The sequence below is a fragment of the Capricornis sumatraensis genome, chromosome 8 (assembly GCF_032405125.1).
Source record: "Capricornis sumatraensis isolate serow.1 chromosome 8, serow.2, whole genome shotgun sequence".
Lineage (NCBI taxonomy): Eukaryota > Metazoa > Chordata > Mammalia > Artiodactyla > Bovidae > Capricornis > Capricornis sumatraensis.
Genome location: NC_091076.1, coordinates 8,319,174 through 8,563,426, shown reverse-complemented (window position 1 = coordinate 8,563,426; position 244,253 = coordinate 8,319,174). Strand labels below are relative to the sequence as shown.

At 54.9% G+C, this 244,253-nt stretch overlaps 17 protein-coding genes and 2 non-coding genes across 45 annotated transcripts; 14 read left to right on the top strand and 5 right to left on the bottom strand.

Moving 5' to 3' along the window:
• The first annotated feature begins 14,510 nt into the window (after positions 1-14,510).
• Positions 14,511-26,813, top strand: STIP1 (stress induced phosphoprotein 1). Its single transcript, XM_068976750.1, has 13 exons — positions 14,511-14,574; positions 17,812-18,021; positions 18,537-18,678; positions 18,833-18,974; positions 19,750-19,918; positions 20,911-21,037; positions 21,128-21,230; positions 21,446-21,566; positions 22,652-22,873; positions 25,260-25,296; positions 25,503-25,606; positions 25,759-25,931; positions 26,376-26,813. The coding sequence occupies exons 1-13, from the start codon at positions 14,566-14,568 to the stop codon at positions 26,446-26,448; spliced, it is 1,632 nt and encodes a 543-aa protein (XP_068832851.1). The 5' UTR covers positions 14,511-14,565; the 3' UTR covers positions 26,449-26,813.
• Positions 26,814-29,019: 2,206 nt separating this feature from the next.
• FERMT3 (FERM domain containing kindlin 3) lies at positions 29,020-46,640 on the top strand. 2 transcript variants are annotated; one of them, XM_068976864.1, is made up of 15 exons: positions 29,020-29,119; positions 29,677-29,849; positions 32,849-33,082; positions 33,302-33,421; positions 33,536-33,704; positions 33,914-34,016; positions 43,378-43,485; positions 43,627-43,761; positions 43,845-43,894; positions 44,002-44,126; positions 44,353-44,459; positions 44,613-44,855; positions 45,225-45,349; positions 45,926-46,067; positions 46,161-46,640. In XM_068976864.1, exons 2-15 carry the CDS (start codon positions 29,690-29,692, stop codon positions 46,338-46,340), a joined length of 2,001 nt encoding a protein of 666 aa, XP_068832965.1. In that variant the 5' UTR covers positions 29,020-29,119; positions 29,677-29,689; the 3' UTR covers positions 46,341-46,640. The 2 variants fall into 2 exon arrangements, with proteins under 2 accessions (XP_068832965.1, XP_068832964.1); XM_068976863.1 differs by having other exon boundaries at positions 43,378-43,761.
• Positions 46,641-46,682: 42 nt separating this feature from the next.
• On the bottom strand, positions 46,683-49,126 carry TRPT1 (tRNA phosphotransferase 1). The gene is made up of 8 exons (XM_068978462.1): positions 49,097-49,126; positions 48,658-48,744; positions 48,329-48,410; positions 47,631-47,800; positions 47,364-47,538; positions 47,095-47,151; positions 46,909-47,019; positions 46,683-46,774 (listed from the first exon to the last, which is right to left on the bottom strand). The coding sequence occupies exons 2-8, from the start codon at positions 48,733-48,735 to the stop codon at positions 46,683-46,685; spliced, it is 765 nt and encodes a 254-aa protein (XP_068834563.1). The 5' UTR covers positions 48,736-48,744; positions 49,097-49,126.
• A 206-nt stretch (positions 49,127-49,332) lies between these two features.
• On the top strand, positions 49,333-51,834 carry NUDT22 (nudix hydrolase 22). Of its 2 annotated transcripts, XM_068978531.1 has the most exons (6): positions 49,333-49,360; positions 49,588-50,085; positions 50,419-50,517; positions 51,097-51,194; positions 51,332-51,425; positions 51,712-51,834. In XM_068978531.1, exons 2-6 carry the CDS (start codon positions 49,606-49,608, stop codon positions 51,811-51,813), a joined length of 873 nt encoding a protein of 290 aa, XP_068834632.1. In that variant the 5' UTR covers positions 49,333-49,360; positions 49,588-49,605; the 3' UTR covers positions 51,814-51,834. The 2 variants fall into 2 exon arrangements, with proteins under 2 accessions (XP_068834632.1, XP_068834633.1); XM_068978532.1 differs by lacking the exons at positions 49,333-49,360; positions 50,419-50,517 and having other exon boundaries at positions 49,376-50,085.
• A 708-nt stretch (positions 51,835-52,542) lies between these two features.
• On the top strand, positions 52,543-55,886 carry DNAJC4 (DnaJ heat shock protein family (Hsp40) member C4). 2 transcript variants are annotated; one of them, XM_068978704.1, is made up of 7 exons: positions 52,543-52,573; positions 52,901-52,993; positions 53,779-53,872; positions 54,367-54,551; positions 54,752-54,913; positions 55,586-55,672; positions 55,765-55,886. In XM_068978704.1, the coding sequence occupies exons 2-7, from the start codon at positions 52,917-52,919 to the stop codon at positions 55,865-55,867; spliced, it is 708 nt and encodes a 235-aa protein (XP_068834805.1). In that variant the 5' UTR covers positions 52,543-52,573; positions 52,901-52,916; the 3' UTR covers positions 55,868-55,886. The 2 variants fall into 2 exon arrangements, with proteins under 2 accessions (XP_068834805.1, XP_068834804.1); XM_068978703.1 differs by lacking the exon at positions 52,543-52,573 and having other exon boundaries at positions 52,838-52,993; positions 54,749-54,913.
• A 600-nt stretch (positions 55,887-56,486) lies between these two features.
• Positions 56,487-59,586, top strand: VEGFB (vascular endothelial growth factor B). Of its 2 annotated transcripts, none has more exons than XM_068978358.1 (7): positions 56,487-56,575; positions 57,103-57,145; positions 57,489-57,685; positions 57,831-57,904; positions 58,100-58,135; positions 58,485-58,619; positions 59,212-59,586. In XM_068978358.1, the coding sequence occupies exons 1-7, from the start codon at positions 56,516-56,518 to the stop codon at positions 59,231-59,233; spliced, it is 567 nt and encodes a 188-aa protein (XP_068834459.1). In that variant the 5' UTR covers positions 56,487-56,515; the 3' UTR covers positions 59,234-59,586. The 2 variants fall into 2 exon arrangements, with proteins under 2 accessions (XP_068834459.1, XP_068834458.1); XM_068978357.1 differs by having other exon boundaries at positions 58,384-58,619.
• A 2,146-nt stretch (positions 59,587-61,732) lies between these two features.
• Positions 61,733-64,663, top strand: FKBP2 (FKBP prolyl isomerase 2). 3 transcript variants are annotated; one of them, XM_068977669.1, is made up of 6 exons: positions 61,733-61,837; positions 63,088-63,256; positions 63,577-63,689; positions 63,811-63,857; positions 64,411-64,446; positions 64,541-64,663. In XM_068977669.1, the coding sequence occupies exons 1-6, from the start codon at positions 61,776-61,778 to the stop codon at positions 64,600-64,602; spliced, it is 489 nt and encodes a 162-aa protein (XP_068833770.1). In that variant the 5' UTR covers positions 61,733-61,775; the 3' UTR covers positions 64,603-64,663. The 3 variants fall into 3 exon arrangements, with proteins under 3 accessions (XP_068833770.1, XP_068833769.1, XP_068833771.1); XM_068977668.1 differs by lacking the exon at positions 61,733-61,837 and adding an exon at positions 62,282-62,455; XM_068977670.1 differs by lacking the exon at positions 61,733-61,837 and adding an exon at positions 62,785-62,921.
• A 433-nt stretch (positions 64,664-65,096) lies between these two features.
• On the bottom strand, positions 65,097-67,194 carry PPP1R14B (protein phosphatase 1 regulatory inhibitor subunit 14B). Its single transcript, XM_068978827.1, has 4 exons — positions 66,937-67,194; positions 65,823-65,906; positions 65,506-65,538; positions 65,097-65,413 (listed from the first exon to the last, which is right to left on the bottom strand). The coding sequence occupies exons 1-4, from the start codon at positions 67,192-67,194 to the stop codon at positions 65,345-65,347; spliced, it is 444 nt and encodes a 147-aa protein (XP_068834928.1). The 3' UTR covers positions 65,097-65,344.
• A 5,219-nt stretch (positions 67,195-72,413) lies between these two features.
• On the top strand, positions 72,414-88,785 carry PLCB3 (phospholipase C beta 3). Of its 4 annotated transcripts, XM_068975888.1 has the most exons (31): positions 72,414-72,512; positions 76,090-76,167; positions 76,434-76,502; positions 76,590-76,730; positions 76,952-77,031; positions 77,135-77,188; positions 77,281-77,356; positions 77,459-77,559; positions 78,094-78,260; positions 78,335-78,481; positions 79,385-79,625; positions 79,826-79,910; positions 79,986-80,172; positions 80,900-81,105; positions 81,922-82,018; positions 82,098-82,182; positions 82,465-82,589; positions 82,935-83,089; positions 83,170-83,331; positions 83,909-84,008; positions 84,093-84,197; positions 84,412-84,503; positions 85,769-85,934; positions 86,023-86,058; positions 86,171-86,363; positions 86,917-87,058; positions 87,149-87,225; positions 87,578-87,667; positions 87,758-87,815; positions 88,104-88,190; positions 88,281-88,785. In XM_068975888.1, exons 1-31 carry the CDS (start codon positions 72,414-72,416, stop codon positions 88,482-88,484), a joined length of 3,705 nt encoding a protein of 1,234 aa, XP_068831989.1. In that variant the 3' UTR covers positions 88,485-88,785. The 4 variants fall into 4 exon arrangements, with proteins under 4 accessions (XP_068831989.1, XP_068831991.1, XP_068831990.1 ...); XM_068975889.1 differs by lacking the exon at positions 72,414-72,512 and having other exon boundaries at positions 76,094-76,167; positions 86,920-87,058; XM_068975890.1 differs by lacking the exons at positions 76,090-76,167; positions 76,434-76,502 and having other exon boundaries at positions 76,644-76,730.
• TRNAA-UGC (transfer RNA alanine (anticodon UGC)) lies at positions 85,561-85,633 on the top strand. The gene has a single exon. It is a non-coding gene; the product is annotated as a tRNA-Ala (tRNA).
• Positions 88,786-91,013: 2,228 nt separating the features above from the next.
• Positions 91,014-104,085, bottom strand: BAD (BCL2 associated agonist of cell death). 2 transcript variants are annotated; one of them, XM_068976398.1, is made up of 4 exons: positions 104,022-104,085; positions 103,546-103,740; positions 92,008-92,201; positions 91,014-91,477 (listed from the first exon to the last, which is right to left on the bottom strand). In XM_068976398.1, the coding sequence occupies exons 2-4, from the start codon at positions 103,730-103,732 to the stop codon at positions 91,352-91,354; spliced, it is 507 nt and encodes a 168-aa protein (XP_068832499.1). In that variant the 5' UTR covers positions 103,733-103,740; positions 104,022-104,085; the 3' UTR covers positions 91,014-91,351. The 2 variants fall into 2 exon arrangements, with proteins under 2 accessions (XP_068832499.1, XP_068832500.1); XM_068976399.1 differs by lacking the exon at positions 104,022-104,085 and adding an exon at positions 103,838-103,877.
• Positions 97,674-97,745, bottom strand: TRNAE-UUC (transfer RNA glutamic acid (anticodon UUC)). The gene has a single exon. It is a non-coding gene; the product is annotated as a tRNA-Glu (tRNA).
• A 574-nt stretch (positions 104,086-104,659) lies between the features above and the next one.
• Positions 104,660-108,734, top strand: GPR137 (G protein-coupled receptor 137). 6 transcript variants are annotated; one of them, XM_068976392.1, is made up of 8 exons: positions 104,660-104,734; positions 105,830-106,207; positions 106,291-106,340; positions 107,050-107,275; positions 107,389-107,538; positions 107,664-107,792; positions 107,911-108,026; positions 108,430-108,734. In XM_068976392.1, exons 2-8 carry the CDS (start codon positions 105,851-105,853, stop codon positions 108,614-108,616), a joined length of 1,215 nt encoding a protein of 404 aa, XP_068832493.1. In that variant the 5' UTR covers positions 104,660-104,734; positions 105,830-105,850; the 3' UTR covers positions 108,617-108,734. The 6 variants fall into 6 exon arrangements, with proteins under 6 accessions (XP_068832493.1, XP_068832492.1, XP_068832494.1 ...); XM_068976391.1 differs by lacking the exon at positions 104,660-104,734 and having other exon boundaries at positions 105,241-106,207; XM_068976393.1 differs by lacking the exon at positions 104,660-104,734 and having other exon boundaries at positions 105,241-106,207; positions 108,324-108,620.
• Positions 108,735-111,008: 2,274 nt separating this feature from the next.
• Positions 111,009-117,846, top strand: KCNK4 (potassium two pore domain channel subfamily K member 4). The gene is made up of 7 exons (XM_068976515.1): positions 111,009-111,032; positions 111,864-112,130; positions 115,305-115,428; positions 115,575-115,735; positions 115,926-116,112; positions 116,611-116,750; positions 117,442-117,846. The coding sequence occupies exons 2-7, from the start codon at positions 111,942-111,944 to the stop codon at positions 117,844-117,846; spliced, it is 1,206 nt and encodes a 401-aa protein (XP_068832616.1). The 5' UTR covers positions 111,009-111,032; positions 111,864-111,941.
• A 4,354-nt stretch (positions 117,847-122,200) lies between these two features.
• ESRRA (estrogen related receptor alpha) lies at positions 122,201-130,240 on the top strand. 7 transcript variants are annotated; one of them, XM_068975913.1, is made up of 7 exons: positions 122,201-122,275; positions 123,809-124,145; positions 127,456-127,572; positions 127,722-127,850; positions 128,256-128,423; positions 128,522-128,791; positions 129,214-130,229. In XM_068975913.1, the coding sequence occupies exons 2-7, from the start codon at positions 123,821-123,823 to the stop codon at positions 129,471-129,473; spliced, it is 1,269 nt and encodes a 422-aa protein (XP_068832014.1). In that variant the 5' UTR covers positions 122,201-122,275; positions 123,809-123,820; the 3' UTR covers positions 129,474-130,229. The 7 variants fall into 7 exon arrangements, with proteins under 7 accessions (XP_068832014.1, XP_068832015.1, XP_068832013.1 ...); XM_068975914.1 differs by lacking the exon at positions 122,201-122,275 and adding an exon at positions 122,728-123,459; XM_068975912.1 differs by lacking the exon at positions 122,201-122,275 and adding an exon at positions 122,728-123,510.
• Positions 130,241-130,250: 10 nt separating this feature from the next.
• Positions 130,251-132,817, bottom strand: TRMT112 (tRNA methyltransferase activator subunit 11-2). Of its 3 annotated transcripts, XM_068975918.1 has the most exons (6): positions 132,755-132,817; positions 132,070-132,137; positions 131,007-131,316; positions 130,816-130,917; positions 130,588-130,677; positions 130,252-130,500 (listed from the first exon to the last, which is right to left on the bottom strand). In XM_068975918.1, the coding sequence occupies exons 2-6, from the start codon at positions 132,081-132,083 to the stop codon at positions 130,393-130,395; spliced, it is 624 nt and encodes a 207-aa protein (XP_068832019.1). In that variant the 5' UTR covers positions 132,084-132,137; positions 132,755-132,817; the 3' UTR covers positions 130,252-130,392. The 3 variants fall into 3 exon arrangements, with proteins under 3 accessions (XP_068832020.1, XP_068832019.1, XP_068832018.1); XM_068975919.1 differs by lacking the exons at positions 132,070-132,137; positions 132,755-132,817 and having other exon boundaries at positions 130,251-130,500; positions 130,588-130,662; positions 131,007-131,506; XM_068975917.1 differs by lacking the exons at positions 132,070-132,137; positions 132,755-132,817 and having other exon boundaries at positions 131,007-131,482.
• Positions 131,647-135,115, top strand: PRDX5 (peroxiredoxin 5). 2 transcript variants are annotated; one of them, XM_068975916.1, is made up of 6 exons: positions 131,650-131,962; positions 133,553-133,687; positions 134,350-134,481; positions 134,553-134,591; positions 134,717-134,778; positions 134,888-135,115. In XM_068975916.1, the coding sequence occupies exons 1-6, from the start codon at positions 131,777-131,779 to the stop codon at positions 134,991-134,993; spliced, it is 660 nt and encodes a 219-aa protein (XP_068832017.1). In that variant the 5' UTR covers positions 131,650-131,776; the 3' UTR covers positions 134,994-135,115. The 2 variants fall into 2 exon arrangements, with proteins under 2 accessions (XP_068832016.1, XP_068832017.1); XM_068975915.1 differs by lacking the exon at positions 134,717-134,778 and having other exon boundaries at positions 131,647-131,962.
• A 14,949-nt stretch (positions 135,116-150,064) lies between these two features.
• On the top strand, positions 150,065-164,865 carry CCDC88B (coiled-coil domain containing 88B). Its single transcript, XM_068978090.1, has 27 exons — positions 150,065-150,124; positions 150,453-150,595; positions 150,753-150,864; positions 150,949-151,018; positions 151,104-151,162; positions 151,263-151,346; positions 151,423-151,566; positions 151,764-151,909; positions 152,031-152,112; positions 152,277-152,435; positions 153,053-153,199; positions 153,487-153,595; positions 153,995-154,131; positions 154,446-155,546; positions 158,823-158,950; positions 159,028-159,145; positions 159,688-159,783; positions 159,884-160,024; positions 160,361-160,617; positions 160,943-161,086; positions 161,300-161,486; positions 161,641-161,786; positions 162,004-162,102; positions 162,288-162,454; positions 163,020-163,226; positions 163,356-163,424; positions 164,732-164,865. The coding sequence occupies exons 1-27, from the start codon at positions 150,065-150,067 to the stop codon at positions 164,785-164,787; spliced, it is 4,368 nt and encodes a 1,455-aa protein (XP_068834191.1). The 3' UTR covers positions 164,788-164,865.
• Positions 164,866-167,162: 2,297 nt separating this feature from the next.
• Positions 167,163-180,298, top strand: RPS6KA4 (ribosomal protein S6 kinase A4). Of its 3 annotated transcripts, none has more exons than XM_068976009.1 (17): positions 167,163-167,259; positions 167,364-167,435; positions 168,088-168,306; positions 168,384-168,499; positions 169,270-169,377; positions 169,577-169,657; positions 169,731-169,834; positions 169,928-170,078; positions 172,852-173,016; positions 175,995-176,123; positions 176,308-176,420; positions 176,517-176,610; positions 178,586-178,759; positions 178,840-179,034; positions 179,347-179,506; positions 179,692-179,855; positions 180,104-180,298. In XM_068976009.1, exons 1-17 carry the CDS (start codon positions 167,205-167,207, stop codon positions 180,296-180,298), a joined length of 2,295 nt encoding a protein of 764 aa, XP_068832110.1. In that variant the 5' UTR covers positions 167,163-167,204. The 3 variants fall into 3 exon arrangements, with proteins under 3 accessions (XP_068832110.1, XP_068832109.1, XP_068832108.1); XM_068976008.1 differs by having other exon boundaries at positions 176,305-176,420; XM_068976007.1 differs by having other exon boundaries at positions 176,287-176,420.
• Positions 180,299-244,253: the final 63,955 nt, after the last annotated feature.

Below are 244,253 nucleotides of genomic sequence, written 5' to 3'. Positions count from 1 at the left end.
CACCGGTCACCCGGGCCACACCCTACCCGCAGTCCCCGGGAGCCGCGCGTCCCCGCCGGGCGGGGCAGGTGAGGCGAACGGGTAGGGCCGGTTGGGCGACTATTACCCAGGCCTCTGAGCCTCTGCCTCTTAGCGCCAGGGGCGGGCGGGGCCGCGACTGGAACCGAATCTAGAGTAACTCGGGAGGCAAGGATAGAAGTCCTGGAATTTGAAGACAGAAAATGAGAATTCCAAGTGGCGTTCTCGGTGTAAGAATTGGGGTGGTGTTTCTCTTTATATTTTTCCTATTTTTTTTTACAAGGATTCTAAGGATGGAGTTATGTTTTTTTTTAACATAAACATGTTAATATCTTTCTATAACATTTTATTATGTTATAAATATAATAGTTTTTTGGGGGGCGGGGTTTGGCTTGTTTTTGACCGGGGCTTGCAGGATCTTAGTTCCCAGACCGGGGGTTGAATTCTGGGTTCACGGTAGTGAAAGCACAGAGCCCTAACCACTGGACTTCCAGTTCAGTTCAGTTGCTCAGTCGTGTCTAACTCTTTGCGACCCCATGGACTGCAGCACACCAGTCTTCCCTGTCCTTCACCAACTCCCGGAAGCTTGCTCAAACTCATGTCTATCTAGTTGGTGATGCCATCCAACCATCTCATCCTCTGTCATCCCCTTCTCCTCCTGCCTTCAACCTTTCCTGACATCAGGGTCTTTCCAATGAGTCAGTTCTTCGCATCAGGTGGCCAAAGTATTGCACCTTCAGCTTCAGCATCAGTTCTTCCAGTGAGTATTCAGGACTGATCTCCTTTAGGATGGACTGGTTGAATCTCCTTGCAGTCCAAGGGACTCTAAAGAGTCTTCTCCAACACCACAGTTCAAAAGCATCAATGCTTAGGCACTCAGCTTGCTTTATAGTCCAACTCACACGTCCATATGTGACTACTGGAAAAACCATAGCTTTGACACGACGGACATTTGTCAGCAAGGCAATGTCTCTGCTTTTTAATATGCTGTCTAGGTTTGTTATAGCTTTTCTTCCAAGGAGCAAGTGCCTGTTAATTTCATGGTTGCAGTCACCATCTGCAGTGATTTTGGAGCCCAAGAAAATAAAGTCTGTCACTGTTTCCATTGTTTCCCCATCTATGTGCCTTAAAGTGATGGACTTCCATCAAGGCTGTGTATTGTCACCCTGCTTATTTAACTTATATGCAGAGTATTTCATGTGAAATGCTGGGCGGATGAAGCACAAGCTGGAATCAAGATTGCCGAGAGATATATCAATAACCTCACATACACAGATGACACCACCCTTATGGCAGAAAGCGAAAAAGAACTAAAGAGCCTCTTGATGAAAGTGAAAGAGGAGAATGAAAAAGTTGGCTTAAAATTCAACATTCAGAAAATGAAGACCATGGCATCTGGTCCCATCACTTCATGGCACATAGATGGGAAAACAATGGAAACAGTGACAGACTTTATTTTCTTGGGCTCCAAAATCACTGCAGATGGTGACTGCAACCATGAAATTAACAGGCACTTGCTCCTTGGAAGAAAAGCTATGACAAACCTAGACAGCATATTAAAAAGCAGAGACATTGCCTTGCTGACAAATGTCCGTCGTGTCAAAGCTATGGTTTTTCCAGTAGTCACATATGGACGTGTGAGTTGGACTATAAAGCAAGCTGAGTGCCTAAGCATTGATGCTTTTGAACTGTGGTGTTGGAGAAGACTCTTGAGAGTCCCTTGGACTGCAAGGAGATTCAACCAGTCCATCCTAAAGGAGATCAGTCCTGAATACTCATTGGAAGGACTGATGCTGAAGCTGAAGGTGCAATCCTTTGGCCACCTGATGCGAAGAACTGACTCATTGGAAAAGACCCTGATGTTGGGAAAGGTTGAAGGCAGGAGGAGAAGGGGATGACAGAGGATGAGATGGTTGGATGGCATCACCGACTGGATAGATGTTGAGTTTGAGCAAACTCCGGGGATTGGTGATGGACAAGGAAGCCTGGTGTGCTACAGTCTATGGGGTCGTAGAGTCAGACACAACTCAGCGACTGAACTGAACTGATGGACTTCCAGGGAACTTCCCATAGTGGGTATTTTTATAACCTCGAACAAAGAGCCAGGGTTTCTAGGAAGGTTTCAGTACCAACTTTGCTCTTTCTTACTGGGCTACACTGGCCCCCTGTGACTTGCTTCTTGAACTGTAAATTAAGAAGTCAGTGCTCAGGTCTGACTGCTTACAAACCCGCCCTCTGTTCCAGGCCTCTCTGGCGCTGAGTGTGGTAATAACTCTTCACAGGGCTGTGAGGAGCAGCACCAAACCCTCCTGCAGATGCAGTTGGCACCACTGCGGTGCCCGAGCGGATCAGAGGGAGACCTGCGGGCAGAGAGTAAATCAGAAGCCAGGAGACCCGAAGGAAGGGCCGAGGGCCCCCAACGCTCCAGGACCACCAGCAAGGCCTGTGCCTTTCCCAAAAATGTTCAGCAAGATGGGTTCAGGATGCAGGTGTCAGGCCTGAGGTCACCTCACCACTTGCTGCTTCTCCAATAACTCAGTAGTGCCAGATGGGCCTTGCCAACAGCCTCCAGGATGGCAGCGACTCACAGGGGACTAGGTCTTAGCTGGTGCTGAGTTAAGCCCTCTACGCCCTTTAATCTACTTCTATAAACTCAGTAAGTGCTGCCACGCGCTGCCCCAGGGTTAGATGAGAAGCCTGGACTGGCCCAAGGTCAACATGGTGTGTGGGGGTCAGAGGCCAGGCTTGAGTCAAGGTTGTTCGGTTCCCATCTGTGGTCCGGAAAGTGATCACAGAGATGTCACTGATCCAAGCAATGAAGCCTGTGAGTGACCTTGTGTATCAGTTTCCTATTGTTGCTATAACAAATTCCCATAAATTTAGCAGCTCAGAGAATAAACAGAATTCATTTCCTTAAAGTTCTGTAGGATAGGAGTCTGACGTGGGTCTCACTGGGCTAAAAAACCAAGGTGTCTGCACCAGCCGCCAGAGACCGCCCATGTTCCTTGGTTTGTGGGCCCCTTCCTCCATCTTCAAAGCCTGCAATGTTGCATCTCACCAGTCTTCCTTTGTGGCCTTTCGCTCTGACTCTCTTCTGCTTCCTTCCGTTTTCAAGGACCCTTGTGATTCCACTGAATGGGATGACCCAGGATGACATCCCATTGAAAGTCTGCTGATGGGCAATCGTAATTCTATCTACAACCTTAACGGCCCTTGGCCATGTAAGGTAACACATTCACACGCTCCAAGGATTAGGATGTGGACATCGTCGGTGGTGGGAGGGGCGTGATCCTGCAGACTACACCCTTCCCGGCAAAGTCTGGAGAGCAGAACGAGAGAGAAGCAGGGACCCAGGCATCGAAAGTCTCAGCTGCCTTCTGCACAGAGCCAGAAATCCACGTCCCCCACAGCCAGGCCACGGAAGCACCCCAGACACCCTGGCATCGGAACTAGTCCTCCTGTTTCTTTTTGCTCGGCTTTAGCTCTGTTCTCACACGGCAGCCAGGATAGAGAACGTCCCAGCCAACAGCCCACCAGGGTTTGGCCTAAAAGAGGCCTGGACAGGTCTAGGCAGGGAAGTGTGATTCTGACTTGGCAAGGAAGGACCTCGTCACAGAGTTTCAGCTGGACCTTTGAGAAAAGGTAAAATCTGAGACTTCCTTGGTGGCTCAGTGGTAAAGAATCTACCTGCCAGTGCAGGAGATGTGGGTTCAGTCCCTGATCCAGGAAGACCTTAGTTGCCTCGGAGCAACTAAGCCCAGGTGCCCCAACTACTGAAGCCCGTGTGCTCGAGAGCCCGTGCTCCCCAGCAAGAGAGGCCGCCACAGTGAAGCCCCTGCCCCATAACTAGAGAGTAGCCCCAGCTCACAGCTGAAGAAAGGCCTGCGCAGCAATGAGGACCCAGCACAGTCAAAAATAAACAAGTTACTATTTTTTTAAAAAAGAAAGAAAAGGTAAAATCTCGCCAGGTACCAAAGATCTGTGTGTGTGTCAAGAGCATTCCAGGCCCAGGGACTCACAGAAGCAAAGAAGCAAAGACATGCAAGTCTGGAATGCCGACTCTTCCGGTGGGGGTCCTAACACCTGGTGTTGTCTGTTGAGGACTTTTAATATTGGAGAAGGGGCTTTCCTGCAGAGAAAAGCTACCTACTGCTGCTTGTATTTAAATGAATATTGTATTTATTAAACTTATAAATTAAAAGAACTAGCTTTTCTTAAGCATCCAAATGCAACTTGCAAATCTAGTTTTCTATTTATGAATCTAATTTTTGTATTAAAATAAGAATAATTACTTTCACTTAGCCTTTGATGAATATTTAATTAACTCACAGGTTCAACAGATTAAATTCTAAAAATGAATGCCAATTACAAACATAGGTAATTAAATTCCCTAATAGATTTTAAACTACATTTTACAGAGTTGAAATAGCTGGTCCTCTCAAATGCCTCAAACTCAGCATAAGAGACTCACACATCTAACAAGCATATTTTTTCTTTTTTGTTCTTTTTTTCTTTACAAACAAGGAGGGAGTAGAGGGTAAAGAGGCCTTCATCCCCCACTTTATTCCCCACTCCCAAGCCAAGCGTATTTTTTCCTAGTTAGCAGTTTTTATCCACTAATAGATTAAACGTATAAATATGGTAAATCAGTTCCCTTAAATATTCAAACGCTGTTTATGAACTTAGATTCGTTTATATACTGTCTCAGTTATCTTTTGCTGCCTCAATAAACCAGTGAAAACTTATTGCCTTAAAATAACCACCAGGCCTTTGAATCAGCAGTTTGGGCTAGGATAAGCAGGAAGGTTCATCTGCTGGTCTTGCCTGGGTCACTCCTGTGGCCACAGTCATCTGACAACCCCCCTGGGGCTGGGGGTCCAGGATCGTGTCGCTCACATGACGGGCAGTTGGTGCTGGCAGTCAGCAAGTTCCCTTGGTTCTGCCCCACTTGGCCTCCACTAGGCCAGACTGGGCACCTTCACAGCACACTGGTCTCAAGGCCCTGCTTCTAGAGGACACAACGGAGGCTGCAAAATGCCTCTTGAGGCCTGACTCTGAAGTCATACTGCCTTGCTCTCACCACATTCTGTCGCACAGAATTCACACGGCTGCGGCGTTCAACATGTCACAAGACCAGCCCAGAATCCAAGAAGTGGAGAAACGGACTTCACTTCCTTATGGGAGAAGCAGCCAAACCCCATTGTCAAGGATGGGTACACTGGGATGTGTGCTTAGTCGCTCAGTCGTGTCTGACTCTTGCGACCCCTTAGACGGTAGCCTGCCAGGCTCCTCTGCCCATTGGATTATCCAGGCAAGAACACTGGGGTGACAGGAGGCACTGTTACAGCCATCACTGTAAGCTGTCTCCCACCCATTCCTCTCTGATGAGAGTCACAAATGGGCAGGTTGACTAAAGTGTTTCAAAACAATAAACACTTGGGTATTTGCACAGTGATGACAGAACTTCCTAAACTGGCACCAAGATTCTGGGTTTGCTTTCCTGGCTTCCACCCTGTGCAGGATTGCAAAGCTACCCAGAGGGGCAGAGTCCCCACCTCAGCAGGGCTGAACATGCAGCGAGGTGCAGGACCACAGGACAGTGAGAGAGTTTCCTGCTTCTGGTCTGAGATTTAAGACCAGAGCAGGACCCAGGAGAACTGCCAGAAGTAAACAGGCCTCCAAGGCAGCACACACTTCTCCCCAGAGGCTTGATTTTGAAGCCCTACCCCATCTCACCTCGCCATCTTTCTTCTTCATCTGCCTCATTCAGGTAGATGAACCCCTGCACCTCCCGGGTCCCCCTAACATCTTCGCTGTGTGACCACAGTGCTGCACCTCCCTTCCTCCAGGTGGTCATGCGGTCTTCATATTTAATAACGTGCCTAGTTTCACTTTACTCTCTGCTTCAGTGGCCAATATTGTATAGTTATTCTATTGAGAGGTGTGAAGGGGAAGGATGGGTTACAAGGTATTACATGTCCGAAGTATGTACGTGTAAACTATAGGCCTGCCTGGCAGAGGCCTCTCCGCATGCGTCCTCTCAGGGTGAGTCTGAGGACCTGGCCAGTGATCCAGAGGGGCTCACCCTGTCTTCCTCAGGGACGGGCCTCAGAGAGCCCTGGAGCTGGAGTTCTGGAGCTGGCTGGGGGAGGGCACTGGCTGCCCCCCTCTAACTTCAGAGAAGGCCTGGAAGGCGGTGGGTGCTCTGGGGACATTTGTCTTGAAATATACAAAACCCTCCAACAGTAGTATTCGTTGTAACAAATTTTAACACCATAATAAAAATTGAAAACCCCTGTTATGGGCTGAATTATGTCCCCTCTCCAAATTCACATTTTAAATTCCCAATGCTCAATATCTCACGAGACAGTATTTGGAGACAGTTTTTAAAGGGGTGGTGAAATTAAAATGAGACCCTCAGGGTGGGCCCTGGTCTAATCTGACTGGTATCCTTATCAGAAGAGGAAAGTTGGGAAGTTCCCCGGTAGCCTAGTGGTTAGGATTCTGGGCTTTCACTGCCTTGGCCCAGGTTCAACCCCTGGTTGGGAAACAGATCCCACAAGCCACGTGGTGCAGCCAAAAAGAAAGGAAAGTTGGACATACACCCGAGTGCATGCTTGCACAGAGGAAAGACCACATGAGGAAACAGTGAGAAGCCGGTTGTCTGCAGGTCAAGGGGAGGGACCTCAGAAGAAACCAGGTCTACCAGCACCTGGATCTTGAACTTCCAGAACTGAGAAAATTTCTGTGGTTCAAGCCACCAAATCTTCGGTATTTAGTTATGGTAGCCCTACCAAACGAATCCAGCACCCCTCCCCATTCCCCATCCACAGGAGCAAAACTTGAGCAGTTAGCTGTGTATCCGTCTAGACTTTTCCTGTGCATATCCCGTGTATATGAAGATATACACCTTTTTTCTCATACACACCGCTCCATGACTAACCCGTTGTTCCACGGTACATCATGGGCATGTTCTTGTGTCAGTATCCACCAGCCTGTTCTTCTGAAGACTACTAATACTCCATCCTAAGGCGGCAACACCGTGGTTCCCGGCATCCTCCGCGGGTATACGGGGGTCAGGTGCTGCTCCCTTTGCCGTCACAAATAGGACCGCACCGTCAAGAAGGCTGAGCGCCAAAGAAGTGATGCTTTTGAACTGTGGTGCTGGAGAAGACTCTTCAGAGTTCCTTGGACGCCAAGGAGACCCAACCAGGCAATCCTAAAGGAGTGAAAGTGAAAGTCGCTCAGTCGTGTCTGACTCTTTGCTGCCACATGGATAGTCCATGGAATTCTCCAGGCCAGAATACTGGAGTGCGTAGCCATTCCCCTCTCCAGGGGATCTTCCCAACCCAGGGATCAAACCTGTGCCTCCTGCATGCAGATTCTTTAGCAGCTGAGTCATCACGGAAGCCCTAGAATACTGGAGTGGGTAGCCTATCCCTTCTCCAGGGAATCTTCCCAACCCAGGAATCAAACCAGGGTCTCCAGCATTGCAAGCGAGTTTTTTCACCAGCTGAGCTACCAGGAAAGCCCATTCTAAAGGAAATCAACCCTGAATACTCATTGGAAGGACTGATACTGAAGCTGAAGCGCCAATACTTTGGCCACCTGATGTAAACAGCCAACTTGTTGGCAAAGACCGTGATGCTGGGAAAAATTGAGGGCAGGAGGAGAAGGGGTGACAGAGGATGAGATGGTTGGATGGCATCACTGATTCAATGGACACGAACTTGGGCAATCTCTGGGAGATGGTGGGGGACAGGGAAGCCTGGTCTGCTGCAGTCCAGGGGGCAGCAAAGAGTCGGACAGGACTTGGTGACTGAAGGACAAAATATTTCCTTGTGCCACCAGGCTAGACCCAGGTGGGAGAAATCTGTAAGCCTGGAGTTGCTTTCTGTACTTTAAATAGATGCTACTCAGTGTGACTTCCCATCAGTAGGATGAGAGGGCTGGTTTCCCCATGCTCACACTCTGCACCACTTGTTATTTCTCAAGAAACAGATGTTGGAAAGAAGATAGTGGGACCGGCATGTTTGAACAGACCCACTGGACCTAGACAAGGGTGAGAGAATCAGGAGCAAGGAAGCCTAGAGGGGGCAAGGCCAGAGAGCCTCCCTGGGAGGGGCTGAGGGCCCCACGAGGGAGTAGACAGATGATCAGCTCCATTTACTCACTCACCAAACTTACACGCATGGGCTAGGTCCTAGGCCTGAGTGCCCACGGCAGCGACCAATCATAGGCCCTGCCCACTGAAAGCAGCCTCTCATGTGGGAGGCCTGGATATGACCTGGGCGCCCTGGCCAGTGGTCCCTTTCGCCTCTGGCCACCTACCTGCTCAGGAAGCCAACACGCCCTTCTCCTTCCCAAAGCCAGGAGATGGATGGGAACCTGCAGAAAGGTCCCTGTCGAACCCTGACGAACTTTGCTGAAATGGACGTGGCTGTAAAAGACGGGAGTCAAGGACGCCTCCAACGTTTTCAGCGTCAACCAGCCCAAGAATAGCGAGGCCACTGACAAGAGGGAAGTCAAGGGAAGAACAGCTTCAGGGGAGCATATTGGGAGCTCAGATTTGAACACATTGCGAAGTCCATTTGCCATCCAAGCAGAGACGTCGAGGAGGCAGCTGGGTAGACAAGTCTGGAACTGGGAACAGATCTGATCTGAAGATAGAAACGTGGGAGTCATCCAAGATGGTATTTATAGCCATGAGGCTGGCGGCGCTGACCCTGCGATGGCCCGTGGACAGCGAGGTCCAGGACTGGGCTCTGGGGCTCTCTGATGAATACTTATTAGATAATAATTACCATCATTTTATTCCTTGAAGTGTCTGGCACAATTCCTGGCTCTACGAGTTCACTGAATTCAGCAGAACTCTATAGCACTTTATTCTCCCCACGCTTTTCCTGCTATTCAGGACTTGTGTTAGTGGGTAGCTGAAAGTAGGCATCACTCAGTTAAATGGGAAATGAACATATTCTTTAGGAATTTCTCAGAACCCAGAATGGAACTTCACTCTCCCGTGGAGAAGGAAACTCAAAGTTGTCTTAAGTTTCCACTCCAACAGCGAAAGTTCTTATAAAAACGAAACTTCCATGTTCTATAGACCCCAGAATTCTGAGCCAAGACCTGCCCCTGACCTCCACTCCTCACTCCCACGCCTAAGCTTCCTGTCCTCCAGCTGCTTTCTTTTTCTGATATTGGGAGAACTTTTTTGTTGGCTGCACCTCACGGTATGTGTTATCTTAGGTTTGCAACCAGGGATGGAACCAACTTGAGCTGCAGTGAAACTGTGGTGTCTTAACCCCAGCACCACCAGGCAAGTTCTCTGGGAGAACTTTAAAACTAAGAATTTGCTCTGCAGAGAATTTGGTTGTACACAGTGACTCCTTCTGTCTCTCGTTCGCTGCAGGATGTACAGCCTCAGCATTGACTCCAAATTCAGCCCTTGCCATCTTGCTCCCCACCTTGAGAGCAGCAGCACCAAAAATAGCAGTATGAGTCACTGAAGCATCGGGCACTGTCGTCAAGGGCCAGGACGCCTGCTGCGGTGGAGCTTCTGCTTGAGTTCCAGGGACCTGGGGAAGGGGACCCTGGCCAGCTGGCCCCCATCACTGCCTCCTGGACCCTGGGGGAGAGCTGAGTTCACTAAGAAATTTGAAGCCTGAACTAGTGGAAATGTTAACGTTCAGAATGGCTTTACCATGACACTAATAAGGACCTCAGGGTCCCTCATTTGCACCCCTTCTAAAGTTCTGTACTTCTTTTTTTTTACTGTGTTTTATTTTTCTTTTCTGAAAGAGGGCTCTCAAAGTTTTATGTTTCAGATCTGAGAAAACAGGCATGGGTTAATTTTGTTTAATTCTCATTGTAACCTTGGGAAATCATTGGCATGTCTTCTCCATTTACAGACAAGGATACGAGAGCATAAGAAAGCCTTCCTTGGGTTCCTGGAAAATCCCAGATTTGTTTCAGCCTCAGGGCCTTTGCACTTCCTATTGCCCTGTCATGAACTCTGTCCCTGGCTTGGGGCTTTTACTAACCACCAACTGCTGGGCACTCCTTCCCTGCCTCCATGGTAACTGCTCTTTATCTTTACTTTTTGTTTTCTTTACATAGCATTCATCACTCCAGAATTATCTTCATTTGTGCAGTTCAGTTCAGTCGCTCAGTCATGTCCGACTCTTTGCGACCCCATGAATTGGGCGCACCACGCTAGGCCTCCCTGTTCATCACCATCTCCCGGAGTTCACTCAGACTCATGTCCATCGAGTCCGTGATGCCATCCAGCCATCTCATCCTCAGTTGCCCCCTTCTCCTCCTGCCCCCAATCCCTCCCAGCATCAGAGTTTTTTCCAATGAGTCAACTCTTCTCATGAGGGGGGCCAAAGTACTGGAGTTTCAGCTTTAGCATCATTCCTTCCAAAGAAATCCCAGGGTTGATCTCCTTCAGAATGGACTGGTTGGATCTCCTTGCACTCCAAGGGACTCTCAAGAGTCTTCTCCAACACCACAGTTCAAAAGCATCAATTCTTCGGCGCTCAGCCTTCACAGTCCAACTCTCACATCCATACGTGACCACAGGAAAAACCATAGCCTTGACTAGACAGACCTTAGTCGGCAAAGTAATGTCTCTGGTTTTGAATATGCTATCTAGGTTGGTCATAACTTTCCTTCCAAGGAGTAAGCATCTTCTAATTTCATGGCTGCAATCACCATCCGCAGTGATTCTGGAGCCCCCCCAAAAAAAGTCTGACACCGTTTCCACTGTTTCCCATCTATTTCCCATGAAATGATGGGACCGGATGCCATGATCTTCGTTTTCTGAATGTTGAGCCTTAGGCCAACTTTTTCACTCTCCTCTTTCACTTTCATCAAGAGGCTTTTGAGTTCCTCTTCACTTTCTGCCATAAGGGTGGTGTCATCTGCATATCTGAGGTTATTGATATTTCTCCCAGCAATCTTGATTCCAGTCCAGTGTTTCTCATGATGTACTTTGCATATAAGTTAAATAAGCAGGGTGACAATATACAGCCTTGACGGACTCCTTTTCCTATTTGGAACCAGTCTGTTGTTCCATGTCCAGTTCTAACTGTTGCTTCCTGACCATACAGATTTCTCAAGAGGCAGGTCAGGTGCTCTGGTATTCCCATCTCTTTCAGAATTTTCCACAGTTTATTGTGATCCACACAGTCAAAGGCTTTGGCATAGTCAATGAAGCAGAAACAGATGTTTTTCTGGAACTCTCTTGCTTTTTCCATGATCCAGCGGATGTTGGCAATTTGATCTCTGGTTCCTCTGCCTTTTCTAAAACCAGCTTGAACGTCAGGGAGTTCACGGTTCACGTATTGCTGAAGGCTGGCTTGGAGAATTTTGAGCATTACTTTACTAGCATGTGAGATGAGTGCAATTGTGAGTGCATTTACTTTTATTTAACAAATGTTTATGGTACTTATTCTGTCATCAGGCACTGTTGTCAGTGCTTTATAAATATGAAATCATTCAGTCCTCACTACTCTGACACTGAAACTTGTTCATCCACATTTTAAAATGAAAGCAACTGAAGTATGGAGAGGTTAAGCAGACTGCCAAAAGTCACACAGCTGGTGTTAGAGTACCACCTGTCTCCCCCACTGGAAGATAAGATTCACCTGTGCAGAGCCTGCAGCTGAGGCCTGCCCTGCTCACTCTAGAGCCCCTGTACCCAGAGCAGTGTGCCACACACACAATCGTACAAACAGGTTATGAGACAGCAAAGGCCAGGTCACAGAGAAGGAGGGATGGGAGAGAAGCCTGGAGAGAGGCTGTGGGGGAGATGATGGAAGGCCTCCAAGGGCCTCAAGCGGTGGAGGACGAGCCGGGCTGGGGGGCAGCATTGGGACCAGCAGGAGTGTGGTGGTCTGGGCACCGTGCCAAGAAAGGCAAGATCTTGTTGACAGATTTAACTTAGCAGGTAGGCAGGCAAACGCCTTGGAGTTAACCTCCTTTCTTCATGCCCTGCATCCATTACATGAACAGACCCTGTCAGCACCTCCAAAATGCACTCCTAATCCCACTTTTTTCACCCAAATTCTGCTCCCACCTGGCCCACCGCACCATCACAGCTTTCCTGGAATCCTGCCACCGCCAACTAGGAGGTCCCCTAGGCTTTCATCTTCTTCACTGATACAGCAGTCAGGGGGATCCTGATAAACCTGTCAGATCACATCACTTTCCTGCTTAAAATCCGCTGGCATGTTCCAAAGTGAACACAATGGCGTCTCATGCAGGGTCTCCTTCCCACCCCTAGTTCCTCTAGTCCCCCCTCCTTCCTACCCCTGCCATTCTGGGTACCCCAAGGCCTTTGCATTTGACTTTCCCTCTGACGGGCAGGCTTCTTCCCTAGGAGTCCCATGAATCTCACTCTTTCACTTCCTCAGGTTTTTTCTCAAGTATTAGCTTCTCACTGGGGTCTGATCTGGTCCCCCTGCTGAAAATGCAACACTACCCACTTGCCCAGTGCTCTATCTCTACTGCAGATTCTACGTGCAAACTTTTTTTTTTTTTTTTGAGCTTATCTCTCACTAAAATGAGCACTACGAAACAGTGATTTTTTAAAATTCCTCACTGCACTTCCCCAGTGCCCACATTATACCTAAAACACTACAGGGCATATTTGATTAGTTAAGCTAGGTGCAAGACACTGTGTAACCTACCTGGAAGACAAGGATATAAACGGAAATAGACACAAGGCCCTTGTAGGCCCTACAAAATATGCCATGCATGTATACCAAAGTCGCTGCTATAATTGGACACGTGTGGCCCATGAAGTACTGAAAGCAAATGAACTGGTGGACAGAAATGAGTGAGCTGTTTGCAAGCAGATCGCCAGAGAACCTTGACAGCTCTTATCAGCCTGCAAGACCTGGGAGAGTTGGTGGAAGGGGGATGCCAGAAGAGGAAATATCTTGCAGGCAGGCCCAAAATAAAGGAGCCCACCTAGCTCAAGGAACAAACGAGAGTGCGCCTGGAGTTTGGTGCTGAAGGTGGAGGACAGGCAAAGAACTGATGGGAAGAGTAGGCCTGTCACGTAGGCCCTGATCCCGTCTAAAGCTTCCAAGGGTCCAAGCAAGGGAGGGGGTTATCAAGGGAGGCATGCGATCTGCAGCGACCTAGGTTGCAATGTCTGAGAAAGGGGTCACAGAGCTGGGATGGAAGAGGACCCTGTGACAACCTATTGGCATAAAGGGCAGCTAAAACACAGGGAAGGGATGGCATTACCCAGCTGGGCGTGGGGAGGTGGGGCGGGCACAGCAGTGCCTAAGACCCTCACTCAAGCTCCCTCTAGACCCCAGACATACAGGGCCTTTGTTCCGTGAACCACACACTGGCCCAGAGTGAGATCATTTCTCTCTGACGCTCTAGCCCTTTCTGTTTCTCTGCAAGTACCTGTCCTGCCTTTCTCAAGAGGGTAACGATTTTAAGAACCGCCCAGGACGCCGCCGCCGCCCTCCAGTAGGTGATCAAGCACCTCAGTGAGGTCTTTTGTTTCCTTCATCCCTTTACCTCCGAATAACGGAGGCAGAGCCCCTTTATTAACTGCTAAAAATTCTACTGCACGAATGTGAACGATCCCACGCCACGGCCCTCTACTCGAGAGGTTCAGCGAGGGTGTGCGTCTCCACCGAGGAGATCGACCAAGATATAATTCCGAGCCTGTCCTACCCGAGCCCCAGCGCCTTCACCATCACGCGGGATTTGGGGACACCCAGAACCCAATACTGGGATTCAGGGACGGGCCAGGGTGCGCTCCCGAGGCCGATCCAAACGGTCACCCCTACTGGCTGGGACCCCTGAGCCTGACACTCCGGCGAAGGACCAAGACTCAATACCGCCGGAGAGAAGCGAACTGCTTCAGACTGACTCGCCGCAGACCAACGGAGGAAGCGGCCCGGGCGGACCCACCAAACCCACACCCTCAGAAACCACCACTGCAGAGGGTGTCTGTGGCCTCGCACTCCCATAAGCCACCGATGCTGTAAAAAGCCTACCCTGCTCTTTGAAGGGCAGCAATTTAAACCTACCAGAGCAAAGTGTCTGCAACCACCGACCAATTGAAATTTTTTTAAATCTGAAGGCGGTTCTGTCACGGAGTCTGTCAGCCCAATGGGAGAGGTGGAAATTTCCAGAAAGAACAGAACCAATGGGCGCGGCCAGCGCGGCCATGATTGGCGGGATAAGTGACCAATCGGTGTCGCAGAGGTCCGCCCCTCCCTCCAATCATAGAGTATATGATGGGTGGGGCTTTCAGAGCAACGTCCAGTCTCGAAACGCGGGGGCGGCAGGACTCTCCCTACTGTCCAATGAGAGAGAAGCAAAGATGATGGGCTAGACTTCGAGCCAATGGTAGGAAACCTTAGAAAGCCCCCTAGAGGAAAGCGACCAGTGAGCCGGCGAGGAAGAGGCGGGATCTGGGGGTCCCGGCAGCTTCTAGTAGGTTCCAGAAGGCGGCGCGTGCGGTTGGGAACGCGGAGCCGACGGAGTCTATTCAACGGGGTTCCGGACCGGGCTATGGAGCAGGTGAAGGGGGAGGGGCGGGCTGAGGCCCGTGGCCGCTCTGGGACCCGCCAAGGCCGGGCGGTGGGTGGAGGGGCGGGGCGGGGCGGGCGCCCGATTGTTGTGGCCGGGGGGGGGCCGGGGTCGGCGGAACCGCGGGGAGGGCGAGGGCGTGAGGGCCGCGGCGGACGGACTGGGAGCGAGGCCTGGCGGCGGGGAGCGCGGGGTCGCCTCAGTGCCCGTCGCCAGTCAACTCGGCGAGATGGGCCGGGGGACGCACCGGTTCGGCTTAAGTCTGGCCCGCGGCGGGAAGAGGATCCGCGGCTGGGCCCCTGAGGCCTCCCAGGACGTGGGTCCAGGCTGAGCAAGGGGATGGCGCCCGCGGCGTTCGGAGGGCTGGAGGTGGGCGAGGGGCCTTGCGAAAGGCGAGAGGGATCAGGTCAACCTCTGGGAATTCGTCTTTTGGGAGAGAGATCAGAGATTGCAAAGAGGTTGTTACCCAGGACTTGGCCCCAGTTAACTTGGAGGAACGCGGGGACGGGAATACACTGCAAGTAGCTGATGGACTCGGTAGCCAGTTGCGGGGAAACCCTATTTCTCTGCATGGAAGGCCGGGGTGGAAGAGTGTTGAGTGAAGGTATGATGAGCAGCAGGCCGACTTCTTAGCCTGATTCGGGAAACGAGAGGATGCAACAGAAGTCCTTGGAATGAATTTCATCTCTGCCAGGGTTTTACAAATCATATGTGCAGCACCTCCCCGTCTTCGTTTTTTCTTTGTGTGTGTGATTCAAGAATTAACCGAGGACTGGTTCTTCTAAAACGTGGGTTTTTAATTGCACGAGGAGGAGTTAGTTGCGTTAGAAAATTTAAAGTATATAGTTAAGCAGCGAGAAGTAAGTTGTTTGATTCCTTTCAGCGTTATTGGGAGGCTGAGTTTGAGGCTGTTGTGGGTTACTTTCTGTGAGTTAATTGTGTCTTCTGTGGCCTGAGGGTTGTGAGACGCCTAGAGAGGTTTTATTGAATTGGAACCTGTTATTGGGCTGTAATGGTTGATTGGGGAGAGGAGGAGGAACAGCTCGGAGTTTTTATTGGTGTGATCTACAAAACGGAATCTTTTACCTTTGTATACCTATTGCTCCCTTTAGCCAAATGTGGAGCTTCTTTGCTAAATTTTTAAAAAATTAAGAGTGAAAACTGAGAGTTTAAACATTTTGCACCCTCATGATAACTAAATTGTGTCTGGGATTGAATAGGCTGTGATATAGACAAGAAACTGGTTTTAAATTCAAGAAGAGATCTCAAACCGAAGTTATCAAAATACGGGAAAAAAATTTTGTTTTATCCCAGTTGCCCATAGTAGAAGTGTACATGCAGGTAGACCGAGTGAGTGAACTCAGGGACTGCATGTTTACCAGGGCCATTGTGCAAGATGGCCAGGTGTGCTGGAACCCACTGTCCTGCATCCATTCAACATGTAACCTTTCTTTCCCTCTTAGATGCATGTTTCAGTTTTAGGAAACACTCAAATTGGAGAAATTTTGAGTGTGTAAAATTGTTTTTTTAAACTAAGAACCTTTCAGATAAAATCTCACAGTGATAAAATTTGACCACATACAGGCAGGCATAGAACTGGATAAATTATGTGTCAGTTGATCAGTTCAAATGCATGCACTTCAAATTTTTAGCACACAATCATCTTGTTTAGTGCCAAGTCGCATCAGACTCTTTGTAACCCCATGGACTGTTGCCTACCAGGCTCCTTTCTCCGTGGGGTTTTTCAGGTAAGAATACTGGATTGGAGTTGCCATTTCCTTCTCCATCCACTTGATGTTTTCAAGTGCTGATTTCCTGCTTACAGGAAAGGTGCGCTCAGTTCGGAAAATGTTCTGTAGGATAGGCAAGAATGTCACCAACATATTCTCAGCTGCCTTGTGAAACTATTTGAGTTTTTTAACTTCTCACCTTCCAGCTTGCATTCTATATTCTAAGATTTTTTTCCTTGCTGGTTAAGTTTGGTAGTCTTTCCTTTTTCCTCTTGGAGGTTGTCTTAAGATTTTTCTGGCTAGTGGAGGGTCCCATTTGGTGTGCCTCAGGATTCCAAAGTCATTTCTCACAGCAATTCTTTCTTGCATCAGTACACTGGATGGGCATACCAAGAAAGAATGGGTTGTATCCTGAGTGACACAGCTGTTGTGACCGATGTGTGGGCGTTTGAGGGGTGGCCCTCCCCTCTTGTTGGGCTCCCTGATTTGGAGAAGCCTTATAATTAGAACCCTGTTCTGATATGGCCAAGGTCCATTTCACACCAGATAAACCTTTTGGTGTGTTCCTGCTGTTTTTGTTCTGGGTATTTGAGAGAGTAGGGAGTGAACTGCAGGAGTGTTGCTTTATCCTCCTTCCATCTGTTTTGTTGCTGTTTAGTCGCTAAATCATGTCCGACTCTTGCCACCCATGGACTGTAGCCGGCCAGGCTCTTCTGTCCATAGGATTCTCCAGGCAAGACTGCTGGAGTGGGTTGCCATTTCTTTCTCCAGGGGATCTTCTTCACCCACGGATCGAATCCTCCTCTCCTGCATTGCAGGTGGATTCTTTACCACTGAGTCACCAGGGTAGCCCTTTCATTTGTTTAAGTATGTTTAATACTTAAACATGACAAAAATTGATTTTTATCCTAGCTTCATTTTTACCGGGTTAAGAAACAGCCACAATCTGCCATGCTGTGACATCTTCCAGTGGAAACTGATTGTTCTCTGAGGCTAGGTGAGCATCCTGATGCTCCTGAAGCCCTCCTGGCACCGGCGGGTTGCTGGAGCGTGTACCAGTGCGTGCTCAGTCCTCTTTGTTCTTGGCTCCCTCTTCAGTGAGGAGGCTCCCTCTTCAACTAGGCCTGTGTTCAGTTTATCATTGGAACTCTGGAAATCCAAGGCAAAGAAATTTCTTTTTCCACAAAAGGAATTCACGCATATGTCCTAGAGTGGCTTCTTCAGCTCGAAGTTGAGACTTTTGAAAGAGTGGCTGGAGTGTAAATGCCCAAGGGAGCCAGCAAAGAGCAGAGACAGGCCGCTTCTTCCTTGTTATTTTATTTTTTCCTTGCTGTTTCACACAGGTGTGGGAACTGTAAATTAGTTAATCTATGATTTGTTTTTTCTGGTACGTAAAGTAGCTAGTTTGTTAACAGCTACAGAAAGGAATGGGTGTCACTTGAGAAATTGGAACTGAAGAATTTCATGGGAGAAACTCTATTGGTTCCTCTCTTCTCAGGTAAACGAGCTCAAGGAGAAGGGCAACAAGGCCCTGAGTGCCGGCAACATTGACGACGCGCTCCAGTGCTACTCCGAAGCCATCAAGTTAGACCCCCAGAACCATGTGCTCTACAGCAATCGCTCCGCGGCCTATGCCAAGAAAGGAGACTACCAGAAGGCTTACGAGGACGGCTGCAAAACCGTTGACCTGAAGCCTGACTGGGGCAAGGTAAGCCGCGCGCGAATGGGGGCTTTTCAGGTGCCCAGAAGCTTCTCGGGGGGTAGCTCTGGCCTGCCTGGTCACCTGTCCTGAGAGACTCATAGATGGCTAGTGCCCTCTCCCCAGTCCTCCTACCTGTTTGAGAATGTTCCTCAGAGTGGTGACATATTTTGTCAAATCTGAGGTACTATTAGTTAAGACGTGTTTTATTTTCTGTACTAAGAGAAAATTGCTCAAGAAACTAGCAACACTTGGCGTCATAAGATGGACTGGGCTGGAGCGGCCGTGCTCCTCAGGGTCACTAGATGCTACCGTTGTGTCCTGGGGCTGGAGCAGCCGTGCTCCTCAGGGTCACTAGATGCTACCGTTGTGTTCTGGTCCCCTCTCTGTTTGTTGGTTTGTTTTGTGGTCTTCACGTGAAGACCCATTTTGTTCCATGAATTGTAAAGTAGATTGTTTTGAGTTCATCTTTGGAATTTACCTCTGGGTGTCTTTTATTTTTTATCTTTCTTTGCTGGTTTAAGGGCTATTCACGAAAAGCAGCGGCTCTTGAATTCTTAAACCGATTTGAAGAAGCCAAGCAAACCTATGAGGAGGGTTTAAAACATGAAGCAAACAATCCTCAGCTCAAAGAAGGTTTCCAGAATATGGAGGCCCGGTTGGCAGGTAAGCTCCAGAACACTGCCCTGCCCCTTTCATTGACTGTTGTTTTACAGGTGGGTGGTGGTGAGGCTCCCCCCACCCCCCAGTGTTGGTTTAGTAGTCTGCGGGGGCACAGTAACCGACTTCCTGGTGGTGCGCTTTCCTTTATTCAAAACAGAAAGGAAATTCATGAACCCTTTCAACATGCCTAATCTGTACCAGAAGTTGGAGAGTGATCCCAGGACCAAGACTCTGCTCGCAGATCCTACCTACCGGGAACTGATCGAGCAGCTGCGGAACAAGCCGTCCGACCTGGGCACGTAAGTTCCAGGCGGCAGGTTTGTCTCTAGAAACAAACACGACTGCTGTGGTTTCTTCCTAGGACCCTGTGGTAGGGGTTCCCTAGACCAGACTGGGGTTTCTGCCTTTATTTTTTTCCTCCAAAGAGCAGTCAGAGTTTGCTGCTTTATTGTCTGTCTGTATTTTTAGAAAGGGTCGGGGGGATCACGCATTAGAGTAATCTGGAGGGCTTGTTCTGCCCCTCACCACCTGCACTGCACTTTTACCTTGCGGACCTGGCGTCAGCTCTGTCCTTTCTGTATACACAGGCATACATTTTCACACGAGGTGTGTTTTTGTGCCGAGTGTATGTCAATACCATTGATTCTGTTTCATGGTACATGTACCTTGATAGTGAGAACACAGCATAGCTCTCTATTGGTGTGTTGGAGTGGAAACTCACGGTTGAAAGCACATCAGATCTAAAGATGGGCTCTCTAACTCTTGTGCTGGTGTCTGTGACTGCCTGGGTGCCTCTGACTCCTGAGATCAGACAGAGTGTGCCTCTAACTCACTCCGTGTGTGTCTGCTGGCCTCGAGAAACAAATCCCATCTGCGTTACCTCATATTTTATATGGATTTTTTAGGGGTTGAGCATTCCACAGTTGTAACTCATGGGTAGTACAGAATCTTGCAACCTTCCCATGGGTGAGAATACAGTAATCTGAGCTTTAGCAGTAAGTGGGGTTTAAGGTCAGTTGTGGAGAAGACTAAGTTCATTTGTCTTAATTGGTTCATTTTTTTAACCAATACTAGGAAACTGCAAGATCCCCGGATCATGACTACTCTTAGCGTCCTGCTCGGAGTTGATCTGGGCAGTATGGATGAAGAGGAGGAGGTTGCAACACCTCCGCCACCACCTCCTCCCAAAAAGGAGACAAAACCAGAGCCAATGGAAGAAGATCTTCCAGAGAATAAGAAGCAGGTTGGTGTGTGTGTGTGTTGCTCTGGAACACTTAACTGTCATGCATCTAGAACCTGCCCAGTAGCCGGAAATGTGTGTCAGGTGGGACCATCTTCAGACTTCGGATGGTTGTGGTGGTTTTTTGAGTGCCCAGTGTGTGGTCAAATTACTGTTCTCAGTAATTAAAATGTTTAGTGTATTAAAAGGTCCATGTACCGAGCAGTTCCATGGCTATCGTATGTCTCAGAGTCTGCCCCAGGGTCCCATGGCCACTGTGGCTCTGGCTCCTGGTTCTGGCAGTGTGGAAATCAGCCAGGGTCAGCCCGAAGACTGTGTGGTCCTTGCTCTTGTTGTGATCCAGAAGAATGTTGTCTGTCAGCTCATATGCTTGTTTCCTGGCTTAGCAGACAACTTTCAGTCTTTCAGAGCAGCAGGCCTGTGCTGAACGGTTTTATTTCCCTTCTTATAAATGGGAACAGCAGATTGTTGCCAAATTTAGTACCGTTAAATGGGTAAGCGTTGGTTGCTCATGGTGTCTCAAAGCTGGAAAAAGGCCCTACGGTGTGGGTGGTCGTGAGTCTGCTGAAGACTCCTGCCACCAGGACAGCCCCTCCCGCTCCTCCTCACCCCTCTGCCGATGTTCCCTGGTGGCTTGGACCCAGAGACTGCGTGTGAGAGAGAGCGAACTTACTCAGCCTATCAGAGTTAAACCCAGCACAGAGCTGTGTTGCCCACTCTTTCAAGCTGAGAGGATTTCCCCTTCTCTGAGGAAGCCCTCACTTTCAGACGAAGGTCCAGGAGAGTAGGTGGGATAAGGGAGTGTCTCGGAGGAAGCAGAGAGGAAACCAGTTTTCCATCCCAACAGCTGATACTCCTCTCTGGGTGTGGAGAACCTGCTTCCTGTAGCATCGTTGAGTGTGTGTGCTGCGCGTGCCTGTGACATCCCAGGCGCTGGCTCCCTTTGCCGTCTGGGTTAGGTGTGCTCAGCCCTCTTTCTTCGGCACCTCCTCTAGGCGCTGAAAGAAAAAGAGTTGGGGAATGAAGCCTATAAGAAGAAGGACTTTGACACAGCCTTGAAGCACTACGACAGAGCCAAGGACCTGGATCCCACCAACATGACGTACATAACCAACCAAGCAGGTGAGGCCTGGGCCCGGGCGCGGGAGCGCTCCCAAGGCCCCGGGGAAGAGGCAAGGGCTGACACTTCCTTCTTGACCCTCTGCTTGGCAGCCGTGTACTTCGAAAAGGGTGACTACGGTCAGTGCCGGGAGCTCTGTGAGAAGGCCATTGAAGTGGGGCGAGAAAACCGAGAAGACTACCGGCAGATTGCCAAGTACGATTGCCCTGGAGTGCCTTGGGTAGTGGGGAGGGTCCCGTGTCTGCATGGGGGGCCGGAAAGGAGGCTGCGGGGGCTGAGACAGAGGCGTTAGAAGGGCGTGGTGCGGAGGCCAGCGATGCGGGCTTGTGTCTAGATGTCTTTCCTCTGGAGAGGCTGACCTTGTCTGTGCTCTGCCCTTAGCAAATTCTTTTTCCTTGGGTCTTTGTCAGAGCTTACGCACGAATTGGCAACTCTTATTTCAAAGAAGAAAAGTACAAGGATGCCATCCATTTCTACAACAAGTCTCTGGCAGAGCACCGAACCCCAGATGTGCTCAAGAGATGCCAACAGGTGGGTAGGGAATGAGGGCTGTTTTCTTAATTCGATTTATTGTCATTTTTATTTAGTAATGAATTTGTTGTCCTCGGTTATTTTGTATGATGCGTCCCCTGTTAATGATGAGAACACATAGAAATAACCCAGTTTTTCTGCTGTCTTTTTTAGTTGGCCAGGGTTTTGACCTTAAATTTGTTGAGGGTCAGTGCACTGACAGCGTTGTGGCTTTTATTGTAAATTAAGACCCTGATGCTGGGAAAGATTGAAGGCGGGAGGAGAAGGGGACGACAGGATGAGATGGTTGGATGGCATCACCGACTTGATGGACACGAGTTTGGGTAGACTCCAGGAGTTGGTGATGGACAGGGAGGCCTGGCGTGCTGCAGTCCATGGGGTCATAAAGAGTCGGACACAACTGAGCGACTGAATCGAACTGAAATGTTTTCTTTATACAACCAAAGTATGTAGGGGGATGATTTTATTCACAGAAAGATTGGTCAGAAAAATAAGAGCTGTTAATCCATCATTTCCATATAAGGCATATCTTTGTACCAAGTGTATGCAATACTGTTTGTTCTGTTTCATAGTATATACACCTTGATAATGAGAAATGTGAAATTCATTTCTTTAATTGACATAAGGTTGATTTCCATTATTTCAGTCATACAACAGCAACTCAAAACTATTTGAAGTTATAAAATATTGGCTGTATTCTCTGTGCTGTACAGTATATCTTTGTAGTTCGTACATAGTGTAAGGACTGTAAAATTATTAATCCCAAAATTAAATCTCACCAGCAGTACCTCACAGTTCAGTCAGTAAAGAATCTGCCTGCAGTGCAGGAAACCCAGGCTCAATTCCTGGGTTAGGAAGACCCCCTGGAGAAGGACGTGGCAGCCCACTCTGGGGTTCTTGCCTGGAGAATTCCATGGACAGAAGAGCCTGGCAGGCTGCAGTCCGTGAGGTCGCAAGAGTCGGACACAACCGTGACTAAACCACCACCGCCAAGCAGTACTTTCTGAAAACTGAAATTCTGATAAGACTGTTTATTAGCCCAGTGTTACGAGAGTTTAAATGACTATTTAAAGAACCTTTTTTAGGCAGAGAAAATCTTGAAGGAGCAAGAGCGGCTGGCCTACATAAACCCTGACCTCGCCTTGGAGGAGAAGAACAAAGGCAATGAGTGTTTCCAGAAAGGGGACTACCCCCAGGCCATGAAGCACTACACAGAAGCCATTAAACGGAACCCCAAAGATGCCAAGCTGTACAGCAACCGAGCTGCCTGCTACACCAAGCTCCTGGAGTTCCAGCTGGCGCTCAAGGTGAGGGCAGGGCAGCCTGTCCATGAGGAATGTGTCTTCCTCTTTTCATGTGCTCATTAGCATCAGTTTGATGTTCTTATTTTGATCATAGATTCAAGGTGGTGGTGCATGTATGAGATTGTGAAGTGCAGGGCCTGTGTGTGCCCTGTCCTGGCCCGTGCAGTGTTACTTGGCACGTGGGAAGTGCCTGGGAAAGTAGACCCTTTTCCCTTCCTGTTGCCTCTCTTCATGTGTTAACTGTTTGGCCTTTCTGACGTTTTAATTGCACAGTTGAGTGGCATCGAGTCCGCACACACTGTTGTGCAGCCATCGCCACCCTCTGCTGCAGAGCTTTTCCATCTTCCCAAGTGGAACTGCATCTTCTGAACACTAAACTCCCCGTTCCTCTCCTCTAGCCCCTAGCAACCAGTGTTCTGTTTTCTGTCTTTGAATTTGATGCTCTGGGGGCCTCCTGTAAGTGGGATCATACAGTATTGACCTTTTGTGCCTGGCTCACGTCACTTAGCATAGTGTCTTCGAGGTTCATGTTGTAGCGTGTCGGTGTTTCCTTCTCGTGGCTGAATGGTATTCTGTTCACCCATCAGTGGGGGTTGGGTTGTTCGGCTTCGGGCGGTGCTGAGCGGCGCTGCTGTGAACGGGGGTGTACAGATGTCTGTCTGTTCCTCGTGTCGGTCCTTCCGGGTGTTGCATGCAGCAGCGGAGGTATTGCACTTCTGTGTTTAATTTGGGGGAGGGGTGAACTGCCCCGCTTTCTGTAGGAACTTTACCATCCTTCCTTTCCTCGGTACTCAGTGATACGGGTCTGCTGTTGTAAGTCACGTTGCATATGGTCAGGTATGCTAATATTCAGCACTGGAGGAGTTGCTGTCCGTCATGCCCTTGAACATGAGCTCATGTGTGCATCTTGGCAATTGGGTCTGTCTAGAGACCCCAGTACCTGAGTCCACGATGGTTTTGTTTGATGACCCAGATCTTTTGGGTCTGTCCAGCCTAGAGACATCACTGCTGCTGGTAGGACTGCACAAGGGCCATGTCAAAAACAAGTTGGTTTGCAAAGCAGAGAATAACATTGTTAATCATCTGAGAGGTAGTGTAGGACTTTTTTCCCAAACTGCAGATGGAGGAAGGAATGAGCAGGATCGCTTCTGGTCTTAGGGCTTCTTGGCAGCTGTTGGTTGGGCTGCAGTGCACACGGCACACTGCATTGCGTTCTTTGTCCCGTAATTTTATGTTTTGAAGACACGTCAAACAAGTATACAGAATACCTGTGTTTTCCTTCGTTTTTTAACTGTAAGCACTGACGCTTGCTAAAACTGTTTGTGAAAGGAAATGATACATTTTGACACTTGACCTCATAGGTGTTTGAGCATACATCTCCTGAAATGACTCTCCTTATCCATTCACAACATTATTAGCACCTAATAATAGCAAAGCTAAAGCCATAATGTTATCTGAGTATGTGTATATTCAGATTTCCTTACTGGTCTAAAAACAGAGGTATGGAGTTGTCAGTATCAGGGTCCATTCATTTCCTCTGGTGATCATTGTCCTCTTTAATTTTTCAAAGTAGAAGTTTCCCTACATTTCGGGGTTTTTTCCCTCAGTGACATCAGCCTTCTAAGGAGTCCAGACCCCTTGCCTTGTGAGATGGTTTGGGATCTGGTTTGTTGTGTCTTGAAGTTCTCTTTACTTTGCTTCTCTGTTCTCTTTTTGTTCTTTCTCTGGGCCTGCTATTGAATCACCTTGAGGCCAGAGTTAACGGAAGTACTGGGGTGGGGGGGAAGATTGGGACTGGCACATACACACTATTATATATAAAATAACTAATAAGGACCGTCCGTGAAACGCAAGAAACTCCAGTCCATACTCTATAACGGCCTATATGGGGAAGAATCTTAGAAACAGCGATTATATGTATATGTGTAACTTAATTCACCTTGCTGTATACCTGAAACTAACCCAACATTGTAAATCAACTGTACTTTAATAAAGTTTTAAAAATAAAACAAGGGGCTTCCCTGGTGGCTCAGTGGTAAAGAAACCGCTTGCCAAAGCAGGAGCTGTGGAGTCAGCCCCTGGCCCAGGAGGCCCCACACGCTGCAGAGCGCCTCGGCCAGCGCACCACAGCCACTGAGCCTGTGTCCTAGAGCCCAGAAACCACAGCTGCTGAGCCCACGCGCCTTAGAGCCCGTGCTCTGTGAGAAGAGAAGCCGCAGCAATGAAAACCCCGTGCGGCCAAAAATAAGTGAAAGAAGCACTAGAACAAAAGTGGAGTGCTCTGTAATGGCCTTGGGTGAGCAGTTAGGCTTGTGTCCAGGTGATGAGTCAGCTGTGGGGAGCGCCTCGAAAGGAGTGAGCCTGATTCGGTCCTGCTTTTCCTTCCTAGGACTGTGAGGAGTGCATCCAGCTGGAGCCGACCTTCAGTGAGTGTCTTGCTGTGCCGCTCTTCTGCCCCCTGTCTGGCCAGAGGGTTGAGAAGAGAGAGCACACTCTGCCTGTGTGTCTTGGGAGGTTGTAACGCTTTGAAGCTAGTGTTGGGCTGAGGAGTGACGGTGTTCAGAGGAGGTGAGAGCGGGCTTCGGAAGTGTGTTCTGGGTGATGCCTCACCTCTCTTCCTTCCTGTCTCCAGTCAAGGGTTATACCCGGAAGGCAGCCGCCCTGGAGGCGATGAAGGACTACACAAAAGCCATGGATGTCTACCAGAAAGCGCTCGACCTGGACTCCAGCTGCAAGGTGGGGCCACCCTGGCCTGTAGGGATTCCTGCCCTGCCTCCTTTCTCTGATCTTCCCTCTTGCCTTCCCCTTCCATGACCCCTGTTACCGTGGGCCTGCTGCAGCAGTGAGCCAGGCTAACGCTCTCCCCTTCTGGCCTTGCTGGAATGCAGGAGGCCGCAGATGGTTACCAGCGCTGCATGATGGCCCAGTACAACCGACACGACAGCCCCGAGGATGTGAAGCGGCGGGCCATGGCCGACCCGGAGGTGCAGCAAATAATGAGTGACCCGGCCATGCGGCTCATCCTGGAGCAGATGCAGAAGGACCCGCAGGCGCTCAGCGAGTGAGTCGAGCTGGGGGCTGACGGCCTTGGAGGGAAAAGGTGGACAAAAACAGTGAGAATGCACAACTTTGGAAGCAGTGTGATCCGCCTAAGTGGAGTGTGTAGTGTCTAATTCTTGGTTGAAAGGTTGGCAGGTGGTGGTGAGCTGGAAGGGCTTTGTTTGTTGGCAATAATGGCCTAAGTGGTTAGTTGGAAAGACCAGTGTTGCTGGGGAAAGGTCTCAGTTTACTGTGTCCGTGGGCTCGTGTCCAGTGAGAGTTGTCAGGTTCTGGCCACTGGCAGAGGAGGCCCGTGCGGTTCTCCCGCAGGGCAGTTTCCACCAGGACTCCCCTCACCACCTCTTGCTGGTAGTGTCCAGGGCAGGTTGCACTGGGGCTTGCTCTGCAAGCAGGTAAAAATTTTTAGGGGTTAAGTCTCATTTCAAATAACTTTGCCTCTTGCCAGACACTTAAAGAATCCTGTGATAGCACAGAAGATCCAGAAGCTGATGGATGTGGGTCTGATAGCCATCCGGTGATGACTTGCCCATCATCCCCTTCCCTTCGCCCTCATGTGGAAAGAGGAGCTGGGACCGCGGCACGCAGCATGGAGCAGAGGGAAGAGAAGGGGAGACAAGCGAACAGCATATCTATATATTTATACAGACCTACATGGAAGATTCAGAGACTTATACTCGCGTATTCGTGCAGCTGCTGCCTCTGGGCCCTCCCAGCACACGCATGGTCCTTCCCCTGCCCCCCAGTCGCTGTCTCAGCTGCTCTCCCATAGTTGGTTATTTTTTATTTGGGGCAGTGGGCTTGTATGGGGAGGGGAGGGTGTTCTTCCCAACCTCAGGTCCCAACTGTCTTCATTCACATTGTTAACTCCACGTCCTCTTCTCCAATAAAACAAGCCAGTCAGGCGTGGTTATACATTGTTATGTCTCTGAGTGATTTTTTTTTTTTTTTTACCAAAAGACTGAAGCAGCTGTCCTGCAGGAGTCACAGCCTGCGTTGGAAGAGGTGTGAGTGCCAGCTGACTACTAGGAACCAGGCACACTCTTGTCTCTCTCTTCCTAAATGGTGGGGTGGGTGTGAGCTTTACTCGGTTCCACCGCCTTGCCTGGTGCCTCAGACACCAGGCCTGCAGTGAGGGAGACCCAGGTTTCATCCCTGGGTTGGGAGGATCCCCTAGAGAAGTGAGTGACGACCCACTCCAGTATTGCATGGAGAATCTGATGGGACAGGGGAGCCTGTGGCCGAGTCGGACACGCCTAAGTGACTCACTGCCTCTCGACGTAGCCACTAGGTGGTGCTGTCGCCCAGTGGACAACTTGAAAGATGGCCCGATCCAGAGTGGCCCCAGCTCCAGAGGGTCCCATGAACTTCCAGGTGATTCCCATACTGTCAGTTCTCCACACTCAAAGCCAGAAGCCAGTTTGATCAGAGAACAGTGGGTCCCATCCAAGAACCAAAACCAATTTTCATTGCAGGAGATGCTTCAGATTTCCCTACTGGAGAGCTCAAAAGCCTTCAGCTGGTATGTGTGAGTTCTCTGAACTGAGCTTAAAGTAGGTTTTAATTACACTTTTCCACAGCTGCAGGAAATTTTCTAAAAACCCTCGTCTTGGACTGGGGTGGCTTCTGGGGCTGGACTAAAACTTCCTCATTTGCTCCAAGAGTGAAGCTTTGGGGCTAGCAACCTGCTGAGGCCAGCAGCTGGCTGTACTTCCTCCTGCCTTGACTTTGCACAAGTTGAAGCTGGTGTTCCCCAGGAATTGCCCCCACCCCCCTCCCACCCCTGCTGGTGGCCTCCCCCGACTGTGTGGCACAAGCCTCCATGGGGATTCTGCAGCACCTTTGGTATTATGGTCTCCAGGTTCTGGTCAATTTCCATCCCCAAATTGATTGCCTAGAAAGGCTGAATTTCTGTGGGAGCCAGGGATGAATATAAGGCCCTGCTCTCCTGAAGCTTACATCCTGATGCACCAGGAAGACAGGCCACCAGGGGCCCTCCAAGTCATGTTTGCACAAGGGCAGAACAGGAGTGAGCCTCATGGGCACTGGCCCCAGATGGGCATGATGCAGGTAGAGGGACAGAGGGAGGTGGTGAGTCTGAAGACTTGAGACTTCAAGGCGTGGGGGTAGTCAGGCCATGAAACGTTAGGGGCCCACTGGCTCAGAGGGTAAAGCGTCTGCCTGCGATGCAGGAGACCTGGGCTCGATCCCTGGATTGGGAAGATGCCCTGGAGAAGGAAATGGCAACCCGCTCTCATACTCTTGCCTGGAAAATCCCGTGGACCGAGAAGCCTGGTAGGCTACAGTCCATGGGGTTGCAAAGAGTTGGACACGACTAAGCAACTTGACTTTCACTTTCTGCTCAGCTATTCCGCTGGGCAGCTCTGAGGTTGGCAGGAAAATAGTCCCTTACTGGGAACAAGAAAGACTTAAGAAAGTTACTTCCCTTGGGGCCTTTAAGGATCTACTTTGTGGTGATAAAAGGCATTCTTGGGCTTGAGCTGACTTGACCTGCGTGTGTGCTCAATTGTATCCGACTCTGCGACCCCCATGGACTGTGGCCCGCCAGGCTCTCTCCATGGAATTTTCCAGGCAAGAATCCTGGAGTGAGTTGCCATTTCCTTCTCCATGGGAACTTCCCAACCCAGGGATTGAACGCACGTCTCTTGCATTGCAGGTGGATTCTTTGCTGCTGCACCACCTGGGAAACCTCTGGCTTGACCTATCAGGTCCCTAAATAACCCAGATCTCATCCTTTCAATGCATCCGCTCTCGCTCTTGGCAGCCGGAAGACCCCACCTCATAGCCGGCCAGAGAAGGAGAATGGCTTCCTACAAGGGAACCCGAACTGGTGGCTTTTCTAGTTTGCATCGAGCCTCCCTCCAAATGAGGGGACCCTTTGTGGGGTGTTGGGTCCACAAGCCCCACTTGCTTCCTGTGCTCACTGGTAGCAGAGGCAGGGCTGTGTTGGCAGTTGCTTCCTGCACCCAGCGCCCGCCCGCCCTGGGGAGGGGCCGAGCCCGCCCTGCTCCTGATAAGTGAGGGCTGCCCTCTGAAGGAAACTCCAAAGAGAAAGCGGAGGGAGGAAGCACACAGCGGTCTGCAGGTGTGTGGGCCACGGCCAGGAGTGGCTGACACGCCGACCTCCGCCCCACACACACACACCTGCAGCCCCAGCCCCTTGCAGGCAAGGTAAGCCGGTGGGCAGCTGGAGGCCCAAGGACCCTCCTCGTCCTCGCCATCTGGCAGCCCTCTCTGCCCAGCACGCCTCTCTCCGTGCGGCAACCTGGACTTTCCACGGCCCTTGAGAGGCGTCAGTGGCTTTGGGGTGGAGCTTTGGGCCTGATGGGGACTGTTTTCTGACCTGGGTTCACCATTTCTAGGGTGGGCAGCTGCCGGGGCAGGCTTGGGCTGGGCTGTCGGCTGGGCAAGCAGGTGGACATTGGGCCCAGCTCTGGCACTGAGCTGGGTGGTGTTGGGGGAGCCCCTTCCTACTCTTAGGGGCCTCATCTTCCACTGCACAAAGGGAGAGGGCTGGGCAATGTGGTCTCTTGAGGGGCCCTTGCGAAACTCAACCATTGTGATGGAGAGAGGGGTCTGAGTCTCTCACCTGGAACAACCCAGCTCCCCAGGTCTTGCTGCTGCCACGGCGCTCTAACCTGCAGGCTTGCCCTCTGGCCCCTTGCTGTCCCGGGCACCACAGGCCACCTCCCAGCTGCCCGGTCGCCTCCTTCCCATCCTCTCCTCAGCGCCACCGCAGCCATGGCAGGCATGAAGACAGCCACCGGGGACTACATCGACTCGTCCTGGGAGCTGCGCGTGTTCATAGGCGAGGAGGACCCGGAGGCCGAGTCACTCACCCTCCGCGTCACAGGGGAGTCACACATCGGTGGCGTGCTCCTGAAGATTGTGGAGGAGATCAGTGAGTGCCCACGACCCCCGCCGCCCACCGGGTCCCCCAGGGCTTCCGGGCCGGCCCTGCTGCGTGGCCCTCGATAATGGAGTCATAGTGACTCAGGCACCAGCTTAATCATTTGGTTCCAAAAAAGACGTTTCCCCAAGTCAACTTCCCCTCCCTCCCACTGTCGTCCGCCCTTCCTCCATGCCAGCTGGTTCTGCTAAGACCCCCAAGGACCAGACCCAGCCACGGTCCTCTGGGCCAGGAGAGGCCTTGCCTGGGCTGAGGCTGAGGTCCCATTCTGGGGGCCAAGGGGAGGCCAGAGGGGGCTCCTGGTGACTCGGGGACCTGCTCCCACGCCCTGTCCCTGGGCGGAAGCCCTCAGCATGCTGGTGACAGGCCCCAGCCTGGGTGGGACGGCCCTGCCCCCACAGGAAGTTACAGCAGAGCCTCCTGTGGTATCAACCCTGGAGGGGAGCAGGGCCGGTGACAGGGGGCTTCTCATCGCCTCTCCCTGCTGGGGTGGGGGCTGCCCCTTCCTGGGAGGGTGACGGGCTGGCTCTGATAACCAGAGCCGGAAGACAGGCCCACGATAGGCCCATCCACCCCACGACCTGGGCCCCTGCGGGTGCGGGGCGGGGGCGGGCTGCCTCAGGCCCATCCAGCCCCCACCCCGCCACGTGCGGCCTAGGAGGGAGGTCAGTGGCTTGTGGAGAGTGTGGGGCCCCCCCGGACAGCCCGGCCACAAGGCTGAGGTAGTGAGGGGAGCCTCCAGAAAGCAGGGCCCCAGGAGGTTGTGAAAGCAGAAGTGGGCAGCAGAGGGTCCCTCAGGAGACCGGGTGAAGAGACTCAGGCAGGCCCGGCCGAGCAAGGCAGAGAGGGTGAAGACCAGGTGCCCCAAGAGAAGGCCCAGCTGGCCCCGGGGGGCGGTCCACGGCAAAGCAAGAGGCCTCAGCAAGGAGCCTGGTGCTCGTTGTTGGGTCCAGAGTCAGGCCTGCGTGCGTGCTAAGTCATGGCCAACTCTTTGCAACCCCATGGACTGTACCCTGCCAGGTTCCTCTGTCCAAGGGATTCTCCCAGCAAGAGTACTGGAGTGGTTGCCACTCCTCCACAGGCTGCTGGGCCCCCAGAGTCGAGTCCCTCCAGCTCCTCCTGTCCCCCACCCAGCAAATACTGTCCCCACTCCACCGACTCCCACTCCTGTCTTAGGGCATCAGAGTCACTGATGCCCAGCCAAGCCAGCAGTGCCAACCTGGGGCCTGGAGAACAGCTGGGTAGGTGAGACCAACCTTTAGGGGCCAGCTCAGGGCCAGGGTGGGCTGCTGCACAGGGGAAGCCAGCATGGAGGTCGCACCCAGCCTGGGACAGTGTGAATCCTGAGTGAAGTGCAGTGAAAGTCGCTCAGTTGTGTCCGACTCTGCGACCCCATGGACTATATGGTCCGTGGAATTCTCCAGGCCAGAATACTGGCGTGGGAAGCCTTTCCCTTCTCTGGGGGATCTTCCCAACCCAGGGATCGAACCCAGGTCTCCCACATTGCAGATTCTTACCAGCTGAGCCACAAGGGAAGCCCATGAATCCCGAGAGGGGGCTGCAAACAGGGAGGAGCTAGGCAAGACACTGGGGCATGGGGCATGTTCTGAACAGGGTGAGCGTGGGGGGCTCTAGGGAGGACTCCTGGAGTGTGACAAGGAACAAGGCTGGGGGACTGTTCTTTGGTCGGCTGTTTGGGATTCCATCCTGGAGGTGGAGAGCAGCAGGAAAGGTTCCCAGCGGAGGCTGCTGGGCTAAGGCAGGCCCCTCCCAACAGGGCGGGCTGGAGGCAGTAAGGATGGACAGGAGTGTGGAGGCGGGACTGCCGTGGATGAAATGTGGCTGAAGGTGAATGGGAGGCAGCCTAGCGGGAGGGCCCTTGTCACCCCGTCCCCAGGGTCTGTGGGGAGCTGATGAGGGGAGGGGGCGCCTCTGTCCACTAAGTCGTGTCCAACTCTTTGCAACCCCGTGGACTGTAGCCTGCCAGGTTCCATTGTCCAAGGGGTTCTCCAGGCAAGAATAGTGGAGTGGTTGCCATTTCCTCTTCCAGGGGCAGACCCAGGGGTTGAACCTGTGTTTCTTTATGTCTCCTGAACTGGCAGGTGGATTCTTTACCACTAGCGCCACCTGGGAAGCGCTGCCCATCCCCCCCAGAGTCAGGCAGAGCAAGGTTAAGAGGAGCCCCTCAGGGGCTGGGACTCAGGATTGCTGCATTCATAGTCCCAGAGCTGGGCGTGCAGGCAGGCGAACAAAGGTTTCTGGAATGATCGAAGCCAATGGATGTGCCCCTTAGCCAGTGGGTTTCTGGCCTGGGGCTCACAGCAGAAAGATGTAGCCATAGATTAGATGAGACCGGCTCCCCTTCACCCTGGGAAAAGGCATGGCCAAAGAGAGGGAAGAGGGTCCTCTTCCTGAACCAATGGGGATGGGCAGGGGCCGGCCTGGAGAGGGGTCAGCAAGAGAGAACAAGGGCAGAGGGCCATGAGGAGACAGGAGTGGGTACCGCAAAACCAAGAACAGTGAAGGCGCAGCGGGTGCTTCTGGGCAGGAGAAGGCTGGAAGGAGGTGGAGTTGGGGCCGGAGACGGGACCACTCCCCGGGAAGGGCTCCGACACTAGGGGACACGGCGCTTCCTTTGTCTCACCTGGCACCGGTTCAGGCTCCTGGGGGGGGATCAAGAGGGGAGTGCGCGTCTTCTGTCACTGGCTGCATGAGACCTCGAGGTGCTCGCACCTCTAACCGAAAGCGCGTGCTCTGTACTGGTGCGGCCACGTGCCCGTGTCAGACACCTTCTACCCGCCAGGGGACCAGCAAGTTAGCCAGCAAACAGCCGTCTTGCCACGACCTCAGTCCTAGGCCTCCAGCCTGGCCCTGCTCCTCGCCTGGGCCGGGGAGGGGGTGTTACCACCTCTGGATCCCAGGCTTGTGCTCCGCGCTGGGGACAGGGCCCACCTAGGCTGACATGGTCGCCCTTGCCTGTGGCCCTGCAGAACGCAAGCAGGACTGGTCAGACCACGCCATTTGGTGGGAACAGAAAAGGCAGTGGCTGCTGCAGACCCACTGGACGCTGGACAAATACGGGATCCTGGCCGACGCCCGGCTCTTCTTCGGGCCCCAGCACCGGCCCGTCATCCTGCGGCTGCCCAACCGCCGGGCCCTGCGCCTCCGCGCCAGCTTCTCCCAGCCCCTCTTCCAGGCCATGGTGGCCATCTGCCGGCTCCTCAGTGAGTCCCCGGGTGGCACCCACGCTGCCCCCTGCCAGGGTCCAGCCCGGGGGAAGGTCCCCTCCCTTGCCAGGCCCAGCCACTGTCACCTCATCCGTGCCGAGCTGTTGTTCCCCCTCCAGCTTGGGGGGCTGGGACCCACCCCAAACTGCCCATGGGTGGGGCGGGAGGTCACAGGGCAGGACCCTGGCCCCCCCTTGAGGCCCCGGCTCCCCTCAGGTATCCGGCACCCTGAGGAGCTGTCTCTGCTCCGGGCTCCCGAGAAGGAGAAGAAGAAGAAGAAAGAAAAGGAGCCGGAGGAGGAGGTGTATGACCTGACCAAGGTCGTCCTGGTCGGGGGTGAGCGCAGGCTGGGGCAGCCCAGGGACACTGCTGGGGAGGGGGGCACCTGGGAGAGGCCTGGGTGGGTGGGTGAGGTGTACCGGGCCTGGCTGACCCCCACCCGCACTCCAGGCGTGGCCCCTGCGTCGTTCCGGGGGATGCCAGCCCACTTCTCAGACAGTGCCCAGACGGAGGCCTGCTACCACATGCTGAGCCGGCCACAGCCCCCGCCGGACCCCCTTCTGCTGCAGCGCCTGCCTCGGCCCAGCTCCCTCTTGGACAAAACCCAGCTCCACAGCAGGTGCGCGGCCCCCCAGGTCTGCACGCGCCCTGGTGCCCCACGCCACGTGTCCTGCTCCCAGGGCCCACCCCCTCCCCTGTGGCCTGCTCGGTCTTGTCCCCAGGCCCCCTTTCCTGTATGTGCATGCTTGCCCCTGAGCCAGCCCGGCCCCCTCCACCGCCCCACTGCCCCTGGCTCGGCCCTGACCCCCGGCCTGTGCTCTGGTCCAGGTGGCTGGATTCCTCGCGGTGCCTCATGCAGCAGGGCGTCAAGGCTGGGGATACACTCTGGCTGCGCTTCAAATACTACAGCTTCTTCGACCTGGATCCCAAGGTGGGCCGGGTCAGGGAGAAGGGAGGCTGGGTCAGTGGGACACGGGGGACCTTGTGTCAGAGGTCTGGGCTCCGCGAAGGTTAGACACCTGCGGGAGTCTGTCCAGCTGTCTGTCGGTCCACATCCCCGTTGGTTAGCTCCACCAACATGGTACTGGGCCCCCGTGGATGCCAAGGCCTGTTCCTCAAGGGTCGACAGGGAGAGACAGCTCAGTGCAGACCGTGGTAGGTGCTGGGAAGCCTGCTCAAGTGAAAGACGCCCGCACCTGGGCTCAGGGCAGGCTTTCTGTAGGCAGCGGCACTGGGACCAGCAGGAACCAGGGCAGGTGAGGGGTGAAGCTTTGCAGGCAGACACCTGTATAGCTCCCTCCCTGCCTGCCATTGGCATGGCAACAAACAGGCTCAAAAGCCCCGCTTCTCTGTCCCCACTTCCCTGCAAAGCTTGTAAGCATCTCTGTCTACAGAATCCTGGGGTGCAGTGTCTTTGCTCCCCAGAAGCCTTTCCAGCGGGTACTCCTTGATGCCCTCTCTCTCCTCAGCCAACTCCATCCTGGAGTCTTTCTTCCCTGTCCTGTTGAGGTGACCAAGCCCTCCATGCTGTTTTGGTTTTGTCTATACCGCGCGGAGGGCATGCGGGATCTTAGTTCCCCGACCACGGATGGAACTTGTGGCCCCTGCAGCGGAAGCATGGAGTCTTAACCACTGGCCTACCAGGGAAGTGCCCCAGTCCACTTCTTACTTGACTGCTTAGGATCCCCACGCGCTGCTCGGGGGTCTACAGCTGCCCTGCCCCTCTCTGCCCTTCCTCCTGTCTCCACAGCCTCTGGGAGTTGCGGGCCCCAGGGCTCCCTCTCCAGGCTCCTCTCTCCACCCTCTCTCCCCGGAAGCTCCAGCCTCCTGGGTTTAAGGATCATCTCTGTGCTCTTGAAGCTCTCAGTTTTACCACCTCCACCCCAGACCTTCCTCCTTGAGCTCTAGACTCTTGTGTGCAAGCCCTAGACTCTCATATCCAACTGGCCATCTCTGCTCTGGCACCTAACAGGCATCTCAACTTCTGTTTGAAACAAAACTCTTGATTCCCTGTCTGCCCAGTGCTTCCTCCTACCATGGACTCATGGCAAAAACCCTGCACTTACACGTCTCTTGTTGTGGCTCCCAGGCTCTAGGGCGCAGGCTCAGTAGTTGTGGTGCTCAAGCTTAGTTGCACCGTGTGGAATCTTTCTGGACCAGGGATTGCACCCATGTCTCCAGCATCAATAAGCAGATTCTTATCCACTGCGCCACCAGGGAAGTCCCATTGTAATTATTTAAACTTTAATATCCAGTCCATTATTTTTTATTAAACTTTTGGTTTTGAGGTAACTGTAGACTCACAGTTATAAGAACTAATGCATGAGATCCTAGACACCTGGCACTGGTTACCCAGTTACCCCCAACCAGTGTCATGATCAGGACCTTGACCTGATACAGTCAAGACACAAGACAGTTCCCTCAGTCAATTGTCCTGCAAATCCATTTTTTAAAATATAAAAAGCAGTCTTTCCTCTCTGCCTACACACACACCATTTCCTACGCTCTTTATCCCAGTGTATAGATTCGGATTTCCAGCTGGTATCATTTTCTGTCTGCCTGAAGGACTTCCTTTAACATTTCTTTTCAAGCTGACCTACTGGTGATGAATTCTTTCAGTTTTTGTTTGTCTCTGTAAGTCATTATTTTGCCCTTGATTTTGAAAAATACTGTTCTTTGATGAAGCGTTCTCGGTCAGTATTTTTTTTTCCTTAAAAATACTGCCTCACAGTCTTGTGGCTTGTTCCTTTGTAGGTAATGTGTCTTTTTCTGACTGCTGTTAAACGGTTTTCTCTTTACCACTGGCTTTAAACCATTTGATGATCCTATGCCTTAGTTTGCTTCAGGTTACTCATGCTTGGGGTCCATTGAGCCTCTGGAATCTGCGTTTGTAGTTTTCATCAGATTTGGAGAATCTTTGACCTTTATTTCTTCATGAATCTTTTCTGCGCCTCCGTTTTATGGGAGTCTGATTACATGACGATTAGACACTGAAAATCGTCCCACAGTTCACACATGCTCTGTTCAGTTTTTTCTTTCCCCCAGTCTGATTTTCCTGTGTTTCATTTTGGATAGTTCTATTGCTCTATCTTCAAGTTTACGAATCTTTCCTTCTCCCTTGTCTAATCTGCCATTAATACCCTGCCTAGAAGTTCAGTTTTGACCTTTTTAACATTTTCCATCTCTCCTTAACATGTTCATGCTTTCCTCTATTTTCTTGAACATACAAGGTATATTTAAAATAACATTTTAGGAACTTCCCTAGCAGTCCAGTGGTTAAGACTAAACCATCCCTGGGTGGGGAAGTAAGATCGCACATGCAGCAAGGCCAAAAAAATAAAACCTTTTTAGTGTTTTTGTCTACTAATTCTATTGTCTGTGTCATTTCTGGATCTACTTCTACTGACTATCTCCTAATTATGAGTTGTATTTTTCTGCTTCTTTTCATGCCTGATAATTTTTAATTTGATACCAGACACTACAAATCCTATGCTCTTATGTGCTGGGTTTTTTAAACACTTTAAAATCTTATTTGGGGATAAAGTTAAGGCACTTGGAAACAGTTTGATCCTTCTAAGGTTTGCTTTGAACATTAATAATTGTAATTTATAATAATTAGTTAGGACTTCCCAGGTGGCCAATTGGTAAAGAATCTGCATACCAATGTAGGAGACACGAGAGAGAGAGAGATGTAGGTTCAAACCCTGGGTCAGGAAGATCCTCTGGAGCAGGAAATGGCAACCCACTCTAGTATTCTTGCCTGGAAAATTCCACGGCCAGGGGAACCTGGTGGACCGTAGTCCATGGGGTCACAAAGAGTTGGACACAACTGAGCATGCACAAAGGCAAAGGCAATTATTAATTAGACCGGACAAAAATTTACCCTATTACTGAGGCAAGGGCCTCCTGAGTATTCTGATGTTGTATACATATGATGAGGTTTCTCCAGTCTCTGTTGGGAGTATGAACTCTTCCCACCCTGGTGTGAGCTCTGGCAAATGTCCACGTGTGTCTTTCAGTGTTTTCTTCCATCAGCCTGGGCTTGTTTTCTTATACACACACGTACACTCATTCATCAGCTAAAGACTCAAAAGGAGCCCTCTGCTGATTCCATGCAGAACGTTCTCTCTGTGCGGTTCTCTCCTCTGCAGCCCTCTGCCCTGTGAATTCTAGCTGCCTTAGACTCGCCAAATTCTCAGCTGCACCTGCTCACCTCTCACCTTGGGGAATATGCTGGGCTCCATTTGGGGTCCTCCTCTCACCTGCAGCACTCACACTTGCTCCAGGCAGCAAACTGGGGAAATCTCACCATTCATTCACTTGTTTCATAGCGATTAGTGGTTGCTGTTCAGGGTGGTCTGTTATCCACTATCTAAAATCCATTTGGTTTTCCTGTTTTCTTTGTTTTGTAAATTAAGTGTTTTGTTTTGTTTTGTTTTGTTTTGTGTTTTGGCTGCACCTGTGGTATGTGGGATCTTAGTTCCCTGAGCAGGGATCAAATCCGTACCCCATGCAGTGGAAACACAGAGTCTCAACCACTGCACCACTAGGAAAATCCCTTAAATTTTATGTTTAATCAAAATAACAGCTTAAGGAGTTGAATAGTCCCAATAGTAATAACAACAACAGAAAAACGCTTCCTTTCTACCTCTTCTTATCCCAGATTTCTGATCCTTAGAGACTGTAGGTTTTAAGTCTTCAGCTTTTTATTCTAGTGTTTGCCTCTAGATGACAAGCTTAGATATGTCTATTCCCTTGATTTTTTTCATTCCATGCATTATCTATTCACTTTGTATGAAAGATGAAAATTTAGCTGTCTTATATCCTCCCTCCTTCCCCTACAACATACACCTCTTTTGGATCTTCCCAGCTGAGCTGTGTTGTAGTTTTTGGTTAAAACAGCATGAACGCAGTTGTAAATGGTAACACATATAAATAGCGTTCTGAGCTAAGCCACAGAGTGACTATACTTCCTTTCATGGTTTATTTATTTTCTGTTAACTGTCTGTGCTGTGCTTAGTTGCTCAGTCGTGTCTGACTTTTTGCAACCCCATAGACTGTCTCCAGGATCCTCTGTCTGTGGAGATTCTCCAGGCAAGAATACTGGAGTGGGTTTCCATGCCCGCCTCCAGGGGTTCTTCCCAACCCAGGTTTCCCGCATTGCAGGCAGATTCTTTACCATCTGTTAATTGCCTATCTGTGCACAATTAGAAGTGAGATGCCAAAAGTCTCTCTGGACACTCTCCGTGAATCCGTGGCCTGCCATGAGAGCTCTTCAGAGTGATGAGGTGGGATGTTCCTCCAACATAACCCAGTCCCTCCAACACTGCAGCTGGAGCACAATGCCCCTTTCAAAATGATTGGTTACTTTAGGGTATCAACCAGTGTTACATCTTGGAGAGAACTGTGGAATGGCAGCAATCTAGACCCATTGGTTGACTGCTGTCCTTGAACTTCCCTTCACTATTTCCTGGTAATTCCTATAGTTGACTTCTTGATTCCTGACTCTCTCATCTCAATGGAGCTTCTATTTCAATGACTTGCCCTAAAATGGCAAACTGGTAATAGCTTTCCCTAAGTGGCTTGAAATCCTGTGTGTTTGAAAAGGTCGCTGGTCTGCCCTCACATGAAAGTTTGCATAATTCTAGGTTTGAAACATTTTCCTGCCAAATTGTGAAGTAACCTCTCATTGTCCTCGAGTTTCTAGTGTTTCTGTTGAAGAATCTAACTCCATTTAATTTTCAGCCCTTCCATATGTGACCCTTTCAATTTTTCTTGGAGGAGTAGGAGAGGCCCCAGAAACTTAAGAATCTTCTTGGGAGTTGCCTGGTGGTCTAGTGGTTAGGATTCAGCAATTTCACTGCCATAACCTGGGTTCAATTCCACATCAGGAAACTGAGATCTTACAAGCCACACAGCACAGCCAAACCAAAAACAAAACACAAAAGAATCTTTTCCTTATCTCTTGATGTTTTAAAAAAATCTCTCAATAGTATGTCCTCATGTGAATCTTTCTTCTTTGATTGTCCCACACACTTGCTGAGCCCTTTCAGATCAGAAGCCTGAGTCCTTGAGTTCTGGAAATACAAACTCTTTAATAATTTACTGCCTTCCATTTTTCTGTTTTTTTTTTTCCCTCTTGGAACTTAGTATATATTACACCTCCTGGATTTATTTTTACAAGAAAAAATTAGATATTTATCTTTTCTTTTCCTTTTTCATGTTTTTTGTCTTTTTGTTCTACTTTCTGGAAAGTTCCTTGACTGACCTTCCAAATGATCGATTGACTTTATAATTTCTGCAACTGTCTTTTTAAATTTTAAGAGCTCTTATTTTCTGACTGTCCCTTTTTAGTGTTTTTAATTTTATTTTTTAGTGTCATATACATTTAGAAATACTCACAAATGTCACCAACACATCAAGCAATAGAACTTTACCAGCATTCAGAAGCCAAGCAGTATCTCCCACAGGGGGAACCATTAATGTTACTGCTAACACCATCGATTAGTTTTGCCCATATTTGAAATTTACATAAAGGAAATCACACATTCTATATACTCTTTTATGTCTATCTTTTTTCACTCAGCATTATGCTTGTATGATTCATCCATGTTGCATATAGGGTAGCATATTTCTCACTGGTGTGTAATATTTCAGGCTGTCAATACACCACAATTGATTTTAATTCTCCATTCTATTGTTTGTTATTATTAATTTTTGGCTGCACCGGCTCTTCACTGCCGTGTGCAGGCTTGTGGGCTCAGCAGTTGTGGAGCATGAGCTTAGTTGCTCCATGGCATATGAAATCTTCCCAGACCAGGGATTGAATTCGTGTCCCCTGCACTGGCAGGAGGCCTCTTACCCAGCACACCAGGCAAGTCCTCCATTCTCTTGTTGATGGGCATTGTACAGTTTTTAGATTGGGCTATTATGAATAGAAACACTATGAACATTCCAGCAGATGTCTTCTGGTGAACATATACCGTAGTATCTGTAAGGTATACACCAAGAGGTGGAATTGCTGGGTTGTAGGGCACGCACTAGTTTGAAAAGTGAAAGCGTGCCCTATTCTTTTGACGCCATGAACTATAGCCCACCAGGCTCTTCTGTCCATGGAATTCTCCAGGCAAGAATACTGGGGTGGGTAGCCATTTCCTTCTCCAGGGGATCTTCCCAACCCAGGGAGTGAACCCGGGTCCCCTGCATTACAGGCAGATTCTTTACCCTCTGAGCCACCAGGGGTTATGGGGCAGCACTGGTCTAGCTGTAGTAGATAACTACACCCCATATACCCCTACCAGCAGTGATGAGAGTTTCAGCTGCTCCACAAATTCACCAGTGCATGGTATTTCCTACCTCTCCCATCTTAGCTATTCAGGTGGGTGTGTAATAGTATCTCATATGGTATTTTGTTTGTTTATTCAAGCAGTTTTACTGAGATATGACTTATATACCATAAAAACCACCCACTGTAAGCAGTTTATTTGTAGTAAGATACAGCTATGCAACCATCACCACAATCCAATTTTAGAACATTTCCATCACCCCAGAAAGTTCTCTAGAGCCCATTTGAAGTCATTCCTTCTTCCACACCCAGGCAACCACTGATCTGCTTTCCTATGTGGCTTTAATGTACATTTCCCTGATGACTAATCAAGTTGGGAACTTTTTCACATGACTATCAGCCCTTTGGATATCCTCTTTTGTGAAGTTTCTGTCCAATGTTTTACCAGTTTCTACACTGAGGTACTTATCTTTTTCGTATAGCTTTGTAGGAGTTCTTCATATATTCTGTGCAGAGTACTTTGACAGATAAATATATTGTGAATATATTTTCACAAAGCACAGAATACTTTGCCTTTTCGTTCTCTTAGTAGTTTATTTTGAGAAACACGAGCTCCTAATTTTAATATAGTCTGAGTCATATTTTTGTTTCATGATTAATATATTTTGCATCCTGTTTAAGAAACCTTTTATTCTAAAATTGCACAGATGTAGTCCTATCTTTCTCTAAAGATTTTACTGTTTTCACTTTGCTATTCAGATCTGCAACTCAACTGGAACTTGTATGTCGTAAGAGGCAGAGATACAAATACTTCACATTTTTTTAGTTAAAAAAAAATTTTTTTTTAATCATATGGGTGTCCAGTTGACCCAGGTCCATTTATTGAAAAGAACATCCTTTCCCCAGTGATGGCGAGATTTCCCTTGCCCCAAGGTGAACATACATGAGTCTCTCTCTGACTCTTTTTAAATATTTTTTAAGAATTGTTTGGGAGTGTCGGGCGTTAGTTCGCAACATGCAGGACCTTTGATCTTCCTTGCAGTACGCGAGACTATTTGCGGCATGTTAACTCTTAGCTGCAGCGTGTGCGATCTAGGGCTGGAACCTGGGCCCCCGGCACTGGAAGCACAGAGTTTCAGCCACTGGACCACCAGCAAAGTCCCTGCCTCTAACTCTTTTTGATTCCATTGATCAGTTTGTCTCTGTCAATACCATGTTGTCTTAATTACTATACCTTTATGATTACATTCCTTTTCAAAATAGCTTCCTGTTCTTGTTTTATGAGCACAGAATTTTGTCTCTGTAAGGATTTCAACTAGTGTTTAAAGTTTTTTTCTGCTCTCTACATTGTCTTTATTTCCTCCAAGTTCTTTTTCCCCCTGACTATAGTTCATGCCAGCAGTTTTTGTTAAATGTGGATAATCCCTGCCTGCTCTTTCATACTTAGTAAGGCTCTAAGAAGCCAATTAGAAACCTGAGTGGATGAATAGGGCTTGGCATTTCGGAGGGTTCCTGGGGAAAATGGGGCAGGAATGCCCCTCATTTTGGGGGATTTCTCTTTGGCTTCTCAGCAGTGAAAGCTCTGATCTCCTGACTGGGGAATAGAAGGCTCATTGCCAGTGTCTTTGATGGCAAATGGAGAAGGGCTGAGGGTATCTCATCTTTCAAAATGCCAACTTTCTCCTCATTCAGCTGTTTTCAGTACCACGTACTCCCACCCAGCTGTGCCGGGAGTGCCAGATGCACTGGCTCAGCATCTTGAGAGAGTAAATCTCTGGTTTCTACCAGGTGCCAGCTGGGAGCAGGGAGTCACTCAGCTGCAGGAAGTAGGGAGGGACTGTTCCATTCACAGACTTTCTATGGGCCTCATTTGAGCCCACCCTCGCCTCACAGAAAGGCTTCCCTGGTGGCTCAGACAGTAAAGAATCCACCTGCAGTGTAGGGGACGAGGGTTCAATCCTTGGGTTGGGAAGATCCCTTGGAGAAGGGCGAGGCAACCCACTCCAGTATTCTTGCCTGGAGAATTCCATGGACAGAGGTGTCTGGAGGGCTACAGTCCATGGGGTTGCAAAGAGTAGGACACGACTGAGCGACTAACACCTTCACCTCCCAGACCTGAGCCTGTCTACGACATGAACTGGGATGCCTTTGTTCGGGTCTTAGTTCTTTTTGCTGTTTGCTTTCTGATTTTTCCAAACTCATTAGTGCCTTTGCCATAGAACAAGAGAGGGAAAAGAGTGTGAGAACCCAGCTCTCCGTCCCTGCAACTCAGTCCCTGTCCATGTTTGTGCTTTTCGTCTTCCAAAATTTTGTTAGTATCTCTCAACCTGCTTTAGTCCCCTCTCTCTTCTTAGTTCTTTTGCCTTTTTCCTTGTTATGCCTTTGCTATTGATGTTGGTGGGTTTCAGAGGGAGTGTGGGCTTAGTCTTACTTCCATGGGTAACTGGGGTTGTCCCTTTGAGCTCCCTGCTCCTTCTCTCTGGAATGTCCTTCCTACCACTCTTCTCGTCAGTGGCTCCTTGTCATTCCCAGGTGTCAGCACAGCAAGCCACCTCCCCAGGGAAGCCTTCCCGGAATGCTTCCTTCTGGGGAGTAGCAGCCCTCCCCACCCCCAAACCCTAGTTCCATTCTTTCTCATCACCATCAAACTTGTGGGCTTCTTGCCTGAGCACACAAGTGAGCCCCTGCTTTGGAAGTTACTTCCTTTATCGCTTTGAATCACTTATTTATTGAGAGATTTACTCAGCCCCAGCCTTGTCCCTTCACGCAGGGCACACAGTAGACAAATAGTCAATATCTGCCCAGAAAGGTTTAGAGGGAAGAAGCCGCCGCCTGCCTGGGCAGATGGGGTTGGCAGGCTGGGGTTGGGGTCTGCTGCCCATGTGGAACCACTCCATGAGCTTGCACAGCACAGGCCAGGCTGAGGCCGGAGGCTCGTGGGGAGCTGGGTGCATGGGGTGCTCAGGACAGATGTCACCCAACCAACCCAGCCTGTCCCTCCCTCCAGACAGACCCAGTGCGGCTGACCCAGTTGTACGAGCAGGCTCGCTGGGACCTGCTGCTGGAAGAGATTGACTGCACTGAGGAGGAGATGATGGTGTTTGCAGCCCTACAGGTGCCGGGCAGGGGGCCCCTGGGGGCTGGGTGCGGGCCAGGCCCAGGGCAGGGTCTTCCAGCGGGAACCCTGCATCAGGGGAAGCCCTGTTGGGCAAATGAGCTGCCGGCTCAGCCGTCCCTGGCCACGTGCCCCCTCCAGTACCACATCAACAAGCTGTCCCAGAGCGGGGAGGTGGGCGAACCGGCGGGCACAGACTCAGGGCTGGACGACCTGGATGCAGCCCTGAGCAACCTGGAGGTGAAGCTGGAGGGGTCGGCACCCACGGACATGCTGGTGAGGAGGGGCTCCAGTCAAGGGCTGGGGTCAGGGCTGAGCGCAGGGTCTGGGCGCCCCCCCCTGACTCCTCTTCTCCCCAGGACAGCCTCACCACCATCCCAGAACTCAAGGACCATCTCCGGATCTTCCGGTGAGTCTGGGTCCAGCCTTGGCAGCCCTGCTGGAGGCAGGCCCAGTGCGGAGAGAGGATGGTGGGGAGGGAGGTGGCCTGTCCTGAACCTCCCGCCACACCCTCAGGCCCCGGAAACTGACTCTGAAGGGGTACCGCCAGCACTGGGTGGTGTTCAAGGAGACCACCCTGTCCTACTACAAGAGCCAGGAAGAGGCCCCCGGGGACCCCATCCAGCAGCTCAACCTCAAGGGTGAGTGATGGCGGTCTGCGGGACAAGGGCAGGGGTGGGGCAGGGGCATGCAGGGGCCTCATCTGACCCACCTGGGACTGGCCAGGTGAATGCTCTCACCTGTCTCCAACTAGGGGCCGGAAGATGCCCTCTGACCCGAGGCCGCTGTGCAGGGCTGGCATTCACCCAGGGCCCTCGCACCAGGGCTCCTCTCCCCAGCCTCCTAGCCCATCCCTTCTTCCTCCAGGCTGTGAAGTGGTCCCCGATGTCAACGTCTCAGGCCAGAAGTTCTGCATCAAACTCCTGGTGCCCTCCCCTGAGGGCATGAGTGAGATCTACCTGCGGTGCCAGGATGTGCGTGAAGGGCCAGGACCAGGGCCCCTGGAGGCTGGAGCTAAATGGGTGCTGGGCGGGGCCAAGCCAGGGGCACGAGACGGAGCCAGGCAAGGGGCAAGGGTCAGGGTCAGACCCGGGTCCTCACCTCTCTTCCCGCCCATCCCACCCCAGGAACAGCAGTATGCCCGCTGGATGGCTGGCTGCCGACTGGCCTCCAAGGGCCGCACCATGGCGGACAGCAGCTACTCCAGCGAGGTGCAGGCCATCCTGGCCTTCCTCAGCCTGCAGCGGACAGGCGGCGGCGGCGGCGGGGGCTCCGGCAACCATCCCCAGGGTCCCGATGCCTCCGCCGAGGGCCTCAACCCTTATGGCCTTGTGGCCCCACGCTTCCAGAGAAAGTTCAAGGCCAAACAGGTGCCAGGGAGAGTGGGTGGTGGGAATGACCAGAGGGTTTACCTGGCCAGCCTCGACCTCTGGATCTCCGCAGAGCCTTCCCCTGGAAATGCACGCCCTCACTCGCTCCTTCTCCTTCCCGGGTCCTGAGACTGGGTGTAACCCTCTGGGAGGGGTCACAGTCCAGCTGCCCCATCCTCCTCAGGGCCTGGCTCAGCTCACGCGGCTGAATGCAGACAGGGTGCACGCCAGTGGCCCCACGCTGGGCACTGTCCCCACCCCAGGCTCGGCACTGTCCCCACCCCAGGCTCCACATCCTGTCTCCTTGATGGGGACAGGGAGGGGGGGTCTCAGGGACCTTGGCAGCCCCTCACCAGCATGGTCCTGCAGCTCACTCCACGGATCCTGGAAGCCCACCAGAACGTGGCCCAGCTCTCGCTGTCTGAGGCCCAGCTGCGTTTCATCCAGGCCTGGCAGTCCCTCCCCGACTTCGGCATCTCCTATGTTGTGGTCAGGTAGGAGCCCCACCCCAGCCTGCTCAATTAGACACAGCCCTCCCCTGCTGCCTGGGGGCACCATGTGAAGCCTTCCTTCCTGTCCTCGGAGGGTAGACCTTACTGAGGGCAGCCCGTGTACACCCCCTCCATCCTGCACCTGTGCAGCACACACTAGACAGCGATCAGGCCGAGAGCGGGTGGCCCCCTGCACCCATCCCAGCCATGCCACACACCGTTCTCTCTCTGGGCCTTGGGCAGCTGGTCTATAGGACAAGGTTGAGCGGCTGCTGTGAAGGGAGCACCTCCTTTGACTGCCCACTTTCCGAGCCTGTAGACAGGAACAAGCTGAGGATGATGCTAAAAAAAAAAAAATGTTCCTATTGAAAGGCATGGACTATTTGGCTGATGCTGCTAAATGCTATCATAGTGATTACATCAGTGAAGCCCCATTTTCCATGAGGAACTTGAGACCCAGAGAAACTAAGGGACTAACTTGCCAGCTTGCTCCTGAGTGCTACACCAGGCTCTCTGGGTGGGTTCCAGGGCCATGCAGAGTCGGGGGATCCCCCCTCACACTCTCCACTTGGGCACCAGGTTCAAGGGCAGCAGGAAAGATGAGATCCTGGGCATCGCCAACAACCGGCTGATCCGCATTGACTTGTCCGTGGGTGACGTGGTCAAGACCTGGCGCTTCAGCAACATGCGCCAGTGGAATGTCAACTGGGACATCCGGCAGGTGGGCCCGGAGTGAGGGTCGGGGGAGGGACCTGGGACTGGGCTGGACCCAGCCAGGGGTAAGGCACCAGCCCTCTGACCGCCCGCCCCACAGGTGGCCATCGAGTTTGATGAGCACATCAACGTGGCTTTCAGCTGCGTGTCCGCCAGCTGCCGCATTGTGCATGAGTACATTGGGGGCTACATCTTCCTGTCCACGCGGGAGAGGGCCCGGGGGGAGGAGCTGGATGAGGACCTCTTCCTGCAGCTCACGGGAGGCCACGAGGCCTTTTGAAGCCTGTCTCACTGCCCCCGCCTGCTCACCACCTGCCATGACCACTCCTAAGTCCACACCCACTGGGACTCACCATCCACACCCTCTCCAGACATGCAACGACCGAGCTGGACCCATTCACTCACTGTCACTGGTTTTGTGTAGACCAGGGTCCTGGCTGGGTCAGACCCTGCCATCCTCCGGGAGGGTGGGCCCTCATTTGCACAGCACCCTCCCTTCCCTTGTCTGAGTGGCCAGGACCAACACCTCTGACCCAGCTGAAGTCCCTGAGCACACGAGGAAGACTGGCTGCAGCCACAGGACGATAACTGAGTTTCATACATTTTTAAAAAAATAAATATTTTATTGTTGGGTCATCCCTCTTCCTCTGGAGCCACGCGCGGGGTCTCTCTGATGCTCTGTCTCTTCATTACCAGCCAAGGAGAGGGGCTTTCCTGAGACAGAGAGGAGAGTTGGTTAGAGAAGGGAGAGCTAAGTCAGTCTGAGGTTGCAAGCTGGGAAAGAGGTGAGGGCAGAGGGCACAGGCTTCAGGCACAAAGAACAGGCTGGCTGGGGTGGTAGTTCTTACGGGTAGGGCGCAGCTGCAGGGCCTCCTTGAAATACTTGGGAGGCAGGACGCCGTCAGCCTTCCCTGGAGTCAGGATCACACCATTGGCAGAGCGAAAGAAGGGGATTCCATCTGCAGACAAAGCCAGACCTGTGACTCAAGCCCTCTCAGAAGGCCTGGGGTGGTCCCTCCTGTGTCCAGACTCACCTGCCAGGGCCAGGGGCCCATTAATGAAGACAGCCACTTCACAATTTGGCCGCATGCCTGAGTGGACAATTGGAGCTGGGGCCTGGGGTGTCTGGATTGTAGTTATCAAACCTGGGTGGGCTGGGGTCCTGGGCTCATTTCAGTGGGTGGGGAGGGGGTTTGTTCCTGCATGCAGCATATGGGCTGGCCCTAGACAAGAGGCTATGACCCTCGGAGGGGGACCTGGAAGGACAGATTGTGTAGGAGTAGCTTGGGGGAGGGGCACTGACCACTGATGACACCAGGGTCCCCAGGCAGCCCTGGGGCCAGGTGGATATGTGTCCTTCCTCGGCAGGATAGGCCCTTGAGCAGGATGGACGGCCAGTGCTGCCGGAATGTGCCATGGACGAGCATCAGGGGCAAGGCCTGTGGGGTCTCCAGGGGCTCCAGCTCCAACTCAGGCACCTGGGATGGATGTGGGGAGAAGGGCGGCAGTGACCCTCCCCTCACAGGCAGGGGTCTCACATGGCTCTGCCACTTGTCCCCTTAGTACCCACCTGTAGGGAGTGACCCTGATTGGCCCGGATGAGGGGGCCGGTGCTGGGGTCCCCTGGCTGCAGGGCAAAGCGCTGCTTCACATTGGTGTCCACCACGCGTTGAACATCTTCAGCTGAGAAGCTGCGGAACTGGGGCAGCTGCAGGAGGGCGTCCAGGGGCACGAAACCATCTGTGGGAAGGCAGGGTGGTAAGGAATTGACCTTGCTCCGGCCTGGGCCAGAGTTTACAGGAGGAGCCTCAAACTGAAAGGCCAGAGCCCGTGTGACCTTTAGAAAGTCCCCCCCTTTCTGGACCTCAGTCCCTCACCTTACATGAAATAGGCTCTGTCTCACGGAGAGACAGGACCCCCCCTGTCTCACAGAGGGTCACAAAGATCAAGGGACCTTTTTGAGGACAGAACCCAGCCCAGAGTGAACACTCAATAAACATCCGTTGCCCCAACACCCCTAGTGCCCAATCTCGGTGTGTTTATTGGGCCACTGGGCTGGAGGTATCACCAGGCCTGGCCAGACACAGGCTCCTCTCCCAGTCCGCCCTGGACATGACCCTGGGCTCTGGGCCTCAGCCTTCCCTGTACCTACTGTGCTGGCCCCGAGGACTGTGGTAGGAACCATGGCGGAAGGCGATTACCGACCGGCTCACTCTACTCCCTGGGCTCTAAGCACTCCTGGGCCCAGCCCCTAAGACGTCCACTTACCAGCCCCCATGGGAAGGCCCAGCTTCAGGGCCCCATGGCGCAGGGCGTAGGACAGAGCCTTGGACAGCTGGACGTCTCGGTCCTGAAAGAGCCCAGCGCTGACCCTCAGTCTCAGTGGTGACCCTGCCTTCCCAGCTGCTCACCCTGAAATCTGAGTGACCTGCCGCAGAAGGAGACCAGAGGGACAGCAGTCCCTGTGCTCCTGGGAACAGTATGACCCAGCAGCTCCCGCTCCCATGCCATCAGCATTTCCCAGGGAGCAGGGCTCAGAGCTGCCCTCCCCTGCCCTCCCACACTGGGAGCAGGGGTGTGGGTGGAGAGGGGAGCACCTGGTCCCGGGGGGGTCTGTGAGCCCTTCTACCCTTGGGCCCAGCTGCTTCCCTCCTCCTTCCTCCAGTGGAGTTCATGGCCAAGACCTGTGGGGAGCAGTAACATGGAGACTGTTAAGGACCCTCCCACATCCCCATGCTGCCCCGTGTCACAGAGCCTCAAGATGTGAGAGCTGGGAGGGGGATATCCAGATCACTAAATTCACTTCCCACCCCCAACTCCCTGGAGCCGATAGGGAAACTGAGGCCCAGCAGGCAAAACTTCCCAAGGTCACACTGTGTCAGCCACGGGTCCCAGGGAAGCTGAGCCCCCCTGATCTAGGCTCGCTGGTCTGCTCCGCAAGGCGCGCCTCGGGAGGCGCGGCCGGCATCCAGGCTAAGGGGCGGAATTGTTTGGGCCGGCCAGACAGACGGAGCAGGGACAGACAGGAAGGCTCACCGACTCGGGGTGCCGGGCAGCTGATCCGGCGGGGCCCTGAGCGCCGGGACCGGCCAATGAGAAGCCGAGAAAGAAGTAGGCAGGCACTTCCGTTCCGAGGAAAGGGGCGGAGCCTGCGGGAGAGTGGGCCGGTGAGTGCAGGCTGGAAGCTGGAGCTTCCGGACGGTGGGAGGGGTCCCGGCATGTCTAGAGTTGGAGCCAGGACCTGTGGTTTGCGGAGACAGGGGCACTGGCGGGGGAGACAGGATCCAGGACCTCTGGGTTGTAGGGATGCCGGGGAGTCTAAGGGATGTCTGGTAGCAGGAGCCTCGGAGCTCTTGCTGGGATGATAAGACATTTTACTGCCCAGGGAGTGGTCAGGGGAGTGCAGAAGGGCTGGGGGGCGGGGGCTTGGGTACCCTCAGGAAGTCTGTGACAGAGGGGGCCAGCTGCCGCGCCCAAGGGAGGCTGTGGGCCCCCCGAGGTGACAGGCTTGGCTGTGTCGTCCCCAGAACTGCCCTCTCCAGGCCATGGACCCTGAGGTGTCCCTGCTGCTGCAGTGCCCCCTCGGGGGGCTGCCTGAGAAGCAGGTTCGGGCTGAGCTGAGCCCAGCCTATGATCGTCGCCCACTGCCAGGAGGGGACAAGGCCATCACCGCCATCTGGGAGAGCCGGCTTCAGGCCCAGCCCTGGCTCTTTAATGCCCCCAAGTTCCGCCTGCACTCCGCCACACTGGCGCCCACTGGCTCGCCAGGGCCACAGCTGCTCCTGCGCCTGGGCCTTACTTCCTATCAAGACTTCCTGGGGACCAACTGGGCCAGCTCAGCTGCCTGGCTGCGACAGCAGGGGGCCACCGACTGGGGTGACAAGCAAGCCTACCTGGCGGACCCCCTGGGCGTGGGCGCTGCACTGGCCACTGCTGATGACTTCCTTGTCTTCCTGCGCCGCTCTGGCCAGGTGGCTGAGGCACCTGGGCTGGTGGACGTGCCTGGTGGGCATCCTGAGCCTCAGGTGAGATGCCAGGCTGGGTGCAGAGGCACAAAGAGCCACAAAGCTCAGCATTGTCTTCCTCATCTTTTAAAAGGGGAGTTGGCCTGGTGCTTCTCCAAAGTCTTTTCTTAGGGGTAGCCTCTCAGCCTCTCCGCTGAATCCTGCCCCAGACCCATGGGAAGCTAGGGAACTGGGGGTGGGGTGGGGGTGGGGATTGAGAACCTAGCTGAACCTATAGTTGTGCATCTGGAAAAAGAGGGCTGGGGTCAGAGAAAGTGGCCCTCAGGGCTAGGGAGTGTGGGGGAAAAGTAGGGCAGAAAGAGGGGAGCAGAGACTGAGCTTGACCTCTCACAGGCCCTGTGCCCAGGTGACAGCCCCCTGCACAAGGACCTCCCTGGGGAGCTGGTGGTGCATGAGCTCTTCTCCAGTGTCCTCCAGGAGATCTGTGATGAGGTGAGTGAGGGGCAGGCGGAACAGAGCTGTGGGCAAGGAGGGAGGAGGTAGAACAAGCCAGAATTCCACAGGTCCAGACTGGCACACGGCTTGTGGGATCTTGGTTTCCTGACCAGGGATTGAACCTAGGGCTTTGGCAGTGAGAGTACAGGACTCCTAACTGCTGGACTGTCAGGGAAGTCCTAGGCATCCAGCATTGAGCAAAGAGCTTGGCTTTGCAGCTAGGCACACTTGAAGTGGAATTCTAACCCTTGCCTCTGTGTGCCTCAGGGTTTTCCTCCCTACAGTGGGGATAATGATAAATGTCTTGCCTACTTCCCCACCAGGTTTGTTGAAAGGAGGGATAAATAGGAGTCCCAGTTACTAAAGAAACTTCCCTTGGGTGACTCTGGGCAAACTGTTCCATCTCTCTAGTTCGTTTTCCCACATGAAATGAACGTGCCCAATATCTGACTTTCTGTGACTCTCGGCACTTGAACTACAAACTGTAAAATGCTGTACTAGGGTAACATGCTGTTCTTCATTGAGGGGGCAGGGACGTGGGAATTGGGCACTGACAGGTGGTACCCCTGGCCCCAGGTGAATGTGCCGCCACTCACCCTGAGCCAGCCGCTGCTGTTGGGCATCGCCTGCAATGAGACCAGTGCCGGCCGTGCCAGTGCTGAGTTCTACGTCCAGTGAGTGATCTCTGGGGGACAGAATCCTGGGTCCTGGATTAGGTGGGTGGTTGAGGGGCATGGCTGAGGGAGTTGGTGCTCCACAGGGACCCTCCAGGGGCTAAGCACTCACCAGGCCACTCTCACATCCTGTCCAGGTGCAGCCTGACTTCTGAGCAGGTGAGGAGACACTACATGAGTGGGGGACCTGAGGCCCACGAATCCACAGGAATCATCTTTGTGGAGAAACAGGTTCGAGGTGGCAAAGTGTGTCATTTGGATAAGCAGCTGGGTTGGGGCTTGCAGAGGCCTGGTGATGCACGTCTGTCTCCCAGGCCTGAGTCAGACGGGGCTCCCAGATCTCAGAGTTTCTCTGTAGAGCCAGAAGTCCTCACGGGGTTGCCTTCAGCCCAAAGGAGGGTGCCAGGGACCTGCTCAGCTCCCTTAACATGAGGCTCTGAGGCTCAGGAACTGTGGGCACAGCTCCCACAAGAAACCTGACTCTGAGATGTCTGGGTCTCACTGTCTATCCCCACAGAGTATGCAGAGGTTGCAGGAGACTGAAATGTGGGCTGAGCTCTGCCCCTCAGCCAAAGGTGCCATCTTCCTCTACAACCGGGTCCAGGGAAGTTCCACCTGAGTCTCCTGGAGTCCCCAGCCCTATCACCACAGCTTGGAAGACAATAAAGGACTTTATTCTTGGACTCCTTTGGCATCTGCTGTTTCCATGAGACAGAGGGGGCCACTGGGAGAGCCCAGGGTGGACGAGAGAGACAGGACAAGTGACTTGGGTTAAAAAAAGGCCCAGCCTCAGTTTTCCCCTCTGCAAGCTGAGGGCCGTGCCCCTTTGCCAGGTTCCAGTGAGGTTCCAGGCTGACTATGGGGTGGAAGGGTTTCCCGAATCTGCCTGCAATGCAGGAGACCGGATTTGATCCTTGGGCCGGGTAGATTCCCTGGAGAAGGAAATGGCTATTCACTCCATTATTCTTGCCTGGAAAGTCCTATGGAGCCTAGCGGGCTACGCGCCGGGGTCGCGATGAGTTGGACACGACTGAGCGACTTATTTTCACACTTCACTTTACGGGGTGGAAACTGCTTTGTGAAATGAGTCTCGGTGCAGAGTGGAGTAACAGTTATGTCCGAAGGAGTGATCAACAGAGGCTGAGCTTAAAGCCTCACTCAGAGAAGGACCAGTCCCGCCGGCTCCCGGGTGGGCACCGGCGCCTCTCTGCAAGCCCTCCGGCCTGGGCGAGGCATCAAACGCCAATGGGCGTTCGGGGGCGGGGCTTCGCCCCAGGGACGCCCCTTCTGGTCTGTGGGTGTGTCTGGGTGTCTAAGCCAATAAGAGTGCGGGGGCGGGGCCTGGGTAAGAGCAGGAAACGGCGGCCGCGGCGGAGTCCGTGAGTGCAATGAGGGCGGGGCTTGGTGTGGCTCCTCCTGCACCCTCCCAACCAATACTCCCAGGGTGGGGAGGGGGTCTCCGCGTCCCGGGCTAGTGGTCCAGACACCGAGACGAAAGTAGAGGGGGTCCTTGGACGCACGGGGCAGAGGCGGGGACGGGGCCAGAACCAGGTCTGGTCTTCAGCAAGGAGGCTCCAAACGCCTCTGAGCCCCCCGGGGTTGCTTCAGTTTTCCTTCGCGTCTAAACAGGGCCAGTACACCCCGCTCCCCATTCCCTCCGATTCAGGGGTCCCATCCCACTCCTCTTTGTGGTCTCTTTTTACCAGCTGCCCTCCTGCCGCCATGCTGCCCCTGCGCCTATGCCGGCTGTGGCCCCTCAACCCTCCCATGTGGTTCTTCGCAGCGGCCGCCCGGCAGCGGTGAGTCGCGCCCCCGGGATCCGGCCCGGTCATTCATTAGATTCTTGTTGCTGGCCCGCCCGATTCTAGGCGCTGCGCTAGGTGCTAGGGTAGCTCTGTGTCAGGCGCCTTACAGATTTGTCGGGTTACTGTCACCTTCACTGCTGAAGACACAGTATCAGAGATTAAGGAATAACCCCCAAGGTCATACAGATCCAAAATTTGAACCCAAGTCAAACCCAGTGCCCTTCCTACTACTCAGGTGTTGTTAAGCATCACTGTGCATAACACAGGAGGGCTGCAGGGGGCGGCGCTGGGGGTGGGGGGTGGCGCTTACAAAATTGCAGATTCCTGGGCCCTACTTGGAGATTCTGATTTGCAGGAATGAGGTGGGGCTCAAGAATTTTCTTTTTTTCTTTTGGGTGCACTGCAGGGCATGCGGGATCTTAGTTCCCCTGACCAGGGATGGAACTCAGGCTCCTTGCAGTGGAAGCCCTGAGTCGTAGCTACTGGACTGCCAGGGAAGTCCCAAGAATTTATTTTAAAAAACATGATCAAAACCAAAAACAAAATATAATTTTCAGGTGTTTCTGATGCAAGGAGTCTGAAAACTACACTTGGAGACATTTTGATCTGCCTCATACCTGGAACACTCAAATAGGGAGGGATGATTTACAGAGACTATCCTTGGTACCTGGCTCAACCCTGAGCACCAGAATGCTGAGTCAAAGGGTGGCCCAAGTGGGTAGGGAAGGGGTATCCCTGTGTCTTCCTTAGCCCTGGCAGGATTGGGCCTCTCTCCACAGGTCTGGCCCCAGTAACTACTATGAACTCTTGGGGGTGCAGCCTGGTGCCAGTGCTGAAGAAGTTAAACGAGCTTTCTTCTCCAAGTCCAAAGAGGTACCAGTGGTTTTAAGTGGAGAAGGGGAAGGGAAGTCTGAGCCAGATGGGGTATGCTTCAAATTCTCAGAAACGGGGCTGAGAAGCTCACTCTGGCTGGTGCATGTTCCCTCAGCATTCACAGGGATGGGGAGGTTCCCCACGGGGAGAGATCTGCCCACATGGGAGGAAAGGCTGGGGGGCAGGAGCCAGGAGGCCTGTCTGATGGGCTGGGCTTGGTTCTCCGGGCCTGCCTGCTCTTGAGAAAGTTGGATTCGGGACTTACAGTGAGAGCCAGGCAGCAGGTTGAGAAGGACTTATACAAGGGGAGGAGGCGGAAGTCTGTGCTTCCTGACTCTGTGGTGGTTTACAGGGATGGGCAGGCCTGAGAGTGAGGGTCACTCCCCAGGCAGGGCCTCTGGGAATGACATGAGCCCTTGGGGGTGGACATTCTCAGGATGGGTCCTGGGAAGGGGCATGGAAAGGGAGATGAGGGGAGTCTTGCTCCATCTCAGCTGCACCCTGACCGGGACCCCGGGAACCCAGCCCTGCACAGTCGCTTTGTGGAGCTGAGTGAAGCATACCAAGTGCTGAGCCGTGAGCAGAGCCGCCGCAGCTATGACCACCAGCTCCGCTCGGCAGCTTCCCCAAAGTCTCCAGGAACCACAGCCCACCCCAGGTCTGCTCACCAGGCACACAGGTACAGTAGTGCAGCCCCCAGCTCACCACCCTCAAGTGGTGAGCCCTTGGGTGTGGACATTATCAGGATGAGTCCCAGGAAGGGGCGTGAAAAGAGAGATGAAGGGAGTGGAGGGGTGAGACAAGGCTGGGGAGCAGGAGCCAGGAGGCTTGTCTGGATGGGCTCATCCTTACACTGTCCCTTCTTCTTCCTCCAAGCAGTTCTGGGGCCCCCCCCAATGAACAATACTGGGCCCAGTTTCATAACGTGAGGCCTCAGGGGCCAGAGTCCAGGCAGCAGCAGCACAAACACAACCGGCGAGTGCTGGGGTACTGCCTCCTGATCATGCTGGCCGGGATGGCCCTGCACTACGTCGCCTTCAGGTGCGTGTCTCCCTAGGGCGATGGGCAGGGGGCAGGAGGGTGGGTGAAGCCGTGTCAGCCACCTAACCCCACCACCCCTGTGACCTGCACCCTTGTGTGTCCCAAGCCAAGAACTGCATGAAATTGGTCTCCTCCAGAGCCCCTTCTGACTTGGCAAAGGCAGCTGTGCATTAAGAGCTCATGTCACTTCAGTTTTTTATCATTTGAATTTAAATCTTCGGTGCTGATCGCCAGAGTGCTGGAGCCAACTGGAAAGCCTGCACAAGAAGGAAACGGGTCGAGCTGGGCCTTGCCAGCAACTGCCCTCATTCGTTCCTGCCACCCTCTCACGCATGCCATGCCACTGAGCTTCAACAGTAGAGACACCTAAAGGCCAGTGCCTACTGCTAGCAGTGTGCCTAGTTCAGTGATCGAGTTAGAACAAACCTTTCTAGTCTCCAAGGACCTCTCTGACGTTCAGAGCTGCTGTCATGACAGTCAGGGACCTGGGTCACCATGAGACCCTGGACAAGTCCCGACCACTCTGTGCCCGTCTCCTCACCTAGCACAGGCAGTTCGGCTGCGGTCCCCACAGGGGTAAAGCTGTGAGACTCTGGAGTGGAGGGGAGGGGAGTGAGACTTGGGGGACAGCAGAGATTGGGGGTCCCAGTGTTCTTTGTAACCCCTTTGCAGGAAGCTGGAGCAGTTGCATCGTAGCTTCATGGATGAGAAGGATAGGATCATCACAGCCATCTACAACGACACTCGGGCCCGGGCCAGGTTTGTCCTAGCTCTTTCCTGCCCTCCCTTCCCTGTTGCCGGCACCACCTCCCAGGATCCCAGTCCCGACCACCCAGGTGCTCTTCCTGCAGGGCCAACAGAGCCAGACTCCTGCAGGAGCAGCGGCAGAGGCAGCAGCTGCAGCCACCACCCGGGCCGCCCCAAGGCCCCGGGATCGTGCCCCCGGGCCCCTGAGCGGCTCACCTTGGAGAGCTCTCCTTGGATGGGGCCTGCAGGGTGCCCCCTTATGGGACGCCCCACGCCCCAAAACGCGTGCAATAAAGTGATTCTCAGAGCTCTCGTCTGGCTCCCTCCTACAGGCCCAGCGCCCCCCGCCCCGGCCCCGCCCTCCGGGCTTTGGTGGCAGCAACCCGGGAGCCCGGCCCCCTGGGCGGTGCATCCCCTTTCCCCTGCAGCGGCGGGAGGAGGGGGGTGTGTGTGTGCGTGCGGAGGGGGCGGGCTCCGCCGGCGGCCTCGCCCCCCCTCCCCCGCCCCGCCCCCTCCCCGCGGCCCGGTGGGGAGCGCGTGTCTGGGTCACATGAGCCGCCCGCCCGCCAGCCCGGGCCCGGCCCCCCGCCGACCCCGCCGTCCCCGCCGCCCGCCGCCACCACCGGCCGCCCGCCCGCTCGGCTCCTCCGGCCGCCGCCGCCGCCGCCGCCGCTGCGTTGCGTTGCGCTGCCTGCGCCCAGGGCTCGGGAGGGGGCCGCGGAGGAGCCGCCCCCCGCGCCCGGCCCCCGCCCGCCGCGCCCGGGCCCGCGCCATGGGGCTCTGGCTGCCGCCGCCTCCCGCGCCGCCCGGCTAGGACGATGCGGGCGCCCCCGGCGCGCGGCCCCCGCGGGCACCATGAGCCCCCTGCTCCGCCGCCTGCTGCTCGCCGTGCTCCTGCAGCTGGCCCCCGCCCAGGTACGTGCGTCCGCGACATCCCGCCCGCGCGCCGTGCCCTCTCTCAAGGTTGGCGGAAGTGGGAAGACGCGGGGTTCTTGGGGATCCACGGGGGCGTCTCGGGAGCCCAGCCCGGGCATCCCCCGGGAGGAGTCCCTCCTCGCCCGCCCGCCCGACTCCGGGGCCACTCCCCCGCCCCACCCCGTCCCCTGGGCGCAGCCGGGGGCGGGGCCGCCTCGGTGCCTGGCCGACGAGGTTCGGCGCCCACTGTGCTCCTTCCTGATCTGGAGCCTGGAGAACTAGCCCGGACCCCAGGCTTGGAGATTCGAGGCTGCTGCCAGAGTGGGCCTGGCGGGTAGTAGCCGGGGCAGGTCCCAGGTAGTGTGGAGAGGACAGGTAAAGTTAGAGTGACCCCAGGAACAGAGCAGTTCAGAAAACTGTCAGAGGGGAGTTGAAGTCTCCTGACTGCAAGGGCAGAGCCCTGGGGAGAAAGACATTGCCAGCCTTTTCTGGAGTGCATCTTGGTCCAGGTTTCTTCTCTCCTACAGGCTCCAGTCTCCCAGCCTGATGCCCCTGGTCACCAGAAGAAAGGTAATAGTAACAGAACTTTGCACCAGCTGGCGCTCAGAACATTTGCTTCCAGCCCTGATTGCAGACTCCATGTATTTCTCATCTTGTGTAATCACAGCCTCTCTGTAAGATGCAAACTCTTTAATTCTGCCCATTTCACAGAACAGCAGATTGAGGCAGTGGGATGCCTGGCATCTGGATGAACAGGGCAAGGAAGACAGATTGGGTGGGCAGAAGCAGGGGCTAGGGGAGGGTGGCTGTGACGGGGGAACTAAAGAGAACAGCTTCTGGACGCAGGGGTGGGAGCCAGGGGACAGCTGCGGGAAACCCTGGGGCCACTTAACCCTTACGCATCTACCCCTAGTGGTGTCATGGATAGACGTGTATGCTCGTGCCACCTGCCAGCCGCGGGAGGTGGTGGTGCCCCTGAACATGGAGCTCATGGGCACTGTGGCCAAGCAACTGGTGCCCAGCTGCGTGACAGTGCAGCGCTGTGGCGGCTGCTGCCCTGACGATGGCCTGGAGTGCGTGCCCACTGGGCAGCACCAAGTCCGAATGCAGGTAGGGGGCAGGGGGAGTGTGCCTGGCTGGATGCTGGCATTCTGGGGAGTGAGGGGGTGGCGGCCAGAGCCCTGGGCGGTGGGCAGGGTGTTCTCACCCCTCCAGCCCTCTCTCACTGTGTCTCTCCCTGTTCTCCTGAGCCCAGATCCTCATGATCCAGTACCCAAGCAGTCAGCTGGGGGAGATGTCCCTGGAAGAACACAGCCAGTGCGAATGCAGGTGCCAGGGATGCCCCACCTCGGAGTTCGCAGAGATCAGGCTTGGGGGGCGCTGGGTGTGGCGGTGCACCGCAGCGGGGACAAGGTTTTCGAGGGTGGAGCCAGGCAGGCCTGGGATCGAGGGCAAGAGAGTGGAGAATGCTGGGCTTCCTGATCTTCTCTGTCCTTGTCTCTGTCCGTCTCTCTTACTTTTCAGACCAAAAAAACGAGAGAGTGCTGTGAAGCCAGACAGGTGAGTCTCGGGCTCTTGCTGGGCTGGGGTTGGAGCCCAGGCTCCGTGCCCAGAAAGTCACATGTGGCTGGGGCAGGGGGTGTTAGGGTGTGTCAGGAAGCTGTGGTCCCCTCCCCTCCTTCTTCTCCCCCGGCCTGTCCCCACCCTCCTCCCCTTTTTCTCTGCTCCCCAGGACTCTGCGCTGTTCCCTGACCCCAGCCCCTGGGAAGACTTCCTTCCCACCCGAGACATGTTGCTTCTCCTCCTAGGGCTTCCACTCCCCACCACCGTCCCCAGCCCCGCTCTGTTCCGGGCTGGGACCCTGCCCCTGGAGCACCCTCCCCAGCTGACATCACCCATCCCACTCCAGCCCCAGGCCCCTCTGCCCACGCTGCCCCCAGCGCCGCCAGCGCCCTGACCCCCGGACCTGCTACTGCCGCTGCCGACGCCGCAGCTTCCTCCGTTGTCAAGGGCGGGGCTTAGAGCTCAACCCAGACACCTGCAGGTGAGGAGTCGGGAGTGGTGTCCAGGCCCTTCCTAGAGCAGGTCCAGGTGAGCCAGCCAGTGGGAGAAGAGCCAGGGAAAGGGAAGCTTTGACCGGGTTGAACAAATATTGACCCAGCACCTAGTTGGCACTGGGGTCAACAAAAACAAGGCTCCTGTTCTAATGTGGGAGTCAGACACATGATGCCAATAGAGGATGTCAAGGGCTGTGGTGAGCGGTACCTGACATCGTCTTTGAGAGGCTAGAGATGTCCTGGAAGAGGTAACATCGCCAGGAGTGGCAATGGAAAGACAGCCTTCCAGCTCTGAACCGTCTCAGAAATGCCTATAGTAGACGTTGATGTTCTACCTTACGGGCTCCAGGAGGCCAGGAGATGTGGTGGAACCCTGGTCCAGCCTCGTCCAAGGCACTTCTCACCACTCCTCCCTTCCACAGCGGGGTCATGGGGTGGCATTGTGTGGGCCGGGCCAGCTGGGGCTTCTCAGGAGTGTTAGGGGAGGATGAGGTTCACAGAGGGTAACAAGCGGGTACGTCTAGAGAAATGGGCTGAGCTTTGGTGCCAGCGTGAACAGACCCCTTCTTCCCTTCTCAGGTGCCGGAAGCTGCGAAGGTGACAAACTGCTTTTCAGACTCAGTGGGGCCCCTAGCCTCACAGCCCTCCCCCCAGAGAGGGCAGGAGTGCAGCCTGGTGAGAACCGTCCAGTCCCCAAGACCTCAGCCTGGGCAGAAGCTCCTCTGGGACCTGGGCCTCTCGGAGGGCCTTCCAGCTGCCCCTTGTCTCCCCAAGGCTGCCATCCAACAACGTGGACAGAGTTGGATGAGGAGACCGAGGGGGTCACATACCAACCTGGAAGAGAATGGGGTCCCGACTCAGATTTTAACCACCTTGTACAAGTGAGCATCTAACAGCTGGCTCCTCTGTCCCCTCACTAAGAAGACCCCGATCCTCTACAAAAATATGGGAGTTGGGCTTCAGCGCAGGAACTGTGAACCCCAGTCCTGATAAAAGAGATGGAAGGAACTGTCCCTGCCTGTGTCACTGTCTGTCACTGTCCAGGCTGGCTGGTTTGGACATCAATGTCTGCGTTGTACTGCCTCCTAGACACGGAGCTTGGAGGAGATGAGGTCCAAAGACCTCCCCACGACAGGTCACAGTGCCAGAATCGTGCATCCTTCACTTTCATGTTGCGCTAACGGGTCCTGCCCCTGTGTCCATCACAAGGGTTCCTTTCTGGAAGGAGATGGCCAGTGAGCTTGAGGTGGGACTCAGCTCTGCCGAATGCCTTCGGCTGTCACTGCCCCTCATCCTGAGCCTCATGTTCACACAGAGGGAGCAGATGATCACTGTGGTCTGGGCCCTTGGGTGCCAAGAAAGTTAAGAGTCATGTAGTAGAAAAGAACACTCATCTTCCCTACCAGGCTACACTCTGTTTGCAACTTTTTGCTTCATGTAGCTTAACTCCAAATTTTTTCAACTGCAGTCTTCACTCTTGCCTCCCTTGCACCTTGGGCTTCCCTCCCCATGCTCTACTTGGTACTCTCCTGACGTTTATCTGACCCAGCCCAAACTCAGTGGTCAGCTTTCTGCCTGCACCCTCTAGTGCCCCTGGGGGTCAGTGGTGAGGGGAGGGGGTGAACTGAAAGGCAACCTTGGGTACCCGTACTTTGCCCCATCAGGGCAGAACATTCAGGGCAGAGTTTAACCCAAAGCAGCTACCTAATGGAGGCCTTCTCTGAAGTCACAGAGGAAGGGGTAGTGATCTTGTTAGGCTCAAACCAAGAGTGGCGTTAAACCAGAAGAGACGGTTTCTGACAAGTGATTGCTACTTTCAAATCATTTTCTCAGCTATGCTGTTACCAAAAATGTGAGAGTTCAATTAGAGTGAGACAGATGAGGGTTAGGGCAGTTAGCTACTACCTCCCAAACCCATTTAGCTTGTCCAATGAGCATGTGCTTCATATGCGTCTTCTCACCTAGCTGTCAATTCTGAGGTCAGTGTTGTGATTATCTTCCTTCTTCAGTTGAGGAGATAAGCTCGGAAAAGCTGATTGACCTGAGGATTTGGCCTCAGATCATCCGTCTCCCTGACATTAAACTTAGGTTTCGCTGCCTCTCAAATGCAGGTTCAGTCTGCCTGCAAGGTGGGAGACCTGGGTTCAATCCCTGGGAAGATCCCCTGGAGGAGGGCATGGCAACCCACTCCAGTGTTCTTGCCTGGAGAATCCCCATGGACCAAGGAGCCTGACGGGCTGCAGTCCATGAGGTCACAAAGTCTGACATGACTGAGCAACTAAGCACAACTGCAGGTTCATTACTTCGGTGGAACTTCCCAGGTGTATCAGTGATAAAGAATCCACCTGCCAAAGCAGGAGATGCAGGTTAGATTCCTTTAAGTAGGAAATGGCAAGCCACTCCAGTATTCTTGCCTGGGAAATCCCACGGACAGAGGAGCCTGATGGGCTATAGTCCATGGGGTCACAAAGAGTCGGACACGACTGAGCAACTAAGCACACACGTTTATTCCTGGGTGCTGAAGTGACTGGAAATAAGTCTGTATGGGGAATGGACCCAGTCAGACGGCTACAGTCATGACCCAGGGTTATTGTGTCCCGGGTAGAAGCAGGCCTGGATGCTGGAAGAGAAAAAAGCTAAGAGCATTTGCTGTGGGCCTAGCTGTGCACATTACTGGGGCACTCCAACAGGGACCCTGTAGGGTGGATGTTATCAAGCCCAAGAGTCACCAGGCCAAGAAGCTTGTTCAAGGTCACACAGTCAATGAGTGGCAGACACAGGAGTCCAAACCCAAGGCTCACTCTGAAGCTAGGCTCTCCACAGCAACTGAGGACTATGGGTCAGAAGAGGCCCAAGGGCAATCAGGAGCGTCAAGCTGGGGGCGATATAAAATGGCGTCTCGAGACCCCCTCCGGGAACCCGCGCCCGCCTGACCTTAATTTCACCTCAAACGGAAGTGCCTTCGGTTCTTTCGGAAGTCACTTCACCTCACCTTAAGGACTACAAAGCCACCGGACGTGACGTATAGGTCACATGGTGCCGAAGGGGCGTGGCTAGGGAAGAAACCACCCCAGTGGGCGTCTGGCCGCGGGTTTTGCACGGTCCAATGAGGGCGGGCGGCGTGGCCAGGTCTGGTGGCGACGATGACGCGCCTGCGCAGAGACGGCGGCACGACTGGGGTTGACTCCGGGGGCGCGGCGAGGAGGTGAGCGGGGGCCACAGCCCGGGCTGGGGGGAGCCGGGGTACAAGAGGGAAGGCTGGATCAGGCGGGGAAGGAGCGGGCTGGGGCTCCGAGTGTCAACGAGGGATAGGTCACGAGGAATTTGACTGTTGGGGGGTCCGAGCTGTCCGGGGATGCCGCAGGGGGAGGGTTCTCACGCCTCACGGGGCGGGACTCCGGGAGTTGGGGCGGGAAGTCGAACGGCAGCGGGTGGAACCTCTCAGCTGGTGCCGGTGGGAGGCGGAGCTCGAGGTCTGGGGGCGGGGCCAGGACCGGTGCGGGGTGGAGACTGGCCCTTGGAGGAGGAGCTAGAAGAGGCGAAAGGAGGAGCCTCGGGTTTGGAGGCCGAGGAAGAAGGAACCCAGGCGCTGGGGGCGGGGCTTCAGCCGGTGAGTGGCGTGGCTACGGTCCAGGAAAAGGGGTCTAGTTCTGTCGGGGGCGGAGCTACAGGGTCGGGGGCGGAACCGCGCCCTCTAAAAGGTGGGGCTAAGGAGCCTAGCGAAGGGGTAGGCCCAGGTAATGGCCCGGGGCGTCCACGCGGGGGCGGTCTCCGCGGTGGCCGTGCCTGGGGACGCGGTAGGCCTAGAACTCCCCCGGGAGAGGTGGTGTGGGTGGAGCGGGCTCGGCGGCCACCCGACACGGGACCAGTCTGGGTGCCCCGCAGGCCCCCGAGGGCTCAGAGTTGGGGCGGCGCCTCGGGCGGAGGCACAGGGCCAGCCTGGGGGGTACCCCCGGAGGACAAGAGCTCCCCGGAGCCACCCAGTGGCGACGTGTGGGTGCCTCGGGGCCGACCCCCTGCGGCAGCCACAGATGTGTGGGTGTGCTGGGCGGGAGGCAACTGGGTGTGGCGTGAATGGGGTCGCCCGGTCGGGGCAACCGCTCTGCAGCCAGATAGGGTCTGGACTTTGCGGAAGGGGACGGGTGGGAATTGAAGAGCAGAGCTGGGAATCGGGAGGGACGGAAGGGCAGAGGGTGAGCAAAGGGGCGGGACCCTGGCTGCTGTGGCCTCCCCTGACCCCCTCTCCCCGCTGCTGGGGTCCTCGGGCAAGCCCCCTTCTCACTGGACTGGTAAGTGTGGCCGTGGAGCCTGGGGGAGGGGGCGGTGATCCCGAAGAAGGGGATCCCCAGGGGCAGGCAGGGTCCACGGTGGGGTGGAATCCTCCGGGTACCTGCCGGTATTCCATGCCCTCCCGTTCCTCTCCCCCGGTTGGTTGGTCGGGGTCTGTTCCCACAGAGAGATGAGGCTGAGCTGGGTCTTGACAGTACTGTCCATCTGCCTGAGCGCCCTGGTCACGGCCACAGGGACCGAGGGCAAACGGAAGCTGCAGATCGGAGTCAAGAAACGGGTAGACCACTGTCCCATCAAATCGCGGAAAGGGGACGTCCTGCACATGCACTATACGGTGGGTGAAGGGGTGGAGCTTTGGGGGGCGGGGCTTTTGGGGACCTGAAAGGAACCGGGAGCCAAGTTTCTCTGCCAAAAGGTGGGTCTCTTGGGCAAGTCTTCTTATCTACTGTGCATGGTTCTGTCTTGCTTTTCACTGTCTACTCCCGGGTTGGCATCAGCAAGCAGTGACAGTGTACTGTGAGCTGCCCAACGTTCTGTCTCCTGCTAGGACTGTGGCCACCAAAGCTGTGGGGTGCCACCTTGATGGGAAGAGCACTGGGGGTGGGGGTGTCAGAGCAGACCGCCCTCCTCACTGGCCTTCCCATGGTCTCACAGGGGAAGCTAGAAGATGGAACAGAGTTTGACAGCAGCCTGCCCCAGAACCAGCCTTTTGTCTTCTCCTTGGGCACAGGCCAGGTCATCAAGGGCTGGGACCAGGGGCTGCTAGGGTGAGTTGTGGGGCCATGGCTGTGGTCCAGGAGGTAAACTCTGGGAGGCAAGCCCCAGGGATGGGGGGAGGGAGCAAGGAGCCTGGTTGTTACCACATGCTGAACGTGTATTATCCTGCAGGATGTGTGAGGGGGAAAAGCGGAAGCTGGTGATTCCATCAGAGCTGGGTAAGAGGCTCTTTCGGAGTGGGGATAGGGCGTTCAGGGTGTATTATCCATGTAAGGGTGAAGGCTGATTTAGTCTCTGCATCCATCTCCACTCTATTCATTCAATCCATGCCATTTCCAAGTCTAGCCTTGTCCAGCAGTGAGGACAGGGCAAGACCATTGGGACACTTGGCTCTGGTGCCAACTCTCTGACCTTTTGCAAGCCCCCTCCCATCTCCCTGGTGGCTCAAATGGTAGAGAAGATGCCTGCAATGCAGGAGACCCAGGTTCAGTCCCTGGGTTGGGAAGATCCCCTGGAGAAGGAATTGGCAACCCGCTCCAGTATTCTTGCCTGGAGAATTCCATGGACAGAGGAGCCTGGCAGGGTACAGTTCATGGGATCGCAAAGAGTCAAACACGACTGAACGACTAACTTTCCCTTGTTTTTTTTTCCCATCTCCATTTCTGGCCTAGTGCTAGGATGGGTAGAGGCTTAGCGTCAGCCTGGATGTCTGCAGAACACCTCACTCTGCCTGTCCACAGCTCATTCTGTTTCTTTGTGTTATCTTGGCAGGGTATGGAGAGCGGGGAGCGCCCCCAAAGATTCCAGGTAATAGACCTTTCTGCCCCCCTCCCCATCTGCTTCATCCATTCCATCTCCAGGTGGCCCTAGTTCTCATTCTACTCCCACCTCTCCCGTGCAGGTGGTGCAACCTTGGTGTTCGAGGTGGAGCTGCTCAAAATCGAGCGACGTTCAGAACTGTAGCCAAACTGGAGAGGGGCGGTGGAGAGGCCCCCATCAGGGACCAGACTGTTTAAAGAAAAAAAAACTTAAAACCCATGAAGTGAGCCTGTGTTTCTTTGTGGGCCCTGAGAGACTTAGAAACCGCAGCTTCAGCCTCCTCTCTCCCTCGGCCCCCTCCCATCCTTCACTCTCCTTTCCGGGCTGCAGAACCTTGGGGTGTAGTAGGCTCAGTAGCATGGAGGTCACAATGGCCAAGGCCTGGGTGGTATGGTGGCCCTTGTCCAGAAGGGAAAAGAGTATTCCTGCCTGCCGGCAGTAGCATGGCTCCTCCCCAGCTCCCCAGCCACTTCCAGCTCCTAGTCTGGGAGCCAGCACTGGGCTATCGCCATGGCTACGTGGCCCTCAGGAAGGCCTGTGGTCACCTGGGGAGAAGCTGAGCTGGCAGCAGTCGGAGAGCAGTGTGTCCCCCCTAAAAGAGACCAGGCGAGCCTGTGAACTGCACCAAAGGCGTATCCTAGCTTTATTAAAGGGCCCGCGCCGCAGTCAATATAAAAACACAAAAAGTCCCATCAGTTTAATAATAATAAAAAACCCCAAAAATGGAAAACTGAGAGGGCAGGGAAGAGGCCCCTGGGCCAGGGGCACGGGGAGCCCTGCTCGTGGCACCAGGCCTGGCCGCAGGGCCCCCTGGTATTGCTGTTGCTACGAGGTCAGCGGGCAGCGATTGTCCTGTGGAGCCACCGTTCAGCTGGGTCGAGGACCCTTACTTCTTCTGGGGTGTGCTCAGCTTCTGCATGCCCCGGATCTTGTCCAGCAGGCCAGAGATGAAGGCCTGGAGGGAGGGAGGACATTAAGGAGACCAGACCCCAGGAGGACAGGACCCTAGGCTCCTCACCCCACCCTCTGGGGAAACAACTTCCTTACCTCAGTGGGTTTGTAACAGTCAACCAGCAGCTCCTAGTGGGGCATGGGGGGAAAGGATAACTGAGTCTCTGCAACACGGACTTAGAATTCACCCACACCCTCTTCCAAGGCACTGGAGATGCCACGGCTACTGAACAGCTTGGCAAGTACCACTGGCCCCATTTGGTGGAGGCTGAAGCTGAGTCCAGGAAGATCACAGAGCTGACTGCCGAAGATCAAGGGAGGCTTGCTGACCCAACAATGGGCAGACCGCCTCCCTGCAGCCCTCTAGCCTCTGCTCCTCTGACCTGGCCCTGCTGCCCTCCAGGCCCTCTTACCTTGACCCTGGCAGCCCGGGTATCATCGCTCTCCATGTCCAAGAGTTCATCCACATCGATTTCCAGCTCTGGGATCTCCTCTTCCTGGGGTGGGGTGGGGGAGGAGGGAGAGACAAGGGCCTGAGTTGGGAGAGAGGGTGTGAGATGGGCTCTGGCTGAGGCCCCTGCCCTACTGCAGACGGGAGCCAGCCCTCTTTGCCCAGCAGACAGCGGCAGCTGCTCCGAGGAAGAAAACAGATCAGGCCTGTGCCAAGGCAAACTGCCCAATGTGGGGGGGAGCTTCCTGTCCCTGCCAGTTGGGCACCCTGGGTGCCAGACGGCTAGGGGTGGGGATCCTAGCCTGGGAACCCTGCAGATGTGTCTCCCCAACTTCCATGCCCCCCATCTCAACCAGAGCACAAATGGGGCCAGCTGCCCCAACTCATCACAGCCCCCTTCCCTTCCCCCAAACACCTGTCACAGCTTCCCAGGAGCGGGGAGGAAGTGAAGGGTGAGGGGTCAGCGGGAAGGACCCAGGCCTGGTAAAGGGGAAACAAAGAGCCCATGCTTTGCCGAGGGAGGGGGTGCCTGCCACCCCTCCTCCCCCAGGAAGCATCTCTCCTGTCTGGAGCCAACTGCATTCCAGGGCTGGGCTAGGGTAGGCAGCACAGGGCAAGCCCACTCCTCCACCCTGGCCCCCGGGGCCTGAGTCACCACTTGAGCAAGGAAGGAGTCACAGGGTGGAGAACCAGAACCCAGAGAGTGGGCTAGCTTGCCCCCCATGCCAAGATGGACTCCAGATTAGCCCATTAGAAACAGGCAAGACACATAAACCCCAACAACTGGGTTGGCTAGTGCCTTAAATTGGTCTAGGTTAGCAAGCGATAGGTAGCTTTCCTTCCCCAGCCAGCCTAGACTAGTCCCAGGTCTCTTGTCCAAGGCAGCGAATAAGAAAGAAGTGACTTAGGTCAGACAAGAAAGAGCATACATTGGGGGCGGGGAGCACAGAGAGCAGGGGAGCGCGCTTAAGCGGGGTGCCCACTGACTCCGGGTGACAGGCGGGCTCAAGGTGGGGTTTCCAGGAGGCCCGAATAGGAACCGGTTTTAGGGTGTCGGCGCAGGGTGGGGGACACACCTGGCAGTCGTAGAGGCGAGTGAGCTGCTCCAGGATCCACTCCTCCAGGTTGAGGCGCTTCCGTAGCTCCTTGCGGTCGTACTTGACCGTGACCTTCCCTTGGCGCCTCACTGGGCCCTCGTCGTCCGCGCCGCCCGGGCCCTCGCCTGCAGCCCCAGGGGGGCTCTGAAAGTAGACGCGGGGCCCTGGGCCGCCACTCCCCGGTCCGGGGGCCGGGGCCGCCAACGCCGCGCCCCCCGCGGGGCCGCTGTCCGCCATGGCGGCCGCCGGGGCCACGTGCGCGCGTCGGGCCCCTCCCTGCGCCGCCGCCTCCCGGACGCCCGCCGGCTGGCTCCGGGCCGCTGGCTCGGGTTAGCTCGTGAGCTCGGCTCCGCGCGGCTCCGCGGCGAGGGCGGCGGCGGGGGTGCCCGGGGGCAGCTGCAGCATGCGGAGCCCCCGGGCCTGGCCTGGCCGCGCCCCGCCCCCTCCCCACCGATCCGCCCGCCCTTTGTCCCCCGCGGCCGCCGCCCGAGCCGCCGCAGCCGAAGCCGCTTTCTCTGTCTGGATCGCTTCCCCCGCCCCCCGACCACACCCCCTTAAAGGGCCAGTCCTGCGGCTTGCCCCTCACCCCTACCCCGCCCCCGGACAGGGGGTAGGGGAGGATCTAGTCCTTCGAGGTTGGGGCCTAGCTGTCCCCTCTCCCTTTTCACCTTCCTGCCCTACCCCTAGGCGTTCTAAGCACCCGGTGCGAGGATTTGCGCTCCAATGGGGAACCTAGTCTTCTGTCCTCAGTGGAGGAAAACAGGGGCCGCCTGAGAATGGAGGGGAATGGGCACTGTATACAGGACAGAGGTCCGAGGAGGAGACCTGGGAGCGCCACCCCCCTCCCTTCTGGGTCCTCCGGCCCTCGGCCAGCGGGGGACAAGAGGCGTCTTCGCGCTGACAGACACGTGGACCGGGCTCCCGGGGGTGGAGGGGTGGAGAAGACGGACAGGCGCTGCCTAGGTCACTGGACGCCCCCCTCCTTGGGGTTCCGCGCACCCCATGATGGAGGCCTAGGTTGGGGGTGAGCTGAGACGGCCGAGCGCCCTGAAGGGCCAGACCCCAGGCAGCCACCGCCCACCGGCCAAGATGGCGGTTGAGGCTGGGATTGTGGGAAATGTAGTTCACAGAGTCCTGCCCCGCATGGCCGCCCCTCCCCCGCAGCGGAGCCGGGGCGGGGAAAACTTGTTTGGAGCGCCCTCGTAGGGCTGGTCTCCACAGGGCGCGGTCCTCTGCACCCCGCAATCTCTTGTGTGTGCAAACTGAGGCTTAAAGAACTGGGAAGTGGAGGAGCCAGTACTCAGGATAATAAAGATAATAATAACTGCTGACCCTAATACGAGTTCCCCATAGTCGGTTCTAGCGTGAGGGCACCTCAAAGCTCTCCGGTAGATCCCAGCCCTACCGCTTCCTCTATCCTTCAGATCTCACAAGGGCCTTACCGGACCCACCTCTCTTCAGTAGACCCTGTGCCTTGTTCCCGCAGCCAGTTTGATTTTTTATATTTTTAAATAGTGTCTCTCATTCACTGGTTCATTGTCCGCCTCGCATTTCTCAGCTATGAGTTCTGTGAGGCTGAGACCTGTCTGGCCCTTGTTTACTGCTGATACCCGTGATTGAGTGGACCCGCTCAGTTTCAAACCACATGGATCTGGCAAATTAGCTGACTTGCTGAACTCTCAGCACCTAGGTCAGACTCATAGTTGGTGTTTAATTGGTTGAACAAATGACCGAATGAAAGGCTTCCTGTGTGCCTCCATTTCCTCCGAAGGTTGTGGCAAAGATTAAATAGCAAAGGACGTGGAAGTTTCAGTGATTGCACCACAGAGGTTAAGTCACACACCCAGACAGCAATGGAGCTCAGCTTGTCTACGCAGGCCCCCTGACACAAAGTCACTGCTCCTACTGCCACACAAGATTGTGCAACTCTGTTTCAGATGCTTCCACAGAACACAGAGGACAGGCTCACCCTCTGCAGTCCCAAGCAGAGTCTCCAGGTCCTAGAGACACTAAGTCCCAGCCCCTCTGGATGCCAGAGACACCCTCTGCAGCAGATGGGGTTCAGACAGAGGTTGACACTGGTCCAGGTTCATACAGCTGGCGTGATGCTGCTGCTGCTGCTGCTAAGTCGCTTCAGTCGTGTCCGACTCTGTGCAACCCCAGAGACAGCAGTTGCACACACCGAAGCCCAGGACTTTAGGCTTACCTTGAGGTTGGAGAGTACAGACAAGGAGAAGGCAGTGGCTGAGAATGGCGTGTGTGGCGGTGGTGGTGGTAGGACTCATGCCAGTGGGCTTCTCCCTGAAGGCCTGAGCAGGGGGCACATGACTCATGTGGCTCAGTGATAGGCTGATACCTTCTCCCTCCCCAGCCCCCCTCGGGCCTTAGTCTCTCTTCAGCCAGCCTCAGGGACCAGGGAAGGGCTGACCCTTCTCCTGTGGTTTAGGCAGGACCCACCCTTTCTAAGAGAGTCCCATCCCCAGCCTGGCTTCTGACTCTGAGCTTGACCTGATGGGCGAAGCCATTTACCAAATCCAAATTCCCCACCATGCCCCACCTTACCCCACTGGGGTGGGTTTGCTCTTTTTAAACTGGAGCACTGATTCAGGCCTGGGGGTGGTGGGGGCAGGGGAGGCTTGCAGTAAAAAGGGAGGCTATAATATTATAGTTTGCTGTGAGAATGAAACCTATAGGTGGTGAAGACTTGGGGACCAGTCCCGGCTCTGTCCCTCCAGATGCTATGACCCTGAGCAGTGATCTTCCTGTCCCTCCTCCCCTCAAGGCTAGTGTGAAGGTCTCCTGATATTTCCAAATTTCATGGTGTCCCCTGAGGGGTCTCTAGGCTGAACAGGGAAGACAGAGCCAGGGCCGCTCTTCCTGAATCCCTCTCTCCACTTTCTGTGCCACCCCCAGGACACTCCCAGATTCCTCAGGCTGACTCCCCTATCTGTCCAGTCCCTCCCCATGGCCACCTACTCTATGTTAGCATAGAGGGCCATGATGGCTTGCAGCTGCCTTGGAGGCTTGACCGCCTAGCACAAAATCTTGGAGTGGAATAACTGGGTGCAAATCCTGCCTCTGCCCTAGGCTGAGAGGCCCTGGGCCAGTCACCTACCTACCCTGAGCCTCTTCAAAGGGGCTGATTCCGCTGACTTCTGGTGATTTGTGGCTGAGGTCGGTGCTCCAAGACCATATCCCAGCCCTTAGCCTCCTGTCCTCCTCATCCTTCCAGCCCCAGGCTGTAGCCTCCCCAGCCCCACCTCTCCTGGGGTCCTGGCCCCCCTCCCCCAGAGAGCAGCTGAGGCTGCTTTCAGCACTTCCTAAAGCAGAGGCCCTAGGGAGGGTCCTGTGGCTGAGACCGCTCCCTTAATCAAGGGTAGAGGCCGGAAAGACTGCGTTCCTTCCACCATTACGGCTTGCCGAGAAACCCTATTACCATTACCAAGGCAGGAAGAAAGTGTGCAAGGAGGAAGAAGCCCTCTAATGGGGGTTGCCCTGGCCTCCGGAGACACGGTGGGTGGGGAGGGCCTCAGGCCCAGGAAACAGGCTCCCATCTTGTTTTTCAAGAAGCTGGTGCCTAGAGCTTCTACCCCTAAGCTCAGGCCACAGCACCAGGCCCTGCTGGCCCTGGCACTGGCTGGCAGGCCCCCTGGCCCAGAGCTGACCCATGTCCTTTCCACTCTGCTCCCTGGCATCTCCACAATCTGCTGTCCTTTCCTTAGATATCCAGTACCCAGGGATCATCTCATACCCATTTGCCTACCTCATCCTCTGACAACCTCCAGCTTCTGGGCAAGGTGACGGAAGTACAAAGACTGGGTTCGGCTGGTAGACCTGCACCCAGGCTAGGGGGAGGAGAGGCCCATCTCTACCCTGCATGGCTACCCAGTGAGACCTCGTGGTCCCTGAGTCTCTGAGGGGTACGGCTCTGTTGCTCTGATGAGAGAGGACAAGGATCACAAGTCCAGTCCTGCTTTCCTTGTCTCTTCAAGAGCAAGGAGTGAAGAAAGGACAGAAGCTGGCCTTCAAGACAGAGGGCTGCAATCCTCCTACCAAGCTGTGTGACCTTGGGTGAGTCCTTTCCCCTCTCTGGGCCTCAAGTTGAGATAATAATCACACCCACAGGGCCTTGGCCAAAGGCTAGGAGATCTGTTAGGTTAGAGTTGGTGCCCAACATGGTGGGGATTTTTGAGGATGGCCAGTGCCAGGCAGAGTTCCCCTTGGGGGTCTGAGAGCCTGGGGCAAAGGCAGCCTGTAGGGCTGCCTCCTCCTTGACTGACCCCTCCTCCCCCAGAAACAGCTCCGTCTCTTTCTGGGTTTCTAGGTGACTTGGCTGGCCCCTCTGGATGAGTTCTACTTTAAACCTGCTGCTGCTACTGCCTCTGTATTGGAGGGGCTCCCACAGGGGCCCCCAGGCAGGAGCCCCCCCAGCCAAGCCCTGCGGGAGGGGCTGCAGCCCCCACCCATCTCAGTGCCCATGCGCCTTCCAGCTCAGGTCCCTGGCACGCCGCAGATTCCAGGGCACCTGCTGTGGGCCAGGCGTGGCAGAGCCCCTCCTCAACCCTCCTAGTTCATGGACACCCAGGAGGCTTCTGACCCCTCCAGGCAAAACGACCAGCTGTCCCCTTCTCAGTTTGCAGTTGGGAGCCCCACAGGGACAGGTTCCAGGCTGAGCTGGGGGTGTGGGGGTTGGGAGTGGGTTCTGCGAAACAAGAAGGGCGCTGTTCCAGGGCTCGCTCTACAAAGCCAGGGTGCTTGGGTCCTCAAAGGAGGCGGCAGGCGCCGGGCCTCCCCGGGCTAGGGACGGGGGGAGGGCGCCTGCGGCGGGAGGCCCATTAGCTTGCTAATTGCTCTCAGGGAGGGGGACCGAGCTGCTGGTGGAGGGGGTGAGGCGATGTGAGGGCAGAGAGGGGGGGTGGGAGTGGCTTTTCCAGCACTCAGCTAAATGCTGCAGGAGTCGTTGGAAGGCAAGCCGGTCTCTTCTCCCCCAGGCCCAAGTACTGCTCTCTGGTAATATCCCCGCCCCTGCCCCTCAGAAACAGTGGGCTGACCCCAGCGCCGGTCTTCAGCAGCGCCCTCTACACCCAGTCCCCCTAGCTGCACCCCGATCCCTAAGCGCCCTCCCTCCACCCCGAGCCGGTTCAGCTGAGTTCCCCCAGCGAAGTGCCTCAGTCCAGGCGCGCCCCGGGTCCCATCCCTCCTCTGGCTGCAGTCGCCGCCCCGGCCGCCAGGGGGAGCCGACGCGAAGCGGGCCGGCCGGACGCTGTGGGAGGGGGCGGTCCCGCTGCGGCCCCGCCCCCGCCCCGCCCCGGCCGGGCCCCGCCGATTCTCTGGTCTGTCCCGGACAGACTGGCTGGCGGGCGGGCGCAGACGCCGCCGGGCCGGAGCGGGCCGTGCGGGAGCGCGCGGAGGGAACAGCGGCGCCGTCGGGTCCCCGACCCGCCCCCGGCCTGGCTATGGCGGGCGCCAGGCCCGGCGTCCACGCGCTGCAGCTGGAGCCGCCCACCGTCGTGGAGACCCTGCGGCGCGGGAGTAAGTTCATCAAATGGGACGAGGTGAGTGCAGGGGCCCCCTGCTCCTCCCAGATCCGGGGACTCTGTCACGCCTGCTGCGCCAGACGCCGGGGACCCCCGGCCCAGACTGGCCTGATCACCGCGCCACCCCCATCCCAGCCTGGCTGCGCTCCGGAAACTTGAGTCCCCAATCGTCCCCGTAAGGAAGACTTCGTCCCCCACCCGCTAGTCCAGCCCCTCATCTGCGGAAAATTTGACATTTATTCCTTGGCTCGGAGATTTCGAACCCCAATAAATCCTAGCCCCCGTCCTTCTCACCTCTCCCTGCCCGTCTAATTCTCGTTCCCCCACCCTGGCCTGGTCACCAGACCCCTGCCCGGCGCTGGACGGTCTGGCTCAAGAACCATGGCCCCCACTCTGGCTTAGCGTACCCCCATTCTGACTGGGTGCCTCTGGGACCCTGCTCTTCCTCTTACCCTAGTTTGAACATTCTTCTCCATTCATCACTTTTTCACCCTGTTCTGGCTGGCACCCGTTTGCCCTGCTTCTAGATCCCAGCCCAGCTCCTCGCTCTGGTGGGAGTACCAAGTCACCCCACGTGCAGACTTTGCCCCCCAAGTTCTTCCACCTCGGGGGAACTTTGCTCACCACTCCTTAGCACCGGGACTTTGAACCCCAATAAATCCTGGCCCCCCTTTATCTGACTTGCCCCTGCTGCATCCCCGAGGCCCCGCTCCCACCTGCGGCTCGGCGACGGGTCCTGCCCCTCACGCTCGATTCCACAGCGCCCCCGCCCCTGCCCCCTGGGCCCCTCCTCGCCGGCCTGAGCTTCCTTGCTGCTCCTTCCCAGCCAGGCCGGAGGCCTGGAAGACTCCCGGCTCCTTTCCGGCTGGGTGGGGCGGGTAGGCGTGAGAGCTGGGGGAGGGGCTGGGGGCGTGGCCTGAGGTAACAGGTGTGCCCTAGAGGGTGTCCCGGCGCCCCTGGGACTAGGGTAGACCCCTCCCCCCAGGCCGGCTTGAAGGGAAAAGTTTCTCCTTTTCCTTCCAGTGTGATAAACCCAAATAAGGAAGTGGGAACAGGGAGAGGGCCCTGGGGGTGGGGTGGGGGTTGCTGACAAGGACTTGGGGCCTGAGAGGCTGGGGTTCCGGCTGCCTTTGAAGACCGGGCCCCTGAGGAGGGTTAGAGGGAGGCTCTGGAGGCAGTGCCCACAGAACTAGCCCCTCTTCACACTACTGGGGGCCCCTGAGCCCCAGGGCAGGGTTGGTAGTCCCAGAGAAGGCTGAGGGTAGGTGTCAGCCCAGTGAGGTGGGGAGGCCCAAGCACCCCAGAAGTTCCCAAGCTGCCGTCCCCTCTGCCTCCAGCTCAGTCTCCCATCTTTCCTAAGCAAAGCCTAAGATGGGCGGGGCTAGTGCAGTCCCCAGAGAAGGCAATGGCACCCCACTGCAGTACTCTTGCCTGGAAAATCCCATGGACAGAGGAGCCTGGTAGGCTGCAGTCCATGGGGTTGCGAAGAGTCGGACATGACTGAGCGACTTCACTTTGACTTTTCACTTTCATGCATTGGAGAAGGAAATGACAACCCACTCCAGTGTTCTTGCCTGGAGAATCCCAGGGACGGGGGAGCCTGGTGGGCTGCCATCTGTGGGGTCACACAGAGTCGGACACGACTGAAGTGGCTTAGCAGCAGCAGCAGTGCATCCTCCTGCAGATGGAAACTGAGTTTGGAGAACAGAGACTTGATCCCAGGCCCCACGGTGGGGTGGCGGCTGAGGCCAGCAGCTGGGAGTCTGGCAGAGGTTCTGATTCCCTGCTTCCCAAACCTTGGGACTCGGGAGCCACACTTGTTATTGTTGTTCAGTTGCTCAGTCTTGTTGAACCCTCCATGGACTGAAGCCTGCCAGGCAAGGGGTTTCCCAGGCAGGAATACTGGAGTGCATTGCTCTTTCCACCTCTAGGGGATCTTCCCGATCCAGGGATCGAACTCGCATTCCCTGCATTAGAGGTGGATTCTTTACCGCTGAGTCACCAGGAAAGCCTCTGGAACCATGCTAGTAATGTTAGTCGGTCAGTCATGCCAGACTCTTTGTGCACCCATGGACTGTAGCCCACCAGGCTCGTCTGTCCGTGGAATTCTCCAGGCAAGAATACTGGCGTGGGTTGCTGTTTCCTCCTCCAGGGGATCTTCCGGACCCAGGGACTGCACCTGGGTCTCCTGCATTTCAGGCAGATTCTTTACCATCTGAGCTACCAGGGAAGCCCTGGAGCCATATTGCCTGCGTGCACGTCCTGGCTCCTTTCCTTGACCTTAGGAAAGCTGCATAGTCCTTCTGTGCCTTAGTCTTCTCAAATGTAAAATGAGAAGAACAGTAGCGCAAACCTCATAGGATGTTTAGAGAACTAAGTGAGCCCCTAGATAGCGAGTGCTTAGACCTGTACCTGGCAAGCAGAAGGGAGGGTGAGCTGTTGTACTGACCACCAGTGAGCAGTAACTTGGGAGTGGCACCAGGGTGAGGCAGGGTCTCCTGTGGGCCTGGGGCAAGAGAGTTCTGGGCTTCCCTCCTGGCTCAGTGGTAAAGAATCCTCTTGCCAGTGCCTGCTAATGCAGGAGATGCGAGTTTGATCCCTGGGTCAGGAAGATCTCCTGGAGAAGGAAATGGCAACTCACTCCAGCATTCTGGGCTAGAAAATCCCACGGACGGAGGAGCCTGAGAGGCTACAATCCAAGGGGTCGCAAAGACTCGGGCACCACTGAGCAGCAGCTAAACAGCCACAGGAGAGTTCTGCCTGTGGCCACTTGGTCACTTGGGCCCTGGCTGAGTCTTAGCTGCTGATGACACCACCCTCTCCCCACTGCTGCTGGTCCTGAATCACACAGGGTGGCTCTTCTCAGAAATGGAGCCAGTACACCCTTTTGCTGCCCTCCCACCAGGCTGTTTGAGTGAGGGCTGAATTCACTGTCCAGGCCTGAGGGCAGGATGAGTACCTGTCCAAGGAGACTTAGTCTGTGCTGTAAGATGGGTGGGGGGAGCCTCGAAGCTGTGGGACTCCAGTGGGGTGCAGAGTGGGGGGTAATGGATTTTCAGGCCAATGTAAGGGGTGGCTGGCTGTCCTGGGGACCTGAGGGACACAGAGGACCATGAGGGTCAGGCTTCCAAACCCTCTTCTTTCATTCCATAAATATTCCCAAGGGGGCTGTGGGGGCTTCAGCCACCAGGGACCTCTCAGACCTTCTGAGGAAACAGCCCAGGGTTGGGGTCTGGGGAGGCCTTTCCAAGGAGGCAGATCAGATTTCATGGGTAAAGAAAGAAAGGAAGATATCCCTGCACGGGAACAATGATGCAAAACCTGGGGACGGGGAGTGGACAGTTAGTGGTCCATGTGACAGAGTCTTAGGGCAAGAAGGAGGTGGGGCTGGGAGGGGCCTAGGAACTCAGCTTTGTCCTGAGGACTGAAAGGAGCCACAAAGGGCCGGTGGCCTGGCTGCGCCGTCATCTTCGCTCACTACAGAAAGATTGGAGTGGATGGGCCTGGGGTGCCAGGGCCCGGGCCTGGGGTGCCAGGGCCCAAACCTGGGCAGCAGCCCTCACTCCCTGACCCCTGCCATCCATCTCGTCCCCAGGAGGCCTCCAGTCGGAACCTGGTAACCCTGCGTGTGGACTCCAATGGCTTCTTCCTGTATTGGACGGGACCCAACATGGTGAGGGCGGCGCTGGCACAGCTTGCTTGGGTCTAGGGCCCCTGCCCCAGACCCCCCGAAATCATTCCCTGCCCCTGCTCTTGGGGGTGGGGCCCCGCTGCTGCCTGACCTCTCCCACAGTTCCCTGGACAGGAAGTGCTATGGGTGGGGGCTAAGACTGGGGCTACAGCAGGGGGTGAGCATCCCTGGCCCGGGTGGGGAGCTTGGGGGCTTCTGGCTCTCATCCTGGAGCCTCTCAGACCCACCGTGGCATCTGGTTTCCCCAGGAGGTAGACACACTTGACATCAGTTCCATCAGGGACACCAGGACGGGCCGTTATGCCCGCCTGCCCAAGGTGAGTGATGGGGCCCAGGTTATGGATGGGAGTGAGGCAGTAGGGGAAGGGGACAGCCCTCTTCACCCGTGGCTCTCACTTACTCAGGACCCCAAGATCCGGGAGGTGTTGGGCTTCGGGGGCCCTGATGCCCGGTTGGAGGAGAAGCTGATGACAGTGGTGGCTGGGCCAGACCCGGTGAATACAACATTCTTGAACTTCATGGCTGTGCAGGACGATACAGCCAAGGTGGGCTGGGATCGATGGCTGGGCCTGGGGGAGCTACCACCTCACTTGCTGAGTCGGCCATCAGCTAATGGGCACCTGCTGTGTACTAGGCTGTTCTCTGCCCCTTTTTCTAGTCATCCTCTGACAAAGCGGTTTTTAAGCATTTCCTGTGTATCCGACAGTGGCTGAGCCAGCCCCTCTGTCCCCCATTCACCCCCTGCTCCTGGATCCTGACCCCTCAGGTCTGGTCGGAGGAGCTCTTCAAGTTGGCTATGAACATCCTGGCTCAGAACGCCTCCCGGAACACCTTCTTGCGCAAAGCGTGAGCCCTGGGCCTGCCCTGGGGAAGCGCGGGGCAGGAGTGCATGGTGGGGGGTCCAGGAGGCTGTTGTCCCAGGGCGTGACCCTCCCACCTATCTCCCCAGATACACGAAGCTGAAGCTGCAGGTAAACCAGGATGGACGGATTCCAGTCAAGAAGTGAGCACCCCTTTCCCTCCTCAGCACCTCCTCTGCTGTTCTGACCTTGGTGACCTTTGCCCCACTGACCCTAACTCCTCCCATCTGCTCAGCATCCTGAAGATGTTCTCAGCAGACAAGAAGCGGGTAGAAACTGCACTGGAATCCTGTGGCCTCAATTTCAACCGAGTGAGGGGCCTGGGGACAGGGGTTGGGCGGGTGTCACAGCGGGCGCCTGCTCTTTGAGGGCTGGCTGACCCTGGGTTCTGACTCTCCACTCCTGGCCCCTAGAGCGAGTCCATCCGGCCTGACGAGTTTTCCTTGGAAATCTTCGAGCGGTTCCTGAACAAGCTGTGTCTGCGGCCGGACATTGACAAGATCCTGCTAGAGATGTGAGCAGGGTCGACCTGCCCACCGGCCCCCGTGAGCTGCGTCGGGCCTCTGCCGGCAGCAGCGTTCCTTCCAGTCCCGGGAGGGGAGGTGGAGCTCTCGGGGGTCTCTGTGTGCTGGGCTGTGGCTATGCTCAAGGCTGCCTGGGGCCCTGCTGTGGACAGTTCTGTGTTGACCTTTCTTGGCCAGGGATGCTCCTGAGACAGCAGGAGGTCCCCCGTGCTGGGGACCAGAATGCATTGGCTCAGATGTGTTGTGGGTGACCCTGGAGCTGAGGTTGGGCTCAGGAACTGCAGGCAGGCACGGTGTGGTGGGCCAAGCCCTTGGTGGCTTCCAAAGCTCTTACTGATACCAGCTTCGGCACCAAGTGGTCAGGGGAGTGGATGGGAAAACAGGCCCGGAGGGGCTGAGACTGGCCCCCATCCCCATCAGAGGGCTCTGGAACTAGGCACTGACTTTCTGACTCCTCCCCAGGTGAGGGTTTGAAGCAGGGGCTATTGAGGCTGCAGCCTAACCCAGCATCCCGTCCCCTCCAGAGGCGCCAAGGGCAAACCTTACCTGACACTGGAGCAGCTCATGGATTTCATCAACCAGAAGCAGCGGGACCCGCGGCTCAACGAAGTGCTGTACCCGCCTCTGCGGCCCTCCCAGGCCCGGCTGCTCATCGAGAAGTATGAGCCCAACAAGCAGTTCCTGGAGCGAGGTGAGCCAGTGTGGGAGCTGGGGGCAAGGCGGGAGGGGCCCCACTGACCCTGCTGACCCCACCCTGCCCCCCAGACCAGATGTCCATGGAGGGCTTCAGCCGCTACCTGGGAGGTGAGGAGAACGGCATTCTGCCGCTTGAGGCCTTGGATCTGAGTGCAGACATGACCCAGCCGCTCAGTGCCTACTTCATCAATTCCTCGCATAACACCTATCTCACAGGTGAGTGTGCCCATCCTAGCGTGACCTCTGCCCTCTGGTCCTTAGATGCCTCCCTCCCTTTGGGGTGGCCCATGCTGTGGAAGCAAGCCAGAAATAGCAAGCCTGTCCTGGGGAGCGGGCTTCTCTGCATGGGTTTCCCTGGGGGTCCAGGAGGCTTCCCCAGGGCAAGGGCTGAGGCCTGCACCTGCCCTGTGAAGGACAGCCTGTATATTGGAGGGGTGGGGGGCTGGAACTGGGGACCACCTGGTGCTCTTAAGCTGAAAGGAGGCCAAGAGGTGGGGTGGGGCGGGGTAGGGTGAGGTGGGGCAGGTATCCACGAGAGGGGCCCTGGAGGCACGGAAAGAACGGATGGAATTTGCCCTGATCCTGAGTGAATGGGAAGGCTTCTTGCAAGGTGTTGAGCAGGGGGAGGTGATGTGACCTGGTATGTTTTTAGAAGGATGACGCCCAGTGCTCCACAGAGATTGGATGGGAGGCAGGGAGGAGCCTGCTGTCCCCAGGAGGAGGTGACAGAGGCTGTTCCAGGGCAGCCACCGTGGAGGGAAGAAAGGGAAGCAGGGGGCCATGAGGGTGCTGGGGACAACTCCCAGTTCAGGCCAGTGGGATGGGGGTGATGGGAGTTCATCTGAGAGAGGGTGAGACCTGGAGGTGGAAGGCCCCACCTGTCAGCCAGTGCTGGTGGATGCTGACTCTGCCTGGCTTTGGGGCTTTGGGGAGAGGTGATGCCGGTTCCGCAGTGAATCAAGGAGTGATCAGCAGCTGGCCAGACAAAGCAAGCCCAGGCCAGGCCACCACGGGGCTCTGCGTCCCCCGCACGGCCCCACCCAGCTCAGCGCAGGCCTGGGGAGGAGGGTGAGGAGCCAGGCTGTCTGGGCACTGGTGGTGATGGAGCCTGGCCTCCAGCGGGACAGCTGGCCGGAACCTCGTCGGTGGAGATGTACCGGCAGGCGCTGTTGTGGGGCTGCCGCTGCGTGGAGCTGGATGTGTGGAAGGGGCGGCCGCCCGAGGAGGAGCCGTTCATCACGCACGGCTTCACCATGACCACGGAGGTGCCGCTGAGAGACGTGCTCGAGGCCATCGCGGAGACCGCCTTCAAGACCTCGCCCTACCCCGTCATCCTCTCCTTTGAGAACCACGTGGACTCGTGAGTGGGACCCCGATCTCAGCCGGGGGGAGTCCCTGTTGACCCAGGGACAGCCACTCACCATGGCACTGTTGGATTGCTCCTATGACCTCTGACCCTGGGAGAGGGTGACCCTTTCAGTGATCTTGCCAGCCTCTGGCCCACTCTGGGGACTTCAGCTTCACCCCAGGAACCTCTGACCTCTGACCTTGGCCCCACAGGGCGAAACAGCAGGCCAAGATGGCCGAGTACTGCCGCTCCATCTTTGGGGATGCTCTGCTCATCGACCCCCTGGACAAGTACCCGGTATGGGGCTCAGAGCCGGGGTGGAGCATGGGCGTTAGGGCGCCCAGCAGACGCTGACCTGTCCATGCCCACCAGCTGGCCCCGGGCGTCCCCCTGCCCAGCCCCCAGGACCTGATGGGCCGAATCCTGGTGAAGAACAAGAAGCGGCACCGACTCGGCAGCGGCGTCCCTGACAGCTCCGTGCGCAAGCGGCCGCTGGAGCAGAGCAACTCAGCCCTGAGCGAGAGCTCCGCCACCACCGAGCCCTCTTCGCCCCAGCTTGGTGAGATTCTGGCCTGACCTCCAACCCCAGTCCCGACCCTAAGTCCCCACTTCTCTGAGCCCAGCCCTCCCTGGAGATGTGCCTTCTGCTCCCAGCCTGACCTCTCCCCTCTCTGAGCCACTTGCCGCCAGGGATGTGGTTCCATCCACCTTCTGACCCTTCAGTCTCAGCCTCCAGCTAGCACCTCACAGAGGTGTTTCCCCTCAACCAGGTTGTGACTCAGACCTCTGACCTCTGAACTCAGTGAACCATCTCTCTCCTGAGACCCCTTCTGAGTATACCCTCCCAGCGGGTCCTCTTCAGCTCACCCTGACCTCTCACTTTATTGAGGTCCCTCTTCCATCTGACCCCTGAGTGCTCACCTCCCTAAGCCCCTTCACAGGGTGTGGCCCTAACTGACCCCTGACTTGGCACCTCACCTTGTCATCCTCCCCCCGCTACTGTCAAGGCGGTTGTATCCCAGTTCTCAGCCTTCTGAGCCACCCTACCTATCTCCCTGAGTTACATCTCTTCAGATGCACCCTGACCTTTGACCTTTGACTCCTCTACACTGTGACTGGTTTTGATCCCATTCAACTCCTGACCTCCCCCCTCTCCCCAGCAACACTGCCCTGAGAGTACCCCTGGACTCCGGGAGGCAGCTCTGCACCCCCCCGGGCCCAACCCTTCCTGGCTCCTGAGCGACTGTGTGCCCTGACCCCTGACCCCATGGCCTTGTCCTCTGCAGGGTCCCCCAGCTCTGACAGCTGCCCAGGCCTGAGCAATGGGGAGGAGGCGGGCCTCGAGAAGCCCAGCCTGGAGCCTCGGAAGTCTCTGGGGGAGGAGGGTTTGCAGCGGGGCCCTGATGCTCTTGGACCTGCCTACCGGGAGGATGAGGAGGAGGACGAGGAAGAGGAGGAACAGACGGACCCCAAAAAGCCGACCACGGATGAGGTCAGGCCTGCGAGTGGGATGGAGGGGTGGCGGCATGCCTTCACTTCCCAAGTGGGCTGAGCCCTGACTGTGCCAGGCACAGCCCTGAGCACTGGGTCCACCTGCCCTCCCAGAGTTCATGCATGGGGGGTGTGTGTGGAGTGGGGGAGGGTCTTAGGTAGACAGGTGTGGAAACAACTGTAAAATTGTGTTTGGGATATGGGCTGGGAGGGGTGAGTTAGGGTGCAGAACCGGGGTGAGGAGTGGGGAGTCAGACCTCTTCGAGGACGTTGGGTGAGCAGACTGAGGAAGGGGGCTGTGCCAAGGCCCAGTGGCAGGGCCAGAGAGTGTGGAGGAGGGAGGGGCACTGAGTTCTGGGGAAAGGCGGTGACAGAAAAGGTCAGCGCTGAGACTGGGTTTGGGAGGGGCCCAGAGTGGGGATGGGTGTGGGCAGAGGTGAGTGAGCTAAGGTCGCAAGGCTTGGGGAATCTTGTGAGGTAACCAGGAAAAGGTGGCAAGGCGGTGGCTGGAAATGAGAGTAGGGGTGGGAATTTGGGGGCTCACCCTCATGTGAATAATTGAACCCCTGAGGTTGGCTGAGGAGTTCCAGCTTCCAAGGATCAGCGGGGCAGAAGGCAGACCGGGAAGGTGGGGTCCAGGGCCCGGTCAGCAAGGCCCAGAGAGAAGGTTGTGGGGTGCATGGGACTATGACGGACAGGCTGTGGCCGGGCTGGGAGGAGGGTCAGCGCTTCCTCTGTGGTGCGGGGGCAGGTGAGGGAGCTTCCAAGTCCCGGCTGGGGGGCACGGAACCGCTGACCCTGCGACTGGGGGCCGCAGGGCACCGCCAGCAGTGAGGTCAACGCCACTGAGGAAATGTCCACACTCGTCAACTACATTGAGCCTGTCAAGTTCAAGTCCTTCGAGGCTGCTCGAAGTGAGTGGGGGGAGCGGTGGGGGAGGGGAAGGCAGTCGGGCTCTGCCAGGCCTGATGCCCTCCCACCTCCACCCCGCAGAGAGGAACAAGTGCTTCGAGATGTCATCCTTCGTGGAGACCAAGGCCATGGAGCAACTGACCAAGAGCCCCATGGAGTTCGTGGAGTATCCTTCCGTGCCGGCGGTCTGGCGGGCCAGGGTGGGGCTGCTCCCTGGGAGGCAGGCTCGGGTGGTTCTGCCACTCCTGACTCTCGAGCACCCCTGTCTGGGTTGGGAGTGGGTCTGGGAGACTGCCCAGGGCCTAAGCTGAGAAGTGGGGGACTGCGGGGCAGCTTGAGCCAAGACCGGGAGGTGTGTTCACAGGAGCCGAGGATGGGCCTGGAGCACTGGGCTCAAGGCAGAATGCGGGGCCAGTACCTGCCTGTGGTCCCTGACTGCCAACCTCAGATACAACAAGCAGCAGCTCAGCCGCATCTACCCCAAGGGCACCCGCGTGGACTCGTCCAACTACATGCCCCAGCTCTTCTGGAACGTGGGCTGCCAGCTCGTTGCACTCAACTTCCAGACCCTGGGTGAGCACTGCCCTGCCTTGACCTTTGACCTCTGGCCCCCAGCCTCACTAACTTCTGCCCCCTGACCCTGTGAATCTTGACTACAGGGACCTCTGACTCTATCTAATCCCAGATCCCCAAATCCAACCAAGACCTCGGCTGACCCTAACCCCTGACCTTGGCAGATGCTAGACCTGGTCCCTTGTCCAGTATTCTTGGAGTCTGGATCCTGGATGCCATCTGATCTGACCTGAATGACCCCTGGTTTCTCCACTGCTCTGCACAGCAGTGTCCTTCCTGACCCCTGACCCTGTTCCACCTGCTGACCCTCGCCCTCCCCATGTCGTGCACCACCCCCGCCCCCAGATGTGCCGATGCAGCTCAACGCCGGTGTGTTTGAGTACAACGGGCGCAGTGGCTACCTACTCAAGCCTGAGTTCATGCGGCGGCCGGACAAGTCCTTTGACCCCTTCACCGAAGTCATCGTGGACGGCATCGTGGCCAATGCCGTGCGGGTCAAGGTGGGGCCGGGAAGGGCGCAGGCCAGGGTGCCCCGGGGGTGGGACTTTTGAGCAGCCTCCTCACCCTCCTGGCCCCCCAGGTGATCTCGGGGCAGTTCCTGTCCGACAGGAAGGTGGGCATCTACGTGGAGGTGGACATGTTCGGGCTCCCCGTTGACACACGGCGCAAGTACCGCACACGGACCTCACAGGGGAACTCGTTCAACCCCGTGTGGGATGAGGAGCCATTCGACTTCCCCAAGGTGAGCCCCAGACCTGCCAGACTCCCTTGGTGGGGCAGCAGGAGCACCAGGTGGTCGGGGGTCAGAGGCAGGGGTGCCGAGGCTAGGCCTGTCACCCAGGTCCTGTCTGTCCGCACGTCAGGCTGGAGCTCCCTGCCCTCTGTGGGGTCAGGGTGGGGGGACAGGAAGCTGAAATGGCAGGAGGTCCCATAGCCCCCTGGGGGCATAGCCCACCCCCTCTCCCAGGCAGGAGGGACTTGCTGGAAGCTCACCCCATCTTCTCCCTGCCTCCCAGACGGATGGGCCTGCCAAGGATGCGGCCTGTCTCCTGCATGGCTTGCTCTAGGTGCTAAGTCAGCAGTGACCAGACCCGTCCCTCCATAATGATGCCTAGAGGGGTCTGTCTGCCTGTCTGGACTCAGGGCTCTGGGGAACGCTGGCCACCTCTGGCCAGGCTGTGGAGGTGCGGGTCCACCATTGGCTCAGTGGCGATGGTGACTGATGGTCTGTGGTTGGGTCATGTGGTCCAGGGGCCCACTCTGGGTGGCGGCCTTGCTGGCCATGGTCAGCTGCGGCTCAGAACAGTCTGGGCCCTCAGGTGGTGCTGCCCACGCTGGCTTCGCTGCGCATCGCGGCCTTTGAGGAGGGGGGCAAGTTCGTGGGGCACCGGATCCTGCCTGTCTCCGCCATCCGCTCAGGTGAGACCATCTGGGCTCTGGGCAGTTGCGGGGGCACAGTGTGTGGGGACCTGTGCTCAGCCCCCTTCCCTCCTGCCCTTCCAGGGTACCATTACATCTGCCTGCGGAACGAGGCCAACCAGCCACTGTGCCTGCCAGCCCTGCTCATCTACACCGAGGCCTCCGACTACATCCCCGATGACCACCAGGGTGAGCCGCACGGGGCTGGGCCAGGGCAGGCCAGGCAGGGTGGGGACAAGGACACCACCAGGGCCTGGGAGTGGCTGGGACTGGTGGCTCCAGGTGGGTGGTAAACAGATCTGAGGGTGGTTTTGTGGTCCCTGCGTGAGACCAGAGCTGGGGAGGGTGTGGGTCCCCGGGGTTCTGTCTCTGAGACCCTTGCCCTCTGCCCCTCCACCCCCAGACTATGCAGAGGCCCTGATCAACCCCATCAAGCATGTCAGCCTGATGGACCAGAGGGCCAAGCAGCTGGCTGCCCTCATTGGGGAGAGTGAGGTGAGCCCGGGCAGGTCAGGGGCAGGCACAGTGATGCCTGGAGGGGTCTGTCTGCCTGTGCTCTTGACAGGCAGGAGGCAGCAGGGCCCAGGCTCACCTGGACCCTGGGGGTCAGGGTGGGGGAGTGGTCAGAGCTGACTCCTGGGCCCAGCCCTGGTGGGGAAGCACCCTGCAGCTTTCTCCGCTCTCCTCCGTCTGCACTGCCCATGCCAGTCCCAGCTGGCGGTAGGACACTTCTCCCTGAGGGGCCTGTACCCTGCTTGCTGCTGATGCCAGCTTCATGGGTTCACCCACACTGTCCCTCCAGCCCTGGGCTCTGCCTTCATCGCCCTTCCACCATGCTGCACGGCTGGGGCTTCTGGACTCTCTCGTTCAGGAGGCTCAGCTGCCTGGGGTTACTTACACATTCTAAGGAGGTGGAAATCCCTTCTGCATGAGAAAGGCCTTTAGGACTGTCCAGGGCTAGAATTCTGTTGGCTGCTGGCAGGCTCAAAGCCAGGGTGCAGAGTTCAGCCGCTTCATCAGGGCATTTGGAAGCCCTAAAAGCTTTTCAAGCGTGGTCCTGGGAGCCATGAGACGGCCGTGGCTTCTGCGGGGAGGGGTCAGGAGCAGAGGCTGGCCGCACATCTAGGCCCGGTCCCCTGGGGGCCTGCGGCAGCAGGGAAGAGAGCCGGCTGCCTGGAGTCATTAGCGGGAGAGACTAGTGCCCCCTCTGCGGTCACTTCCTTCGTTGATTTAATCAGGAGCTAAGCATTGAGGAAGATGAGCAGCTGTGGGCAAGGGTGGAGTGGGGACTCAAAGACAGGAGGGAACTTGGGGCTGGGCCAGGGCTTTCCTGAACAATCTAGAAGCTCCTAACCATATGCAGTGAGGCCTTGTATCCTAGAGACACGATCTCACGTTCTCTTCCCCATGCCCCATGTGCAAAAAGGGGTTAGAAATGCGTGTCTTGTTCTCATGGAGGTATTCTTACAGCCCCCACATGACAGATGAGAGGAGTCCAGGGCCACGGGCTGAGTGAGGTTGTGAAGGATGGAAGGGTCTAGAGAGGGGGAATTCCCTGGTGGTCCAGTGGTTAGGACTCTGCACTTGCACTGCCAAGGGCCCGGGTTTGATCCCTGGTTGGGGAGCTAAGGTCCTCCACAATTCTCGTGGTGTGGCTCCCTCCCCCCAAAATATTTAAAAAAATAAAAGAAGGGTCTGGAGAGAGTAGCATTTCTGGAAGGAGCATAGAGCATTCTACTTTCTCCACCCCACCCTCGCAGGCTCAGTCTGGCCCGGAGACAAGCCAGGAGACCCAGACTCAGCAGCTGGGGTACCAACTGAACCCACACCCCACGCCCAGCCCACTGGATGCCTCCCCGCGCCGGCCCCCAGGCCCCGCCACCTCCCCGACCAGCTCCTCCATCAGCTCCTCCATCAGCAGCCCAGGTAAGGGGCGGCCTGGCGGTAGGCGGAGAGAGGGAACAGCTCTGCCCTTCTCCAGCTTCTCACAGTCAGCCCTGCCTCTGCTTTCCAGGTCAGCGCGATGATCTCATCGCCAGCATCCTCTCAGGTAGGGGGCGGGCCTGTCCTGGGGGCAGGGCTACTTCTGGAGGGAACTGGTGCCCCAGCAGGGCTGGTCTGCCCCAGCCCAGCCCAGCCCAGCCCGCCTTTGCTGTCCACAGAGGTGGCCCCGGCCCCGCTGGATGAGCTCCGAGGCCACAAGGCCCTGGTGAAGCTCCGGAGCCGGCAAGAGCGAGACTTCCGGGAGCTGTACAAGAAACATCAGCGGAAGGCTGTTGCCCTCACGCGCCGGTTGCTCGACAACCTGGCCCAGGCCCGCGCGGGGAGCAGGTGCCGACAGCGGCCCGGTGTCCTGTGAGTGTCCCGCCTGCCCATGTGCTTTGTGCGTGGATGTGACTGTGAATATGAGTATGAGGGTTTCTGCACTAGGTGGGCATAGATGGATGGCCCAGGGCTGCCCTTTGGACCCCCAGGAAGGAGGTTTGCTGCAAGGAAGACAGAGGACTCTGGGTCCCACCCTCTTTGCGACCCCGTGGACTATGCAGTCCATGGAATTCTCCAAGCCAGAATACTGGAGTGGGTAGCCTTTCCCTTCTCCAGGGGATCTTTCAACCCAGGGATTGAACCCAGGTCTCCGACATTACAGGCGGATTCTTTACCAGCTGAGCCACAAGGGAAGCCCCTTTCCACCAGGAGGGATACCTTTTTTGAAGTCCCCATAAGAGCGTGTTTCCAGGGACTGTTGCCCAGACAGTCTCCTAACATTTGTGTGGAGCTAACAGGCCTCCTCCTTGGAACCGATCCCACCTCTCCGGGCTGGTCGGAGGGCATCTGCCCTGTCCCCTTGCCCTCCCGGCCCAGGTCCACGTGACAACCTGAGTACTACCCAGAGGGGTTCTCCCCACAGAAGCGGGGAGGACGAGAGGGCAGAAGAGGAAGAGGTTAGCAGGTATCAAGAGTTCCAGAAGAAACAGGTGCAGAGTCTGCTGGAGCTGAGGGAGGCCCAGGTGGACACGGAGGCGGAGCGGAGGCTAGAGCATCTGCAGCAGGTGGGGGCGGCAGGTGGTGGGGGCAGGGGGAGCCTGCCTCTGGGACAGGCCTGTCAGCCCGGGTCACCTCTCGGCCACCTGTGTCTGTAGGCTCAGCTGAAGCTCAGGGAGGTTGTCCTGGATGCTCACATGACTCAGCTGAAGAAACTGAAGGAGATAAACGAGAGGTGAAGGCCGGGGATCTCGTGGGCGGGGTGGTGGGGGGCGTACTCCCTGGTGCCACAAGGTGGGCAGAGACACACACACACACACGCGGAGAGGGGCTACTACTCCCTGATGCCACGAGGTGGGCAGAGACACACACACACACAAATACAGACACACACGTGGAGAGGGGGGTACTCCCTGGTGCCACGAGGTGGGCAGAGACAGACAGACAGACACACACACACAGATACACACGCACGCGTGCACGGAGAGGGGCGTACTCCCTGGTGCCGCAAGGTGGGCAAGCGCGTGTCCACACACACACCCCTGTCCTGCCATTGACCCTGCCTGTTCTCCCACTGGCTCCTCCAGGGAGAAGAAGGAACTGCAGAAGATCCTGGACAGGAAACGCCACAACAGTATCTCAGAGGCCAAGACCAGGGAGAAACACAAGAAGGAGGCGTAAGGGCGTCAGGGCTGGGAGCCAGTTGTGTGCTGGGCAGGCCAGGCGGGTACCTGGGCGCTGAGCCCATCCTCCTTGCTTTCGTGCAGGGAACTGACAGAAATTAACCGGCGGCACATCACTGAGTCAGTCAACTCCATCCGTCGGGTGAGTGAAGCTCAGGTGCCGCCCTAGCCCACCCCTGTTCCTTCAGTCATCCTAAACTGGTATCTTGGGTGCCAACCTGCTGTTCCGTCGCCGTAGAGGGACTTCTAGATCCTTTCTCTGTGAGCCTACTGTTAAGAGTCATCTCAGGACCCTGGTCACACAGCCCCGGGAACCTTCGCCTTCTTGCTCAGAAAGGGGGTCTGCCTGACTTCTCTGCCCCCACAGAGCCCCGGGGCCCAGGCCCCTCCCTTAGAGACCCTTGTGTGAGCCCTTGTCCCCCACACACAGCTGGAGGAGGCCCAGAAGCAGCGGCAGGAACGCCTTGTGGCCGGGCAGCAGCAGGTCCTTCAACAGCTGGCGGAAGAGGAGCCCAAGGTGAGGCCGTTGGTGAGGGGCAGGCAGGCGGCAGGTGGGCAGAGCACTGGGTGGCCTGGCCTGGCCTCTCTGACGCTGCTCCTCCTGCAGCTGCTGGCCCAGCTGGTCCAGGAGTGTCAGGAGCAGCGGGAGAGGCTGCCCCAGGAGATCCGCTGGAGCCTGCTGGGCGAGACACCGGAGGGACTGGGGGACGGGCATCTGGTCGCCTGTGCCAGCAACGGTCACGCGCCTGGGAGCAGCGGGCACCTGCCTGGCACTGACTCAGAGAGCCAGGAGGAGACTACAAAGCTCTGAACTGGCTGAGCAAGAGGTGGCCACCAGGCCAGGGTGGGTGCTGGGAGGAGGGCAGGAGGCTAAGACACTAAATGCTCTTTTTTTTTTTTAAACTTTTTATCTTTAGAAATTTTATTTTTTTAAACCAGGGCAAGCACCCCACACTAACTCCCTCCTTTTACCCCCCAGGGACCCCATTAGTCCCCAGCCCCTCCTTCCTGCCCTCAGTCCTAGGGAAGGTGCTAGGTGGGTCACACTGGGCCAGAAGGGCCTCACCCCCATGACACCCACACCCTAGAGTGGGAGTTGTCTCCCTCACTTCCCCAGGGAACAGTGGGCGGAGCCTTCAAGCTCCGGGAAGTCACATTCTTTCTCTTTCCTTTGGGGATTTTTTTTTTTAATGTGAATAAATGTGGATTTCAGGGACCCTGTGTGCAGTGTGGTTTGGGGCAGTGCTAGAGAGGATTCTGGGCCCTAGATCTGGTTCTGCTTTTTCTGGAGCCTCAGTTTTCTCATCTATAAAATGGGCTTGTGGGCATTGTGGGTCAGGCCCCCAACAAAGGGTTTTGAGACCTCCTTGCCCAGGAACTGCCTGGAGGTCTTGCCAGTGGCCTGACATCAGAGGCCCTCTGGCCTCCCTCAGGCTCTCCTGCCTCTCTGCCCTCTGCCCTGGGCTCTCACTTTGCTTCCCCCGCCCCTTACTCTGGTTACTTTTCTCCCTCCTGGGCTCTTCTTGTCCTCCCTTCATAGAGGCTCAGGCCTCTGCTTCAGGAAGCCTCCCCTGCCCCCTCTTCCTGTAGCCTGATATGACCCAGGCACCCAGCATCTTCCGCCGAGGCTGCTCTTGGCCACACAGGCAGTTGGTTCCATTATCAGGGGATAGACCTGCTGGGGTGCAGGTGGGCAGCTCAAAACCTGCCCAACCTCAGGGCACCTGGGCTCTCAGCGATGGGGAGGAAATAGATGGGCCTGGAAGTGACCCTTGGGAAAAGGGGTGCTGACGGTCACAGCATGTGCAGGGGAGACGCGGCATCCCCCTCCTCGCTGTGAGGGAGATGTTATGCCTGTTTTGCAGATGAGGAAACTGAGGTCACATCTAAGTCAAGACATCCTGACCTGGAGGCAGGGGGGGTATGGACTCTCTAGGGCAGACTGTCTTCAGCCAGCCTGGAGGACCTGCTCCATGCCTCCCCCTCCTGCTCTGGGACAGCATGGAGTGGCAGAGACCCCACAGTGAGGGTGCGGCTGGGCTCTACAGCAGGGTCAGGCTGGCATGTCTTCAAGGCCTCTCCCAGCTTCCTGGCACTTCCCGGGCTGACTGCCTGCCTCCTCCGCAGGAAGGCAGCCTCTTATCTGGGCTTATCTCCTGCCAATTGAGTTGTTTTCTTTCTTTGTTTTTGCTGCAGCCTCAGGCAAACAGATAGGGTGGGGAGCCCAGAGAACAGGACTTCCAGAGCAAGGCCTTCCCAGAGCTGGGGACCTCTGCTTTGGGCCCCACTCCCTTTGGGTCAGTACCAGTGCCCAGGCCTTCCCTGTTTCTGCAGTCAGGCCTTGTCCTAGCTCCACATCTGCCCCATCTAGGCCCCTCAGCAGGCAATTCCCATCTTCCTGACTTCACACATGAAACACTGCATGTCAGTCCCCAGGTCCTCAAAGACCAGGCTAAACTTCAAATTCCTGGGTATGACATTCCAACTCTTGAAAAGCCTGGTCTCTGTAGCTCCCCCATCCTTCCATGGGTCCGCTATTTCCTCTACTGGAAATGACAGCACCCTCCTCATGTCTTCAAGTCCCAGGCCTAGCTCACCTCCTCCCTGAAGCCCTCCCTGACTTTCCTCTGCTGGAGGGAGCCGCCTTCACCCTGGTTCCAGGCTCCTGTTAGAGCACTGGGCTGGCGTTAACTCCTCACTGAGACCCTCCTTCGCCCCGAAGCTAGGAATAACAGGGGCTGTGGCGCAATCCAGGTCTGTGTACCTAGTATAAAGCGCTGGCTAGTCTGTAGGGGGCGCCAATAAACCTTTCTGGAATTGAGCTCTCAGCTCGGCTCCCAGGGCCTGGTGAAGCTTCTCTGGTTCCCTAGCGATCCCTCTACTCACAGCCCTCGGCCGAGCCTTCCGTCCCCTCCCCCGCCCAATGTGTCCTGCCAGTCCCCTGAGGAGCGCTGGCCCCAGGCCGGCCACACAGTAGCTGCTCAAAAGGACTGACCCAAATAGGAGCAAATGACCCTCCCTGGGGGACGGCGGCACGGTTTGCAGTGCGCGGAATTCCAGCGGCCAGCCAGCCTGCAGTTCTCAATTACCATATTAGAGATAAGGACCTGGATGTCCCGAAGTCCGATCGCGCTCCGCCTCCCGGAATCCAGGCGGCGGTAGCTCCGCTCGCCGCCTCAACGCCTCCCTGATGCCGGCCCCAGGTGCCTCAGTTTCCCTCATATGTCAAGCGGGGACATCGTTTGAAACTCTTGTCAGTGCTAGCGCTCTCTCCGCCCGGGAAGCCCCAGGCGACAGACAGAGGAGACTCCGCGGCACAGACGTGGGCTTTATTAGCATTTTAGTATCGGGCGTAGGTCCGCAGCATTACCGCGGAGGAAAGGGTTCCGGCGAAGTTAGGGTTAATCTCGGCTCGCAACTGGCGCAGGCGCGGTGGGGCGGGGTCACGGGACCGCTTCCGGCAGGTAAGGGCGAAAAAACTCCCAACTTCCGATGGGGGCCGAGCCCCTCCGTGGTCCTCGCACACACCGGAAGGGGATCGGACTCTGGGTCCGACCTCAGTCTTCCGAAAGGAACGAATCCGGGCCTCCTTTTGCGTAAGGCCTGCAGAAAAGACTTCCGCCCGCTCCCAAGATGGCCACCAGCACCGGTTGGGAGCTTCGGTTGCGGGGCGGACGGTCACTGGGAGGGGGCGGAGCCTCCTCTCCCCAAGTTCCGGCTCAACCAGGACTGGAGGAAGCGCGTCCAGCTAGGGCTTTGTCGCATTTGCGTTGCCGTGCCCGCGCTCTTCGGGCGAGGAAGCCCCTTCAGGGTGGGAAGAAGAAAGGGTAGAATGAATTAGCTTATCCTGGCAGCCTGAATCAAGGCCCCTCCGCTTACAGAATCCCACCACCAAGGGAGATCCCACAGGAGATAAAAGACCGTAGATCCTAACAGGACTCTTACGGAGAGACTCCTGACTACTAAGCATGGTCCCTCCACGTTGCGAGCAGAAAAAAAGGAGGCCTACGATCCTGTAAGCGCCAGAGCCGGAGACTTAGCACCTGGAAGATGGGACCATAATTTGAAAATGAAAGAAGTGGTTCGGAATTTTGAGGCCAAGAACCCGGATATCCGAAATGAGTCGGCCAGGAGCACAAATGCCTCGCTCTCCGGGGATTTGGGGAGCCCAGGAGCCCTGGCCTGCTGGAGCAGGGTCAGGTCCCCGAATACCCTGGGACTCGGGAAGGGCCTGGCTGCAGGAGAGGAGTCCTGAAACTGCAAATCCCGACGTGCACTGGGACAGCCCAGTGGGAGAAGGTCTGGGACTGCGGGGCACTTCAGCCGGCCCTCACCTTGAAGGAGACGTGAAACTCGTCGCTCATCCTCCGGAGCTCGCGGCCATATCGCTGTGCAGCCCAGAGGTTGGGGGGCGCCGAACGCGAGCGGCCCCTAAAGGGGCCGAGATCCTCCTCCTCCGTCCCTTCATCATCCTCTGGCCCCGCGGGGTAGGAGCTGTGACGACTCCGGGTCTCCACAGCCCCAGTGCCTGCAGAGAAGATCAGACGGTGGGGATGACGTTAATCTCAGCTCCTCTCGAACCCCCAGCCCTGCAGCAGTGTTAGTGAAGTTTCGAATTAACTTCTCATTAATCCCACAAATCTTAACTGAGCCCCAATTATGGGCCAGACCCTTTGGCTCAGATGGTAAAGAATCTGCCTGCATTGCGGAGATCTGGGTTCGATCCGTGGGTGGGGAAGATCCATTGGAGAAGGGAAAGGCTACCCACTCCAGTATTCTTGCCTGGAGAATCCCGCGGACAGAGGAGCCAGGCGGGCCACAGTCCTGTGGGGTGGCAGAGTCCGACACAATTGAGCGAGTAACACTTCCGACGGGCCAGACCTTTCAGTTTATAGAATGACTTAACCTCTGTGCTTGGTACAGAATAAGGGCATATTTAGTAGTTATAGCTGTGAGTGTAAGATCCAGGGGCTTCCCAGCAACTCCCTGGGAGGTTAACTCTTTCATCAGCTCCAGTCCCCTGTGGAGGAAATCAGTCTCCTGGTTGAGGAGGTACCCCAACCAAGCCAGACAGGGTTGAACTCCACCTCCATAGGTGACCTGCTGGGGCCCATTTGTTTCACTGTGGTGACCTACAGAAGACCTAGGAGCCCTTTGAGAACAAGAACCTGTCAGCATATCTGTACCTCCCACAGCACCCACTTTGAACAAACTGTCCAGAAAGTTCTGCTGACTTTTTATGGTAATACTTATGAAGCACTTACTAGGTCCTGGGCATTACCTCATTGTCCTAAGCATGCCAGGAGGTAAGTACTAGTATTGCTTCCGCTGTGTAGATGAAAAGACAGAGGCTTGGAGAGGTTAAGACTTGCCCTGAGTGACACAGCTGGGAAGTTCTTAGATTTGAAGTCCCTACAGGTTTGTTGGAATCCAGAGTCCAGTGATAATCCATTGAGCTACACGTCTTCCTTTATCCAACCACCGTTCAACTCCCTGAGCCTGTGTCTTCACCTCTTTATGGGGATAAACCTAGTTCTTAATGCCAGTGACTTGCCTCACATAAACAGCGTGAAAGTCCTTTGTAAGCTGAAAGTGTGATGGATCATTATTCAAAGAGGTGTGTCCTGAGTTTGTCTGCCTTGTGCGCGTGTTCCATCCCCCCATCCCCCAAATTCCTGTCAACCCCACCCCCATACCCAGACCAACAAAGACCTAGAACACTCCCAGGAGCACAAATCCAGAGCTGGATTGAAAGACAGGCGTGGAACAAGTGCAGGGGAGCAACATCCACAGCAAGGTATGTCTGTCAGGGAGGCGTTCTGGAGAAAGTATGATCTAGGCCAGGTCTTGAAGCCAGGGGTAAACTGTCTCATCCTCTCCAGAAGGCCTGTGGGCCAGCTCCAGGGCCGGGGCCTCCAAGGGTCCCAGCTCCAAACACAGGGCTGGGAAAGCCAAGAAAAGAAGGGGCTGGATCCAGAAAGGCCTAGGCTAAGAGGATGGCTGGAATTCCTAAACTTCACCAAAGCCTGGGCTCAGGTAGGCTGGGACACCATAAAGCCTTTGAGGAATGAGGTGGCAGTGGGGAACAGGCAGCTAAGTCAGCAGTCCAGATTGGGGCTGGGGCTAAGGAGCTGAGAGCAGCAAGAGCCCTGATGAGAACAGGCCTGTCTGCAGAGGACTGTCCGGTTCCATGGGGCGTGGGCATCAAGTCCCCACCTCCACCACATTCCTGCTTTGTGACCTTGGGCCCTTTCTTTTTAATCCCTTAGGGCCTCGGTGTTGTCTTCTGTGAAATGGGGGCAGCCCCCAGTACCCCCATGAGGACAAATGACACAGAGAAAGAACCCTGTTCTGCATTTTTCACGTCCTGAAGCCTCCCATTTTCCCAGTGAGAGACCAAGTTCTCCCTATTTTACACAGGAGGAAATAGAAGCACAGAGAAGTTAGGAACTTGCCCAGGGTCACACAGCTGGCACACTGTGCTTGGTCATTTAAATGCTCAGGAACTATCAGCTATTATTCTACTTTACTAGCACTAAGAGCCCACACAACCTCCGTACTTGACAGATGCAGGGCCCAGTGGTCAGAAGGCAAGTGAGCAGTAGGCAGGCACTTGGCCTGGGCCTTGCCCTCCTGCCTGGGAATCAGAACCAGCAGAACAGCAGCACTGCCTGTGTGAGGCTGACAGTGCGCGTCATGTATATTAATTCCTCAGGTCCCAACCACATCTCATGAGGGAGGTTACTCACTGTCCCCATTTTACAGAGGAGAAAACTAAGGCATACAGAGGGTAAGTAACTTCCCCAAAGTCACACAGCTAGTAGGTGACAGATTGCAACCCAACCAGTCTGGCTCCTGGGTCTGTGTATTTAACTCTCATGCCCCAGGCTCCCTTCAGCAGCACCATAGGCCCCCCTGGGGGCTCAGGTCAGGAAAGGCAACCCTAGGCCTAATGTAAACGCCAGCTCTGCTAGGAGCCTACCCATGGAGTGGGGATTTTTACCGAAGCCATGAATTAAGCAATGCCAAGCCAGCCATTGTCAAAATGACACTCAAATGTGTAAACTTAACATTTAAAGTGTCCTATTTACTAGGAATATGCAGATATGCGGATGACACCACCCTTATGGCAGAAAGTGAAGAGGAACTAAAAAGCCTCTTGATGAAAGTGAAAGAGGAGAGTGAAAAAGTTGGCTTAGAGCTCAACATTCAGAAAACGAAGATAATAGCATCCGGTCCCATCACTTCATGGGAAATAGATGGGGAAACAGTGGAAACAGTGTCAGACTTTATTTTTGGGGGCTCCAAAATCACTGCAGATGGTGACTGCAGCCATGAAATTAAAAGACGCTTACTCCTTGGAAGAAAAGTTATGACCAACCTAGATAGCATGTTCAAAAGCAGAGACGTTACTTTGCCGGCTAAGGTCCGTCTAGTCAAGGCTATGGTTTTTCCAGTAGTCATGTATGCATGTGAGAATTGGACTGTGAAGAAGGCTGAGCCCCAAAGAATTGATGCTTTTGAACTGTGGTGTTGGAGAAGACTCTTGAGAGTCCCTTGGACTGCAAGGAGATCCAACCAGTCCATTCTGAAGGAGATCAACCTTGGGATTTCTTTGGAAGGAATGATGCTAAAGCTGAAACTCCAGTACTTTGGCCACCTCATGTGAAGAGTTGACTCATTGGCAAAGACTGTGATGCTGGGAAGGATTGGGGGCAGGAGGAGAAGGGGATGACAGAGGATGAGATGGCTGGATGGCATCACTGACTCGATGGACATGAATCTGAGTGAACTCCGGGAGTTCGTGATGTACAGGGAGGCCTGGCGTGCTGCGATTCATGGGGTCGCAAAGAGTCGGACACGACTGAGCGACTGAACTGAACTGAACTGATTTACTAGGAAAAAAGTCTGAGTACTTATCTGTGAACTCCCTGGGCGGGGAACAGACATGCCTACCCACTCCATCCATCCAGTCTTCAATCAGCGGTCACTCCTTCATGCCCCTATACTGTGCAGAGGCGACCTCTCCCAGTCTTGGGAAGGAAAGGAGGAGGGAGGAGGTGTGGCTTCTGGTTGTGAGCATGCTCTCTCACCATCGTTCCAGAGTGCCTGCCTAGGGCTGGGTGGGGAAGTGGGAGGGGCCTTTGTCCGGAGCTCCAAGCTTAAGGTTCTTTACTCATTGGCTTTCTGGGTAAGTGGGTGGGGCTGAACACATCCACATTCTCGCTCCTGTGAGCATCTTTGCACACTTCACTAAAACAGTGCAGTTCCAGACAGCTGGAGGCAGTGAGGCTGTGCCATGGTGGTGGTGGGGGTGGGGGTGGGGGGGGTTGGGTTTTGGATGCTGCTCTACCACGTGGGTGGTTCACATGTTGCTTCAGCAGGAGAGCGGCTCGGCACTCCACCCGGAACAGGCATGCATCCTGTCCTGTCTCAGCCCAGGGTTCCTGTGTCCACTAAAGCCATTTGGAGTACGAAAGCCCCTTACTGGCCTGTAGAGAACATACTTCCACCCTGCTCAGAAATAGGCAGAAAACACGCTAAAGCAGAGGCTGGCAAATGTTTTCTGTAAAGGGTCAGAGAGGAAATGTTTGGGGCATTGCAGGCCACAAAGTCTGTCACAACTACTCAACACCGTGGCCATAGCTTGCACTGCTGCGTTCCACGAAAGCTATATTTGGAACACTGACATAAAATACTGTTCTTTGGAGTTTTGTCAACTGTTTAAAAGTGTCACAAAAAAAAAGTGTCATTCTTAGCTCATGGGCTATACAACAGAGGGATTTAGCCTTTGGATGTGGTTTGCCAAACCTCTGCTCTAAACCCAACTATGTCTGTCCTCTGCCTAAAACCTTCAATGGCTCCCAGTTGCCTATGAGATAAACTCCAAACTCCTGGGCATGGCCTTCAGGGCCCTTAGATTCTTACCTTCCAGCCTGCACTCCCTTGTCTGCCATGAAGGGGGCATTGGTTATTCATGTCTCTCTATTCCCTCTAAATGAATGGCAATCCCCAGGTCTGCTCAGGGCCTGGGCCAACTCACTGCAACAACAACTGCAGTAATAATAAGAATAGCAGACCCTCCTCCGTGCTAGGCACTGATTCTAAGCATTTCTCCTGTATTAATGCATCAGATTCTCATGACAACACAATGAGGTGGGACTACTTCTAGTCCCATTTTACTGGGATAAAAAAACTGAGGCACCAATATTTATGGCAGCATTATTTACAGTAGCCAAGATATGGAAGCAACCTAAATGTCCGACAGAAGAATGGATAAAGGTTTCCCTGGTGGCTCAGATGGTAAAGAATCTGCCTGGCAACACAGGAGACCTGGGTTCGATCTCTGGGTCAGGAAGATTCCTTGGAGAAGGAAATGGCAACCCACTCCAGTATTCTTGTCTGGAGAATTCCATGAACAAAGAAGATGTGGTATATATAAACAATGAAATACTACTCAGCCATTTTTAAAAAAGTGAAATAATGCCATTTGCAGCAACAAGGATGGACCTGGAGATTATCATACTAAGTGAAGTAAGTCAGACAGAGATACGGAATCTAAAAAATGATACAGGGAAAATAAAAAACGATACAGGAGACTTCCCTGGTGGTCCAGTGGTTAAAACTCCACGCATTCAGTGCAGGGGGCATAGGTTTGATCCCTAGTAGAGCAACTAAGATCCCATAGGCCTCCTGGTGTGGCCAAAAACAAAACGAGACAAACAAAAAATGATACAAATCAACTTATTTACAAAATAGAAATAGACTCACAGACATAGAAAACAAACTGCCTCCTGGTGCTGCCAAAAACAAAACAAGACAAACAAAAAATGAAACAAATGAGCTTACTTACAAAACAGAAGTAGACTCAGACGTGGAAAACAAATTTATGATTACCACAGGGGAAAAAAGGGGAGTGGGGGTGGGGAGGATTAATGTGGGCTTTGGGATTGCTGTACTGTTTTTTTTTGGCAGCACTGCATGGCTTAGGAGATCTCAATTCCCCAACCAGGGATCGAACCTAGGCCATGTCAGTGAAAGCGCCAAGTCCTAACCACTGGACCACCAGGGAATTCTGGACTTTGGGATTGATAAGTACACGCAGATGACACCACCCTATGGCAGAAAGTGAAGAACTAAAGAGCCTCTTGATGAAAGTGAAAGAAGAGAGTGAAAAAGTTGGCTTAAAGCTCAACATTCAGAAAACTAAGATCATGGCATCTGGTCCCATCACTTCATGGCAAATAGATGGGGAAACAGTGGAAACTGGCTGACTTTATTTTTTCTGGGCTCCAAAATCACGGCAAATGGTGATTGCAGCCATGAAATTAAAAGATGCTTACTCCTTGGAAGGAAAGTTATGACCAACCTAGACAGCATATTCAAAAGCAGAGACATTACTTTGTCAACAAAGGTCTGTCTAGTCAAGGCTATGGTTTTTCCTGTGGTCATGTATAGATGTGAGAGTTGGACTATAAAGAGGGCTGAGTGCCAAAGAATTGATGCTTTTGAACTGTGGTGTTAGAGAAGACTCTTGACAGTCCAAGATCCAACCAGTCCATCCTAAAGATCAGTCCTGGGTGTTCACTGGAAGGACTGATGTTGAAGTTGAAAGTCCAATACTTTGGCCACCTAATGCGAAGCGCTGACTCATTTGAAAAGACCCTGATGCTGGGAAAGATTGAGGAAGGAGGAGAGGGGAATGACAGAGGATGAGATGGTTAGATGGCATCACCGACTCAATGGACATGGGTTTGGTGGACTCTGGGAGCTGGTGATGGACAGGGAGGCCTGGCGGTTCATGGGGTCGCTAAGAGTCGGACACGACAGAGTGACTGAACTGAACTATATATAAAGTAGATAAACTGCAAGGATTACTGTTCAGCACTGGGAACTACACTGAATATCTTGTAATAACCTATTATAGAAAAGAATCTGAAAAGGAATATGTATATATATATAACTGACTGACTTTGCTGTACACCTGAAACTAACATATCATTATAAATCAGTCCGGAGAAGGTCATGGCAACCCCCTCCAGGATTCTTGCCTGGAGAATCCCATGGACAGAGGATTCTGGTGGGCTACAGTCCATAGGGTCACGGAGTCAGACATGACTGAGAGACTAACACTTTCATTTTCACAAATCAACGATGGGCTTCCCATAGTTACCACTGGGCACTAGTGGTAAAGAATCTGCCTGCAATGCAAGAGACCTGGGTTCGATCCCTGGGTCAGGAAGATCCCCTGGAGAAGGGAATGGCAACCGGCTCCAGTATTCCTGCCTAGAAAATTCCACGAGCAGAGGAGCCTGGCAGACTATAGTCCATGGCGGCCACAAAGAGTCGGACACGACTGAGCACATAAATCAGCTATACTTCAGTTAAAAGAAAAAAGCTGGGTTTGAAGCCTGCAGTCTGGCCCGGGGCCTGGCACTGGGCTGCTTTGCTCACCGTGTGGTCCTCCTCCCTTCTCTACCATTCACGCACCAGCCGCTCCAGGCACCCAGCTATGCACCGGAGCTGTCACAGCACACGAGGGGGCCGCAGGCCTGCCCTGGAGACACACACAGTTCGCCGCAGCAGGGGCTTGGAGGCAGGGAATAGGAAGAGTGACAGTGCCCTGCCCATGCGGAGGGCGGCAGTGGCCCGGTGGCTCTGGCAGGTTATCGGCACCTGCGGGTCTTTCATGGAAAACCACTTGCTTTTTAGGTGTTGAAAACTAAGGCAAAAGGAATCCAGGGCGGGTCTCTTACATCCCTTGCAGGCCTTGTCATGGCCGGGCCTGGAGCTGGGGTAGGCATCCCCTTGGCTTATTGCTGCTTCAGCCTGTCACGCCAGTGTATGTTCCTCAGTTCTTTGTCTCGTCACAACAAAGATTTGGAGCGACGGACATTAAAGCCCTCGGCGCGTCACAGCTCTCGGGTCTTGGACAAACTGTCTGTGTTATAGCTCTTAGGCAAATCAGTGTTACAGCTCTAGTTTATTTAGAAGATAGCAAAATACATCCTCGAAGCGTGAGGGCATGCAACCCAAAGACTTGAAGAGAAGAGAGTGGAGCAGCGAGGGGGAGAGAGAGGAAGACAGAGAGAGAGAGAAAGAGCGCATGCACGCGGGAGAGGAAGACGGAGAGCGTGCGCTTTGGCTCCTCCTTTTGTATGTTTCGCCTCCCCCTGGGCCTGCCCTGTGCAAATCGGGCTTAGCCAGGAGCGCTGTTTGTTCTACCTGAAGTCTTCACTCTGGTCCTCGGACCTTCCTTGTTTTCTAGCCACCGCCATTTTGGACTCCGTGTCCCTATTCTACCTACCTAACAAGTCCATTCTCCCTCCCTCCTCCCCAAATCTAGTTTCTTGGGCTGTGCCACCTCTCCCCCTTGGGGCCTCAGGTGCCCCCACCCGCAGGATGGGCCCCTAGTGGGTGCAGGAGGTTTTGCCGCTCCTGTTTCATTCATTCATAGCACAGAAATGGTCCTTTCCAGCTCCCTGCCTTGGCACCCCAGCTCTCATGATGCCGGGCTCCTCACACTTGGCCAGCTTCCACTGCATACGAGCCAAGCCTCCCTCACTGGGCTGATACCAACACAGCTCTGGTTAAGGCCAACTCCCTGCCAGTTTCCACAGGCACCCGGGTAGCCAACATGGCTGGAGAAAAGCACAGCTGTGCCGCCTCTGTTCAAATTCACAGCCATAAGACCCAGGGGGCCCCCGAGTTGCCCAGCACACCTTCCAGCTCCATACTCTGGGCCAGACAACTACTTCAAACGTGCTCTTCCCTCTCTCGGCCTCAACCTCCATCCCTCTCCCCACCTTCACTTCTGGCTCAAGACCTGGCTTCCTTTCACCAAGAAACTGGAAGCATCCACGAGAGAAACATCTGCTAGTTCCCATGAGATATCTCCCTGCCCTCCTCCACCCCTCCACTGCACTCAGCTGAGCTGCCCCTCCCCTGAACACCAGGGGACCACTCTCTCCTACTCAAGTAAGCTTCCTTTCTCCGCTGCATCCTCCAGGATTTTCCTAACTGGATTACTCCATCAGCTTATAAACATGCTCTTTTGGGAATTCCTTGGTGGTTAAGACTCCACGCTTCCACTGCAGGGAGCATGGGTTTGATTCCTGGTCAGGGAATTATGACCGCACAAGCCACATGGTACAGCCAAAAAAAAGAAGAACCTCTTTTTTCTTTGTCCTTTTTATCTTAAGTAATAAAACAATCCTTCCTTGACTCTCCTTGGGCTTTCAGGTGCCGCTGGCTCCTCTGTTCCTCTTTGCCAGAGCTCAGCTGCCAAGACTGGGCTCTCCTTTCAACCTCCAATTCTCTTCCCATCATCCCTCCCCACTCTCCACCCAAGCTGCCTCGACCCTAAGTCCAGTCCAGCACTCTACTCCCAGCCCTCCTCCAGCAGCGCTCAAAGGAGCATCGCCCAGTTCAACACCCCCCTCCCTGCCAGGTGGCTCCTTCCTTCTCAGACGCCAGTGCGGGCTGCTCTGCTTCTGCTGCCCTCTGCAGCCTAGAGCTCCAGACTCAGCCCAAGCCCTACCCTGTCTACACTGTCTCCCAGGGCCCACAGAACACTTCATCAGCAATGGCCAACTCCCACATGTATCTATCCCTACTAGAAATCTCCAACTGGATGCCCAAAAGGCACCTCTAACCTGACCTGGCCCAAGCAGGGCTCCTGATCTCACCCCACACCTTCTCAGTTCCACCTCAGTTAAGAGCGACTCCATCCTTCCAGGTCCCTCTTTGGGCCTCACACATCTGTCTATCAGCAAATCCCACCAGCTCGACCTTCAAAAGAAACCCAGAGCCCAGCTCTAATACTTACCACTTTCATCACCACCACGCTCACACCAGCTACCATCCTCCCCCATGACACCACCCCTACCTTTGCCCATTGGAGACCCGTCTCCACCCAGGGGCCCTGGTGATTCTTTTGAGGTCCAAACCAGTTCAAAGTCCTCCAGGGTTTCGCTCAACCTGAAAGCCAGACCCCTGACCTGGGCCTTCAAGGCCCTGCCCATCAGCCCCTCCCCTTCCCTGAACTCTGGAGGAGTCTCTAAGCCCCTCCCCTCAGCACCCTCAGGGTCTTTGCATTTGCCCTGCCTCCCCCTTCATGAAGGAAAGGGCAACCCACACTAGTATTCTTGCCTGGAAAATTCCATGGACAGAGGACCCTGGTGGGCTTACAGTCCATGAGCTCACAAAGAGTTGGACTTGACTGAGTGACTAACACTGCCCTCTGTCTGCGGGCATCCCTGCCAGCATCTGTCTTCCCACAGATCTCCGTCTGGCTCAGCCCTCATCAGATTCTAGCCTTGGCTCAAATGTTGCTTCTTACCAAGGCCCTAGTAGCTCAGCTGGTAAAGAATCACCTGCAGTGCAGGAGACGTGAGTTCGATCCCTGGGTCAGAAAGATCCCCTGGAGAAGGAAATGGCAATCCACTCCAGTATTCTTGCCTGGGAAATCCATGGACAGAGGAGCCTGGAGGGCTACAGTCCATGGTGTCGCAAGAGTCAGACATGACTTAGCAACTAAACCACCACCACCAAGGCCCACCCTGACCACCTCAGTTCAAATCACTCCCTCGAGCCCCCAAGCACTCTGGATTCCAAAGAGAAAGTCAAGGGGATGTCACCTAAGGCATCACCTGCTAAGGCACCATATCACTGACTGGTTTGTTTGTTTCTTTGTTTATGACTTGTCTCCCCGTATCTTCCAGAATGTAGGCAACCACAAGGGCAAGGGCTTCTCTTCTAGTACCTGATGAACCCCTGGCAGCTGGTACACACATTCAGCACTTGACACAGAAGATGGGGACAGCCAGATACAGGGTGGAAAGCAGTTTCAAGCAGAAGAACTCCAAGTGCAAAAATCTCGAAGTTAAAGCCTGTGGAGTTCAGTGTGACATACAGCAGGCTGGGTGGTGGGGGTGGGGTCTTTTTTCTTTTAATTTTTATTTTTTTTAGAGATTGTATCCCTAATAACTGAATATCAACCTTTTTTCTTTCTTTCTTAACTATAATCCTAATTCCCTGACCAGGCATTGAACCCCGGGGTCCTTGGTAGTGAAAGCACTGAGCGTTAACCACTGGACCACCAGGGAACTCCCTGGGGTGGGGGCATTAATAAGCCTTCCTGCTCCTGAAAATGGAAGGGTGTCACATTGGCAGCAGTTAAGGGACATGAGTTTTGTTTCCAGAAGATGTCTGTGGTTGTTCCAGGTGCCAAGGCTTGTACTGGGCACCCAGGTGGTAGGGACTACTAAGACGTGGCCGCTGCCCTCCAGGGCCCATCCTTCCATCTCAGCTGGGTCTCCCTCAGTAGATACAGAGGACAGCTGATGCCTTCCCAGTCCCACACAGACCTGCTGCCTGGTAGGGCCATCTGCCTCTTGGGATTACCTGGCCCTGTCAACGTTAAGGACAGTCCCGTGTGGGTGTGAGCCACAGGGCGGGAAAGAACAGAGCTGGGAACTGGATCCAGATCTTAAGGAAAGCACTAGCCTGGGGCAAGGCACCACAGAATCTTCTAGCCCAAAGGAAATGCCAAGTGAGTGTGACCTTAGGCAAGTCATTTCCCCTTTCTGGCCTCTCAGTGATTCTCTCCTGGTCCTACATACTTGGAGCATTTACTAAACACCAGCTCTATAATTAAGTGCTTCTAAGGTATGCCTGTTAATCTTTCCCACAGCACTACCAGGGTGGTGATGAATTGCTGTTTTACAGAAGAGGAAACTGAGGTGCAGAGCGGTGAGGGACTTGCTCAAAGCCCCCCAGAATGTGGATGTGGCTGGGGTGCAGAAAACTACTGGGCTGGAGGCAAGCTGGACAGGCAGGTGGTTGTTGGGCGGGGGGTGGGGATTGCCTACCTCCATGGTGGCTGCTGCCGGCCGGCTGCCCCTGCTGGTGACCAGCTTCCCCCAGGAGGCCCGGGGCTGTTAGCCAGTGCTTGCTGAGACCTGGGGGCCTGTCCCCTGTGGGGCTGGGGCCCAGGCCCCTATCTGCAGGGCTGGAGTCTTCCTGCTCACTCTGCTCAAACTCTGGGATCTGGAACATGCTCTGGGCTGCAGGGGGGCAAGATGACAAGTAATTAGAGAACAGCAGGAGCTAAGGGTGGCTGGCAGGGTTGGGGGCGCAGGTGTCCCTGGCTCCCTCTCCTACCTCAGCACCCCAGGTCCACCCTGCCTCCCTGGCGCACATCTATCCGTTGAGTCTGGCCCGGCAGGAAGCTCGACTTATCCACCCAGGATCTAAAACTCTCAGAGCTCTAGGGCTGGAGAGAAGCCTCAGGCCCCTGCCCAGGTTTCAGCCAGACCCGCCCGCGGTAACGGCACACAGATCTCACCCCAAGCCCGATAACGAGGCCCCTGACCCGGGCCCGCCGCGTCCCTCTAGCAAAAAGAGAGCCCGGCCCTAGTTGCCTGGGTAACGGAAACTGTCACCGGCCCGGCCCAATCAGCTCTTGAGATGTCACTAGCCGGCCAGCAGGCGGGGCCACTCCCCGGGGCCCCGCCCACTGCCTTCCTCCTGATTCTCTTCTACGTCTCCGGATGCTCAGCTCCCGACTTCCTTATGCCTTGGGCGTTGTGGGAGCCGCTGAGGGATTCTCCGGGGTCCCCATTTGGAAGGCAGCTCCTGCTGACAAATCCTTCAGCCCCTCTGGGACTTAATTCCCACTCCTGTAAAATGGGGATAATGACACCTCTTTCAGGAGTCAGTGATCCTTGTAAACTGGGCGGTGATTACTGTGGGTGAAAGCACTTTGCAAAGCCGTAATCGAAGTTCAGCCGTCGGAGGCAACTGTTGTTGCTGTTGTCACTGCTCCATCCGAACCGGGTGACCGGCTCGGGAAGCGCCCCTCCCTCCTCCTCGCGGTGGAAACCTCGCACCGCCCGCGTCAGGGGCGCCACTCCCCGCACCAACTCGGGGGCACTAGAGATAAGCGAGGGAGCCTCCACCCGGGGCAGGATGACTGTCCCGGCGCAGAAGGGAAAGGGGCCCCTAGGAGGGTGACAATAGGACTTGCGGAGACCTCGCGCCTGGCAGACGGCAGGCCAGGTGAGCGGGAAACGCAGCCAGCCAAGGAATGGGCGGGCGGGCTTGCGCGGGACGCGGGGGGCTCCCGCGGGTAAAGGCCCGGGGGCGGGGCCCGGAGGCCATCTTGGCTGAGGGCGGAAGTTTCCCTCAGAGACCGAGGGAAGGGAAGTCGTTACCGCCCCGGGTCGGGCGGCACAATCTCGATTTGGGGATGGGGAAGAGAAGCATGGGAATCGCCAGCTTCCCATGGAAGCGAGGGCCTGTAGCTCCGGGCAATGCCCACCAGGGCGCCAGCCGGATGCTGCGCAGCCGGAAAGTCAAGGCCGCTCGCCGCCTCTAATAACCCTTGGCACCCGGCGGTGGCGCAAGTTGCGCCAATTCTCGAACAGCTCCGCGCCGGGCGCGGCGCGGGCCTGCGTAGCCAGGACTGGATCCTGAGCAATTTGCGTAGCGAACGGCGGCCGCGCAGGCGCAGGAGGGGGCGGAGCAGCGGGAGCCGGGGAGCCGGAGCCCCGGGTCCCAGCGACCGGAGCCGGCTCCCCCAGCCGCGGCCTGAGGACCGGGCGTCGGCCTCCTCCCGCCCCCCCGCAGTTGGAGAGTGGACGCAGTGGGGGGTGGGGTGGGCCAGCGTCCGGAATCCAAGGACGGAAGGCAGAGGCCCTCCCCATACGGATTGTTGGAGGGGAGAGAGCCCTCCAGTTTGGGGAGGGGGAGAGCCAGACGTTGAGCGTCCCCAGCAGCGGCCGCTGCTCTGAACAGACTGGCGTTGGCCGGCTCTCCCCCTCCTGCCGGGACGACTTCAGCGACCGAGGCCAGGGACCCCCACTCCTTCGGCTTCTTCACCCCCATCCCCTCATCCCCGGCTTTGAGCCTGGCCCGGAGAGGAGTACTCCCCACTTCCCCACCCGCCTGTGCCCTGGAGAGGAAGAGCTGTCTTTTCCACACCCCGTAGTGAGGGACCCAGGTTGCCTGTGCCCCGCAAAGGCAAGGGGCCCTCTGTCGAGGGCGGGAGGGCCCGGCCAACCACCACTTCTTTCCGCCTGAGCACCCTACAACTCCCACCCCTCCGTATTTATTTCCTTGGCCCCCTGCCGGCCCCTCCATCTCTGTCTTCAGGTTCAGGCCTCCCTCCCTGACATGGAGAGTAACCTGTCTGGCTTGGTGCCTGCTGCTGGGCTGGTACCTGCGCTGCCGCCCGCCGTGACCCTGGGGCTGACTGCGGCCTACACCACCCTGTATGCCCTGCTCTTCTTCTCCGTCTATGCCCAGCTCTGGCTGGTGCTCCTGTATGGGCACAAGCGTCTCAGCTATCAGACGGTGTTCCTGGCGCTCTGTCTGCTCTGGGCTGCCCTGCGTACCACCCTCTTCTCCTTCTACTTTCGAGACACACCCCGAGCCAACCACCTGGGGCCCCTGCCCTTCTGGCTTCTCTACTGCTGTCCTGTCTGCCTGCAGTTCTTCACACTGACGCTCATGAACCTCTACTTTGCTCAGGTAACCATGGTGATGGGTGAGGGTGGGCCCGTGGGGTAGCAAGCCCCAGGGCCCCAAAGAATAATGGGCCTCTCTGCCCCCAGGTGGTGTTCAAAGCCAAGGCAAAGCGTCGGCCAGAGATGAGCCGAGGCTTGTAAGTACTGGTGGGTTCAGTCCCCAGGTCAGGGGCAGGGAGAAGCCCAGTGTCCATTCCTTCTCCCTGGTAGGGCTGAGGGGAGTACAGCCCAGGATGCCTGGGGACGGCTGGGGAACATTAGGCATCTGGTGCAGATGGCTCTGCAGAGGTGTTACATATGTGAAGCTCGACTGTAATAAAAACCGCTGAAATACGGTGAAGGGAGAGGGTACCAATGTCATCCATGATGGAGGAAGAGCTGGAGGCTCCAGTCCTCGGAAGCTCCAAAGGGCACTTCTGGGTGACCTTGGGCAGTGGTAACTCCTGTCCTTTGTACAACATCTTGCAGTTTATTAAGAGCTTTCACAGGCATCTTTAATATTTACAACTTACCTTCGAAGCTGATGTATCCCCATTTGAGAGATGAAGACACTGAGGCCCTGCAAGGCTAAGCAACATGTTCAAGGTCGCACACCTGGCAGGAGGTAGAGCCAGGGCTTAAACCCAGACTTCTGACTCCCAATCCAGTGCTCTTTCTGCTGTACCACAGCTGTCAGTCATATTCTGACCTCTTTAGCCTCAGTTTCCTCATCTGTAAGACTGGAGGAGTGGGGTTCAGACTGCGTGGCCTGAGGTTCTGACTGACATTTGGGTCTCCTGGGAAGGGTTGGGTGGTTGGGGAGTGGCAAGGGTGCCCACCTGGGGCTGACTGTGCTGTGGGCCACAGGCTGGCTGTCCGAGGGGCCTTCGTGGGGGCCTCGCTGCTCTTTCTGCTGGTGAATGTGCTGTGCGCAGTGCTGTCCCGCCGGCGCCGGGCACAGCCCTGGGCCCTCCTGCTGGTGCGTGTCCTGGTGAGCGACTCCCTGTTTGTTATCTGCGCACTCTCTCTTGCCGCCTGCCTCTGCCTTGTGGCCCGGCGGGCCCCCTCCACCAGCATCTACCTGGAGGCCAAGGTAGGGCCACAGGCGCTGATGCCTGGGTGTCTTTGGGGCGTTTGTGGTCTTCAGAGTAGAGAGAAAGCTGGAACCTCCCCTCCATAAGGGTCCCCTGTTGTCATCTGTGCCAGGGGACCAGTGTGTGCCAGGCAGCTGCAATGGGTGGCGCCATGGTCCTGCTCTATGCCAGCCGGGCCTGCTACAACCTGGCGGCCCTGGCCTTGGCCCCTCGGAGCCGGCTGGATGCTTTCGATTACGACTGGTACAACGTCTCTGATCAGGTGGGCATTCGACACATCTGCCGCCTCCCCAGTAGCTGTTACTCCTGGCCCCCAGCTAGCCTGGGTCCTGTCTGTGAGCCCCGTTGGCATGACTGCAGATTGGCACAGCCCCTGCCTCCCCACAGGCGGACCTGGTGAACGACCTGGGGAACAAAGGCTACCTGGTGTTTGGCCTCATCCTCTTCGTGTGGGAGCTGCTGCCCACCACCCTGCTGGTGGGCTTCTTCCGGGTGCATCGGCCCCCACAGGACCTGGTGAGAGCCAGTGGAGAGGGGCAGCACTGGCGGTCCCTGGGCCGGGTTCTGGGGGTGTGGGAGGCCAGTGGCGGGGGGGAGGGCAGAAGGAAGCATCAATGGTGGCTCCCTTCCCTAGAGCACCAGCCGCATCCTCAACGGGCAGGTCTTTGGCTCCCGTTCCTACTTCTTCGACCGGGCACACTGCGAGGATGAGGGCTGCTCTTGGGAACACAGCCGGGGCGAGAGCACCAGGTAGGAGTCCCAGGCCCACCCGAGGACCCCTGGGCTCCCAGGTTGCTCCACCAAGCCGCAGGGCCCTAGAGCTGGGTCTTGCCACCCACCCCTGCACGTGCCATGGTCTATAATGGGTGAGGTCCTCTCTGGTTTACTGTTGCTAAAGTCCCCACCTCACCCCCCAAGATGCAGTTTGCCATAGTCAGAGAAGTCTGGGTCACTGAGCTCTGTTCTCAGTCAGTCTCTCTCCTTCCCCAACTCTGGTGACTGGTCCTCGAGACTGCTGGGGGACTGACCCTGTTTCTCTGCCTGCAGCATGTCAGGGAGCCTAGGCTCCAGTAGCTGGTATGGTACCATCGGGCGGGAACCAGGCTGGTATGGAGGCAGCCAGACTCGGACCACGCCCCTGCTCTTCTCCCAGGTTCTGGGACCAGGCGGCCACCACCACAGTCTCTACTCCACTCCACAGACGTGATCTCCCCGCAGAACACCCAGACCCCAGCCCCTCCCACCCCAGACCCCTGTGCCAAGTTCATCTGCTGCTTCTTGCCCAGGGTCCCGGGGGCTATGGCTGCCTCTTCCCCAGGCCGGCCCCTTGCTACTCCTGATGCAGTGAGCTTGTGCTGTCCCCTAGGATGGGGGGGCATGGCCCTGGCTGCCAGATGCTCACGGCACCCTGGCACGACCCACCCCACCGCCTCCGCTTCCACTCTGGAGCCAGCTACCTCTCCTGCGTCTGCCACTCAATAAACAGTGTCTGTGCCCCAAGTCCATTCGCTGTCCGTCAGTTGTCTGCTTGTGTTTCTCACACCATCATCTTTTCGGTCTAAAGCTGATTGGACACTGGCCCTCGAAGGGGGCTACTGGGCTGGGCTGGGGCCATTTACCTCCCCCAAGGCTGGTGGGTAAGGAGAGGGATGAGCCTGCAGTCCAAAGAAGAAAGAGAGACCAGAAGAATCCAGCCCCCACTCCAGTCCCCTCCCTGCTTGAACAATTTCTGTTCTTTCTTCGGGAACTGCTTCAAATGTCGTCTCCTTTATGAACCCTGCCATCTCCAGGTCAGGGAACTATGTCCCTCCCCACCCCACCCCAGGTCCCTTGGCACTGTGACTGCATGGCTGCTATGCCTCTTACCCTCAGTGGGTCGGGATTTCTAAAGACCCTGTTTCCCTGTCATTATGCCCAACCTGGCCTTCAGGTCCAGGAGTTAGTCCAGGACTGGTGGAGGAAAAGCAGCCCCCATCTCCCTAGCCTGTGCGGATTTGGCCAGGCTGCCCCCACAGAGTCTGCCTGGGGAGCCCCTTCCCTGACTGTCCCTGATAGTGCAGTCGCTGCCCTCTGTAATCGCAGGCCTTACAGATCTGTGCTCTGTCCCATGGCTGGGAGTCACTTATCAGAGAGTCATTTATCTCGCCCATGTATCTGGCCATTTGGTTCAGCTCCTTGGAGTTCCTGGGGCCTAGCACTGAGCCTACCTTGAAACCCTTCACCTGGGACTGTCCTGAGCCCCAAGCCTCAGTACCTCCAGAGATGGGCCTCTGAGACTCAAGAGAAGCAGCTCAAAGCTGAACAATCACTTTCAGTTGAAAGGGAAATTGCTGACATTTGTAGGGCACTCAATTGTGAGTGCCAGGCTGCGATTCGAGCATTTACAAATACCGACCTCATTAACGCTCAGCACAGCATCCTGAGGTGATAATTAGTCATCCCTTTTCTGTAAGTGGGGACTGGGAGGCCTGGAGAGTCTGGTCACCAGTCTAGGCCCCCTACTGTTTGGCGGTGGTCAGCCCTAGAGCCCATACTTAAAACCACCCATGTGAAGGCTGAGGACCCCAGAGGAGGGAAGGATCTTTGGCAAGATGAGAGTTGCTTAAGAAGCAAGCAAGAGAAGAGGGGAGCTAAGTTCAGGGCCCTGCTTTTCAGACAGTGGGGGAGGGAGTGCTGGTACCCCTTCCAGCCTGGGATGGGCATGGAACTGAGGAGCGAGCGATGGGATACAGGAGCAGAGGCAGGTGGTGCCCAGCTTGATTTCTCAGAGCTTGGTCCCAACCCTACCTCGGCCAATTCCAGGTTTCCTCCGTGGATCCCCCACCCCTTTGTCCCCTGGGGTCTCTCCCTCAGGAGTGCAGAGCCCAAGGGCTGGACTGTCCCTTGGGGCGGGGAGTTGAGGGCCCTTCTGATCTGGTAGTGGGCCTGGAAGATGCTGGGAAATGAGCGTGGAGCCGGCCCGGAGAAGTGAGCCGGCTGATGTCCAAGTTGGGGCCGTGCCGCTGGCCACACTGGCTGGCCCACAGGGCAGTACCAGGGCCCCAGTCTGAGATTCCAGGCCTGACCCAGCGGCGACCCCTCTCGGGCTCCTCTGCCACTCACTTCCCTGGACGGGCTGGGTTTGGGGGGCTGGGCAACCTCAGGTAAGGGGCTGCGGAGAGCCGAGCCAGAGGCGAGGGCGAGGCACCGAGGGAAGCGCGGTGCTGGAGGGGTTAAACGCGGAAGGAGGGGGGCTTCTGGCGGCAGGAGGGGGGTCTCAGCACCAGCGCCCGCCCGCTCCGCCCCTGCCGCCGCCTCCGCGGCCCCGCCGGCACCGGCGAGGCCGCACGGGAGCCCGGGCCGCAGCCGCAGCCGCAGCCGCATCGGGGCCGACAGTGAGTGCGGGGCGGAGCGGGCGGGCGCGCGGGCACGGGGCGGGCGTGCGGGACGGCGGGGGCCGCAGGCCGGGCTCCCGGGCTGGGGCGCGCAGGGGGAGACCGGCCGGGAGGGGGCCCACCTCCGGGAGTCCTGCAGCCGTGCGTCCCGCCCGCCGCCCGTCACGCTCCGAGGCGTCGGCGTGAAGACGCGGGGAGGCGGTGGGAGCGAGTGGCGGGTGTGCAGTGTCTGGGCGGCGGGCGCTGCGCGGTGGCCCCGCGATCTGGGTGTGCGTGGACGTGAGTCTGTGCACACATGTGTGTGGGCCTCTGGGGGCCTTGGCCTGGCGCGCACGGCCCTGAAGGTCCGGTGTGCCGGGGAGTCCGGGGTGTGTGCAGGTGGACGGTGTGCGTGCAACCGGGGCAGCGAGGCCGCCTGGAGCCGCAGGGCGGAGCGTGGGCGCGCGGGTCTTTGTGCCCGCGTGTGTGCGCGTGGGCGTCGCCGCGCGCTGTCCCGGGGGAGCCGGCAGCTGTCCTGGGGGATGCCGCGCTGGTCCGGCCCTCGTCGCTCCCATCCCGCTCCTTCCCGGAACCCGGTACCCTCCCTTCCCCGCCACCCTGCCTCGCCTCTGCGCAGCGACTGGGACCCGCCCCTGGGTTCCTCGAAAGCCCAGCGGGGCGCTGGGGACCCTGGGGGCTCCCTGCCCAGCCTATCGCCTCTAGAAGCCGAGCAAGGAGAGGCAGGAGGGGAGGGAGAAGCCGCGAAGATGCTGCTGCAACCTCGGCGGACGAGCCGGACCGCCATCCCCGTCCCCGTCCGGCGTGGTCCTCTGCGCCCCCTCAGCCCCCAGCTGGAAGGCGGGGTCCCCCTCCAGGCCCCCAGCATCTCCTCTCTGGCCCCGCCTCTCCCTGGGCAGGCTGTCTCTGTTTCCACCTTCCACTCTCTGTCCTTTCCCTTCCCTGTGCCCTCTTCTCACACCTTGGAGTCCCGGACTGGGGCTGAGGGCCGGGCAGTGGAGGTAAGGGGGAGGGCCGAGGTGGGGGTGGGGTGGGGTGGGCACTGGGTGTGTCCTGGTACCAGGAGTCCGGTTGATCAGAGGGGTGTGAGGAGAGACCCTCTGCAGGTAGTAGGGCCTGGGGCTCCCAGAACCTTTGGGTGTGTAGGGGTTGGAGAAGGAGGGTGTAGGGGTGTCAGGCCAGGTGATTGACCCCAGCATCCCTGGTTCTGCCCGCAGTGACTGCAGCTCCCCAGGAACCCCCTGCCCAGCCTCCCCAGGCGGGCAGTGGAGTTGGCCGGGCCCCTGGGCGCGCCATGCGCAGCACCACACTACTAGCACTGCTGGCCCTGGTCCTGCTCTACCTGGTGTCTGGTGCCCTGGTGTTCCAGGCCTTGGAGCAGCCCCATGAGCAGCAGGCCCAAAGGGAGCTGGGGGAGGCGCGAGAGAAGTTCCTGAGGGCCCATCCAAGTGTGAGCGACCATGACCTGGGGCTCTTCATCAAGGTGCGTGGGTGGGGGGAGACCCCGCAGCAGTCGCCTGGGACCCCCTGACACTAGCTGCATGCCGCTGGGGCCCTGTTCTGGAGGGCTGCTTCCTGGCCCACACCCCTGAAGGCAGGGTGCAGCTGGAGGGGTGCGGGGCAGAGGCTGGCATCCAGGTCTCTTGTGTTTTCAATATGGTGGCCAGGGGCTGCATTTGCTTTCCTTGCTGCACCCGGCATTGGGTTCTCGTCCCAGCGTGTGATAGTGATTGCGTGAAGGAACCCATGAAGGAAGAAATGAATAAATGGCTGTAGCATATGAGATATGTTATGTCTTCCCAGGTTTAGGGTTACCAGATGAAGGCTGGAACACCCAGTTAAATGTAAATTTCAGCTCAAGGATGAATACTTTTAAAATACAAATTTGTCCCATGCAGTTTTTTTATTTGCTAAATCTGGCATTTCTACACTAGTTCTTGTGCTTCTTTGGAGTCACAGATGCCTCAGAGAAACCTAAGAACATTGTGAACACTTCCCCACCCCCTACCTCCAGAAAAGTGCACATATAACACATACCCTTGATTTCGGAGGGTTCCAGGCTCCCCTAAGCCAATCCATGCCATCATGGATGCCAGGTTGAGCACACCTTCCTGCCAGGACACATGCTTGTGAAGTGAAAGCTAGAGGGAGTGCAAGTCAGGGATGGGGTGGGCTTTGGTCCAGTGACTAAAGGAAGAGTGGGCTGCAGCCTTTCATGCTATTGTCAGGCAAGCGCCTCTGCTCTCTCTCTGATTTCTGAGCCACTGTCATATTAAAAAAATAAATAAAAACACCTAACATTTCACTTGATTACATTAATGTGTATTATGTTATTGAAAAGCTACCCGACCCCCCCCCCCCACTTTCCTTTCCTGCCTGTTCTTATGGAAGGAGGAGGCATCAGCATGGGGACTCAGTGTTCCAGCTGATTCCCAAGGTGGCAGGACCTGAAGCAGAGTTGAGGGTGGGGTGGGGCCAGGACACAGGCAGCTTGACATTGTCTCTGACCCAGAGAATGCCCAGAAAGGCTCTCTGATACTCTGCGTAGGAGAGTGTTTGACCACACAACAGGGCAGGAGGAGAGAGGGAACCTGACCTATTTTATCTTCACAAAGGAATTGCTTTTTTCCTGGATATGAAAAAAGAAGAAAAGGAAGGGCAGAACCATGCAAGGCGGGCAACAGCTGCTTTATTTCTCTCCTATAATTAGCCAGTCATGCAGCAATTGTGCACCTACTGTGTGCTAGGTGCCATGCTGTCCAGGATAGGGTGAGCAGGGAAATTGATATTGGGGTGGACAGATGCAGGCTGTAGCCTAGAGGATGTCACATGGGGCGAAGGCACTGATTCCAGGGAAAGTTCACTGTAGGATTTAGTAGAAGGGGAGCTTTCCTTACTTCCTTCTTTGTTAACTGCCAGCTGTATGCTGAGCCCTGGCCTAAGTGCAGGGTGAGGGTGATGGCAAGGAGGGACATGCCCCAGGGTCTTTGGGAAGAGCTGGTAATTGATGAAGCAGATGAGATGGGTAGAATTTAGAGATGTGTGATTGGGTTGCAAGAGACTCTTGGGCAGAGGAACAGCATGGAAAAAGGCGTGGAAACTGGAAAGCTCAGTGTTTTGCAGTTCTCGGATTTAGCAGATGCCTAGTCATTTGAAGCAAAAATTAGAACACCCAGAATGACAAAGGATTTTTTTCCAAGTTGTGAATTTATTGGAAAAGTGTTGCAAAATAAAATTAAATAACTTTTAATCATACACTTCACTTCTTGGCTTCATGAAGATATTATTACAGGAAATGGAATCGTCTCAAAATCTGGGGATAAGGTCACTGTAACTTGGGCTCCAAAATGGAAGTCCCAGGAGAGAAGACTCGGGAAAAGCAGGTTGGGACCACATGGAGAAGGGGCTTACAGGCTGGGCTCAGAAATTCAGACTCTATTCTGCAGACAGCAGAGAGGGATAGAAGATTTGGGGCTGTCACTTTAGGAAGATTAATTTGGACTGTGTCTTGCTAATGAGGACTGCAGTCAGAGAGAAAGAAGGTGGTTTATGACCTCCTTCACACTACCGCCTGTGTGTCCTGGCTCGGTGCTGCTTAGGGAAGGGTCCTCTGCGCTCTCTCCTCACTGTGCTCTGACCTCCATCACTTAGGGCAGGCACTTTCAAAACACAGACTCCACCTTGGGAGGAAGGCCAACTGGCTGGCAAGATGGGCAGACACATGGCCATTTCACAAATGTAATCATATTTAATAAGCATCTGGGCTTTCCTTGTGGCTCATCTGGTAAAGAATCTGCCTGCAATGCGGGAGACCTGGGTTCGATCCCTGGGTTGGGAAGATCCCCTGGAGAAGGAAAAGGCTATCCACTCCAGGATTCTGGCCTGGAGAACTCCACGGACTATATAGTCCATGGGGTCACAAAGAGTCGGACACAACTGAGTGACTTTCACTTTCACCTTCAGTGAGCATCTACTGTGTAGCACAGGGTTTGGTTTGGACTTCAGCAGGTTGGGGAAGGGTTTGTCTGTCCATGACCCTCCCCAAAGTGGATGCAAAATTTGTTGGTATGTGAACCTTCCTGGAGGGAGGGTCCCTAACTTTCATCAGATTTTTGAAGGCAAGAGACTGACTCAAAGTCACCTTCCTAAGGGGACGTAGAGGTGGTGGGGTTCATGGAAACCTGAACTCGTTGAGCATGCTGTCTACATGGGTAATCATTTAACAAACACACAGTGCTTGCTTTGTTGTGAATGTTTTAACTCTTCACAATAACTCTTTGAGGAAGGTACTATTATCACCACCCCCAACTGACATGCAGAAATGGAAGCACAGTTCAGCTTCAGTTAGCACCAAGATGTGAACCCAGGCAGTCTGGTCCCAGAGTCTGTGCTCCCGACCACTGTAAAACTGGAAATCTGTTATGCGAAATTAAGGGGCTGATAACTCAAACGTCTCTACAACAATGTGTTGGTCAAACAACAAAATTGGACTGCCCAATCTGCAATGTCTGCTCTAAGGGACTGCCTTCAAGAAGACCAGAGGGTAGGGGAGAGCTGGGAGGGCTAAGGAGGGAAGCACTCAGAGACTGGAGGGCCAGGGGTTGGCCAGGATAGAAGGCAAGGACTGAGGTTCCTCCTTCTGCGCCTTGTCCTGCAGGATGTGGCTGATGCCCTGGGAGGGGGCGCGAACCCTGACACCAACTCAACCAGTAACAGCAACCATTCAGCCTGGGACCTGGGCAGTGCCTTTTTTTTCTCAGGCACCATCATCACAACCATCGGTGGGGGAAGGGATTGGGCATGGAGAGGGGGCAAGGGGTGGCTGGGCTTTCTCATGGGGGAAGGTGCAGGGGGAGCTGGGGTGTGTGTGTGTGTGTGTGTGTGCGCCAGGTAGCCCCTAGACCTGCTGCACGGCCCCTCTGCCCAGGCTATGGCAACGCAGCCCTGCGCACAGATGCTGGGCGTCTCTTCTGCATCTTTTATGCGCTGGTGGGCATCCCGCTGTTTGGGATACTGCTGGCCGGGGTCGGGGACCGGCTGGGCTCTTCCCTGCGCCGCGGCATTGGTCACATCGAAGCCATCTTTCTGGTGAGCTGCTCCACGCCCTGTGCGCCCTGGCGTTGGGTTCGGGATACCCTTTCCTACGTCCGTCCCAGCCCCGGCATGTGAGCAGGGGCGGGGCGCCTGAATCCCGCGAACCTCGAACACTGGTTCCGAGAAGAGGGGGTGTGGAGTGTGAGCCTGGAGGTTTTGGTGACTCCTCGGCCCCTCCCTGCAGAAGTGGCACGTGCCACCGGGGCTGGTGAGAATTCTATCCGCGGTGCTCTTCCTGCTGATCGGCTGCCTGCTCTTTGTCCTTACGCCCACGTTCGTGTTCTGCTACATGGAGGGCTGGAGCAAGCTGGAGGCCATCTACTTCGTGGTGGTGACACTCACCACGGTGGGCTTCGGGGACTACGTGGCCGGTGAGGCCACCTTTCTTAGGTTGCTCTTCCCCTCCCACGGGCTCTGCCATCTGGCTTCTCCCTCGAAATTCCACAGGGCGCTTGTGTGCTCACACGCGCTTGCTCCACGCCCTACCTCCGCTCACTGAATGCACCCTCACGTTTTGGCAGGGCTGCGACACCTCCTGCGTACTTACGGTCTTGCATGCCTGCACCCCCATGCATGCTCACACGTATATTAAGTGACCCCTTCACACGTGCCACATTCTTGTACACGTGCACCCCTCACACATGTTCACATTCTTGCGCCTGAGCACCTCCACTTACTCTTCTCTTGGACACCTTCAAGTCACTCCTAGTCTGTCTCCTTGCATCCATTCACTCACTCTAGCTCAGACCCTTGGCCCTGGGGAGGGCGGATCCTCTCCAGGAGTTGAGAAGGACAGTGAACCCGAGACTCATCGGCTCAAGGCGTGTCTCACAATCAACTTCTTTCTCCCCTCCCTGGCGGTGTCCCAGGGGCCAGTCCCAACCAGAACTTTGCAGCCTACCAGCCGCTGGTGTGGTTCTGGATCCTGCTCGGCCTGGCCTACTTCGCTTCAGTGCTCACCACCATCGGGAACTGGCTGCGAGTCGTGTCCCGCCGCACTCGCGCAGAGGTAGGCGCCCCTGCTTCGACGCCGCGCCTGCGCCTGCGCCCTGGTGCTGACGCGCTGTTCCCCAGCAGCCGGTGGACCACCCCGCCTTCCCTTCCAGAGTGTGGGCTCCCCAAGATGGGGACTGAGGGAGCCACGGTGTGCACTGGTTGGGATCAAAGGGATAAGCTCGGACAGGTTTGCAGTTGACTCCAGTCTCTACTCTCATGGTTAAAGGTTACCAGATTTAGCCAATAAAGATGAAGGAATCCTAGTTGGATATGAATTTCGGATAAATTGCAAATATTATCTGAGTACAAGTATGTCTCAAATGCGGCGTGGGACATACTTATGCTAAAATTTTATTTGTTGCTGCGTTTCGTCTTTGTAGTTTTATTTATTGCTGTATTTTGTAACCCCCTCTCCTGGCCGTGGAGTAGGTGGAGGCACAAAGGTCTCTGGGGACCCGGGAGAGCTGATACAAAACCTCGGGTCTTTCCTGGAGAAGGGAGCATTTCAGTGCAGGCGGAGGAAAGGAGAGGATGTGGCTGGTGATGAGCTTTGCCCTCCCTCCTCCGGCCTTTTCCCACTCCTGAGGCAGGAGGACCAGGCGAAAAAGAGGGGCCATGCCTGACGGGTGACGGCGCAGGCTCCCGGGGTTGCGGAGAGACGGTCGAGGATCCCTGGTAGAGGACTGCCTTTCCTCCCCGCGCAGATGGGTGGCCTCACGGCGCAGGCCGCCAGCTGGACGGGCACGGTGACCGCGCGGGTGACCCAGCGAGTTGGGCCCACGGCACCACCGCCGTCGGAGAAGGAGCGGCCACCCCTGCCTCCACCGCCTTGCCCGGCGCAGCCCGCCAGCAGGCCCCTGTCCCCTGCGGCCCCGGAGAAGACCGAGCCGTCCTCCCCGCCCACGCCGCCCACCCCGCCCACGGCCTCCGCGCTGGACTACCCCAGCGAGAATCTGGCCTTCATCGACGAGTCCTCGGACACGCAGAGCGAGCGCGGCTGCGCGCTGCCCCGCGCGCCACGGGGTCGCCGCCGCCCCCTCAATCCCCCCAGGAAACCGTCGCGGCCCCGCGGCCCGGGGCGCCCCCGGGACAAAGGCGTGCCCGCGTAGAGGGAGGACCCCGGCCCAGGCCTCTCAAAGGGCTTCGTTCTCGCCCTCTCACCCCGGCATGCTCTGCTTGTCTGACCAAAGAGCCCTCTCTCGACCGACCGGACCGAAACCTGGGGAGGAGGCCACGGGCTGCTTGTCTGCCACCCCCTGCTCCTGGCCCTGTCACTTCATCCATTTCCAGACTCCCACGGCTTTCTGTCTCGCTGTCCCGGCCGGGCCTGTCCCTCACAACACCTCACGACTGTGCCTCAAAGCCCGCATCAATAAACGGAAACAGTCTGCACGGCTGCGGGCGTGGAGCTGCGGGAACGCGAGAGGGTGTGCGAGTGCTTGCGTCGTCGGCCACCTCCCGGGCAAGTCAGGCCCTGCTCCCTCCTTCTCCTCCCGCCAGGGTCCCCAGGCCGAACCCCTGCCCCTCCCGTCGGTCAAGGGACCGCACTCTCAGGGGTACTTGGACCGGTGTTTCTGCCTGGAGGTTGCCGGTAGGATCTGGCGTGGGAATCAGCCCGGATGCGCGGGGCGTCCATCCCCCGTGCGGCTATGCGGCAGGGGATGGGGAGACAGAAGGGCATCTAGTGCGGAGGCTTGTAGCTTGAACTCTCTGCCCGCGAGACTCCCATGGGCCGTTCCCGACGGGACCCTGCCCCTCCCCCTTCCTGGAGCGTGAACCCCCTCCCCCACCCTCCTCGCCCGGAGGCCTGTGGCAACTGGGTCCGTTGGGGCAGAAGCATGGAGGGAAAGCCTTTAAAAGTAAGAACTCTTTCTGGTCCTCCTCACCCTGCCAGCCCCCAGGCTCACCGTGGGCCCCTGACTGTCCTCTCATTCAGCCCTGGCTCAGGGCAGCTCCCAACAATCACCCCCACGCCCCCCATCTCCCCCCACCCCCCATCTCCCCCTACCCCTCAGCAGGGGAGTGTCGGCCCTGGTTGGGTTCAGGATCCCTACTCCCAGCCTGCTCTCCTTCCCCTCCCGATTCCCCACGACCCTCGGCTTCCCTTGTTGTGTGTGGCCCACAGGCGTCGGCCAAGTCTTCGAGCCACCATGGCTCGGGCAGGTCGAGCCTGCAGGATATCCGGAACATGTGGACCACGGCTACTCTGTCTCAGCCGAAGCTGAATGTGCAGCTGCCCACGGTCCGTGAGGACTCGGAACTGGAGGAGGTTAGCGTAAGCGGTAAGACTCGCTGGTTCTACGACGAGAAGGCTGGCCACGACGCAGAGGGTGGCTGGGAAGCATCCGACGGCCGAGAGGACAAGGACCGCTTCAAGCCAGAAGAGCCGGAGGAGCTGGAGCTTGGCGGCGATAGCTCCCAGGGAAGCCGTTTAGAGGAGGACGATTTCAAGACCGACAACGGTGTGTGGCCTCACCGGGCTGTGGGCGCCCACCGGACAGGGGGCTGGCCAGAGCCTCAATTTCTATTGCAGTAAAATGGGGGGAAACAGTAGGACCCAAGTTTCTAGGATTCCCTGGAAGGGGCGCCCCACGCTAATCTTTCTCGCTTTAAAGCAACCAGACATTCTAGGAACGCCCCCTACCGGGCAGGCGTCGCACAAGGTCCTGGGGCCATAGAGACGGGCAGGAAAATACGCAAAGGCCGCACGGAGTGTTTTCCATGGAATCACAGAATAGTTGAAAGGAGGGAGTTAATGCCTTTTCTGTAGATTTTTAGCTATTCGAGGGGGTGCCTACCTTTTATTCATTGTCACTGGTTACAATTTTTATACTGTTTACTTCCATTAGTAAATACTATTTACCGGGCTGTTTGGGGCATGCCCTTCTCCCTGCCACCTCTGCTCTCCAGGCCTTCATCAAGGAATTGGAGCAGACAACAATATGCTACTTATTGAGCACTTGCTGTTGTACCAGGCACTCAGCTTTCCTTGCATGATCGCCTTTAAACTTCACAACCTCCATAAGGGGCCAGTCTTATTATCCCATTGTACAGATGAAGAAATTGAGGGTCAGAAAGTCAGTCACTGGCCTTAAGTCTCACAAAGTGGGGTAGTCTGAACTGGCACCTCGGAGGGTGGGACAACAAAGCCCAGGCTTGTAAACCACTATCCCATCCTGTTTCCCACTCAGGTGGTATCTGGAGCTGGTCTCTGGAGCCCTCTGACCCTCAGCCTACCCCTACATCTTCTCTGCTCCAGCCCGAGCAGTCTACAGATGACTAATCCCTCTTTTCTCTTCTCCCAGAAAAGCCTTCCTCAGTGTCATCGCTCGATATCTCGAGGCACACACCCCATCGAGCCTACTGGGTGGAACAGCAGAGCAGGGTTGGAGGCACCAAGGAAACTGGGAGTATAGTGGGGGGTGGAGGGTGAGAGGGTGGGGGTGCTTTGTAGGGTGGAGGGGCAGGCAGGTCAATTGGGGAACTGGAGGGCATAGGTGGGGCATTTCAGCTGTGGGCAGAGCTGGGGTCCCTTGTTCATCTGAGTCTCTTGCTGCCTCTCTAGCTGCCCCTGCCCCTGACTGAACTGATGGAGAATGAAGCTCTGGAAATACTCACCGAAGCCCTCCGGAGTGAGCCTCCCTGCCCCCTACTCCCTGCGCGCCCCTCCTCTTGCCCTCAACTTCCACAAGAGACCCTGGGGGGATTTTGCAGGCCTTGATCCTATAGGAGTGGGGTTTCAGGATGGATCTGCCTTGTCAGATTCCCTTACCACCCACAAATATTCCAGAAGCTTTAGGAAAACTAAAAAGTTAGGAGGCTGGGCACAGGGAGACCCAAAGGACAGAGTGCGGAGTGACTGTCATGACTGGGCTGTAGCTGCAGTGCAGTCCCTCTTAACCTGCTATGGCTTTTCTAAGGCCATTTCTCCCCTTGCCTATTGGGAATGACAGCCTTTGTGTGGCCTTGGCCCCTTCCCAGAGCCTTTGGACAGTGGATTATTGGAGTAAATTTCCTTTGGTCGCCCTGCTTACTTTATGAAAGTCAGGGTGGGGTGGGGAGGGCTAAGAGCTAATGACTTAGAGGGGGTGGTCCAAGAGGTGTCCCCAAAGCTTCCTGCTCTCAGTGCCCTAATTCAGGCCGGCAACATCTTCTCTACATTTGCCTTCCTCATCCATCCTCCACCTCAGCACTCCATCCCACTCTGAATCTCCCGTCTGTTTGGAGCACAGGTCTCTGACTTGACCATTTTAAACAAAACCACCAGGTTCCAGTACCCTGAAGATCCAGAGTTTCCCGAACTAATATAGACTGGCTGATGGGGAGGCCATGCCCCTGCTCACTGCCCTGAATACAGCTCTGCCCTCCAGGTTACCAATCAGAGATCGGCCGGGGCCATACCCTGACCAAACAGCTGAAGCGATACATCGAGGGGCTCAAAAGGCGCCGGAACAGAAGGCTGCAAGTCTTGGCGATCTGAGAGCACCGCCTCGGGTTCCAGCGACTGCCCGACTCCAGCCCTGGTCCCTGTCCAGTCCCCAGATCCAAGCCCGACCCTGCCCACGTGGAATTTGAGCCCTTAGAGAAATAAAAGAATCTGTACAAGGTCCGTGAGTCAATGCGTGGCTGCCCGCTAGAGGCGGACGCACGTGGCCCCGCCTTTTTCCCTGTGACCTTCACTCGGTCACCGCAGTGACCTTGAGCGTTCGGCCTTATGGGCTCCGCCTTCCCAGGACTCGAAATCCAGGACTTATTTCATGTCTTAGGTCAGCTTCTCCCACTCCGGGTTCAGCAGCTTTGCGGGAATATGGGGTGTGCGGTGCTAGTGCCCGTTAGTGTTATCTTGGGGGAAGGGGGAAAAAGGAAAGGAGCAGCACCTCCCTTCTAACTTAGGCGCGCTAGACCCCGCCTCTCATGCATATACAGATACACCAGCCTCGGCGCTCGCCCCGCCCTCCTATTTACATATGTATGAAGTCTCCCCCCTCAGCGGCGGCCACTCAACGACCTCTCCAACTCCTCTCGCGAACAGCGCGCCCCGCCTCCCCCTTTACGTAAGAAGGCTCCTGGCCCCACCCCCTCCCCGGAGCCTCTCCGCGTCTCCTATGGGCACGCCCCCTCGGCCGCTTCCTACGCAAGCAAGTGCGCCGCCGGAGCTCGGCGGCGGCGCGGCCCGGACTTGCACGAAGGCCAGCCCTCCGGCTTCGGTGGCTCCGCCCCGGCACGTTCCAGCGCGCAGGCGCTGCCCGCCCCACTTGCCTGATTAGCATAGGGCGCTGGGCCACGCCCCCTGCTTTGCATGCGCACGGCCAGCCCCGCCCCCGCTGTCAGCTGGAGGAAGCGGAGTAGGAAGCGGCCGCGATGTCCTTTTGTGTCCTACAAGCCGCCGGCGGCGCCGCCGAGTGAGGGGACGCGGCGCGGCGGGGCGGCGCGGCCCGAGGAGGCGGCGGAGGAGGGGCCGTGCGCGGCCCCCGGCTCACCCGGCGCTCTGGGCCGCTCGGCCCCCATGCCTGCCCGCCCGCCCTGCCGGAGCCCCAGGTCCGGGGGCGGAGGGGAGCGCCGCTGGGGGGTGGGCGGGCGGGCGGGGCGCGGGGGCCATGTGCGAGCGCCGCTGGGAGGCGGGCGGGGGGCGGGCTCCAGGCGGGGTCCGACTCTGGGTCCGGCCCAGGTCACGGTCGACACCCTGTCGAAAGCCAGACGGGGTCAGGGTGCGGGCGGGATCTGGCGCCCAGGGCTTAAGGCGCCGGCCCGAGACCCGAGGCCGGTTCTTACTCGGGCTGCAGGCTCTGGCCAGGGTCGGGCTCGGGCTTCGGATCCAATCCCAGGGCAGGGTTCAATCCGGCACCTGGAGCATGCCGGAGTCCCGGGGGCGGGCCAGGGTGGAAGATGGGAAGGGTTCCCGGTCGGGGAAGGGGCTTTGAAGACCACGTGGGGGCGCTCGAAGGGGCCTCGGGCCACCCTTCTCTCTGGGTCAAAGGTCATCGCACTGGCTGGGGAGAGCTTCCTCCTCCTTGGCGCTCCCCCATTACTTCCTGATAACCTGATAGAGGGCCCCCGCGGGCGGAGGGGGAGGGGAGACGCAGTAACTTTAGGCAACTTCCCGTAGGTGTGCGCAGGTTGGGGGGGCGCGCTGGGCGCCCCGTGGTGTAGGATTCTGCGGCAGCAGGAGTGTAGGAGCGAATGTGAGGAAGAGTGTGCAAGGAGGTGGAGCCGCGCCAGCGGGTGTGCCTGGGGCCAGAGGGGAAGTGTCAGGTGTGAGAGGTTCTGAATATCTTTCCATAAGGGTCTATGCCTGTGTGTGTGTGTGTGTGTGTGTGCGGGGGGGGGGGGGATCATGGTGAGAGTGTAAGCATATTTGTGAGCGAGAGTGTGATTATGAGCCCTGAGTGTGACTTTGTTATGTAGTATGCACTTTAGGAGTGTGTGAAGGCAAATGGGAGCATGAATGAGAACTGGGGTTTGAGAAGGCCATGTGAGTGTGAACCTGCTCGGTAGAGTGACTGTGTGAACACTTGAGTGGGCACGTGAGTGTGTGTGTGCAGGTGAGGACATCTGAAGACCCAAGTGAGTGGGAGGGTGAGGGTATACGCACCCTTGTGTGAGCACATGGACTGCCCTTTGGTGTGTATGTCTGTGTCTTGGCTTGTGAGTGGAGGATCCCCAGGGGAGGTCCTGTGTGGGGGAGACCGCTGAGATCACCAGCATCTGGAGAAAACTGAGAGGTATCCCACTCTTGGCTGAGGATTGCAGATAGGGTGGAAGAGTGACTGGGGGTAAGGTTTCCCTATTGCCTAGCCTGGGTGGGGTAGGGGTTTTCCAAACCTCCTGTAGGTTCCCAAGTGGGAGATCTGCGGTTAGTTACTGGCCCTGGAGGCTCTGGAGACTCTGTTCCTCTGGCAACAGATGGGGGGGCCCTCTTCATGGGCAGCCTTCCTTGGACTCTGTCCCCCCTCCACCCTCTGGCTAAGCCTGGAAGCCTGCCTAGGCCTGGGGTTGGGCAACCAGGGTGACAGGGTGTCTCCATCCCCCATCCCAGCTCCTCCCTGTGACCTGACGGGTCTCTTCCCGCAGGTGACCAGCGCCATGTCCAGCCAGGTGGTGGGCATTGAGCCTCTCTACATCAAGGCAGAGCCAGCCAGCCCTGACAGCCCAAAGGGTTCCTCGGAGACTGAGACTGAGCCCCCCGTGGCTCTGGCTCCTGGCCCAGCTCCCACCCGCTGCCTCCCAGGCCACAAGGAAGAGGAGGATGGGGAGGGGGCTGGGCCTGGGGAGCAGGGTGGTGGGAAGCTGGTGCTCAGCTCCTTGCCCAAACGCCTCTGCCTGGTCTGTGGGGACGTGGCCTCCGGCTACCACTATGGTGTGGCATCCTGTGAGGCCTGCAAAGCCTTCTTCAAGAGGACCATCCAGGGTGAGCCCCCACCCCGTTCCTGTGCCCTTTGTCCTCTGGGGCTGGGGCTGCCTAACTGGTGCACTGCTGGGTGCCGTGGTACCACTTGGGGTTGGCAGCCTGGAGTTCCCAGGTCCTCCTATGTCCCAGGAATGCCCTTTCCCTTAAGAGTTAAATAAAGCCGCCAGGACGTGTTGATGGATCAGATGTGGGATGTGAGAGTGGGACTCAGGATGCCTCCTAGGTTTCTGGTACCCAGGCCCAGCACCTTCTATAGCAGCCCCTGCCTGCTTCTAAGCTTGAGTCTTCTGGCCGCTGCTGTCCTCTCCCCAGCAGAGAACATGCCCTTTTCTGTGTTGATTTCCTGAAGCAGCCCCAGCACAAGGCAGGTTTTTATGGTTAACTGAGAGGGGGCTACATCATATTTCAGCATCTACCTTTAAAAAGACTTAGGCAGGGAATTCCCTGGCAGTCCAGTGGTTAGGACTCCTCACTCTTACTGCCAAGAGCCCAGGTTCAAACCCTGGTCAGGGAACTAAGATCCCAGAAGCCACATGGTGTGGTCAGGAAAAAAAAAAAAGATTATTAGGCATTCCTGCCAATAGTACTCAGTGAATTTTTCCACTCAGGAAAGCATATCAAAATATGAGTGAGCAAGATGGTGATGTAAGAAGCATTATTTTGGATGTACCTGTTACTTATATTTTTATAGAAACCAGTGGTTACTTTGAGGCTATAATACGTAGGCTTTTTCAGAGTGTTTCTTGACTGTCAGGCACCGTGCCCTATTACATTTAAGCTCTGTTACCCCCCACAGCAGTCTCTAAGGTACTAGCACTATTATAACTGAGGCCCATAGAGGTTTTTGAAACTTGGTTCAGGTCCCATGGGTGGAAAATGGCAGCAACAAGATTTGAACTTGGGTCGATTGCTGTCTAGAGCTAAGCTCATAAAGGCCAGACTGTTGCCTCTGCTTATTACAAATAACTCTGGGCAGATGCTTCATGTCTGGTTGTGACATTCTAGCAAGTTTTGACTTGGCTGAGACCTGCTGGTCTAAAAGCTCTGTGCTCGCTTCTGGCCCTGCAGACCTGAGCCAACAGGTCCGGGTTCAAATGTCTCCTACCCACCCTGGAACACTTGGTTTGTATTTGTCGAGCATTAGCCATACCCAGTGATCATTATGGAATATCTAGGTGCTGGAGCCTGCTAAATGTCTTACCTCGATTATCCCATTTTGTTCTCACAACCCACCTTTGTAGGAAGTAGTTTTTACTCATCCCAGTGTTACAGATGGGAAAACTGAGGGTCGAAGGCGTAGTTGTGGGGCTTGCCCAAGGTCACCCACTTGGTAAGTGGCAGCCTCCAGGATCCTCCCTCCTCATGAACTTGTGCTCTGCTGCCCTGGCCACTGTTCCAGGTGCGGGGACACAGCTGGGACTAGGGATCGCTCCTGTCCTCAGTTCACATCCCAGCAGAGGAGAAGGGAAAACAGTGACCTGAGCACAGTTGTTACTAACAGCTGTGGTAAGTGCTGGGGGGTCAGGAGCAGGGTGTGCCAGGGAATCTGGCTGGGCCTGAGATGCTGGAGGGCCTCCCTGAGGAGGCGTCTTAAGCTGAAGAAGCCCAGGTAGGGTGGAGGAGAGAGCAGATTGTGAGGAGAAATTCACTTTGGGTATGTTGGCCGGTTGAGCCTTTCAGTCCTGTGGTAGCCCAGGAGCTGGGAGGGCCACCGTGCATTCATTCAGCCAGACCCTGTTCCTAGCACTGGGCACAGTCCTGGCCCTCAGGGAACTGGCACTAAAATGGGTAGACATAACGAAGAAGATAAATATGTACAGATGTTGCATATTAAACGGTGCTAAGAGCTCTCGAGAAACCATAAAGCAAGGGCAGGAAATACACAGCAGGGGCAAGTGACCAGAGGTGTCTGTGGAGGGCCTCTTGCCATTCTTATCTAGTGGCTGGGAAGGCCTCCCCAGGAAGCAGAGGTCTGAAGGAGGGAAGGGAGGCATGCACCCTGAGGCAGGGCCTGTTTGAGGAACATTGAGTAGGCCAACGGAGCCGGACAGAGGGCAAAGGGGATGAGGTCAGAAAGGTGGCGAGGAGCTGGGATGCAGGTCTCATAGGCCATGGGGTTCGCCTGGAGGGTTTTTAAAATTTATTTTTAATTGGAAGATAATTGCTTTGCAGTGTTGTGTTGGTTTCTGCTGTACAACAATGTGAATCTGGCATAACCATACATGTGTCTCCTTCTTGAGCCTCCCTCCCCGACACCTGGAGAGTTTTAAGTAGGGAAGGGACATGATCAGTCTTAGGGGGTTTTTTTGGCTTTAGTTCCTTGACCAGGGATGGAGCCCAGTCCCTCAGCAGTGAAAGTGTGGAGTCCTAGCCACTGGACCACCAAGGAATTCCCTGTCTTAGGTTTAAGAGGATGCCTCTGTGTTGATAGTAACCGAAGGAGACAAAGCAGGAAGGGAGGTGACAGCGACTCTGTTCAAGGGTAGAAACAGTTGCCAGGGGAGGAACAGGTGGGCTTCTGAATGTTTTAGGAGGTAAAGCCCACCAGGACCTGTCAGTGGCTTAGATTTGGGGTGGGAAAGGAATTATAAAAGATTTCTCCTTGAAGAGCTGGACAAATGAGATTGCAGGTTTTGGAGGGATAAGTCGGGGGCTCCATTTAGGACAAGATAAGTTTGTAGTGCCTTCTGGACACGCAGGATGCCGAGGAGGCAGTGGGGTGTGTCTAGAGTTCAGACAGGTCTAGGCTAGAGGTACAGATATGAAAGCCTGGGTGAGATCAGCATGGGAATGAGTCAGAGGAGACAGGTTGGAGGGCCGCCCAGGGGGTCTTCAATGGAAGGAGTGTGGGCAGATGCACAGAAGCCACAAAATAGCAGTGACGTAGGAGGAAAACCCAGAGTGTGGTGTCCTAGAAGCAAAAGAAGAAAAGTGTTTGTTTCTAGGAGGGATCAGCAGTGTTAGATGTTAGTAATAGAGGGACGAGAACTGACCGCTGGATGTAGCAGTGTGGACGCCACTGTGGCCCTTGATGAGAACAGATGAGGGCAGCACAGCCCAGAGGTGTGACTGGACCAGAGGCTGGGGCCGGTTGCCGCCTGACTCCCCTGGTCCCAGCCCCTCCCTTGCCCAGGCCGGGATTCCCAGCCCAGCCGCCTTTCCCCTCAGTGCCCCGTTTCCCTGCCCCATTCATAGCACTCCCGCTCTCCTCAGACCTGTGTTTGCCTGGAATGGCAGGGCTCTCCCCACTGGCTAGGTCCCCTCTGGGCCCCAGGAGGCCACCACTGGAGCCCTGCCTCTTCCCTGGCAGGGAGCATCGAGTACAGCTGTCCGGCCTCCAACGAATGCGAGATCACCAAGCGGAGACGCAAGGCCTGCCAGGCCTGTCGCTTCACCAAGTGCCTGCGGGTGGGCATGCTCAAGGAGGGTGAGCGCTGGCGGGGGCCTGGATGAGGCTGGAGAGCTGGGTGCATGGGGTCGGGCCGGGTGAGGCCTGGGAAGTCCTGGCTGACCGGGCTGGGCAGGCGGGCTCTGGAGAGCAGGCCCCGTGGACACAGCGCTGTCCTGCAATTCAAGGGGTACGTCTGGACCGCGTCCGCGGTGGGCGACAGAAGTACAAGCGGCGGCCAGAGGTGGACCCACTGCCCTTCCCAGGCCCCTTCCCTGCTGGACCTCTGGCAGTAGCTGGAGGCCCTCGGAAGACAGGTGAGAGTGCAGTGGGGTCCTTGGGGCTCTGAGGTCAGGGTGGGCAATGTCTGTCTGACGTCATTCACACGGGACAGTAGTTATCTTGGGTGCTGGGACCCACGTCTTCCCTTCATCTGTTCGTTCACACATTTCCCTCAAGAAGTATTTACGAAAATACCCTTTTGTGTGTCAGACCTCGAGCAGTCCAGCTGGGAGCAGGGAAGGTTTTCTAACGTTCAGAACCTGTCCACAGACAGACGCTTTCCCTAGGAGATAGTGCGGCGTTTCCCGGAGAGAGGTGTCCGAGCCAGGCTGGCCAGTGGCTATTGAGGAAGGCCACAGGGGGACTGACTCTGGGAAGATGTTTGACCCTGAAGGGCTGGCAGAGGGATGAATGCGTGCCTCTTCCAACTGTCGCTACAGCCCCAGTGAACGCACTGGTGTCCCATCTGCTGGTGGTTGAACCTGAGAAGCTGTATGCCATGCCCGACCCAGCGGGCCCCGACGGACACCTCCCAGCTGTGGCCACCCTCTGTGACCTCTTTGACCGAGAGATCGTGGTCACCATCAGCTGGGCCAAGAGCATCCCAGGTAGAGGGCCCAGGCAATGTGGGGTTTCCCTGGGTAGGCTGGGCCCTGCCCGGCTCTGCTACAGTTGCTTAGCTGGCTCTGGTCCCCCTGCCCTCCAGGCTTCTCGTCACTGTCACTGTCTGACCAGATGTCAGTACTGCAGAGCGTGTGGATGGAGGTACTGGTGTTGGGTGTGGCCCAGCGCTCCCTGCCACTGCAGGATGAGCTGGCCTTTGCCGAGGACCTGGTCCTGGATGAAGAGGGGGCGCGAGCCGCTGGCCTGGGGGAACTGGGGGCTGCCCTGCTGCAGCTGGTGCGGCGACTGCAGGCCCTGCGGTTGGAGCGCGAGGAGTATGTTCTGCTGAAGGCCCTGGCCCTCGCCAATTCAGGTGAGTTTGGGGCTTGTACTGATGGGTTTCTCTATAAGGCGCTTTGGTTGTTTAACTGTGATGGTGGCATGCTCTCACTTTGCAGACAGGGAAAACAGGCTTAGGCAAGAACAGTGACTTGCTGAAAGTCACGAAGCCAGGCGAGGACAGGTCCAGGAAATGCATGCTGAATTCTGAGCCCTAGTGCCTGTGGTTTTGTAGACAGGTGATCCACTTAGTGGGAGGGAAGGTGAAGGGGACCAGAGGTGGCCATAGCTGAGGAAGGAGTGGGCCCTGGCTCATGGGCAGGAGCAGCGAGTAGTGCTTCAGCAAATCTTGGTGTGGCTCCTTCTTGGGCCCCTACCTGGCAGTGCCCAGGTTGATGTGGCTCTGCCCCTTCTGGAGATGGCCCGTGTCAACAGTTCTGTCATCTTGCCTTGCAGACTCTGTGCACATTGAAGATGCTGAAGCGGTGGAGCAGCTACGAGAAGCTCTACACGAGGCCCTGCTGGAGTACGAAGCTGGCCGGGCGGGCCCCGGAGGGGGCGCTGAGCGGAGGCGGGCAGGCAGGCTGCTGCTCACACTGCCGCTCCTTCGCCAGACAGCGGGCAAAGTGCTGGCCCATTTCTATGGGGTGAAGCTGGAGGGCAAGGTGCCCATGCACAAGCTGTTTTTGGAAATGCTCGAGGCCATGATGGACTGAGGCAAGGGGTGGGCATGGGTGGGGGTGCTGGCAGGACCCGCCCAGCAAGGGGTCAGCCCCAAGAGGGCAGAGCTGGGGTCTGGGCAGTGCCACAGCCTGCTGGCAGGGCCAGGGCAACACCATCAGCCCCTGGGAGCAGGCCCTACACCCTCCCCTCCCCCCTCCTTGGGGGTGTTAGAAGCTGGGAACATGTGCGCCCAGGCTCTGGGCACAGTGCTGCCCCTCGCAAGCCATAACGTGCCCCCGGGGTGTAGGGGGCCTTGCGGAAGCCATAGGGGGCTGCAGGGGACATGTGTGTGTTGGGGGGGGGGTCGGTGGGCAGAAGCCTGATCTCAGGGAGGGAAGGGAGTGGAGGCCACAGTCTCCCAGTGGGTGATGCTTTTGCTGCTGCTTAATCCGACTTCCTCTCCAGAACGGAGGGGGATTTGGAGAGCAAAGGCTCCTGCTCCCTTTGCTCCTCTCTCATCATTTGCATTGGGCGTTACTGCCCCCCCCACCTTGAAGCAATAACTCCAAGCAGGCTCCAGCCCCTGGACCCCTGGGGTGGCCAGGGCCCCCCATCAGCTCCACCCAGTCTCCTCAGGGGGCAGGGAGAGCACTGCCTCTATGCCCTGCAGAGCAATAACACTATATTTATTTTTGGGTTTGGCCAGGGAGGCGCAGGGATATGGGGCAAGCCAGGGCCCAGAGCCCGTGGCTGTACAGAGACTCTATTTTAATGTATATTTGCTGCAAAGAGAAACCGCTTTTGGTTTTGAACCTTTAATGAGAAAAAAATATATATACTATCGAGCTCAGAAACACTGTGTGTGGCGTGTCACTGGGTCAAGGGTTAGGGACACATAGGATAGGACTAACAAGATAACGTGTAAACAAAGATTCACACAACCAGAGGGAAAAAACCGGCGCCTGGCACAGTTTAAGTCTCAGTTTCCTCATCACTCAGCAGCATATTGGGGATCCCACGGCTGATGGGGAACACACGTCCCGACTCTGGGCATTGCAGGGTGCCCTCCAAGACCTCCACCTGCGGGAAGAGGGGACCAGAACTGAGCACTGGCAGTTGTCAGGTGTGGGTGTACAGCCAGGAAGCAAGCGACGGGTCGGTTCTCACCTCCAGCAGCACGTGGTGCATCTTTCTCAGAAATTCCTCGTTATGCTCATATCCCTGAATCGGCTCTTTAGGCACCTCGATGAGATCCAGCTGTGGGCAAGAGGCTTAAATCATCTCGGCTTCCCAGACGCTCGCCTGGAGGCCTGGTGTAAAGGGCTGCAGTTAAGACTATCCCCCCAACCCCCCGCCACCCACGGTGTGCACGGGGCTGGGGAGGTGGGTCCTCACGTTGTCCGCAGCCTCCAGAAGCGCCGCCCACTCCACTTTCGGTATCATACGCACTATGAAGTCGGGGTTGAACTCCACAGGGTTGATACGGACTTCCGTGGCCTGAGGGGCGCAGAGATTTAGTTAGGCAAGGACCGGATCCTGGTTCTCCTACCCTCGCCCCCGGGAGAGGTGCCCGAGACGGCCGGTACCTGGAGACGCAGGGGGAAGCCACGGGGCCCCACCCCTCGCACGTGCGAGCTCAGCAAGTTGTGGGTGAGCAGCCTCATGTCTGCGCTGCGCGCTCCCGCACAGCCGGAGCCGGAAGGACAGAGGTCTCTCTCTAGATCATTTCCGGGGCTGTCCCGCTCTATCCTATTGGACGCCTGGGAGGAGCGGAAACGGAGAACCTTCCGGGCTTCCGGTGCTTGCAGGAGCGGAGGTTGGTTGGTATCATGCGCAGCTCCTGGAAGCGTCTCGGCAGGAGATTGCAAAGGCGCAGGCCCAGTGGTTTTGGCTGAGCTAATGTTACAGATCATGTACAATGTAAATCATACGCAACACTGCTATAATGCAAAGGCCTTCGCGGAATGCAAAATAAATACGCTTTACTCCTACACAGGCGCCTGACACCACCGTCTCCTGACACTTGCTTGGGGTTAAGAAATGGAAATACTGCCCCAATCCGTAAATTACACAATCGAAATAGCGGCAAGCCGGCCTTGTATGCAAATAAGCTCCGCCCGCTCGCACGCGCGCCGGTGATCCACCCCTAATACCGAGCTGGTCGGAAGCCCCGCCCATTCGTGCGCCGTCCACGCCTGCGCGGTGGCGGCGCCTCGCGGGCGGCCAGGTAACATGCGCCGTTGTACTTTTTGCCCTGTCTTTAGCAGGATTGCGTCTTAGCGCTCCGGTTCCGCCCAGCGTTCTACCTCTGCCTCGAGGTGTGGGCGGGGCTGTTCTGACTCTGTGACTCTGCGGCATGAGTCTGCGGTGGTTACGAGTCCTGGGCTGCAGACCGGGCTCGGTGGTGTCCCGGGCGACCATCGTTGAGGGTGCGTCAGCGACAGCGGCGGGAGCCCGAGGGTGCCTGGAAGGAATCCTCGAGTGGACTTTTGGCGGGGTCCGAGGTTTCAGAAGCGCTGCTGTAGCCATGGCCCCGATCAAGGTGACCGCGGGCCCAGCCAGGCCTGACTTCTTTGCCTCCCCCACTCCACTCATTTCTGCACGCCCCTTCGTCCCGCTTGTCTCTGGGAGAGTCACCGTCTTTCTTACCTTCCCTCTGCCATAGAGGCTCCTCCCGCCGTCCGTTCCTCTTGTTTCCTTCAACAAGACCCCGGTAGCTGCAACGATATGGCCAGTTTTAGGGGTCTCGTGCCCCATCTCCTCTACAGTTCTCAAGGCTTTGGGGCCTTCCCCTCGTCTCCCTGCCGCACCCACTCTGGGACGCCTGTGACCAGTCTCCACCATTTTCAGGTGGCGTGCCATGGCTTCCCCCAACTATGGAACCATCTCCTTTACCCTTTTTAACCCCTATACGTGCTCGTCTACACGCCCTTCCGCTGCTTTTGTCAAGTTACTGGGTATTACTCTCACCCCATCCTTTGAAACAAGTGACGTCTCTTAGAACCCTGTTTTGTCTCTCCCGCTGCACCCTTCTGCCGAGTTTTTCAGCCCTTTTATCTTCTGGAACCATCCCCAGCTCCTTGGGGCTCCCCCTTGCTTCACAGTCTTCTGAGAGCCCCTCCTCCTACTTCATCCTACAACCCACTGCTGGGTTTCTCCAGGCTCTACCCTCACTCCTGCCTTTGCCCCCTTTGTCTACTTTTTCTGGCCCGTGAAGCCCGCACACACTCCCAGGAACGCTGATCCCTCTCCCTTGAAGGGAGTCCTTCTGTACTCATATCTGCTGGATGTAGGGACCTGCATCCTGCTCCCCAACCGTCCCGCCTTCTGCTACCCTCTGATTTTCTCGTCTTGAGTGTGGGACGCTCAGCCGTGCCCGGCGTCCTCTCCCTCCGTGTTGTCAGGGCCTCCTCCTGCCCCTCTGTCCCGCTTCTTTCCTGTAACTCACCTTGTTTACTCAACCTCTTGTGACACCCAGAGAGGCCGTCTCTCCTTTTTTCTGTGGTCACAGACTGGCCCTTAAGAGGAATAGGGCCAACACCAATACAGTATACTAACACATATATATGGAATTTAGAAAGATGGCAATGACGACCCTGTATGCAAGACAGGAAAAAAGACACAGCTGTGTATAACGGACTTTTGGACTCAGAGGGAGAGGGAGAGGGTGGGATGATTTGGGAGAATGGCATTCTATCACGTATACTATCATGTAAGAATTGAATCGCCAGTCTATGTCTGACGCAGGATACAGCATGCTTGGGGTTGGTGCATGGGGATGACCCAGAGAGATGTTATGGGGAGGGAGGTGGGAGGGGGGTTCATGTTTGGGAACACATGTAAGAATTAAAGATTTTAAAATTTAAAAAAATATAAAAAATAAATTAATTAATTAATTTTAAAAAAAAAACAAAAAAAAGAGGAATAGGGCCACCTTGAAACTTGGAGGATGTGGGGTGACCAGGCGGTCGCAGGAAAGGGGCCACTGGAATCTCTGACAGCGGTGGACTTCCCTGCCGGGTGTCAAGCCTGGCTCCACAGGACCAGGCAGAGCTGCTCAGCCCTCGGTGGGCACCCCCACCCCGCTGTTGCGGCCCTGCCCCTGCCCTTACCTTGGAGTCCTTCCTTCTAGGTGGGAGATGCCATTCCGTCGGTGGAGGTATTTGAAAAGGAGCCCGGGAACAAGGTGAACCTGGCAGAGCTGTTCAAAGGCAAGAAGGGAGTGCTGTTTGGCCTCCCTGGTGCCTTTACCCCTGGCTGTTCCAAGGTGAGGCCTGCGCAGTTGGGATCTTATGTGCATGTTTATGTTGTTCACGAGTCCCGCATAGTCCCGGGACCGCTTGTACCAATGAGACGTAGGTGATATGACAGTTAAAGAAGCTTATCAGGTTTTTAAGAAATAAGTGGTGACTGAGTGTAGGGATGTAGGAGAAAAGGTGGTGCAACGCCTCTCATCGATCCTGCTGGGTGACGGGGCTGTGGAAGGGACTTGGGACCCGGGTAAATGAGACGGTCCTGCTCACGGGACGTTCATGGTGTTGAGCAAGGAACACTTGAATTTGGATCCAAGTTTCTTAGTTGTTGCTGTTTAGTCACTAAGTCGTGCCAACTCTCTGCAGCCCCATGGACTGTAGCGCGCTAGGCTCCTCTGTCCATGAGATTTCCCAGACAAGAAGCCTGGGGCGGGTTGCCATTTCCTTCTCCAGGAGATCTTCCTGGTGCAAGGATCGAACCTGCGTTTCCTGTGTTGGCAGGTGGATTCTTTACTGTTGAGCCACCAGGGAAGCAAAAAGGAACTGTGGCTTACCCAGTTCTCTTTGTCTGATCAAAGCTGTTGGCGTTGGGAAATGAGGAGGGCTTGGAGACGAAGGGTAGGCTGAGGAGCAGAGGCTGTTACCCACCTGCTGACTCTCTGGTTCTCCTCCCCAGACCCACCTGCCAGGGTTTGTGGAGCAGGCTGGGGCTCTGAAGGCCAAGGGGATCCAGGTGGTGGCATGTCTGACCGTTAATGATGTCTTTGTGACTGAAGAGTGGGGACGTGCCCACAAGGCAGAGGGCAAGGTGAGCTGTGGATCCTGCAGGGGATCTGGGGCAAGGTGGAGGTTTTTTTGTGACTTTTGCTTTCTCCTCAGGTTCGGCTCCTGGCAGACCCCAATGGGACCTTTGGGAAGGTGAGTGCACTCCCAGCTTCCATCCTGGAAGCAGGGACTTGGAGGGACACGGCCAGTATGGGGAGCGGCCAGGGGACCTGGCCTGTTCTGGGGGTTCCTGACTTTTCCTCTGCTTCTCCTTTCAGGAGACAGATTTGTTACTTGATGATTCACTGGTGTTCCTCTTTGGGAATCACCGACTGAAGAGGTGAAAGTGGGAGGGTCCCCCTTGGGGGTTTGCCTGCTACCCCGCCTGACTCCATTGCCAGCCTCCAGGCCCAGGCTGTTTGACGTGGCCCGGCCCTTCTTTCTGGCAGGTTCTCCATGGTGATAGAGGACAGCATCGTCAAATCCCTGAATGTGGAGCCAGATGGCACAGGCCTCACCTGCACCCTGGCTCCCAACATCCTCTCACAGCTCTGAGGCTTGGAGCCCAGATCTCCTCTGGCCCTTTCCTGTTTCACCTGCCCAGTCCTGGGCAGAGGGCCCCAGCCTAGCCTGTGATCACTCAGCTGAAAACTTGGCCAAATTTCTGCAATAAACACTTCTGGTTTATGTCTGTCTTCTTGGTTTTGAATTGCTGCTTTGCCCAAGGCCAGGCCTCACTGACAGTCCAGCTGTGAGGGTAGTAGGCAGAGGCTGAAGTGGGGACTCATAAAGGACTCTGATTTAACTTAGTCAGAGAAGGCCTCTTGAGGGAGGTGTCATGAAGCATCCATCTACAAGCTGAGAAAGGGCCAGCGGTCTGAAGAGTGAGGGAAGGAGCGGTCCTGCTGAGGGAGCTCCTCGGGAAAGGCTCTGGATAGACCCGAGCTTGGCTAGGGCCCGTGATCTTTTGCATTTGATATCTGGATGATGGCCGATCTCATTGACTGCAGACCTCAGGGTAGAAACTGGCCCAAGGCATCTCCCCCTCATCCCCCGCTTTTGGGAGCACCCACATCCCAAGAAGGGCCCCTGGCACCTTGGGACCATCTGATGGGCCAAAAGGGCTCCATTGGCAGAGCCAGTGCTGGTTCAGCCCCAGGGGTGGGAGGTGATGGGTGGTGCAGGGTCCCCGCGGGCAGAGTCTAGGTAAGCTGTGGAAGAGAGGAGACACTAGTAAGGCTGGCCCTGCAGTGAGTGTGTTGTATGTTGTTAGGGGCCGAGAGTCAGGGAGGCCAGCAGGGCTTGAGGCTGAGGAGCATTCTGTCTGCAGGCCTTGCCCCTGGGCCTCTGCCTCTTGTCCTCAGAAAGCCCTGTGCTTGGAAGCAGGCTTATTAGGCCCCAGCTGTGTTAAAGAGCTCATAGTCTAAGGGAGGCAGATGCTTGAGGTATGCTAAAAATCCTCACACGATCCTGGGCGGTGAGAACTGTCATACCACAGAGAGGTTAAACAAGTGGACCTGGCTCCTCCAGCCACGTAAGAGGTGTTTGGATTTGAGCCAGTCAGTTGGCCTCGGCGAGCTTTATAGCCCCGCCCTGGGCCCCGTCAGCACCAGGCTCCAAGGGGTTCTCCCTGCCCTTCCAGGCCATCTGGGGAGGCTCAGGGCAGCTCAGAGATGGCTAAAGCAGGCTGAGAGATCTCAGGAAAGATCAAGGAAAGGCATCTTGAAGGACACAGTCCTTGCAGTGGGGCTGGTGCACCTGGTTGCGGGAATAATGTGGCCGTAGTTACAGAGGGCAGAATAGCCCCAAGGTGGTGGAGCACCTGAGTGAGGGCAGGGAGGCCTTTGAAGCCCTGTAAGCTGCTTACATTTCACCCTGCAGGCCCTTCAGACCAGCGAAGGATGTCTGTAGGGCAGTGACAGGTCAGATTCATACCTGGACTCCTCTGTGCAGGTAGAGCTGGAGGGGGCAGGCGGGAGGCCGAGGAGAGGCCAGTGTGGGGCAGGATTGATGACTGAGTGTCCAGGAGGTGGGGGCTGGGACAGGGGACCTGGGGGTGTTGGAAGGGTGAGTCCCGGGGGTGCTTGGCTGGAGGTCTAAGGGGTGGGAGAGGAGGGTCCTCGGGAGGGGGCCAGCCTCCCTGCAGGGGTCCCAGCTGCTCAGCCTGTCTGAGCCAGCTCACCCACTGACCTTTGTCTCCTCAGTTCTCTTCCACAACCTGTCACCGCTCAGGAGTCCTGGGTTGGGGCAGGACAGAGGGCTGACCACCCCTCCAGCTTCCTAAGCCCTTGTGACCTGTCCCCGCCAAGCCCTAGGTCACAGTGCTGTCCTGGCTTGGATGGCCGGAAGTCCCTTTCTTTCCAGACACCATCTCTCAATTCTCTTGTTGTACAGATGAGGACACAGAGGTGTATGTAGACGTCACTGTGTGCACCCTGTGAGTGGTCTGGAGGCTCCACAAGCCCGAGAAAGAAGTGAGTGTCTGAGCTGGCAGCTGGGCTCTCGGAGCCTGGAGTCTGCTGGCCAAGTGGGGCCCCTGCCGGCCGGCACCCTATTCCTCTTCCCAGCAGACCTCAGGCCATCCTGGCAGCTCCTCACCATCAGGGCAAGCCCAGTTTCCATCGATGCCACTCAGCTGCCTCTGTTCCTCCACTCCTGACCTCATGTCTGGACAGGCTGAGGTCCAGTGAGGCCTCCGAGAGGAAGCGTCCCCTCCAGGATCCCGTTGCCACTGGCTGGGCCTTTACGGCAGGGTGAGGGGTCTTCTAGGGCCAAGGTGACCCCTTTGGACAGCCTGATGAGAGTTGGGTGTGGGTGGAGGTGGGCCTTCGGTCTCAGTGGCCCTGGCTGCTGGTCGGGGGGCTGGGGGTGTCTTGTGAGCTGCTCCAGGTGCAGGAGTGCTTGAGATCAGCCATCTCATGGTGTGCGAATCCACCTGCCAATGCAGGGGACACGGGTTTGACCCCTGGTCCAGGAGGACCCCACATGCCGCGGGGCGACTAAGCCCCCGTGCCACAACTGCTCAAGCCCACCTGACAGCAGTGGGTGTGACCCCCCTGGGCTGTTGGTGGTCAAAGGGCCAGTGTTAAAGTCAGTCAGCCAGACCTCCAATGTCCACCGGACATGGTGGTGCCGGTTTAGGCACTAAATTGTGTCCGACTCTTGTGACCCCATAGACTGTAGACTGCCAGGCCCCCCTGTCCATGGGATTCTCCAGGCAAGAATACTACAGTGGGTTGCCATTTCCTTCTCCAGGGTATCTTCCCAACCCAGGAATCAAACCCAGGTCTCCTGCCTTGCAGGCAGATTCTTTACCAACTGACCTACAAGGAAAGCCTGTTTACCCTAATTATTCCTTTTAAGTGTACAAGTAAAGAGGCAAGTTCAGCCATCCCTGGGTACCTGCAGAGGACTGGCATATCGGTAAGTAAAAGCTAGATGATCAAGAATATTGCTCAATACCAGCGATTCTGAGCCTTTTCCGGGCCAAAAATTCCTTTGAAGTATTGCTAAAAGCAATGCCTCTCTCCTTACAAAGCACACATCTGAACGTGTGTGTACACACATGGACACCTACATGCTCTTTAAAAGTTTCCAGGGACCCCTGTGGTCCTACCAGATTTCCAGATGAGCCCCCTCCCTGACCTGGGAAGCATCCTAGCAGAGTGGGTCAGCAGACTTCGGGCTCAGACCACCTGTGAATCCCGGCCTGCTACTGAGAAGCTGGGGACCTTGGGGAGGCTATTTAGTTTTCCTTGACCCCCATTTCTCTCATCTTTTTTTAAAGTTAATTTCTTCTTGGCTGTTGGAGAAGGCAATGGCAACCCACTCCAGTGTTCTTGCCTGGAGAATCCCAGGGACGGAGGAGCCTGGTGGGCTGCCATCTATGGGGTCAGACACGACTGAAGTGACTCAGCAGCAGTAGCAGCCTTCTTGGCTGTGCTGGGTCTCTGTTGCTACTTGCAGGCTTCTCTCTAGTTGCAGCAAGCCGGGGCTGCGCTCTAGTCGTGGTTCTTGGACTTCTCATCGTGGTGGCTTCTCTTGTTGCGGAGCACGGGCTCTAGGGTGTGCAGGCTTCAGCAGTTGCGTTTTCCGCGCTCGAGAACACAGGCTCAGTAGTTGTGGCAGCATGTGGAATCTTCCCGGACCAGGGATTGAACCCATGTGCCCTGCATTGGCAGGCGGATTCTTAACTGCTGGACCACCAAGGAAGTCCTGACCCTACTTCCCTTATCTTTAGAGTGGAAATAATCCAACTGACCTCATAGGGTCATTGTGGGGAACACATGAGACGGTTTACGTAAAGCATTTGGTACAGTGCTTAGTACACAGTAAGTGCTCAATGAATGATTGTAAAACGAAAAAGAACCCCTGCTCTGCACCGTTCAGCCTGCATGTTGGTAGGGAAAGAGCTGGGAGGTAGCAGAGAGGCCAAATCCCAGACCTGTCCTTGGTGATTACTTTCTGCAGCTCCCTGGGCCTCAGTTTCCTCATCAGTATAATGGGGCTAGTGATGCTGTTAGGGCTAGGCCCCCAGTATTCTCCTCAGGTTGCCTGGCACTCGAAGGCTCACTTGAAGGAGCTGGGACGATATCTCTGGGGGGAGTCTTTGTCATCTCTTAGAGAATCAAACCTGAGCTTCTGATATCAAGAGAGGGTTGGAGGGGGTCCCAGCATCTCTAGCCTAGAGTAGGCTTGGGCTGCAGCCATGCAGCCACCATGATTGGGAGCCCTGGAGGCTACTGGCCCCAGGGGAACACACCCTGCTGATCTTGGTTGGGATTTAGCTGCACAGGTATCAAGGAGTGACAGAGGAGAGCATGTACGTGTGTGTGTGTATGTACATGTGTGTCTATAACTTCTAGACCAGTTTGAGTACCATCTGTGTAAATGCACAGCTTTTGTGGTGTTCACAAACATGCATATTGTCTGCTACGTTATTTTTTTCCGCTTATGTAGGATGCACTGCACGACATGCAGGATCTTAGTTCCCTGACCAGGGACTGAACCCGTGCCCCTTGCAGGGGAAGCAGATGAGCCTGAGCTACTGACTGCCGTGGAATCCCCTGCTGTGTTATTAATATTAGCACCAACTCTTCCCGTTTGAGCTTGTTTTTTTTTTTTTTTTTTTAATTTAACACAGATAAGGTAACCTGCTTAACATGTGTTTTGGGAAGAAGTGCAGGGAGGGAGAGAGAAAGCTATCTTCCCTTCAGCTTCTTGGATATTGGTCCCCACTGTTTCAGCATAAACTTGACTATGTGCTGTGCTGTGCTTAGTCGTTCAGTTGTGTCCGACTCTGCAACGCCATGGACTGGAGCCCACCAACCTCCTCTGTCCATGGGATTCTCCAGGCAAGAATACTGGAGTGAGTTGCCCTGCCTTCCTCCAGGGGGGTCTTCCTAACCCAGGGATTGAACACAGGTCTCCTGCATTGCAGGCAGATTCTTTACCACCTGAGCCACGAGGGAAGCACATTTGACTACTGTGGTTCTGAATTAGAACTAGACTTTCTTGAGAGTGATGTAAATACCAGTGACTTAATATAGAGGCTTAGCTCACAGACACGCAGTGGGAAGGCTGATAACATCGGGCAGCACCATGATTATTCCCACCCTGTGCTAATTCTATCTTGTTTCTCTGCCAAATTTAACAAGTGACTTCTATCTCACAATCCAAGGTGGCTGCTTGAGTTCCAGCTATCACAGTCAAAATCCAGCCAGCAGGATGGAGGAAATGGGGAACAGGAGATAAAAAGGCCCCTACTAGCTGTCGACTTAAAAAAAAATTGCAAAATGTGAGAGTTGCGAGTTAAGTTTTATTTGGGGCAAAATGAGGACTGTGGCCCAGGCCTAGACGGTACCTCAGATAACTCTGAGAAACTGCTCCAAAGAGGTAGGAGGGAAGGACAGGATATATGTGACTCTGATGAAGCAAGAGTACATGCAATCAAACACATCTTTCTTCCAGAAGGTTTCTGCTAGTCTGATGAAGCTTTCCCTCTAGTCACGCTAAACAGTCATCATCATGCAGGATTTTAGTGCTTTTCTAGAGATGAGGAGATAGGAGAATTGGGCTCATAAAATCAGCTCCTGAAAATATCTTGACCATCTGGAGACCTGTCCTGCCAGTGTTTCCCCCCAAGCACAGAGTGTCTCATTTCTGCTCTCCACCCTAAACTCCTTTCAGGGGATGTTAAAGGTCAGCAGCTGCAGCAGCACAGGGTTTAATTCTTGTAGAGGTAGGTGGCAAGCACCCACGTCAAGTGCCAATTTGTAGTTGCCGCAGGTGTCTTTTAAGGAATTCTTCTGGGGCTTCTCTGGTGGCTCACTGGTAAGGAATCTGCCTGCCAATGCAGGAGACATGGGTTCGATCCCTGATCCAGGAAGAGCCCATATACCATGGAGCAACTAAGCCACAATGGCTGGGCCCATGTACTACAACGACTGAAGCCCCCGTGCGGTAAAGTCTGTGCTCTGAGATAAGGGAAGCTGCTGCAACGAGAAGCCCAGGCACCAGGCACCGCAGCTAGAGGAAGGCCCATACAGCGAGGAAGCCCCTGCACAGCCAAAAATTAATGCATTTAAAAAAGAAAAGTTTTTCTGGAAGCTGCCATGTATTATTTATGCTGAAATCTCATTGGCCAGAACTTAGTCACATGGGAAACATTGATTTTATTCCACACTGTCTTGTGTCTAACTAAAAAGGCCATGATTCTATTATTCAGGGAGAAAGGATTTGAAGTGGACAAAAAACAGTGTGGGCCACATGGGGGAATTGCCTCTGAGCAGAGACTTTAGCGGCTTCATGGCCTCACAATGGACAGAGTCACTTTCTGGCTGCTTCCATCAGCCTTGGCAAGGGCATGTACTAAGCTGTCCTAGGGACTGAACTCAAGCCCCTCTGCAGCAGAAGCTCGGAATCTTAACCACTGGACCAGCAGAGAAGTCAACAGATGAAGCTTTTTTTGACATATAATTCACACATCGTAAAATTCACCCTTTAAAAATGAACAAGTCAGTGGTTTTCAATCTGTTCACCAAGTTGTTCAGCCATCACCGTTACTGAGATGGGTTTTTAATCTCAGTGACTTCACCCAAGATGAAGCTGATGCTTATCTCGCTGAGCATCACAGTGCGTGTGTATCTCTGTGTACTTACGAAAGCAGGTCTGGACTTTCAGGGGTTCTGCTTGCCCCAGTGAACCCCCAGCATCACATCAGTACCTTGCATCCAGCCACTGTTTGTTGAGAGCCATCTCCGCACTGGGCACCGTGTGGGGTTCTGGGACACAGTAGTGAATATGCCGGGCTTGAGCCCTGTGGGCACCACTGCCAGACACGACTCCCCGCACAGGTCTCTTGGTCTGGGCAGCACCCGGGCAGCTCTGGTTCCCACCTCCATGCACTTATAGTCTTTGAGAGGGAGAGTGCTTACTATCAGTGTGGTCAAGCTTCTAGGGGGCAGCACCGGTCGGGTGGTTTGGGGTGTCACAAAAGGACCCTGCCCATTACCTGCTCTTCCCACGGGGGAGAGGAAGGGAGAGAAGGACTTCTAGCTGCAGCCAAGAAATGACTAGGCGGACTTCCTTGGTGTTACCTTGGATGAGACTCCACCTGCCAATGCAGGAGACATGAGTTCAATCCCTGGTGTGAAAGATCCCACGTGCCACGAACCAGCTAAAGCACATGTACCACAACTACTGAGCCTAAGCTCTAGGGCCCAAGAGCTGCCCAAGAAGCAGGCCCAAGAGGCCCACCTGCCTAGAGCCTGTATTCCACAAGAGAAGCCACCGCAGCGAGAAGCCTGTGCACCTTGACGAAGAGTAGACCCTGCTCACCGCGACTAGAGAAAGCCAGAGCGCAGCAAAGAAGACCCAGCGCGACCCAGAATAAAACAAATAGAATAAAAAATGGAGTTTTCCTTTTAAACAAATGGTTAGGCGATAGCCAGGCGAGCAGAGGTGGAACCGGCTTTCCAGGTGGCGGGAACAGCCTGTGTAAAGGTTAAAGGTGAGGCGGGTGAGAGAGTCCTGGACTGAGCAGCCCAGGTGAGGGGATTCTGTCCACAAGCACGGCTGGGTTCTCTTGGTGGACATCTGCGTGTCTCCGGGATTTGGTTAGGAGCAACGTCACACACGTTCCTGATTTTGTTTCCTCCTGGGCTCCTTCCTGGGGGCATGTTCCCAGATGCTAAGAGTGCTTGGGTCAAAGGGTGCTGATGGTTTTACTGGTGTCTGGAAACCCTGAGGCTGTTTTAAGAGCCAGTTACTTGTCTTGTGGGGACGTGTTCTTGTGTTCCTCTCCTCACAGTGCGCCAACCCATTTTACCTTCTGGATTTATTTTTTCCTTGTTTAATGAATATTTAATTGTACCTTGGCGCTGTCTTTGATGCGTGCGTCTTTAATTACGAGGCAACCTCGTAACTGCTGCTGGGCCTCCCTGCGCTCACTAACCGGGCTCTGGGCTCCAGCCTTGCCCTCCCACCAGGCAGCAACAAGGCAATGTGGATGGCAGTGTGGTGGTGGGGAGAAGCAGCAGCTCCCAGAGTGAGGCCTTGGGCTTACTCTCAGCCACCCTACTGACGCTCACACCCCTCTGAGCCTCACTTTCCACATCTCTGAAACAGGAGTTCATTTGTTCAAAACCACTTGCTGGCTGCGTGGCCTGAAGCAAGTGACTTACCTTCTTGGTGTTCGGTTTCTTCATAAAAGGGGGATGGTGATAATAGGATCTGTATTTTATGGCTGTAGAGGGGCTTGAACACATCATGTGTGTTCACACTGATGAACACGTATGAAGGACAGATCTGGGCAAGTTGCCAGCATACTCTGTCACCACCCTGGACAGCCCCATGGCGTGCCTGGCCTTGGCAGCTTCTGTTCTAGTGGGGAGCAGATGGAGCAAACAAGGACAGATGCAGTGCAGGAAGGCTACGAGGGGGGGACTTCCCGGCGGCCCAGTGGTTAAGAATCACCTGCCAAGGCAGGGCTTCAGTCCTTGGTCTGGGAAGATTCCACAGGCTACAGGGCAACTAAGCCCGTGTACCACTATTGAAGCCTATGTGCCTAGAGTCTGTGCTCTGCAACAAGAGACGCCACTGCAAAGAGAAGGCCTCGCCGAAAGACTGGCGTCTCCTTTACAAATGGAAGATCTTTTCTGAGAAAGAGGCCATTAGGGATGCAAGTAGGGTTGTAAGGAGCTAGACAGGGAAGGCAGATGGTGTGCACAGGTGTTGGGCAGACAGGGTTGTGCCAGGCTGAAAAGTGAGAGTGAAAGTCGCTTGGTCGTGTCCGACTCTTTGAGACCCCAGGGACTATACAGTCCATGGAATTCTCCAGGCCAGAACACTGGAGTGGGTAGCCTTTCCCTTCTCCAGGGGATCTTCCCAACCTAGGGATCAAACCCAGGTCTTCTGCATTAGCAGGCAGATTCTTTACCAGCTGAGCCACAAGGGAAGCCCAAGGATACTGGAGTGGGCAGCCTATCCCTTCTCCAGCGGATCTTCCCAACCCAGGAATCGAACCGGGGTCTCCTGCATGGCAGGCGGATTCTTTAGGGGAACAGCAAACTCAAAGGTGCTGGGGGTGAGAGAGAGACTGAGGAAGCTGGAGCAGGTGTGCGGCTGAGGAGGTAGGGGTCGGGGGGTCAGGTGGAGGGCTGGGGCTGTTCAGCAGGGACTCAGAGGTCATGGTGAGACTCTGGAAATGGACTCCAAGTCCAGCGGAAGGCTCATGAGCCGGTCAGTGTTTCCCAGTGGCTCCTTGGGCACCGGTGGAGTCTACCAGGAGGTTTGGTGTCAGGGAGCCAGGCTTGGTGAGAGGCTTGGGGCAAGGCAGGGCCCCCAGGTGGGGGCAGGCACCCTGGGGAGAGCAGGCAGAGCTGTCTGAGGGTCAGGCAGTGGGGGCTGGGCTGCACCAGGCCCTCTTCAGTGCTGGGGGCACACCCCGAGTCCCTGGGCACCTGGCCCGTGCTTGGCAGGTGGCCCTGGACCCCACCTCCCTGGCTCTGGCTTCCCACTCCCTCCTCCCACCTGGGCAGCTCGTTTGGGCCACGGCCCTATGCATTTCTGCTCTTGTCCAGCTCTGGCTATTTCCACTCCTAAATGGGGAGTGGGAAAACCACCCCTTCCCAGACACTTGGGTGGGGAGGAGGGCATCCCTCAGACCCCACACCAGAGGGCCACGTGCCCAGAAGTCCCCGGATGCTGATTTAGGATTGTAGTTCCTGAGCCTGGGGCCCTTACCATCTGGCTAGGGAGCTGGGCCCCAGCCAAGCCACTGGGGTGCCAGGCAGGGCATTGGGGCTGCCACAGGCAGGGAGAAAAAACTGCTCTCTGACTCAGCCCTGGTCAGTCCTGGGCTCTGGCTGAACCTGGCTGCCAGCTGCCCTGGCCTCCCTGGCCTCTACTTCCCAGAGCTCGAGAACGCTCCTGTCTCTGGCCTTTGGGGTTGGGCCAGGGATACCCAGAGAATTCAAAGCCAGAGGGAAGTGGGGGTCCTTCTCTGTGCAGCTGGGGAAGCTGAGTTCCGAGGAGGAGGTTGCAGGCAGTAGAAGATGTTGTCCATTCATGCCTCTGTCTGTCTCTGCTTCTTGCCTGTCTCTTGGGTCCACATGTTGGCAGCAGTGAGCACCCTTAAAAACCTCCAGAAAAAGATATTTGAGAAGAGCAGTCATTATGGCCCCAAAGATGCAAATATTTAAAATCTTTGTCGATTAGAGACAGTTGACTAGAAAAATGATACAGATGAACTTATTTGCAAAGCAGAAATAGAGACCAAGGGGGACAGTGGGGGATGGGAGGAATTTGGAGATTGGATTGACATATATGCACTGCTGTGTATAAAATAGATAACTAATGAGAATCTACTGTGTAGCTCAGGGAACTCTACTCAGCGCTCTGTGGTGACCTAAACGGGAAGGAAATCTGAACAAGAGGGGATCTTTGTACACGTATGGTTGATTCGCTTCACTGTACAGCGGGAGCTAATACAACACTGTAAAGCTACTCTGCTCCAATAAAAATTAATTTAAAAAAGAGAGTTGAAATGATGACGGAAAGAGATAGCTGAAATGGTGACGGGATAACATTATGGAATACTATGCAGCCATTCAAAAGACCAAGGCCGATAGTTCTGAACAGAAGAGAAGCAGATTGGGAAATATATTTCAAAGCGTGGAGGTGCACAGCCACGTGTGGTCGCAACCACCTCTGATAGACGGACTTGGGCAGCTGCCTCTCCGAAAGAACACAGAAAATGCTAACGGGGCCTTGGGGAGTGGGGTTAGGAGTGATGAGGGGGAGAATGACTTAATTTTTTTTCTCCATATACTAATGTATTCTTGATGTATATATATATGTACACACATATATAGATATACACACATATACACACACGCATTACACACATATACACACATCCACACACAAAAACATATACATGTATACACACATATGCATATGTACAGACATATGCACATATATACCTCACATATACTCACAGACACATATACACACATATATACACATACACGTATGTACACACGTATTCACATATACACACATACATACAAACATATAAACTCATATATAGCACATATATACACACATACACATCAGTTCAGTTCAGTCGCTCAGTCGTGTCCAACTCTTTGCGACCCCATGAATCGCAGCACGCCAGGCCTCCCTGTCCATCACCAACTCCTGGAGTTCACTCAGACTCATGTGCATCAAGTCAGTGATGCCATCCAGCCATCTCATCCTCTGTCGTCCCCTTCTTCTCCTGCCCCCCTGCCTCCAATCCCTCCCAGCATCAGAGTCTTTTCCAATGAGTCAAGTCTTCGCATGAGGTGGCCAAAGTACTGGAGTTTCAGCTTTAGCATCATTCCTTCCAAAGAAATCCCAGGGCTGATCTCCTTCAGAATGGACTGGTTGGATCTCCTTGCAGTCCAAGGGACTCTCAAGAGTCTTCTCCAACACCACAGTTCAAAAGCATCCATTCTTCGGCGCTCAGCCTTCTTCACAGTCCAACTCTCACATCCATACATGACCACAGGAAAAACCATAGCCTTGTCTAGATGGACCTTAGTTGGCAAAGTAGTGTCTCTGCTTTTGAACATACTATCTAGGTTGGTCATAACTTTTCTTCCAAGGAGTAAGCGTCTTTTAATTTCATGGCTACAATCATCATCTGCAGTGATTTTGGAGCCCAAAGAAATAAAGTCTGACACTGTTTCCACTGTTTCCCCATCTGCTTCCCATGAAGTGATGGGACCGGATGCCATGATCTTAGTTTTCTGAATGTTCGTGACATTGTACACATACATATATACACATTTATATCTATATCTATTTAATGGGGGTTTCCCTGGAGGCTCAGATGGTAAAGAATCCTCCTGCAACATCGCATATATATATATGGCTGCACCAGGTCTTAGTTGCACACGCAAGGATCTTCAGCCTTCATTGCCGCATGGATTTTTATTTGCTGCATGTGAACTCTTTAGTTGTGGCATGTGGGATCTAGTTCCCTGACCAGGGATTGAAAGCCAGGTCCCCTGCATTGGGAGCATGGAGTCTTAGCTGCTGGCCTACCAGGGAAATCCTTCTTTACATTTTGATCATGCACCTGAACGCTATTTTAAAAAACATTAAAAAATATTATTTGCCTGCATCAATTCTTAGTTGTGGCGCATGGGCTTAGTTGCTCCAGGGCATGTGGGATCCTAGTTCCCCAAAGAAGGATTGAACCCATGTCCCCTGCATTGCAAGGTTGATTCTTAACCACTGGACCACAGGGAAGTTCCTGAACAATTTTTTAAAGGAAGAATCTAGCCTAAGGATGAGGATAGCCAGCCTCTGATGAGCATCCCTCAGGGGTTAATTAAGCCTTGAAATCCCAGGATCTTGTTGTCTGCTGATGAACTTTCTTCCTCCCCCATGAACCTCCCTCTGGCTGACTCAGCTGAACCAACTCATAGAGCCAGACAGAGATTGAGGTGCAGCCGGGCATGTCTGGGGTGATGAATGTGAGAGCAATCAGCAAGAGCAATGGGGCGACACGGCCCAGGCCTCCAAGGCGGCTGGAAGAAGGGTGTGACTCAGAGTGTTGAGCAAGGCAGGGGCCCTTGGCTGCGGGCGCCCCGTTACCACGTTACCACGCTTGGCTAACCCAGAGCAGGCACTTCAGAGAGATTCCTGGGCTGGAATCCCTGAGGGATGCAAATAGGTGTAAGATTCGAAGAGGGTCAAATCTGGACGGATACTTGATATTATTAACACTAAAGATAATAATCACACCAGGGACCGTTTAATGAACGCTTAGGCTGGGCACCAGCTCATGGAATCCCTCATTAACGGCTCTCTGAGAGGATCATCTGCATTTCCAGATGCCCCTAGGGAGGCTTAAACAACTAGATGCTCTCTTCTGCTAACAACTCCAAGCAGTTTCCCATTGCCCAGTCAGACTGCAGCCTGAGAGCTGTGTGACTTTGGGCGAGTTATTAACCTCTCTGAGTCTCGCTTTCCTCCTCTGTGAATTGGAGATAATCCACAATCCCTGTTTCATAACCTAGTCCTATGCAAATAAGTCAGTAATCATAAAATACTTGTAATCAGGACTGGCTCGTGATAAGCCCGTGCTTTCACTATGGCCCCGCAAATCCAGAATGTCCACAACTGTAAACGCTGCCACTAAAGAAAAGAGGAGGCTGACAGTTAACTATGTCCCACGGCTCTTTTATCACTAGACTCTTTATTTTATACCTCCCGAAGGAGCTCTTTTTGCCTTAGACATAGATCCTCATCATACATAATTCGAATGCACACATAAAAAGGAAAATAGAAGCAAAATAGTTTATGGTGTTCAGGAAACTCCTTCCCATTTGGAATCTGGCAGAGGTGGGATGTCTGTGCGGTTCCCTGTCAGCCCCTCCTGTGAGGTTTCCAGAATTGAGAGAGCACTGTTCCCCACCACCACCCCCCAATTCTTAAGTGAAAGTGTGGGAGTGTTAGTCTCTCAGTCCTGTCCGACTCTCTGAGACCCCATGGACTGTAGCCCACCAGGCTCCTCTGTCCACGGGATTCTCTAGGCAAGAATACTGGAGTGGGTTGCCATTCCCTTCCCCAGGGGATCTTCCTGACCCGGGGACTGAACCCCCATCTTCTGCACTGCAGGCAGAAACCCACCAGTAGCCACTGGAGTCCTAAGCCAGCCATGCAGGACTGCAGAGCAGGCTGACTCTGGATTCCTGTGCTGCTGACAAGTGTGGTTCCCCTCCACTGGGAGCCCCCACCATTTGGAGCCTGGGGTTAAGAGTGCTCTGCTCTTGTCTCTGGGGTTTTCTTCCAGGCTGCTGACACCCTTTCTGCAGGGTTGGATGCTTTTGAAGTGTAGGCACGTGCAGGCAATGACAACGATGTCAGGACTGCTGCCAGCTAGCCAGCGACTCTACCACGTAACCGGACTTTAGAGATTGAAATGTGAGAAATAAAGTGTCTGGAAATCAGTGAAACATGAATAATTTCTGGACTCCACACTTCCAGCTGCCACAGAACCCTTGCACATTCTGGTTGGGCCTCTGGGAATGCCCTTCCTTCATCCCCACGTCACCTGCTTATCCCAGTCATTCCTGATCTCAGCTGCACTGTCCCTGCCCTCCTCCCCACCATGTGTCTCCTGATCATCCCACTGAAGTCAAATCCCTTCCCTGTCAGAGCATGTAGCACAGCTGCAACGTTACCTTTTGGGGGTGTGTGCGACTTTCTGCATAGCTGTCTCCCCAGCGTGCTGTGCATCCCCCGGGGGGCGGGGACAATGTGACTTTTTACTACATCTCGGTACCCAGCAGTGTCCCACACGGCGCCCCCTAGTGAGCAGTGGGGGAACTGGGGTATTCTCCTGGTTTATCCCCAAGACATGCCACTGGTCTCTGCATTGAACTGTGTCCCTCAGATGCTGGACTCTAACCCACTTCTTTTACAGATGGGAAATCAAGGCTTGTGAGGTCACTAGCACACGGAGTAGATGTCCTGTCTCAGTCTGGTGTATAAAGAGGCTGGGGGAGGGTGGGGTCTGAGGAGGGGTACTCACTTCTGGTGGGGATTCAGAGGAGGCTTGACATGGGAGGCGGCCCCTCCCAAGAGTCACAGGTTGGGAGGGTGGTTTGGTAAGTTTGAGAAAGGAAAGCCAGGCAAGTTGGAAGACGCACTGCGGGTGCCTAGAGTCACCACATAAGGCCTGGAACCCTTTCTGGGGCCCTGGAAGATGCAGGGCTGAGGTCACTCTCTTCGGTTTCAAGTTGGGCAACCAAGGCCCAGATAAAGGGAGGACTCAACCGCCATTGTCCATGGAGGCAGGAGAGTGGTGGGCCTTGCTCCTGGGTGGCCCTGACTCCACCTTCCCCGGCTGACCTCTGGGCCGGCCCTGCCCGAGATGCTGGGAGGATGTGGAGTGGCGAAAGAGGGGCTGCGGCAGGACTCTGGGGGTGCATAGGCCCGCCAGCACCCGGAAGGAGGAAGCGGCACAGGGTGTCTGTGGCTGGGCCTGGGATCCCCCACTCGGGGACTTCCTCTTCCTCTCAGGGCAGGTGTAGCTGCCGCAGTAGGACCAACACCCTGACCCCGTCATGGATGGGGGCAAGGGGCCCAGGATCAGAGACTTCCTGAGTGGCAGCCTGGCCACCTGGGTGAGAGGGCAGTGGGAGGCGGGTCTGGGGAGAGGAAACGAGCAGCAGGGAGGGGCTGGTGTGGCGGTGGGGGGAGAGAGGGCAGAGCGGGGCGTTGGGGGTGGGAAAGGGGCTGAGGGGAGGGGTGGGCTCAAGTGGGGACAGAGAAGTCCAGGCAGCTGTGGGCAGGAAAAGGAGTCTGGACCCAGGGCCACTGGCATTCAGGGAACCGGTGAGGAGGGCGCAGGGCGCAGGGCGGCAGGTCAGAGGGGCTCAGGATTCACTCTGATGGTGAGGTCTCCACCCCCTGCACCTGGGCAGGCCAGATGACTCCTCTGTGTTCCCACAGGCGCTGGGACTAGCCGGGCTCGTGGGGGAGGCGGAGGAGCCGGAGGGGGAGGAGGAGGAGGAAGGAGAGGGGCCTCTGTGTCCCGAGAAGAGGTTCTTGCGTCTCAGCGATGGGGCCCTGCTCCTGCGGGTGCTGGGGATCGTGTAAGGGGCATCAGAGGGTGACCTGGGGTGGGGTGGGCCGTGAGGGGAGGGGGCCAGGCGGCCTGGGGGGAGGAGCCTGAGGGGTGGTTGGCAGAGCCTGCTTCAGGGGAGGCGGGTCCTCAGTCTTCCCTTCCACCGATTGCCCCTGTGCACACAGAGCTCCCAGTTCCCGAGGGGGCCCTCGAATGGTCAGAGGCCGTGACGACCCCACAGCCTGGCGGGTGTGGAACCTCAACCACCTGTGGGGCCGACTGAGGGACTTCTACCAGGTGAGGGGTCGGCAGGGGGAGGCTGTGCCCGGGAGACCCCCTGGGGGGAGGCCCATCTCTTATCACCCGCCCCCTCCACCCCAGGAGGAGCTGCAGCTGCTGATCCTGTCGCCGCCCCCAGACCTCCAGACGCTGGGCTTTGACCCCTTCTCAGGTGCTCTCTCTCACCACCCCTCCACCCCTTCCTGCTTCTACCCGCTGTCCCTCCCCGTTAACCCCTTGCGGCTTGTGCCCTGCAGAGGAGGCGGTGGAGGAGCTGGAAGGCATCCTTAGGCTACTGCTGGGGGCGTCAGTGCAGGTGAGCGGGGCAAGGCAGGGCAGGGTCCAGCTCTGGCTGCAGAGGGGGCGGGATGCCCTCTGGAGCCGGTCTCATCGCCCCCCTCCTCACCCTCCTGCAGTGCGAGCACCGGGAACTGTTCATCCGCCACATCCAGGGCCTCAGTCTGGAGGTCCAGAGCGAGCTGGCTGCTGCCATCCAGGAGGTACCATGACTTGGGCTGCCCTCCGGGACACCCGGCCCCCTTCTTCTTTGGCTGAACTGCTCTCCCTGGGTTCCAGGTGACCCAGCCAGGGGCGGGCTTGGTGCTGGTGCTAACTGGGCCAGAGCCTGGGGAGCTGGCGCCTCCGGAGCTGGAGATGCTGTCCCGGAGCCTGATGGGGACCCTGCTGAAGCTGGCACGGGAGCGCGACCTGGGGGCCCAGGTAGGGGGCGGCAGGTCAAGGAACAGGAGGACCATGGGATCCAGACATGTGGGGAAGGGGGCACTGGGGTCCAGATGTGGGGCTGGGGCTGTGGGTCTTGGGTCCGTAGGGCTGCAACAGCCAGATTCAGCTTGGGTAACTGGGAGCAGATGTGGGGGTCCTGGGAAGGGCTGCTCCTGACCCTTGACCTCCCACAGCGGCTGGCCGAACTGCTGCTGGACCGTGAGCCTGCCCCCTTGTTGCCTGAGGCTCCCGCCAGGATTTCCTCGGAGGGGGCCTCGCACCACTTGGCCCTGCAGCTGGCCAATGCCAAGGCCCAGCTGCGGCGCCTCCGGCAGGAGCTGTGAGTGCTGGGAGGGACCTGGGGGCAGGCGGCAGGATGGGGTCCCAGTTGGGATCAGGGCTGGAGGAAAAAGACTGGAAGGGGCAGGTCCCCAGACCCCTCCTGCGTGCCTTCCCTCTAGCGAGGAGAAAGCCGAGCTGCTGCTGGATTCCCAAGCGGAGGTGCAGGGCTTGGAGGCCGAAATCCGAAGGCTCCGCCAGGAGGTGCGCTCAGATGTCCCCAGGCATAGTCGCGCATTCCTTAACCCCTTCCCCGCACCTTCCCCGTACCTTCCCCGTCCTCCTGCCTCCTCCAACCTGGTTCCTTCCCGTCCCAATCCCTCTGGCTGGCGGGTGGCCGGTCCTAACTCCGCACCCGTCTGGCTCAGGCCCAGGCGCTGACGGGACAGGCCAAGCGGGCGGAGCTGTACCGCGAGGAGGCAGAGTCGCTGCGGGAACGGGCGGGCCGCCTGCCCCGCCTGCAGGAGGAACTGCGACGCTGCCGAGAGCGCCTCCAGGCGGCCGAGGCCTGCAAGGGCCGGCTAGAGGTGAGGCGGGAGGCCGGGCTGCGGGGCTGGGGATAGGGTGGGCGTGGCCTCTGAGGGACAGGGTGGGCGTGGCCGCTGGGGACAGGGTGGGCGTGGCCGCTGGGGACAGGGTGGGCCAAGAGAGGAGAGAGTTTGGCCAAGAGTCAGGCCTTAGTGGAGGCCCCAGGTGTTGCTAGGATATCGGGGTGAACGGGGTGTCTGAGGATAGGCCCTTTGAAGGATGGGGCAGGTGGAGGGGAGCGGTAGGCAAGGTGGAGGTGTTAGGCAAGGCTAGGTCCTGGAGAGGAGGGTGGGAGCGGTAGGGGAGGCAGCGTCTAAAGCTGGGGAGGCACCACTTCCCCAGCACCTAGGCAGCGTCTAAAACATTAGGCTAAGTGGGGGCCTAGAAGGATGCCACCTTGGAAGGCCGTTTTTGCGAAGGGGCAGGGCCTACACAGGAGAAGGGCGGGGCCCGGTGCTGGGGAAGTGGTCCCTGGAGAGAACTTGGAGGCGGAGGGGCAGATGGAGGGGAGAGGCGGGGCCTGGAGAGCCACTAGGGTGCAGGGTCAGACGGGGAGGGGAGCCTGGAGCGCGGGGAGGGGCGGGCATCCCGCCACTGGCTCTCTGCTCCCCACCAGGAGGAGCGGGTGCTCTCGGGGGCTCTGGAGGCCTCCAAGGCGCTGCTGGAGGAGCAGCTGGAGGCCGCTCAGGAGCGCTGTGCTCGGCTGCACGAGACCCAGCGCGAGAACCTGCTGCTGCGGACCCGGCTGGGCGAGGCCCATGCGGTGAGACCCCGGGTCACTCAGTGATCCGTGACCTCAGAGGCCCCAGGGTTCTTTGGTGGTCACTGACTCCTACTCCCTGTTTCCTCTGTGTATGTGTGCGTGCGCACTCAGTCATGTCCAACTCTGTGCGACCCCACAGACTCTAGCCTGCCAGGCTCCTCTGTCCATGGGATTCTCCAGGCAAGAATACTGCAGTGGGTTGCCATTTCCTTCCAGTGACCCTCTAGCGCCCACAGTGGGCCTGGCCGTAGTGGGAAGGGCTTGCCTGACCCTGCTCTCCCTTCTAGGAGCTGGACTCCCTCCGGCATCAGGTGGACCAGCTTGCAGAAGAGAATGTGGAGCTGGAACTGGAGCTTCAGCGGAGCCTGGAGCCCCCCCCGGGCTCCCCTGGGGAAGGTGAGCAGGGCCCCAAGTGGCAGGGCTGTGGGAGCTGCTTCTGTTTCCTGTAGCTATTGAGGCTTCCCTGCTGGCTCAGACAGTAAAGAATGTCTGCAGTGCAAGAAACCCAGGTTCATTCCCGAGGTTGGGAAGATTCCCTGGAGAAGGAAATGGCTACCCACTCCAGTAGCCTTACCTGGAGCATCCCGTGGACAGAGGAACCTGGTGGGCGACAGACCAAGGGGTCACAGAGTCAGACACGACTGAGCAACTAACACTTTCCCTCTTTTGCTTCATAGTGGGGTTGGCTTCTGGTTCCATCCCCTTCCCCCAGGTCTGGTGTCAGGGGCGCAGGTGTATGTGAGGAGTCCCAAGGGAGCAGAGTGGACTTTGCTGACCTCATCTCCCACACCCTAGAACCCCTGCCGGGAGTGGCTCCCTCGCTACATGATGAAGTGAGGGAGGCGGAGGCTGGGCGGCTGCGGACCCTGGAGCAGGAGAATCAGGAGCTTCGAGGCCTGCTCCGGGTGCTGCAGAGGCAGCCAGGTGGCCAGGTGAGTCCCCTCCAACCATCAGCAGGCCCTTCCTGGCCACCTCCTCTGGGTTTGACCATCCCTCTCATGTGCTCTCATGAAAAGACCCTGTGCTCTCATTTGAAAAGACCCTGATGCTGGGAAAGATTGAAGGTGGGAGGAGAAGGGGATGACAGAGGATGAGATGGTTGGGTGGCATCACCGACTCAATGGACGTGAGTTTGAGTAAACTCTGGGAGTTGGTGATGGACAGGGAGGCCCTGCGTGCTGCAGTCCATGGGGTTGCAAAGAGTCAGACATGACTGAGTGACTGAACTGAACTCATGTTCTCTCAGCCCCGCCTACTGGAGGAGCAGAACGAAGACTCGGTGATTCGAGAGCCAGAATCAGCTCCGCAGACTTGCCTGGCCTCAGACCCTGGCCCCCAGGCCTTGGCTGCTCAGGCAGCGGATGAAGGCTCCCAGGCTTCGGACCCTGCTCCCCTGGCGTTTGAATCAGCCCTCGAGGGGTCGGCATCTGATCTGGACCCACAGGTGGTGGAGAGGCCTCTCCAGACGGATGTCGTGGTCTCTGCAGACTCCATGCCCCAGGAGTCAGACCCTGACGCAGAGGCACAGGAGTTCCCGAAGAAGGCTGGCCTGGGAGCCCCTCTCTGGACCCCTGCCTCTGTGACCCCACCTCAGGCCCAGCTGTCTCTGGGAGGAGAGACTGGGGAGTCGGTGCCAGAGGCCCTGAGGGTGAGACAGGAGGACCCAGAGAGCAAGCCGGGACCCTCGGAGACCAGCCTGTGTGTGCAGTTGGAGGAGCAGGGGACCCTAGACCAGAGGCTGGACCTACCCGAGGGGCAAACAGAGGCCAGAGAGCATGAACAGAGGTTGGGGGGGTTGGTCGGGGATGCAACCCAACGAAAGTCACAGAAGAAACTGGAAGGGGGTCCTGAAGTCCGGACCTGGGAGGCACAGGCCCCCGAGGAGATCCTGGTCAGTGGTGTCCCCGAGCGGGAGGCCCTCCAGGAGGAGGCAGCGCGGCTGAAGCGAGAGGCTGAGGCACTTCGAGCAGAGCTGGAGGCCCAAGCCCGGAGGCTGGAGGCCCGAGGCATGGAGGCTGCCCGCCTCTCGGAGGAGCTGGCTCAGGCCCGGAGGGCAGAGGCTGAGGCCCACCGGGAGGTGGAGGTCCAGGCCCTGGAGCTAGCCCGGTTGCGGGAGGCAGTGGAGTCTTCTGCCCGGGAGCTGGAGGCTGCATCGCGGGAGCGAGGGGCACTGGCGGAGGCGCTGGCAGCAGCTGGCCGCGAGCGGAGGCAGTGGGAGCGAGAGGCGCCCAGGCTGCGGGCCCGGGCCGAGGAGGCCGAGGAGCGGCTGCACGTGCTGGAGGGTGAGGGCCGCCAGCACCTGGAGGAGGCTGAGACGCAGCGCCGGGAGAGGCAGGCCCTCCAGGAGGTATGGTGGGGGTCATGGCCAGGAGACAGGGTTCCAGGCCAGTTGCCGGGGTTTGGAGGTTATTAATTTCATCGGCAGCCACTGAGTACCCAGCACTGAGCTGGGGCTGGAGAGGTAAGGGCAAAGTCCACTTGCGCCTCCCAAATGCGCACCTGGCCTGGGACTAGGGCAGATGTCCCCTGCCTTTGATGGGTGGCTGTAGGAGGTGGTGGGCGTGGAACTAGATGGCCTGGGTGAAAATCCTGACTCTCTGACTGTGGCAGCTTACTCAGTTGCACCCCAGTGCCTCCCTCTGTAAAATGGGGGTGCTCTTCATAGTTGCCTTCCTGGGGCTTCGGAAGGCCGATGGAAGTAATGGTGTGAAGAGTCTAGTTCATGGTGGGCAAAGGCTCAAGATACATTGGTTGTCACGGGCAGAGTGCTTTGCAATCCACGGGAACGGGAACTGATGCCAGGGTCGGGGGAGGGAGGCTTCGGGGAGGGTTCTAAGGAAAGATCGAGATCTCACTAGGTGGGGAAGGATATTTCATCCAGGGGGAACAGCAAGTGCAAAGACTTGAAGGTATTAGAGATGCTCAGGGGCCTGGGCAACATGGGGGTAGGTGGAGAAGTGTGTCAGGCCAGTTTTGTGGGTATTGGTACTTCATCCCCAGACGGGGAAATTCACCCAAGGGTGTGGGCCGACCTGTGTGATGCTGCATTTGGGGAGAGTCACCTTGGTGTACAAGGGGACCTGGGGCGTTAGGAAGGCAGTGCCCGTGGTCAGGGTGGCAGGTGAGAGAATTCCCTGGTGGTCCAGTGGACTCTGTGTCTGCAGTACAGGGAGCAGAGGTTCAATCCCTGGTCAGGGAACTAAGATCCTGCAAGCTTCATGGCGTGGCAAAAAAAAAAAAAAGAAAAAAAAGTGGCAGGTGTGGCTGGCCAGAGCTGGGATGGGGGTTGGAGAAGAGAGAAAACCTGGAAACCCCTGTATTCATTCATTCGAGCATGTTTGCAGGCATCTTCTTGGCACCAGGCCCTGTACTAGGCAGCCAGCACTTGCAGCCTCTGGGAGACAGTCACCCTCACAATCTGGGGTGGAGACAGAACTGTGCGGGGAGCCGTAGGGGTCTAGGAAGCACGCTGCACTCAGGCTGGGGCTCATCAGGGAAGGTTTCCTGCAGGAGGAGAGAGAATGGCAATGAGCCAGGAGGAGGAGCAGGCCCGTTTGCAGGGGTGGAGTATGAGGCAGGGAGTGGAGCGAGGTGACATGAAGACTTCCTTAAGCAGGTTTCCTATTGGGCAAGGCCTCATCTTCCTTCTGAGCAAAGGAAGGAGTTGCAGCTGTATTCACGAGGATGACAAGGAGTCAGTGGAGGGTATAATGTGAGCAGAGTGGTCAGATCTGCAGGTCTGGAGGCCCCTCAGGGGAAGCAGAAGAGACCATGAGGCAAGGGGATGGGTGTCCGGGCCAGTGCGGCCCAGGGCTGGGGCAAGGGTATGCTGCGGCACGCGCATGTGTTCAGTCATGTCTGACCCTTTGTGACCCCACGGACTATAGCTCGCCAGGCTCTTCTGTCCAGGGAAGCTTCCAGGCAAGAATACTGGGGTGGGTTGCCACTTCCTACTCCAGGGGATCTTCCCAACTCAGGGATTAAACCTGCATCTCTTGCGTCTCCTCCACTTGGGAAGTATCAGATCTTCTGGAAGCTGAGCAGGTTCCTTGTTACACAGAGCAGGACACTGTTTGCTCCGAGACACCTCCTGATGGTGAGGAGTCAGGAACATGCTGTGGGCTTGGTCTGGGGCGTGTGAGAATTGAGAGTGTGGGTGAGAGGGTAAGGCCAAGAGCTTGTCTCTGGGGTCCACTCGGTAGGAGCTGAGAGATGCTGGCAGATAGATCTGGGTTATAGCTCAGCTCCCCTACTCAGCTGTGTGGCTTGGGGCCAGTCACTCCTCTCTGTGTCTCCGTTTCGTTACCTGTAAAACCAGAATAAAAATGATACCTATGTCACAAGATCCTGAAAGATAATGAACGCAGATGCTTGGGGCAGCGCCTGGCACTCAGTATGGGCTTAATCAGTGGAGAGGGAATGCCAGCCAGTGGGTAGGGAAGAGCCGGTAGGGCTGGCTGGCCAAAAGAGCTGGCTCTGAGGACCGAGAGGGTGGAAGACATCAAGGACAAAGGGGAATTTTGTGAGATTTCCTGGAGGAGCAGTTCCCGGTGATAACTGGGTGTGGTGCAGGGGGAGGTGGCTGGCCAGGGGAGGAAGGTGAGGGAACCAGGGGCCAAGGGGGTTGTCCAAGTGGACCTCCCCACTGCAGGGGTCGGTGGGGGGGGGGAGGCACAGTGGGTGGAGCCCTGGGGGCTGTGGCCGGGGCCTGGAGGGGGCAGGGCAGGGGTCCCGCCTGAGATGCAGGTCTTCGTGGGCATGCCTGTTCTCCGTCCTGGGGCTCTTGTGGCTGGGGGCTGTGGGCATCAAGGCCTCATGCGACTTTTAGTTTTTCAGCAAGGGGCAGTAGCCACCTGGAAGTGCAGTGACCCTAGGGGCTGGCCCGGGTGGAGTTGCTAAGCCAGGAAGACCAGAGCAAAGATGGGTAGGCTCCATTTCCAAGGGCAGGACTTGGTGGGCGGTTGTCACAGTTGGCCCTTCCCCATGGTTTCATCCTGCCGGAGCCGCTCCACCCCCACCCTGAACCTCAGAATGGTTCAACCTACCACTCTGGGGGCGGGGGCCACAGGCCAGAGCGAGTCTCCTACCCACTTCCTCAATGGTATGGCCCAACCGCCACAGGCCTGGCCAGCAGCAAGCATCCTGGCCCTCCCCTTCCCAGCTCCCACTGTGGTTAGGCCTGGCCTTCACCTGGTTCCTGCCCTTTGTGGCCATCCCCCTGTGGCTGAGAGTACTCTCCAGACCTGCCGCCTCTGAGCACCTCTTCCCCTCACCTGCCCCGTGTGGCCTCAGCACGCAGGGAGCATCCAGCTGGCACAGGGCACATGAGGAACCATGGATTCAAAGAGGTGAAGACATGTGCCCAGCGAGTGTCTCTGAGCCCTGGCCCAGGGGCTCCCCTCACTCCCTGGCAGGCTTATAATCCCCAGCTCTCTCATACCCACTCTGCAAAGCCATCAGGCTTTGCTCCCAGTTTACAGATCGGGGCATAGAGGCCCAGAGAGTTAAAGATATTTGCTTGGGGTGACAGATCAAGGACAGAAGGCCAGGTCTCCTGACGCTCAGGCCTGGTGAGGGTGGTGGTCTACCCTTCTGGCCCTGAGTCTGCTCCGCCTGCCCTCAGGAGCTGGAGAAGGCCGTGGTGCGGGGCCGGGAGCTGGGGGCCCGACTGGAGCGTCTGCAGAATGAGCTGGAACGGGCAGCCCTGGAACGCCAGGAATTTCTGCGGGAACAGGAGTTCCAGCACCAGAGGTGGGGCACTCTCCAAGGGGCAGAGAAGGGCAGGTAAAGACTTGGGGAGGGCTGGGTGCTAAGACTTCTCCTGGCAGGTACCAGGGCCTGGAGCAGCGGCTGGAAGCTGAGCTGCAGGCGGCGGCCACCAGCAAGGAGGAGGCGCTGATGGAACTCAGAAAGAGGGCCCTGCAGTTGGAGGACGAGCTGTTCAAGGTGAGGCCATCGCCCGGGTTCCTGGGGCCTGAGCCCACCCCTGTCTCCATCCTCGGGTAGGTATTTCAGGGCCCCCCTCTCGTCTCGCCCCTCAGTTCTTGGCCAGTCGCTTTCCTTGCGCGCCCTTTCAGGGTCTCTAGGAAGAAGCGCTGTGCTGGGAGCCAGGTAGCTCTACCCGGGCCTTGTTGCTTCAATTCTTCAACCTGACTGAGCCTGGCTGCTTGACTCTGAGGCACCTGCTGTGTCTCTCCTGCGGGGACCCCACCACTTCCTGAGCTCAGCGCCAACAGTCATAAATTAGGGATCATTTCTGCCTCTCTTGTTGTACACCGGCTCGGCCCTGGTGTGGTGCGGGCCCCGTACCAGGCTGCCACTGCCCTCGGGGGGCTCGCTGTCCACTTGGGAAGGAGACAAGAACATAGCCAGTGGGCCCCCAGCAGACCGCCCAGCCGGCAGCTGTGGGATTGCCAGGGGAGGTTTGTTGGGCTGCCCCCAGACCCCTGCGATGCCCTCGTGTGACCTCCCAGGGTCTCTCCTTACAGCTGCGCCAGGGTGCCGCGGGACTGGGGCCCCAGGAGCAAACGGAGCTCAAGGGCATGGAGGCCCAGAGCGTGCGGCTCATCGAGGTGGAACGCAGTGTGAGTGTCAGGCTGTGGTGGGCGCGGGGCTGGGGGGGCAGGGGGCAGTGCCCCAGAGACCCGGGCCCCTGCTAATCACCCCCCTCCCACCCCCCAACAGAATGCCACTCTGGCAGCTGAGAAGGCTGCTCTGCAGGGCCAGCTGCAGCACCTGGAGGGGCAGCTGGGGAGCCTGCAGGAACGCGCCCAGGAGCTGCTGCTGCAGAGTCAGCGGGCCCAGGAGAACAGCAGCCGGCTGCAGGTGGGCCCGGCCCCCCATCCCGTCCCGCCCACGGCCCTCCCCCTGACCCCTGCTCCTACGCCTGCCGGCCCCCAGCCCCCCGTTAGCGCCCCTTTCACCCCCTCTCCAGGAGCCCTCCCCTCCACTGCCGGCCATCCGTCCCTCTGGCTTTCCCTGCCCCGACCCCGGCCCCATCTGTCCCGTCCTAGCCTTGTGTCACTGGCCCTTGGCCCCCACCCAATGGCTCTCTCTCCTTTCCTCCGCCCTCTGCCTTCTGCCCCCTGTCCCTTACCCCCCTTTCCAGCCTGGGATGCCCCCCCACAGCAGCCCCTCACCCCGCTCTCCCCTCTGGCCTAGGCCGAGAAGTCTGTACTGGAGACCCAGGGCCAGGAGCTGCACAGGAAGCTGGGGCTGCTGGAGGAGGAGGTGCAGGCGGCGCGGCGCGCCCAGGAGGAGACCCGCGGGCAGCAGCAGGCCCTGCTGCGGGACCATGAGGCCCTGGCGCAGCTGCAGCGGCGGCAGGAGGCTGAGCTGGAGGGGCTGCTGGCCCGTCACCGCGACCTCAAGGCCAACATGCGGGCGCTGGAGCTGGCCCATCGGGAGCTGCAGGGCCGGTGAGCAGCCTCCTCCAAACTTGCAGCTCCTCTCCCGGGTGCCCCTTGTCTTCCCAGAGCAGGCTCCCTGTTCCCTGGGAACCACCAGCAGGCCCCTCTCCCTGGCTGTGCCCCTTGTGCGGCAGGGCTCTCTGGACTTCCAGGGTGGGTTCACCCTGGAGCTTCATCGGTGGTCTGGAGTGGTGGGCACCCAGCACAGCATTCTGCCCTGTGGCTTTGCCCCCTGGGGCCTATGCTTAGGAGACGGAGGACTTCCAGATGGTCCAGCTGCCTGCTTGCCCTGGCTCCGGTCCTTGCAGCCCCCTGAGCCCCTGGTTCATCACAGGCACGAACAGCTGCAGGCCCAGAGGGCCAATGTGGAGGCACAGGAGGTGGCCCTGCTGGCAGAGCGTGAACGCCTGGTGCAGGATGGGCATCGGCAGCGGGGCCTGGAGGAGGAGCTCCGGAGGCTGCAGAGCGAGCATGACAGGTACCAGCCCGGGCACAGCCCCTCCCCTCCTCGGCCAGTTCTCAGTGTTCCCATCTGCGAAGTGGGTTGATGGTGATTTAGTCCTTTCCCCACGGGGTCCCGCTTTGCCTCCTCTCCTCGTCGTGGTTCCTCTACCATCATGAAGGGCCCAGTTGAGGTGGGCCGCGGGGGTGGGGTATTCCTCTTGGAGAGCAGGTCTCCCTGCCCCTGCAGGGCTCAGATGCTGCTGGCGGAGGTGTCCCGGGAGCGCGGGGAGTTACAGGGGGAACGCGGGGAGCTGCGGGGCCGGCTGGCGAGGCTGGAGCTGGAGCGGGCACAGCTGGAGGCCCAGAGCCAGCGACTGCGGGAGTCCAACCAGCAGCTGGACTTGAGTGCCTGCCGGCTGACCACGCAGTGCGAGGTGTGGTGAGGGGTGGGTGGCAGCGGAGGGAGGGTGGCTGGAGGGGAGGGTGGGGTTGGAAAGAGCCAGAATCGGGTGGAAGGCAGCTGCCCTGAGCCCGGTTAAGCGTCCCCCACCGCCCCCGCTTGTTTGTCCTGCCGTCTGCCTGTGACAGCTGTTGACAGAGCTCCGGAGCGCCCAGGAAGAGGAGAACCGGCAGCTGCTGGCCGAGGTGCAGGCGCTGAGCAGGGAGAACCGGGAGCTCCTGGAGCGCAGCCTGGAGAGCCGGGACCACCTGCACCGCGAGCAGCGCGAGTACCTGTGAGGGGCTGCAGGGGCTGGTGTGGCTGCCCCTTGGGACCTCTATGGGGCGATTCCCTGGGAAGGCCTGGGGAAAAGAGGAGGCTGACCCTCCCGGGGGCTTGGGCAGCACGGTGTATCAACCCATCCTGGGGCATGTTGCTGTTTAACCAGCAGGGGCGTACCTTGCGTTCATGCCCAGGCCTCAAGTCCACCTCCTCCTTCCCCATCCTCCCAGGGACCAGCTCAACGCCCTGCGCCGGGAGAAGCAGAAGCTGGTGGAGAAAATCATGGACCAGTACCGGGTGCTGGAGCCTGGGCCCCTGCCCCGGACCAAGTGAGCAGGCCCCTCCACCCTGGCGGGCCGGAGGTGTTCCCTACCTCGCCCCTGCCCTGCCCTGCCCTCTGAGCCCTGGCCTGGCCTAGCCCGGGGTTGGCCTGGCCTCTGCCACCCCTGACATGGCCCTCTTGTCCTCCTTCCTCCCTGGCCTGACCCCGCCTCTTGTGCCCTCTTGCCCCCAGGAAGGGCAGCTGGCTGGCAGACAAGGTGAAGAGGCTGATGCGGCCCCGGCGGGAGGGGGGCCCCCACGGGGGGCCGCGCCTGGGGGCCGATGGGGCTGGCAGCACTGAGAGCCTGGGGGGCCCCCCAGAGACGGAGCTCCCCGAGGGCAGGGAGGCGGATGGGACAGGTGGGTCTGGGGCCCCCGCTGTCCCCAGGGGCTTGCCAGTGCCCCTGGTCTTCCTGCGTGGCTTGCGCATGTGTTCCCTACTGGCCTTTCCTGCTGCAGCTCCCTCCCCCTGCCGCCACCCTCCCCCCCTATCAGATGGTTCTGGTGACTCTCTGCCCTGGGTCCCTGCTGTGTCCCTCTCGGCTGGCACCTCCCTCCCGCCCGCACTGCCACCCACCCGGTCCTACCCATCCAGAGCGGTGCCTAGGACCTCGGAGCAGCAGGGACTTTAGTCAGAGATCACTTATCCCAGACAGCAGACGAGGAAGCCGAGGCCCAGGGAGGGGAAGCATCTTGCCCAAGGTCACACAGTGAGTTAGTGTCAGAGCCAGCACAGGGTCCTGCCTCCAGTCGCCACCTCCATTCATTCAACCTTGCCCGCCCCCACTCCCAGCCCCCATCTCTGCAGCCTCGTGTCCCCTGTGGCACCCATGCGGCTTCCTCCTGACAGTCCCGCCCCCGCCCCCGCTCCCCCCAGCCCTCCCGGCACTGCTCGGACACCTCCCCCCGCCTGTGCCTCTTGCAGGGTCCCCCTCACCGGCACCCATGCGCCGGGCACAGAGCTCCCTGTGTCTGCGGGATGAGACACTGGCGGGTGGGCAGCGGCGAAAACTCAGCTCAAGATTCCCCGTGGGGCGAAGCTCTGAGTCATTCAGTCCTGGGGACACCCCCCGGCAGCGATTCCGACAGCGGCGCCCAGGGCCCCTGGGGGCACCCGGCTCCCATGGCAAAGGTGAGGGAGAAGGGTCCCTGGGGGCCCTCTGGCTCCTGGGGGAGGGGGCTTCCCTCCTGGCTCCTGTGTCTCCCATCCTGCTGCCTCTGTTCTGGCCCTCATGGCCCAGTGGCCACCTTGTGCCCCCAGGACCTGGCGTGGGATGGGGCGGCTCCATCGAGACCCTGGCGGAACACGAAGCAGATGCCAACAGAGAGAGTGAGTGAGGGCCTGGGAGGAAGGTGGGTGTTTGCCCTTCCTGGGCCCCTGGCAGGCCTCATTCACCCATTCACTCATTTGACCATGAGCCTTTCTGGAATGCCAGGTGACGTGTTACTTGGGAATATAACAGAGAACGTTCTGGTATGGGGAGCTGGGAGACAGCTTATGATACGCATAAAAATAATTATCTACAATAGCTTGTCCAATAGAATATGACGTGAACTCCATGTGTGATTTAAAATGTTTAGGTAGCCTCATCAGAGGATCTTTGCGACCCCCATGGACTATAGTCTGCCAGCCTCCTCCATCCATGGGATTTCCCAGCCAAGGATACTGGCATAGGTTGCCATTTCCTTTTCCAGGGGATCTTCCTGGCCCAGGGATCAAACCTGGGTCTCCCGCATTGCAGGCAGACTCTTTACCACCTGAGCCACCAGGGAAACCCCCATCAGAGGAAGTAATGAGACATGTAAAATTAATTAATATCAGCATATTAATTGGAAAAGGAAATGGCAGCCCACTCCAGTGTTCTTGCCTGGAGAATCCCAGGGACGGGGGTGGGGGGGGGCCTGGTGGGCTGCCGTCTATGGGGTCGCACAGAGTCGGACACGACTGAAGTGACTTAGCAGCAGCAGTAGCAGCATATTAATATATAAATATATGGTATATATTTAATATACTATATATTATATATATTTAATACATTTAATAAATTATACATCAATACACCAACATACTCTATTAATACATATTAATATTGATATTATATATTAATATATTTCAATATCACAGCATATATTAATATTAGAATAGTAATATATTTTGTTTAACTCAGTATGCCCAAACTATTACCATTTTAGACATGTAGTCAGTGTAAAAAATCCTTAATGAGATAGTTCATTTTTTTCACACTAAGTCTGAAGTCCAGTGGTATTTTACACCCAAGCACACTGCAGTTCAGACTGGCCGCATCGCAGGTGCCCAGTCCTGTCCTGGGGAGCTCAGCCCTGCAGTATTAGGAGGTGACAGTGTCCTGGGGAAGAAAAGGAGAGCAGGGTGGGTGAGATCAGGAGCCCCGGGTGGGCAGGTGGCGAGGTCAGGTAGGGAGCTCAGGGCAGGCCTCCGAGAGGAGGTGAAGCTGAAGCAAAGGCTTGGAGGTGAGGGTATGTCCTGTCCATGTGTCTGGGGAATCGAGTTCCTGGCAGAGGGAAGAGCTGAAGCGAAGGCATGGTATGTTCGAGGCCCGGCCAGGCGGCTGGGAGCCCCTTGGAGAGGGTAAGCCTAAGCTGAGCTTTTCCCTCCAGGCCTCGAGGTACAGGAACCGGAGAAGCGGACTCTCGCCCCTTCTCTCAGCCAGTGATGCCGCATGGATGGAGAGCTTGGGAGCGGAGTGTTCTCAGCACTGGAGCCTCAGTGGGGACCCCAGGCAGCCCAAGAATGTGGGGAGGCAGGGCACTCACGGCGAGCCCTTGGACAAGGAGACCTGGGCTCCCGGATCCTCCACGGCCTGCACTGGGGGCCGGAGCTGGAGCTGGGACGAGTCTGTGGACAGGGGGGACGGCTGGCCCCCACAAACAGCTCGCTGTTGGGGCTCGGCCCTGCAGCCGTCCCTGAGGAGGCGGTCCCCGGGGAAGCTCTCAGCTGAGGGAGGCAGGCAGGAGTGGGCAAGAGAGCCCCCAGCCCGGCCCAGGAGGGGAGCCAAGGACCATTCCCTGAGGACGGTGACCTCGGTCCATTTCTGAACCTTGGCTCAGATGTGAGGGACAGGAGAATAAAACTGGGATGCAACCACTTAACTCTGCGCTCTGTGTCTACCGGCCACAGCCAGGAGCCACTCGCTGCCAGGGACGTGGGGCCTGGAGTTCTCTGCTGACAGGGGCCTGGTAGCTATTGGCTTCCTTGCCCTGCATGGGGCAGCAAAGGGCTTTCCTCAGGGGAGGGGCCGGTTGGGCTGGTGGGGAGGCTCTGAGCGGCCAGCAGTGGGTGGGGGTCTGGGCCTGGGCTCCTGAGAGGGGGCAGTGAAATACTCAGAGGGCCTGCGCCCACCCTGTCCTGCACCCCCTTCTCTCCTTTTACTGCTTCCTGCCTCCTCATCCTCTCATCTCCACCCCTTTGGGGCTGAGCCCCTCCCCAGGGAGTTTACAGCCTGGGGGCAGTGAGGCGCGATTGTGGAGCTGGGAAGGATGCCGGGGGTCTCTGACCAGGGCCTCCCGGATGACTGATGCCTGGGAGGGGAGCAACTGAGCTGGACGACAGGGCGACAGGACGTGAGTCAGGGCACCTGGGGCCGCCCCAAGTAGGGTGGGGCTGCCCGGCTGAGGTGAGGCAGCCTGAATCCCGGGGTGGCGAGAGCTGGGAGGGGTGGCCAGGCCTGCCTCCCCAGGGTGACCTATGTAGCCTGACTCACTGGGTTTCCACAACCCTCCCCTTGGGGTTCACCCGCTGCTCTGCCCTCGTCAGACTGAGTTTCTGAGGTCGGTGGCATGGGAGTGGACACCCCCTGGCCTCCAGGGGGGTCTGAGCAGCTGGAAGCCCCATTCCCATAGGGCCTCCGGGTGGGGGCTCTGATGGCCGCCCCACCGTTGGTGGCCCCTGTCAGCTGTCAGGGAGGGAGATGAGGCTCTGGAGGACTGGCTGGCCAGGGGCGCTGAGTCTGATGGTGGGGGAGGGCATCCCTATGTGGCTCCGACACCCCTTTTTGGGGTCCACTCTGTACCAGGCTTGGGGACGACAGGGGGGCAGAGCCACACCCTAACCACTGGACCACCAGGGAGTTCCCTGAGGTGCTTTTAAAGGTCTGCTCGCTCTAGAGAGATTCGGTCAGAAAACAGGCCGCCCATGTCTGCTGGAGGCCGGGCTGGGCTCCCTCTCAGTGCCTCCTGTAGGCACCCTCATGGGTAGGGGGAGCCCAGAGATAAGGCCCGGCCCTCAGGGTGCCTTCCCCCCACCAGGCCTCCCCTGCAAAGTCAAGTCCACAGGGAAGAGGGCTTCGCCAGCGGCAGGGAATACAGACAGGAAGCTGGGCTGGGCCACATGGCTTCTGGGACCCTCTTAGCCTGCCCAGCACCAAGAGCAAAGAGACACACTGAGTGAGGCGTGCAGGGCTGGGGCTATGGAGGCAAGAGCTGGATGAAGTGGCCTGTGGCCTCACGCTGCTCATCCGTCAAGGGGACTGACAGGTCCCCTCCCCTATTTGCTGCAGTCAAGAAGTGATCAAGAAGAACCAGGCAAGAGGGTTGTGATCTGTATGAAGTTGCTCACTTTCACTGGTGGCTAAGAGTTGGACAGAGCTGCCTGGCTGCCCTTAGGGCTGGCACCCTGGCGAGGAAGGCAGCTCTAAAGCACCTGAGTGGGGCTCCCACTCCCTTGGGGCACAGCCTGCGGTGGACTTACCGCCCTGGGGCCGATACCTAGCTGGGGAGTGTGCGCCCCACAGAGGCTCCGGGTTATCCACAAACCCCAGGCATGGCTCCCAAGGGGGACTCCCAGGTCCCCAGGAGGGTCGCCCGGGGTCCCAGAGCGCACACTCCTGGCGGCAGCACCCCGCGCCCGCGGGAGACCGGACCGCCCTCGCCCACCCGCAGCCCGGGCGCTGTCACGTTCCAGCGCCTGACTCAGGCCGCGCGGGGCGGGGAGCTGGGGAGCCGGGAGGCGGCGCCGGCGCCCGCCTCGGCCCCGGAGGCGGCACCAGGAAGCTCCCGCCCCGGCCGGAGCCGCCATGTAACCGGCGCCGCCCGCCCCGAGCCGAGCCGCGCGGGCCCCAGCGACCCGCCGGCCATGGGGGACGAGGATGAGGACGAGGGCTGTGCCGTGGAGCTGCGGATCACCGAAGGTGGGGCAGGGGGTGGCCCGGGGTGCTGGCTGGGTGATGGCTGCCCAGGCGGGCGGGGGAGGGTTCACGCACTGGCTGGGTTCATTTGCCCCCTGTGCCCACAGCCAACCTGACGGGGCACGAAGAGAAGGTAGGCGTGGAGAACTTCCAGCTGCTCAAGGTGCTGGGCACGGGAGGTGAGGACCCCTATCCACCGGCAAGTGTCCTCCCCCCGCAGGGTGCTCTGGGCCTGCCGCGCGGGCACACCCGCCTGGGTTGGGCCAGGCCACCAGTAATGCCCCCCACCCTCTCCCGGCATAGCCCGCCTTGCCTGCTTGGCCCTGCCCTGCCGGGGTTGGCATGCCCACTTCCAGGGCTGCTCCACATTGAGCACTCCTCCCAGGTGCCAACACTCTTGGGGGCTTGCAGCCCCCCGTGTGATTTCACAGCTCCCCCCACCTTGCGAGATATGAGAGCCGTCTTCCTCCACTGTGCAAACTGACTGCCCTTCCGTCTGCCCGCCCCTCTGCATCCCCTCCCCAGCTTTGCATCCTCTATGCCTTCCCCAGGTTTGCACGCACCCCGCCCCCACCCTGTGCTGCAGGCCTCCTGAGAGTTGCGTGCCCCCCCCAGCCTGGTTTGCACATCCCCTCCCTAGGTTTGCTGAGCACCCTCCTGGGGGTGTGCACATCTTTGCTGTAGAAAGTGCTGCCAGCTTTGTGCACACCTGCCTCTCGGCCCAGCTCCTTCCCCCACCTTGCACACCCTCCTGGGTGGGCGTTGCTACCCCCCCATTCCACCCACCCTTCTGCTCATGGCCTACCTTCCACCCACTCACTGCCCCCACAGCCTACGGGAAGGTGTTCCTGGTGCGGAAGGCGGGCGGGCACGACGCGGGCAAGCTGTATGCCATGAAGGTGCTGCGCAAGGCAGCCTTGGTGCAGCGTGCCAAGACACAGGAGCACACGCGCACCGAGCGCTCCGTGCTAGAGCTGGTGCGCCAGGCCCCCTTCCTGGTCACGCTGCACTACGCCTTCCAGACTGACGCCAAGCTGCACCTCATCCTGGGTAAGGGCAGGCCCTGTGGGGGTGGGGGGGGCCGCCCATGGGGGCTGCTTCCCAACTTTCACTCCCACCTCCCCAAGACTATGTGAACGGCGGCGAAATGTTCACCCACCTCTACCAGCGCCAGTACTTCAAGGAGGCCGAGGTGCGCTTGTATGGGGGCGAGATCGTGCTTGCCCTGGAGCATCTGCACAAGGTGGGTGAGGACCCGGCCGCCCGGCTGCGGCCCTGGGCACCGGGCCCCGGCCCCCGAGGGCCCGTGAACCTGGCAGCCTCGGGCTTCCTGGAAGGGGGTGGCCGCGGGGGTTGGGGGGACTGGATCCACTTCCCCTAGCCTCCTGGGAGGAAGGCCTTCTGGGGTCTCCTCCTCTGGCGCCTCCTCGAGGGGGCTTTCCTCTCACAGGGAACTCTCACAGGCTGCTTCCTGGGGCCACGTTCACAGAACTTCCTCAAACGGAGACCTCATGCCTTGGTTCCCGTGATTCGGGGCTCCTCACACGGCTTTCCTCCTGGGGGTCTCTCCGTGGTGTTTCCCCGCCTCTCCCATGCTTTTTGGAAATTGATCGATCGATTGATGGCTGTGCTGGGTCTTCGCTGCTGCACTCGGGGGCTACTCTTTGTTGCGGTGCTCGGGGTTCTTGTTGTGGGGGCTTCTCTTGCTGCGGACTCAGCAGCTGTGGGCCACGGGCTTAGGTGCTCTCCACGGCATGTGGCACCCTCCGGGACCAGGGCTGGAAGCCATGTCCCCTGTATTGGCAGGCGGATTCTTAACCACTAGACCACCAGGGAAGTCCCTATGGTGGTGAATCTTAAATGGCTTCTCCCGTCCAATGGGCCAGTCTCATCGTGCCCCCCACTCCACTGGAGATCCCCTGCCCCAGGGATCTGGTGCGGAACAGGAGCCGTAGGAGCCGGGGGTGGGGGTGTCGGAGGAGGGACCCTCAGTGCCCTCTTCCCTCCTGCCAGCTGGGCATCATCTACCGAGATCTGAAGCTGGAGAATGTGCTGCTGGACTCTGAGGGTCACATTGTCCTCACCGACTTTGGGCTTAGCAAGGAGTTCCTGACAGAGGAGGTGAGCGAAGGGTGGTCTCAGCCTCCTGAACCCCCGGCTGCAGCTCCATGCCTGGCTCTGCATTTCTGGGAGGGGTGCAGTAGCTCTGCCTTCAGGAAGTTCCCACTGCTCCGACTCTCACAAGTCCAGCAAGTCTTACTCTGGGCCTTGGGGCCTGGGGTGGGGCTGGGTGTCAAAATGGGTCCTCTTCTCCTCCCAGAAAGAGCGGACCTTTTCCTTCTGCGGCACCATCGAGTACATGGCCCCTGAAATCATCCGCAGCAAGTCGGGCCATGGCAAGGTGGGTTGGCCCGGGAGTGGTGTGGGGTGACGTGGGGGTGGCTGCAGGCTCTCACCCTGGCTGTGCCCGGCAGGCTGTGGACTGGTGGAGCCTTGGCATCCTGCTCTTCGAGCTGCTGACGGGGGCCTCACCCTTCACCCTGGAGGGCGAGAGGAACACGCAGGCAGAGGTGTCTCGGTGAGCAGGGCTGGAAGCAGAGGGCGGCCGAGGAGCCTGGGCAGGGCTGGAGGAGGGGCTCGCTGCCCCTGACGCCCCCCCCAATCCTCCCAGACGGATCCTGAAGTGCTCCCCTCCCTTCCCCCCCCGGATCGGGCCAGTGGCACAGGACCTACTGCAGCGGCTACTTTGCAAGGACCCCAGGAAGCGACTGGGTGCAGGACCCCAGGGGGCACAGGAAGTTAAGGACCACCCCTTCTTCCAGGTGAGGCTCCTGGCTCACCCCCATAGCTCTCTGCACACACCAGGGCTGGGCTACTGCTCTGGGTTGGAGGACACTGGAGGGATGGTCTGAGACTGGCCAGTTTCACTTGATTTAGAAAACTTTGCAGGTAAAGAAAGCAGGCTTGTCTTCTCATTCATCTCTATTAAAATTTGCTCTTGTGGGAAAGAATTCTAGGTTCATTGCCTGGCAGGGCTGGCAGGGACTTGAGAATGGGCTCTTCACTGGACAATTCAGAGAGGCGTGGCGATCGGCCAGAGATCACACAGTAAAAATGTAGAGCTGGGAACAGGCCCCAGGTCTGCTCTCGGCCCCAGTCTCATGACTGTTAGCATCCGCTTAGGGTTTTGGTCTACCTGTACAGTCGGTATGCCTGTACTTCAGATGGACGTGTCTAATCAGCCACGTGGGATCTGTCCTAAGCTACTTGCATGTGCGTTAGGGTGCAGTGCAGAGTGAATTCTGTCCTTGTGAGCCTCGCTGGTTTGGGCACGATGTGTGGCCAGAGTCATTGCACAGCAGTGTGCGTGCTCAGGCGCTCAGTCAGGTCCAACTCTTTGCGATCCCCTGGACTCTAGCCCACCAGGCTTCTCTGTCCATGGCAGTGGGCTGACATTTCCTGCTCCAGGGGATCTTCCCGACCCAAGGACTGAACCCACGTCTCCTGCATTAGCAGGCGGATTCTTTACCACTGAGCTACCTGGGAAGCCCCCATTGCCTAGCAGGACCCTGTAACAGTGAATGTGTCTTGGCCCCTTGCTTGCATAATTTCATGTAAGCCTCAGAACCAACCTAATTATCCTTATTTTCACAGATGAGGAAACAGGTTCAGAAAAAGTGAAAGTTGCTCAGTCGTGTCTGACTCTTTGTGACCTCATGGACTATACAGTCCATGGGCAGAGAGGTTAGGTAATTTGCCCAAGATCAGTGAGCGAAGTGATAGAGCTCAGGTCTAGGTGGCCTGAAGGCCCAGGCTCTGAAGTGTCATGTTCTGTTTACACGTGGGTATTAAATTTGCCTTGTCTGATGTAGTAACAAAAGCATCCATTTATGGGCACTTACTGTAGGCCGGGCACCCAGTTTCCCTTGCTATGAATACTACCTCCTTGAATCTTCCCAGCAAGTTCTGCCTGGAAGGGCCCTCAGAGAAGCTTTCTCAGACAGGAGTCTTAACCCTCCGTGGTGAAGATGTTCCTTTATGGGCAGAGTGACTGAGCAGGGTCAGTGTCCTTAAGTGAATCCCTCAGCCCACCCTGAGTGGATCCTGGGCCCTGGGTGCTTGGGAGCAGGTGAACCAGTTGTCAGACTAGAGAGAGCCCGCACCCCCCAAGGTCTTTGAGGCCTGATGCTATTTCCCCTTCTCTCGAGACAATCTCTTTGCTGATAGCAATGCTGAGGTCCCTGGTGCCAGAACTAGGGCCTTTAAGCCCAAGCCATGCCTCTAGGCTGCATGTGACAAAAAGTGCACTGAAGACGGTGATATCTGTGGAATAGAGTCTGGCTTCTAAGAACAGAGATTGGAATGAATGGTAGTCTAAAAAAGCTAGAGATCTATATCTGTCGGTTTGTCTGTCTATCCATCTACATGAAAGAAATGCAGAGGTCAGCAGGCCTCTGGGCCTAGGGCTGCTGTGGTGTCTTCAAGGAGCCAAGCTTGATTTTTTCTTTTTAAATGTTCCTTCATTTTTAGCACGCAGCCTCCATTCCCAGGGCTTTCCAGGTGGCGCTAGTGGTAAAGAGCCCCTCTGCCAATGCAGGAGACAAGAGATGCGGGTTCAATCCCTAGGTCAGGAAGATCCCCTGGAGGAGGGCATGGCAATCCACTCCAGTATTTTTGCTGGAGAATCCAGTGGATAGAGGAGCCGAGTGGGCTATAGTCCATGGGTCACAAGAGTTTGACATGCCTGAGCAACTAACACTACGCTACAGCCTGCATTCCCACGGTTGCCTCCTGGTATCAAAATGACTGCTAGACCTCTTGCTGTCTAGGTTGCTCTCCAGGTGGGAAACATGAGGAAGAAGGAGGGAAGGGCAAAAAGGGTACTTAACAACGGCTCACCCTCTTCTTCAGGCTCTTTCTCTGGATTCCTCCCACATAATTTTTGCTTACAAGTAACTGGTCACTGCTAACTGCAAGGAGGTTTGTAAAATACTATTTTTCAGTATTTGTACATTGGTTCCTGAAATAAAATAGGGGCTATAGTACTAAGAATGACAGAGAGAATGGGTGTCGGACAGGCAACAAGAACAAGCTATGCCATACTAGTTTATACATAAAAAGGAATGTTTTAGCTACCATAAATGAAAAGTCAGGAAAAACGTCCTGATTTCAGGCAAGGATGGATCTAGGTGCTGAGTCTGTGTTATTAGGAATTTCTCACTTTGTCTCTTGCTTCTGCTTTTCTGCCTGGGCATTTCATCACTAGACACCGAGGGGGCCTCAGCAGTTCCAGACCCATATCCTCCCAGATTTAAGTCCAGTAGAAGAAAAAGATTTTTCTTTTTTTGCATACCAGTTCTATTAAAAGTCCCAGAATTGGCTGAGTGTGGTGGAGGGGTGGTTCTCCAAGGGAAACAGGGATCCTGTTATCAGAGGAAGGGAAACAGAAGCTGGGGAGGCAGGAAGAACAGCTTTGCACATAGCTGCCAGCGAGACCTTTGCCTCACTGAGGAGCTGCCCAGTGAGGGTGGCCCGAGTGGACAGTGTTTCCACTTTCTGCCCTTTGATCCCTTATCTTTCATTCCTTTTCTCCAGGGTCTGGACTGGGCTGCTCTGGCTGCTAGGAAGATTCCAGCCCCATTCCAACCCCAGATCCGCTCAGAGCTGGATGTGGGCAACTTTGCAGAGGAATTTACCCGACTGGAGCCTGTCTACTCACCCCCGGGCAGCCCCCCACCTGGGGACCCTCGCATCTTCCAGGTGAGTGAGAGCTCATGGAACCAGAGATGCAGAGGAAGTGGGGTGCTGCTGCCAGCCTCAGCCCCGGCTGACCTGTGGACACCACAGAGCCCTGTGTCCTGAGGGGGACTCAGCATCTCCCTTGCTCTCCATTCATGACGAGCTTGGAATTGTCAGTCATTGAGACTGCCTTGGCAGGACATGTCTTTGAATTTCCTGGTTTATCTTGAAGTTTCATGTCGATTTCCCTTCTCCATCATCTCTCTTTATTGTTAGGTAAAACTATTGTTTTAAGGGGACACCTCGGAAGAGATGCTTTGTTTATACTGTGGCATACCATATCACATTCCTGGGGACACAGGCCCCCTCTACCCAGTTTTAGAAGCTTGGGCCTGTTGGACAAGTCCAAGCTCCTTTGCCTAGTATACAAGGCCTTGCATGATGTGGTCTTTTTTTTTTTTTTTAACTTTTTCTTTTCTTTTATATTGGAATATACCCATATAACAATGTTGTGATAGTTTCAGGTGGACAGCAAAGGGACTCAGCCATACATATGCCTGTATTCATTCTCCCCCAAACTCCCCTCCCATCCAGGCTGCCACCTAACATTGAGCAGAGTTCCCTGTGCTACACAGTAGGTCCTTGTTGGTTACCCATTTAAAATATAGCATTATATACATATCAATTTCAAACTCCCATGTTGTTGCTCAGTCGCTAAATCGTGTCTGACTCTTTGCAACTCCATGGACTGCAACACACCAGGCTTCCCTGTCCTCCACTATCTCTCGGAGTGTGCTCAAACTCATGTCCATTGAGTTGGTGGCACCAACAGCCATCTCATCCTCTGTTGCCCCCTTCTCCTCCTGCCTTCAATCTTTCTCAGCATCAGGGTCTTTTCTAACAAGTCGGCTCTTCGCATCAGGAACCCAAAGTATTGGAGTTTCAGCTTCAGCATCAGTCCTGCCAATGAATTTTCTTTAGGATTGACTGGTTTTGATCTCCCTTCTGTCCAAGGGACTCTCAAGAGTCTTCTCCAGCACCACAGTTTGAAAGTATCAATTCTTTGGTGCTCAGCCTTCCTTATGGTCTAACTCTCACATCCGTACATGACTACTGGAAAAACCATAGCTGACTATATGGACCTTTGTTGGCAAAGTGATATCTCTGCTTTTAATACGCTGTCTAGGTTTGTCATAGTTTTTCTTCCAAGGAGCAAGTGTCTGTTAATTTCATGGCTGCAGTCACCATCTGCAGTGATTTTGGAGCTCAAGAAAATGAAATCTGTCACTGTTTCCATATTTTCCCCATTTATTTTCCATGAAGTGATGGGACCAGATGCCATGATCTTAGTTTTCTGAATGTTGAGTTTTAAGCCAGTTTTTTCATTCTCTTTTACCTTTATCAAGCGGCTCTTTAGTTCCTCTTTTCTTTCTGCCGTTAGGGTGGTGTCATCTGCATATCTGATGTTGTTGATATTTCGCCATGCAATCTTGATTCCAGCTTTTGATTCATCCAGCCTGGCATTTTTCATGATGTACTCTACATATAAATAAACAGGGTAACAATATACAGCCTTGACGTACTCCTCTCCCAAGTCTGAACCAGTCCATTGTTTTTCCTAACTATCCCTTTTTCCCACCCTTCCCCGCTGGTAATCAGAAGTTCATTCACTAAGTCCGTGAGCCTGTTTCTGTTGTGTAAATCAGTTCATTTGTATATGATGTGGTCTTTGCTCAGTACTCTCTGTTATTTCACTTGGTGCTCCAGCACCTTGGAACTTCTCAGAGGTTCCAGAACATACTTCTATACCTTTGCACATGCAGTTTCCCCCACTTGGAGTTCTTTCCCTACAGTTGGCCACCTGGCAAAATTCAAGCCTTGTTGTCCAGCGCTGCCCTGTGTGAAGACTTCTCTGCTCCTCTGGCCCTGGGTTGCCCTTTTCTTGTGCACCAGCCCTCTGAAGACAAAACCTCCTTCTGAGCAGTTTGTCAGGTTGTATACTGACACTGATGGAGACCACCTCACCTGGTCTGAAATTCTCAGAGGGCAGGGACTATGTGTTTAATTTCTGCATCCCTAAGTCCAGCTGGGGGTCATGGCTGGGTAGGACGCGGTCTATAAATAGTAAATAATAGGCCAGTATCAACTATGGATGGATCAGTCCCCTCTGTGAAGCTCACACAAGTGACAGCTCTGTGCTTGAATATCCCTCGATCTACTGGGATCTATCTTTGATCTCACAGTCCTAATGAGCAAGTTTTCTTGTGGATCAATGGTTACTTTCATTCATTCATTTAATGACTCAAAAATACGTACGGAGTGCCTTCAACGTGCCAGGCACTGACTTGGCTACTGGGGACATATCAACAAACTTAATAGACAAAAATCCCACCTGTGTGCATCCTAGTTAGCTCTGCATACAGTGGCGCTGCGTTTTTAGGAGAAAACAACACATCCTTAAAATTACCCTTGAGAATTCCTTGACTTGCCAGGACATGGATCCTTAGGAAAGGCAAAAAGATTAACTTTGATTTCTCTTTACATTTCCTCAGTAGCCCCCCCTTGCAGAGGAGGGCAAAGTTTGATTTGAAAGGAATGAAGACTTTTTGTCCTGAGTTGGGTAGAGCTGAATTCTCCTAAGCTAAGCGTGTGTGATACCAGGCCACAGTTCTTTTATTTGTTCAGCCCATCATATTCTGGGCCACTATGTTGTGCCAGATGATGGCCTTGGCACTTGGGGGACCGCTGTGACGAGAAAGGTGGAGTCCCAGACTGCTGAGGGGATAGACATGGTTCCAAGGGATCACAGACCAAGGTGGAATAAAAATGTCCACAACAGCCTGTGTACACCGGGATGCAAAAGCAACACCCCCAACTCCCTACTGCAAGGCCTTTCCTCTGCCCCCTGCCCTTCCGGCTGGGTCTGGGCCTTCAGGGGCTCCTTCTGCACCTCCAGCCCCCGATGCCCATCCATCCCTGACAAGCCCCTCCTCCATCAGGGATACTCCTTCGTGGCGCCGTCCATCTTGTTTGACCGCAACAACGCGGTGATGACCGATGTGCTGGAAGCGTCTGGCGCTGGAGACCGGCCCGGCCCGGCGGCGTTGGCCAGGAGCGTCATGATGCAGGTGGATTGGGCCAGGGTGGGGAGAAGTGGGCGTGGGGACTCCAGACCTGTCTTCACCCGGCGCACATGGTGGCTTCGGTGAGGCCCGGAGCCTCTCCGAGGTGGGGCGTGGCATAGCCACAAGGCTCCCGCTAGGACCTCTGACGCTTCTCTTTCGCCCCCAGGACTCGCCCTTCTTCCAGCAGTACGAACTGGACCTGCGGGAACCCGCGTTGGGCCAGGGTAGTTTCTCTGTGTGTCGCCGCTGCCGCCAGCTACAGAGCGGCCAAGAGTTCGCTGTCAAGATCCTCAGTCGCAGGTGGGCGGGCCCGGGGCGGGCGGAGTCCGGCAGAGGGGACTCGGGGAGGGTGGGGCCGGAGGTCGGCTGTTCTGACCCCGCCTGCCCTGCCCCCAGGCTGGAGGAGAACACGCAGCGCGAAGTGGCTGCCCTGCGGCTGTGCCAGTCGCATCCCAACGTGGTGAAGCTGTACGAAGTGCATCACGACCAGGTGACCCCTTCCTGGGCTGGGGCGGAGCGCAGGGGCGCTGGAGGCTGCCCGAGGAGGGCGGGGAGGGGGCGGGGAGGCGGGCAGGAGGCGGGGCCTGAGCGCGCCGCGGGAGGGGCCTGAGGACCTGGAGGTGAGGGAGGCGGGATTATGGTAGCTCAGCAGGTAAAGAAGTCGCGCGCAATTCAACAGATTCCTTGGAGAAGGGATAGGCTACCGCAGCGTTCTTGGGCTTCCCTGGTGGCTCAGATAGTAAAGAATCCGCCTGCAATGTGGGAGACCTGGGTTTGATTCCTGGGTTGGGAAGATCCCCTGGAAGAGGGCGTCCCACTCCAGTATTCTTGCCTGGAAAATCCCCATGGACAGAGGAGCCTGGCAGGCTACAAGCTACATATGTATAAAGAGTCGGACACGACTGAGGGACTAAGCACCTAGGAGGGCCTGAGGACTCAAAGGCAGATATGGGAATGGACAAAGGAACAGGGCAGGGAGACAATTTTTGCGGGTGGGTTTTAAGGTGGCCACAACAGAGAGCGGAGTACCAAACCACCTTACCTGCCTCCTGAGAAATCTGTATGCAGGTCAAGAAACAACAGAATCGGACATGGAACAACGGACTGGTTCCAAATTGGGAAAGGAGTACACCAAAGCTATATATTGTCACCCTGTTTATTTAACTTATATGCAGAGTACATCATGCAAAATGCGGGCTGGATGAAGCACAAGCTGGAATCAGGATTGCCGGGAGAAATATCAATAACCTCAGATATGCAGATAACACCACCCTTATGGCAGAAAGCGAAAACTGAGGAGCTTCTTCATGAAAGTGAAAGAGGAGAGTGAAAAAAGCAGGCTTAAAACTCAACATTCAAAAAAGGAAGATAATGGGATCGGGTCCCATCACTTCATGGCACATAGATGGGGAAACAATGGAAACAGTGACAGACTTTATTTTCTTGGGCTCCAAAATCACTGCAGATGGTGACTGCAGCCATGAAATTAACAGACGCTTGCTCCTTGGAAGAAAAGCTACGACAAACCTAGACAGCATATTAAAAAGCAGATATTACTTTGCTGACAAAGGTCCATCTAGTTAAAGCTATGATTTTTCCAGTAGTAATGTATGGATGTGAGAGTTGGACTATAAAGAAAGCTGAGCACCGAAGAGTTGATGCTTTTGAACTATGGTGTTGGAGAAGACTCTTGAGAGTCCCTTGGACTGCAAGGAGATCAAACTTGTCAATCCTAAAGGAAATCAGTCCTGAATATTCATTGGAAAGACTGATGCTGAAGCTGAAACTCCAATACTTTGGGTTCCTGATGCGAAGAGCCGACTTGTTAGAAAAGACCCTGATGCTGGAAAGATTGAAGGCAAGGGGAGAAGGGAACGACAGAGGATGAGATGGTTGGATGGCATCACTGATTTGATGGACATGAGTTTGAGCAGACTGCAGGAGTTGGTGATGGACAGGGAAGCCTGGTAGTGCTGCAGTCCATGGGGTCACAAAGAGTCGGACACGACTGAGGGACTGAACTGAACTTAAAGGTGGCCAAAGAGACTGCTGCTGCTGCTAAGTCGCTTCAGTCGTGTCCAACTCTTTGCGACCCTGTGGACCGAAGCCCGCCACGTCCTCTGTCCATAGGATTCTCCAGGCCCAAGAACATTGGAGTGGATTGCCATGCCCTTCTCCAGGGGATTTTCCCCACCCAGGGATCCAACCCGCATCTGTTGCCTCTCTTGCATTGGCAGGCGGGTTCTTTACCACTAGCGCCACTGGGAAGGAACAGTACGGGGTAGAACGGCAAGCGAGTCCTAAGATGGTTCTTGGGGGGGGCGTGGTGATAGTCTTGAGGTCAGGGTTGAATGTGGAAGGCGCCTGAAACTGGGGGCGGGGCTCGATGGTGACCTCAGGGCGGGATCCGGCGGGCGGGCGGGGTCTCAGTAGGCGGTGACCCCGGCCTGTCGCGCTGCCCGCAGCTGCACACGTACCTGGTCCTGGAGCTCCTGCAGGGCGGGGAGCTGCTGGAGCACATCCGCAAGAAGCGGCACTTCAGCGAGTCCGAGGCGAGCCAGATCCTGCGCAGCCTCGTGTCGGCAGTGAGCTTCATGCACGAGGAGGCGGGCGTAGTGCACCGCGACCTGAAGCCCGAGGTGAGCGCGCGGCCTCAGCGCATCGGGAGGGCCTCGGCGCGGAGGGCCGGGTTCTGACGGCCGCCTCGCCTCCCTCGTAGAACATCCTGTACGCCGATGACACGCCCGGGGCCCCGGTGAAGATCATCGACTTCGGGTTCGCGCGCCTGCGCCCGCAGAGCCCCGCGGGGCCCATGCAGACTCCCTGCTTCACGCTGCAGTACGCCGCCCCCGAGCTGCTGGCCCAGCAGGGCTACGACGAGTCCTGCGACCTCTGGAGCCTCGGCGTTATTCTGGTATGGGAACGGCCTCTCTGAGGGGATGCCAGGGTCCTCCGAGTCTGGGGACAGGAGTCCTCTTGGTGGGGGTGGCAGGATTTGGTCTGAGGCTGGGATAAGATGTCCTGATACATAGGCGGGGTCGCTCTGGTGCTGGGGTCTGGGCACCCTAGTTTGAGGGGTAGAGTCCATCACCCATGGACCTCAGGAGTTAGCCTCTTGGAGACAGTGCTTGGTTCTGTGGTGGGTTGAATCAGTCTCCTGGCCTCCATTGGCCCCCAGTCTGGGCTGGTCTCACTTTTCACCTGTCCCTCCCACCCCCACCCCTAGTACATGATGCTGTCGGGCCAGGTCCCCTTCCAGGGGGCCTCAGGCCAAGGCGGGCAGAGCCAGGCGGCGGAGATCATGCGCAAGATCCGCGAGGGGCGCTTCTCTCTTGACGGAGAGGCCTGGGAAGGCGTGTCTGAGGAAGCCAAGGAGCTGGTCCGAGGTGCGGAGCCGGAGGTCACAGGTTACGGTTGGGAGGGGGAGGCCATGGGGTCGTGCTGGGGCAAGGAGTGCCCCCGGGTCAGGTGTCTCGGTGGGGGGCTTTTCGGGGAGGGGAGTGGGGCTGCCCTCTCCGAGTGGGTGCAGCCTCTACACGCGGCCCGCCAAAACTCCTCCGCCCGCCTCCAGGGCTCCTAACTGTGGATCCCGCCAAGCGGCTGAAGCTCGAGGGGCTGCGGGGCAGCTCGTGGCTGCAGGACGGCAGCGCGCGCTCCTCGCCTCCGCTGCGGACGCCGGACGTGCTGGAGTCCTCGGGGTCCGCTGTGCGCTCCGGGCTCAACGCCACCTTCATGGTGAGGGGCGGGGCCTGAGCCGGGGGGCGGGGCCTCCGGGAGGCGACTCCGCGGAGTCCTGCCCGGTTGAGTTCCGCGGAGTCCAGACCCGTGACCTGCCGGGGCCCTGAGCTTCTGAGAGGCTGTGGAGCCCAAAGACCTGTTGGCCCTGACCTAGTGGGATGGGAAGGAGGGCCTGGGACGGGGCCAAAGCCGGGATCTGGAAGTCGAGGCCGGTCCCGTGGGAGTCACCATTTCCTTTCCGCCAGGCGTTCAACCGGGGCAAACGCGAGGGTTTCTTCCTGAAGAGCGTGGAAAACGCGCCGCTGGCCAAGCGGCGGAAACAGAAGCTGCGGAGCGCCGCCACGTCCCGCCGCGTCTCCCCCGCGCCCGCCGCCCCGGGCCGGGCCCCGGCCGCCAAGGGAGCCCCCCGACGAGCCAATGGCCCCCTACCCCCCTCCTAGCCCCTGCCCCTGTGACCCCCGCCTCCCCCCGTCGTGTCTGTGATCTAGGAGGCCGGCTCACTGCCTCCTGCATCGGCGCTGGCCCCCTCCCCAGGACTGTTACCCTTCTCCCCCCCTTTCCCCCTCCCTACCCCCAGACAGAGCAGAAGTATTTTTATAAGCAGAGAATTCTTTTTTTAAAAATGTCTTACCAGATTAGAGTTAGAGATGCAGGGAAGAAGGGGGCCTGCTGGGGAGTGGGGTGTGGGGCCCTCTGCCAAGATACTGCCTCGTCTGGTGGAAGGCCCTTCTACCCCAAGGGGCTGCCCCGGTTGGGAAGGGCTCCTCCATTTCTAAGCACTGAGTTGCCACAGGGAGAAACTGGGACCTCTCCCCTGCCCTCCCCTGAGGACCTGCTCTTGGGAGGGGGCACCTCTCAAGCTGTCACTTTATGGACTGTCTGTGCAATTACGTCCACCAAAGACCTGTGTTGGGGGGCTGCTCAGCGAGAGGCCCTGGGGGACCCCCTGAAGCATTTCTGCCTCACTTTATGTCACCTGCTTCCCCCTACTGGGGCTAAGTTAGGAGGTAGGCGACCCCCCCAAAAGGGGCGGCCCCCTTCTCATCCGTCCCCTCCCCTTTGGCACAGCTGCCCCTAGCTGGGGGGTGGGGCCTTGGGGTTCTGGGCTGGGCTTCCACAGTCACTGCCTCCGCCCATCCAGGCTGTGCCTTTGACTTTAAAATAAAAGTCTACTCAGTGCTGTGTGGCATCTGTGTGTGTATGTGTGGGGGGTGTGGGGGCAGAGGTCCTGGGGTTCACTTCCAGGCGTTGGCCCTTGGGCCTCAAAGTGGAGGGACAGAGCAGACCCTTCTGGATAAGATGATACCCTTTGTCCCTGGTGTTTTTTTAATTTATTTTTATTCGGAGGATAATTGCTTTACAATTTGTGCTGGTTTCTCTGTACAACAGCACGAACCAACCATATGTGTACGTATATCCCCTCCCTCGTGAGCCTCTCTCCTGCCCTTTCAACATCCCACCCCACTAGGTCATCCCAGAGCAGTGAGCTGAGCCCCCTGTGTTATAGAGCAGCTTCCCATTAGCTCTCTGCTTTACACGTGGTGGTGTACAGACGTCAATGCTCCTGTCTCAATTTATCCCACCCTCTCCCTTCCCCACTGTGTCCATGGGTCTGCTCTTCACATCTGCGTCTCTATTCCTGCCCTGCAAATAGGTTCATCAGTACCATTTTTCTAGACTCCATATATATACATTACTATACGATATTTTTCTGACTTCATGCTGTATGTCAGACCCTAGGTCTGTCCACCTCTCTACAACTGACTCAGTTTTGTTCCTTTTTATGACTGAGTATTACTCCATTGTATATATGTACCACAACTTGATGCATTCATCTGCTGATGGACTCCTGGGTTGCTTCCATATCCTGACTGTTGTAAATAGTGCTACAGGGAACACTGGCATACACGTGACTTTGTGAATTATGGTTTTCTCAGGGCATATGCCCAAGTGGGATTGCTGGGTCATATGGTAGTTTTATTCCTAGTTTTTTTTTTTTAAAGGAATCTCTACACTGTTCTCCATAGTGGTTTTCCCACCAACAGAGCAAGAGGTTTCCCTTTTTTCCACATCTTCTCCAGCATTTATTTGTTGTAGATTTTTTGATGATGGCCATTCTAACTAGTGTGAAATAATACCTCATTATAGTTTTGACTTGCAGTTCTCCCTTGAACAGCAAGGAGATCAAACCAGTCAGTCCTAAAGGAAATAAACCCTGAATATTCACTGGAACAATGGATGCTGAAGCTAAAGCTCCAATATTTTGGCCAGCTGATATGAAGAGCCAACTCACTGGAAAAGATACCAATGTTGGGAAAGATTGAGGGCAAGAGGAGAAGGGTGGGGGGGACAGAGGATGAGATGGTTGGATGGTATCACTGACTCAATGGACATGAGTTTGAGCAAACTCCAGGAGGTAGTGAAGGACAGGGAAGCCTGCCGTGCTGCAGTCCATGGGGCTGCAACGAGCTGGACATGACTTAGTGACTGAACAACAATAAGAGGCAATGTTGAGCATCTTTTCATGTGTTTGTTGCCATCTGTGTGTCTGTTCTTGGCTTTTGACATGACAGTCAAACAGTCATTTTAGGTGTTTATCTGACAGCTCTGCCATGTATCATTTAGGATTCTCCTGGTTGTAAGTAGAGGAAAACCCAACTTAAACTTGCTTCAGCAGAACAGGAGTTTTAGGCTTTCCGAACTGCGCAATCCAGGGGTAGCTTCAGGCAAGGCCTGTGCGTGGAAAAGGGAAAGTGAGCATGTTAGTTGCTTAGTCCTCTCTGACTCCGCAGCCTCACACCCTGTAGCCTGCCAGGCTCCTCTGTCCACGGGATTCTCAGGCAAGGATACTGGAGTGTGCCTTCCTCCAGGGGATCGTCCCGACCCAGGGGTTGAACTGATCGGGATGTAAGCATATGATCAGGACTTAGTTTCCCAATCTCAGCTTTCTGTTCTGTGTGCATGTGTTTTGATGGTTGCTACAGACTGAAAGAGTCCCTTTTCGGCCCCAAGATGGGGGGCAGGTGCTCCAGGTTGCTACAAACTGAAATCTGGTAATAAAGAGAATCTTTATTCCCAGCAGGAATCCTGAGATGTAGTCTGATTGGATCCCTGTACTCTGGGAGGTCAGAGGCTTACCCTGAATCAGTCACTGTGGCCTGGGCTGCAGTGCTGATTGGCTTAGATCTGGGTCGTGGATTCCCCTCTGCAAGCTCATGGGGAAAACCATCCCTCGGTGGTCCTTAGAGAGAGGTCGGTCGGACAGGGCTTGGTGCCTGTCAGGGAGGGAGAGGAGCAGAAAAGCAGCTCATACCCATGGCCCTGGCAGTGATCAGAGTGTGGTCCTCTCAGGAGGACCGAGACTGCCCCTGCGTGATCCCTGCTGGGTGGTTGTAGCTGTAGGGCAGTTTGGCCTGAGCACCTCTGTGCTCCCCAAGGCAGGGCTATTTGTCCACATGGTGCAGCTATCCTGAGAGCCCCCACCTGCTTGGGCTGCGTCAGGCCTTCTCTCCCCATAGCCACCCAGTGGGGTCATCTCAGGGTGGACCTTTCCCTTCCCTTTCTGAAGTTTGCCCCTTAGAGAAGGAGGTAACTAGAGGCATGGGGATGGGAGCTGGGACCCCACAAATGCTGAAGTCAGGGTAAAGCTGAGTGAGCCTGGTGGGTAGGTGGGACCCCATGGGTGTGGATCAAGGGTCATTGGGGGTGTGAGGACACCCAACTGTACCCCATCCTATGGGTCTGAAGGAAGAGGGAGGGGCCCAGGAGAAAGGCTTAGGGAGGGGAAGGGAAGACACTCTTAATTCTGACTCTTGTTTTTACGGACTGTGTAACTTGAGTAAGCCACCTAACACCCCCAGGCTTCCCCATTTGTCAAAAGGGAGTCATGTGACTGTTAGGATGAACCAGAGCAGTGGTCCCCAACCTTTTTGGCAGGAAAGGGGACCAATTTCCTGGAAGACAGTTTTTCCATGGACCAGGGTTAGGGTAGGGAAGGTTTCGGTTTTGCCTGCTGCTCACCCCCTGCTGTGTGGCCCTGCTCCTAACCAGGCCATGGACGGGTACTGGTCCCTGGCCCAGAGGCTGGGGACTCCTGAACTAGAGAATGTGTGCAGGTGGGGTCGTTTGATCATCAGCATTTACTGAGATTGAGTGAGGTCTTCCAGTGCGCAGGGACCACACTGAACACTCGGCACGGGTGATCTCCTTGTCTCCCCACAGCTCGCTGATGAAGAAAGCACCATTTCCCCTCAAGAGATGAGAAAAGTGAACCTCAGTGAAGGTCAACAGCTTGCTCAAGGTCACTGACCTAAGGTCACTGTGCCTTCCATCCCAGTGGTCCAATTCCAGACTCACCTCAACCAAAGGAGTTCTGCAGTGAGGATGGGCTTTAATTTTACCCCAAAGCTGGATGTTTGGATTGTTTAAAACTTTGTTTCTCTCATAAATTATGCAGAGACAAGTTTGTACATAAACCTGTGCATTAGAAAAAATAGCTTTATTGAGGGAATTCCCCGATGGTCCAGGGGTTAGGACTTGGTGCTTTCACTACTGGGGCCTGGATTCAATCCCTGGTCAGGGAACTATTAATAAGGTGCTGCAAGCTACGAGGTTTGGCAAAAAGAAAAAAAATTATTGATATATAATTTTTAATTGAGATACAATTCATATACCATATTATTCAGCCATTTGAGAGCACAATTCAGCAATTTTTTTTTTTTTTTTGACACTGGCTCATGGCTTGTGGAATCTTGGTTCCTTGACCAGGGTTTGAACCCAGGCCCTGGCAGTGAAGGTGCCAAGTCCTAACCACTGGACTGCCAAGGAATTCCCTAGTGATTTTTAGAATAGTCAGAGTTGTACATCTATCACTGCAACCTAGTTCTAGGACACTTTTTTCACCTTCAAAATGAACTTGGTACCCATTGGCAGTCATTCTCTCTTTCCCCTCCATCTTCCAGCCCTAGGCAGCCATCCATCTACCCTTGTTTTGTAGATTTGACTATATACTTTGATATATACTTTGAAATATACTTTCAAACAGCCATTCGCAAATGTACTGGCATACAGTCTCAGAAGCAGGGAATGAAAATGTCCCATTATATGCTCATGAGCCTGGAGTGTTATCACTCAGTGATAAAACCTTTGCTACTTTGAGGCATAAAAATATAGTCGTTATCTTCAGCTTCCTTACCATTCGCCTCACACAACTCACAGTCAACTTAAGAAAGAGGTCTCCCTAGCCTCATTTCATGGGACTCAGGATGGGAGTAAGCCCAAGGAGGGAGCCTGCTGGATGAAAAGTGCTGGGGCTCAGAGGCATGAGCAGGTTTGAGTCCTGCCTCCGCCCCACGTGGTCAGGGAGTCAGCAGGGAAGACGGGAGACTTGGGTGTGAGCCAGCAGAGTGGGCGGGGAGAGGGCGGCCCCAGCAGAGAAGTGGGGAGCTCAAAGGCAAGTGATCAAGGCCTGCGGTCTGGCAGCCTGCTTCTGCACCTTCACTTTGGCCTTGACTTTGGCTTCTGACCAGGTCAGCCTTATGTGGAGGCTGTCTCTTCCTAGAGAGCTAGAAGGGCTCACCTTTCTACACCAGACTCATAATTCCATTCTTTTTCTATATCTACAGGGAAGCCCAGTGTGCTACAGTTTATGGGGTCGCAAAGAGTTGGACACGACTTTAGCGACTGAACAATTTATTTGGCTGCTTCAGGTCTTAAGTGGGGCACTCAGGATCTTTCACTGCGGGTGTGGGCTTCTCTCTAGTTGTGGCACATGGGCTTAGCTGCCCCAGGCTTAGTTGTCTCATGACATATAGTATCTGAGTTACCCGACCAGGGATTGAACCCTTGTCCCTTGCACTGGAAGGGGGATTCTTAACCACTGGACCACCTGGGAGGTCCCCTAGTTTCACGTTTCACTCTTCTATGGCCTCTGAGAGCAAGCTTGAGCTCCCAGTTCTGTTAAAATCCTGATGTCTCTGAGAAGGCCTGGGAGCCCATAAACATTCACCTCCCTCCAAGTGACTGTTAATCAACAGCTGGTAAAACTGAAGTTGGGGTGCTGGCTTTTAGTCTGTGCCCCCCACACACCATTTGACCCCTCCTTAATGTTCCTTGCGTCTCTCAATAAGAATATTCCACAATAATGTAGTAAGGGAGTTCCCTGGTGGTCCAGTCGTTAAGAATCTGCCTGCCAGGGCTTTCCCGATGGCTCAGTGTTAAAGAAGCTGCCTGCCAATGCAAGGGACACGGGTTCAGTCCCCGGTTCAGGAAGATCCCACACGCCGCAAGGCTACTAAGCCCATGACTACAACTCCTGAAGCGTGTACTCCAGAGCCTGTGCCCTGCAACAAGAGAGACTGCCACAGTGAGAGGCCCGCACACCACAGCTAGGGAGTGGCCCCCTGCTCGACTTGCTGGAGAAAGCCCACACACAGCAATGAAGACCCAGCAAACGCCCCCGCCCCGGAAATGTAGTAGGGATTGTGAACTGACGCCAGTACCTGGCCTACAGAGGCTTATTTTTTTGAGGGGGGAGGGGATAGCACATGTTTTAAAATGAGAGAATGCCTGTGAAAGCCTGGATATTTGACTTTTGCTGATGGCCTGATCAGCTGGAGCAGAATTGTTTTGCCTCATAGAGAGGGCCCCCACTTTCTGGTTTGCCCCATTCCCCGCCACTCTCTATTGCTCACACCAGATGCGTCCCTCATTTATCTTTCTGAGCCCTCTAGGCATCTGAGTTAGCAGTTCCAATATGAATAATCTCCTTCCACATTTTTTTTTTTGTGCAGCAAAAAGGGGCTTTGTGAAATGTCAAAGATGCCCCTTAAATCTTTCATTTGTTGGCTTCAAAATTTAAATATAGTTTATATTTGTAAAAAGATATCAACTCGTATGATTCAAAATTCAAAGGTTACGAAGGTAGATAGTGAAAAAAATTCCCTTCCCTATGTTCTGACCCTTTGCCATCAACCTTTTGTTACCAGAGGCCCCAGTGTTGCCAGTTCTTATGCAGTCTTTCAGTAATAGTTCATGTATAGTCAAACCAATGTAGTAATGTGTACATATGATTGAAAAAATTCGCCTTCATTGAACGTCAATTTTAGAAAAAAAAAAAATCAGAAAACGCAAAAAGGAAAAAATGAAACTCATTACCGGTGGCATGACTCTCCATGGAGAACCCGTGTTAGCTAACATTTTGATGTATTCACTTCCTGATTTTTCTTTATTAATAATTATCTTTAAAAATGTGTATTTATTTGGCTGCATCAGATCTTAGCAGCAGCATGTGCAATCCTTGTTGTGGCTTGTGGGCTTGGTATCCCTGTAGCCTATGAGATCTTAGTTCACCGAGTCCCCTTCATTGAAAGGCAGATTCTTTACCGCTGGACCACCAGGGAAGTCTCTGGATAGAAATTTTTAAAGGAAATGGTATCAAATCTAAATAAGTTGTTATAGCCTGTCTTAAACTCAGAAATAGATTGTGAACCTCTACATCAATAATTACATGAAAAAAATTTTTGTAGTCATATAATATTCTGTTGTGTGATTATATTATGATTTACTTAAGCTGTTCTCTATTTTTGGCTACTTGGACTGTTCTCAATTCCTCGCTGTTTTAAGCCGTGCTGCAATAAACATCCTTGTACTACGTCTCTGCTCAACTATCCAGATATTTCCTTAGGATACGTTTCCTCGAAGTGGAATTAATAGGCTAAAGGATGTGCCCTTGCTTGCACACTTTAAAGGCCTCTATATACACGAGCCAACTACCCTTCAGAGAGATCCTATCATTTTACATGGCTTGTAGCAGCGTGGGCAAGATCCAGTACCTGCTGTCTCCTTGAAAATGAAACAATGCGTCTCAGCAACTGAGTGTGTCCTTGCCCGCCTGCGTTTTTCTTGGCAGAGCTCCTGGAGGTCACCAGGGGGCCCTTCTCTCCTCTGCTTGCAGGCTGGCTGGGTTGTGGTGGTGGGGGGCACAAGGCCGTGGAGCGGGATGGTGCGAAGCCCCTCCTTCTCCCCTCCAGGCAGGGATGGGCTGGGGTGTCTGGGTGGAGAGGTTGGCAGTGAACCCTGGGGAGTCTGGGGGAGTTGGCGAGCGGTGAGGGCTGGCAGGATGCGGCTGGGACACCAAGGAGCCATTCACCAGGCTGGGTCTCCACTGCTGACTGGGTGAAGCAGGACCAGAGCTGCGCCCACCATGGAGAGCTGCAAGGCAGCTGGACGGGCCCCTGGGGAGACACTGGGCACACTGTGAGCCCTCCACAAACAGCAGCTTGGCTGGAAAGAAATGAAGAGAACCCTGGGAAGATGAGGACCGGCTCAGGCATGCCCAGGACAGGGACCCATGTCCTGGCAAGACAGCGGGCACGCTCTTCCCACCCTCCTTCTAGCTTCTACCAGCACTGATGGCATCCCCGCCTCCCCGAGGTGTGGGGACCAGATGGGCACCCCTCCTCTGCCGCTCACCCTCCAGCGCGAGTCCGGCTCTCAGCTCTCCTCACTGACGCGCTGTCAGCAGCTTGAGAACAGACCAACCATCTGGGCGTGGGTGATGGTTGGGAACACACCCGCGTGCGTGTGAGTACACGAATGTGTGTGTGTGAGGACATACATGTGTGAGCATGAGGATTTGTGTCTGAATGTGAGTGTATGTGACTGAGAGGAGGTGTGTATCCTGAGAGCATATGAATGTGTGCAAGCGTGTCTGCACGTGTGTGTGTGTCTTGTGCACCATGAATGCGCTGTGTCAGTGTGTTTGAGTGTGAGGGTGTGAATGTGTATGCACGTGTGAGCAAAACATGTGTTGGGTGAGTTTGAGTATATGTGAGTGAGAGCATGCACATATATGTGTGTGTGAGTGTGTATGAGTGTGTACACACTGGGCTCTCTGAGGGAGGCACAGAGCCTCTGGGAAGAAGCTTTGCAGCAAATACCTTATTTTTCCTGTTTGTCACCACCTCCCCCCGCCCACACCAGATTCCTGGATGTGCTTTATTAATAACAGGGGTGTGTGGGATTTCAACCTGGACCAGGATGAATGGTTTCATGGTCCTGGGTGGGGCTGCAGACGTGAGAGCTTGAGGACACGCGGTCTCAGAGCTCAGCTTCCGGGAGCCTCACTGGTGGACTGCAAAGCCCAGCTCCACCAATTCTTAGCTGGGTCACCTGGGGCAAGTTACTGAACCTCTCTGCGCCTCAGTTACCTTATCTGTGAAATGGGGACAATGATACCAGCTATCTCAAGGGCTTGTTGTGGGGATTAGATGGGGTGAAACATGCAAAGCCCATAGAATACCTCCAAGGCAGCACTCAATGCAGGTGACGGAGCAGAGTCGGGGTTGGATGGGTGGCAGAGGGCAGGATGGTCCCTGGGGGCCAGGCCGGGAGGTTGCTGCTGTCCAAGCCAGCGACCCAGGCTGGCTCCCACAGGACAGTGCACACCTGCTTGTGAGTGTGGACTTGCACCATATCTCCCTTGAAAGAAAACCCTTGCTTCTTGCTTGAAGGGCAGATGGAGTCCAGATAGCTGTTCTTTTCAGATTTCTGAAAACCTCAAAGGTAAGGACTTTTCTGCAGGAAAGGCAAGGAGACCAATTTCCATAAGGTGCATCTCCCAGGGGTGCCTGCAGCTGCCCTAATGGTGCCAGGGAAGGTGGGCTGGGAGTACCTGGCCAGGCTTTGCTGTGGGTGATGTGCAGACAACGGTCACCAGGCCAGGGCCTCTGGGGACCTCTGCCCCCTCACTGCTCCCCTCTTAGACCCTCCACTCCCTCTGATTCTCCCTGGGGCCCGGGAGACAGCTGTGCTCAGAGTGAGCCTCTGGGATGCCTGAAACCACCCGTTGAGTGGCAGCCAGAGATGCCCTGTCCCTTGGGAGGGGGCTTGGGTGCTTTCCTGGGCCCAGGGTGTCCAGCTGAATCTGAATTTATAGGATCGGGTCTTGGAATCTGCCTTTGTAACAAGCTTCCCTGATGCATGTTCAGCTTTTAGAGCTGAATCTAAATCTAGAGTGTGGATCCGATCACCCCCTAAACTTTCCTGATGGGGAGACCGAGACATCTAGAGGGGAAGAGACTTGGCTACAGCCACGGGGCTGCAGAGGGGCAAAGCTGGGTCTCCTGATGCTCCCAGCTCAAGTTTCCTGCCTCATCGGGCATGCTTTCTCTAATGTGGAATTTTCTGTAGGGACACAGATCAATTTTATGGCAGGAGCTCTCAGAAACCAGTATCCTCTACCAGAGATTCAGACCTTCACAGCTGTACTGGAAGGAGGATGTCCTTGGGGTATAGGGGTGTCTGCCGTGCCCCTGCCCCCACCCCCAGATCCTCTATGTAAGTTACTTTTCTGCCCATCAGATGCCAATAGGGCCTGCTCGCTGACTGTGTCCCTGAAAGCCTGTCACAAAGCAGGCTTCGGGAGGATGCTGGACACAGAAGCGAGTGGGGAGAAGCTGTCTTTGAGCCCATGAACCCAGATGGGCACTGCCGGGTCTGCAGAGGGACAGAGGGTGGGAGTTGCAGATATCAAGGGGACTTTGCAGGTCAGCATTCCTCAAGCTTCCCCGCAGGGGCTGCCATGGCCTGCTTCTCCCCAGCCTGAGGCTTGGAGTCTCACACAGGAAGGTTCTTCTTGTTGGAGGGAACCAGATCCAGAGGTGGTGTCTCTTGTTTTTTGGGGCTGTGTCACACAATGTGTGGGATCTTAGTTCCCTGACCAGGAACTGAACCTGCATCCCTTGCAGAGGAAGTGTGGAGTCCTAACCGCTGGACCACCACAGAAGTCTGGGAGGCGCTGTCGTTTGTTGCCTGTGGAAAGAGGAAACACTTTCTGGATAATCCCTCCATCACCAACAAGGACAATACTGATGCTGAACCCATTTATCAAGATTTACAAGCAAGAGCCTGTGCTAAAATCGTTCATGCCATACAGGACAAGTCAACACCCTTATTATCACTGAAAATGTTGCTAGGCAACATTATTATGATAGTAATCGCTGATGTTTTGGGCACTTGCCCTGTACTAGAAGCCAGGCACTGGCTCAGGTACTGTGCATGGATGATTTCATCTCATGAATAGATTTTACATTATTGTAATTGTCTGTTATTGTTCCATTTTATAGATGAGGAAAATGAGGCTCAGAGAGGCAGACTGTCTAAAGTCACACAATCACATCCAGGGGTGCTGGCCCTGGAACCCAGCTTTCTGTACTGAGGTCTTAATCATAATGTCAACCTGTCTTCCAAAGTTATCTCTGGCCTTTAAGACATTTCCCCCTAAAAGATATGTGGTTATTTGCTCCCTTGTCTAAAAGTTTTAGCTTTCTTTGCACCCAGAGTCTGGTTCTTGCCTCAGTTCGTAGAGCCTGAAGAGCCTGGACTTTCTTTATTGGAGGCAGGTGTGACAGCTCAGAAAGACAGATATGGCGGTGGCCCTTTTAAAAATAAATCATGCTGCTCATCACACGATTTTGCCGCATCCCTTATCTGAGCTCAGTTTTCCATCCTGATCAACAACTTTGTACCACAATGTGAAGACTGTGGTCCAGAAAGACTAGAAACAAGATTCTCGAGTAGGTTGTTTCAAGGAGAAGAGCAAACCACGTGAACAAAAGATGGACGAGGAGGAGCGAATTCTGAAAAGTTTAGGAAACAAAGACCCCGAGGTCCTAGCAGGCCACCAGCTGAGCGTTAGCAGGTTAGCTCCTGTTTTAAACACGTGTTTATCAGGGGAATATGGTAGTGGAATTGTCAAGGTGAGCACCACAAAACGGTGTCCCATCTCAAGTGTAGAATGGGCTGAGAACACCCTGCACAGCCTCTTTTTTTGATGCTATAATCACTGCTTATGGACTTATACTCATCTGTGGCCCTCCACCAGAAACTAGGTAAGAACTTAGTTTGGTTTTCACTTAACTCTCAAGAAAGAGTGTCCAAGGCTGCTATTTGCTTATCCAAAATTCACACCCCTGTCTTCCTTAGCAATAGAAAGCTCAAAGTGTCAGGTGGGTCAATGGACTTTTTCAATACCACATTTCCTTGCCGCTCAGAAAGAAGCCAAGAAGATGTAAGCAAAAGTTATTGGGTGAGGTTTCTGGGAATGCTCTTTGAAGCAGGCTGACTTAGTTGGGAGGCATGCCCTTTTGCCTGTGCCCCATTTCTACTCCCTGCTGCCTGGAATTTGGATGTGATGCCTGGAGCTACAGTAAATACACCAGGATCATGAGGTGACCTCAAGGACGGGGTCCTCGTGTTAATGGTGGCAGGGAGCAGGATAGAGGGGGCTGTCATGGATGGGCTATGGCGCTGTTATATTAACCCTGGACTGCCTGCCTCTAGATTTCTTTTTACATGTAAGAAAAGTTTAATCTCTTTTTTATTCCAGCTACTGTAACTTATCACCAAGTGCAATTCTTAACTGATACCAATTTCCCACCTCTCTTCATGAATAAAGAGGAGTTTGATACAGATGCAGGGGGGTATCCATTAGCTGTGTATACCGGGAAGCAGAGCCTATAGTTTGCAGGCCTGTGGGCTTGTGTCAGCCTGGTCCTCTTTGTAGGAACAGATACCTATGTGGTTTCATCTCTTAGAACTGGAAGGGGAGAATGAAGACGTTTGGTGTAGAAGCGCCCAAGAGAGGAAGAGGAGGCAAGAACGATGGAGCATGATGGGTGGGCAGGGGAGGGCTTGGGGCTAGAGATCTGTGGAACTGTTTCTGGGAGAGGTGTGAGCCTCTGGGCCTGGGCAGTGTCCCCTCCAGGCCTGGCACAGCTCTGGGAAGGGCACAGAGCTTTGCACATCCGCCCCAGCCTCCGCCTGGCCTGCCAGCAGCCTTGCATCACTGAAGTGGTGGAGAGGGACCCCGATGGCCAGCAGCGGGAGGTTGCTTTCCTGGAGGATGGGTCAGCTGGAGCAGGAGACACAGGATTAGGCCAAGGAGGTGGACAGTTTGGGGCTTATACCTGAGCACTCGCAAAACACACGAGAAGGCGCTAAGATGGGCCTTGTCCCTGCGAGTGTACAGCTGGGTGCTAAGATGCTGCTTGGCAGTTTAGATATGGGTATGGACGAGACTTCATTTATAGCCTCAGACAGCTGAGTAGGTTATACTGGGAGTTGGAATCGGGTGAACTTAATTAACGTCATAAATCCTGCCAGGCTCCCAGTGTGGCAGCCTTCTTATGACCTGGTAGAGACTTACCCCCTTGGCAAAGCTGGTTTCAGCAACTGCTCCGTTAACATCCTTGAAGTTCACAGCCTTCTTTGCTGTCTTGGAGCTTGTAAATTTTCTCCGTCTGTTCTATATTTGCTTATTGAATTGGCAATTCAACTGAATGGATTTAAAGGTATATACCACTTTTATTTTTAAAGCAAAAACCTCTACCTCAGCCCAAGTAGCTCTGTCTAGCGTAGCATTTGCCAAAGGACTCAGTCCTCAGAAACATCCCTTTGCCAACTGATGCTCATAATAAGGATCTGAAATACACAGTGAGGTCAGAAGCATAACAACTAACCTCTTGCAGTTTATAAAGTCTGATCTCTTCTCTGAGTTACTTTAATGCTCATTTTCGCAGATGGAGAATCAAAGGTGGGGTCTTTTTTAAAGAAATGTTGATTTATTTTTTTGCACTGGGTCTTAGTTTTGGCATGCAAGCTCTTAGCTGAAGCATGTGGGATCTAGTACCTTAACCAGGGATTGAACTCAGGCCTCCAGCTTTGGGAGCGTGGAGTCTTAGCCACTGGACCACCAGGGAAATCCTCATGGTTGGGTCTTATTTGTGATGAGGCAGACAGTGATTGATCACTGATTAAAAGAAAATAAATTAGGGATTTTTATCATGTTCCACCACCCTCCAAACTATTAGCATCAAAGGAAGATAGACTCACTATTAGCCAAATATGTGTTTAAATAGAATAAAAGTGTTACTTATCTGTGAGCATCAACTGTCAGCCTGGCACAGCACCAAGCGCCTTTGAAATGTGATTTCATTTAGCACGTACAGCTTACTCAGCGTCCTTGTCTCCCACTTACACCTCCTTAAAAAAGACTGATTTTCTTGCAGGCATCCACTCCATCCCTCCGCAGTCTAAGCCCATTCTCGGTCACTCCTTGGCCAAAGTCACAGTGCACGGAATACACACTCCCGGGTTTCCACCAGTCATAGCCAAGGAAGCACACGACCCCGGCGCAGTCTATGGCCCCTAGACACATTACGACCGTAAACAGAAAGTCCCTTCTGGGCAGGTGTGTGTGTGGCTGGCAGGGGGAGTAGGCTCGGCGATGGCAAAGGTCCCAAGGCACCTTGGCCCGGTTGTGGGATAGGATGTTAGCACTGGCCAGCCCAGAGGCCTGGAGTTGCAGAAGACAGCTGACGGCTGGGGGTGGGGCTGGATGCCTTCCCCTGCGCCCCACTCCCAGCCTCAGGTGTGATGAGCAGGAAAGGTGTTGGGGCTTCCCGGAGGGGGCTGAGCTTCTCCATTTGCCTTCAGTGAGTGCTGCAGAGGGGCCTTCCTGTGGCCTGCAGGGGGCAAGGCAAGGATGGAGAGAGTCTTGGCTGGAAGGAAGCAGAATGTCAGTGGGTGGCTGTGGAGCCCGGGGGCTTCTTTGGCTCGGTGGCCTGGCTGGAGCTAAGGGGGTGCAGAGGAGGGCCCAGAGGAGGAGGCAGAGGCCCGTTCACACCCCAAGCCTGCATTTTGGCTCAGTGGGCTCTGAGATTTCATGTCACTGGGAAAGCCCCAGCTTGGGGACAGCTGGCCAACCCCCTCACCTCCCACTGCTCCCAGCAGGAGGTGGGCCTTCAGTGTCCTCAACAAGAACGATGTGGGAAACTTCCCTCAGTGAACGCTTTGCAAACTGTGTTCCGTGAAGCTCAAGGTATTTGTAAGAAGTAATAGATACTCTGTACAGAGCTTTTGTCGTCCTGTCTACTTTGCCCCTTCTTTTGAAAGTCATGAAGTTTATTAGTACATTCAAGGATCTGATAAGTCCTGCATCACAACGCCTGTTTGACTCAGAGTTTCCCACCACGTGCCCCCCCTACCCCCCAACACCCAGGAACGCCTGTAAGGTACCAGGGTTCCCTGGAATGAGGTTTGAGAAACTGCACAGGAGGTGGTTCACTCTGAGGCTCTACATTTTCTTGGGAACAGGCCAAGCTTGTCACTGGAGGTGATTTATGGGCTTGCGAGCCAATTCATTAATCTGCAGGGCAGCTATCTCTGTCCACCTAATCGATCGATGGCAGCAATTTGCCTGAGGCGGTCCCTCCTGGCGGTGAATTGAATGCAGAGGCCAGGGAGGGCTCAGAAGTTGGCTGGGGGAGCTCGAGGAGGAGATAGGGGGTCGGTGTTCTCCAGTCAAGTCTGCTTCTTCCTAGGCAGGCAGTGGCTAAACAGACTCCTCCCAGTGGGATTTCCCTACATAGCCATCCTCAGGTGGCAACGTCTGGGAACCTCGTGGTGACCGGCAGGCAAGAAGCAGTATGAGCGCCTGCTGTATGCCACACACCTCACAGATGTTACCTGCTTTCAGCCCGCGGTGGGCCTCACGCGAGCCCCATTTACAGATGGGGGCAGGGAGGTTTCATCTCCTGTGGCCTGGGTCAGGGCTGAGGCTCTGTAAAAATCCTGTTGGACCCCAGGGCCCAAGTGCATCACCATCCCATGCTGCTTAGGTCCTGGCCCGTCCTCCCCTCCCCCACAAGCTTGGGAGACTGGCCTTCCCTTTGGAACCTGTTGTCATTCCTCTGCTTCGTGGGGGCTTTGCTGGTGGCTCAGACAGTAAAGAATCTGCCTGCAATGCAGGAAACCCGGGTTTGATCCCTGGGTTGGGAAGATTACCTGGAGAACGGAATAGCAACCCACTCCAGTATTCTTGCCTGGAGACTCCCACGGACAATGGAGTCTGCAGGGCTACAGTCCATGGGGTTGCAAAAAGTCAGACACGACTGAGCAACTTTCACTATTCACTACTCTGCTTCTTAGGATTTCTTTATGTGAGAGAGATTGTTATCCCCAAACTCTTGCTTCTGTGTGGTTCTCACAGCTCACTGGGTGATGCAGAGGGGACAGGGGCCCCCGAATCTCAGGCAGGTCTTAGAAAGGCCTTCACTGATCTGGTTCCTGATTCCCCGAGCCCTGCCTTTGCAGTGCTGGTTCTGGGGGACTCTCAAAGCCTGCCCCCTTCATCCCTTGAGCATCCCTGCAGGGTGGGGCCTTCAGGTCAACACCCTCCCAAGCTGTTTCTGTTCCCAAAGAGTCAGACATTCATTCAAAAATAGAAGCCTTTCTTGGGTTGGGGGCTGGGGGCTGGGGGCTGAGGCAGAGAAGTGAACAAAGGCATGCTCCCTGCTTTGGGGGCTGTTGGTCTGGTGGGGGAACAAAGAGAGGACAGAGAGGGAAGTGGTCCTAGGGAGCACCAGGAGGGGGGGCACCTGACCTCACCGACGGGCTGGAAGGGATTCTTCTGGGTATAAGTAAGAAGGCTGGAGAACCAGGCACCAGAAATGGGGGCTCCAGGACCCAGGAAAAATCACGCACAGGACCTGTCTGCCGAGGCCACCGCTGAACACAGGGCACCACATCTGGCCCCGCTTGTGCCCAGGTACCACCCTGACCCTGCAGCCCCCACTGTCCTTGATCATCACTGTCTTGATTCAGTTTAGGGCCGGTGTGTGTGCTGGTTGAGGCCGGGCCAGGGAGGGATGGAGGTTGGGAGAGTGAGGGGCTGCTTCTCTGCTTCTAGAGAGGATGGTGGTGTCTGACTCTTATCCAACCTTCATGGTGAGGGATGCCCCAGAGATGGGTAGGGTGTGGCCAAAGTGACCAACGTCGTTCCATGGCGCCCAGAGTGACTCAGCTTAAATGCACCCCGATGTGGGCTCTGGAGTCCCCCAGCACAGCAAGGAGAAATCTGGCAAACCGCATTCTCTTGCAGCTTTAGCATGGAGCCTCACCCATTCTTATGATTTCAATGTCCCCTTGACACTGATGCCACCTCAGTCTGTACCTCCAGCCCCATCTCCACGAATGGACTCCAACCTGGGAGTCCACCCTCCTACTGTGGACACACTCCCCACCTCGGGATGCCCTACAGCCATCTCCAGCTCATCCTGCCTGGAATACAATCAGCATGGCCACCAGCCCCTCATCCCTGCCATCAGGAATGGCCCTGTCCCCCTCCCCGCTGGAGTGCTCCAGGCAGGATGGTGAGACTCATCCCTCCCCATCTCTTACCTTTTTTTTTCTTTAATAATTAATTAATTAATTCGGTTTCGACTGCCCTGGGTCTTCACTGCTGTGTTCAGGCTCTTTCTAGCTACAGTGAGCAGGGTCTGTTCTCTAGCTGCGGTGCTCGGGCTTCTCACTGCGGCGGCTTCTCTTTTTGTGGAACACAGGCTCTAGGGAGCAGGCTTCAGTACTTGTGGCCCGTGGGCTTAGTTGCTCTGAGGCATATGGAATCTTTCCAGACCAGGGAGGGATGGAAGCTGTGTCCCCTGCATTACAAGGTGGATTCTTAACCACTGGACCCCCAGGGAAGTCCCTCCTCCTACCTTTAAAAGGGTCACACCACGTGTGTGTTTAAGGCAAGAAGAAGGGAGAAGGGCCAGGGGTGGCAGGAGCAGTGCCAAGGCTGAGATTCAGCAAGCACCTTCTGGTGGGACCCAGCCTCTGGTTGTTTTGATGTTGAAACATCTCTGATCAGCAGGCAAAGAGCTGCTAACCCCAGCGCTCCTCTTCTGCCCTTGAGGACACCCAACCATTTCCTCACTACTTGGTATTGATAGGGTTAATTCCAGGCACGGCTGGGGCTCAAAGACTCTGCTCCCAGGTGGCATTCTGACCAGCCAGTGACCGAATCCTGTATATTACCCCTGGTGACTCTTGGATGAAGAAAGGAAAGGTTATTTTCTCAGAAATCTCCTGCAGACCTCCTCGTCTGGTGGGTCGGTTTGGCCCCTATGGCCAGTCAAGCTGCAAGGGGGTCTGGGAAGGCTTGCCTCTAGTTTGCAGGGTCTCTAATAGAGGAAGTCAGGGAAAAGGAGGTTTGAGTGAGCTGACACTATCTGCCTTCTTTCCTTGACAGACTGATCTCTTATTACCCAGTCAACCTGCCCCCCACCCCCAGCTATCCACCCCTAAGTGCAGCATGTGGGATCTGGTTCCCGCCCCACCCCCAGCTATCCACCCCTAAGTGCAGCATGTGGGATCTGGTTCCCGCCCCACCCCCAGCTATCCACCCCTAAGTGCAGCATGTGGGATCTGGTTCCCGCCCCACCCCCAGCTATCCACCCCTAAGTACAGCATGTGGGATCTGGTTCCCGCCCCACCCCCAGCTATCCAGCCCTAAGTGCAGCATGTGGGATCTGGTTCCCGCCCCACCCCCAGCTATCCAGCCCTAAGTGCAGCATGTGGGATCTGGTTCCCGCCCCACCCCCAGCTATCCAGCCCTAAGTGCAGCATGTGGGATCTGGTGCCCGCCCCACCCCCAGCTATCCAGCCCTAAGTGCAGCATGTGGGATCTGGTTCCCGCCCCACCCCCAGCTATCCAGCCCTAAGTGCAGCATGTGGGATCTGGTTCCCTGAACAGGGATGGAACCCCTCTGCACTGGAAGTGGAGCCTTAGTCGCTGGATCACCAGGGAATCCCGAGCGATTCCTTCCTTCCTCTTCTCTTGCTCCCTTCTATCTCTGACCAGTGGAGATCACACAGGAAGCACCAAATGGGGATTGAGCTTCATTAAATCATTCCCAGAGAACAGGGCCTCCTGTCTCATTTGGAGATCCTACTGCAAGGCTCCAAAGCAGCTGCGTTCACCCAGGAATCCCCCAGACCCGAGCACCCCAGGTCTGGGGGACCGTGTCCCACAGGTGTCTCAGCTGAAGGATCACCATGGAATATTCCTGATCCAAAGCAGCATTCGAATCCTGGTGTTCCCAGAGGCCCTGGGGCTGGAATGTACCTTTTCCCATGAGTGTCTGAATTTTCTGTGGTTTCCCAGGTGGCACTAGTGGTAAAGAATCCACCTGCCAATGCAGGAGACAAGAGAGATGAGGGTTCGATCCCTGGGTTGGGAAGCTCCCCCAGAGAAGGGCATGGCAACCCACTCCAGTGTTCTTGCCTGGAGAATCCCACGGACAGAGGAGCCTGGCGGGCTACAGTAGATTGGGTCTCAAAGAGTCGGATACGACTGAAGTGGCTTAGTATGCCTGCACTGAATTTTCTAGGATTTGAGCAATGAGAGTTATTTATACAGGGACTGCAGAAACCTCCCTTTCTGCCCCTCCTGTGCCTGCAGCAGAAGGTCAGGCTTCCAGAGTCTATTTCCACCCAAGGTTCCTTCCCACTGACGTTCCCAACTCCGGAAGCAGTTGGGATCACAACTACCCCAATGCTCAGGTCCCTCTTTGGGTGACTGTGATAAATCCATCTGGGATGGGATGCAGGGAGCGTATCAGTGCCTTAGTAAAGTTCGCAGACACGTGGAGCAGCTGGAATTGAGAACTGGGGCTTTTCTGTGGGTTCAGGGAGGATTTTAAACATCAAAACCACCTTGGTCCTTTCTTGTCCTTGTTTGCCTAGTCTTACACTCTTTGTTGTGTTACAGAGCCTTCCTTTTTAAAAATTATTTGCTTTATTACGGACCCCCAGTTAAAGTAGGTCAAGTGATAGATAGAGATTGGGTCTGAGTTCCAGTCATGGTGGACCCATGGACTCCTCCCGAGGTTACTTCCCCAGCTCCTGAATGTACAGTTGGAGGAGACATTCTTGGGGACAGGCAGACTTCTCACCTAGCCCCTCTGGCTTCTGAAGAAAGAGACGAGAGGATGGAGGGCAAAGTAGGAGTCTCTGGAGCTTCCTCTCCACCCCCTGGAATGAATAGTAAACCAGATCAGTGTGGATCCCTGGGCAGTCTTCAAGATCAAAGGCTTGAGAGTTACAGAGGAAGTGATTCCTCGCGCACCCCATTGACCTTGTCTGTCGCTCTGCACCGAAGGTGGGTGGATCTTGGGGAATCTCTGGGTGAACTTCATCAGGTGGTGACTCCAAATACAGGTGCTTTTCCAGGTAGAGTTTCCACAGAGCAAAGCAGCTCGCCGCTGGTCCCTGGGAGCACACGGGACCTGCCGGACGCTTTGTTTCTCCCTACGGATTTCCAAGGCCCGCCCGTGGCAGTTTGCTCTCACCTGCCCCCTTCCCAGGCTTGCCTCAGGGTCAGATCAGCTCTCCTGCTTTCTTCTTCTTTTTTTTTTTTTTAAAGATAGTTTTATTTATTTATTGGCTGTGCTAGGTCCTCGTTGCTGGGCGGGCTTTTCTCTAGTTGTGGCGAGCCGGCCTCTCGCTGTGGCGGCTTCTGCTGTTGCAGAGCACAGGCTCTCAGCCAGGTGGGCTTCAGTAGTTGCAGCACGGGGGCTCGGAAGTTGCGGCTCCCGGGCTCTAGGGCACAGGCTCAATAGTTGGGCCGCACGAATTTATTTGCTCCGTGGCATGTGGGATCTTCCCAGACCAGGGATTGAACCTGTGTCTCCTGCATTGGCAGGTGGATTCTTTTCCACTGAGCCACCACGGGAGCCCCCAACTCTCCTGCTGTCTGCCTCAGTGTGGTCGGCAGAGACCTCCATCTCTAACAACCCGAAGAACATGACGCTGGTCTGCTACCTGGATGCTGGCTGGTGTGCTGCTTGGGCCCGGAAGCAAGGGCTTCTTAGAGGCATGAGTAAGACATATGCAGGTGAGAGGGAAGAGACCAACCCCATAAAAATTCGGGGGCCAGCTGCCTCAGTGAGGTTTCTTGGGATCCAGGGGTCAGGATATCCTTCCAAGGTGAAAGGCAAGTTGCTGCCTTTTGCACCACCCACCACAAAAAGGACGGAGATTTGCTTCCTTTCTTTCTCTTTTTTCATATGCTGTTTATTTATTTTTCATTGAAGGATAATTGCTTTACAATACTCTGTTGGTTTCCGCCATACATCTGCATGAATTACCCATAGGTATACCTATGTCCTCTCCGTCTTGAACCTCCCTCCCACCTCCCAGCTCGGCCTACCCCTCTGGGATGGAGATTTTCTTTGTCGAACTCAGAGGTGACATTACCACATTTGAGTTATGCCGATTGTTTACTCAGTGAGCCTGGAGGTGTCTGTTTTGCATGGGGACCAGATCAGGAGAAGACTCGGCAGCAAGTCCAGACTGCACTGTAAGCTGCTCTGTGTGGGGCCTTAAGTCCCAGCCCACCCACGGCACTCCGAGTGCGTGCGAGGAGCGGAACGCTGCCGGAGCTGCTTGCAAACCTCGGCAGGAGAGCCATGGCACAGGCCCCCAGGACCTGGGAGCAAACCCAAGCCCTCTTCTAGCACTTCCTGTTCTCCTTTAAGCATTCCCCGGTGTCTGAGGGCTGGACAGAGGCTGAACACTGAGCATCACATGGCCACGCGGCTGGGCTTCTGTCTCAGGCCAGGGGCCCCTGAAACAGACTTTGGGGCAGAGATTTGTGGGCAGGAGGTTTCTTGGGGAGTACTCTTAGGAATACCCCCTGGGGACTTCCCTGGTGGTCCAGGGGCTGAAACTCTGTGCTGTCAATGCAGAGGGCCCAGGTTCAATCCCTGGTTGGGAAACTAAGCTCCCACATATCACATATCACAGCTAAGAGTTAGCATGCCAACTAAAAAAAGATCCTTTGTGCTACAACGAAGACCCGGTGCAGCCAAGTTAAATAGATAAATAAATATTTAAAAAAAAAGAAGACGAAAGAAGCTGTGTTATGGCAGTGAGGAAGGTGAAATCGGGCAGAGGGAAATGCTGAAATTTTCCTACAGTTCGTGGGGTTCATGGGGCCATTCCCTTCTCTAGCCAATCCTAAAGGAAATCAACCCTGAATACTCACTGGAAAGACTGATGCTGAAGCTGAAGCTCCAGTACTTTGGCCACCTGATGTGAAAAGCCGACTCGCTGGAGAAGACCCTGATGCTGGGAAAGATTGAGGGCAGGAGGAGAAGACAGTGGCAAAGGATGAGATGGTTGGATGACACTACTGACTCAATGGACATGAGTTTGAGGGAACTCCAGGAGATGGTGAAGATAGAGAAGCCTGGTGTGCTGCAGTCCATGGGGTCACAAAGAGTCAGACACGACCAACTGATTAACCAGCAACAAGAGGTTGAACTACAATGAAGCAGCAACAGAACGCTCAGCCAGGCCCAGGGCAGCTCTGGAACTGGGCTGACCTTTCAGCGAGGTCCCACAGTGAGGCAGAGGAGCTGGGCCATCGTCCCCTCCACTGGCCTGGCCATCAGCTTCAGGCTTCCTCCAGGGTGAAGTCATGTCCTTGGGTGGAGGCCAGTCCTGGACAGACTTGCTGCTGCTGCTGCTGACTTAGCTGTGAGCTATTAATTAGTAAACACTGTCCCTGTGGTTGGGGAACAGAGGAATCAGTCCTGGAGGTAGGGGCCTTGCTGAATAGCTCAGCATCTTCTAAAGCATCCAAGTGGAAATCGGGTGTCCTCTGACCCACTGAACCAAGAGGGAGCACTTGCGGCAGGACCAGCTCCCAAGTGGGGATGTGCTCAGCGTAAGGATACTGGATGAGCATGTGATCCGTCTGCTCCATGTTGACGCCAGATTCAGTCTCCCCCGATCTGCGCCTGTAGCCTTATGACCATCTGATCGAGGAGAAAATATCTGGGAACCTGGTTTACACATGTGTGTGCTGCGTGGTCAGTCACGTCCAACTCTTTGCGACCCTGTGGACTGTAGCCCACCGGGCTTTTCTGTCTGTGAAATTTTCCTGGCAAGAATACTGGAGTGGGTTGCCGTTTCCTCCTCCAGGGGATCTTCTTGATTCAGGGATCGAACCCACGTCTCCCATGTCTCCTGCACTGCAGGCAGATTCTTTGCCACTGAGCCGCCAGGGAAGCTGCATGATTCTGCCTCATGTTCTGACATTGACTGGAAGCGAATGCCTGCCGCACTGTGGCCCCGTCCAGGGTTGCCCTGAAGAACATGGAAAGGAAATCCTTCTGGGTGGCAGACATTCAAGCAAAACACTGAGTTTTCCACTTTTTTTTGGACTGATGGGAAGCCAGAACTCTGGACCTAGAGTTCTTCATGGGCAGCTGCTAGTGGTTTAGTTCCAGGAGGCCCAATCCAGCCAGCGTCTGATTTTGTAAACCACGTTTTATCGGAGCACAGCCACACCCGTTTGCTCGCTTTCTGTCTCTGCTGCTTTCTTTCATGTCGTTACGACACGGCTGAGTAGTGGTGACAGAGAACTTCTGGCCCACAAAGCCTGAAATGTTTATAACTTCGTAGAAAAAGTCTGCTAGCCCCTGCTCCAGCGGAATGACCAGGGCTTTGGAGAGAACTGGAAGATGGGTGGTGAAGAGGTGAGAGAGGGACTTCCCTGGTGGTGCAGTGGTTAAGAATTCCCTTCCAGGAGGAGACACCGGTTCTATCCCGAGTCAGGGAATGAAGATCCCACATGCCATGGGCAGCTGAGCCTGTGTGCCACAGCTAGAGAGCCCACGTGCCCCAAGAAGACCCAGTGCAGCCAAAAAACAAGGCGGTCTGGGTAGGAAATCAGTGGCGGGACTTCTCAGGACGGGCAAACTACCCTGACAGCTCCCAAGGGGTGCCCCCCCGTGCCGACGAGGCTCTCAGGAGTCAGGTGGATGGAATGACATGGGACGGAAGGAAAGGGTTTCTCTGTGGATGTCCAGCGTCTTTTCCGCCTAGTCAGTGCCTGCTCACACAGAGCACATTCATGTGGCTATGGTGTTTCCTCTGGGAGAGATACACGTTCTGGAGATGGATTTGCCTTCCTTGGCCATCCTGCTTCTGCCAGCGCCAACACTGTGGACTCTGCAGGTACTTCATCTACTGCCGTGGTACAGGATTACTCATGAAACATGAAACAAGGAATTTGTTTCATGCCAAAAGAAGGGTGGCAACGGCCTTATGCTCATGGGGGCTCTCTGGTCTTACCAAAAACATTACCGCCCAGAAGCCGCTGCCTGGTGGGATGGTCTCTGAAGACTCATGTCACCCTGAGAGGATGGAGCTCTTCCTTACAGGATGCTGTATCTAACTGACCCCGGGACCCACTTCGGGGGTTGTTTTTCCATGGCTGGAATACAAGGGTCCAGGAATCAAAGGATGGAGTGAGAATAGTTTTCATCACCCCTAATATCCCACTCAGGGTTTTTTGTTTTTTTTTTTTTGCTTCTCCTCCCAACAACTCTGAATTCTGCTGGTTTGGAGTCTTTAATTCCCAAGGACGGACTGCTTCTTTCAGGGAATGTAATTAGTGAACTGAGTTGGCCCCCCTGGACTCCTCTCCTACTAACCAACAGGCAAAGGGGGTTAGTTACTCTGCTCCTGGGGTTACTGAGTCTGACCACCAAGGGGAAACTGGGTTTCTGCTCTGTAATACACATTTCTTCTTTGTTCTTTCTCCTCCTTTTCCTGATTTTATCATTATTTGACAAACTGGAGGTCAATTTTGATGCTTTCGAATTGTGGCGCTGCAGAAGTGTCTTGAGAGTCCCTTGGACAGCAAGGAGATCAAACCAGTCAATCCTAAAGGAAGTCAATCCTAAATATTCACTGAAAGGACTGAGGTTGAAGCTGAAGCTCCAATACTTTGGCCACCTATGCAAAGAGCCAACTCATTGAAAAAGACCCTGATGCTGGGAATGATTGAAGGTGGGAGGAGAAGGGGGCAACAGAGGGTGAGACGGTTGGATGGTATCATCGACTCAATGGACATGAGTTTGAGCAAGCTCCAGGAGGTAGTGAAGGACAGGGAAGCCTGGTGTGCTGCACCCCATGGGGTTGCAAAGAGTAGGACACAACTTAGAGACTGAGCAGCAAAAACAACTAGGTTAATTTTCTAATTTATTTGCAGAATTTTTAGATGGGGTTGCAACCAAATTAGCAAGAAATTAGCAAGTCGGAGGAGAAATTAGCAAGTCCTGGAGACTGAGAGTGTGCTTGCCTTTGGCGATGAACATGGTGTCTGTTAGCATTTTTGTCCTCCCGTTTAGGGGAGAGGATGAGCTTGCATGAAGGATCGTTTCACTTTGGTATGTTACCAGAGAATTATTTTTTGTTGTTGTAAGGAAGTTCAAATGTGAACAGGGAGTGTATATGGATGCCGAATAGGCAAAAGGTAGACATCACTCATCAGGTTAGCGCCTTTCAGCTTCGTATCTACTCTTTAGTACTCGTCTATGATGTGATGCCCGGGCTGGGACTCTGGTCCTTCTGGGAATGTTGGAGGGAGTGACTACGAGGCTGGAGGAGGAAGGCTCGTGCTCCGTCTTGTCCTTGTGAACATCGCCCCCACAAACCCTTCATCCCAGCAGCAGCTGTTCCTTTCTGCAATAGTGCTGGGCCCAGTCGTGGTTTTTTCCAGCATGTTAACTCCGCCTACATAGCAGGGGTCTGTGCAATAAAGGTTTAACTCAGTAGAAGAGGGGGAGAGGGCTGCTCTAAGCCTGCCTGAGCCAGAGAGAGAACTGGCCTTGACCAGCTCCTGGGGGCTAATCCTTGGGTCCTCGGACTATCCTTCCTGATAGAGTATCTTTGTTCATCTGGGGTCTCAGGCCTGCTAGCTCGTTTCTGCCAGCAACGTTTTTGGTGGCTGTTTTTGTTCACCTGGGGCCCTGGCCACACTGTATCAGTCTGGGTTCTCAGAAGGCTGTGCATGAGTGGTTAACTTCAGCCATGTGGGTGCTGCCTGCTTGCAGGACTGACCCCCAGTACAGCTCTCAAGGCTCGGTGAGCTCCCTGCTTGGAAATACTTCAGATGTTGTCCCAGGTTGTTACTGGGAGGATTCAACACTGTCCTTTCTCCAGTTTGCACCCCATTAAATTCTTCACTGGGGAAAGACAGCTGGAAGCTTGCACCAGGTTTCTCTTTGATCTTGCCCTACATGCCTATTTCCTTTGCTGATTTTCATCCTTCCCCTCCTGCCCCCAAACCCGAGCAATCTGTACTCACACTTCTGCATTCTTTTTCTAAGGATACCCTCAGCCCCACGTTGAGTGAGGTTCAGGCTGCAAATGGTAGCTCCCCAAAGCCCCTCCTTGGCATTTGGAAGGGGCCGCTAAAGGGAGGGGACTGTTGACGTCAGGATGAATCCTGCTCTTTCCCATGGCCAAAGTCCCTAGAGCTTGCACAACTGAAATTCCAGTTGTGTTGAGTGAGATGGCTTAGAAACTGAACGAAAAGGGAAAACAGACAAACGTGCAAGTGAAAATCCACTTATTCCAACTGCCTCCTGGGGCCTGTGTCTCCATAAAACTTTGTCCCTAGAGGTCAGCTGCTGCTTACTCAAGCCTGAGCTCTATCTTAGCCCAGGGTTCTGTCTGTGCTTGCAGAGTTCCTGGACAAGTCTCGACCTGTGCTAAAATCAAACTCTTTCCCCATATGTGGTTTTTTTCTTTCCTCCTGAATCCTTCCTATTCCACCTGACATTATCTGCCCTGGCACATGCTTCCATATCAGCAGTGACTGTAATAAATGCCAGTCACATTCTGTGCAGACTCAAGGCCTATGGATGACCAGAACAGGGTCCCTTCCATGCGGTACTGGGGCACCAGAATCCCAGTCCCTGTGAGTCACTGTGCAGAGAGGGAGAGGTCGCTGAAATCACTCAGCATCACTTCCGTTCTGAGAACAGACCCAGGGACCCAAGTGAGTCTCACAGCTTTTTAGTGGAACTTGGTAGCTTCTGGACTGTGGAGTCAAGAGTCTCTGCCAGCCCCTCTGAATCGAGCCTCGTCTTCACAGGCAGGTGGTGCAGGCTGATTTCCTGGGGATCAGGCAGGTTCAAGGACGGGTGGGAGCAGACCCCCATCTTTTAGTGTGTGGTACTGGCCCTGGGGAACCAGGCTGTACAGGATGACTCCCTGAGAAGCCAGGTCAAAGGCGTCTCTCTAAGACTTTGTGAGCGGGGAGTGGAGTCTCACCTGTAGGGGGTCCCACGACCCACTGGGCTGTCCCTCTCTCACCCTGAAACTTTGTACACTCTAGCCTTTCAGCCTAGAGGGCCCTTCCTCCAGGTCTTGGCTTATTAAACTTCTGTTGACCCATAAGCACAGACATCACTTGGCCAACAAAGGTCTATCTAGTCAAAGCTATGGTTTTTCCGGTAGTCATGTATGGATGTGAGAGCTGGACCATAAAGAAAGCTGAATGCTGAAGAATTGATGCTTTCAAACTGTGGTGCTGGAGAAGACTCTTGAGAGTCCTTTGGACTGCAGGGAGATCAAACCAGTTAATCCTAAAGAAAATCAACCCTGAATATTTATTGGAAGGACTGTTGCTGAAGCTGAAGCTCCAGTGCTTTGGCCACTTGATGTGAAGAGTCGATTCGTTGGAAAAGACTCTGATGCTGGGAAAGATTGAAGGCTAGAAGCGAAGGGGGCAACGGAGGATGAGATGGTTGGATGGCACCACTGACTCAATGGACACGAGTCTGAGCAAACTTTGGGAGACAGTGGAGGACAGAGGAGCCTGGAGGGCTATAGTCCATGGGGTTGCAAAGAATCAGATGTGACTTAGTGACTGAATAACAACAACGACGACACTTCAAGAGTCTGCCTGGGTACCACTTCCTCCAGGAAGCCTTCCCCACTTTCAGGATGGTTGGGTGTCCCTCTCTCTGTTCTTGTACACTCTTCCCATTTCCCTGGCTCATTCCATGTATTCAGTTATTTTCATTCACAACCTTTTCCAGCTTATATACTCTAGCTGTAGTTTATACATTCTCATTAAGCCACCTTGAATCCCATCTGGACCAAGGCTGGATGAGGCCAGATATGCCTGCTCTCTGACCACTGAGTTTGATATAAATCATCCATAACCTGTGTCCTCTGACTGACAGATCTCATGATTAGCTCTGCAGGTACCCCACATCCCTCGACCTCTGCAAGCTTTGGGGGAGAGGAGGACCAGCTGCCTGAGAAACATGAGCCTTTCTCAAGTTGCTGCCATGAAACAACTGTCCAGGAAAACATCCTTTCTGGAGAGTCGTGCAGGGCTTCTGAAATGAAATTGACACCTTAGCTTGGCTCACAGGTTTAACTCACCTGGGAACTGGCAGAAAGAAAGCTCTGGTGGTGGAAAGGTGGGTAGTGCGGGGTTAGGGTGAGGTAAATGAGGGGTTGAGAACGAAGGAATTCAAGGAGGTGCCCACGTGAAGAGCTGACTGTTTGGAAAAGGCCCTGATGCTGGGAGAGAGGAGAAGGGGGTGACAGAAGATGAGATGGTTGGATGGCATCATCGACTCAATAGCCCCAAGCTTGAGCAAACTCCAGGAGACAGTGACGGACAAGGAAGCCTGGCGTGCGTCATCCATCCGGCTGCAGAGAGTCAGACTAAAAGAGGGATAAATGAACACGTTCAGAGCCCCACCCGCCAAGAGGCCCCTTCCCTCCATGTGGCCTCACCCCAGACAAAGGCCCTCAGCGTTTTGCCCAGGCTCTGCCTGTCTCAGGATGACGGTGAGAATGTCTGCTTCCTTCAGGGTAGCTGACGTCAGCACATGTCACTGGCGTGGAACATTCCCTGAGTCTGAGTAATCTGCTTTTGAGTCACGTCCCGTAAGGGACATGCTAAGCCAATCCGTTTCCTTCTACATCCTTCCCTCTTTGGTGGCAAGTCTTCCCAGCTTTGCGTTGTTGGTTTCTTACCAAATTCCTACGAGCAACAGTTTCACACACACACACTCTCTATAAAACAAATACAAATAGATGGGTCAGATGAATTTGAACCCTTTCATTCATTTGACAAATATCTATTGGGCGTGTTCTCAAGGGAATTTCCTCCCTCCTCCCCACACCCCACCCCGCCCCCTGCCGCCCAAGCTTATATTTCAGTGGAGGAGACAGACTGAATACGAGGTTAAGAGGTAAACTGTATTATAGGTGAGACAATAGTAAGGGATAGAGATAAAGCCCCATTAGAGAAGGGGGTGCAGCTGCTGGCTGCGTGGTGCTGAGAGGAAGGGAAGTGATGGAGGAGGGCCGTGGGCTAAGCCAGGCAGACAGCAGGGGGACAGGCTGCAGGGAGAGGGCAGGGTCTCTGTGGGGCTGGGGGGAGTGGCAGGCGCAGGGCAGGGGCAGCAGGGGGCTGGCAGGGCTGAAATAGCGGAGGTGAGGGGAAACAGGGGCAGAAAGCTATGTGGGCCTTGGATTTCCAAGAGGATTTTGGCTTTTTAAAACATTTTAATTGAACTGTAGCTGAATTCCAAGGTTCTGTTAGCTTCAGCTGTACTGCAAAGTGGATCGGTCATACATATACATACATCCACTCTTTTTTTTTTTTAGATTCTTTTCCCATAGAGGCCATTACAGGGTGTTAAGTAGAGTTCCCGGTGCTAAATGGCAGGTTCTTATGAGTCACGTATTTTCTATACAGTAGTGTGAACGTGTCAGCCCCAATCTCAACTTGTCCCCCATTTCCTGGTCCCCTCAAGCTTGTTTTTCACATCTGCAACTCTACTTCTGTTTTGTAGATCAGTTCATTTGTAACCTTTTAAAAAATATTCCACATATAAACGGTATCATATGATATTTGTCTTTCTGTCTGACTTACCTCGCTCAGCATGAAAGAGGACTTTGGCTTTGACTCTGGGTGTGATGCTGGCCCTGGGGAGAGTTTAGAGCAGAGGCGGGACGTGATCTGACTTGTGTTTTAACAGGATCCCTGGATGCTGTGAGGAGCGCAGGCCAAAGCTAGGCATTAGGAGGGCCCTAGAAGGCAAGGGCACCCCACTCCAGTACTCTTGCCTGGAAAAGCCCACGGGTGGAGGAGCCTGGTAGGCTGCAGTCCATGGGGTCGCTGAGGGTCGGACACGACTAAGTGACTTCACTTTCGCTTTTCACTTTCATGCATTGGAGAAATAAACGGCAACCTACTCCAGCGTTCTTGCCTGGAGAGTCCCAGGGATGGGGGAGCCTGGTGGGCTGCTATCTATGGGGTCGCACAGAGTTGGACACGACTGAAGTGACTTAGCAGGGTCCTCTGGTGAGAGGGGACAGTGGCTAGGACAGGGGTGGGGGGACAGATCTTGATGGCGCTTGGATGTGGGGTGCAGGATAAGGGGAAGAAGTGAAGCTTGTTTACTGAGGCAAAATTCACAGTATAAAATTAAATGGGGATTCCCTGGTGGCTCAATGGTAATGAATCCACCCGCCAATGCAGGAGACTCGGGTTCGATCCTGGGGTTGGGAAGATCCCCTGGAGAAGGAGAAGGCGACCCAATCCAGTATTTTTGCCTGGAGAATCCCATGGACGGAGGAGCCTGGCGGGCTACAGTCCATGGGTCGCAAAGAGTAGGGCATGACTTAGCAACTAAGCAACAATACAGTCAAGCATTTTCCAGGTTGCGACTCAGCGGCCTTTAGTACATTCAGTGTTGTACAGTCATCATCCAGACCTCGTTCCAAATTATCTTCCTCATCCCGAAAGAGAAACCCTGTCTGCATTAAGCAATCACCCCCCGCGCTCCCTCCCTCAGCTCCTGCTTTCTCTATCTATGGATTCACCTGTTCTGGGTGTTTCTTATTCGCGCAATCAGTGGGCTGGCCTTCGTGTCCGGCTTATGTCACTCAGCATGATGTCCTCCAGGTTTATCTGTGCTGTAGCCCGCGTCATAATTTCCTTCCCCGTCCCGTTCCTTGTTTCTGGCCGCACTGCCCAGCATGTGGGATCTTAGTTCCCAGACCAGGAATCAAACCGATGCCCCCCCTGTACTGGAAGCACAGAAGCTCAGCCACTGGACTGCCAGAGAAGTTCCTACGATTTCCTTCGTTTTTAAAGCTGAGTAACACACCATTGTACGGTTATACCGCATTTTGTCTGTCCATTCATGTATTGATGGACATCTGAGTGGCTTCCACATTTTGGCTTCTGTGCGCAGCACTTCTATGAACACTTCTGTACAAATTTTTGTTAGAACACTGTTTTCCATTCTTTTGGGTATATTCCTAGATGTGGAATTGCTGGGTCGTATGGTAACTCTATGCTTAACTTGTTGAGGAACTGCCGAACTCTTTTTCCACCGTGGCTGCACCCTTTTGCAATCCCATCAGCAGTGTGTGAGGGTTCCACTTTCTCCGCATCCTCGCCAACACTTGTTATTGTCTGTTGCCTGTTTATATGATAGCCGCCCTAGCGGGCGTGAAGGGGTATCTCATTGTGGACTTGACTTGCATTTCCCTAACGACTAATGATGCCTGAGCATCCTTTCTTGTGCTTTTTGGTCATGAGTGGAGCCAAAGTCAGGGTCTGAGTAACCAGAGTGTGGAATTGTCGATAAGTGAGACTGTGAAGGTGGTGGGAAGCGAGCTCAGTTTGACAGGTTAAACTTTATGTACCTGCTTGAGCCCCAGTGGAGCCGTGGGACTGGCAGCTGGCTGTGAGGCAGGCGTGCAGAGGGAGGCCTGGGCTGAGGTGTCAACTGGGATGTGATCAGCGTATGGTGGCACTGAAGCCACAAGACGCAGCAGGGGCACCCGCAGTGGAGGCTGGGCCGTGAGGAAGGAGGAAACCCAGCTGAGCAGCAACCTGGAGGCTCAGCGGAGGGGGCCGTTCAGGACGGGAGAGGGAGTGGCAAGGAGCCGGAGGTGCGATCCCACAGGGCTGACTATCGGCTTGCTAAAGTGGGATTGATCGAGCGACCTTGAAGAGCGGCTGGGCTTCTGAGTCCGCCTGGAGCGGGTTTAGGAGAGGGTGGGAAAAGGGCAGAGACCAAGCCTCCGAGGGGCTTTGAGGGAAGGGAGGAGAGAAATAAGCTGGCACTTGAAGAGGGAGGAAGATCAAGAGGAATCTTTAGAACGCAAGGCGGGAGGGTGAGCTGCTGACGAGAATGCTTGAACAGAGAGGACAGATGTGGATGCTGAAGGAAGGGGAGACTTACCAGAAGGATGTCCTTGAGCCCGAGAGAGGGGACAGGCTCTGGCGTGCACTGGAGGACAGACAGATCCTCCGAGGACTGGGAGAGAAGGCTGCGAGGATGTGCAGGTGGGTGCTGAGGAAGTTCTCAGTGAAAAAGGAAGCAAGGGGGCAGGCTGAAAGGAAGGGAGGGAAGGATGAAGTAGCCACTGGGTGGGAAGGGGGTTTTCCCCCACCAAGGCAGTAGAGCCGGGCAGCACCAACAGCCCACTTGAAATGATCCCAGGAATCCAAATTTAGAAAAGACACTTTTGTCTTCAGCAAGTATAACCTGCAGAGATGCAGCTCTGCTCCCTGGAAAGTTAATTGTTTACATTTGCAAACAGAACCCTTTAGATGCCATAGAAAAGCCACCTCTCTATTCCAGAAGCTTTTGAGCTGCCTCCGTTTAACACGTTTCTAACCTGGAGTCCACGGGCTCACTGAGGACCTGGACAAACATTGAAGATTCACGGTTCTTACTTATTAATTTATTGAAATATAGTTGATTAATAATGTGTTAGTTTCTGCTGTACAGCAAAGTGATTCACTTAAACATATATACATTCTTTTTAAAATACTCTTTTCTATTATGATTTATCATAGAATTTTGAATATAGTTCTCCCGGCTGAACACCAAAGAATTGATGCTTTTGAACTGTGGTGCTGGAGAAGACTCTTGAGAGTCCTTTGGACAGCAAGGAGATCAAACCAGTCAATCCTAAAGGAAATCAGTCCTGAATATTCATTAGAAGGACTGATGCTGAAGCTGAAACTCCAATACTTTGACCATCTGATGCGAAGAACTGACTCACTGGAAAAGACGCTGATGCTGGGAAAGATTGAAGGCAAGAGGAGAAGGGGATGACAGAGGATGAGATGGTGGGATGGTATCATCGCCTCGATGGACATGAGTTTGAGCAGGCTCCGGGAGTTGATGATGGACAGGGAAGCTTGGTGTGCTGCAGTCCGCGGTGTCTCAAAGAGTTGGACACGATTGAGCGGCTGAACTGAACTGAACTCTGTGCTCTATAGTAAGCCCTTGACATTTATCCATTCTATACATAAAAGATTACATCTGCTAATCCCAACTTCCCACTCCATCGCTCCCCCAAATCCCTCCCCCTTGGCAACCACCAGTCTTTTCTTTATGTCTGAGATTCATGAGTTTTTTAAACAAGGATTCTTAATTTAGGGTTTCACGTTAACAATAACTTAAACACTCGATACTGGTTCACCTGCATGACCACGTGTGAGTGCACGTGGCCATGTGGTTTCGTGATCACCGTGTGTGTTTGTGACCATACTGGAGTATTAAATGTCACAGCTGATGGGAACAGAAGAGGCGGAGCAATGTGGGGCAGGTGTATTCAGGCAGCGGTTCCAGTGGAGAACCGTGGTGAGCCGTTCAGTTGAACCTGCTGTGCTCTTGCTGAGCAACGGGGATTTTGTTTCAGCAAAATAACATCATCTCTTGTGTTAATTTAGTGCTGTTTGAATTTTACTGGTCGCTGGTTTTGTTTGTGTTTCATTTGTATATTCACTGTGGCTTACAGTTCTGTAAGAACGGTAAACACAGCTTTTTTTGTTTGTATAAAAAGAATTTGTTCAACAAATGGCACTGGGAAAACCGGATAGCCACATTCAAAACAATGACGTTGGACCCTTACTTTAGACCATAGACAAAAATGAACTCAAAATGGAGCAGAGACCTAAACTTAATGGCTAAAACTATAAAACTCTTGGAAAGAAGCATAGGGGGAAAGCTTCAGGGCATTGGATCTGGCAGTGATTCATGGACGTGACACCAAAAGCACAGGCAAAAGAAAAGAAAACTAGATAAACTGGACATCGAAGTTAAAAGCTTTTGCACATCAAAGGACACTATCAACAAAGTGAAAAGTCAGCTCATTGAATGGGAGAAAATATATGCAAACCGTATATCTGATAAGAGGCTAATTGTTGTTCAGTCACTAAGTCGAGTCCGACTCTTTGCGACCGTGGCAGCACGCCAGGCTTCACAGTCCTTCACTCTCTCCCAGAATTTGCTCAAACTCATGTCCATTGAGTCGGTGATGCCATTCAGCCATCTCATCCTCTGTCATCTCCCTCTCCTCCTGCCCTCAATTTCCCCCAGCATCAGGGTCTTTTCCAATGAGTTGTTTCTTCGCATCAGGTGCCCAAAGTATTGGAGCTTCAGCTTCAACATCAGTCCTTTCAATGAATATCGAGGATTGATTTTCTTTGGGATTGACTGGTTTGATCTCCTTGCTGCCCAAGGGACTCTCAAGAGTCTTCTCCAGTACCACAATTCAAAAGTCTCAATTCTAGATACTAAGGGGTTAACATCTAGTATATAAAAAGAATTCCTACAACTGGACAACAAAGAAACAAACCATCCAATCAAAAAATGGGCAAGGACTTGAGCAGACATTTCTCTGAAGATAATGTACAAATGGCTAATAAGCAAATGAAAAGATGCTCAGTATCACTAATCATTAGGAAAGTGTGAATCAAAGCCACAATGAGATACCACTTCACACCCATTAGCATCCCATTACTTAAAAAAAAAAAAATAGAAAGAAAAAGAAGGTAACATCTGTTGGCAAGGATGTGGAGAAATGGAAATCTTGTGCACTGCTGATGTGAATGTGAAATGATGCAGCCACTGTGGAAAATGGTTTCGTGGTTCCTCAAAGAATTCAGCACAGAATTATCATATGATGCAAGAATTCCTCTGCTGGTTATATACCCGAAAGATTCAAAAACAGGGTCTCAGAGAGATACTTATACTCACAAAAGCCAAAAGGGAAAAGCAACCCAGTGTCCATCAACAGATGGGTGGAGAAACAGTGTGGTCTATTCATACGATAGAATTTTGTTCAGCCTTAAAAAGAAAGGAAATTCTGAAACACACAACAAGGCTGAACCTTGAAGAACTAAGTGAAATAACGCCAGCAATGCTAAGTGACATAAGACAGTCCCACAGAAAGACAAGCACCGTACGAGTTCACTTGACGAGTCCCTACGAGCCGTCAGATCCACAGCGACAGGAAGTGGAAGGGCAGGTGTCGGGGGGGGGGGGGGGGAAATGGGAAGGTAGAGTCTAACACGGGCAAAGTCTTACACGTGCAAAGTCTCAGCTTGGGAAAACGGAAAAAGTTTGAAGGTGGATGCTGGTGATGGTTATAAACCAATGTGAGTATACTTAACACCGCTGAACCATGTTGCCATTGTTTGGTTTCTCATTTGTGTCTGATTCTTTGTGGCCCCACGGACTGCAGCACACCAGGCTTCCCTGCCCTTCACCATCTCTTGGAGTTTGCGCAAACTCATGTCCATTGAGTCAGTGATGCCATCCAACCATCTCATTGTCTGTCGTCCCCTTCTCCTCCCGCCTTCAATCTTTCCCAGCATCAGGGTCTTTTCCAATGAGTCAGCTTTTCACATCAGGAGGCCAAAATACACACTGAACTGTACACTTCAAAATATTTGAAATGGTACATTTAATGTTATGTCTATTTTACCATAATAAAAAAAATAAAAATTAAATCCACCCTGGGAGGGGGAGGCTTCCAAAGTCCCAGGGTTGTCTGGTCTTGGCCGGGCCTCCAGACGGAGCATGCATCCCCAGCTGCTCCTCTCAGCTCCCTGGGCCCATGGACCACCTCACCCAGGGGGACGCGGGTCCCCTCCACCTCCCCGGAGGGAACGGGGTGCCTCTGCCCCTCTCCTTGGGTCAGGAGGAAACAGGACCCAGAGCATCACGGGGCCTGGCAGAAGGAGGGGGAGCAGGGGTCCCCAGGCCCTAGTCTCTGTGACTCTTGGGCCTTCACATATAGGCCGCACCCGTCTCCTCTCCCCCGGGGGCAGCCCCCAGGGACCCCTTGTCAGGGGCCTGCATCTTGCCTGGCAAGCTAGGTTCAGAAGGATGAGAGAGTTCTCCAGTCTGGCTTTCTCAGCGACAAACCAGCGTTGACATCCGACCTGGTCCTGCACATACGCCCTAGCCAGTGCAGGACCCTCGGCCTCGGCAGCCAGACATGAGAGAGCCCTGCCTGAGCCCAGGAGAGACAGTGCACGGTCGGCCACGCTGGTCTCTGGAGGAGCAGGGCAGGGGCAGCCTGTTCACAGCAGGGCCTCGCTGAGGTGGGGATAGTTTCCTGGGCTCTCAGGTGCCCCTTCCTCCCAGTGCCCTCCTCTTTAGATGATTCCCCTTCACCTGGGACATCACCCCATGAAAATCTATAGTTACCCTTTAATCTCTCCCTGATTCTTTCTACTTTACCTACAGACAACACCAAGGTCAACATCAGCATCGGGAACTACCGTCCACAGAGTCCGTACTACATGCTAATTTGGATCCTTAATGACAAGCCTGTGAATTTAGCAAATTACTGATCTATCTGAACCTCAGTTCCCTCTCCTGTAAAATGGGCATGTAAATACTGCTCCCGTAGAGTGGTTGTGAGTTGGGTCGTGCCTGGGAATCTGCCTGCAATGCAGGAGGCCTAGGTTTGATCCCTGGGTGAGGAAGATCCCCTGGAGTAGGAAGTGGCAGCCCACTTCAGTATTCTTGCCTGGGAAATCCCGTGGACAGAGGAGCCTGGCAGGCTACAGTCCACAGGGTCACAAAGAGTCGGACATGACTGAGCGACTAACACACTGGCACCGTCTGGCCTTCAGAATCTGTCGTTTTTTTCCCTTGACTCAACCTCATTGCCTGGCCTGGCCATTCAGCTCAAATTTGCTCCTTTGGGTCTGCTGTGGACTCGGCAGCCATATCATCAGGCTCCTTAGGTTGTAGGTTAAGATGTTTAATTTGGCTCCGAGGAGGCTAGAAGGCTGTCCTCAGGGTCAGGTTCCCAAGCCTCAGAGCGTGGACTCATGATGACGTCTTTTGGTCCCCAGAGACATTCTTCTCTAGCTGTGTGGGAGGTTTCCATGTTCCAGACTGTGAGGGTGCCAGAGAGCAGAGGCCTCCAAGTTTCAGGAAGCTTTCGAGTGATTGTGTGACACTTAGATCTCAGAGGGACCGGGCCACTGCTCTGAGCTGCTCAGACGCCATCGGGATGAGCCCTGGGAGCCACATTTTGAGAAAGAATGATCAGCCAGAGCCAGGAGAGGAGGCTTGGAAAACAGAGTCCCGCAAGGCCGATGCAGTGTGACTACATCATCCATCAGCTTTTGCTGGGTTTGTTGAGTGATCAAACAGAGTGGTCATGATGCCAGAAAGTCATCCTCTCTGGATCCTCTCTGCACCTCTCTGCATCCTCAGTGCTGAACTGAATCTCGAAGACAGAGTTCTGGGTGAGGTAGAAAAGAATAACGTTATTACTTTGCCAGGCAAAGGGGGACACAGTGGGCTCATGACCTCAAAAACTGCGTGTCCCCACCCAGGGGATTTGGTAAGGATTTTTATAGCTCAGGTTCAAAGGGCAAGGCTGATGATAAGGATCAGGGTGTATGTATTCCTTTAATCTGAACTCAGGTGGTTTCCTGATGAGCTTCTGTGGGTCTTGAGGTTATCAAACTGATCTTCTGGAATAAAGAACGCTTCATCAGGTAATTCAGTTCAGTTCAGTTCCTCAGTCATGTTCGATTCTTGGAGACCCCACGGACTGCAGCACACCAGGCTTCCCTGTCCATCACCAACTCCTGGAGTTTGCTCAAACTCATGTCCATCGAGCCAGTGATGCCATCTCATTCTCTGTTGTCCCTTTCTCCTCTTGCCTTCAATCTTTCCCAGCATCAGAGTCTTTGCTAATGAGTTAGCTCTTTGCATCAGGTGGTCAAAGTATTGGCACTTCAGCTTCAGCATCAGGCCTTCTAATGAATATTCAGGACTGATTTTCTTTAGGATTGACTGGTTTGATCTCTTTGCAGGGACTCTCAAGAGTCTTCTCCAGTTCCACAGTTCAAAAGCATCAATTCTTTGGCATTCAGCTTTCTTTATGGTCCAACTCTCACATCCATCATGACTACCAGAAAAACTATAGCTTTGACTATACGGACATTTGTCAGCAAAGTACCGTCTCTGCTTTTTAATACGCTGTCTAGGTTTGTCACAGCTTTCCTTCCAAGGAGCAAGCATCTTTTAATTTCATGGCTGCAGTCACCATCTGCAGTGATTTGGGAGACAAGAAAATCAAGTAGTTAACATCTAACATTTGTTGGGGGTTTTAGTTCTGCAGAAGAACTCAAAGATATTGTTACATGCATCCCTTGTGGCGGAACCAAGACCCTGTCCCGAGGCTGTGCTGTTTCTGTCGCTTGTGGGGTCTTAGTTCCCCGATCAGGGATGGAACCCATGCTCCCAGCATTGGAAGTGAGGAGTCCTAACCACTGGACTTCCAGGGCAGTCCCCTGCACGACTGTCTCTTGGCTGCTCCTCCTTTGTCTCTCCATCCCCTCTCTTCCCTGATTAGCGACTGCTTGAACCTACCTTTTGGATCTCAGGGAAGGTCACGGAGGCTGAAGTCTATTCCCTACAAACAAGAAACAAGGGGCATAGAAAGGGCCTGGAGCCAGGAGCCCCACAGCGTCCTGCTCAGTTTCAGTTGTAACAGCAAAGTTTGTTCTTGCTCACGGGCTTTCTCTAGTTGCGGCGGGCAGGGGCTGCTCTCTAGTTGTGGTGCCTGGGAGCCTCATTGCGGTGGCGTCTCTTGTTGCTGAGCACAGGCTCTAGAGTGCGTGGGCTTCCATAGCAGAGGCCCGTGCGCTCTAGAGCAGGCTTAGTAGTAGTGGAACCCGGGCTTAGCTGCTTCGAGGCACGTGGGATCTTTCTGGACCAGGGATTGAACCTGAAGTCCCCCATTTTCTCTTTATATGCTTATCCTGTTTTATTTTTCTTCATGATCCTTTTTACCGTCTGACATTATGTTATACATTTATTTGTTTATTTTCTGATGGACTCTAAGCATCAAATTTCTTCAGTCCCCTAGGACTGGACACATAGGTTAGGGCCCCAGAATATAGCAAAGGCTGGCTTTTGTATGGAAAGATGGAGAAAGGACATGAATGTGGCAGAATTTTTACAGGCGTGTGTGTGTGTGTGTGTTTAGGGGGCGGTTACTGCAGCGAATGAGGGCAGCGGTTTCAAAGCAGACGGACCAGGTTAGAAATATGACCCTGCAAAATGTGATCTGAGCTGGTGAAAGGCTATTTATAGCTTTTATTCATTTCACTCAACGTGAATATTCATACATCTCACTATGGAAATATTAATATGTCTGATTACAGGGCACTGCCCAGGCTCCCCTGGGGGTGTTTCAGTGTATGCCTCACATTACCTTTCTAATTTGAAGAAATCTGATTTCTGCAATCCTTCCGGCCTCAGGGCTTTTGGAGCAAGATCTGTGGATCTATAAAAACACTAATCTCCCAGGATTAGTGTAGGAGAACACGAGAAAATAGGTACCAAGTGCCAAGCACAGGGAAAGAGTGCACAGGAAGATGGGCAGGTTTAGTGGTCATGGGAGGAAGAGAGAGATCCGTTTCTGGAAGAGGCTGTGAGGTTAATGACTCCTGAGCAAAGAGTTGTGTCTTGAAGGATGGATGCTGTCCTTTGGAAGCCAAGGATAAAAGACCTGGAACATTCTTGAAGTTGCCAGTCTTTTCCCAGTTGCAGCTCCAAGTCCTGTTAGATCTCTGACCATTGAAGGGTTTGGCCTGCCTGAGGTGAGGCTGTTACTTAGAGTCTGGGTAGGTCGGATGATGCTTCCCTTTGAGTGGAAGCTAATTAGTGTGGATGTATTCCTTTCTCTTGGGGTATACTGAGAAAAACTATTGCTGGATTATATGGTAGCTCTGTGAGCTTCCCAGGTACAGCTAGCGGTAAATAACAGCCTGCTACTGCAGGAGACATAAGAAATGCGATCCCTGGGTGGGGAAGATCCCCTGGAGAAGGGAAAGGCTACCTACTCCAGCATTCTGGCTTGGAGAATTCCACAGACTGTATAGTCCACGGGGTTGCAAAGAGCTGGACATGACTGAGTAGCTTTCACATACATACATACATGGTAACTCTATGAGCTTCCCAGGTAGAGCTGGTGGTAAATAACAGGCCTGCTAATGCAGGAGACACAAGAAATGTGATCCCTGGGTGGGGAAGATTCCCCTGGAGGAGGACATGGCAACCTACTCCAGTTTTCTTGCCTGGAGAATCTCATGGACAGAGGAGCCTGGCAGGCTGCACCCCGTAGGCTTGCAAAGAATTGGATGTGATTGAAGCGATTTGGCACACACACACGCACGGTAACTCTATGTTTAACTTTTTGAGAAACTTCCAGATTTTCTTTTTGGCTGCATCATTTTACATGTCTACCAGTGGAATACAAAGGTTCCGATTTCTCCACGTCTTTGCCAACACTGTTACTGTTATGATTATTTTCATAAGTCCTCCTGCTGCTGGTGCTGCTGCTGCTAAGTCGCCCCAGTTGTGCCCGACTCTGTGATACCCCAAAGATGGCAGCCCACCAGGCTCCCCAGTCTTGGGATTCTCCAGGCAAGAACACTGGAGTGGGTTGCCATTTCTTTTTCCAATGCGTGAAAGTGAAAAGTGAAAGTCAAGTCGCTCGTCATGTTCGAGTCTTAGCGACCCTGTGGACTGCAGCCCACCAGGCTCCTCCGCCCATGGGATTTTCCAGGCAAGAGTACTGGAGTGGGGTGCCATTGCCTTCTCCTATAAGTCCTCCTAGTGGGAGTGAAATAGTATCTCATGGTGATTTTAGTAGCATTTTCTTAATGGCTAATAATGTCAAGAGTATTTTTTTCATCTTTGCTGACCATTTGTATATAGTCTTTGGAGAAATGTACATTGAGCCCCTTTGCCCATTTTTTAATTGGGTCACTTGTCTTTTTATTATTAAGTTGTAAGAGTTCTTTATATATCCTGGCCAGCCCTTCATGGAATATATGATCTGCAAAAATTTTCTTATGTTTTTCTATTATGTGGACAGTCTTTTTACTTCTTAGGTGGCATTCTCTGAAGCACAAATGGTTTTAATTTCGATTATGTCTAATGTATCTGCCTTTTCTCTTTTATAGCTTGTAATTTTGTGTCATATCAAAAAATCATTGCCTAACCTGGGGTCATGAAGATTTATGCCTGTGTTTTCTTCTTCTTTTTTTTTTTAAAGAAAATGTTATCAGAGGGCTTCCCTGGCGGCTCAGTGGTAAAGAATCCTCCTGCCAACGCAGGAGGCACAGATTTGATCCCTAATCCAGGAAGACCCCACATGCCATGGAGCAAGCAACTAAGCCTGTGCGCCACAGTTATTGAGCCTGCATTCTTGAGCCCAAAAGCCTCAACTGCTGAAGTCCACAAGCTGCAGCTACTAAGGTCCACACGGCCTGGAGCCTGCACACCACAAGAGAAGCCGCTGCAATGAGAAGCCTGTGCACCGTAACTAGCAAGTGGCCGCCCACTTTTTGCAACGAAGGAAAATCCTGTGTGGCAATGAAGACTGAGCGCAGCCAAAAATAAGTAAATAAAATTATTTTTAAAATGTTATGAGACTATATGTCTTCTTCTAAGTGCTTAATAGTTTTAGTGCTTACATTTAGGTCTTCGATCCATTTTGAATAAACTTTTGTATATGATGTAATTCTTTTGCATGTGGATATCCAGCGGTCCCAGCACCATTTGTTGAGATGACGATTTTTTTTTCTTACTGAATTGTACTGCCATCCTTCTTGAAAATCAACTGGCCATAAATGTGAGGATTTATTTCTGGACTCTCAATTCTGTTCCATTGCTCTTATGTCTATCCTTATGACAGTGACCTGTCCTGAATACTGTTACTTTGCAGTGAGTTTTGACACTAAGATGCTTGAGTTCTCGAATTTTTTTCTTCTTTCTGAGAGTTGTTTTGTCTATTCTGAGTCCCTTAAGTTTCCACAGTAATTTTAAAATCAACTTATTGATTTTTGAAAATATACAGGTTGGGATTTGATAGAGATAGCATTGAATCTGTAGGTCAACTTGGAGAGTATTGTCATTTTAACAGTGTTAAATCTTCCAGTCCACGAACATGGGTGTCTTTCCGTTTACTTAGTTCTTTAATTTCTTTCAATAATATTTTGTAGTTTCCAGAGTATATGTTTTACGCTTCCTTTCCTAAATTTATTATGAAATATTTTATTCATATTTCTGCGTGATGCTATTGTAAATTCTTGGGTAAGTTTCACTTTTGAATTGTTAATTGAAAATGTATAGAAGTACTATTGATTTTTGTTGGTGATCATGTAGTCTGCAAATTTGCTGAACTTGTTTATTGGTTCTAACAGCTTTTTAGTGGATTTCTTAGGATTTTTTATATACAAGGTCATGTCATCATCAAACAGAAATAGTTTTCTTTCTCTGCAGTATAAACATCTTTCATTTAATTCTCTTGCCAGTTGTCCTGGCTAGAAGTCCAGTAACATTGAATGGAGATGTTGAGGGCAGACATCCTTGTCTTGTTTCTGATCTTATGAAAAAGCCTCCAGTCTCTCGACAGTGAGTATGATGTTTGCTGAGAGACTTTCCTAGATACCTTTTGTTCAGTTGTAAGAATTCCCTTTTATTCCTAGTTTGTTGAATTAAAAAGAAATGAATTGTTTTGACCGTGCCAGGTTTTCGTTGCTGCACTGGCTTTCTTTATCCAGTTGTGGTGTGCACACTTCTCATTGCTGCGGCTTTTCTCGTTGCAGAGCGCAGTCTCCACCTCGGGCGTGTGGACTTCAGTAGCTGCTGTTCCCAGGCTCTACGGCACAGGCTCAGGAGTTGTGGCACAAGGACTTAGCTACTCTGCAGCACGCGGGATCTTCCCGGACCAGGGATCGAACTCACGTTCCCTTCATTGGCAGGTGGATTCTTTACCACTGAGCCACCAGAGACATCTGAGGACAGTTTTCTGATTCAATGTCTTTACTTGTTATAGGTGTACTTAGGTTTTCTATTTCTTCTTGAGTTGGTTTTGGTAGTGTGTGTCATTGGAGAAGGCAATGGCACCCCACTCCAGTACTCTTGCCTGGAAAATCCCATGGATAGAGGAGCCTGGTAGGCTGCAGTCCATGGGGTCGCTAAGAGTCGGACACAACTGAGCGACTTGACTTTCACTTTTCACTTTCATGGATTGGAGAAGGAAATGGCAACCCACTCCAGTATTCTTGCCTAGAGAATCCCAGGGATGGGGGAGCCTGGTGGGCTGCCATCTATGGGGTCGCACAGAGTCGGACACGACTGAAGCGACTTAGCAGCAGCAGTAGCAGCAGTGTGTGTCTTTGTAGGAATTTATCTACGTCATCTGAGTTTTCGTTGCCGCTTGCTGGCTTTCTCTTGTTTCAGCGAGAGGGGGCTAATCTTCCTTGTGATGTGTGGGCTTCTCATTGCGATGGCTCCTCTTGTTTCGGAGCACAGGCTCTAGGGTGCACAGGCTTCAGAAGTTTCAGCGCGTGGGCTCCGTAGTTGTGGTGTGACGGCCCTAGAGATCAGGCTTAGCAGCTGTGGCACACGGGCTTAGCTGCCCCATGGCATGTGGGATCTTTGCAGACCAGGGATCGAACCTGCGTCTCCTGTATCAGCAGGCAGATTCTTATCCCCTGGGCCACCAGGGAAGTCCATACCCCTCTTTTAACAGAGGAAGCAGCATCACCCAGCCTGAGGAAGGACTGGCCCCTTCTAGTGAGTTCGCACTGAGTGCCTCCCTGCACCCTACACCCTCCTGGTCGTGTGTGTTGGGAAGGACGTGCACACACGAGCTTGCACGTGCCAAGTGTTTGACCTTCTTCCCTGATGCTGCGTGTGACCTGCAGGATCCATGTGATGCCTGTGTCACTCCCCGCCCCCCACCCCCCACAGTGGGGAGAGAACACTGGGGACAGGCCATGCTTGGGGGACCCCGCTGTTCCTTAGGAGGTAAAACCTGCCGTCTGGCTGAGCAGAGCCTCCTTGAACAATAGGAGGGGCGAAGGCAGGAGCTCAGAAACTCGGCCTCTGGCTCTGCGAAAGGTGACTTTGAAAGGCTGCCTGTGTTCCCGACGAGGTCTGGGCAGCCGAGCTTTTACTGTGACAAATGATTTCAGTGAGAGGCCGCGCTGTCAGGAGCAGCGGGGATAAAAGGCTCCCTCTCAATGGCTCCCCTTTAAACTTTCCTTTTTATTCTGAGCTATTTCCAACGTACACACAAGTGGAAAGCATAGTACAATAAAGCCCCATATGCCCATCCCCAGCTAGAGCGGCTCATTAGCAAGCTTTCGCCACATTTACTTCATCTGCTTACTCCTGTCTCTCTTTCTGCTGAAGTGCTTAAAATAAAACCTCAGTCATAACGTGACTTCACTTCTATGTATTTTCTAACACACATAGACACATGCATTCTTATATAACCACAAAACCATGATCGTACCTAACAAAAGGAATAATAACCCCTTGGGGTCATTCCATACCCAGTCTATAATCAAATTTCCCTGCTTGGCTCAGAAGTGTCTATTTATATTATGGTTGGTCTGTTTGGATTCCAGATCCAGAAGAGCCCTGTATGCAGGGTTTTGTCTTTCTGGTTCTCAAAAAATAAAAAGATTTTATTTGTTTATGTACTTCTGGCTGCGCTGGGTCTTCACTGCTGCTCGGGCTTTTCCCTGGTTGTGGTGAGTGGCCTTCTCATCGCAGTGGTTTCTCTTGCTGCGTCGCGTGGGCTGTAGCGTGCACGGGCTTCAGTAGTTGTGGCTCCCAGGTTCTACAGCACAGGCTCAGTGGTTGTGATGCAGGAGCTCAGTGGCTCCGCAGCATCCCACCGCGGGATCTTCCTGGATCAGGGATCAAACCCGTGTCTCCTGCACTGGCAGGCAGATTCTTTACCACTGAGCCACCCGTGAAGCCCCTAAGATTCTTAGTCTTTCCATTCTAAGGCTGGTTCCCTCCCTTCTCTCTTGTAGTTGAATGCTGCTGACTTACTGTAGAAGCCTAGTCTACAAATCAATCCGTGAGGACTGCTCCGCCTCTCGAGTGCCCCTTTGCTCCCTCATGGTATTGCTACCTCTTCACCTCTGCACTTCCGGGAAATAAGGTCTCAATTGGAATTGGGCTCAACCAACACTTCATGGTGGGGCTGGGGTTTCCACTGCCCCACATCAGGAGGCACGCACATCAGTCTGTCCCTTTCAGTGATGCTAAAAATGATTCGTGGGTTCCGAAGGGGACAGTCTTCCCCTCCGTGGTAAAGCCCCTCATTTGGCAGCTGGTCTCCAACGATGCTCCCCCACTCAGCTGACTCCCAGTGTTCGCCTCTTTTTGTAGTCCTCAGATCTGGCTGGCTCTCAGCCTTGTTGTCGACACTAGGATGCGGTGAGAGTGACACTGTGATTTCCGAGGAAGCCTTGGGGTTTCCCCCTGGTCTTTCAGAACCTCACTCTGGGGGCAGCCGGCTGCCGTGCAAGAAGCTTGGCTGCCCTGAGTCTGCCATGCTGGGAGGAAGCCCAGGCTAGCCACGTGGACGAGAGGGATGCTCCACCGGTCCCCACTGTTCTTGTCTTTGGAACCGTGTACAAGCGCCTGTGTCCTTGTCTTTTGAAGCAGAATACTGTCTCAAGAGTTAATGGCTGGAAAATGTGAAGACATAGAAACGAAGAATAGCTGTTGGTCTGGGGAACTGGTAACAACTTTAGACTATAAATCTGCCACACAGTACAATCTCTGAATTCACAGTTCCCTGAAAGATAAAGACAAAGGCCTGACACACATACCTAAGCTGTTTTCACAGGAAGCAGACCCCCTCCAGATGACAACTGCTGACCACAAGAACACAGACCTTAGACTGGTTGAAACCAGAAAGTTGATGAAGCTTGAAACTTCACTGTGATGCCAACCAGTCTGAAAATTGTCCGTGAACTAATCACACCCTGCTCCTTGAACACTGTAAAACTCCTCACTGCTTCCTCCATGGGGGCACAGTTTCTGAGCCTGCTGTGTTACCTCTTTGCCTGGCAAAGAAATAAAGATACTCTTTCTCTCTCCTCCAAAACTCTTGTCTCCATATTTCTTTTTGGCATTGATGTAGAGGGCCAAGATTTTGGCAGCATTATCTCAGCTGAGGCATCAGACCATAAGATGGATAAAGATGATGACTTGATGACTCCAGTTCCAGCCTCCATCTGACCCCAAATGTCTGAGAGACCCTGAGTGAGCCCCACACAGCTGAGCCAGGTCCACTCTGACTGTGAGACAGCCTATGGAATGGCTGTTGCAGCCACAGTGCTTTGGATGGCTTGTTATTGACTGGAACGCCCACTGACTTATCCTCAAAATGTTTCAACTATTGATGATTACTGCCTGAATCCAGTATTTTATTGGAAGTTATGAAAAGGTGCTTTTCTAATTCTACCATTTGTCCCAGATTTATTTGCAGGAATTCTTTCCTTCAGCAGCTAGCATTCCTTGGTGACCCTGAAGTATGGAGCCTACACGAAAGACAGGGAAATTGTGGGGTTCTTTTCTCTTGATTGGTGGAAGGTCACCTTTTTTTTTTTTTTTTTACAGCAGCCACCTGGCCCTTCTTGAATTCATGGCCCAGATCAAGGCGGCAGAGGGGGAAGAAAAAGCCGAGGGAAGGTGAGCAGGGGACTTGGTTTCCAAGGAAACCACAAGGTAACCATCAGTTCCTCTGAGAATTATTATTTCTTTGCCCTGCTAAAAGCCAGATGCTGTCACCATTGAAGCCAGCTCAGACACTTGCACAGCATCAAATGGGTCCCCAAGAGAGGAGATGAGGCTTGGAGAGCCTCTGGGGGGCTGCTCCCTCCCCTGGGTCCTGGCTGCCTCTCATAAACCCTCCCTTTCTTCTCAAAGCTCCCTTCTTACCTCCAGATCTCCTCGGGCCATGGGGAGAACCTAGTTTAGGGTGAGGGGTACATGGAAAGTTGTCTTCCCTGGGGCTCGTGGGACAAGGGTGTCTCTGCTCAGAGTCCGCCCTGGAACTTCATCTTCAAGGATTTGAGACTGAGGGCCCAGCCTGGTTCAGGAGTGGAGGGATGGGAGGCCTGAGTTTCGAATCCACCAGAAAAAAAAAAAGCAATGTCAGGGACACCTGACATCAGACGCAGTGTCTGGTGACTGGTGATCTCTGGAGGTGAGGTGGTCTCTTTGCAAGAGCTGCCAGGAGCCCCCCTGTCACCCGCGCTTCCCTCGTGGGCTCAGAGCTGTGCTGTGCGTGCTCAGTAGGTTCAGGCACCTCCGACTCTTCGCGAGCCTATGGACTGAAGCTCGCCAGGCTTAGCGGCAGGCAGGTAATCTCACGAATCCTCCCAAGAACTCCCTGAAGGGGGCGCTGTCTTCGCCCTCCTTTACCGAAGTAGGAATGGAAGCCCCGCAAGGTCGGGTCACCTGTCCAAGGTCACTTAAAGCACCCGCTGCTGCCTACCTGTAGAATTGGTTCCAGACCGGCTGCCCTTGTCAAGGTCCCCTCTGCTGGGAGCTGGTCTGGTGACGGGCGTTCCTATTCACCTCTAACTGCGTGTATCTGGATTTTTCAGTTGATCATTAATGTGTATAAGGGTCCGCTTGTGACACAACCAGGGGTGGTGCCGAGTTCTGACCGTGGCTTAGACGGGTACCAGCATGTGTGGGGTGGGAGGGGAGGCGGGCGCTGCCAGCCTGAGCACGGTCACACAAGTAAGTGCTGGGTGGTGGAGCCGGGCCTGCATCCTTGACAGCTTCCTCAGTGCTGGACAGACTTCGCGGGCTCTACAATAGTACCCGAGAGCATCCAGCTCAGTGGCTCCGTGGAGGAAATGTCCCTACACACGATGTCCTCATCACCAGAAGCACACGTGACCACTGACGTGGTGTTGCGAGCACTAACGGGCTCCCGAGGCTGTGGGAGGGGGTATCTTCAACCACAGCGGCCGCACCGTCCCGGTTCTTGGGTGAGGAGGGAGGGGTCCGGGGAGGCCCAGGGAGGCTCCTGTCCCTGCGCGGCCTGGTTCACTTTAGGACAACATGGTCTCCGCCCTGTGCAGGGATCCTGGGCCTGCTGCGGGCCGTCTCTCCTTGGGCTGCATATGCTGGCTTCCTGGAAATTTCTGCCGCTTCCATGACCTTCCCAGTCCTTGTCCCCTGTTGTAAATGGTAGACACCTATCTTCTGATGCCCAGACCTCTGCCCCCTCGCTGGTTCTCCTCTTCTGGGAAGCACCCCTCTGTGGTGTGAGCTGCTCTGGAGCTCTTTCCACTTGTCTTCATGTCTCTGCAAATGAGGTCTTCTTGGGAGGGGCTGGGGGCACTGGGAGCCCCCTGGGTGATGCTGGTGGGTGAGGGGCTTCAGAGGGTCATGTGGGAAGAGCTGGGCATGAAGCATCACCTACTTGAGGCTGGAGACTGTACGGCCTGGGGATTATGGGCTCAGGCACAGGCCTGCCCCGTGTATGGCCTTAGATGGGGCAGCTGCCTCTCGAGTCTTGCTGTCATCTGTCAAGTGGGCACAAGGATTCATCCCTCAGAGGGGCTTGGGTACCCGAGGAGGAAGACCCAGAGGACCGGTGAGCTCAGAGGTCTGGACTTGCTGGAGAGGCACGGCCCTGGCAGAGAAGTTGCTGTGGTGCCACATCAGTGGGACTCGCTGGAAATCCACCTCGGAATTTGCTGGAATTATGCTCCCTGGTGGCTCAGACAGTAAAGAATCTGCCTCCATGTGGGAGATCTGGGTTCGATCCCTGGGTTGGGAAGATCCCCTGCAGGAAGGCATGGTAACCCACTCCAGTATTCTTGCCTGGAGAATCTCATGGACAGAGGAGCCTGATGGGCCACAGTCCATGGAGTCGCAAAGAGTCAGACACGGCTGAGCGACCAAGCACAGCAGAGCACACAAGCTCTCTAGGGGCCTGTGGGAAGCTGTTCACAGGGAGGGTCACAGTCCACGACAGAACCACCCCGGGGTGGATGCCGGTGGAAACTGATGGCTACTGGAGGCTGCTGGCTGCCATGTGCTGCAAAAGCGGGGCTGCGGAAAAACCACCCGAACTGCAGAAACTGGACCATGGAGAAGGCACCCGCCCCAGAGTAAACCCCCTGAACATGCACATCAGAAGATGGAGTGTGCGGTGACTTGGAAGAATTGGATGCCACAAGCTTAAGTTGGTGTCACTCTGTCAGGGCTCTCTTTACGTCCAGCGAAGTCAGCAGAGGGTGGGAGCGAATGCAGTCCCAGCCGCCAATGGCCCCTCCTCGCCAGACCCTGCCACAGGGACTTCGCACAGCTCGAAGCTTTCAGGACCAGTCTCCGGCCTACACGGTCACCATGGAGATGCATTTTGCCACGCTCAGTGGTCTCCTGGAGTCCCGTATTTCTGTGGCTCCGTGGGGTCAGGGTCCAGGCTCTCTGTGGACACCACAGCCACCCCCTTCCTTGGGTTCTGGGAGTCAGGGCCTCCGGGAGCCCCCTTCTCAGAGGACCTGGTGGTGCTCCCTTCCCCAGCTCCAGGGTCTTTGCTTTTGCCCCCACGCCTCCAGGACTCCCAGATAATCTCCCTGTGTCTAGATTTTTACAGGAAGAAACTGTTTGCAGGTAACTTCAGCTTTGGTCCAATCAGTGTCCTGCAGAGGTAAGAGAGCTAATGCCTGGTTTCCTCCCTGGACTTGGGAGCCAGAAATACCGAACAAAACCCTTCTCACCTCCATTTAGAGACCCTGTCCTCAAAGAGGGGGTGTAGGGGCTGCCCTCCTCTTCTTCAGGGACTCCTCCTGTCCCTAGCCTCCTACTGTTCATACCTTGCCAGGGGCAGGGAATTGCTGGTCACCTCCCACTAACCTGGAACAATTCTGGGTGCTTTTGCCTGAGATATTTTATCTCATTCCCTGCAATAGGCTTGAGAGAGAGCGACCATCTCTACCCATTTTCCAGATGAGGAAGCTGAGGCTTGGGGCACCTGCTCATTCAAGGTGGCGGGATTTACTATCCGATCTTGGCTTCCCTGGTGGCTCAGACAATAAAGAATCTGCCTGCAATGCAAGAGACTCAGGATTTGATCTCTGGGTTGGAAAGATCCCCTGGAGAAGGAAATGGCAACCTACTCCAGTATTCTTGCCTGGAGAATTCCATGGACAGAGGAGCCTGGCAGGCTACAGTCCATGGGATCGCAAACAGGCAGACATGACTGAGCAACTAACACTTTCACTTTCACTTCTTGGACCACCGCCACCTCCCCCCCCCCACCCCAGTCCTCTCCTCCCCTAACAAGAAAGCCTTAGCATTGCTGATTAATTAAGCCCTTAGATTATAGTTTGCCTGGTCACAAAGGCAATACCTACCTAAATATAGAGATTTTGGAAAAGACATAGAAAGAGAAAGTGTTCCCTCATCCAGAGATAAAACATGTATCTTCTCAGGCCAGTGGTTCCCAAGCTGGAGAGTGTACTAGCACCACTTGTGAAGATGCAGATGGCCTGGGCCCACCCCAGAGTGTTTGCCTCAAGAGGTCTGGGGGGTGGGGCCAAGAATCTGCATTTCTCACGAGTTCCCAGGTGATCCTGCCCGTCCCTAGGATCCCACTGCTCCATCTCAGGCTCCCCCAGCCTCGGCGCTGTTGACATCTCTGTTGTGGACCTGTTCTGTGCACTGCAGGATGTTCAGCCATCCCTGGGCCCTACTCACTCGAAGTCAGTGGCACCCCTCCCCCCAGAATGACAACCAAAATGTCTCGACATTATCAAATGTCCCCTGGGGGGTGAAATCGCCCCTAGTGAGAACCCCTGCTCTGTTCTTGTTTCTTCTGTCCATTTATATTCACACAGACACTCCTGCAACAAACGCACACAGACACACATTCTCACAGACACATATATATTTCCCTTCCCTCAAGAATGTCAAACTTGAAATACGGTTTTGTAACTCGCTCTTTTTCACCTAACAACACATTGCCAATTAACTCAGCAATTAGCTCTGCTGGCAGCAAAGAGAAACAGGTTTCCGCACAGATGATGTGGGAAGGATCATTTCCAGTCCATCACACGCTCTGGGCCAGGCAGCGGGTGCTGGAAGGGGGCTTCAGGTCTGCAGGCTCAGCCCCCGCCGCGTGCCGGAACCTCCAGCTTGGGCGGCCATATTAGAGCTGGGCTGTCGACGTCTCATCAAGCCATTTTTCTAACAGGCTTCCCAGTGGCACAGACACAGCTTAAAGAAAAATGAGCCGCCTGACAATATGGTCGTAAATTATGGCAGAGGTAGTTGGGATACCAGCTTCAAACCTTTCTGCACCTGCAGTAGGTTCAGAGATAGTCCAAAAGACCCAGAACCTGCAGACTGAGAGTGAGGGGGTCCCAGTTGCCTCCTCTGGCCTGGACATCACCGGGCTGATTGCACTGGGCAGTGGCTGTCTCTACTGTCCAGCAGGCAGCCTGTCTCCATGCAGCCGTGATGAAGATCCATGCCACAATTCCTGGAACTTTCACGGGATATTGGCTTTTGCTATCCTTGGTTATCCCTGAGGTCTTTGGTCTGCTTGTCTCATGGCTTCATTGTCCCGCAAACCAGAAATCAGCCCACTGCCCACCACCACCCTTGGTGGGGCCTGCTGAAAGCTGCAAGATGCTGGCTGGGTGGGAATGTTGGGAAGGGAATTCTGGAAAGGTGAGAGGTATTCATCACTGTGGCCTCTCCCAACATCTGCTCTTCCCTCTTCCAGCCCTCACTGTGCAGCTGCCAAAAGGTTTGGGTGGAGGTGACCCTGCTCCCATGCCAGGGTCTAAACCAATCCATGTGATCCCATTCTCTGTCTATGAGGATTTTCCAGGGAAGGATGCATCGGTTAGGACTGGCTTGCGAGAGTCTACTGTGAACATCTCTTCTCAATTATGTTGTCAAGTTGGTAGCTTGCAGTCAACTGTAGTGGGAGCATTTACACCACAGCAATTAGTGAAAGCTGCAGATCAGAGTTCCACCAAACCTTGCCCCCGAGAGCTGGCTAAGCAGCACCCCAGTGATCCACCAACTGGGATCCAGGAGCCAGGCAGCCCCAGCTGCGGCTGGTGGCCACTTTAGGACCCTCAGAGGGGCTGATGGTAGGATGAAGCTAGTGCCTTGGAAGACAGCGTAAAAATTGAAAGAGCATGCTTTTTAAAAATTTAATTAAAAAAAAATATTTCTGGCTGTGCCTTGCAGCATGTGGAATCTTAGTTCCTTGGCCAGGGAGTGAACTGATGCCCACTGCAGTGGAAGTACAGAGTCTTAGCCAGGGAAGTGCTAGAAAGGGTGTGCTTTTAGCTCACCTGAGCACACTTTGCCTCTGGACTTTTGGGTTACATTTCCCCATTTTCTTGAGGGCATCCTAACTGATATTGCTTGGGGTGGAGTATTACCAGGGCAGGACTTCAGCCCCCAGGCCACTCCCTCTGGACCAATGAGAGTTCATTTTTGTTAAAGAGCAGAATTCTCCAGCATGTGAGTGCTGCTGGACGGTTCTCCCTTGTCCTTCTGCCTCCTGAAGGGACTTCTGTCTTGGCTGGGTCACCTTCTCTGCTCTTGTCCTTCAAGATGAAGCTTGTCCCTGCCGCGTCAGTTCCTGGACCCTGTGATGCAAAACTGAGAGGGTGGGAAAGAGACCCCAGGAGGTGATGGGGGATGCCCTGGTGGATTTGGGAGATTTGGGGTGATAGGAAGGAAGAGGAGAGGAGAGAGAGTGGGGAGGCCTGGGACATAGACAACCTGTGAGAGAACAAGGGAGGAGATTTCACGAAGCGTCATTTTCTGAGGTTATTTTGATGACTTCAGGAATACGAGTCTGGCCCAGCACAGAGACTGGACTGGACGGAACGCTGTGTCTTGCCTGACCTTTGGCTCCACTCATGCCCCCTGCTCCATCAGGGTTGGGTATCCAGGTAGAAGTAGAATGGGATAAGTCTGGGTGGCATTTTGGCTTACTCTCCTGGGATTTGTTTAGAAAAATGGTGATGGACCCAGGTATTTAGGGAGCAAAGCTTTCACAGCTATGGAAACCAAAGTGTTTCTGTCTTTTTTTTTCAGTCTGGGAAATCTCCCAACTCTATTCATGTACATTAGCCTCTTTTGTTCTAAAGAATATGGAACAAAGCAGAATGGAGTGACCTGGGGAAAATGGAGGAAAAAATCCAGTTTTAGGAGCATTTCTGGAGGGAGTGGAGAACCTGTTTTCAGTACAGTATCTCTGGGTGTACACCAGTCAGTGTGCAGACAAAGCTGAAGCCTTGTCCAATCAGTCTTCACGCAGCTGGTTTCTGGTCTTAAAAAACAACAAGAAAACCAAACCCTTTGCAGCCTGGCTCCTTGCTTATTATGCTGCAGAATCAGTTTTCTCAGAGGTCATGGTCCCTCTCCTACTGCCCGATGTGGGGTCTTTGCTGAGATGTCCTCTTCTTAGCCCCTCAGCAGCGTCTGCAGCATCCTGCCCTCTGGAGACAGGGTTCTCTTGGCCTCTGGACATCTGTCTCTCTTCTGAGGGCCTGGGACCTCACTTCCTCCCCTGAGAGTCCCCTCCATCTGCCCTTGGCTGTCTTCCACAGGTGCCTCTTCACCATTTCACCTTCTCTACAGTTCCAGCTGTCCCCACTCTCTGCAGAGAGCACTGATACCCCTGGGGACTTGTGAGTTCTCAACACAGAAACAGTCCCCTTGCTGCAAAGACAGATTGTGACTCACTGCAGCGCTGGTAGAGACTCAGCGACCTGGCAGAGAAGGGATCTCAAACTGCCAGAAAGGGCTGAGCAGGTACTTAGAGGAGTGACCGGGGCCTTGTGGGAGGCACGAGGGAGTGGAAGGGGCCATGGTGAACTGGAAGAGGGGGCCCGTGGAGGGGACAGGCACACCACTTAGCTCTAGCTGACTGTTGTCTTGTGGGAGTGAAGAGGCTCAGCATCCCCAGCAGGACCTTGCAGAGACAGTGATGAAGATAAACAAGAGGCTACACACAGTACCTGACAGAGCAGGATGTCAATATACAGAACTACCTTCTCTGGGAAGCTTCCAGATTCTTATTCCACATTGATATCACCCTTCTCTGAATGGCTGAAACAGCTGTTACGACCTCACATGGTCCTGATCACATAGTCCTTGAGTGACGGGATGTATTGGTCAGCTACTGCCATGTAACAAATCATCCTCAAACTCAGTGGCTTTGAACAACGACTTATTCTCATGACTTTGTGGATTGGTTGGCTTGGCCAATCCAGCTGGGCTGTGCTGCTCAGGCCTTGCATTTACTGGAGGGTCAGCTCTGTCAGCCTCACGTGCCTCTCATCCTTCTTGGGCTGGTGGGCCAGTCGGGCATGCATCTCTATGACAGAGGTACCAGAGGTGAGCAGGACACATGAGACCTCTCAGGACCTGGCCGACTGCCATTGGCATGGACAACCTCAAAGCCAAGGACAGAAAAGTGCCCTCACCCACAACCAGGCCATAGCAAGGGTGTGGGTTGGTGCCAACGCTTCAGTCTACAGGATGGAATGGGCACCTCCTGGTCTGGGTCAACATCTCATCACAGTGACTGACTCTGCGGGGCACAAACTTTCCTGAAAGGCCCCAGGACACTGCTGGGAGCCATTGCTACGACGGGGGACAAGCCACTCAAGCAAATGGTTAGATCTGGCTTTTCTGTGCAGAAGGTGGGGAGGGGAGGGAAAGACACACCTGGTGGTGTGGTGCATGCAGTAGGCACCTACTCAGTGTTCAATCAAAGAAGTTGAGTCTAAGTCCAAACGTCCTGTCTTCTGTCCAGGAGTAAAAGAAGTAGATTTTCCCTTGGGTGGAGGTGGGAAGGAGCCTGGAACAGGGATCTGGGGGGCTTTGATGTCCCTTTCTAAGGACTTGCTGGTTCCCTGTTTGTCTGAAAGAGAAGTGGGGCCTGGGCTCACTTTGGCCCTCATCTCAGCTGCGTCTGCATGGTGGAAGCAAGGTCACAGGCAGAACTGAGCTGCCAGGAAGGCTGGGAAATGCATTTCACCTTCGAGCCATCAGCAAGCTCTAGGAGGGCTTGGAATGATGGGGCTTTTCCGGTTACTCGACTCTGTTGCTGTTTTCTTTTTTTCACTTTCATTGGCTTGAACAACTTTGTTTTTATTTCTGCTCTCCCCCACCCCTTCTGCTCCCGATTTAGAAGTTTCACTGAGCTCCTGGATTCTACTAGTGGTTAACTTTCCATCCTAAATAACCTTGTTTGAACCTGGAATTCCCTCTTGCCACATCCAAGCTCGCTCGGTATTAAAAATACCCTACTCACTAATGTTCTACTTGCTCACTCTGCCCACACCCCCCAAAAAGAAGTTTCTGGGACACTTCGCTCTCCCTCTCTTGCTCCCTTGTCACTGCCACCACCTCCATGCCCACATTTGGTCATTTATAAATTTTAGTTCCAGTCTCAGGCTATTTGTTATTAAGATTTCTCTTATAGCTTGTTCCCTGGCTTTCAAAAAATCCTTCCTGAACAATTACATTCTGTCTCTCAGGCACAGCACCATCCCCTGAAATGTGACAGTAAGCAAGCTTTGTGCTCACTGCCGTTTTTTGCATTTTCTGTCTTCTACTCTTTCAAGACTTCTTTGATTTCCAACTTGTCAGGGCGCTTCCTGGTCTGTCTCCCTCCTCGGTGGTGAAGGAGGCTTTCTTTTCCTGTCTGCTGCCTCCTCTCACCAGTTTGTGGATGGATCCCTCTCTGCTCACTTCCAGGGACCACAGGAGAAGCCTGCCTCTCTGTCTGTCAGGAACTTTTCAGTCTGGAAACCCCGACGGCTTAGCCTTTATCTGTGGAGTTCAGACGTCTCACCGGGCTGCGTCTAAGTGCGTGTTTTTTATTCATCCCTCCTGTCTGCAGCCCTTTCAAACCTCAAGATTCGTGTCTCTCTTCCACTTGACTATTTCTTCAATTACCACATCTCCTTTTGTCGTTTCTCTCCTTCTAGAAACCCTGTTCCTCGCAGTTTGGGATCCCGGCTCTGATGATTCTATTTGTACGTTGGTTTCTTTGCGTCTTGGCTCTGTACTGGGAGCGAGCCCTTCCATCTCATCTTCTAGAATACAGCTTCTGCTGTCAGAGGACCTTTCCTTTTTTTCACTTCCTCTATTAAATTTTAATTCTGGACATTGCGTGTGTGCATGTGTGTCTGTTTTGAGATCTTGACTGTCTCCTTTCTGAGTGCTGTGAGCATCTCTCTGGTGGTTCTCATCCATATCATTAAGGGCCCTTTTGGCGCAGAGAGTGAAGGAAGCCCCCCTCCGGTGGGGCTATCCGCCCGAAGCAGCACGGGGTGTCTGGTCGGTAGACGGAGGGCTGGTGGGACCCTCCACCGAGCCGTTTTGTGGGAGGGCACGGAATATTCTCAGGCCTCCACAGAAGGAGCAGAAAGACAGAGGCAAAAGCTGCACAGATCCCGAGGTGGGCGTGACCCCCAGCCCCGACTTCAGTCCTGGGCAAGGAGGTTAAGGCAGAAGGACCCTGAGGCCGTGAGGAGTACCGGAGAGAGAGCTTTCCTGAGAGAGGACTAGGGTCCTATCCAGGAGTGCCCTTTATGTGGGAGGAGGGGCCAAACGGATATGTGACCACCAGAGAGGGACAGTGGCTAGGACAGTGCTTGGGGTGCCTAAATATGGCTTCTTTTCTTCAACACACAAACTACAGTTCCCAGCATCCTCTGCAGCTGAGTGGGGCCTAGTGACCATGTGACCTGTTCTAGCCAATGGAATGTGAGTAGGAGTCATGGGCGGAGTGATCTGGGAGCATAGCTTCAGGATGGTGAAACCACATCATGGAAGGATCTTAGGTGTCTAAATCACTCCGCAAGGCAGAACTGCAAGGGCGGAGGAGTACCCAATCAGAAAGGCCCATGGTGGACTTTGCAAGAGCAAGAAGTAGGCTTTGGCTGTGTCAGCTATAGGGATGTGGAGCATGATCGTTATAGCAGCAGCAGCTGCTGCTGCTAATTTGCCCCAGTCGTGCCCGACTCTGCACGACCCCATAGATGGCAGCCCACCAGGCTCCCCCGTCCCTGGGATTCTCCAGGCAAGAACACTAGAGTGGGTTGCCATTTCCTTCTCCAATGCATGAAAGTGAAAATTCAAAGTGAAGTTGCTCAGTTGTGTCCGACTCTTAGCGACCTCATGGACTGCAGCCTACCAGGCTCCTCCGTCCATGGATTTTCCAGGCAAGAGTACTGGAGTGGGGTGCCATTTCCTTCTCCGGTTATAGCACCTAGCCTGTGCTAACTCGGAAACCTTTCCTGGAAGTCTCTTGCTAGAGCTCATTGACCATAACTGGATTGCCCGCTCTCTCCTCTGGGTTGTCTGGAGGTGGAGGTGATAGCCGAACAACATCAGGGTTTTGTGAGCAACGAAGAAGGAGGGAGTTGGTTTGGAATCGGTGACCACCAGTGCCCGCTACGTTAGTGAGGCTAAACAGCTTTTTATATATGTATGTACTAACTGCAGTTTTTGTCAATTGCCTCTTTGTGTTACTTTGCCTCTTTTTCTATCAAGGCTTTCATCTTTTATATAACAATGTATAAAGTATTCTGATGTATCATGAATTGTAGTGCCCATCTACCATTATTCTTGTCTTCCTGACATCCGATTCCTCTTCCTCCCTTGGGAATATCCCCTAATTTCTGCAGTGAAAACTCTAAATGTCAGGAGCTCGCCTTCCAGCCCCCGCCTTGGAGCGAGGATGCAGGCCTGTGATTGAGACTCTGCCACTCAAATCTCTCCTCTCAGAAATGCAGTTGGACTAGTGATGGGAGGGGGCGGAACTGTGCAGACTTCATTCTGCAAAGGATGGAAACAATGGCAGCTGACCCGTGGCCCTGCTGATGCCCAACATGGGGGGACAGCCTGCGATTGTTCCCTGACCCACTATAGCCCAACTGCCATTCCTGTCTGGGAGAACAGCCCTCCTAGTGAGCCTGTACAGGACTCAATATCCACCCCTTTTCTACTTAAATCAGCTAATATCACTTTCTGTTGCACAGAACAAAAACAGAACCTAACCATGACGTTAACCCTTTGTCCACAGCATCTGTTGCAAATCTTCGTTTTTGATGGTGGTGAATCTTGCAACCTTATACACAAAATAGCTTTTCCCAGAAAGACATTTTAGATTCTTATGCAAATTGGTCTACCATTTGCATAATTGTTTCTGATTTTCTTTTTAAATAACATTGATTTATTTATTTGGCTGTGTGGGTATTTGTTGCAGCGCACAGGCTCCTCACTGAGGCACACAGGCTCAGCAGTTGCCCTGCAGCACGTGGGATCTTAGTTCCCCGATCAGGGATCGAATCTGTGTCCCCTGCATCGGAAGACAAATTCTTATCTGCTGGACTATCAGGGCAGTCCTTGTTTCTGATGTTCAAGTCATGTTTAGAAAGGCATACTATAATCCGAGTATAAAACTGTTCACCTGTATGTTAAATTTAAAATTTTCAACTTATTCTTTCACGTAAATATTTGTATTTAAATATTTTGTGTTTAAATATACACATACTTAAAGTCAAACACCATCAGTGGACTTTGAAACAAATTATTTCTCGGCTTCATTTCTCTGATTCCTGCAACCTCTCCTGAGGCGTTCAGTTTTTTCATAGATGTTTCCTCTTTTTTAAAATCACCACATCTCAATGAAGTGGTTTTACTTTAATTCCTGGTTTTCAGCTTTAGATATATCGCTTTACTTGCTATCATGGAAAACGAGGTCTTACGTTCTTTCTCTCCACTTGGAGAGAAAGACTTTCCAAGTCTATTAGCTGTCACTGCCCAGGCCTTTCCACACCCATAGGCCCGCTCCATTTTCTGTTGTTGTTGCAAATTGTATACTGAAGAAGCTAGTGGCTTGTCCTGTGTTTCCCTGCAGTCTGGGCTTTGCTGGTCGCGTGTCACTGGCGTCGTTAGCCATGTTCCTCTGGCCCCTGTGTTTCCTGTAATTCGGTGGTTGAATCTAGAATGGGGATGGGGGTGGTAGCAAACGCTCTCTGTTAAAAACCAGATGGTGAATATTTCAGGCTTCGTGCACCGCTTGGGTTCTGTCGCAGTTCCCCAAACCTGTACTGTCCCACGCAAGCAGTGTAGACAATACGTACACAGACTTGGGGCCTCAGCTCACAGACCCTTGATCGAAGGCTCGGTCAGGTCCAGGTTTGGGTCAGCCCATCTTTGGCGCTACTGTGTTAAGGAGGCAATTCATGTCCCATTGTTTCCAACGTTTTCCTCCCTCTTTTTAAAAAATTGTGATAAAATACACATAACATAGAACATATCCTTTTAACCATTTTAAGTGTACAGTTCGGTGGTTACTAGATACACTGACATTGTTGTGCAACCATTACTATCATCCATCCCACAGACCTTTTTATCTTGTAAAATGGGAACTGTGCCTATTAGACACTCACTCACCACTCCCCTCTCCCCCAGCCCCTGGCAACCGTCGTGACACGTTCTGTCTTTATGATCCAATTACTTTTCTTAAAAAAACTTTTTTGAATCAGTTGATTTATAATGTTGTGTTAATTTCAGGTGTACAGCAGAGTAATTCAGTTATTTCTATGTTTATATCTATTTTTTCAGATTCTTTTCTATTATGGTTTCCATTATGGTTTCATATCAGGTCTTCCCTGATAGCTTAGTTGGTAAAGAACCTGCCTGCCATGCAGAAGACCCTGGTTTGATTCCTGGGTCGGAAAGGTCCCCTGGAGAAGGGAAAGGCTACCCACTCCAGTATTCCAGCCTGGAGAATTCCAAGGACTGTACAGTCCGTGGGGTCACAAAGAGTGGGACATTGACTGAGCAACTTTCACTTTTCACAAGATATGCTTCTCAGATGGCGCTAGTGGTGAAGAACCTGCCTTCCAATGCAGGAGACCTAAGAGACGCTGGTTGGATCCCTGGGTCGAGAAGATCTCATGGAGGAGGGCATGGCAACCCACTCCAGTATTCTTGCCGGGAGAACCTCATGAACAGAAGAGCCTGGCAGGCTACAGTCCATAGGGTGGCAAAGAGTTGGACACGACTGAGTGGCTAACATACTCACACACACAAGATATTGAAAATAATTCTTGATGCTGTACAGTAAGTCCTTGTTGTTTATCTGTCCCATTGCTTTTTAACTTGAAAAATACAAAATGAGGTCAAACTGAAAGTGGACCGTTCACCCATGATCCCACCACATTTTTGGGGAAGTGTGTAAACTGAGAAGTGAAAGCGTCTCCTGCCCCTTCTATGCCACTCCCCTCCCCCGGAGCCTCTATTAACAGCTGGGTAGTTTCCTCCAAACCCTTTCATGTGCTGAGAAGAACATGTATCTTGTAACTGTGGAGGCTGCCTCCTTTCTGCCCGCAGGGGTGTCTGGAGGGGAAGGCTGGAGGACCCATCTTCCAGCTCCACTTCTGGGCGTCCCTTCGCTCACTGCTGAGGGGGTGGAGTAGTGCCCCCCAGTCCACTATGCAGCGGGGACAGCCTCTCCCCTTTCTGAATTTTCCTTTCCTCTTTTCGTGGAATAATGCAAGCACAACTCACATGGATTTTAAGTTTCTCTTTCTTGGCATGTTCAGGAAGTTTCCCCCAGGAGTCAAGGGGTGGGGCAGAGGCTGCAGGTCGTGGCCCCGGGTGGGTCCATCTGCTCCCTTGTGTGGGCAGAGGTGGGCTGGGCCGGGGCTCTTGGCGCTCGCGTGGGAGCGCCTCGGTTCCTCCACGTACCGGTCCTCCCCTTTCCGTCCTGTTCATCCAGGGTCGGCCAGGTGGCGTTGGTGGTAAAGAACCCGCCTGCCGATGCAGGAGACATAAGAGATGCAGGTTCGATCCCTGGGTCGGGAAGATCCCCTGGAGAAGGAAATGGCAACCCACTCCAGTATCCTTGCCTTGAGAATCCCTACGGACAGAGGAGCCTGGCGGGCTACAGTCCATAGGGTCGGATACGACTGAGCAGCCTCGGGACACTGTCTCACAAGTCCCTTCAGCCACCTGCAGACGCCACCTCCCCTGCCGTCCACTAGGTGGCGCTCTCCTCCTCTGCGTTCCTCCTGGCGGTGGGCAGAGGGGCAGAGCTCTGGTCCCCGTTGTTGCTGAATTGGGGGGTGGCGGGGGTGGCGTGGGGGCGGTGAGCCAAGATGCAGACGAGAAGGGGTGGGGACTGGAGAGCTGGAATCAGATGCAGCTCACACAGTAAGACAACAGGGTGTTAACGTCAGAGTTTCCGGCTCCATTTAAGGTAACAGGCCAACAAGTCGCCCATTCTTGCAGAGTTGGTCATGGATAACTGGCTTTGGGACTCCTAGATAAGCACTGGCTGTCCAGCTTCTCGAAGAGGTCAGAGAGGCTGTGAGTGGAGTGGGAGTTTGAGGGGATTTTCTGCAGAACAGAACCGTGTGGCCAGTGGTGCCCCCACCCACCTTATCTCAAGGTGCTGTGGAGAGGCACCCTCAGACCTGCTTGAAGGGGTTGGTCTGTGCTCCCTGTAGCCTGGTTGGGCAACTGACTTCCACCGGAGACCCTGAAATGGAGGTGCCTGCCTAGTGAGTCAGTCTGAGGCAGAAGAGAGGGCTGTCCTTCTGGTGGATGCTGCGGTGTCCTGACCAGACCTCCTCTCCTGGGCTGGTGCCCCTGCCCCCTTCCCTGGAGAAGTGCCCTCAGCTGTCGGAGCCACAATGCCTGGAAGGTTAGGGGATGGCCAGAGCCAATGGCTAGCTGCTACAGAGCGTGAGAGGCTGTCCCCTCACCTATGGACAAGGGTACAGTTTGTGCATCAGGCCCACCGAGGCTGGCCATAGCCTTCCCTCTTCCCCACCCTGTTCCCCTCACTCTCAGACAGGCTGGTCCTGACAAGCTCCCTCTAGGAGATCCCTGCTCCTGAAACCTGGTCTCTGGCTCTGCTTCCTGCTCCTGAAGGCAGGTGGTATCGGAGTGGCCCTCAGAGGCTGACTCCAAGGATGAGGTGCTGCGCTGGATGCCTTGCTGGCCCGACGTGATGAAGCCCCGTCACTGGTGGAGGGTGGAGAGCTGATGGTCCCCGCCACTCAGCTTGGCCACACTTCGGACAGAACTCAGGTGGACAGGGCCGCCCTGGGTATCCCAGGTGCTTGGGAGACAGCGGGGCAGAGAGTAACCATGTGGACTATGGGGTGGGGAGCCTGTTGCTGGGGACCACAGATGCTTTGAAGGAAATAACTCAACAGTTCAGGCCACTGATCACCCATTTAAAGCAAAATCAAGATTCTTTGGCAGCATTTAAGGAAACCTCTTCTTCAGCCCGAAGGCAGCTGGAGAAAGACAGACGTGGGACTCAACTGTAACAGAATTTCAGAGAAGACTGAGTTTCCAGCCTAGGGAAGTCTCCTTTCCGAAGCTAGGGCCCCCAGGGAAAGTGGTGGGGTCCCTGAGGCTTGCAATGAAGCTATTGGGGAGACACTCTGGAGAACTGCCCCAACCATAGTGCAGCTCTGAGGGAGCCAGAGCCCCAAAATTGCCCTTTAGAGGAGTCCCTCACTGGGGAGAGGATGCCAGGCCCTGCTGGCCCTGCTGTGTGTGATCCCTGACCTTGAGTTGCCAGGGGAGGGCTTGGCCTTGGCTCCAACACTGTGGCTGCATGTGGAGGCTGTGTGTGTATTGCCTGTGGTCGCTTCTCTCTCTCTCTCTTTAAATTATTTATTTGGCTGTACTGGGTCTTAGTTGCAGCGTGCAGGCCCTTAGCTGTGGCATGTGGGGCCTAGTTCCCTGACCAGGGATGGAACCTGGGCCCCCTGGGTTGGGAGCGTGGAGTCTTAGCTTATTAGACCACCGGGAAAGTCCCGTGGCTTCTCTCTTGAAGGGAGAGCTAAGTGGCACGTGTCCAAGGCTGCCACAGTGGGTCACTGAGATTGTTGGAGGGCCGTCGGATTTAGGGGCCAAATTGGCATTCACCCTCATGGATTCAAGGGCCTTACGGTTCCAGCAGAGGAAGAATGCATTTGGATCAGGTGATAAATGGAGGCCTGGTCTAGGTTCATCTCACAATGAGCCTATCATATCCAGAGACCCCCTGGGTGGTCATTTTCTCAGTCTCCCTGAACTTGTGAATGAAATACAGTGCTCGGCAGTTGGCAGAACCTTTGTGACGGTCCCTTGAGCTGCAGAGCCTGAGCAGCGGTATTAGGAAAGACCACGGGGCAGCCCCTGATACAGCCTTCTTGATCCCCCTTTCCCCAACCCACCCGGGCTAAGATAGTAAATCCAAATCAACATTGCTTTTCTGGAGGAATGACAGAGACTAGAGCCATCTTCAGAGACTTAAAGGATGCAGAATAGGGGTCTTCATCACGCCCCTGCTGAATTCACCACTGGCCCCTGCAGAAACCGGGTGTGTCACGGCAGACCACAGTGGACGACCAGAGGCTCAGCCACGGTGTGGTCCCCAGTGCAGCTTCTGTGAAGGACTGTGTCTCTGCCAGAGCAGGTTAATGTCATCCTGGGTTATGCGATGCGGCTCTTGATTCGGCCAACACATGCATCTTGGCTTTTCCCCAGGGCTGCATTCATTCTCCTGCTGTCTACACAATATAATCCCAAGGGACCGGCCTGTCTGGACAGCCACCGTGGTCCATTTCAAAGGCACTGACCTGTCTGGGCAGCCACCGTGGTCCAGTCCAGCAGCAGCAGCGTGATTGTCAGAGCCAAGGAGTGAGAAGTGGCAGGCGTGCAGCAAGCCTTGGGAGAAGGTGTGTGCCCTGGAGGCTGGAAGGAGGCAAACCAAGACTCAGGCCCCTGCCCCTCGAGGCAGTGCCCGCGTGCTGGGTCATCTCCTCCCAAGCGAGAGTCAGCTTATTGCACCAGTACCTCCCACCAGTAGGAAGGAAGCAGTCCTGCTGGTGGGGCTCCGTGGCTCTGGGGACAGCGTCGCTGCTGGGTATTCGTACGTGTTCAGCACTGCTTTGGCGCGTTGTTTAGGTGACACAGAGGCTGTTGGTTCGGAGCTGCAGTGAAGTGTGCATCCATGCGTGGGACAGGTGACCCCACCCCCCCGACCCCACGGGACTAGGGGTGTCTGTGGTAGGAAAATTGCTCTATGGGAGACTCCCCAGGAGCTGGAGCAAGGCTGGGCTGCCTCCAGCAGAGAAGGGCTCCTAGCGTGCCATCAGCTCTGCAGGAACTGAACGCCTGACCAGGGGGCGTCCAGTGACCAACTGGCCACTGCTGAGACTGTTGAGACCAAGTGGCCTCAACTTGATGAATCACCCTCTGATGAATCACCCACCAGATGACAAAGCCAGGCCTTTAAGACGGAAGTGGATTGGGCACACTAAGGTCTCAGAGTGCGTGAACAGGTGGCCCAGTTTCCCGTACCAGCTCCCATCTGGTGGGGGCCTCCCAGGGACCAGCTGAGAGGAGGGGAGGGGAGGTGGGTTGGCGTTTCGGTCAGCTTGGTATGCTGGTGTGGGCCAAGGAGGGCAGCCACTGTGTTCAGGCCCGGTGGGGGTCCCCAGCTCCCAAGAGATGG

Excerpts from the sequence above, each read along its gene's own strand:
- ESRRA (XM_068975908.1), top strand. The coding sequence starts at position 123,641 with ATGGGGGGGCCCTCTTCATGGGCAGCCTTCCTTGGACTCTGTCCCCCC. Across the intron at positions 127,573-127,721 it reads GGTGGGCATGCTCAAGGAGG|GGGTACGTCTGGACCGCGTC; the intron begins GTGAGCGCTGGC and ends CTGCAATTCAAG. Across the intron at positions 127,857-128,255 it reads CCCTCGGAAGACAGGTGAGA|CCCCAGTGAACGCACTGGTG; the intron begins GTGCAGTGGGGT and ends CTGTCGCTACAG.
- FKBP2 (XM_068977668.1), top strand. The coding sequence starts at position 62,373 with ATGGCCCGGGGCGTCCACGCGGGGGCGGTCTCCGCGGTGGCCGTGCCT. Across the intron at positions 63,257-63,576 it reads TCCTGCACATGCACTATACG|GGGAAGCTAGAAGATGGAAC; the intron begins GTGGGTGAAGGG and ends ATGGTCTCACAG. Across the intron at positions 63,858-64,410 it reads GGTGATTCCATCAGAGCTGG|GGTATGGAGAGCGGGGAGCG; the intron begins GTAAGAGGCTCT and ends TTATCTTGGCAG.
- BAD (XM_068976398.1), bottom strand. The coding sequence starts at position 103,732 with ATGTTCCAGATCCCAGAGTTTGAGCAGAGTGAGCAGGAAGACTCCAGC. Across the intron at positions 92,202-103,545 it reads CGGCAGCAGCCACCATGGAG|GCACTGGGGCTGTGGAGACC; the intron begins GTAGGCAATCCC and ends TCTTCTCTGCAG. Across the intron at positions 91,478-92,007 it reads AGTTTCACGTCTCCTTCAAG|GGGCTTCCTCGCCCGAAGAG; the intron begins GTGAGGGCCGGC and ends CCCACCCTGAAG.
- RPS6KA4 (XM_068976007.1), top strand. The coding sequence starts at position 167,205 with ATGGGGGACGAGGATGAGGACGAGGGCTGTGCCGTGGAGCTGCGGATC. Across the intron at positions 168,500-169,269 it reads CCCTGGAGCATCTGCACAAG|CTGGGCATCATCTACCGAGA; the intron begins GTGGGTGAGGAC and ends CCCTCCTGCCAG. Across the intron at positions 178,760-178,839 it reads ACCGCGACCTGAAGCCCGAG|AACATCCTGTACGCCGATGA; the intron begins GTGAGCGCGCGG and ends CCTCCCTCGTAG.
- VEGFB (XM_068978357.1), top strand. The coding sequence starts at position 56,516 with ATGAGCCCCCTGCTCCGCCGCCTGCTGCTCGCCGTGCTCCTGCAGCTG. Across the intron at positions 56,576-57,102 it reads TGCAGCTGGCCCCCGCCCAG|GCTCCAGTCTCCCAGCCTGA; the intron begins GTACGTGCGTCC and ends TCTCTCCTACAG. Across the intron at positions 57,686-57,830 it reads AGCACCAAGTCCGAATGCAG|ATCCTCATGATCCAGTACCC; the intron begins GTAGGGGGCAGG and ends TCCTGAGCCCAG.
- GPR137 (XM_068976392.1), top strand. The coding sequence starts at position 105,851 with ATGGAGAGTAACCTGTCTGGCTTGGTGCCTGCTGCTGGGCTGGTACCT. Across the intron at positions 107,539-107,663 it reads GGTACAACGTCTCTGATCAG|GCGGACCTGGTGAACGACCT; the intron begins GTGGGCATTCGA and ends GCCTCCCCACAG. Across the intron at positions 107,793-107,910 it reads ATCGGCCCCCACAGGACCTG|AGCACCAGCCGCATCCTCAA; the intron begins GTGAGAGCCAGT and ends TCCCTTCCCTAG.
- STIP1 (XM_068976750.1), top strand. Across the intron at positions 19,919-20,910 it reads TTCCAGAGAATAAGAAGCAG|GCGCTGAAAGAAAAAGAGTT; the intron begins GTTGGTGTGTGT and ends CACCTCCTCTAG. Across the intron at positions 22,874-25,259 it reads AGTTCCAGCTGGCGCTCAAG|GACTGTGAGGAGTGCATCCA; the intron begins GTGAGGGCAGGG and ends TTTCCTTCCTAG.
- TRMT112 (XM_068975917.1), bottom strand. The coding sequence starts at position 131,333 with ATGATCTGTAACATTAGCTCAGCCAAAACCACTGGGCCTGCGCCTTTG. Across the intron at positions 130,678-130,815 it reads TTCTGGAGGCTGCGGACAAC|CTGGATCTCATCGAGGTGCC; the intron begins GTGAGGACCCAC and ends TCTTGCCCACAG. Across the intron at positions 130,501-130,587 it reads TGCACCACGTGCTGCTGGAG|GTGGAGGTCTTGGAGGGCAC; the intron begins GTGAGAACCGAC and ends CTCTTCCCGCAG.
- PRDX5 (XM_068975915.1), top strand. The coding sequence starts at position 131,777 with ATGAGTCTGCGGTGGTTACGAGTCCTGGGCTGCAGACCGGGCTCGGTG. Across the intron at positions 133,688-134,349 it reads TTACCCCTGGCTGTTCCAAG|ACCCACCTGCCAGGGTTTGT; the intron begins GTGAGGCCTGCG and ends TCTCCTCCCCAG. Across the intron at positions 134,482-134,552 it reads CCCACAAGGCAGAGGGCAAG|GTTCGGCTCCTGGCAGACCC; the intron begins GTGAGCTGTGGA and ends CTTTCTCCTCAG.
- PLCB3 (XM_068975888.1), top strand. The coding sequence starts at position 72,414 with ATGGCGGGCGCCAGGCCCGGCGTCCACGCGCTGCAGCTGGAGCCGCCC. Across the intron at positions 76,731-76,951 it reads TGCAGGACGATACAGCCAAG|GTCTGGTCGGAGGAGCTCTT; the intron begins GTGGGCTGGGAT and ends CTGACCCCTCAG. Across the intron at positions 78,261-78,334 it reads CAAGCAGTTCCTGGAGCGAG|ACCAGATGTCCATGGAGGGC; the intron begins GTGAGCCAGTGT and ends CCTGCCCCCCAG.
- FERMT3 (XM_068976863.1), top strand. The coding sequence starts at position 29,690 with ATGGCAGGCATGAAGACAGCCACCGGGGACTACATCGACTCGTCCTGG. Across the intron at positions 33,705-33,913 it reads AAAACCCAGCTCCACAGCAG|GTGGCTGGATTCCTCGCGGT; the intron begins GTGCGCGGCCCC and ends GCTCTGGTCCAG. Across the intron at positions 44,460-44,612 it reads TCTACCTGCGGTGCCAGGAT|GAACAGCAGTATGCCCGCTG; the intron begins GTGCGTGAAGGG and ends ATCCCACCCCAG.
- CCDC88B (XM_068978090.1), top strand. The coding sequence starts at position 150,065 with ATGGATGGGGGCAAGGGGCCCAGGATCAGAGACTTCCTGAGTGGCAGC. Across the intron at positions 152,436-153,052 it reads CCTGCAAGGGCCGGCTAGAG|GAGGAGCGGGTGCTCTCGGG; the intron begins GTGAGGCGGGAG and ends GCTCCCCACCAG. Across the intron at positions 159,784-159,883 it reads TCATCGAGGTGGAACGCAGT|AATGCCACTCTGGCAGCTGA; the intron begins GTGAGTGTCAGG and ends ACCCCCCAACAG.
- KCNK4 (XM_068976515.1), top strand. The coding sequence starts at position 111,942 with ATGCGCAGCACCACACTACTAGCACTGCTGGCCCTGGTCCTGCTCTAC. Across the intron at positions 116,113-116,610 it reads CTTCGGGGACTACGTGGCCG|GGGCCAGTCCCAACCAGAAC; the intron begins GTGAGGCCACCT and ends GCGGTGTCCCAG. Across the intron at positions 116,751-117,441 it reads CCCGCCGCACTCGCGCAGAG|ATGGGTGGCCTCACGGCGCA; the intron begins GTAGGCGCCCCT and ends CTCCCCGCGCAG.
- PPP1R14B (XM_068978827.1), bottom strand. The coding sequence starts at position 67,194 with ATGGCGGACAGCGGCCCCGCGGGGGGCGCGGCGTTGGCGGCCCCGGCC. Across the intron at positions 65,539-65,822 it reads CCCGGGCTGCCAGGGTCAAG|GAGCTGCTGGTTGACTGTTA; the intron begins GTAAGAGGGCCT and ends ATGCCCCACTAG. Across the intron at positions 65,414-65,505 it reads ACTGTTACAAACCCACTGAG|GCCTTCATCTCTGGCCTGCT; the intron begins GTAAGGAAGTTG and ends CCCTCCCTCCAG.
- NUDT22 (XM_068978531.1), top strand. The coding sequence starts at position 49,606 with ATGGACCCTGAGGTGTCCCTGCTGCTGCAGTGCCCCCTCGGGGGGCTG. Across the intron at positions 50,518-51,096 it reads TCCAGGAGATCTGTGATGAG|GTGAATGTGCCGCCACTCAC; the intron begins GTGAGTGAGGGG and ends CCCTGGCCCCAG. Across the intron at positions 51,195-51,331 it reads AGTGCTGAGTTCTACGTCCA|GTGCAGCCTGACTTCTGAGC; the intron begins GTGAGTGATCTC and ends CATCCTGTCCAG.
- DNAJC4 (XM_068978703.1), top strand. The coding sequence starts at position 52,917 with ATGCTGCCCCTGCGCCTATGCCGGCTGTGGCCCCTCAACCCTCCCATG. Across the intron at positions 52,994-53,778 it reads GCAGCGGCCGCCCGGCAGCG|GTCTGGCCCCAGTAACTACT; the intron begins GTGAGTCGCGCC and ends CTCTCTCCACAG. Across the intron at positions 53,873-54,366 it reads TCTTCTCCAAGTCCAAAGAG|CTGCACCCTGACCGGGACCC; the intron begins GTACCAGTGGTT and ends GCTCCATCTCAG.
- TRPT1 (XM_068978462.1), bottom strand. The coding sequence starts at position 48,735 with ATGAACTCCACTGGAGGAAGGAGGAGGGAAGCAGCTGGGCCCAAGGGT. Across the intron at positions 48,411-48,657 it reads ACAGACCCCCCCGGGACCAG|GACCGAGACGTCCAGCTGTC; the intron begins GTGCTCCCCTCT and ends GGGCTCTTTCAG. Across the intron at positions 47,152-47,363 it reads GGACCCTGGTGTCATCAGTG|GCATGCGGCCAAATTGTGAA; the intron begins GTCAGTGCCCCT and ends TTGTCCACTCAG.